At 43.5% G+C, this 231,554-nt stretch overlaps 1 protein-coding gene, 2 long non-coding RNA genes, 1 other non-coding gene and 1 pseudogene across 6 annotated transcripts, besides 11 other annotated features; 4 read left to right on the top strand and 1 right to left on the bottom strand.

Annotated features, from left to right (window-relative positions):
- Nucleotides 13,229-13,945: an enhancer, noted in NCBI's record as "H3K4me1 hESC enhancer chr4:83720391-83721107 (GRCh37/hg19 assembly coordinates)". NCBI's record gives its function as "activates a minimal SCP1, AML or CMV promoter by ChIP-STARR-seq in primed H9 embryonic stem cells {active_cell/tissue: H9 hESC(primed)}" and the evidence as "EXISTENCE:reporter gene assay evidence [ECO:0000049][PMID:30033119]".
- Nucleotides 13,946-14,663: an enhancer, noted in NCBI's record as "H3K4me1 hESC enhancer chr4:83719673-83720390 (GRCh37/hg19 assembly coordinates)". NCBI's record gives its function as "activates a minimal SCP1, AML or CMV promoter by ChIP-STARR-seq in primed H9 embryonic stem cells {active_cell/tissue: H9 hESC(primed)}" and the evidence as "EXISTENCE:reporter gene assay evidence [ECO:0000049][PMID:30033119]".
- Nucleotides 14,032-14,451: a silencer, noted in NCBI's record as "silent region_15535". NCBI's record gives its function as "represses an Ori minimal core promoter by ATAC-STARR-seq in GM12878 lymphoblastoid cells {active_cell/tissue: GM12878}" and the evidence as "EXISTENCE:reporter gene assay evidence [ECO:0000049][PMID:35858748]".
- SCD5 (stearoyl-CoA desaturase 5) lies at nucleotides 14,387-183,644 on the top strand. 2 transcript variants are annotated; one of them, NM_001037582.3, is made up of 5 exons: nucleotides 14,387-14,877; nucleotides 107,770-107,900; nucleotides 132,271-132,476; nucleotides 176,360-176,592; nucleotides 181,666-183,644. In NM_001037582.3, exons 1-5 carry the CDS (start codon nucleotides 14,646-14,648, stop codon nucleotides 181,854-181,856), a joined length of 993 nt encoding a protein of 330 aa, NP_001032671.2. In that variant the 5' UTR covers nucleotides 14,387-14,645; the 3' UTR covers nucleotides 181,857-183,644. The 2 variants fall into 2 exon arrangements, with proteins under 2 accessions (NP_001032671.2, NP_079182.2); NM_024906.3 differs by lacking the exons at nucleotides 176,360-176,592; nucleotides 181,666-183,644 and adding an exon at nucleotides 152,106-153,296.
- Nucleotides 14,782-14,831: a silencer, noted in NCBI's record as "silent region_15534". NCBI's record gives its function as "represses an Ori minimal core promoter by ATAC-STARR-seq in GM12878 lymphoblastoid cells {active_cell/tissue: GM12878}" and the evidence as "EXISTENCE:reporter gene assay evidence [ECO:0000049][PMID:35858748]".
- Nucleotides 15,640-16,161: an enhancer, noted in NCBI's record as "OCT4-NANOG-H3K4me1 hESC enhancer chr4:83718175-83718696 (GRCh37/hg19 assembly coordinates)". NCBI's record gives its function as "activates a minimal SCP1, AML or CMV promoter by ChIP-STARR-seq in naive H9 embryonic stem cells {active_cell/tissue: H9 hESC(naive)}" and the evidence as "EXISTENCE:reporter gene assay evidence [ECO:0000049][PMID:30033119]".
- MIR575 (microRNA 575) lies at nucleotides 59,753-59,846 on the top strand. The gene has a single exon (NR_030301.1). It is a non-coding gene; the product is annotated as a microRNA 575 (primary transcript).
- Nucleotides 73,577-73,666: a silencer, noted in NCBI's record as "silent region_15533". NCBI's record gives its function as "represses an Ori minimal core promoter by ATAC-STARR-seq in GM12878 lymphoblastoid cells {active_cell/tissue: GM12878}" and the evidence as "EXISTENCE:reporter gene assay evidence [ECO:0000049][PMID:35858748]".
- On the top strand, nucleotides 113,789-118,497 carry LOC124900727 (uncharacterized). The gene is made up of 2 exons (XR_007058166.1): nucleotides 113,789-115,163; nucleotides 118,301-118,497. It is a non-coding gene; the product is annotated as an uncharacterized LOC124900727 (long non-coding RNA).
- Nucleotides 118,619-119,119: an enhancer, noted in NCBI's record as "H3K4me1 hESC enhancer chr4:83615217-83615717 (GRCh37/hg19 assembly coordinates)". NCBI's record gives its function as "activates a minimal SCP1, AML or CMV promoter by ChIP-STARR-seq in naive H9 embryonic stem cells {active_cell/tissue: H9 hESC(naive)}" and the evidence as "EXISTENCE:reporter gene assay evidence [ECO:0000049][PMID:30033119]".
- Nucleotides 119,120-119,620: an enhancer, noted in NCBI's record as "H3K4me1 hESC enhancer chr4:83614716-83615216 (GRCh37/hg19 assembly coordinates)". NCBI's record gives its function as "activates a minimal SCP1, AML or CMV promoter by ChIP-STARR-seq in naive H9 embryonic stem cells {active_cell/tissue: H9 hESC(naive)}" and the evidence as "EXISTENCE:reporter gene assay evidence [ECO:0000049][PMID:30033119]".
- On the bottom strand, nucleotides 120,677-121,447 carry SLC66A2P2 (SLC66A2 pseudogene 2; annotated as a pseudogene).
- Nucleotides 172,606-173,105: an enhancer, noted in NCBI's record as "H3K4me1 hESC enhancer chr4:83561231-83561730 (GRCh37/hg19 assembly coordinates)". NCBI's record gives its function as "activates a minimal SCP1, AML or CMV promoter by ChIP-STARR-seq in naive H9 embryonic stem cells {active_cell/tissue: H9 hESC(naive)}" and the evidence as "EXISTENCE:reporter gene assay evidence [ECO:0000049][PMID:30033119]".
- Nucleotides 183,645-191,745: 8,101 nt separating the features above from the next.
- Nucleotides 191,746-200,070, top strand: LINC00575 (long intergenic non-protein coding RNA 575). Of its 2 annotated transcripts, none has more exons than NR_024088.1 (4): nucleotides 191,746-191,971; nucleotides 198,164-198,290; nucleotides 199,089-199,311; nucleotides 199,799-200,070. It is a non-coding gene; the product is annotated as a long intergenic non-protein coding RNA 575 (long non-coding RNA). The 2 variants fall into 2 exon arrangements; NR_024087.1 differs by having other exon boundaries at nucleotides 198,102-198,290.
- Nucleotides 226,153-226,447: a silencer, noted in NCBI's record as "tiled region #8782; K562 Repressive non-DNase unmatched - State 21:Repr". NCBI's record gives its function as "represses a minimal TATA promoter and a strong SV40 promoter by Sharpr-MPRA in K562 cells {active_cell/tissue: K562}" and the evidence as "EXISTENCE:reporter gene assay evidence [ECO:0000049][PMID:27701403]".
- Nucleotides 227,156-227,685: an enhancer, noted in NCBI's record as "H3K4me1 hESC enhancer chr4:83506651-83507180 (GRCh37/hg19 assembly coordinates)". NCBI's record gives its function as "activates a minimal SCP1, AML or CMV promoter by ChIP-STARR-seq in naive H9 embryonic stem cells {active_cell/tissue: H9 hESC(naive)}" and the evidence as "EXISTENCE:reporter gene assay evidence [ECO:0000049][PMID:30033119]".

Genomic DNA, 231,554 nt, shown 5'->3' with positions numbered 1-231,554 from the left:
CTAGTGCCTTCTCTGCCACATACTGTTAGCCAAATCATGTCACCACCTTCTGCCTCTGTTTCCCCAACTGTAAAATGAGGGAATAGGACTAGATTTCTAACTTCACTTGCAGCTCTGAAAGTCTGTGATACATCCGCCTTTTCCACAATGTCTTTGTCTGTTACCTACAAGTCTTCAGGAGGGATAAAAATTTTGGTAAGTACCAAAGCTTTTAAGAAAGAGGACAGAAACAAGGCCGGGCGGGGTGGCTCACGCCTGTAATCCCAGTACTTTGGGAGGCCGAGGTGGGCGGATCACAAGGCCAGGAGTTCAAGACCAGCCTGGCCAATATGGTGAAACCCCATCTCTACTAAAAATATAAAAAGTTAGCTGCGTGTCGTGACACAGACCTGTAGTCCCAGCCACTTGGGAGGCTTAGGCAGGAGAATTACTTAAACCTGGGAGGCAGAGGTTGCAGTGAGCTGAGATCACACTACTGTATTCCAGCCTGGGCAACAGAGTGAGACTCCGTCTCAAAAAAAAAAAAAAAAAAAAAAAAAGGCAGAAACAACTGAGGCCTGTTTCTATTTCGATAACGTTTTTCCCCTTGTAGAGTTAATTTGATTTCCATTCTGGAGCAAAATCAATTCTGCACTTCCCCTGGTTGGAAATTAATGGGCAAGCATTAAAGAGAGAGTTTGTAATTTGAGGACTTGGGATAAACATTTGCTTGGCCTTGAAGTCCTCAAGTAGTGAGTCCTCCTCATTAAGGATATATATTTTCATGAAATTAACCTTTCTGCAAACCTGTTTCCCACATCAAGCTTAGGCTACATTTGAGTGATGGCTTAGGATACTCAAAATGAACCAGTTTTTCTTCTGGTGCTACAAATCTGGGTCACCCTTTTGACATTCCTGAACTCTATTTACAAATTCCCCCTCCCTGCTAGAGAACAGCAGGGGCCTTTGCCTTTTTAGAGCAGGCTGTGGTAATTGACACAGCAGGAAGAGAAAGAGGTCGTTGAAACGGAAACAATAACAGCAGCTAATGCTGAGAAATAAATAAGAACGTCTCTGCATTTATCTGCCCTTGGAAACCAAAATAACTATCCTAAAAGAAAACGGGTGGGTGTTGTGGAGGGAGGGGAACTGGAGAGCTGGAAGAGTTTGTGGGTGAAAACTTTATTAATGCTGTCTTCTGTCATAATAATAGGAAATGTTTATTTCAGAGAGCTGAGATTTGGGAGCAGGGAGAGCGGAGAGGAGTTTGGTTAGAGCGGAGAGGAGTTTGGTTAGGTTTATAGACCTCATTTCTAGACAGTTGCAGTGACTCATGCCTGTAATCCCAACACTTTGGGAGGCCTAGGCAGAAGGATCACTTGAGCCCAGGAGTTCAAGACCAGCTTGTACAACATAGTGAGACCCCCGTCTCTACAAAAAAAAAAAAAAAAAAAAAATATATATATATATATATATATTTTAATTAGCCAGGTGTGGTAACACATGCCTATAGTCCCAGCTACTTAGGATGCTGAGGTGGGAGGATTGCTTGAGCTCAGGAGGTTGAGGCTACAGTGAGCTGTGATTGCACCACTGCACTTCAGCCTGGTCAAAGGTGGATGTGGTATGGGTATTAACAAATGTTGACATGTCATGGCTGGGTCTTAAAAAAGCATGATTAGTGACTTCCAGAGCATTTATTAGAATTTGTGGTATATAATTCTTTTAGTGATTATTTGATTAATGTCTGCCTCCCCTACTGAACTGTGAATTCCCTGAGCATAAAGCCATAAACTCCTCTGTCTATGGAGCTGGGCTCAGTGCTTAACTTCTAGAATAGGCTCGATAAATACATATTGAATGAAAGAATGTTAATAGATTGAAACTCAAGATTGTTTGGAGAGATGCAAGGGGCAGCATATTGCTGACCAAAGTGACAGGTTTGGGTAGGTTTCAGTATGTCAATGGGTTTTTCATAAAGTAGACCTTCTTAACTATCTTATGAATCAGGAACGAATAGCCTTCAAATCTGGTCATCTCCAGAGCCCAATTCCCTACTGCCAAATTGCAGCAGTCATGGTGGCTCACGCCTGTAATCCCAACACTTTGGGAGGCTGAGGCCAGTAGATCACCTGAGGTCACGAGTTCAAGACCAGCCTAACCAACATGGAGAAACCCCGACTCTACTAAAAATACAAAATTAGCCGGGTGTGGTGGCACATGCCTGTAATCCCAGCTACTCGGGAAGCTGAGGCAGGAGAATCGCTTGAAACTGGGAGGCAGAGGTTGCGGTGAGCCGAGATCACGCCATTGCACTCCAACCTGGGCAACAAGAGCGAAACTGTCTCAAAAAAAAATTAGCTGGGCGTACTGGCGCACGCCTGCAGTCCCAGCTACTGGGGAGGCTGAGGCAGGAGAATCGCTTGAACCCAGGAGGCGGAGGTTGCAGTGAGCCGAGATCGCACCACTGCACTCCAGCCTGGTGACAGAGTGAGACTCTGTCTCAAAAAAAAAAAAAAAAAAAAAAAAGTCATCAGGAAATGTTGGAAGGGTCTTAAGCAATAAGGGTCTTTGTTAAAGGAAAACCCTTCACTCTTTTTCTCATCTAAAGCAATAGAAGCATTCATTTTAGAGGACCAGGTCTCCCATCATCCACTGCTATATAAATTCTCAGTGCGGAATTTTTCCAATCTATTTAGTACAGAAAGAGAGACACCAACCCTCCTGGGACTGGAGGAAGCAGAGAGGACTGATTTTCTTCTAAGCCGTGGTGTTGCTGTATCTCAAAACCCATCTTCCTGTAACCTTGAAGGCTAACTTTCCAACATTATGCTTCACTGGAATCATTCTAATGTAAAGCCTGTGAGTGATTATCTCACACTGTGAGCACAAAGATTGTTTAAACTTGAAGCTGTTCTTCATGTCCCTTAGCCAAGAGGCAACCTCCTTCGCCTTTAAATTCATAAGAGCCGCAGAGCTGATTCCTTTTTTGTGCCAAAGGAGTTGCCTTTAATGATTACCTCTGAAAAACCAAAGCAGATGATTTTTTTTCACAGTTCCCTTCAAAGCACGCCAATCCTGGCCCTGCTAGAATTCATTCCTTCAAGGTCTGAATCCCTGTAGCCTACCCAGTTATGCCTCTCTTCACAGTCTGGGACCCCCAGGAGCATCCTGGCTTTCTGGCCAGGCAGGTTATTACAACTGCATTCAGTCCATCTGTCTAGAATGATTAAAAAAATAGTAATAAAATAAGTGGTTCACACTAATTTAGGTACCAAACTCTACAAAGTTCTATTCCTGTGAAATGTGTGGTATTATCTCCATTTTGCACATAAAATACTGATGTTGAGATTATTTGGCACTTTGCCTGGAGAGGATTACCAGCATAGATCTGTCTTAATTCCCATAATATATAGGATGAAACTGAAGATCTGAAAGAGACTCATTGTCCCCAAATCACACAGTACTTGGATGTGCCAATTCAGAGTGGGAGGGCCAGACTTCAACCCAGGTCTTTTTTTTATTGTTAATTTTTAATTTTTGTGGGTACATAGTGGGTATACATGTTTATGGGGTACATGAGATATTCTGATACAGGCATGCAATGCATAATAATCACATTGGGGTAAATGGGGTGTCCATTACCTCAAGCATTTATCGTTCTTTGTGTTACAAACAATCCAGTTATACTCCTTTAGTTATTTTTAAATGTACAATAAATTATTATTGACTGTAGTCACCTTGCTGTGCAATCAAATACTATACATATATATATATATATATTTTTTTTTTTTTTTTTTTTTTGAGACGGAGTCTCGCTCTGTCAGCCAGGCTGGAGTGTAGTGGTGTGATCTTGGCTCACTGCAACCTCCGCCTCCTGGGTTCAAGCAATTCTCTGCCTCAGCCTCCCGAGTAGCTGGGATTACAGTTGCTCGCCTCCATGCCTGGCTAATTTTTTTGTATTTTTAGTAGAGATGGGGTTTCACCATCTTGGCCAGGCTGGTCTTGAACTCCTGACCTGGTGATCCACCCGCCTTGGCCTCCCAAAGTGCTGGGATTACAGGCATGAGCCACTGCGCCCGGCCAAATACTATATTTTATTCATTCTATCTAACTATATTTTTGTACCCATTAACCATCCCCCTTTCTCCCCTGCCACACTATCTTTCCCAACTATGCTTCCCTTCCCTGGTAGCCATTGTCCTACTTTCTATCTCCATGAGTTCAGTCATTTTAATTTTTAGCTCCCACAAATACATGACAACATGTAAAGGTTGCCTTTCTGTGCCTGGCTTATTTCATTTAACATAATGACCTCAAGTTCCATTCATGTTGTTGCAAAGGACAGGATCCCATTCTTTTTTATGGCTGACTAGTACTCCATTGAGTGTATGTACCACATTTTCTTTATCCATTCATCTGTTGATGGACACTTAGGTTGCTTCTAAATTGTGCTGCAATAAACATGGGAGTACAGATACCTCTTCCATGTACTGATTTCCTTTCTTTTGGGTATGTACCTAGCAGTGAGATTGCTGGGTCATATAAATATATTTATATTTTATATTTTATATATTTATATTATATAAGCATACTTATAAACATATATACAATAAATATTTCTGGAATATTCTATGAATGAATGGGTGAATAAACCTTGAATGCAATGCTTCAACCACTTCACATTTTTAATTAAACTATTAATTTTGAAGTAATTATTTATTCATATACAGTTATAAGAAATCATAGAGAAATTATACCTTTTACTCAGAGTCCTCAATGATATTATTAATAATTTCCATTTCCACCAACAGTGTATGAGGGTTCTCTTTTCTCCATATCCTTACCAGTATTTGTTATTGTCTGTCTTTTGGATAAAAGCCATTTTAACCGAGGTGAAATAATATGTCATTGTAGGTTTGATTTGCATTTCTCTGATGATAATGTTCAGCATTGTATCATATACCTGTTGGTCATTTGTTTGTCTTCTTTTGAGAAATGTCTGTTCAGATCTTTTGCCCATTTTAAAATCAGTATTTTTTTCCTGTGGAGTTTGAGCTTCTTATATATTTTGGTTATTAATCACTTGCCAGATGGGTAGTTTGCAAATATTTTCTCCCATTCTGTGGGTTCCATATTCACTTTATTGGCTGTTTCCTATGCTGTGCAGAAGCTTTTTAACTTGATGTGATCCCATTTGTCCACTTTTGCTTTGGTTGCCTGTGCTTGTGGGATATTACTCAAGAAATCTGGCTGGGTACAGTGGCTCACGCCTGTAATCCCAGCACTTTGGGAGGCCAAGGTGGGCAGATCACCTGAGGTCAGGAGTTTGAGACCAGCCTGGTCAACATGGTGAAACCCTGGACCCTACTAAAAATACAAAATTAGTCAGGTGTGGTGGAGCACACCTGTAATCCCAGCTAGTCAGGAGGCTGAGGCAGGAGAATCGCTTGAACCCAGGATGCAGAGGTTACAGTAAGCCAAGATTGTGCCATTGCACTCCAGCCTGGGTGACAAGAGTGAAACTCCATCTCAAAAAAAAAAAAAAAAAAAAGAAGTCTTTGTCCAGTCCAATGTCCTGCAGAGTTTCTCCCAATGTTTTCTTGTAGTACTTTGATAGTCTAAAGTCTTAGATTTAAGTCTGTAATCCATTTTGATTTTTTATATAGTGAGAGATAGGGGTCTAGTTTTGTTCTTCTGCATATGGATATCCAGTTTTCCCAGCACCATTTACTGAAGAGACTGTCCTTTTTCTAATGTATGCCTTTGGCACCTTTGTCGAAAATGAGTTCACTGTAGATATATAGATTTGTTTCTGGGTTCTCTATTCTGTTCCATTGGACTATGTGTCTGTTTTTATGCCAGTGTCATGCTGTGTTGGTTACTATGGCTCTGTAAATCAAGTAATGTGATTCCTCCAGTTTTATTCTTTTTGCTCAGGATAGCTTTGGCTTTTCTGTGCCTTTTGTGGTTTCATGTACATTTTTAGGACTGTCTTTTCTATTTCTGTGAAGAATGTCATTGGTATTTTGATGAGGATTGCATTGAACCTGTAGATTGCTTTGGGTAGTATGGACTTTTTTTTTTTTTTTTTTTTTTTTGAGACGGAGTCTCGCTCTGTCGCCCAGGCTGGAGTGCAGTGGCGCAATCTCGGCTCACTGCAAGCTCCGCCTCCCGGGTTCCTGAGCCATTCTCCTGCCTCAGCCTCCTGAGTAGCTGGAACTACAGGCGCCTGCCACCCCGCCTGGCTAATTTTTTGTATTTTTAGTAGAGACGGGGTTTCACCGTGTTAGCCAGGATGGTCTCAATCTCCTGACCTCGTGATCCACCTGCCTCGGCCTCCCAAAGTGCTGGGATTACAGGCATGAGCCACCGCGCCCGGCCAGTATGGACATTTTAACAGTATTGATTCTTCCAATCCATGTACCTGCAAACCCAGGTTTTAGACTGCCAAACCTAGGTCATTTTCACAAGATTGTGATTTTGTCCTGTAGACAAAATCTGCATTTTTTTGAGAAATGCATAGATCTGAGAATCATTGTAAATTTTTAACTTCAAGAATGGATCTTTTCTTGCTCTTTCCTCCCTCCCTAAAGCCTGCATTTTCTCCACAGGTTCTTGCTCTATCACCCAGGCTGGAGTGCAGTGGTACAATCATGACTCACTGCAGCCTTGACCTCCCAGGCTCAGGTGATCCTCCCACCTCAGCCTCCCAAGTAGCTGGGATTACAGGTGCATGCCACCACACCCAGCTAATTTTTTGTATTTCTTGTAGAGACAGGATTTTGCCATGTTGCCCGGGCTAATCTAAAAGTCTTGGGCTCAAGTGATCCACCCACCTTGGCCTTCCAAAGTGCTGGGATTACAGGTGTGAGCCACTGTGCCTGGCCAAAATACAACCTTATCTAAGTGCTAGGTGTTTTGCTAGGCTCACCCCCATATCTAAGCCTATTCTTAGGCTATTATCCAAGTGGGAGTCTCTGCAAAGTCACCTATCTTCCAGGGCCTTGTTTGCTGCCACCTCCTCCACGAAGCCCTCCTGATCATACCAGACCACATGCCTCATCATGTTTCTCTCTCACACACAGTTTTTGTAGGTAGCATTAACATATAATACTTTCTGTCTTCTTTCTATCCTCTCTACCAGAAGCAACTTCTACTCCAAGGTATGCACTGCTGGCCAGAATCCAGGAATTCTGGCTGTGATGGTCTTGTCCTCATACATCTCAGAGCTGCTAGTTTTGTATTTAGAATCTTCTAACTGTTCATTGACATTTGAAAGCTGTTACTTGTCTTTCTTTAGGAAGTCCCCTTGGGCACCCAGCTCACAATCTTCTCCAGCTAAATCTGGATGCAGCCTGTGATTTCAACCCCCTTTGGAGGTCCTGTCCATAATACTTCATCTTCCTCATTTCCAGGAACTGCCAACCCTCCACTATAATCCTGTGGCCTCACCTTGGAGCTTATCGTTGGAAACTCTTTCACAACCATAGGTCTCAAGTCCCAGATCCCACTCTTGGGGCATAATGGCCATTACTTCATTTATTTTCATTCCCTAATAAACAGATTTTCTCTTCAATTTCTTCAAAACCTTGGTTCCCTTGATTCCTCCACTGTCTATAACATCTTAGCTTCCTTCTAGTCATATTTCCTCAAGTACCTGGATCCTTTGTCCTCCCATCAAACCCACCCTACAACTTCAATATGGATATTCCATCAGACTGCTGAGGGATGCTGTGTAACCACAACTGTGCAGACTAAGCCAGTTTAAGCTTGTGGCAACCATTCTTAGTTGGGCCCTTAATTAGGCCAGGCAACCTTTTAAATGTTCTTGATCAGCTTCCTCTCTCATTTTTCTCAACAGCTTTTGGAGGCCTTCATCACTTTTTCCCAACTCTTTACCAAATTCCCACTCTGCTTGTCCAGCAGACACCTGATCTTCCCTTCAGAGCAAACAGGCCATCATGGCACCCTCCCTTACTTTATTGGCCCACTCTGTAAGCTCCCTTCATCCTCATTTCCTTCCAGTCTCCAATGAAAAGCTGTCCCTCTGCTCTAAGTTAGCCCAACCATCTGCTCACCTGATCCCATCCAGCCCTAGAAAGCACACACTCAACTTTGCTTCTCTATCCCTCTCCTCTTTACTGCCAAGCATCTAGGAAAATTAACTTACATATGCGTTCCATGCTTGTCTCCTCCCTCTTGTTCTTAAAGTCACCTCTGTGCAAGGTCTGTTCCCATCACTCGTTGAAAAGTCCTCAGCAAATGTCAGCCATGACCTTTGTATACAGTGTGCTCTTCATTTCCCTTCTTTCCTGGCCTTTCCATAACATTTTCGACATTGCGAATCCTGCTCTCCCACACTCTGCTGATTCTTCCACTTCTCTCATTTTCCCTTCTCAGTTCACACCACTGGCTTCTTTTTCTTTGCTGTGTTCATAAATAGTGTTTCACTAGGATTCTATCCTGAGCCCTTTTCTCTTCTTACCTTTCCTGGCCAACTGTTTCTACTGACATGGATTTTACTATATTGAACCATGACTAAATTGTTATTTTCAGCCTAGACTTTTTGCCAAGCTCCAGGCACCTATATATTCAAAAATCCACCCAAAGTTTCACTTGAATGTCTAAAACAGGAATTCATTTTCTTCTTTAATTTATTTCTTCAGTTCCTATCTCAAAAATGATTATGATTATGGTGATAATATTTACTAATTCCTTACTATGTGCCAGGCACTGTTCTAATCACTTTATGGATATTGACTTTAGTTGTCACAGGAATACTATAAGGTAGGTATTATTCTCACTTTACAAGAGAGGAAATAAACACAAACTTAGTATTTCAGTGAGTGACATTGTCCTTCACCTGAATACCCAGTTCAGAGACCCAAAAAGAATCTAGATTTTTCTTCCTCCTTCTTTATGTTTAATCCAGCATCAAATCTCTTTGACTCTTCCATTTGAGTTTCTCTGGCTTGATTCCATCTTCTCTATTTATTGTTCTCCAGAATCTGTGCCCTTGCCTTAATTCAGGCCCTCATCATTGCTCAACAGATTCTTAAAATAGTGTCCTAACTGATCTTCACACCTTCAATCTTAGCTCTCTGCACCCCCAATACAATCATTCCCCACTCTCTTCCAGAGTGGTCTTTCTGCAGTGCAAACTTGATCCCAGTACTGTGCTACATAAAGTCTTTCTGTGGCTCCCCTCACCTACCTCATAGCTCTGTCTGCACGGCACTCAAGACACCCACGTACCCTCATCTGCTGCCCACTGCATGGCATTTCAGCTTCATCTCCTACGCTTCCCTACTTTCACTTCAGATATTCCATATACCTCCCTGAATGCCAAGTGCAAAAACTTTACTTACGCACTTTTCTCTGCCTGGAATATCCCCTACCATTTCTTTGAACTATTCATACTTCAACAGTGCTGTCTTACATGACAGCCATTAGCCATATGTGGCTACAAGCACTTGTCGTTAATCTGAATTAAGGTGTGTCGTGTTGTTAAGTGGAAACATGGAATTTTGAGACATAGTATGAAAAAAGTATAAAATGTATCAATAATTTTATACTGATTTTACATTGAAAAGATAATATTTTGGATACATTGAGTTAAATAAAATATATTATTAAAGTTTTTTTCTGTTTCTACCTTTTTAATGTGGCTACATTACAATTACACATGTGGCTTGAATTTGAGGCTCATGATATATTTTAATTAAACAACAATCTTTCAAAATCCTTACCCAGTAAACTTAACCAATGAGGCAAAATAACTGTACACTGAAAACTACAAAATGCTGCTGAGAAATTAAGGAAGACATAAATAAGTGAAAAGACATGCCATGTTCATGGATTGGAAGACTTAATATCATTAACATGAAAATACTAATTAAAGTTATATACAGGTTTACTGCAATCCCTATCAAAATCTCAATATCATTTTTGGCAGACCTAAAAAGATCCTAAAACTGGTATGGAATCTCAGTAAGCCCTGAATAGCCAAAACAATCTTGAAAAAAAAAAAAAAAAAAAGAGAACAAAGTTGGAGGTCTCAAACTTCCTGATTTCAAAACTTCCTGATTTCAAAGCTACAATAATTCAAACAATGTGGTACTGGCATAAAGACAGACATACAGACCAATGGAGTGAAATAGCCGAAAAAAAAAAAAAAACTCTCATATATACGGTCAACTGATCTTCAACAGGGGAGCCAAGACCATTCAATGGGGAAAGGATAGTTTCTTCAACAAATGGTGCTAGGAAGACTGGATATCTACACATAAAAGAATGAAACTGGGCATTTATCTTCTACAATACACAAAAATTAACTCGAAGTATATTAAAGACCTAAATGTAAGTTTTATAGCTAAAACTATAAAACTCTTAAAAGAAAATATAGAGGAAAAGCTTCATGACACTGGATTTGGCAATGATTTATTGGATACGACACCAAAAGCACAAGCACAGACAATATAAGTAAAAATAGATAAACTGGACTACATCAAAATTTAAAATGTCAGTGCATCAAAGAACACAATCAACAGAGTGAAAAAGGAAACCTACAGAATGGAAGAAAATATTTGCAAGTCATATATCTGATAGGTTAATATTCAGAATATGTAAAGAACTCCTACAACTCAACAACCACAACAACAAAAACCTTATTTAAAAATAGAGGACTTGAATAGATCTTTCTCCAAAGAGGGTATACAAATGACCAACAAGCACTTGAAAAGATGCTCAATATCACTAATTATTAAGGGAGGGCAATAAAAACTACCATGAGATATCACTCCTTACCCACTAGGATGGCTATTATCTAAAAAACAGAAAAAGTATCAGTGGGGATTTGGAGAAATTGGAACCGCTGGGCACTGTTGTTGGAAATATGAAATGGTGCAGCCACTATGGAAAACAGTATGACAGTTCCTCAAAAAATTAAACATAGAATTACCATAAGATCCAGCAATACCACTTCTGGATATACATATATATACCGAAAAGAATTGAAAGCAGGTCCTGAAGAGATCTTTGTACACCCATGTTCCCAGCAACATTATTTCCAGTAGCCAAAAGGTGGCGCAACCCAAATGTCCACTGTTAGATAGATGAATGGATAAACAAAATTCATATCCATACAATAGAATATTATTCAGTCTTAAAAGGAAGGGAATTCTAACACATACAACCTGGATGAGCTTTGAAAACATTCTAAGTGAAATAAGCCAGTCACAGAAAGACAAATCCTCTATTATTTCACTTATATGATGTATCTAGAGTAGTCAAACTAATTGAAACAAAGTAGCACAGTGGTTGCCAGCATCTGGATGGAGATTGAAAGGGGAGTTTAATGAGCATAAAGTTTCAGTTTTGCAAAATGATAAAGTTCTGCAGATCGGTTGCACAGTAATGTGCATATATAGTTAACACTACTGAACTGTACATTTAAAAACGGTTACAGTGGTAAATTTTGTTACATACATTTTATGTTACATGTATTTTACCACAATTAAATATTTTTTAAAAATCCTTCCCCAGGTATCACTCCCCCTCCTCCCTGCTTCTGTGTGAATTAACAACTCCCTCCTTTGCACCTCTACATTATCTTGCGTATACCACCATTATGGCTCTTATTACATTTTTGGTAATTACGTGTTTGACAGGATAAGGGTTACTGTCCCATTTGCCCCATCCTGGGACAGGTGAATACTTATCCACTCCTGGGGTCCTGACTAGAAGCTAGGAAAATATACTAGGGTCTTTGGCAAGACAGAGAAAAGAGGCAGTGACCCCTATGGCATAATTGGCTAAAGAGGACCGTCGTTATCAGCAAGAATATATCTTGGATCTTGTAGATGTTTCACTCTGAGGCTGGACCTGGAAGGACCATTTTTCTTCAACAATCCTTTTATAGGCAGGCTCTGACAAACCTAAGTAACACTTCTTTCCTCCCTCAACACACAAAAACATCTTCTCCATTATGAGGACAGCCAGCTGAAATGACTGGTCATACCTGGTCTGACCCACAGGAGGGAAAAGAGAAAGATGTTCATTCAAGATGGATTCAAGGGCCGGGCACAGTGGCTCACGCCTGCAATCCCACCACTTTGGGAGGCCAAGGCTGGCGGATCACAAGGTCAGGAGATCGAGACCATCCTGGCTAACGCAGTGAAACCCCCGTCTCTACTAAAAATACAAAAAAAAAAAAAAAAAAAAAAATAGCCGGGCGTGGTGGCGGGCACCTGTAGTCCCAGCTACTCGGGAGGCTGAGGCAGGAGAATGGCGTGAACCCGGGAGGCAGATCTTGCAGTGAGCCGAGATCAGGCCTCTGCACACCAGCCTGGGCAACAGAGCGAGACTCCGTCTCAAAAACAAAAACAAACAAACAAACAAAAGATGGATTCAAGATAGAACAGCTGACCTAATAAGGTTCTCAGGGGGGACAATAAGGAACTATTTTTGCTTCCCTTAGACTCCTTGTATGTAAGTTTGATACCTAATTAAATTTTTTTTTCCGATAATGGACTGTAACTTTCTGCCCTTCCAAGGTCATAGTCAAGAGGTTACATTTGTTTGCTCCATCTTTGCTTCTAGATGGGAGCTCCTTTAGGGGCGGGACCAGACTTTATTCATCCTTGGATCCCCTGTGCCCACTGGTCCTGGCACATAGCAGATGCCCAATAAATGCCAAATAAATGACTGAATGTTTAGAATGAGGGTCTTTACAGCATTGAGCCTTTCCAATAACCCGGAGAGAGGCTTTTGGCCGAGCAACTAGTCTACCCCAGAGAGAAAGGACAGTCTGAACTAGAGAGCCACAGGGAGTAGGAAGGTCTGCTGGGTATGGGGAGCAGAGGGAGCATGAGAAGAAAACGTGGTTCATTACATAGCCCAGGTTGAACAGACAGATGAAAATCGCACCCTCCAGCTTCATGTTCCACTGTCTGACTGGTCATTATATAGGGCCGACATTTATCTGGTCTCCAGGCAAATTCTATAATTTCAGCTCCGTCTGAAGCAACACAGTAACACTGACTCAGTGGCCTAGATTCCACAAGTGCCACATACCTTGCTTTAGCTTAAATCAGGCATTGTTTTGTCTGGCTGCTAGGACTGGCTCAGGTCTGCTAACAATAAGATGCTTATGCATGGCCCTTTCATGCAGTCAGTCTTTTAAATTTTTTTGCCTCTCTTGAAATCCTGGAAATGATTCCTAACAACGGTTAATCTAAAAATCAGCTGGTTTTGGTCAATATAATGGCGCCCCTTCGAACTCACATTCATGGAATATGGAAGCTGGAAGGAAGAGTAGAAACTAGTTCTGCTTCTCAGGTAAGGAAATCCGTGCCCAGAGAGTTGGGCTGGGTTCCAGCCAGTTAAAACTAGAACTCAGAGATGCTGTCCCGAGCCCTTTTACTTCTGCTGCCTGCCCGCAATTGCGGTCACACCTGCTTCAGACACTTCCAGCTCAATCCTCCCTCCATTTTCTGTGCAACTAGGGTCCTCTCTGGAGAGCTCTTAAGCCATCAGCTCTAGGAGAGAAGTGGGCAGACACAAATCTTTCACAGGTTAATTTTCCTTGGAACATTCTGGGTGATTTTTTTGTAAAGCCCGATTCTCAATGGTGTTGATTTCAGGGTAGTGTTCCTCACTGAGAGCTAAGGAGGCGTTGCAGAAGTGCGCTGATTAGCTAGAATTGACCATAAACAGAGTGGCGCGGCGGATGGGCAAAGGGTGGGCAGCGAACTGGCCCAAATCATCTGTGCATCACCTCACAAGCACCAACTGAGCACTTACTGTGTGCCTGGGTAATCCACAGCTGCCTAATTAAGAACGAGCAGCTGCCTTCCAACCCTCCCCTGGCCCGAGGAGCCCTACTAACTGGCAGATTGAGGGACTTCTGATTCTCATCGTGGGTCTGGCCTTAACTAGGGTCGCGACTCCAAGCAAGTATTTAAAATTCTCCAACCCAGGTGGCCTGAGGCTTGAGAAGAAATAAAAGGCTTCTCAAAGGGATGACAGTTTCGGGAAGTTTTTTTTTGGGGGGGGGACTGGAAAAATACCATAAAAGGCATTTTGGGGGTCACACACACACAAGAGCAGAAGCGCTGTGAGCCGCCCTGCAGGCTCCCTGCCCCGGGAGCCACCTTCCACCCGCCCCCGGGCGGAGGCGGCCAACTCCCGCCCAGCGGGCTCCCCAGTTCGGCCCCGAAAAGCCGAAAGGGGGGCGCCTTTGTCTATAAGCGCCGCACGGGCGCTCCTGATTGGCTGTAGCTAAGCAGGGCTTTCTTCCGCGCTCCTTCGGAGCGCTCCCTCCAGCGTCGCCGGCCCCGTTCCATTTTCACAGCTCCTCCTCCCCGGCCGCGCGCCCCTCCCGCCCCGCGCGCGCCTCCTCTTTCTCGCGGCCGAGTTCAGCCCGGGCAGCCATATGGGGGATACGCCAGCAACAGACGCCGGCCGCCAAGATCTGCATCCCTAGGCCACGCTAAGACCCTGGGGAAGAGCGCAGGAGCCCGGGAGAAGGGCTGGAAGGAGGGGACTGGACGTGCGGAGAATTCCCCCCTAAAAGGCAGAAGCCCCCGCCCCCACCCTCGAGCTCCGCTCGGGCAGAGCGCCTGCCTGCCTGCCGCTGCTGCGGGCGCCCACCTCGCCCAGCCATGCCAGGCCCGGCCACCGACGCGGGGAAGATCCCTTTCTGCGACGCCAAGGAAGAAATCCGTGCCGGGCTCGAAAGCTCTGAGGGCGGCGGCGGCCCGGAGAGGCCAGGCGCGCGCGGGCAGCGGCAGAACATCGTCTGGAGGAATGTCGTCCTGATGAGCTTGCTCCACTTGGGGGCCGTGTACTCCCTGGTGCTCATCCCCAAAGCCAAGCCACTCACTCTGCTCTGGGGTAAGTCCCGCCGGCGCCCCCTGCGCCCCGGCCTCCGTGGCCAGGCCGCGCTGGGGCGCGCGAGGTCGCCGCTCGCCCCTCGGCTGCGGGCGGTGCGCAGCGACCCCCGGTCTCCCCTCGCCTCCCGCTGCGCGCCGCGGCCCCCTTGGCATCCAGTTTTCCGTCCCTTGGGACGGGCAGGTGTTTCTGTCCCAGTATTTCAACTTCCGCCCCCCCCCCGCCCCCACCCCGCCGCGGTCTGCCTGAGGAAGCGCATTTGCCGGCTTCCCGATGGAGAGCCGGGGGGGACCCGGAGTCCTGCGGTGCCACCGCTGTGCGCAGAGGCGCGCGAAGGGAGAGGCTCGGCACAGGCTGAATCGGCTCCCAGCGAGGGAGGACGGGCGGGCGATTGTGTCACCTCTGCGGTCCCTGGGGCTCTCCTATCCCCCCCATCACCTCCGCGGGTCACGGACCTTGGGGACAGAGATGAGGACAAGTAAGGGAGTTGGACCGGGGAGGAGAGACCCGGCACAGGATAGAGTCTTGGTTTACGCGCACCAGATGGAAGATACCGGTTCCCCTCTTGCCTCTCCAAGGCCCCTGTCCCTGCCCCCTCCGCAATCTTCTATGCCCATTTGCAGTTCTCGGTGAAGTTTCTCGGTGAGCAAACCGATCCCATGGCGAGAGCGGTCTGACCCTAGCACGAAGCTCCGACTGTGGCTGTGCAGAGCCTTCTCCAAACCCTGTTCCCATGTGGCCAGTGGGAACCTGTGGCTCTCCTGGTACCCTCCTTCCGTGCACCCCCACTCCTGCCAGTAGGGAAGGGAGCCCGGGCGCCGACCACCATTCCCCTTCCCCTGGGCCCCAGGGACTGCGTGCCCACCCTACACGACCCCAGTCGTTGATCTTTGAACCACTTCGCAGCCGCCCTGGCCGCAATAACTGGTTTTGGCCTCCTTTACTGAAGCGGCAGTAGCCAGGACAAAAGGCACAGGCATTGATATGCTGAGTGAGAATTTGACGAGGTAATCCAAGATGCCCTTCCAGCTCCCGTTTCCCTGATCTCTAGGGGCGGGCAGGAGAAACACAACCTACTTTTATTTCCAGAGGGGAAGAGGAAGGAAGAAAATAAGACCTCTTTCTACAGGGCTTTTTTGGCATGGTGCCAGCTGCAAATGCCTAGGTAGATAATGGGGCCACTATGGTTCCAAGCCTTCCCTTGAAATCCTGCAGTCCCTGCTCTTGGAAGTAAACCCATCCAGAAGTGGGTACCTCTTAGGGGGTGTGGCTCAGGGAGGGCATAGCAGAGTTGACGGATGGTGAGAGAGGTAGGATCTTTGGGGATCCCTAAAGCCTTTAAAGTCTCCCCAAAGCTCTGGGAAATCTCCTGCTTCATCTTTCCTTCTCTCAGTGCACCTCCTCATTTCTGTGTCCTTTTCACCATCACCTTTATGTGTTGGTTTAATTCTCCAACTGACTGTAGACTGTATGATGTTCAGCTGTTGCTTCATCAACACACTCCGACACTGCCAACCAAAGCCCTTATTGCCCAGAGTTCTCCAACAAGCTCCTCTCTCCCCCCTGCTTCCAGAGGCAGGGCTGGGCTTGGTCCTCAGAGCCTGGTGACCTCTAGGGGATTGAGGCTTATCTTTAATAGCTGTGGTGTTCAGAGAGTGCTCAGGGAAAAGTGAGCACTTAAAATATTATCTTACATGCCTAGGGCTCACTGGCTCCACTTCTTACAGCCTCTGAGCCCCAAGACCCTGGCACTGGACCAGGAGCCACAAGGACAAGGCCCCTCTCTCCAAGTTTGCCAGGTCACCTCTGCCCTTTCCGGACCGCTCTCTGTGGTGAAGATAGAACCTTTGTTCTGAAAGATCTTGGCTTAGAGGACACCTCCCAGGCCCCAGTGTCCTCTAGCTTCCTTAGAGAAGTTAACACACTGAAGGAATCTGGTTTCCCCTTTGTGACTCATGTCCCAAACCCCATTCCATACCTTCCTGGATAAATTCTGCCTGTGCTTCATCTGCTATTTCCTAAGTCTTTTTTTTTTTTTTGAGACAGAGTCTCGCTCTGTCGCCCAGGCTGGAGTGCAGTGGTGCGATCTCGGCTCACCGCAAGCTCCGCCTCCTGGGTTCACACCATTCTCCTGCTTCAGCCTCCCAAGTAGTTGGGATTACAGGTGCCCGCCACCACGCCCGGCTAATTTTTTGTATTTTTAGTAGAGATGGGGTTTCACCGTGTTAGCCAGGATGGTCTCAATCTCCTGACCTCGTGATCCACCCACCTCAGCCTCCTAAACTGCTGGAATTACAGGCGTGAGCCACTGCGCCCGGCCCGTAAGTCTTAATTCTCTCCCCACCTTCATTGCCTCCCTAAAAAAAAAAATAGCAGACAATGGTAGATATTAGAGTTTTAAGGTCCAAAATTGTGACTTAGAAACAGTCCAAACAATGGGTCTTATCTGATGAATAGCTACTGCCTCTGCTGCTTTTTTTTTTTTTTTTTTTTTTTTTTGTGAGACAGGGTCTTGCTGGAGTGCAGTGGCACGATCATAGCTCACTGCAGTCTCAGTCTCCTGGGCTCAAGCAATGCTCCCACCGCAGCCTCCCAAGTAGCTGGGACTACAGGTGTGCACCACCACACCTGGCTATTTTCTTTTTCATTTTTTTGTAGAGATGGGGGTCTCACCATGTTGCCCAGGCCGGTCTTGAATTCCTGGGCTCAAGCAGTCCTCCCAAAGTACTGGGATTACAGGCGTGAGCCACTGTACCCAGTCTCATGAATAGCTTTTGAGGGAAGAAATGAGGGACAATCAGAGACCAGCTAAGATCAGCTGTGCTGATGGCTAGGCTACATAGTAAGCAGAGGGACGAGGCAGACCACTGACTCAGGGTTATTTTCAGTGAAAGCCCTGGTGCCTTGATCCACAAATTTCCCCCCACTGAAGGCCCTTTTTCACCACCTCCCTACTGGTTATGTGTAGCATTAGGGCCAAGTTCATGCCCCAGTGGGCTGCTCATGCACTTCAAGGACCTGACTTGTAGAGGAAATAGGCTTAGCCTGTCCATTGCTTGCCACCCTCCACACCAGATGAGGTTGTGCTGGAAACAAGAGGCATCTATGCAGTGCACCCAGCAGGGGATGTGTTGGATGTGCAGTGTGCAGAGAGTAATTTGTGTGGTGGTAAAATGTCATCCGTGAAAGAGCCATCAAATTGTTAGTTCATCAAGTTGTTAGTTCTCCTTGGGGCCAGAGCATGTTGTTTTCCCTTTTTATCCTTTTCGTTTTATGAGTGGGCAGGCTGTCAGGACAGAATGCTCTTGGTGCCCCCAGGTCCTCAGCAATGCGTTCATGACTTTCAAGGACAGAAAGCGGCCGGGCATGGTGGCTCACGCCTATAATCCCAGCAGTTTGGGAGGCCGAGGCGGGCTGATCACAAGGTCAGGAGATCGAGACCATCCTCGCTAACACGGTGAAACCCCATCTCTACTAAAAAAAATACAAAAATTAGCCGGGCGTGGTGGTGGGCACCTGTAGTCCCAGCTACTCGGGAGGCTGAGGCAGGAGAATGGCGTGAACCTGGGAGGTGGAGCTTGCAGGGAGCCGAGATTGCGCCACTGCACTCCAGCCTAGGCGACAGAGTGAGACTCCGTCTCAAAAAAAAAAAAAAAAATGGACAGAATGCAAACTCCAACTAGAGGAAAAACCTGCATCTGAAGGCTTGAGCTCACAAAAATGCCTGCTTGAGAGTTTCTGGCCAAAGGGACAGTTAGTCAATGCCCTGAATCCCAAGATGGGTAGAGCAGGGAGTGAGGCCTTGCAGTTACTGTGTGGACGTGTGAGTCCTGGGGCTGCTTCCCAGCGGAGCCTCCCCTGATGGCCTCCAGACATCTGGCTGTTGGCTCCCAGAAACATCAAGGCCTTTTCTGTTTTTTCCCTAAATGTCATCCGAGTCCCCTAAATGTGTCCCATAGTGACATCATGACTCTTTTCCTCATGAGATAACTTCAGTGACAGCACCAGGCATGCAAAGCAGTAATTTTCCCTGTTTCCTTTGATAGATCAGCCATCCTTCTATCCTGTCTTGGCGCAAACGTGACCATTGTTAAGGCAGATATAGCGTTCTCTGGTGCCCTGCTGGGTTCTTGGAGCATCTGTACCATCCTGAGTGGGATTCAGCATATGGCAAGGAAACTGAGAAGTGGTGGAGATTAACAAGGCAGTGTGGGGTGATGGGATGGTCAGTAGAAGCTGGGGCTTGGAAGGCACTGGTCCACCAGTCACATTCTGAAATTTGCCCAAAGATGAGCTGTCTTCCGTTGGGCATCGGGTAGTCTGTACCTGGTCCTGATGTCTTCATTGGGTTGTGCTTCTTTTCCATCAAGTCCCTCAGGTTGTTGAGGACCCCCAAGAATGCATGGTCATGGACTTCTGTCTTGCCCCAAGGTTTTCTAGAGTAAGCAAGGCTCAGTAGACAGGCAGATCTGAATGTGAATCCCTGCTCTTCTACTTACTTACCAGCTGAATGGCCTTGGACAAATTTACATCTCTGAAGCAGTTTTCTCACCTTTAAAATGGATATATTAATACTGTTTGTTCCTAAAGTTGTGAGAATCAAATTAGATGATATGTGTAAATCACTGAGCACAGTGCCTGGCTCTTGGTTGGTGTTAATTATTCACTGTCATTATTATTGGTCCTAATACTGGCCCCTTTTCTTTAGCAGAAGAAAAAAAAGTCTTCCGGCAGCGCAATAAATTCCACAAAGATGGCACAGAACTTGGCTTCACAGCCTCTCTTGCATAGAAAAGATAGATTTGGCTTTGGAAATAAGGGCTCTTTCTCAACGTTCCAAAGAGAGATGAACACAAATCCCTTCTGTGCTTCCTCCCTCCTTCATGCCCTTCTCTTTCATTCCATCTTCCTCCTGTTTTCCTCCAAAAGATCATTGTTTTGTAGCTGGGATCTTTTTGTTCAGCTGACAACTCAGCTGGTCTTGAGCGTTTTCTTTGGGATTTTTGAGCACAGCCAGTTACAATTGCTACAGAAACAGGGCCACATCATTTCTTTGAATCTCTTAGAGTCTCAGTTTTGACTTTTCTCCCTCCCTCTTCCTTTGACTCATCATTTAAAAAACTTTAATGCTCAATTAAACTACTAAAAATCTAAGAAAAGTGAATGACTCTTCCTTTCAAACGTTGTAATTCCAAGCCCATTGTTGTTACAACTCTTGCATTTTTAACAAATGGGCAAGCATTAAGAGCCTTACCCAAGCCTGGATTGCAGCTAGACCCGAAAGAATAGAGTGTGCTTTTGCTGGCTCTAATAGTCCCAACAAGTATGAACATAGATTGAGGTTAACATTATTAACTCAATTTTAAAACAAACAAACTGATCAAGGTCACTGCAGACGGCACTGTGACCATGAAATGAGAAAGAGAGCTGCAGAGTAGAAACCAGTGCGAATCCTGACATTGCTAATTAGTTCAACTTCAGACTCGTTTCTTTACAGTTTGTGAGCCTCAGTTTCCTCATCTGTAAAGTGGATACAATAATCTTGAGCAGACAGTTATTTGAGAATTTGGGCATATGTATTTTCTTTGAGACAAGATCTTGCTCTGTCACTTGGGTTGGAGTGCAGCAGTGCCATCATGGCTCACTGCAGCCTCAACCTCCTGGGTTCAAAGTGATCCTCCCACCTCAGCCTCCCAAGTAGCCAGGGCTAGAGATGTGTGCCACTGCACCCAGCTGTTTTTTGTTTGTTGGTTGGTTTTTTGTAGAGATGGGGGTCTCACTATGTTGCCAGGGCTGGTCTTGAACTCTTGGGATCCAGCGATCCTCCTGCCTTGGCCTCCCAAAGTGCTGGGATTACAGGCATGAGCCACGGTGCCTGGATAGGGCATATGCTAAAGGACTTGCTAAAGAGTAGACACTCAATGCTATCTACTATTATTACCTCCCAAGGTAGGGGCCTGGTCATGAAACCTGCACTGGCTTACTGGTCTGTCTCCGACTTGGAGTACTTGTGACTCAAATGTAAGGCACAGCTTTTTTTTTTTCTAGATGGAGTTTTGTTCTTGTTACCCAGGCTGGAGTGCAAGTGCAGTGGTGCGATCTCAGCTCACTGTAACCTCTGCCTCCTGGGTTCAAGCGATTCTCCTGCCTCAGCCTTCCCAGTAGCTGGGATTACAGGCATGCACTGCCATGCCTGGCCAATTTTGTATTTTTAGTAGAGACAGGGTTTCTTCATGTTGGTCAGGCTGGTCTCAAACTCCCGACCTCAGGTGATCCGCCCTCCTCGGCCTCCCAAAGTGCTGGGATTATAGGTGTCAGCCAGCGTGCCCGGCCAGGCACAGCTTTTAAATCCAAATATTTAGTCATGACCTTGCTATAATATTTTAGTTTTCCTCACCTAGTTTTGTGTGTGGCATAAAATTATAATAGTTGCTTGGAAAAAGTCAGTGATTTGCAAAAGGGTGACACAGCCATGGTTTTGTTGTTGTTGTTGTTGTTGTTTTAAGGATCTATAAAAGTGTCTTTGAGTAGCATTTTTTTTTCATTGAACATTTATTTTGAAATTCTGTAGTCTCTGGAACACAGTCTACCCATTCCTCTGTCCCATGTTTCTTTGGAAGTGCCACAACCTTGGGTGTAACAAGAGTACAACCAGCATTAGGCTGTACCTGGAATCAAATGAATGCAGTAAGGAGCTTGCCTGGAAGCCAGCACAGAGTAAATGTTAGCCTTCCTTTTCCATCCACACGTTTCCTTAGTGTTTCACTTCGCTCATTCCCTCTGTTCAGCTCCTCCTTTGGAGAGCGAGACACTCTAGCCAGCCCGCTGGATAAAGAAAGCCCCATGGTTATCAGGAAGCCCTGGTCCTGGGTAAAGGCAGTTTTTTTTTTTTTCCAATTTTATTTCCCCTGGCAATGGATTGGTGGCCACAACAACAGGTACCTGTTGTGAGCTGTTTTCCCTCACAAATGCCCATTGTTTGTTCATTACATGTGTGAATGGCCATGAGAGAGATCCTCACAGTAGTGCATGCAGGCACATATTCATTCATCCACTAATCTTTTTTTTTTTGAGATGGAGTCTTGCTCTGTCTCCTAGGCTGGAGTGCAGTGGCACGATCTCGGGTCACTGCAACCTCCATCTCCCGGGTTCAAGCGATTCTCCTGCCTCAGCCTCCTGAGTAGCTGGGACTACAGGTGCATGCCACCACGCCCGGCTAATTTTTTTATTTTTAGTAGAGATGGGGTTTCACCGTGTTGGCCAGGATGGTCTCAGTCTCCTGACCTCATGATCCACCCACCTTGGCCTCCCAAAGTGCTGGGATTACAGGCATGAGCCACCACACCCAGCCCAAGAATCATTTTTTAAGTTCCAATGATTGTCAGAAATGGTGGCACATCAGAATCACTTGGGTGGTGATTAAAATTGTCAGAAGCCTGGGCCTTTCTTTACCTAGGCCTGATGAATTGGAATGTCTAAAAGAGATGCCCTGGCTTTTTTTTTTCTTTATTTTATGCTATTCAGGTGTTTCTAATGCACAGCGGGCTGAGAACCATTATTCAGTTTCCTTATTCAACAATATTTATTACTTACTCATTACCTGCCAAGCGCTGGCACCATCCTTGACTTCATTGCACTTACAGGCCAGTTGGAGAAATAGGTGCACAGGTGACACCCCTCAAGACACCATCCATTCTCAAGTGCCATGGGACCGAGAATCAGTGCCAGCTTAGGGGGAATTGGGAGGCTCCCCAAAGGTAGGAGCCAAGTGGAGCATGGCAGGAGGTGCAGGGCTGGTCGTGGAGAGGCTGGGTGAGCTGGCATCACAACCTGAGCAAAGGTCCTGAGAAAGAGAGACAGGGCAGGGCAGCTCAAGAACTCAATTGTTCAGCGTGGCTGGTGAGTAGAGTGGAGAGAGAGGAACATAACGTGGAGAGGGAGACGTGCTGGAGGTCTCTGCTCAGTGGTGAAAAGATTTAGCAGACCTCATCTGGTTTGTGGAAAGAGAGGCTGCCCAGGGCTCCCTGCAGCCTTCCCACTGGCTCTCACCTCCTCCTCTCAGCCCGTCGCACATAACAATGATTTCTAGTGTGGAGGAACAGTCTCAAGCCCAATTTCTAGACCAGCACTTGTCGGTGGGATGTGTGAAGTTATTCAGGAAAGACACTGGGACAAACATCTCATTGGGTGCCAGTGTCCCTGACTCTTTAGTGGGCTTGAAGTGGGGCTGAGTGCCTGCCTCAGGCTGCATGGAGCTGAGGGGAGGCTTGGAATAAAGTCTCAGTTGGGCATTTGATTTCACAGACTCAGACTCAGTCCTGGGGGAAAAATTACTAACAAACAAATACACTAACAACAACAACAACAAAAAACCCCTAAGGCTATCACAAACTCAGACCAAACCCAGAGCCTGTCCTCCTTCCCCTTCCTTCCTTTGACCTGTACTCTTTCCACTGCTTCTAAAAGGTACATGTGTGGAGAGGGGGTTGTTCCCATTCCCCCTCATTCTTTCTTTAGCAGCTGATTCCCACGAGCCCACATTCCAGGGAAGATGGATCTGCCCTCCTTCATATCTCGCTGCCCATTTTTGCAGGTGTTGGGGCTACTGCAGGGCCTGCTGCTTACTAGAAAGGTTGGAGGGCTCTGTGGGTCCTGGCAGGCTGCAGGTTTCTCTCTGGAGACATTCCAGAGCTTTAGAACAAACATGCAGACAGTCTTACAGCTGCAGTTGCCTGAGCCTTAAGGGCCTTGCTACTCAAAGTGTGGTCCTCAGACCGCCAGCATCAGCATCACCTGGGAGCTTGTTAGAGAAAACAAATCTCAGACCTCACCGACCCCACGGAATCACTATCTGCATTTTAACGACATCTCCAGGTGATTCATCTGCACACAAGTTCAACCACAGGCTGACCATTTAGAGAAGCTGGACTTGAGTGGGATTTTGCAGTTTTTCCTTTTGATGGCCTCCTCCCCTTTGCTTCCCCTCCTACCCTTCTGACTCCTTGTAGCTTATTTTAGAACATGTCGGGATCCTGCTTCTCTTGTCAACAAAAGGCTGTTATTAAAATCTTTCAGCCGGCAGCAGCAATGTTTAATTCATGGACTAGAAAATTAATTTTATTTTCATGAATAGAGCTGAGGAAAAATAGCAAGGAGACTCTGTGCATGGCCCTTGGGAATCCAGCTTGTCTATTTAACAGATGAACTGGCAACAGTGGGGAGGCCTGAGGGGAGGGCTGCCTTCTACAAACTTGTGTAGCAAATTGTATTAGGATGCTTTTGGCTGCAGGTATCACAAAATTCAGCTTCAAATGGCTTAAAAGAAAAGGAAAATTTCTAATTTCACTGATAAAAAATCTTGAGATAGGGTACTTTTAGGATGACCCAGAAATGCCATCAAATAGCAGGTTTGTTTTCTGCCATGGTGGCTTGTTGCATTCAGTTTTCCTCATGGTTACAAGGTGGCCGCCAGAGTTCCGGGCAGCACATGGAGTCAATGTCCTATGGAAGGAGAAAGAGGCTGCCCCTCCCTGAAGTTTCATTTTATCAGAGACAAAATCTTTCCTGGTTACCTCACAGCTGATCCTCACAGCTGGTGTCCTCTTAAATCTCACTTGTGGCCAGGTACAATGGCTCATGCCTGTAACCCCACCACTTTGGGAGACTGAGGTGGGTGGATCACTTGAGGCCAGGAGTTCCAGACCAGCCTGGCCAACATAACGAAACCCCTTCTCTACTAAAAATACAAAAATTAGCTGGGAGTGATCGTGAACACTTGTAATCCCAGTTACTCGGGAGGCTAAAGCACGAGAATTGCTTGAACCCAGGAGGCAGAGGTTGCAGTGAGCCGAGATCATGCCGCTGCACTCCAGCCTGGGTGACGGAGCGAGACTGTCATAAAAAAGATTTTAAAAAAAGTCTCACATGTAGGATTGTGTCATGCGTCCCTTGGTAAACCAGTCATTGGGAAGGGGATGGATTACTATGGGTGGCTCAGCCTGATCAGGGTTGGACACTTTCTTCATCTGTTGAGGATACTATAACAGAGTACCACAAACTGGGTGACTTTTAAATGGAAGAGGAAGAAATTTATTTCTGAGTTCTGGAGGCTGGGAAGTCCATGAACAATGCATCGGTAGATTGGCGTCTGGTAAGGACCCACTTCCTTATTCATATATGGTGCCTTCTTTCTGTGTCTTCACATGGCAAAAGGGGTGAAGGGTCTCTTCTCTCTCCAGCCTTTTAAAAAGTATTGATTGATTGATTGATTGTCTGACAGGGTCTTGTTCTGTCTCCTAGGCTGGAGTACAGTGGTGCACTCACAGCTTACTCTAACCACGAACTCCTGAACTCAAGGGATCCTTCTACCCCAGCCTCCCAAGTAGCTAGGACTACAGAGGCATGCTACCATACCTGGTTAATTTTTTACGTTATTATTTTTGTAGAGAATGAGGGTCTTTTTATGTTGTCCAGGCTGGTCTCAAACTCCTAGCCTCAAATGATCCTTCCACTTCAGCCTCCCAAAGTGTTGGGCTTACAGGCATGAGTCACTGAGTCTAGCCCACCAGCCTTTTCTTAGTGCCTTAGAGGGCACTAATCCCATTCCTGATGGTTCCATCCTCATGACCTAATTACCTCCCCAAAGCCCCACCTCCTAATACCAACACCTTGAAGGTAAGGATTTCAACATAGGAATTTTGGAGGGAAGACAAACATTCAGACCACAGCAGCCACTGAGTCACATGAGGCAAGGGCAAAAGAGCCAAATGAAACAGAGGCTCTGGCTCGAAGGAAGCGGAGGGCGTGGCTGCTGAGACAGCCAACACCTCTTCCAAGGCCTTCCTTGGTGTTGCCTCCATTCCCTGGAAAGGTCTGGCTCCTGTGTTTTACATTTCAGTGTGCTCTTCCCAGTAGAGCGGTAGGTTACTCTGGGCACAGGGAATTTTTAAACACCCTTGTGGGAGGGTTCCTGGAACTGAATTAAAAGAAAAAAAAAAAAAGGGAAAACCAGTGACTTAGAATGTGTTCTTTACCAAGATTCTCCATGGTGACATACTTTCCCCAGACTGATCGTTTTCTTGGTTGGTCATTTTCCACATCTTTCAAGTGACACAGAATCTCACTGATGAAGTCCTAACAGGATTTCTGTTCTCTTGCCTCAGATTTTGCTTCAAAAGGGAGCATTTATAAGGCCAGTGCATCCTCACTTAACCTCACACAGCAGGTACTTTTTATTTGCACAAACAATCTAGGAACAAAGATCTTGCTTAGGAGGAGGGAGCTAACTGTGTGAAACAAAACAATAGCTTTTGGCCGGAGTGGACGGAAAACCTTATTTTAAAGGGCAGATGTCAGAAAAATGTGTAGAGCGGGACTGTGGCATAGCCATTGTGTAAAACCTTTCAGTCAAACAAGGCATGTACAATGCCTACTTAAGGTAAGTGCTTGATCTACGTTGCTCCTGGTGGCTATTGGGAAGTTTTTGAAGATTGCCTTGTTTTTTTTTTTTTTTTTTTAAGGCAAAGTCTCGCTCTTGTCCCCCAGGCTGGAGTGCAATGGTGTGATCTCGGCTCACTGCAACCTCTGCCTTCTGGGTTCAAGCGATTCTCCTGCCTCAGCCTCCCCAGTAACTGGGACTACAGACATGCACCACCATGCCGAGCTAATTTTTATATTTTTAGTAGTTTCACCATGTTGGCCAGGCTGGTCTCGAACTCCTGAACTCAGGTGATCCGCCCACCTCGGCTTCCCAAAGTGCTGGCATTACAAGCATGAGCCACTGCGCCTGGCCGAAGATTGCCTCTTAAATAGAGAAAAAACATCAAATATCAATGAGCTTGAAAATGAAACAAGACATGAATAGAGTTTAGAAATCAGGTTTAAATTTATTTTCTTCCTATATCACTACCTATTCTATCAAGATTGTCACACACTTGGCTATTTGGGCTGTGTTGGTTTTAGCTTGGTTCTCTGAAGAGACAGTGGCTTACAAATGCAGCCTATGACCTAAATTGGAAAGGCCGTCTCTAATAGCACCCTCCTCCTTAACATCAAAAAGCATTTATTAAGCAAGTAATTAATCACTTACAGCCTGGGCCACCCGTTGTGTAAGAAAACAAAGACCAGGTCTCTACCCTTCTCCCTTTCATAACTGAAAGGAACAGCTGTAATTTCCCCCAGTACCCTAACCAACTTACTATTCTTTAGGCAGGGGTAGATAATGGAAAATATTCTTACTTTCAAACTTCCATGCATGAAGTTAGAAATGAATTTCTTTCTTAAAAAAATGAATTTCTAAAATGTAATTGTCCCGTGGAATAGTTTATCAACCCACCCCTCTAATAGGTTCGTAAGAAGCTTTTGCAGATGGTTACAATAAAGCTCATCTCTGTTCTCAGCCTATGACTCACTTGAGTGTCCCCAGAAACATTTGTTTTGCCCTGGCGTCTCTGTTAGCAAAAGGAGATATTTGTTAGGAAGTGTGAATAATGCCTACATATCTCCCCCTTCCACCTCTCACCCCCACATCCATTGTTTGGCTGTGTAGCAATTGAAGAGTGGGTGAGTCATTAGCATTTTTTAGCTATACTCAAATTACTGTAGACTCTGTAGAGGGAGAAAAAATAATTTTCTCTCCACCCCTTGTCATTTTTAGCAGGGAAAGACCCCCTGCAGCAAAAGACAGACTAGCAAGAGAAAAACAAATCGAAATTTATTGACATATATACCTCAGGTATACATGGGAGGTAACCAGGAAACGAGTAATTCTCAAGGAGGTGACTTTGCATTCAGGCTTACATACGATTTTCAACAAAGAACAGTAAATTTATAAGGAAGTGACAGGACAAACGAAAAGGACTTTGAGTCTGGAGGGAAGGCAAATTGATAAAGGGTGGTTAGTAAGGCTTGTTATGTAGATTCCTTTGATGTCTTAAAGCTGCTAGGGGTCTAACTTTGTCTTGCATGGTCATCCTTTGCTTTTCCTTATAAAGAGGGGAGGAAGACCCTTTTGCCTTTGTAAATCTGTGTCCTGCTTTTAGGCAAATAAGGGGAGGGCAGAGAGCTCTTCTTGTATCTGCTTCTTTTCAATTGCTTTCAGCTCAAAATAATCCTTATGCCAGAGTAGTGTATTTTGGAGCGGCATATTCTGGTTTCCTACAGCATCATCTGGAGCTGGGGGGATGGGGGGTGGTGAGCGAAGCCACTACCCTGTGAGTATAGATGAGATCTGCACTTTACTTGGCAGAGCTCCCATGAGAACTGGAAGAAGTCACAGCTATTAGAGCTAATATTCCCTACAGACAGAGCTGGGCTTCCATTAGTGTGCTCCACTGTGGCTCTACTAGTTGTTAAAATGTTGAAATAGTGAATAGCTGCTGCCTTCCCTGGTACTCCTGGAATCGCCAACAATCCAGGAGCTAAAGGGTTATTGCCTGGCCCAGCTGCAGGGCTTAAATCTGCATCTGTTCTGACTGGTTTTGATTAGCTGGTGCCCTGTGGGTTGTCAGATATTTTTAATATCACCTCTGCATTTGCATCCTCTTCTTACATAATCCGTATAATCTTCAGCTTCTATCCCTTTCACGGTTCTAGTTTAATGAGAACTTAAAAAAAAACAGTCTGTTATTCTGGCTTAAAGTTATGTCCCGAAACCATGTAAAGAAAGGTATTACAGCACTGTCTAAATTCTGGGGCTTTCACTCACTTGTCTGAATAGAAACTCCTTTTGCAGTAGAAGCAATGTGTATCTAAAATGTGATTTTATTTTCTGGTTTACAATTGCTGTTGTATACGATTTCCTCCCCCCAAAAAGAATTGATATTAATTTTATCATCAGAGAAAAATAACACCATAAAGATAAAATTGCGAAGCTATTTCTTTTTGGTGTTAGGGGTTGGGAATATGATGTAGAAGATGGCACTGCAGATTTAGGTGTACTCGTCACTCACAATTCATTTTCCCATGAGGCTGTATATTGTGTCTAGGTTCTCGGGCTAGCCTGGGGTCAGCGTCACTCAAACCATCACCTGAAGCGTTGTATAGGTAATTTTTTTAAATTATAGAAAGTGTGAAACATATACAAAGGTAAAGAGAACTGTTACCGCTGCCTCACATGCACCTGGGGATTTTTTTTCTTTGAAACCATTTTACTGTGATGTGTAATTTCAAGCTCATAGAACAGTTGTTAAGAATAGTATCAGGATCTCCCGTAGACTCTATCCAGATTCGCCAGCTGACATCTTGCCTCATTTGCTTTATCATTTCCTCTGTGTATGTATATACGTTATATACGTGTGTATGTATAGAATCTATATATTTTTTTCTGAACCATTTAAGAATAAATTGGAGACATTCTGTCCTTTTATCTCTAAATATTTTAGTGTATATTTTCTGAGAACAAGAATATAACCACAGCACAGTTATCAAAATCTGGACATTTCTTTCTTTCTTTTAAAAAATCTTTTTCTTTTTTTTAATTTTAATTTTTTTCCTTTTTTTTTTTTTGAGACAGAGTTTCACTCTTGTTGCCCAGGCTGGAGTGCAATGGTGCGATCTCGGCTCACTGCAACCTCCGCCTCCTAGGTTCAAGCGATTCTCCTGCCTCAGCCTGCCAAGTAGCTGGGATTACAGGCATGCGCTGCCACGCCCAGCTAATTTTGTTATTTTCGTAGAGATGGGGTTTCTCCATGTTGGTCAGGCTGGTCTCGACCTCCGACCTCAGGTGATCCGCCCACCTCGGCCTCCCAAAGTGCTGGGATTACAGGTGTGAGCCACCGCGCCTGGCCAATTTTTTTCCTTTTTAAATCTGGCCTTCCTGAGTAAAAAATCTGGAAATTTACTTTTGATATTCTCTACTGCACAGTGGAAAGTCTAATGTCATCAGGCATCTTTGCCATGTCCTCTTTAGCTATTTTTTTCCCCCTTTGGATTAGATTGAAGCAAATTCCAGGCAATTGTATCTGTAAATTACTAAGTATCAAGTATTGGCAGAGGTCATTCTGGCTACATTGTCCATGGAAAACTTTGGGGGCAACCTTTTTCCTACTAACTCTCCCTAGTCCTTGGGAAAAACAGCTGTGAGAGGCTGGAGATGGGTGGAAACAGAGAAGCAGGAGTCAGTCATGAGTGAGTTGTACTGAAGTGCACAGTGTGGTCTATGGCCGTCTGCATCGGAGTCATCTGAGTTGCATGTTGAATATGTAGATTTCAGGGCTCCATCCAGACCTACAGAATTAGTATCTCTGGGGGCCAGACCCAGGAATCTGCATTTTATCAAGTGTTGCTGGTGGTTCTTATAGCCAGGGGGTTGGAGACATTCAGGCCCCGAAGCAGGTGGCCTGGGAGTGATGCTGTGTCCCCATCAGGTGAACATCACCCTTCTCCCACCTCAGTATTGTTGTGTGGCTCTCCTTAGAGTGACTGAAATTCCAGCCCAGATTCCTTAGGGTTGACAACAGGTGCAATTTTAGGCATGTGAATAGCCGTGGGTGTGTTCCCTCCACAGGAATCCACACGTTGGTGTAAAGTGCTTTCAGCACATATTTTCTTCTAACACAGGGCTGACACCTTGAGGGAATGGGAGTTTCACAGGAGCAGGGAGAGTATTAGGACCTGGAATACTTTATAGGGGTGGAGTAACTTGTTTTCTTGGGGGAGGATGGGGGTGGGGATGGGAATAGATACTTGGATTGTCCCTTAGATGTGTGGGGAAAAGCTGTTAGGAAGTAGGAGGTGAAAAAGGACCCTGGAGAAAGCCTCAAATAAGTAGCTTTGGGCACAAACCTTAACCTGCACCTTGGGAGAGGAACAGGAAACCTTCTTTTCTAGGATTGGTGTGAGGACTAAATCAGGGGCAGCAGCTGCTTCCCAGGAAGGACCAGCCCTGCTATGGGAGTAGTTATTACCCCCAGAACCGGACAAGCACACTGATGCTGTCATTCCACTGTATTTCTGGATTTCCGCTGTATTTCAGGATTTCTGCTGTATGTCTGTATTCTAGTAAATTTGTTAATTCTAAATATGGAGGTTCATGGAGCTCTTCTCTAAGGTCCCTTCTTATCTCTGGAGACTTTTATAATCACCTCATTTGGAGAGGAGCAGACACTTCCCTCGATCAGTCATGCCCCTTTTTCAGGCAGGCCGGAGACACAGTGCAGTTCTTCATGGGACTAAATTGTCTTTAGGGGCATCCTAGATTTAGTCTTCTCTGTGACCCAAGATAGGAGGGTCCTTTGTAAGTGTTTCTGAGCCACTGACAAATGGGCGGAAAGACAGCCAGGCTCTAGATGTTAAATGCAACTGAGAGGTGGGGAGGACTTAATCCTCACCTGCATCCTGTCAACAGTGGCCACATGACATAGGTGATTTTGCTCACCCACAGGGTGATGAGGTCTGATGACCACCCTCATCTAGGACAGTAATCTGTCTTAGTCTGTTTTGTGCTGCTATGTCAGAATACTGGGTAACTTCAAATGAACAGAAATTCATTTTCCATAATACTGGAAGGTGGGAAGTCCAAGACTGAGGGGCTGGTATTTGGTGAGGGCCTTCTTGTTGCATCATCCTATTATGCAAGGGCAATGAGAGGGTGAGAGAGAGCAAGAGGGAGCCCACCTCATCCTTTTATAGTTAGTCCACTCCTACAGTAATGGCATTAATTCCTTCATAAGGGTAGTGGCCCAGTAACCCAAACACCTCCCATTAGGCCTGCTTCCCAACACTGTGGCACTGGGAATCAAGTTTCCAACACATGAACTTAGGGAGACACATTCAAACCACAGCATAACCCAAGTGGATATTTCCATTCCTTCTGCTGTTGAATCTTTCCCCTCCCTTCTCTTGGAAAGGAGATGTACTTTCCAAGTCCTTTTTTCTTTCTTTCTTTTTTTTTTTGAGACAGAGTCTCACTCTGTCAGCCAGGCTAGAGTGCAGTGGCGTGATCCCAGCTCACTGCAACCTCTGCCTCCCGGGTTCAAGCTATTCTCCTGCCTCAGCCTCCCTAGTAGCTGGGACTACAGGAGCACGCCGCCACGCCTGACTAATTATTTTGTATTTTAGTAGAGATAGGGTTTCACCATGTTGCCCAGGCTGGTCTCGAACTCCTGAGCTCAGGCAATCTGCCTGCCTCGGCCTCCCAAAGTGCTAGGATTACAGGCATGAGCCACCACGCCCGGCCCTCAAGTCCTTTTTTCTTTTAGTGTGAATGATTCTCAAGCCCTAGCTGGTGCTTGTTTATTTTGAGGCTTCTCCAGCCCTCCTCTGGGGGGCCCTGCTGCGTTTCTCTCCCTTTCAATTATGTGAGTGTGAGGAGGCTGGTGGGGGCCTTCTAGACCTAGCCAGGGCCCACCTCTAACTGTTGGTGTCTTCATAGGGAAGAGGAAATACAAAGCACTGTGAAAGCAAAGCCGCCCCTTGGCCCTGTGCCCGGACCTCCCCTGACGCTGTGGAAGCAGCAGGCCCCGGAGAAGCAGCCGTCCAGGCTGGCCCCCTGGGGCCTCCTGGGGTGGCCAGGTGTTTCTTCAGTCTGAAGGTTGAAGGGAGAGATTTTGGACTCAGATAAATTTTTGCTGAATAGCTGAAGTGCTAATTAATCTCCCAAGTCTCCCTTTGGCCAGGGCCATTTCTGGTGGATATTAATTGGGCTTATGAGACAGATGAAGTATTTTAAGGAGCAAAAGAAGTTCTCCAGGCACTGTTGTGATAATGCTGAATGTGCAAATTGGTGTTTTTAGTCTCTGTTCAGATTTGAGAGCAGTGAGGGAGCCCTTTTTGGGATGTGCTTTTCTGCACCTGCTTGGAGACTGGCAGGCTGAGAGATTTAGGTGTCTGATTAAATTCCATTTTCCACACATTTGTGGACATGGGCCTAGTGTGTGCTAAGTGCTAAGAATACACAGGTAAGCAAGCTATCATTCCTACTCACGAGATCTAGAAGGGGAGATGGACCTAGGCCAGTTATAATGCAGTGTGAGGAATGCCAGCAGAGAAGTAGGCCTGGGGTGCAGGTGTGACTAGAGGAGAGTGGTCAAGGACACCTGCATGGTGGGGGTGACACCAAGTTACCTTTGAATAGGTGAATGGGAGTTCTCCAGGCAGAAACACCAGGGAAAATGCATTCCCAACAGCTGTAACAGCACATGCTAGGCATGGAATGTAGAACTGTGCAAGAAAACTGGCTACAGATGTTCCTAAACATTTATGTGCTTTCTGTGCATCAGGCATGGGCCTAAGTGCTTCCTGTATTATAACTCTTTTAATCCACATAGTAACTCTATGAAGTAATTATAGGGCCACAGTATCCTTGCTGTAGTTAGGAACAGCAACAATAACTTTGAGAACAAAAGTTATTTTATAACTAATTTAGAGAGAAAACTTGACCCAGTGAATCCATTTGGTGGCAAAACTGACCTATTTAGTCTGAATAGTCATATTGTGTTTGATGATGGACTCACTGTGGGCATTATTGTAGTGCAAATGCACTATACAAAAATCTGAAAAATTGTGAACCTTGAAGCACATCTGACCCCAAGGTTTTGGGTAAGGAATGACAGCCTCGTCCTGGTGTCATCCACATTTTGCTTTTGAGGAAACAAAGAGACAGGGAGGAGTGATTTGCCCAAGGTCACAGAGCTGTTAAGGGGCCGTCAGGGTTTGCATGAGGTTGTTCTGGTTCCTGAGCCCTGCCTAGCATCCTTAGGCAACACAGTCCTGAAGGTTCTGACTTCCTACAGAGGAGTGATTTGGGCACTCCATGTGTGGGCAGCTCTGGGACAGCATTGCCCACTGATGCATGCCTGGTGGCTGAGCCCTGACAACTTTCAGCAACACAAATTTACTATTTCCTGCAGATTAGAAACCTGACCTAGGTTTCACTGGACTAAAATCAAAGTGTCGACATTCAGGAGGCCCTCGTGGGTAATCTGTTTCCTTGCCTTTTTCACCTGGTAGAGGCTGCATGCTGTCCTTGGCTGATGGGCCCTTCCTCCATCTTCAAAGCCAGCAAGAGCACACTGAGTCCTTCTCACATGACATCACGCTGGCCTCCTCCTCTGCTTCTCTTCCACTTGTAAGGACTCTCATTATTACATTAAGCACACCCACATAGTTGAGGATACTTTTGCTAGTTTAAGATTAGCTAGTTGGCAGCTGATCGCAGTGACTCACGCCTGTAATCCCAGCGCTTTGGGAGGCCGAGGCGGGTGGATCACCTGAGGTCGGGAGTTCGAGACCAGCCTGACCAACATGGAGAAACCCCGTCTCTACTAAAAATACAAAATTAGCCAGGCGTGGTGGCGCATGCCTGTAATCCCAGCTACTTGGGAGCTGAGGCAGGAGAATCGCTTGAACCTGGGAGGCAGAGATTGCCATGAGCTGAGATTGTACGGCTGCACTCTAGCCTGGGCAACAAGAGCGAAACTCCATCTCAAAAAAAAAAAAAAAGATTAGCTAGTTGGCAAACTTAATTCCACCTGTGAGCTTAATTACCTTCTGCTCTGTAATGTAATACATTCACAGATACCAGTATGTGGACATCTCTGGGAGCTGTTATTCTGCTTACCATACCCAGACACTGAGGAAAACTAACCTGCATTGGTTCCTTCAGTTATCATAGGTACTACCTGGACAGAAACGCCCAGTTATTTAAAGGCTTTCTTTGAGGAGAGCTTGTTCTTGTGAAGGGGACATCAAAGGGTCATCAGAGTGGCAAGTTTGCTGACCTTGTCCTCCCCTCCCTGGGGATGGTCTGGCCAGCTCACAGGTTGAGGCCCACTGGCCAGGAATAGCCCCTAGAGCATGCGGCCCTTGTAGGGACCTTCCAAAGGACAAATCCTTCCAAAGAATTGCAGCCCAGCCACACCTGGCTCAGGCTTCTAATCTGTAGAACTGTAAATAATACATGTTTGTTGCTGTAAGTTACTAACTTTGTGACAGTTCATTACAGTAGCAATAGGTGTCAGTGTACGAGCACCCTCCTTGGGCCAGGTCCCTGGGGTGACATCTTAGCAAAATGTGACTGGAGGCAGGGTGGGTTCTGGAGGCTGTTGACCTATTGACTTGTCCTCTAAGTTCCCTCCCCTCACCCCCAATCCCCCAACAGGCCCTGGTGTGTGTTGTTCCCTTCCCTGTGTTCATGTGTTTTCATTGTTCAACTCCCACTTATGAGTGAGAACGTGTGGTGTTTGGTTTTCTGTTCCTGTGTTAGTCTGCTGAGGGTAATAACTTCCAGCTTCATCCATGTCCCTGTAAAGGACATGATCTCATTCCTTTTTATGGCTGCATAATATTCCATGGTACATATATACCACATTTTCTTTATCCAGTCTATTATTGATGGGCATTTGGGTTGGTTCCATGACTTTGCTATTTGTAAATAGGGGGCTAGGGTTTTGAGGGGGGAAATGTCTCAAGGGGGCAGCGTCAGCTTTCAAAGGGGGAGTGTTGCTCGGTGAAGAGACTTTATTGCTTAGTTGCATGAATTTGGGGCTTCTGTTTTGTTTTGGTTTTAAACACTGGCCGAGAAAACATCACTTACTAAGACTATATAGAATCCTGGCCCCACAGGAAGCCCCATGGTTGGGAATGGGGAATGCAGGGAGGCGACCAAGATACTTTCCCAGAAGCAGGACCAGCTACATAATTTATAGGGCCCAGTACAAAATGAAAATATAGCACCTGTTCAATGATTATTAAGAATTTCAAGATGGTGATAGCAGTGCATTTAACCACGCATGAGGCCCTCCTAAGGATGGGGCCCTGTGTCACCAACCATCACACACCTATTAAGCTGTCTTTGACCAGAAATAGTATACCCTGTGTGTATCCTCAGCACTCTCTGATGTCATGAATGTTTTCAGCACCTGTTTCCCAGGGAATTGACTAAACCATAGGCCTTAGCCCTGAGGACTCACTTTCTTATCACAAAACTTGTCTTGATTGCACTGGATATCTGATGCTGTTTGAAAGATACTTTGCTCAATTCTTGGCGAGAAAACACATTCCAGGGTTGGGAAGGGAGAGTAGGCCGAGGAGGGGAAACTTGACACTTTCTCAGAGACTTTCTGGCTGTGTGACCTCAGACAAGTAACTTAGATTCTCGCCATCTCAGTTCTTCATCTGTACAATGGAGATCATGTTGCTGACCCCAATGTGATGTCATGGGGCTAATTAATTAAGGTGCTCAGAGAGAGGGCCACTGTCTGGCATGTAGGAGCTAAAAGGAGAGCTCTCCGGCTCCTCATCCATCCAGTTTTCTGCCCAGAACTAGTGGTCAGAAGTCTGCAGAAGAGCATGGGCGCAGCATGTAGTTCAGCACAGCTTCCCAGATGAGTTTTGTTTTGTTTTTGTTTTTCAGCAGAATGCATGTTATTAAAATCTCTAAGCTACAGGTTTAGCTTCAGAAACACATATAACCTATGCAGCAAAGTCAGTCCCAACAATCTACTACCAAATGGATTTCTCAGATTAACATAAATATGTATCTCTAGTTAACTTTCTTATTTCTGAATTCTAGAACACATAAACCATACCATTGTTACATAGACAAAATAAGGCATAGCCTTTCTCCATACTTTATGGAACTTCTTCTTCCTCTTGTGAGACTCCCACAGGTTTCTAGAAATGCCTCTGGTGTCTTGGACATTTCTGCTCCATAGAGAAATGCACCAGAGACAGATGCTCGTTGGAAGAGGCTGGCTCACCACAGGTCAATTCCAAGCAGGAGGTTGAGGATCTGCATGTGAATCCTCGGATGCTTTGAAGCTGTCCAGGTCATGCCTTTCCTAGGAAAGCCTCCAGCAGGGATATGAACACCTCTAAGTCAGTTCCTAATGTGCTCCTCACTCAACCATGTTCAGTTTTTCCCTGCTCTCCTAGACAGTCTTCACCTATTTTTAGGATGCTAACTTAAACTCGGTCAGGTCAAATTGACACAACATTCACAGATGCCGAAATGATCTTTTTTTCACATGCAAACTGGGGAGGCCAAGGATATGATTGCAAAAGAGTTAAGGTTTAATATTCATGGATAAGCTCTCTTCCCCATGAAAACACTATGTGGCACTTTACACCAGAGCACTTGGTCTAACAGACACACAAACTCCCCACCGTATCTGGCACAGATACGCTCCACATGCTATATTACGTATAATTTCCATTTTTGTTTTCTCCAGAGAATAGTTTTTCTTCAGTCCTTAAGGACTCAGCTTCTTACATGGGCTTTGGTGGAGGTTGTGGGGCAGCACGTGCAGATGTAAATCGGGATGAAGGTATTTGATTCTTTGTCCTTTCGGCCTTCATGAGATGAAGTCCTGACTACCTTGCTGTGGATGGCACAATTCACACAGTGATGTAGCTTCACACTTAGAAAGCACATAGGCGTCGAAGATGCTTGCTTCAGAAATGTCTCTGAAAGCTGCAGCCTCTATGTTTCAAATGATGAACTTTTTTTTTTTTCTTTTTGACAGGGTCTCTGTCACCCAGGCTGGAGTGCAGTGGCATGATCACAGCTCACCGCAGCCTCAACCTCCCAGGCTCAAGTGATCCACCAGCCTCAGTCTCCTGAGTAGCTGGGACTACAGGCATGTGCTACCATGCCTGGCTAATTTTTAAATTTTTTCTAGACGGTCTCACTGTGTTGCCCAGGCTGGTCTTAAACTCCTGGCCTCAAGTGATCCTTGTATCTCAGCCTCCCAAACTGCTGGAATTATAGACATGAGCCACCACACCTGGCCACAAACTTCTTAATAGCCTGGTCCTTGAACATGCATCAGGTGCAGTTCTTGCAGCAAATAGGTTGCACGTGGCATGGCCCTTTTGGGCATGACCGTCGTTTCTTCTTTCTCTGTCATCTTGGAAGTGAGGACTTGAGCCCCAGATGTTCTTACTCCCCCACTTTCCTTTATCTGCCCTCAACATGCATACACCTCACCTACACCTATGCCGATGCTTTCCTAGGCCATACCCAAGAGCCATTGAACAAGCCATTGAACTGAGCTTCCATAGCTCCAGCCCTGCTCAGAATCCATGCCTACAAGCAGCTCCCAACCAGGGCGTGAGTGAAATAAGGAGTGAACAGGAGAGGGAAGCAACTGTGGTCCAGTGAATCTGGGGGATATCCACAAACTCATCCTGACCAATGCTTGCCACCTCTTTCCCAGCAGCTGTTCTCTAGCAAGAGGCAGAAGCAATGGCTTTGCTTCTGTCCACCCTGTGCTGGCTGAGCTGGAGGTGCTAATTAGCAGTGAAGTGGCAGGCTGTGGGGGAGAGGAAGGGAGCCAACGGTCTGAACTCCCTGGCCTAGAGAATCTGGAACATGCCAGAGGAAAGACTGGCCGCTGCAGAGAGTGGGTCCTTGGTGAGCTGAGGGCAGTCAGGCAGGGCAGGATTAGTTCCAGGGAATGGGTTTAAGGACTTCTCCCCTGTTGGTGCCTCTAAAGCTTTGCTGATGGTCAAATTCCAAATTCCTCCATCAGTCTCAAAGCTCTTATTAGTCACTTTAATTGGAATCCTGGGAAGACAGAGTGGGTGGAAGAGAAGCGGGCAGGGTGGGAGAGAAACAGAACCAAGAGACTGGGTCTATGTAACAGTTTTCTTCAGGCAGTAAATTCCTCTTACATGCTGGGAGGAGCAAAGGGTGGGGGAAGAGGGAAGGTCACTTTTCTCCCAGGGAGAAGTGGTTTGTGGGTTTCTGTGCTCAAAACCTGGGGCTACTCTTTCTTTTCGAGGAATTTTATCTTACATTTTATAAATTAAGAAGTACTTGTTCATTGTTGACAGCCTAGAAAACACAAGGAAGCAAAAGCAAAAGCAAAAAAGTTACTTGTATCTCCCCATTTTAGAGATACTATTATTAACATTTTGGGCTATAGCCTTTCAGCCTTTTTTCTCTATGCACAATTTGTCTCACTGTCTGCAATTATACTATAACCTTGTTTTGTTAGCTGTTTTTTCATGCGTTAATGCGTCGTAGACATCTTTTCATGTCCATAGATGTGGATCATGGATTTTTTTTTAATGGCAGTATCGTATTCCAACGTTTAGATGTACTTAACCCCCTATTGTTGAAAATTTAGGTTGTTTTTCGTTGTTGTTGCAGTGTTGATGTTATCAGGCTACATCCTTGTAGCTTCATCCTCATGCACATCCTTAATAATTTCCTCAGAATAAATTTCTAGATGCATTTCCATAGGATGTATTTCTATGTGCTTTTTTTTTTTTTTTTGAGATGGAGTCTCATTTTATTGCCCAGGCTGGAGTGCAGTGGCATGATCTTGGATCACTGCAACCTCTGCTGCCTGGGTTCAAGCAATTCTTCTGCCTCAGCCTCCCGAGTAGCTGGGATTACAGGCATGCGCCACCATGCCAGGCTAATTTTTGTATTTTTAGTAAGACGAGGTTTCACCATATTGGCTAGGCTGGTCTCAAACTCCTGACCTCAAGTGATCCACCCGCCTCAGCCTCCCAAAGTGCTGGGATGAGCCACCACGCCCGGCCTCTATGTGCATTTTCAAGGCTTTATACCAGTGCTCTCAACCAGGACTGAGCCCTCACCCCCAAGAGGCATTTGGCAATGTCTAGAAATGTGTTTGAATGTCACAACTGGAGGGGGAGATTGCCGCTAGCATCTAGTGGATAGAAACTCCCCACATCAAGGAATTATCAAGTCCAAAATGTTAATAGTGCCATGGTTGAGAAACTTTGCTTAGACATGTGGGTATTTTAATTCTTTGTAATATGTGTGGGGCTGGAGATTCTAAGCCTTGGAAGAACACGAGGTGGGGGTACTCAGTTTAGCTGGCTGAAGCTCAGCCAAAACCAACCCAATCTCATCCTCCCCTCCACTTGCAGAAGGACTTGGGTGGCCCTGCTGATTTGGAGTAGCGAAATGACTGATGTGTGCTACTTGGAGCCTGTCCCTGCATCTAGGAGACAAAGAGAGGCAGGATGCCCTGGAAGGAGGTGCAGAAGTGAGAGAGAGGCAGAGAGAGAAGGAATGGGGAGGATGTGTGGTGTGGTGCTGAACAATATAATCCTTGTTGCAATTAAAATCCTTGTTGCAACTATGTCGTCTTTAGGGACTTGAAGGCCACTTCCCAGCACTGAGGACCCAGGCAGGGAGGACACATGCAATTGCAGAATGCGGGAGGAGGGAGTGACCAGAAAGACTCTATTGTACCCCTCGAAGCTGGCATAGGGAGCATGAAGTCCTGTGTCCTGGGGTGCTGGCCAGGGCCTGCAGGATCAGGAATGAAAAACATCAGTGCTCCCCACACCATGCATTGCAGTTCTATGAGATCTGAAATGTTGCCCTATCCATTAAGTCTCCTTCTCAAGTAAACCTATGACTCATTGAACTAGCCACTTTATTTGTTCATCTTTGGAATGCATCACAATCATTCATTCATAACCCATATAATTACTGAGCACCTACTAGATGCCAGGCACTATGAGAGGCAATGAATAAAATAGAAACACTTTCTGCTGTCATGGAGGAAACAGTCCCTGACAGTTCATCAAGCAGCAGAAATTCTATGAAGAGGACATACAGGGTTCAGGGGAGCACAGCGGGGGAGCACCCCACCTAGGGCGCATGGGGTCCTACAAGAGGTGCTTCTGCTCTTGTCACGGGGAACCTTTCTGCCTCCATGTGAGAAAGCCCAGGCCAGCCAGTAGAGAGAGAGGCCCAGCCATCCCTGCTGAGACTAGACATGTATGAGGCCATCCTAGACCATCCAGCCATAGCGAGACCATTTCAGATGGGAAGACCCACCCTGACAACCCATAGAATTGTCACAAATGGTGAATTGTTGTTGCTTCAAGCCACTGAGTTAGGGATATGTTTGTAAACAATCAAAGCTAACCAGCACAAGTCATGTGGCTGCTCAAGAGTTATTGACAGAACGGTGGGGTGCTATAATTGGCCAGACCTGGGTCAAATGCCCACTTATATGCCCAAGAGACTCTACTCTGTAACTGAAGACATGTTGGGAAAGCTTACCTGGCAGATCCAAAGGATACTTGTCACTGTCTGATGTAGTGACGCATGGACAAAAATGGCCTCAGCATCTTCCAGTCTGTTCTTTCTCCTGTATTCTCAGTCTTGGTTAGTAGCACCACCTTCCATCTGATTGCTAAAGCCAAAAATCTCTGTCATTCTGGACTCCTTTCTTTCCCTCAACTCACACATTTATTCAATCACTACCTTCTGCTGAAATCGCCATCAAAATTTTTTTTATTATATCCCTGGATATTCTTTGCCCTTCGAGACTCAGCCTGGGCTTTACCTGACCAGGAAACTTTCCTGAAACCCCAAGTTGGGCTAAATAACTCTCTTGAATGCATATCTGTACCTTACTTAACACATTCTATGGCTGCTTTTGATCATGAGTGTGGCTCCCTCACTGGACTGGAAGCTCCCTGAGGGTAGGGACTGTTCACAAGATGTGGTTGGGAATGATCATGCAACAGATGTGTGTGGAACTGAACCAAATTTCTCTGACACAGTTTTCACCTTTTTTTATTAACTTAGATTTCAGAAAAAAGGAATGAACTCAAAGCCTTTTGTCCCTGAAGGATTTAAGGGGAAGCTGGTCGGTAGTGGCCTGCCAGGGTTAATGAAGGGATTCAGGAGGCAGGTGGAGAGGCAGGCATGGGACCATGTGGTCTGTGGCTGTAGATTTGAACACTACAACCTCCCCAGCCTCCCCAAACTGTGTGATTTTAAGCAAAATATTTACTTCTTTGAGTCACCTTCTCCTATCTGCAAGAATACAGTAACTGTATTTTTCTAGTAGGGTTGCTGTGAAAGTTGAACAAAGATAACATAGGCATAGCGTCCTACACCGTTGGTGGGTCCTTAATGAAATTAGTTTCTTTCTTTTCTTCTTGAAATACCCCCTTGTCTTGCAGCAGGTTCCCTCAGAATCAGAGCCTGAGAGAACACTTTGAGTATAAGTAGTTTGCTTGGGAGGTGATCCCTGAAAGGAGTGAGAAGTGAGATGGAGATGAGAAAGAACCCAGGGTATGTTAGTAAACCAGCTACCAGTCAGCTCATTGGCTCGTGCCTGTAATCCCAACACTTTAGGAGGCTGAGGCAGGAGGATTGCTTGAACCCAGGAGTATGAGACCAGTCTGGGCAATATGGCAAAACCTAGTCTCTACAAAAAATACAAAAACATTAGCCAGGCATGGTGGTGCGCACCTGTAGTTCCAGCTACTCAGGAGGCTGAGGTGGGAGGATCACCTGAGCTCAGGCAGGTTGAGGCTGCAGTGAGCAGTGATTGTGCCACTGCACTCCAGGCTGGGTGACAGAGTGAGATCCTGTCTCAAAAAACAAAAAACAACAAACAAACAAAAAAACAATAAACCAGCTATTACTGTGGGCTACTGGGGCCATCTGTCTGGGGCCATCTGGGCCGTTGTGTAGATTAGAACATGCCTCAGAGGACGAGAGAATAGGAGGCATTTATCCACCCAACTCTGTCCACCATTGGCTCATGGATGCTGTTAGGGCATTAACAACCCAGCTCTCTGTTTTGTTTCCTGGACTGGGAAAAGTTCTCAGGCAGAGAATCAGAAGAGCTTGTGGTAAGAAGCCATTGGCACAGATAGGAACGGTAAGAGCCAAGGGGACATGTGCAGAGCCCTGGCAGCCTTGGCTACACTGCCTTTTTGCTGAAATGATATTCTTCATTCCCATACTTATTATTTCTTATACTTAACAAATATTTCCCTGAATAAAGAGGATTTGAAATAAAATACAAGTGGGCTGTTTTCTCTTATCACTGTGAATGGATGAAATCCCTAGAAATGCAACTGCTTGCTTACTGTACTCTGAAAGTATAGTAAGAGCAGCAGCAGAACTGTCAGCAGTGGTTAAGCGGATGATCAGCTGCAACTCATCAACCCTTAGGGCTTTCAGGTACTCCTGCTCTGATGATCACAGCTATCAAAGAGAAGGGAGATGGGAAAGGGAAAAATACATGGGGGAAAATGTCATGAATATTCTCTTATAAATTGGGGTGTGACCCGCATGTTCTCACTCATAAGTGGGAACTGAACAATGAGGACACTTGGACACAGGAAGGGGAACATCACACACCGGGGCCTATCGTGGGGTGTGGGGAGGGGGGCAGGATAGCATTAGGAGATATACCTAATGTAAATGACGAGTTAATGGGTGCAGCACACCAACATGGCACATGTATACATATGTAACAAACCTGCACGTTGTGCACACGTACCCTAGAACTTAAAATATAATAAAAAATAAAAAATAAATAAATTGAGGTGTGACAGGAAGTTTACAGAAAGGGTGTGGGAGGGGAAAAACAAATGCATTTCAGTTAGGTATTTTTCTGAGCATTTTTTTTTTGTTTCTGTAAGTTTTTATTTTGATATAGTTTTAAACTTATAAAAAAGTTGCAAGAATAGTACAAGGAACTCTCTTATACCCGAAAAGTTCCTTTATCTAGATTAACCATCTATTTACAGTTGACCCCCTTCCTCCCTCTCACTCTGTAGTACCTAGGTATAAATACATATTTTTAAGCCATTCAGAGTAAGTCAGAGACATTGGGACCCTTTACCATTAAATACTTCCAGATGTATTTCCTGAGAGCAAGAATGTTCTTTTATATAATCATATTCAGTTATTTCTGAGCATTTTTAACCACTTTGCAGTATTTTCAAGTGACTCTCAACTACAGGAAATTCTTTACCAAAAAAGAAAAAAATGCATCAATATAGACTGAATCAGTACAATTGTCAAGTTTTCCCCAGTTCAATACTGAAAGGCAGGTTAAGGCTTACAGACTACCAAAATTTTATTGATTTTTGTATCAATTTATTAAAAAAATCTCTAATCCTCTGTAAATTGGTGAAACATTATGGACTCTGGAAAACACTACCTACTTGGCTAATTTCTTTTTCCCCTAATAGTCTACTGCAATGTGATGGCCCCTTATTAATTTATTAACCATGAGAGTCCTATTAAAGGACAGAGTATTATAGCTGGAGGGGATCTTAGGGATTCCTCTAGCCCCACTTTATAGTTAAGCAAACTGAGGATCACAAAGGCATTGCCCTCACAATCTCAGGGCAGTGGCTGGGAATGGAGCTCAGAGATCTTCACTCTAGACTCAGAAGACCCTTCAAGGAGAACCAGTCTAATGTGCTTGAGGGGAGACCATGGGGGCTCCTAGGGACCTGCGAAGAGCCAGAGTGGGAGATGGTGAGTTGAGGAGAATGACACCTCAGCCTCCAACCTCCAGCCCCCGTTAGACAGTCCTCTTTTCTTCTCTGTTTCATATGTTAAACATAAGGTTTTCTGTGAAAAGGGGGCCTTACTACTTAAAAAAAAAAAAAAAGTCTTAGGTTTCAAGGCAGTCTCAGTATTACCTGAAAAATTGATGCAGAGCTGGGCTCAGTCCTGAGCCTTCCACCTTCACACTACACCTCTCATAATCTGCCTGCACCTCTTCTTTCAAAGGAAAAATCAATGCTCTGGGGGACAAGAGGCAAAACTCGTTTAAAAAATTAATCCTATCAAAGGATGATTTCATTTTTCTAAAGCCCCCCTCTACCATTTTCATTCTTCTTTGACTCGCACCTTTACTTTATGCTCAGCAAGACGCCACACATACCTCCACTGATGCTTTCCAGAACCAGGACACTAATCTTACTCTCGCTAGATGATCAGTGTTCGTATAATTTTAATTGCAAATAATGCATTTCATTACAGATAATTCATATAACTCTTGCTCTGATTTGTAATACCAAGATCATCAACTTTGCCTTACCTCTGCCCTTCACTAACTCACTTAATAAAAGATGAGGTCTTATTTTCATTACCTTATTCTTCCTAATTTTTGGTCAGACTTTTTTTTAACTTACTAGAATATTGTTCCTTATTTTGAAAATTATTATCCTATTAGTTATTTTAGGCCAATGTTATTTTTCCTCTGTCAGGCAACAGTGTTTTCAATTTATCAGATCACTCCTGTAAATAATGGGGTTTAGTGCCAAACAGACTTGGATTTCTATTTCTGCCATAAGCCAGCAAATGTCCCTTAATAAGTCTTGAGTCTCAGTTCCCTCATCTATAAGTGGGAATGATAATTGTGGTATTTATTTTATGGGATTGCTTTGATTACTAAATTGTAATTCATGTGGAGTACTTAGAATGAGTATCTGATATGTAATGAATATTTGCTAGTTATTATTTTTATATAGGAGAAATTTTTGGCTAATTTAAGTTAGCTAAATAAATGAGACAGGTGTGATCTTTAAAATTTAGTTGTTTTTTTCTTGTAAGTTTGACACTTGAGTCATATAGAATAATTAAAATTATTATTATTTTCCTTCAAAAAGAGGACAAGTGGGAGTACATTTATGCCTCATGCTGTGGGTAGCCCAGTAGAACCAGAGGGTCCTCTGTAGCATGCATGTGAACTTGTCAGCCTGATCAAAGTGTCATTATTATCTTGTGATGTGGGTTTTTAGTGTGGCATTCCTTTCCATGTATCTTTAGTTTTTAAGTATTTGTCAAAAAATATAGAGGAAAAGAAAATGTATCAAAGACTTTTAAATAAAAGAAGTTAAGAGAAAAAAGGAAAAAGCCAGATGTATGACAGAAAGATGTAGAAACACTTTCTAGCAAAATTCTCTGGAGACAATTTAGGCTTCTGCTTCCAGCCAAGATGGAGTAACAGGGCCTGGGTTTGTCATTCTGTCTGAAACAACTAAAAAACTAGACAAAATATGTGAAAGATGGGTTTTCAGATGTTGGACATCAGGCAGAACAGGACGGAGATCTCCAAGAAAGGAGATGCAAACAAGGTGAGCCTACAATTGCCCTGATAGACTTCCTAGAGAGAGTTTTCAGGCTGCAATGCCAAGCAGAGTGCAGCCATGTCCTTGAGTCGAGGAGACAGAGCTAGAAGTCTGGGGAGGCCAAAATGGCTAGAGTTCACAAAGAAGAGTTCCAGAGAGAAGAGAGCTGCAGAGAGAGGTGGAGAAGAGAGCTGCAGCAGATAGAGTGAGCTGCAAGAAGAGACAGAGAGAGAGAGAGAGACAGAGGGAAAATGCTGTGGAGATGTGCAGACGGTCTCCTTCAAGTATTTTAGCTGAGTACTACTCAGTGCATGCATGTGAGAAAACTGCCCAATGTCAGGGAAAGAACCATTCAAAAGGAACAGAGGGAACAACCCCACAGGTCTGGGAAAACTGTATTCCCACCAGCCGGAATGGAAAACCTCATAATTCATGGGGCATTGGATAGAGTACTCAGAAGGATATTGCCTCAGTATTTGGGTAAAATTATCTCTAGAATTGGCCAGGCACGGTGGATCATGCCTGTAATCCCAGCACTTTGGGAGGTCGAGGTGGGCGGATCACCTGAGGTTAGGAGTTTGAGACCAGCCTGGCCAGCATGGTGAAACGCCATCTCTACTAAAAATACAAAAATTAGCTGGGTGTGCTGGCGCATGCTTGTAGTCCCAGCTACTCTGGAGGCCGAAAAAACTTTTAAAATAAGCCTTGAAAGAATCAAACTATTTCCAAGTAACTTAACTGGATTCCAGAACAAAGCTCAACAATCTTTATAGGAACACAAAAAATATGCAGCACTCAACCATGCAAAATTCACAATGTCTGATATCCAATAAAAAATTACAAGGTATGCAAAGAAGCAGGAAGATGCAACCCATGTTGAAGAGAAAAAGCAATCAATAGAAACAGAGTCGGAAATGACACTTATGAAAGAATTAGTGGACAAGACCACTAAAGCAATTGGGATAATTATATTTTATGTGTTAAGAAAGTAGAGGAGAAATTGAGCATGAAAAGTAGAGACATGGAAGTTGTTGAAAAAGACCCAAATTAAACTTCTAGAGATGGAAAATACAATATCTGAGATGAAAATACATTGGATAGGATTTATTTACACACTGCAAAAAAATAAATTAGTGAATTTGAAAACAAAGCAATAGAAATTATCTATAAAAAGTACACGGAGGGAAAAACACTGGAAAAAGAAGGAAAGAACAGAGCATCAGTGAGCTGTGGGACAGCGTCAGATGGCTTAATATGAGTGTAATGGAGTCCACAGAATGGTGGTGGGAAAGGAAAAATATTTGAAGAAACACTGGCTAAAATATTTTCAAATTTGATTTAAAAAATTCCACTTATTCAAGAAGCTCAACAAACTATAAATACAAGAAATATGAAGAAAACCACACCAATGTACACAAGAATAAAATTGCTTAAAGCCAGTGATAAAGAGAAAATCTTAAATTAGCCAGAGAGAAAAGAACAGTATAGTTGGCCCTCTGTATTCATGGGTTCTGCATCCATGGATTCAGCCAACTGCAGATCAAAAATATTTGGTGGGGGGCATGCACAGTGGCTCATCCCTGTAATCCCAGCACTTTGGGAGGCCAAGGCAGGCGGATCACTTGAGGCCAGGAGTATGAGACCAGTCTGGCCGACATGGTGAAACCCCGCCTCTACTAAAAATACAAAAATTAGCCAGGTATGATGGCGGTGCACACCTGTAGTCCCAGCTACTCAGGAGGCTGAGGCACGAGAATCACTTGAACCTGGGAGGCAGAGGTTGCAGTGAGCCAAGATCACACTGCTGCACTCCAGCTTGGGTGACAGAGCAAGACTCTGTCTCAAAAAAAAAAAAGGAAAAATAACAATGAAACAATAAATAATACAAAAAGCAATACAGTATAACAATTATTTATATAGCATTTACATTGTGTTAGGTATTATAAGTAATCAAGGGATGATTTAAAGTATATGGCAGAATGTATGTAGGTTATATGCAAATACTATGCCATTTTATCTAAGGTATTTGGGTATCCTTATGGAGTCCTGGAACCAATTCACTGTGGATACCAAGGGAAGACTATGTATACTATAGACAGAGGAAAAAAACAAGGATGATGACAGCAGACTTCTTGTTGGAAACAATGCAAGCCAGAAGGCAGTGGAGTAATATCTTTAATGCACTGAAAGAAAAAATTCCTATCAACTGAGAATTCTATATCCAACAAAAATATCTTCCAAAACTGAGGATAAAATCCTTTTCAGACATACAAAAATTAAAAAAATTCATTTCCAGTAGACATGCACTACAACAAACATTAAAGGAAGTCCTTCAATTAAAAGAAAAATCTACCAACTGGAAATCTTGATCAAAATAAAGGATTAAACAGCAACAGAAATGGTAAATAGTAGATAAATATAAAATAAATTTTCGTATTTTAAAAATATCTTAGCCGGGCATGGTGGCTCATGACTGTATTCCCAGCACTTTGGGAGGCCAAGGTGGGTGGATCACCTGAGATCAGGAGTTTGAGACTAGCCTGACCAACATGGTGAAACACTGTCTCTTCTAAAAATACAAAAATTAGCCAGCCCTGGTGGCACATGCCTGTAATTCCAGCTACTTGGGAGGCTGAGGCAGGAGAATCGCTTGAACCCAGGAGGTGGAGGTTGCAGTGAGCTAAGATTGCACCGTTGCACTGTAGCATGGGCAACAAGAATGAAACTCCATCTCAAAAAAAAAAAAAGAAAGAAAAGAAAATATTTAAAAGATCGTGTTTAAAGCAAAAATAGTAGCAGTGTATTTTGAGGTTTTTAGATATAAAATATTTGAAATAATTTCACAAAGGCCAAGAAGGGGGAAATGAAGTAGGTTGTTGTAAGATTCTTATATGATACATGAAGTACTATAATATTACTTGAAGGTAGATGATAATAAGTTAAAGATACATACTATGAACCCTAAAGCAACCACTAAAAACAAAGAGTTATCATTAATAAGCCAATAAAGGCAATAAAATGGAATCATGAAAAATGCTCAACTAATTCACAGAAAGCAGAAAAGGATGAAGATATGAAAAAGAACAATTAGACAAAAAGAAAATATGTAGCAAAATGATAGATTTAAACAGCCATATTAATAATAGCACCAAATGTAAATGATCTAAATCAGGGCTGTCCAATACAACTTCCTGTGATGATGCAACTGTTCTTTTTATCTGTGTTCTTTTCTACCTAGTCACATGTGGCTCTTGAGCACTTGAAATGTGGCTCGTGAACTGAATTTTTAATTTTATTAAATTAATTTAAATTTACATAGTTGTAGGAGGCTAGTGATGTAATGGACAGTAGAGTTCTAATACCCCAGTTAAAAGGCAGAGATTGTCAGATTGGTTTAAAAAGTGAGGCCCAATGATATGCTGCAAAAGAAACTCTCTTTAAACATGAAGACACAAACATTAAAAATAGGAGGATGGAAAAAGATACATCACGCAACATCAATCAAAGAAGGCTGGAGTGGCTCTATTAATATCAAAGTAGATATCAAGAGGACATAACCACTCATGTGGAGATAAAAACTTCATGCAGTCATCCTTGGGATTATATTGTTGCTGCTGGGGGCAGCTGAGGAAAAAAGGGAATTGTATTGGTTTGCTAGGGCTGCTATAACAAAATACCACAGACTAGATGGGTTAAATAAAGAGATGTGTCTCACAGTTCTGGAGGCTGGACGTCCAAGGTCAAGATGTGGGAAGGCTGGCTTGCTCGGAAGCCTCTCCTTGGCTTGCAGATGTCTGCCCTCTTCCTGCCGCTTCACGTGGTCTTTCCTCTGTTCCTGCACACCCCTGGGTTTCTCCTCTGGGTGTCCACATTTTCTCTGGGTGTCCACATTTCTCCTCTTATGATGCCAGTCAGATTGGGTGACAGTCCACCTTAACACCTAATTTTAACTTAATCACTTTTTTTTGAGACAGAGTCTCGCTTTGTCACCCAGGCTGGAGTGCAGTGGCACGATCTCCGCTCACTGCAACCTCTGCCTCCCGGATTCAAGTGATTCTCCTGCCTTAGCCTCCTGAGTAGCTGGGACTACAGGTGTGCACCACCACACCTGGCTAATTTTTGTATTTTTAGTAGAGATGGGTTTCACCATGTTGGCCAGGCTGGTCTCGAACTCCTGACCTCAGGTGGTCCACCTGCCTCAGCCTCCCAAAGTGCTGGGATTACAGATGTGAGTCACCATGCCTGGCCACGTAATCACTTCTTAAAAGGCCCTATCTCCAAATACAAAACAGTCACATTCTGAGGTACTGAGGTTAGGCTTCAGCATATGAGTTGGGTGGGAACACGGTTCAGCCCACAACAGATAGGGACATTGTCTATCACAGCTGTCCTCCCCAGGAACAGTGCCTTGGGGCTCCCGTGGTGTGCTGTAATTATTGGGCAGCAGGCTGTGCCTCTCTGACCTTAGGATGACAGTGAGGCATGGAGAGCCCTACAGAGGGGGACCAGGAAGGCGATGGGGCTGTGCTCCACCGCTCAGGAGAGTTGTGGAGGAAAGTAGAATGGGGAGGAAGGAAATCTGTGTCCACCCAGAATCCTGAGTTGCTTCTACTGTCTTTGTTGAAACTTCTGACAACACGTTCATGCCTCTCAGATATATCCTTTTTGTTAATTAAAGTGTCACTATATTTTTTTCCTTTTGAATTAATGAAAGAGAAACTCCAAATAAACAATGTTGTTTCTTCAGATACCCAGGAGAACCACTGCCTGCAAACACGGACCCTTCCTCAAACCCACCAGCTCGCTCCACCCACAACAAGTGGCCTCTTATTGTCATGGCAATATTTGTTTTTATCTAACGTGGAGGTACTAGTTCTGGCTTCACTTTGCCGAATGTTAGGAGACTGGACCTAAGTCATCAATTTAGCCCCTAGAGGCTGGATGCAATGGCTCACGCCTGTAATCCCAGCACTTTGGGAGGCCGAGGCAGGTGGATCACCTAAGGTTGGGAGTTCGAGGCCAACCTGGCCAACATGGTGAAACCTCGTCTTTACTAAAAATACAAAAATACCTGGGGTGTGCCTGCAATCCCACCTACTTGGGAGGCTGAGGCAGGAGAATCGCTTGAACCCGGGAGGTGGAGGTTGCAGTGAGCCAAGGTCACACCACTGCACACCAGCCTGGGCAACAGAGTGAGACTCCATCTAAAAAAAAAATTAGCCCCTTGAGTGTAAGGTCTCTCCTCTCCTCTCCCCCTCCCCTCCTCTCCCCCTCCCCTCCCTTCCCCTCCCCTCTCCTCTTCTTTTGAGACAGGGTCTCACTCTCACCCAGGCTGGAGTGCAGTGGCGTGATCTTGGCTCACTGCAGCCTCTACTCCCTGGGCTCAAGCGATCCTCTCACTTCTGTCCCCCATGTAGCTGGGACCACAGGCACCTACCACTACTCCTGGCTACTTTTTGTATTTTTTTGTAGAGATGGGGTCTTGCCATGTTGCCCAGGCTAGTCTCAAACTCCTGAGCTCAAGCAGTCTGCCCTCCTTGGCCTCCCAAAGTGCTGGGATTACAGGCATGAGCCACTACGCCCGGCCATGGAGTGTAAGGTTTCTAGGTGAGGTTTGAAATTTGGAAGAGAGATTAGAAACGAGGCTGGGGCTATATTCTCACTCATAGGTGGGAATTGAACAATGAGATCACATGGACACAGGAAGGGGAATATCACACTCTGGGGACTGTTGTGGGGTGGGGAGAGGGGGGAGGGATAGCATCGGGAGATATACCTAATGCTAGATGACGAGTTAGTGGGTGCAGTGCACCAGCATGGCACATGTATACATATGTAACTAACCTGCACAATGTGCACATGTACCCTAAAACTTAAAGTATAATAATAATAAAAAAAAAAGAAACGAGGCTGGGAGAAGGTGCTGTGGGAATGGAGGCTTCAGGGCCCCTGAGCTACATGAGCTGTAAAAGAAGTTAGGGTGAGTCTATAGAGCAATCTAAAACAGATGGATTTCCTGAAATCACCACTGTCTCCATGGAAACAGCTCAGCTGGCTCTATCAGTTGCTATAAAGTGTTCTCTCCTTGGTGTGGATGGAATCTTCGTGTTAGTGGAGGAAGAGGACCCAGGACAGAACATATTGGACTAAGCTTAGAAGGGAGAAGACAAGATTTGGGTTAGCTATTAGAGGCTTAGAAAGATTCTCCCAAGTGTTGAGGAGATGTCAGACGTTGCCTGCTCTAATGATTTGTATGAGAATAGTGGCAGCAGTTCCTGAAGTTGGAAGGCTTTGGTACCTTTCTTCCTGCTGCTAGACTTTGATAACCAGAGGACACCTGCCAACCTGTAATTGATTCATTTGATGAAATATTTATAGAGTACCTAGCATTGGATTCTGTCAAAAGCATCCATCATGCTGGTGAAATACATGCCCATCCCTGTGAATGTCCATTCCTTGTTTCTTGTGATAGATTTGCCACAAATAAAGGCTAATATTCTGAATTCTCCCAATGGCAAGCTGCTTATTTTCACCCACACTCTTGTTATGTGTGTGCTATGCTCAGGGCACTGTGTTAGGTGTTGAAGTTATAAAAAGGAATGAACCAGGCACAGGCCCTTCCTTGGGAAGCTGACGGTCTAGATAGGGGGATGAATTGTGGTGCGGCAAGAATGAATTGCCATACAAGGTGGCGTATGCCCCAAATTAATGGTCCAGACAATGAGCTCCACAGGAATCCAAAAGGGCAGCCTTGTTTCCAGGGATGGGGGAGGTTCTAATGGGGATCAGGCTTGAATGGGCTTGACTGAGGGCAGGACTTGGGTAAGATGGAGAGTGGTAGGGTCTTGAAAACAAGTGAGTTAGAGACCAGCCTGGGCAACATGGTGAAACCCTGTCTCTACAAAAAAATACAAAAATTAGCCGGATGTGGTGGTGCGTGTGTAGAACCAGCTACTCGGGAGGCTGAGGTGGGAGAGTCACTTGAACCTGAGAGGCAAAGATTGCAGTAGCCGAGATTGTGCCACTGCATTTCAGCCTGGGCAACAGAGAGAGATTTCGCCTCAAGACAAAATAAAACGGGTGAGAAGGAGAGTGGCAGGAGAAGAAGTGCAATGACAGGAGTGAGTGTGGGTGGCTGTTCAGGGGAAAGGAGCAGACTTATTCAGGGGAAAGGAGAAGAAGGGTTCAGGGCATGGATGGTGGAAAATCAAATCAGCAAGGGAGGGTAGGGGCTCAGGTTGTCAGGACTGTGAAGGTTAACACAGGGAGTTTAGACAATCCTTTAGGCAGTGGAGGACTGAGAAAAGTTTTAGAGCAAAGGAGGCGTGGGGTTTCTTGCAAAATAATGCTGTAGGATGCTTAATCTGGTAGCTGTGCATAGGTTGGATTGAGGGTAGGCACTAGAGACAGGGAGATGGAATGGGAAATTGCTTCAGGGGTTATGGAGGTTGAAGGAGTGGAAAGAAAGTGATGGGTAGAATGGATGGGCACCATAGATGCTGGGAAGGAACAGACTGGGACTGACTGGCTCCAGCACAAGAGGCAGAGGGAGCACATGAGGTTTGAGATTGGATCAATAGGAAAGGAATTATTACCTTTAAGAGAAGTTATGCCTACCAGGTATCAAACCCTGTGTTAAGCAAAAGGATAAGAAGGTTCTTGCCCTTAGGTAACTCATAATCTCTAGGAGAAGACAAACATGATTATAGATGCTAGGGTGGAAGGACTTACTTTGTACAATGAAGGCCCAAAGGAAGGAGTGGAGGGTAGGTAGGAGCATTTGCCAGGAAAAGGTTTACAAGAGATAACTTTTTTTTTTTTTTTTTTTTAAGACGGGGTTCTTGCTGTGTTGCCTAGGCTGGACAGGAACACCTGAAATCAAGTGGTCTGCCTGCCTTAGCTCCTGAGCAGCTGGGACTAAGTGCTGCTGCGCCCAGCTGAAATGATCCTGAGCAGAGTGTTGAGGGAGCTTGTCTGAGGGGGAAGTGTAAGTGAAGGGTCATGCTTGACTTCAAAGTTGGTTTAGGGTGAAGCAGAACATCTGACTGCCAAGCTCCCGTTGGTTCCATTTGTTGTTACGGAGGGCCGCTTGTGAAGCTGCCTGGGGCAGGAGCTCTAGGAAGAAAGAGAGGAGGTGCGCTCCCTGCCCTTGGGGAACTGCCCACATGGTGGGGAAAAAGACGGCCTTCCTCCAGCCTTCAAGATATGCAGTGCTGAGGCCCTGCATCCCGCCAGCTGCCACTGTGGCTGCCGGGAACAAGGGAGCAAGCAGAATGAACTCAATTCCCTGCTGTCATGGAGGCCACATGCTTGTGAAGAACTCACTCAGATAGAAGGCACAGTCAGGCTCAGTCGCAAAAGACAGGTTGAGGGAAGTGCTGGGGCTGTAGAGGAAAGGAACCGTGATGCGTTCTGACCCGAGATGGCCGGGAGCTGAAGAGGGGTGACCAGGGACCCGCGCAGCAGTTGCCGGTGTCAGCGGGGCGCTGGGGCGGAGGCTTGAGTCAGGGTGTGCCTCAGGATTGTAAGGGGATGTGCTTGTTGTTTCGCAGGATTGTAGGGGATGTGCTTGTTGTTTCGCGGGGGAGGCGCCTCTGCTGCTGTGACAGCTGAAGCCAGGCATGAGTGACCCTTTGTGTCGTGTGCTGTCAGTGGAGTGAGGCTGTCAGTCCTTCTTTCCTGAGCTCCGCGGGTGCCGGCCCATCTTACAGTGTCCAGCTGAACACTGATGGGACCCGGTAAGGAAGGCCCGCCCTCCCGGCCCATGCTCACAGAGCCTGTGTCCCTCACCCGCACCAAAATCCTGTCCCGCTGACCCAAAGCTTATTTCCTAGCATTACAGAGTGGGGTCTCTGAGCAGGAAATGGGTGTTCTGGGTCATATTACGTCCCTCAAATTCATATGTTTAAGTCTTAACATATGAATGTTAAGTTTCTTCCCCAGTTTCTCAGAATATGGCCTTAATGGGAAATAGGGTCTTTATGAGGAAATGAAATTAAAATGATGTCATGAGGGTGGACCCACAGAGTCTCGCTCTGTGGCTCAGGCTGGAGTGCAGGGGCACCATCACAGCTCACTGTAGCCTTGAACTCCTAGACTCAAGTGGTCCTCCTGCCTCCCAAGTATCTGGGACTACAGGTGTGCACCACCATGCCTGGCTACTTTTTTTTTGTTTTTGGAGAGACAGGGATCTTGATATATTGCCCAGTCTGGTGTTCAACTCCTGGCCTCAAGTGATCTTCCCATCTTGGCCTCCCAAAGTGTTGGGATTACAGATGTGAGACACTGCACCCCACTGGTTGTAGTGTTCTGTGGGCCTCCCCCTCTCCCAGGAGGTGAACAGCTTGCTCTGGATTCACTGTCATCCTCTGAACGTCTCCAGAGTCCTCCAGATTGTTTCTACTTATTCCTCACAGAGATGCACTCACTAACCCAGTCTCTTGGAAATGGGGTGCAATCACCCCACCAGCTGATCTGTTTTCTGTTGTTTACTTTTTTGACTTCTCCAGAGCAGCCAAATGAACATCATCTTCAAGATAATCTTGGCGTAGCCGTTAATGGATTCTGCACTGCAAAAGTGTTTGAAGCCAGTGGCTGTACTTTAAAAAAATGCATCCTGTTGGTATTTTTCATGTGTTAGGACTCTCTTTTCCTGAAGTTTATATAGGGCTTAGGATGTTCCAGGTACAAAGCTAAGGACCATATGTTATTTTGTTCATTCTTCACAATACCTCTGATGGAGGTACTAAAATCATCCCCATTTTGCAGACGAGGCTCTACAAGATAAGTGATTTGACCAAGGTCACATGGCCAGTAAGTGCGGGAGCCGGGATATGTGCCCAGCACTTTCACTCCAGAGTCCTTAACCACCTCACCCACAATAATAGATTTGGGTTTGAATACCAGTGCAGTCACTTACTAGCTGTGTGGCTTCAGGCAGTATAATTCCCGTCTCTGGATTTTGGTTTCCTCAGCTGTAAAATGCGAATAGAAAGACCTCCCTCACGGGGGCAATTCAATTCAGTTGAATTGAATGCTAGGTACTGAGGGTCTAAAGAGATGAGCCCCACCCTTAAGGCCCACAGGGTCTCATTGTGTTTGGGTGAGTGTGAAATGCACAGGGCTATGGGAACCCAGGGTGAAGAGCCCTCCTGGGTTCGGGGTCCTGGGAAGCCATCTGAAGGAGATGATGACTGGATCAAGACCTAAAGGACTTTTCCACAGAAGAACCACACAGACAAAGGCATAGAACTTTGCAACAGCAGGATGGAGATGAATTGCAACTCAGGGTAACCAGAGAGTGACGGGAAAGGAGATGGGAGAGGAGAGACTGAAAGCGAGGATGGAGAGAGGGTGGGGAAGGCTCCTTATGTGTCACACTAAGAAGTTTGGGTTTTCCCTCTGTGGAAGGTGAGGTGCCATGGAAGGGTTTTGAGAATGGGAGTGGGATCACATGTAGTGGCTCACGCCTATAATCCCAGCACTTTGAGAGGTCAAGGTGGGAGGATTACTTGAGCCCAGGAGGCAGAGGCTGTGGTGAGCCAAGATTGCGCCACAACACTCCAGCCTGGGTGACAGAGGGAGATCCTCTCTCAACAACAACAACAGTTTGGTTTCATGTCTTGATATGCAGTGTGGGTGGCTCTATGGAGGATGGATTTGAGGGGGGCAAGACTACAGACAAGGAGACCAAGGAGGGAGATGTTGTGTTGGTTCTAGTGAGAGATGGTGAGGGCGGCTACAAGTAGGAAAGAGCATGGAATGGAGAGGACTTTGAACTTGACAGGTCCTGATAATTGCATGGACGGGGGGAGGGGGGTGGGGGAGGAACAGTCTTAGCTAATGCTGCCTCAGCTTCCCGAGTAACTGGGATTACAGGTGCACACCACCACACCTGGCTAATTTTGTATTTTTAGTAGAGATGGGGTTTCACCATGTTGGCCAGGCTGGTCTTGAACTCCTGACCTCAAGTGATCCACCTGCCTCAGCCTCCCAAAGTGCTGGGATTACAGGCGTGAGCCACCTTGCCCAGCCTAAAGAGGTTTTATAGATAAGAAAGTTGAGGCATAGAGAGGCTAAGTGACTTGGCTGAATGGCACATGGCTAGCAAGTAACCAACTGGGACTCACAGCCGTGTAGTTTAACTCCAGCGCCTGCTCTCATCATCACTGTGCCATGCCTGTCCTGACTGGTCCAGGAGGGCAGGAGAGGGGGTCTCGATGACCCACCATCCCCACCACTGCTGCCACCAGCAGGAATTTTACTTGGGTGACCGAGTGGGTGATGGTGCCATTGACTGATGATTCTAGAAGGGAGTGGAGAGAGATGCTGGTTTCCATATTACACCTGCTTAGTGTGATGTGCCTGTGGACACCCAGAGGAGGAAGGCATCTCAGGCTGTGCCCTTCCTCCTGGAGCCTCTTGTCACTGAGCCACAGGGCCTCTACACCAACACTAAATCACTATACTGCTTTCCATTTAGATGACAATTTGATTTAAACAAATTCTGGTGGTGCAGGGTCAAAATTTTTCATAATCTGAAGTGATTTTTCTCTGTTTCCAGTCCACTGACTGGATGGCAGATTAAAATGTGAGGGTTTGACAAAAAGATAATGGAGCCGTGCCAGCCTTTAGTGTTTCAGGCATAAAATTAAATTCAACATGGTATCATGCATTTGAAGACTTGTCATCATAAGGCTGGCCAGACAAATATGCTTTAGAGGGTTTGGTTTTGAGAATGAGTAGGAGAAATAAAATATGAAATATGATAATAGTGGAGACTAGACGTATTTTGAAAAACATTATCTGATGGTGTTAAGCCATCCTTTTTGAGCGCATTGTTTAATGCTGCCTTCTTTTCTGCCTGTTTGACCAAGGGACTCTGAAGTGTTGGACAGGTTCCACTACTGAAATATGCAAATTTAACATTCCCTCTCCCCACATCTACACCACCCCTTTCTTTCTTTCTTTTCTGTTTTTTGAGACAGTCTTGCTCTGTCGCCCAGGCTGGAGTGCAGTGGTGTGATCTCAGCTCACTGCAACCTCCGCCTCCCAGGTTCAAATGATTCCCCTGCCTCAGCCTCCCAAGTAGCTGGAATTACAGGCGTGTGCCACCATGCCTAGTTAATTTTTGTATTTTTAGTAGACACTGGGTTTTGCCATGTTGGCCAGGCTGGTCTCAAACTCCTGGCCTCAGGTGATCTGCCTGCCTCAGCCTCCCAAAGTGCTGGGATTACAGGCATGAGCCACCATGCCTGGCCCCTTTCTTTCATCTCTCCTAATTTTTTCGACATTCTCCTACCCATTTTCTCCTTTCCTGGGCCTTCAATTTGTGCCCACCTCCACCCCCATCCTCACCCCCCATCTTCTTGTTAGCTGCATAGTTTGGTCTGGCTATAGACTTTCCAAGTTCTGAAGGTAAAACTGACATCAAGTTCTTCCCATCTGGTCTACTGAGTGCACCCTGCAACCTTAGCCTAGGCACTTTGGCACCTTCTGTTTTAGCGGCTGTCTCTGTCCATGGTGGGCTTGGTGTCTTGTTGCTTCTGTTCCTCTGAGTGAAGTGTTCAAAGCCTCAGACTCCTGAGGCTCAGCTCTGTGCCCTGGCCTTCGAGGCTTGTCACTTCTGCCGATATAAGAAGTGAAATATAGGTCAGCCTCACAGATCCCAGTGTTAAAAATAAAAGCTTCATCCCCAGGCTCTGCAGGTCTGTAGATTGGCATGGGTTCCCCCACTTTCCAGCAACCACTCTTCTAAATTGCTTCTTGGAGCTTAGTACTGATGCCATCCGCTATGCAAGAGGGAACCTGAAAATAGAAGAGGAGCTGAGATCGTCTCCCTTGGCAAATGCCATTCCAAAATGTGAAGATTGCCTGAATGGAAATTGTAAATAGCAGCACTGAGCAGGTTTCCTCCCTGTCGGGTTAGGAGGGTGGGCTGCTGGTGAGGGGAGGGTGGGTCCTGGGGGGAGCCTGGAAGGAGTCCCTCTCCCTCTTAGGACCACCCAGACCCCTCCTGTGGCAGCCAAGTGACCACGCACTGAGATTCCTAAGTATTTTGATGAAAGGACTTCTCCTCCCTCTCTCTGCTTTCCCATTCTTAGTCCTTGCATTTGAGCTTTCTCAGAAGATTTAGCTGCTTTTCTGTGATATGAAAACTGAGGAGGTTGAAAAGCAGGGCCTTTGAATTTATTTTTAGTATCTGCACATTTCTCTCTTCCTGCATTCTCTCACTTTCTTCTCTCCCTTCTCCTTTCTCTTCTGATTTCCCGCTTTCTCTCCCTGCACTGTCATTCTCTTTTGCCCTTCTTAACTCCTGCAAAACGGGGAGATAAGTTTTCCTCCACATAAGAAGCCAGGGCCTCTGAGAAGCTTGTCTTTGAACAGATGCCTCAGCCTTGCCCCTTTCTCAGGTCTCATTTTTCGGGCGAGTCTGTGCTTGACAAGAGACTGCGTTATCTTGTGGGAGGACCCTAAGGAGCCAGGGTACTTGACATTTAAAGCTTTTCATAAACAGTGTCTTCAGTGCTTGGCAAACCTTGAACCCTCCCAGCTGGCAGCAACGAGGCTTTCTCATCAGGACTGGCTCAGCCTCGGATGTGACATTTTCCCAGGGCCTCAAGGAAATGGAATACGCCCTGTCTGCCTTTTAATCCCTCTCAGTTGGATTTTCATAGACTTCTGTCAGGGGGGTATGTGCTGGCTGCTTTTCCTATAAACTGGAGTCAGGGGAAAAGGGGAAGATGGCTGAGGGGGGAGGCAAATATGGATGCATTTAATACACATTTGGCAGGTCAAGCAGAAATATCATTGGTTACATAGTTTTTTGATGCTATCCTCCAGGCCAAATTAAATGACTTCTTTGGGAGTAGAGAAGGGCTTAAAAACAGTGATTTGGGTGACACCCTATGAACATTCTAACCTGAAACCCTTCCCCGCAGGTGACTCAGCCCACAAAGAGCCACACTCCTGGCAGATGTGGGAAATGGACACTATCACTGTCAGAGTCCACCCGCGTGACTCTGGGGCGCACTGCTTTGTGCCTTTAAATTCAGCCCTGCCACTGGCTTATGTCATGACCTTGGGCTACTCAGGCTGTCTGCACAATGAGCCAGTTGGACAGGAGCAGTGCCACTCAACTCTGGCCATACACAGAACCCCCCACCCCCACCCCAGGGAGCTTTTAACACACATAGCCATCTAGAGAATGTGGATTAATTTGGTCTCAGGTGAGGCTTGGGTGGCTGTAAAAGCTCCCCAGGTAACTCTCACATGAAGTAGGTGAGACATGCTCCCTAGACACATGTCTCTCAAACTGGAATGTGCACAGGAATCACATAGGATCTTGCTAAAATGCAGACTCCAGTCCTGTGGTTTTCAGTGGGGCTGGGGATTCTTCTCTTCCCATGTGCTCCTGGGCAAACTGATGGTGTGGGTCCCCAGAACACACTCTGCACAGCCAAAGTCTGGATGGTCTTTAAGGTCCCTGCAGTTCCTTACTGAGTTTTCTTGGTGAGGAGAGGGCAGGGAATTAAGTAAAAGATATATTTTAATGGTAGCAAAGAGGACCTCCCTTTTATCACTGGGGTAAAGTCATGTCATTTTTGGGAAAATGTGATGCAGTATTTGGTGGGTAGGATTCAATTTGTATCCATTTTCAACACTGGAGTAAGTTTATTTAGGGGGAAAAAGGGAAACAGATGTAGCTGTGTGTGTGAAGAATGGGGAAGAGAGAGAAGCGTGAAAGAACTGAGTGGATGTGTGTGTGCTCACAGGGCGAGGATTCCATGCAAACAAATACATAGGCTTCTCCAGGTCCAGTTTTGGTGAGGGGACAGGAAAAGGGACAGATATTGTTCAGCTGGGATTTAAGGTGAAGATCATGCTCCCTGGAACAACCCAAAGGCTGGAAGATTCCATCTCCTCAGCCCCATCTCTTTCTGGTGCTAAGCAGCCATTTGTTCCAATTATCCTTGAATTATAGTGACAGCTTTTGGTTTATGCAGGCCTTCAAATCATCCTAACCTAGTAGAAGAAGTAAAATGATGCCTTTATTGACAAGAACATTTCAGCTGGCTGGTTTTAAAAGACTCTCTTCTTCCCACCTATTCCCACGTCCCTGTGCTTCCACCTCACTAAGAGCCACAGACACCATTTTGGAGTGTCAAGATCTTGCCTGATTTTGCATATATATATATATATATAATTTTTTAAAATTCAAGGTCAACCTTGAGAGATATTGCTTGTATTCTGCCTTCTGTTTTCCCTAATCCTTATAGAACTACAAATTCCCATACATGAGCAGATTTTCCTGGTTTAAAATTATATTTAACTAAAGTTAAATACTTCAGGCCTTGTGATGGTGATTCTCCTGCCCACAGACTTATGGGGATTTCTTTTGCTTTAAAGCAGGTCTTTAACAGGGCAGTATTTCTTGCTAAAATCCACAATCCAGGGTTTTGTCACTGTTCTATTTTTAGAAATTCTTCCAATTTGTAGTCTAAAGGAGAGGAATGTTTTTCTAACAAAGATATTTTCCAATCTAGAGAAAAGAGGCTGGGCGTGGTGGCTCACGCCTGTAATCCCAGCACTTTGGGAGGCGGAAACTGGCAGATCACAAGGTCAGGAGATCAAGACCAGCCTGGCCAACATGGTGAAACCCCATCTCTTCTAAAAATACAAAAATCAGCTTGGCGTAGTGGCGCGTGCCTGTAATCCCAGCTACTCGGTAGGCTGAGGCAGGAGAATTGCTTGAACCAGGGAGTCAAAGGTTGCAGTGCGCGGAGATTGCACCAGTGCACTCCAGCCTGGTGACAGAACAAGACTCCGTCTCAAAAAAATAACTAACTAACTAAATAAAAGTAAAAGATTCAAAAGATTTTAAAGTTATTAATCCTTGTGCTCTGAAACAGACATTTATAACTTTAAAACAGCATATATAGGGACCTTACCTCCCTGACTGATGTACATAGGATTTGGCTTTTCTCAGTCCTAAGAGATTTAAAGATTTAGTGAAACATAAAGAACATATTTTAAGCAATATCAATATGCAGGCCCAATGTAAATGTCCCCATGAATGTCGAATGCAAGTAGTTAGTCCTCAAACTCCTCTTCTCTTAGCCGGGTATGGTGGTGCATGCCTGTAGTCCTAGCTACTAAGGAGGCTGATGTGGGAGGATTGCTTGAGGCCAGGAGTTAGAGGCTGCAGTGAGCTATGATCACGCCACTGCACTCCAGCCTGAGCGACAGAGTGAGACTCTGTCTCTAAAATACAAGTTAAATGAAAAACTCCTGTTCTGTGTCACACATTTGTTGATTTTGCTCATTTATTTATTCCACCGATACTTATTATGGGCTTATTGTATGCTTTATGATGGGTTTACACAGCTCTTTGTGAAGCCCTGAAGATACCATGGAAAACAAAAACAGACCTTGTTCTCATGAAATTTGAAGACTGGGGAGGAAGACATAGTCACAGAGGTTAATATGTAAGTGCTGTGAGAGGAGGGAACACGGATCTAAGAGCATATAACCAAGAAACCAGCCTAGCCTGGGCTGACTTGCTGAATGTTTCACTAGTTGGGGAACTCTGGGAAAGGTAAGTTCTTTGGCATTTGCTGCCCAAGGTTTAGAGGAACTCTGTGCTAGAGAGCCCTTGGCAAACAACTTCACTTTGGCCTTAAACATGAGATTCACTACCTGTAAAATGGACTTCTGAGTCCTCCCTACCTGTCCACCTAGCAGACCGTTTCGTCAGAGCTTCCTCTTCTCCAACAGTGCTTTCTTTTAAACAGACATAATGAACTGCCTTTTGGTTTCATGACTTTTTTTTTTTTTTGCTACAAGCAGCTCTCTTGTGGCTGGCAAAAGTAAAGCCATATTCTCGAGGACTCAAAAGACTCTCCATGGCTTCCCTGGATCTTGAAGAACATTTTTTCTCCAAGTAATTTTATTAGCCTGGGTGGACACTTGCAGTCAGTGTCACCATTACATTCTTAATCTTTACAAAGTGTGCTTATTTGCTTCTAATTTTGAATGTCTTTTTATTCCCTTTACTTCTTGCATGTGTGAAGAAGTAATTGTTACACAGATGTTTTGGAGATAGTGTTTGGTCCTGTGTTACTCCTGCAGGGTGTAGGTAGCTCCTCCTTGTTCTCAGTCTGTCGACTCAGCTACTTTAAACACAGAGGATGGGGAGATGGATCTCAAAGTTATCAATGTGGAAGACCATGTCTGTAAGTGCCCCGGCCCTCCCAATGGCCATCCCATGCCAACTCTGGCTCTCAGCCACCTTACTTGATAATATTAATGAAAGCAAATATTTTTGTGGGCAGACTGTGTGCGATCCATTGAGTTGTGTACTTTATGGACTATTTTGTGTAATCCCCACTACAATTGTTCACAGTAAATCCTCTTAATATTCCCACTTTTCCAGATAAGGAAATCAAGGCACAGGGAAGTAACTTGCTACAGTTATACAGCTAATAAACGTAGAGCTGGGATTTGAACCCATGAAGTCTGATTCCAGAGTTCCTACCCTTAGCCACTATACTTAACATTGCCTCTGAAATAAATATAATATGTGCTTGGGGTATAAAGCCCAGTCATTTCAAATAAATAACTCCCAAATCAGCATGAGACTAAAGTTGACAGCTTTAAACAGCATATAGTTCTTTAATGACTTCTAAAGCAATGATTTCTAATGTGTTAGTATCACAACTGTCCTTCAACATGAATCTGTGAAATAGTTGGATGATTTAGAGTGAAGTTGTATAATGTTGGTATTTGAGACTATTTCTCTGAGTCTAGTTTCACGATATGGTTTCTGTCCACCAAGTGGGATGTGTGTTTTTGTAATATGAAGACACTGAGCTGTTTCTAAGAAGGAAACATTGCCTGTTTGGCCCAACTTGTGTTGTTATTTACTTTTCTATTTATGTAAATGTTTTACTTTCTTAAATAGTAAAGGAGTGAAGGATGTGCCATCCCAAAATATCCCAAATTGGTATATTCATTATTTTGATCTAAAAACATTGGAGAAATTGTAGTTTTAAGAGAAGCCTAGCTGGCCTGTATTTTCCTGCCTGTAGCAAGCCATAAAGATTCTTTTGGAAGGGGTGCTTTTTCCCTACCAGGGTGAGAGACTATTCCTTATCACCCCGGACTGGGATTTGGTGTTGCAACAGGCCTGAATAAATAGACTTTCTGAAGTAACCACTATATTCCACTAGCTTTACACCCTCCATATATCTCCTAGCGACTCCCTAGAGTTTACTCTCTATCCAGAGCCCCTTGTCATTTCTTCACAAATTTATCATTCTTTGTCTCAGAAGTATAAAACTAGCTTGCCTTGGCCACTTCTTTGAACTTTGCTGTCTTGTGAAGAGCCTCATGTACAAGTAAAACTAATAAAAACTTGTATGCTTTTCTCGTTAACCTGCCCTGTGTCAGGCTGGTTCCTAGACCTAGTCGAATTGCCCCCATAAGAGCTCAGGGGAGGCGGAGGCTATCTTTTCCTCCCACACAGTAGACTGTAAGCTGCTTGAAAATGGTGTCATTTAGTGACTCATGCACTGTAGAGAAGAATACTTATTGGTGATGGTGGTGACGAAGATAGAGCCACTGCTGTCTCTTTCCCCTGGCCTTTTCCACTGAAGTTCAGAGTACATTACTGGATGCCCCACTAAACTGGACCAGTTCTGCAGTCTACTGATAAATGCAGCAAATTGCATTCTTTGTTTCTCCCCATTTTGTTTTCTTCTTCCCCTAACCTCGGTAAACTCACTTGTACCATTTCTTGGGCCTCAGAGTAGGTTAGGACCGTCCATAGTGGGTAACCATCTGCAGACTTAAGAACATACTCTTTAATTCCACTTTTCTGGAGTAATAAAGATGCTTTGCAACTTTTTTGCCCTTGTGCCTCAGGGATTGCAGCAGATGTGTTAAGTCTCAGCTGGGCAGGTGTTAAGACTAAACACCATTGCCCATTGATTATTTAAACTTAACGTTTAAATTCCTGGCATGCTTGGCTTGGCTAAGTAGAAATAGACACAGCTGAATGTGACGTCCTCATCCAGCTGGTCCAAAGAAACACTGGGTAGAAATAATGAAGGTTCTTTTGAGTGTCCCCTCCCCCTCCTCTCCCCCGTGCCCTGTGCTTGCTCAAAGTCAAGGCATGCCTAGGCCTGAGTCTATCAATTCTCCCAGGGGCAAGTGTTTCCCTCTTGTTTCTGGACAATGGATGGGCCCTTTTCATCGTTTCCCTTTCCCTGCTTTGACTCTGTCTAGATTCTACTTCCCATTTAAGACTTGAAATTAATTATTTCTCTTTTAGGTTAAAATGGGCTCAAGGAACTGATTAAATTCCTCCCAGCCCTAAGTCCTCTGCTCTTCTGTGGGACTACTGCTTCATACAGCAACATGAACAAAAGCTTTCACTTAAATCCCCAAGTAATTCATTTTTTTCCTCAGCAGTAATCTTCCTGCCTTCCACAATTGATTGAATTTGTCCTTTTTGAGAATAGCTCAACTGTGGTCTCAAAGATCAGCTCTTCCTCTCTCTCTTCCTGATTCCATAGGTCTGAATTGCAGCCTTTCTGTGGCTGCTGGTTTCCTTGTTTTAACCCTACTATTCCAAGCTTTTGCCCCCTATGGTTCTTGTTTTCTCCTAGTGCCAGTGGCAGGAATGAAGTACCATGGGAAATCCTTTTATAGAAAGAGAGGTGCAAAGACAGTTGGCCAATGGCGTATTGATGGCTGCCTGGTCTGCTGATCGTAATCCATAATGTTTGCAATTATAGGAAGCCTTGCAAGGGCTGGCATAACAAAAATGACAGCTGGTATCTGTTTGATCACTTACTGTGTGCCAGCCACAATTTTAAATACCTTAATAAACAGCTCATTTAATCTTCACAAAATCCTGTGAGGAAGCTACGGTTATCACCCCCATTTTATATAAGAGAAACGTAAGTGAGGTTTGGAGAAGTTAAGTAGTTAATATGTGGTAGAGCTGGAATTTAGACCCAATGGGTCTTGTTCTAAAACCTTTGTAGCAGTGGGTAAGAGAAAGGGATGAGCTTTGGAGCCAGGGAGTCTGTGTGAGCTCTGGCTCTAACATTTATTAACTGTGAGACTCAGGCAGGCTTTAACCTTCCCAAGTGCCAGTTTCCTCATTTGCATTTCTAATGAATATCATCTATCCCTCAGAGTGATTGTAATAAGCATGGTTATAAAGTGCTTAGCACAGTGCCTGGTACATAGTAGGTGCTCAATATACATATTTATAGTAATATTGAAATGGGGGAGTTCCCTTTCCCCCTCGCCAGGAGTGTGACAGGAGTGATGGACAGCAAGATGGATGGGGAGCCAGAAGCAGGGGATGGAGTGGGAAGGTCGTCTTTCTTGGGGGGCAGGTTGCCCAGACTTTTCTCTAACTGCCCCCCAACCGAACTCCCCTTGGTGCCTGTGTCATTCCACTGTTGCTGGTCTGTGGGTGTGTTCCCCGTTCCTCCTCTCCCCCTGACGCCCTTGTGTCTGCGTCCACTTAAGGTCTCGGGTTTATATGGCAACAGGATTGGGGGTGTGGTAGGCCAGAGGGGTCTTGGAAAATGCAACCCTTGAGTGTAAAAGTGGGAGTGCCTATTCTCGCTTGGGTCCATGGGCGCAGGACCAAGGGTGGAGCCCTTGCCAGGGACCCCGCTCTTCTCTACTCAGCACCTCCCTTGCTCTTTCCCGTATCAATGTTAGTTCTGCTTGGATATTGACTCTTTCCATTTACTCTATCATGTCTTCTTCAAATGTCTTCAAAACTTTTGGTCTCTTGCCTTTACCTTGTCAGTCACCTTTTGTTTGTCCAGACTTCTGTGGAATAGAGAAAAATATATGAAGGAAGGGCTTGTGGTATGGAATGCAATAATCAATTGGTACAGCTGATATGCTTCAAGAAATTAAGACAAGAACCTGATTGATCTGAAGAGAGAAAATTCAGGTTTAACTAGAGCATAAAAATATGTCATCGTGGTCTCAGATGAAAGCCAAAGAGAGAAAAAAGGGCAAAGTGTACATCAGACAATGAGAATTCTCTCCAGGAAAGACACATTTATGGAGTCTCATCTCATCAAAAACACTTTTCCTCTTAATTGGCTGAAAGCCACTCCTCAGCCTAAGAGAGCTCTAGCCTGGTCATCTGGGATGTCCTTTTGAGTATTTTCCTCTGGTTCCCATTTTCCTGCAATCTGGTATTGCTTCCATAGTTTTCTAATTCAGTGATAATGGAAACGATTCAGTCCCCCACTTTCTCTCCGGTACTGCTCAGCATGTGTGACTCCAGTTGCCATAGGATCTCAGTTCTGGTATTTTGGACTGTGGGTAACAGTTTCATAAAGCAATTTTTAAGAAAAATGAAAACTCATATAGCACTTATTGTGAGCCAGGCACTGCTCTATGCCCTTTATAGATATTAAGTCATTTAATTTTTAGAACAACCTAGTAGACAGGTACTATACTTTTTGCCATTTTGCAAACAAAGAAACTGAAGCATAGAGAGATTCAATAACTTGCCCAAGGTGATATGGCCAGTATTTGGCAAAGTGAGAATTTGACTCTACTTAGCCCGCATTTAGTGTCTAGCCTCTTAACCACCACTCTGTACTGCCTCTTACCTACCTCAGTGATATGCAGTATTATCTGATACTTTCCATTTGAGTCCATACTCCATACTTTTAATTTTAAAAATGGTATCTGGGTGTGATTCATGAAATGATCTCACCACTTTATAATGGGTACCAACACAAAGTTTAAAAATCATTGGGCAGGGGTGGGAGGAGAGAGGATTGGGAAGAATAGCTAATGGGTGCTGGTCTTAATACTTAGGTGATGATCTGTGCAGCAAACCACCATGGCACACATTTTAACTATGTAACAAACCTGCACATCCTGCACATGTACCCCTGAACTTAAAGTCGGGAAAAAACAAACAAACATTGGGTTAGACCCTCTCTGTTGTGAGATGGACACATCAGCCTGCCTTTGCCTGGTGCCTGAAACATTCCATTCATGTCTCTCCTTGTTCTGAGCCGTGCTCACCCAGCAAGTCACTGCTTAGGATTTGGCCTCCCGCTGAGGTCTGCCTGCAGGGAAATAATGTATTGGTTACGTGGACTTTTGAGTCTCCCCATGAATTAGAAAACCATCTCTCTGGTTTAGGCTGTGAGGCTAGATAATGTGAATCTGTCCCCAAGAAATGGGTTCTTGAGAAATGTAGTCACCGGATCAGACATCAGTGCCAGCGAGGCTGAGGACTGTGAGGACCTTGAAGATTTTTGTCAAGGTCCACCCTGTGACATCTTTTGTTGGATAGCTTGCAAGATTTCTTCCTGGGGTGGTGAATCCTAGCCCTGAGGACTGACTGTGGGAACATGATTTAAATGACTACAGCACTTAGCACTTTTTCCATAGCCAGAAATAGGGCTCAATACCCCTGTTTTTTCTCCCTGTCCTCATTTACTCACGTATCTTTCTACAGAAAAGAAAATGATGTTACTTTCCCACCTCAGCTTTATTATACTGCATGAATAAATGCAACACATCACCTCCAAATAATTGATTGAAATGCAATCCCTTTCCCTCTCGCTCCACCCAGTCTCTCTCCTAAGATGGTATCTAGTGGGGCCATGTCTTCATGCATTATGCATCTCTATGATTATGCAATAACTTCTCGAAGACTAGCAAGTGATACCTAAATTCTTCAAGCATGTTATTGATGCTAAATAATTAATTACATCTTTTATTTATAAAAATTTACTTGCTGGAAGTTCAGACATAAGTTCTGCCAACCCATCTTCTCTATTAGATTTCAACTTCCCGGCATGAAGTCTGAAAACTCACCTACAGATTTCAGTCTTTGAAAGCCCTTAGGCAGGCAGCCAGCATGAAGTTGGGCATTCCAGACAAGTGAGACTGGCTTTAAGCCAACAGATACCTGTACTGACCTCTTCCCACGGTCGTGGGGATACAGCTTGCCAAGGCCTTAAGTGCCTGGGGAAACCTATTTCCAACTTTAATGCATTAGTAACTGCTGTGTCCTAAATGATGAGCAGTTAGGGACTTTTTGTACCTGAGTAAATGTAATCAGGTGATTGGAGAAGTTGTTAAACCCTCCTAGTTTGTATGAGTGGGAGGATAATATAAGTAAAAAGAAATATGGGTAACCGTCTGGGGAACAGACTGCATGATCAAAACATTTTGTTTTGTCTTTTAAAACATATTTGGGAGAAATTGTAAACAGACAAAATAAATGTAACTATCATGGTCAACAAATACAATTATTGATGTAATCAAGAGATAACTTTTTTCAGCCAGGCGCCATGGCTCACACCTGTAATCCCAGCAATTTGGGAGGCTGAGGCAGGCGGATCTGTTGAGCTTAGAACTTTGAGACCAGCCTGGGCAACATGGAGAGACCCCATCTTTACTAAAAATAGAAAAATTATCCAGGTGTGGTGGTGCGTGCCTGTAGTCCCAGCTACTCAGGAGGCTGAAGTGGAAAGATGGCTTGAACCTGGGAGGGTTGCAGTGAGCCGAGATTGTGCCACTGCAACCCAGCGTGGGTCATAGAGCCAGACCTTGTCTCAACAGTGACAACAACAACAAAGAAGTTAGTGGCCGGGTGTGGTCATGCCTGTAATCTCAGCACTTTGGGAGACCAAGGCGGGGGGGATTGCTTGAGGCTAGGAGTTCAAGACTAGCCTGGGCAACATAGTGAGACCCTGTCTCTACATAAAAATTAAAAATTAGCCAGGCATGGTGGCACGTGCCTGTAGTCCCAGCTACTTGGGAGGCTGAGGTGGGAGGGTCGCTCAAGCCTGGGAGGTAGAAGTTGCGGTGAGCCCGTGATTGCACGACTGCACTCCAGCCTGGGTGGCATATCTAAAAAAAATTAAAAAATATATATATATAACTTTTTTCCTGTTGCCCTTTTATACTTTAATAGGCTGAAGTGCAGTGGCATAATCACAGTTCACTGCAGCCTTGACCTCCTGGGCTCAAGAGATCCTCCTGCCTCACCCTCCTGAGTAGCTGGGACTACAGGTATGAGCCACTATACCCCACTAATTTTTGTTTTTTATTTTTTGTAGATACGGGCATCTCACTGTGTTGCCCAGGCTGGTCTTGAATTCCTGACTTCAAGCAGTCCTCCCACCTCGGCCTCCCAAAGTGCTGGGATTGCAGGTGTGAGCCACTGAGCCTGGCTCAACTAATTTTTAGGAAATAGACTATCCTCCTGTCACTCTAAGTTACAAGCTCTGTCTCAATTCAGAAATTAGAATGACCAGCCCAAGCTGATAATCGAACCTTTGAACTTGATTTAATGTTTATCATCCCCTTTCTCATCTCAGGCCTGGATCCAACTGGGAGTCTCAGTGGAAAGGGCTGGGGGCTAGGTGGGAGCCTCTCTGTAGCTTCTCTCTGTCTACGCGTCTTTCTCTCCTTACACATTCTCAGTGTGCTAGCTAGTTTCTGAATCCCCAGGACTGGGTGGGTAATTGGGGAGTTAGGGATAAGGGAATTGGAAAGGTTGCTTTCCACTCCCTGAGCCTGGCCAGTGTTTGACATGTTGGACATTGTGGTGGGCTCTTCAGAGACCCGCATCATTGGTGAGCTCTCTCCTGTAATTGTCTGGACATATAAAGATGCATTGTTTTTTTGGAGACAGAATCTCACTGGAGTGCAGTGGCACAATCTCAGCTCACGGCAACCTCCACCTCTCAGGTTCAAGCGATTCTCATGCCTCAGCCACCTGAGTAGCTGGGATTACAGGCATGAGCCACCATGCCCAGCTAATTTTTGTATTTTTAGTAGAAACGGAGTTTTGCCATGTTGGCCAGGCTGGTCTTGAACTCCTGGCCTCAAGTGATCCACCCACCTCGGCCTCCCAAAGTGCTGGGATTACAGGTGTGAGGCACCATGCCCGGCCAGAAAGGTGCATCTTTATTTCAGGTGTTATCTGGGGATTTATTTATTCTAAGACCCCAGCAATCCTGTGCCCACCTCTAGTTTCTTGCTGCTGGGGTCTCTCTGCCTCTCCAGTAGGTGGCCCTGTGAGACAGGACCCGGTCAGACCTCACACCAGCTCTCTCTTCTGAGTGGCCACGTTTGGTCCCCAGGGCACACTCTACTCAGGAAAACCCAGAAAGGCAGACTAGCTCCTGCATGCCCCTCTAGCCTGCTGTCATGGCCCACTCTGGGTGTCACAGGCATGCCTCTGGGACCTGAATGTCTGCTGGTTCCAGCTGTAGTGAAACTACTTTAAAGCTCCCCAAGTGGTCCACACAAGCTGCCTGACTGGGCTTGGAATGAAGAAGATACAACTCTTGCCCATCTTTCTTTTTTTTTTTTTTTTGAGACGGACTCTCTTCTGTCATCCAGGCTGGAGTGCAGTGGTGCGATCTCGGCTCACTGCAAGCTCCACCTCCCGGTTTCACGCCATTTTCCTGCCTCAGCCTCCTGAGTCGCTGGGACTACAGGCATGCCCATCTTTCTTTGGGGGATTTTAAGGGGGACACTACAGCTCATTAACAGCTCCCCCAACAAAAGCTCTTCACCTATCTGCCCACTCCCCCCCCCCGCCCACTCTGACCCCTTTTCATATCCTTGATCTGGAGGAGGCATCCAAGAGTGACGGAGCCAGGTCTCAATAATTTCCTTTGTGAATTCTGTGTAAGGGGGTCTGTTTCACAGTCATGTAGGTATCTGATATCTATCATATTGGTGCCTCAATTAAAATGGAGGCAGAAAGAGCCCTATTCTAATATCTCATTCCATAAACAATAGAGACAAAGGCAAAAGTGTGTGTTTTAGTTCTCTATTGCTGCCTACCAGCCAGAAATGGAGTGGTTTAAAACAACATCGATAGACTATTTCTCATGATTCTTTGCTGGCTGGTCAGTTCCTCTGCTGGTCTCACCTGGGCTGGCTCATGCAGCTGCCGTCACTCACACAGCTGGTGGTTGGCACTGACTGTTGGTTGGGCGCCTTGGTTTTCTGTCTCATGGCTTCTCATTCCCTGGTAGGTGACAATGGTTTCCTTTCAGAACAAGCATGGCAGTGTTTCGAGGGACCAAAGTGCAAGCTCCAAGGCCTCTCAAGGCCCAGGCTCTGAAAGTCACACAGCATCACTTTCATACATTCTATTGACCAAACAAAACCACAAGACCAGCCTAGATATAAGAAGTGGGAAAAGAGGCTGGGCGCAGTGGTTCATGCCTGTAATCCCAGCACTTTGGGAGCTGAGGCGGGCAGATTGCTTGGGCCCAGGAGTTTGAGACCAGCCTAGGCAACATGGCAAAACTCTGTCTCTACGAAAAAAAAAAAAAAAAAAATTAGCTGGCACACGCCTGTAGTCCCAGCTACTTGGGAGGCTGAGGTGGGAGGATCACTTGGGCCTGGGGCCTAGAAGGCAGAGGCTGCAGTGAGCTGTGATTGCACCACTGCACTCCAGCCTGGGTGACAGAGCGAGACCCTGTCTCAAAAGAAAAAAAAAAAAAAGAATTGGGAAAAGAGACTCCACCTTAGTCTTAGTCTTTCACCCTCCCCTATAGTTTCTAACACAGAATTCTGCCTCTGTCAGTTCTGGTTCTAGACTTTTTCTGAGCAGATTTGGGGTAAAGGATTAGGGGAAGAATTAAAAGTTATCTCTACATTGGTTTACATTTTGCTTACATTTGGAAGGGTAGAAGGAAGAGAAAAGAAAGATTCAGAAGTTGAGAGGAGGGAGGAGAGAAAGTAGAGCCAACTGTGGCGGACCTTGGAAAAGCACTGCAGGGGATAGACCACACATTGGGAACTGGGAGTCCTTGGTTTAGAGAATAGGGTTCCAGGCCAGGCAGGTGCTTTCATTAATGAAGTTATCGGTAAGTCAATATGTCTGTCTGAGTTGGATGAATGATACCCTCCAAAGCTTATTGTGAAAATGAACTTCACTATAGATTGGATTCCCCCTTGGGGCCTGGCTAAAGCCACACTATGAGATGTTAGCCTGATACTGGCTCCATAATACCCAAACCCAGCCTGAGATCCTCCCCGTCCACCTGCCCCAGTGGACAAACCTTGCACTCCCATCCTTTCTCCCCTCTGACTTTTGTGCTCCTAGGGAAGGTGATCAACAGCAAGGCGAGGTGCTGGGTGCTGGCAAAACAACCTCGCCTTCAGGTTCCAGGTTTCTGGAAGAGGTGAATGACAGAAGAGGGAATCAAGTTGATTATTTCCTCCATGTCTCCGCTCTACTTTGGGCGCTACATTCAAAGCTCAGGTTTTTCATTTTAAAAATAATTGCTAAAGTCCTTAGGGGGTAGATGCTTTATGTGTGCTTATCTCGAGTTTAAGTTGAAAGGACCTGTGTTTCCCATCAGATGCCCCCAGCAGGAATGGCATTGGAGGCTGGTGATATTTGAAGGGCAGGTCAGATTGCTGAGACATGAAGTGGCTGGGCTGGTGTTGAGCCGACACAGGTGAGCAGGCTCAGGCTGCAGATTGTTGAAGCAGATAAGCAAGCGGTGGGGATGGAGAGGGGTCGGGACCTGCACTCGCCTTAGATTTTAAACACATCAAGTCCATGGAAGAATTTATTTTCTACTTTCAGAGAACAGATATATGCCTCTCTTTAAGAGAATATGCTGTGCTAAAAAAATTATCAAGTTTTCATCGTGGCTTTTCACGATCAGCATGGCTAAGCAGAAGCCTGTCCAGCTGCGTCTAACTCTACGTGCTTCCTAAATTACCCTGTAATCCTCTTGTCCTCTTCCAAGCCTTGGCCGATCTGAATCATAGTGCATTTCTTTCAGCACACACATGGCAATAGATACTTCAGAGCATCGTTGGGGTGAGTTTTGTGTGCGTGAATGCCTGTGCCCTGGCCTGGGCCACCACCGCACACAACCAGCAGGCGGAGTGTGGCTCTACCAGCCACGACCTCCCTCCAGGGCAGTGCGGGGAGGCCACCGGCAGGGGGTGCTGCACCCACACTGCTGGCACCAGTACGTGGGCATTACCAGGCTTCATAAATTGCTGGAAATTTAAAGCTGGAGGGGATGTTAGAAACCGTATCATCCACTGGTTTCCATTCGCTCGTGAGGAACCCATGATCCCGAGAGTTGAGTTTGTGGTGGAAATGGAGCTAAAATAGAGCCCTCTCCACTTCCAGGCCAGGACCTCCACCTTTCACATCCCCACTGCCTTCCCCTGGCATGACTACAAATGTCTTACCAGTGTTGAGAGGGAAATGATTTGCATGTAGAAGAATCAGCAAGGACAAGAACAGGTACTTAGTGCTATTTGCCTGGGAAATCGCAGATTGAGGCTTTTTGCATTTGGCCCCAAAGTCACAGTCAACCCGCAACTAGTAGGGGTAAGATTATTATTTTTTAGTGATTATATTTAAAAATAGCACACTTGGGGAAAAAATTACAGTTTGCTACAAATCATCAAAACATTTGCCCATCCTCTGAGAGGCCATATGTTGTAGTGTCAGTCCCCACCTCTGTTATTACTAGCTGGGTGATCTTGGCCAAATTTCTAAACTCCATTTTGCCTCATCTGTAAAATGGGGTTGGTGAAGATTAAATGAGATAAGACATAGGCAGTGCTTTTTAGGGTCACAGCGTATCCTAAGTACTCAACAAGTGCCAACTGTAATAATAATGGGAGCCATTTGGCATCTATAACTTGGAACTGCTATGTAGTTGTATCTACTACAGTGGAGAAATGTTCCCTCTCACCAGTTGGATATGTAGCTGTTGGGTGTAGCTTCTCTATGGTCTACCAGGATCCTCTCCAGAGACCATAGTTGTGGCCAGGAGTTGGCTAAGGTGAAGGAGTGAAGAGTAGGTATGGAAGGGTGGAAGGAATGGGTGAGTGGCTTTTAGTCTAAGCTGGCAAGTAAGAAAGAATTGAGAAAGAGAGGAAGTGTGCTGGGATGTGTTCTTCCCCAACTGGGGATCTTTCTTATAGGCAAAAAAATAAATAATCAAAAGCCATGAAACAGACAGTGATAACTTTTTTTTTAAACGGAGTCTCACTCTGTTGCCAGGCTGGAGTGCAGTGGCACGATCTCGGCTCACTGCAACGTCTGCCTCCTGGGTTCAAGCGATTTTCCTGCCTCAGTCTCCCGAGTAGCTGGGACCACAGACGCACGCCACCACACCCAGCTAATTTTGTATTTTTAGTAGCGACAGGGTTTCACCATGTTGGCCAGGATGGTCAGTCTCCGTCTCTTGACCTCGTGATCCGCCCGCCTAGGCCTCCCAAAGTGCTGGGACTACAGGCATGAGCCACTGGGCCCGGCCGTGATAACTTTTTTTCAGGTAGAAATCTTTTGGTTCTTTTTTTATCAAGTATTTTGTGTGATGCTTACAGAATACATTTATTAAGTATTTTGTACAGCTCTTATTTTTTGTTGTTGTTTTACAATTTGGGTGATGCGTGCAAAAAGTAGATATAGTTCTAGATAGTGGATTTTTTTTTTTTTAGCTAATTAGATTGACCTCAGGTCCAATCTGTAAAGTGTTTCAAATACTTAAGTTTTGTTTAGATTTCTTTAATCTTATCCATGACCTTTTTTGCCCCCCAGCCTTCCTACCTCATTGTGCCATTGATAGCAACTTGACTTTGGTTTCTTCTCTTTTCAGAGTTTGATCCAGTGGTTGTAAAATGCTTTCAGATCACGACATGAAACTCTGCCTTAATAGAAAGGCACAATATAAATCAGAGATGGCCAGAAAGGCAAGCATGAAAATAGTATCCCTGATTTTTTTCCAGTAGCACATGATATAACATTGAATAATTGCTGGGTATATTTGACAAATTGGGATACAGTTCATTAGGGAGCTGGGGAACTTAAAAATCAGGCTGTCTTCAGGAAAATTTATGAGGGGATTACAGTGTGCAGCCACCAGAAAATGGGGCAGCAGGAACCTTGGCTGAATTGATGATCTGCCTGAGTGGGAGCTGCATCCATTGAGCAAAACTTTCTTTAGTCAAAGTGACTTAGAGGGAAAATTGTGATAAATAGAATGAATGAAAAAAATTAACATCCAGAATATCTAGAGAATGGAATTAAATCCACAAGTGCAATACTATTTCTACTGCATTAACAGTCAAAAAAAAATCTGAACATGTTCACACAAGAGGCATTACAACTAGAAAACAAATCCTTGGAAGAGGACTCAGCCTCCTTAGTAATTATAAGAAGTTAAAACACAAAACCATGCAATGCCGTTAAACTGGCAAATTATAATTACAAAATCAAAGTCTGGCAAGGCTTTTGAGAAAGTTATACCCTCATACAAACATAAATTAGTACAATATTTCTGGAAAGCAACATGGCGAAGTGTAGTAAACCATGGAACATCATATCCTTTGAGCTAGTATATGTTTGAGACTACATCCTGGAGAAACAAAGAAAGAAAAATAGGAAAAAAAACCCTAAAAATTATTTTAAAAAATTAAAAACAAACTATGGTCTGGCACGGTGGCTTACACCTGTAATCCCAACACTTTGAAAGGCTGAGGTGGGAGGATCACTTGAGCCCAAGAGTTCGAGACTAGCCTGGGCAACATGGCAAGACCCCGTGTCTACAAAATTTTTTTAAAAAATTAGCTGGGCATGGTGGCATGCATCTGTAGTTCCAGCTACTCAGGAGGTTAAGGTGGGAAGATCTCTTGAGCCCAGAAGGTCGAGGCCACAGTGAGTTGAGGGCATCACTGCACTCCAGCCTGGGCAACAGAGCAAGACCCTGTCTCAGAAAAAAAGAAACCCCAAAAGTATGTTGTAAAATGAAATATAATATTACTATTAAGAATGATTTTTTTTTTTTGAGGCAAAGTCTCACTCTTGTCCCCCAGACTGGAGTGCAATGGCGCGATCTGGGCTCACTGCAACCTCTGCCTCCTGGGTTCAAGTGATTCTCCTGCCTCAGCCTCCTGAGTAGCTGGGATTACAGGCAGCTGCCACCACGCCTGGCTAATTTTTGTATTTTTAGTAGAGACAGGTTTCACCATGTTGGCCAGGCTGGTCTCGAACTCCTGACCTCGGCTGATCCACCTGCCTCAGCCTCTCAAAGTGCTGGGATTACAGATGTGAGCCACTGCGCCTGGCTGAGAATAATGGTTTTTTTTTTGTTTTGTTTTGTTTTTTCTTAGACAGGGTCTTGCTCTGTCACCCAGGCTGGATGCAGTGACACAATCTTGTCTCACTGCAACTCCTGCCTCCTGGGCTCAAGTGATCGTCCCACCTCAGCCTCCAGAGTAGCTGGGACTACAGGCACATGCCACCACACCCTGCTAATTTTTTAATACTTTTTGTAGAGATGGTGTTTCGCTATGTTGCCCAGGCTGGTCTCGAACTCCTGGGATCAAGTGATCTGCCCACCTTGGTCTCCTAAAGTGCTGGAATTGCAGGCCTGAGCCACTGTGCGTGGCCAAGAATAATAAATTTGTGTGTTATAAAAACAAATAGAAAGGCTGATATAAAATACAGTAAGTCCTCACTTAACATCATTGACAAGTTCTTGGAAACTGTGACTTTAAGTGAAACGATGGATAATGAAACCAGTTTAACCACGGGCTAATTGATATGAATACAGAACTAAATTCCTACGACATATTTCTAGTCAAGGAAACATCACCACATTTCTAGATTAAGACCCAAAACACTTCTATTAAAAATGGAAATAACTGTGAGCTATACATGCATTTCGGTAATAAAAACAAGTAAGATAATTTTTTACCCAGTCTTTGGTGAATCGGTGAGTGACAGCAGTCATGTGGTGGGTAAGTCAAGGAATAAGTGTTTGCAATGAGAAAATTGTCAGGAGCCCCCCCTTCCACCATGCAGTTGAAAAACGAGCAGTAACGAATGTGGCGGCTCCTTGAGCGCTTTCGCACTGCGTCGTTTATTGTCGTGTATCTGTAGGATTATTCACTACTTTACAAATTTTTATTTTACTGTAATTTGTATCCATTTATTACCCAACCCGCTTATTGCACTTCAGGGTGGGAGGTAGCCAGAGCCTATCCCCAGCAACTCAAGGCACAAGGTGGTACCCAACCTTGGACAGGACACCATCCCACCATAGGGCCCACACATTCACACACACACAGTCATTCAGATCTGGACCGTGTAGACACGCCAATCAACCTAATGTACAACACACATCTTTGGGATGTGGGAGGAAACCAGAGTACCCAGAGAAAACCCATACAGACATGGGGAGAACTTGCAAACCGCACAGACAGTGGCCTCGGCTGGGAATCAATTTTCAAAAATCTCATCAACATTGTAACAAAACCATGTTGATCAAAATGACACTTTTTTGAGGACCTGCTATAATGCTAAATGAAAAATTGTTGAGCTCAGGCTGGGCGTGGTGGCTCACACCTGTAATCCCAGCACTTTGGGAGGCTGAGGTGGGCAGATTGCCTGAGCTCAGGAGTTCGAGACCAGCCTGGGCAACATGATGAAACCCCATCTCTACTAAAAAAAGTACAAAAAATTAGCTGGGCATGGTGGCACACACCTGTAATCCCAGCACTCTGGGAGGCTGAGGCACAAGAATTGCTTGAGCCCGGGAGGCAGAGGTTGCAGTGAGCCGAGAACGTGCCACTGCACTCCAGCCTGGGCAATAAAGTGAGACCCTGTCTCAAAAAAAAAAAAAAAATTGAGCTCAACTTTATAAATATTGACTATAGGCTTGTTTTAAAAAAAAAGCCCAAGCAACAATACAGCTAAAAAGAGATAATTTGTTACATGGCAGGATGAGAAGTTAATTTGATTTTTCTGTTGCTTTGATGTTTTGTATTTATCTCTCATTACAAAATTGGTTAAAAGCACAATTTTAAAGACTGCAATATATATTGTTAAACATCAAGGACAGAAAAAAGGTAAACCCTTACATCTCCTTTATGTGGTTTCTCACAGCTGTGCAGATCTGAAACACAAGCTAGAATAGCACAAAAACTGCATCTCGGAGCTGCACAAATTTCCTCGATTATACGTAGAGGAAAAGTGTGATTACCAAGAGCTTTGAGTGGATGTCGGAGAAAGTCATGTTGGGTTAACTGTCTGGTTGGCTCATCCGATGACAGAGCTTTACCTACTTGGATCTGATGCTGGGATTGTTTTGTTTGGTTTGGGTTTCTTTGGAAGTGAGGGAGGCCAGTATGGGATACAGGAAAGAGGGAAAGCATTGACTCCTTTCCACTAGTAAGCATTTGCCTCCTTCATCAAGCCAGTGCCACATTTCTGCATCCTTCGGCTTCCTTCTTCTGGTCTGATCCTTCTTGCCCCATAAGCTTGGCATTCTCTGATGGTTATTTTTGCTGTGTTATCTACCTCTAACAGCAACAGTAATCTTAATAAAATATAGTCTCACATTTCCTCCAAGTAGCTAGACGTTCTTAAGGCTTTAGACACAGCCTTCATTGTATGTAATAGTGGCCATTTTTCTTTTTGTCCTTGCACCTGTGTAAGCAGGGCACTAAATCTTGTAGGTCTCACCCTGATTTGCCTCTTTGCAGCAGCAAGGACACCTGAGTCTCTGTACTTTGACATAGATTTCTGCTTACATCGGGCAGTTCTGAGTCAGAGGGTGGTGGGCCTGAGTCACCACCATCTGCTTTCATCAACCATGTTCCCGAGACCCAGAGTGGGGAGATTCCCATGGCCCCATTCAGGCACGTACAGAGGCTTCATGAGCATGTGCTTCCCTAGCAGAGGCGAGAATGGCGCAGGGACCCTTGTGAATTTTTACTGGAGAAATTGTTACGGAATTCTCAGGCTCTTGTTTCCAAATTCTTTCTTCCCTCTCTTCTCTTTCCCATATTTTTCTTTTTCCCCCTCCACACATTAGAAGGCTTCAAGATAATAAGGTAATATTTATTGGGGACATGATGTGTATCAGGCACACTTATGCATATTAACCTATTTAATCTTCACAACCACCCTATGAGGTAGGTGGGCACAGCTATTATCCTCATTTTACAGCCAATGAAATAGGCAGAGAGGGTAACTTCTCCAAGCTCACTACATGGGAGAAGCAAGCTTCACACCCAAGCAGTTGGCCCAGAGTGCAGGCTGTGGGCCACTGTGCTCTGTGCATCGTAACAGGGCACCAGAGCTAGCTTGCCTGTGCTCTGGGGAGGGGGCTGATGTGAAAGAGACCAAAGCTAGAGTGAAGAGTGAGGTGTGGGAGTGCATGCTGGTGGTGTGTGGGGCGTGTGCGTGGAGAGCCTGACCTGTTTTCCTGTCGTCCTGTCATTTACTCTGTGAGTACGCCCAGTTACTTAACCTCTTTGCTTCTCAGTTCCCTAGTTCATAAAATTCCAGGAATATGAATAGCGCTTAACCCCTCATAGGGTTGTTGTGATGATTAACTGTGTTAATAAAGTCCCTAGGACAGTGGCTGGTCCATGAATGTTAGCCATTATCATCAGCATCATCATTAATTTGGGAACCACTCCACCTCCTCTTTCTACTAGACTGGTAGTGACAAAAATAACATTTCTAGCAAGTTCCAGGTGGTGCCAATGCTTCCTGCCTGGGAATCACACTTTGAGAACCACTGAGGTGGAGGATCTGGAAGTTCTTCCTTTCTTAGCACCCCACATTCCGTTTCTTTCCCTGAGCTCTGTCCCTGGGTTATTTTCACTTTCTGTCTTTAGTACCCAGAGTGGCCAGCTTGCATGGCTATCAATAACCAGTGAAAGGAGCTTCCCCAGAACCTCTCATTGACTCCTTTCAATGAATACTGTAATTTGTATTCATTTATTACCCAACCCGCTTATTCTACCTCAGGGTGGGAGGTAGCCGGAGCCTGTCCCCAGCAACTCAAGGCACAAGGTGGTAACCAACCTTGGACAGGACGCCTGCTTTCAGCAGGATCTGATGTGATGGGTAGGCCTGTTTCCACGAGAGGGAGATGCAAGCAAGTGAAAAGACAGAAGTTAGCAAGTGTTGAATGCGTAGTATGCACAGAAACACACCTGAGTGAGTGCATCCATGAATAAAGACAGCAGATGATTTTGAAAGTAATAGGAGGCCAGGCGTGGTGGCTCGTGCCTGTAATCCAAGCACTTTGGGAGGCCAAGGTAGGCGGATCACTTGAGGTCGGGAGTTCGAGACAGGTTTGGCCTACTTGGTGAAACCCTGTCTAAAAACATACAAAAATTAGCCAGACGAGTAGCTGTAGTCTGAGCTACTCGGGAGGCTGAGGCAGGAGAATCGCTTGAACTCGGGAGGCAGAGGTTGCAGTGAGCTGAGATCACACCACTGCACTCCAGCCTGGGTGACAGAGCAAGACTCCGTCTCAAAAAAGAAAAAAAAATGTAATAGAAAAGTAGAGAAAAGAATCTTCCTCCCTGAAAGATAATGACCTTTGAGCAAAGATGGAGGTAATGGAGGAAAGTGGGGAGAAGAGAGAAAGGGGCCCTAATTGTCACATTCATGGTTGGAATTGTGAGGTTGTAAGAAGCAAAGGCAGCAGGCACCCTGATCTTAATCAGACAGATGACAGCTTGCCTTTCACAAAGTAAAAGGTAATAGTGTATAAATGAGAGAAAAGTAGGAGTTCCAGTCACTTTACTACCTCTGGGGACGGAAGGGAATGGGGAGCAGGTCTGGGGTTCAGTATTTGTGTGACTGCTGACTTCAGAGGTCTGAATTCTCTGCAGCTCACTTGCTGCCTCAGTGGGTGGGGTGTGATGGGACTTCCCATCCAGGGCCCTAAACTCTAGAATCCATCCTCATAAGAACTGCGCTGCCTCTGAGCACCTGGGCAAGCTCTGTGTGGGATGCAGATACTCTGCGAAATAAGGGTTCTGCTTCTTTTAGGCTGCAAGAGCAGAACTGGGATGTGAATTCCAGCCCAGGGCATTTTGCACCCTGGATCTGGTTTATGCTCTTACTTGCTGCAACTATGATGGTGGCTGTTTCCCCGGGGTCTCCCAGCCCAAGTCTGGTCCTGGAGTGGCTCACAGCAAGTCTCATTGCCCCGAGGCAGGAAGGCTGCAGAGAAAGTTACCCTTGGAGTAGGGAGAGAGGAGAGGAAGCCAGTGCTCTCTTCAAGTGGTCTGCTCTGTGTTCACAGGCCCGATGGGCTCCCCAAGGCTGTCCTAGCCAGGCTGGATCTGTGCCAGGCCTTGACCCAGCAGCTGTGTTCCGTACCTTGGATTCCTGACAAAAGCAAAATAATTGCTGCTTCCAGCTACAACCAGCTGGCTACCAGGAGAAGTCACCAGGGAGAGTTCTGCTGTATCCTCTCTGCCCCTACCCCCAGCTTTCCGTTCTCAAGAATGACACTTTGTTGTTCCTTTGTATGTCAGTCCCAGATTGGAAATGAAAAAAGGAATTGAAAAAAACTAAAATATCATAATGGGGTGGTACATTTCCGAATGGTTGTTGATGGGTCTGGGGGTTTCCTGTGTACCCCAAGCAGGAAGTTTCGACTTGTTTTGAGACTGTCAGCTCTTGATTGGAGACTTCCCTGGAAGAAGCAGTCGTTCAAGAGAGTGAGCTCTTTGTGTTTATAGAAGACGAAAAAATACAGCTGGGCGCTGTGGCTCACGCCTGTAATCCCAGCACTTTGGGAGGCCGAGGCAAGCGGATTACGAGGTCAGGAGACCGAGACCATCTTGGCTAACATGGTGAAACCCCGTCTCTACTAAAATACAAAAAATTAGCCGGGCGTGGTGGTGGGTGCCTGTAGTCCCAGCTACTCGGGAGGCTGAGGCAGGAGAATGGTGTGAACCCGGGAGGCAGAGCATGCAGTGAGCCAAGATCCCGCCACTGCACTCCAGCCTGGGCAACAGAGTGAGACTCCTTCTAAAAAAAAAAAAAAAAAAAGAAGGGAAAAAAATACATATATTTTCCTTTGGGAGGCCAAGGTGGGCGGATCATGATGTCAGGAGATCAAGACCATCTTGGCTAACACGGTGAAACCCCGTTTCTACTAAAAATACAAAAAATTAGCCAGGCATAGTGGCATGCGCCTGTAATCCCAGCTACCTGGGAGGCTGAGGCAGGAGAATTGCTTGAACCCGGGAAGCGGAGGTTGCAGGGAGCCAAGATCGTGCCACTGGACTCCAGCTGGGTGACAGAGCGAGACTCTGCCTCAAAAAATATATATATTATACATTTATATATAGTATATATAACTATATATATAAATGTATAATATATTATATGTTTTTAAATATTATATATAATATAATATATGTATTATATAAAAATATATAATACATATATTTTCCCCCTTATTCTCCTAGGTTCCTCAGCTGGGGTCCTGTAAATTAGATTGACAAAAGACAGATTAGCAAGAGAAACATAAACAAGTTTATTAACATGCACATCACAAATACACATGGGGGCACTCAGAGATGAGTAACTCAAAGGGATGGTTACACCTTGGCTTATATAGCATCTTAAAAGAATAGTAAAGTTTTAGAGAGATGACAAAGACAAAGGAAAAGGACTTTGAGTTTCTAAGGCAGCAAGTTGTGGGAAGGTAAATAGTGGGGGAGCTAATGGAAGATAAGTGCTAATTGGGAAGGTTGGTTGTATAGACTCCTCTGGTGCCCTCTCCGGGCTGGTAAGGGTCTAGAGTTATCTCTGGTGATTCACTTCTGTCCTTCCTGGTAGAGAGGGGAGGAGAGACACATTTACAGATTTATGTTCTGCTTTTAGGTAAATAGGGGGAGGGCAGAGAGCTCTTTTGTATCTGCTGCTGTGTAATTGCCTTCAGCTCAAAATAATCTTTATCCTAAAAAGGCATATTTTGGAGTAGCATGTTCTGCTCCCTTCATGTTCAAGAAGATATGTTTAAAATTCTTTCTCTTAAACATATCTCTTTCCCCCCTTCCGTCAATTCAAAAAATATTTACTATTCCACTGACAAACTTGTATTTGGTTAGACCTATGGGATGCAGAGCTGTGTGCTGGGAGATGCCGGGGGGAGGGTGAAATCCAGAGCTGAGTGCTGCTCTCAGGAAGCTTATAGTTGAGCTTATCAGTCAAGGTGTAAACACAAGAAAGCATCGCTGACTATAATCCTCACCAGCCCAACCTCTAGCTCCAGGCCAGCCTCCCTCCTCCTCCAGAAGTCCTTGGCCCTCCTCACCACCATAGGTACAGCCCCTCCTTCCTTCTGGGGAAACCCTTCCCGACCCTTCCATCCCAAAATGAATCGTCTGCCTTCTCAGCAACCTACTTGTCTTCACGGACTTTGTAGTTTACCACAAACCCTTGGAATGCCTCTTGGTGACTTGGAGTCTTTAATTTTGGTGTTGCCATTTCAGCTTTTGGAGGCTCAAAGAAGACTTCTTCAACTTGTGAGGTGGATTGGTGAGGTTGGCCACACACAGAACTTCTGTTCTTTCTCCAAACACTTCTATACCTTTCTCCCTCTCCTCTGCCTGGAAAATTCCCATTCCTTTTTAAAAATCGAGGTCAGAAATCACATCTTCTTTGCAGCCCTCCAGACTCCTTCAGAGAGACAAAGTCACCACAGCCTGTAGCCCTTCATTCTCCTATAATTGGCTGGTGGGTTCTTCCTGCCCACTGCACAGACAAAATCAATCCACTGAGACAACGGCATTGCAGTAGAGAAAGAGTTTAATTGACATGAGCGTAGCCCACATGGGAGAATCAGAATTGTCATTCACATTGGTCTCCCTGAAGGCTTGGAGATTAGGGTTTTTATGGGCAATTTGGTGAGCAGTGGTCGGGGGCTAGGGAATGGGTGCTGCTGTTGGTTAAGGATGAAATCACAGGGGAGTGGAAAATGGTCCTTTTGCACTGAGTCTGCCTCTGGGTGGGGCCACAGGATCAGTTGAGTCATGAGTAGCGAGTCTGAATGGGGTTAGTCTGAAAGATATTTCAAAAAACCAATCTTAGGTTCTACAATAGTGATGTTATCTATAGGAGCAATTGGGGAAGTCAGCAATCTTGTGACCTCTGGCCACATGACTCCTGAGCAGTAAGGGATTGTAGAAACTATGCCTATCTTATCAGAATTGAGGCCCCTCTCATAATCCTAACCTTGTGACCTTTCACTAGTTTTACAAAGGCAATTTAGTTTTGGGAAGGGCTATTATCATCTTTGCTTTAAGGTAAAACTAGAAACTAAATTCCTCCCAAACTTAGCTTGGCCTACACGTAGCCAGGAATGACCAAGGGTAGCTTGGAGGTCAGAAGCAAGATGGAATCAGCTATGTCAGAATTCTCTTACTGTCATAACTTTGCAAAGGCAGTTTCACTCCTTTATGACATCTTTATTTTTATTTTTAAATTATTTATTATTATTATTTTTAGAGACAGGGTTTCACTCTGTCACCCAGGCTAACCTATAGACTAACTTAAGACAGGAAAAACATACAGAGGAGACAAGAGCTGGTCTTGCTCATTAAAAGGCTCAAGACTAGAGGTGGGGCATGGTGGCTCATGCCTGTAATCCCAACACTTTGGGAGGGCCGAGGCGGGCAGATCACTTGAGGTCAGGAGTTCCAGACCAGCCTGGCCAACATGGTGAAACCCCGTCTCTACTAATAATACAAAAATTAGCTGGGTGTGATGGTGCGTACCTGTAATCCCAGCTACTCGGTAGGCTGAGGCATGAGAATCGCTTGAATCCAAGAGGAGGAGGTTGCAGTGAACCGAGATCGCGGTCACTGCACTCCAGTCTGGGCGACAGAGTGAGACACTGTCTCAAAAAACAAAAATGAAACAAAAAGTCTCAAGGCCAGAAAGGGGAGACCAAGAGAAGCTAGACTTTCCTAGAGTCAAGGAAACCAGTTGTAAGGGATTTACCTATGAAGTCAGAACAGTTTTGACTGCCTGTCAATGGGGGTGTCCAAGGAGAAAGACCATTGCTTCTGAAAAGACTAAAAGAGAACCAAAGCATGGAGCAGCAGCTGTCTCTGGGAGACAAAAGGAAGAATCTTCACGGAGGCTGGGACTGATGGATGGACCATAACCTCTGATTTGGTGATACAACTCCAGGAGTGGGACCTGTATACTCATAGAGGGTGAGGATGAGTGTGTTTCTGAATGTTTGAAATATGTTTAACTCCACAAGGGTAGACCAGGGTACACACCTTTAAGGAGCATACATACTCTTAGTATAGTGTTCTATGCAGATGGCATCCCTTAGTGACCTTTTCCAGAGACAATGCAGGTGGTGCAGTTGTACAGGACCAAGGCCTTGTCCACTGCATATCATTGTTACACCCGAATCCCCTTACATCCTAAAGTCAAGTTTAGGGTTTCATTTGAACCTGAGTGGAGGAGAAATGAATTCAGAATCTGATGGGGAAACCTCTCCTTACTTAGATATGAACCCAGGAACCTCAAGATGTGAGATGGGGTGGACTTTTCTGTAGCACACCTCTATATTATCCTGTCATGATTATTTAAAAAAGAAGCTTCATTCCATTAGAGCTGGAACAGCCCCCACTCTGCAGGATGAGCTTGGGCAGCAATTGACAGGTGCCCTTCAGAACTTAGAAAATGTAGAGGAGAAAGGAGATGTGTCTCCTTTTCTTGACCAATTAGGACAGCTTTGTGACAGCTCCAGGGGAAAGGAACAGGACGAAGAGGGCTGTGTATGAGATGGGAGCATGCCAAGAAGCATAGGCTTTATCCAGTCCAGCGCGTCTCACACTGCACACTGTGGCCTCACAGGGGGTGTAGAACACTTCAGTTTGGATCGTGACCAACATTTAAAGCATAATAAAATAGAAAGTGTCAGTGCATTGAGTTTAGTAAGAATTAAATATTGTTTATGAAAATTGTATATCAGTCATATTTGTGTGTGTTCTAGATTGCAACGTGTATTATATTACTTAGTGCAGGTCTCTATTTAAAAAAAAAAAAACAGCTGCTTTCTTAACAAGCAGAGTGAAAATAACTAGTCTTTTAATCTCAGTGTCCGGCAAACTCAAGTTTGCCCAGTTGATAAAGTCCCGATTAACCTTGCTGTAAAAATCCAAGGTAATTGTTTTTTTTTTTTTTTTTTGAGACAGAGTTTCGCTGTTGTTGCCCAGGCTGGAGTGCAATGGCACAATCATGGCTCACCACAACCTCCATCTCCCGGGTTCAAGCGATTCTCCTGCCTCAGCCTCCCGAGTAGCTGGGATTACAGGCACGAGCCACCACGCCCGGCTAATTTTGTATTTTTAGTAGAGATGGGGTTTCTCCATGTTGGTCAGGCTGTCTCGAACTCCTGACCTCAGGTGATCTGCCTGCTTTGGCCTCCCAAAGTGCTGGGATTACAGGTGTGAGCCACCATGCCTGACCCAAGGTTATTGTTTAGGAACAAACATGGTGGGAGCAAAAAGTTGTTGGGTGTTCCTCTGTTTAAGAGCCTTCTGGAAGGATGAAGTCTCCACTGGGCTGACACAGAGCCTCTGCGGCCTCTGAGGCCTGTCAGTGGAGACCCTTCAGGCGGTTTTTCCTCACTTAGGTTCCATGACTCACCTTGTCAGTTGAAATCCTGCTTCCTATGGGATTGGGCCAAAATCAAATGCATCTTTCCCAGAGCTTTCTTTTCTTTTTTCTTTTTTTTTCTTTTTTTGAAACAGAGTTCACTCCCATCACCCAGGCTGCAGTGCAGTGGCATGGTCTCGGCTCACTGCAACCTCTGCCTCCCAGGTTTAAGTGATCTTCCCACCTCAGCCTTCTGGGTAGCTGGGACTACAGGCACATACCACCAGGCCCAGCTAATTTTTGTATTTTTTGTAGAGGTAGGGTTTCATCATGTTGCCCAGGCTAGCCTCGAACTCCTGGTCTCAAATGATCTGCCCACCTCAGCTTCCCAGAGTGCTAGGATTACAGGCATGAGCCACCACGCCCGGTCCAGGCTTTATTTTCTAAAGGAATCACGTTTTAGAATGTCCATGGGTGAGCTAATGCTGTGACAGTAACATATGGAAGAAAAAGTACACTCATGCTACCCATAGCTGTCATTTTTGTTTGTTTGGTGAGACAAGTGGAAGGTGCTGGTATAGTACTGTGAGTGGTTGATAGTGAAATGAAAATAAAACTCAAGTATGGCTTTTACCCTCTGAAAGTTAGCGTGGACGGTGGTGACAGAGTGATAGCTTTCTTTGGGCTTGAACTGAATTCACATTCAAAGTTTGATTATCACCATCAGGAGCCTGTACCCATGAGCCCCATTAGCCCTTAGGAAAGCCTAACACCATCTAGATTTCACATCAGCTGGAAAGGTTTATTTCTGAAGTTCAGGGGAGTTATTTATTAAAGCAACAAAATATTCCGAGGATATAGATTATGGGAAAACTCCTTACTCTGGAACTATTCTGACTTGGTTTTTCTTTTTTGTTGTATTTGGCCTTCAGAAAACCCTTCCTGAATTCTTCCTGGTTATCATCCAGGTTGATAACCTTGTTGGTCTTTAAGTGTGCAATTTGAAATATAATCAACATATGTCTACCATTTTCTTTGCATGGGAGAGAGTGAAAATTGTTTCTTATTAATAGTTACCTTTATTATGTTCATTAGGAAAAACAAAATGCCATGTTCCATTTGCTCTCAGAGGCAGTGGAGGACAGGCCCTGGGGCCTAAATGTCTAGGTTCGTATCTTCCTGCTGCCACTAGCAAGCCCCACTGCTCACAGGCACAACGACAGCAGTTTTCAGGGTATCTATCACCTGTCTACCACTTACCAAGCACTTGACATTTCTCATCTTTAGTCCTAAAAACAGTTCTTCCAGCTTTGTTTTGTTCTTCCCATTTTTCAGATGAGGAAACAGACTCAGAAAGCATTAGGGAAGAGCTAATCACGGCCACCATGTATATCTTTTTATATTATTCTTTTAATTTGATATTGCCTTTCCCACTTACTCTAGGGCCTACTTATTTGTGGGCAGGAAGAGGAGGTATGCATGTATTTAAGTTTAATCAGTTTGGTATTAGAAAGTCTGTACAAAGCAAGGTCTGTTTTATTTATTTATTTTTTCTAAAGATGGGGGTCTCACCATGTTGCCCAGGCTGGTCTCAAACTCCTGGGCTCCAGCAATCCTCCTGCCTCAGCCTCCCAAATTGCTGGGATTACAGGTGTGAGCCACCATGCCTGGCCTAAAGCAAGGTTTAGCCCGTACTTTCTCATGCTGGCCATCTATGTTCTGGTTCTAACGTTTGTGTGGTTGGTGTTAATGTTAGACCTAAAAAGAGAAAGATGAAATTCGGTATTTGTTATCAACTGTCAAAGACACTTGTTTTCCCCAGACTTTTATTATGTACATTTTCAAACATACAGAATTTTAAAGAATAATACAGTAAACACCCATATATCTACCACTAGATTCAATAATTATTAACATTTGCCATATTTGCTTTATTTACCTATAACTTTTTTTCTCAGCCATTTGAAAGTAAGTTGCAGATGTTGTGGCCATTTACACCTAAATGATTCCATACACATCCCCTAAAAATAAGGATATTATCATAACCTAATCTAATATCTTGTCCAGATTCAGATTTCATGTGTCCTCAGACTATCTTTTATAATTGTTTTTTGTTTTGAGCTAGGAGCTAGTCAGGCTTTCACATTGTATTTGATTGTTATTTGTTTTCATTGTCTTTGGAACAGACCCTCACCCTTGACATTGACTTTTTGTTTTAGTTTTCTGTAGAATGTCCCACATTTTTGTGTGATTGTTTCTACCTTCCCTCTGTTTTCTGTAAACTGCGAGGTGAGTCTTACCGGCATGGTTGAAGTTAAGCATATTTGGCAAGAATGCCTGAAGGGTGATGCTGTGTGCTTCCTATTCATCATCAGAAGGTGTCAATTGCCTGCTTGTTCCACTTTAAAGTTTTTTAATTTTTAAGCTTTATCACGCTTATCAAACATATCAGAAAGCAAATAATCAGCGCATCTTATGGTAATCGACAAAACTGAACAAGGTAATTTTATTTACAGAAAAAATTTTAGCAAAAAAGTATATAGTACAGTCAATTGAAATGCATGTTCATTCTTCTTAGGTATACAAGAAAGTAGAAAATAAAAGTTCTCTGCTGCCCAATAAGAAAAAACAAGTCTTTTAAAAGACTTGAATGGAAATCAGACATTTAGGGATTTGTGAAAAGAACTTCTTGGTGCGGATCCACATCTACATTTAGAATTCCACTTAGTTATTTTTAAAAATAAATAAACGTCACAAACAAGACATCACAAAGAACAGAGAGCCCCTAGTGCCAAAAATTGCCAGGACCAATATGCTATTGAAACAACTGGTAGAAATGTTACAGACACCTCTTCACTATGTAATGTTCCTGTAGTTCTGAGGTGAAGGTAAACCAGCAGGAGAGAATCCTTTTTTTTTTTTTTTTTTTTGAGACAGAGTTTCGCTCTTGTCACCCGGGCTGGAGTGCAATGGCGCGATCTCGGCTCACCACAACCTCTGCCTCCCAGGTTCAAGCGATTCTCCTGCCTCAGCCTCCTGAGTAGCTGAGATTACGGGCACCTGCCACTATGCCCGGCTAGTTTTTGTAATTTTTGTATTTGTAGTGGAGACGGGGTTTCACTACGTTGGCGAAGCTGGTCTTGAACTTCTGACCTCAGGTGATTTGTCCGCCTCGGCCTCCCAAAGTGCTGGGATTACATGCGTGAGCTACTGAGCCCAGCCGAGAATACTTTTTTTTTTTTGAGATGGAGTTTGGCTCTTGTCACCCATGCTGGAGTGCAGTGGTGCAATTTCGGCTCACTGCAACCTCCGCCTCCCGGGTTCAAGTGATTCTCTTGCCTCAGCTCCTCAGTAGCTGGGATTAGAGGCACCTGCCACCACACCTGGCTAATTTTTGCATTTTTAGTAGACACCTAGTGTTTCACCACGTTGGCCAGGCTGGTCTCGAACCCCTGACCTCAGGTGATCCTCCTGCCTTGGTCTCCCAAAGTGCTGGGATTACAGGAGTGAGCTACCATGCCCAGCTGGGAATACTTTTTGTAAGTAGCTTTGGATTAAGTGATCTTTCACATTTTTTCTAACTATACCATCTTATCAAAAACATAACAATTACTTATTACTGAGTAAAAATAGTAGTAGCTTTTAATATTCACAACCAACCACTCTAGTGCTGACATAGGAGGCTACAAACTTAAAATTTTTTGATCATAACTAGATGATCAAGATGGAGCCCTTTTTGGGGGTAAAAATTCCTTCTACTCCATATTTGACACTGTTAAGAGGATATAAAGGAAAGTTAAATTATTTAAGATTTTTCACAAAAGATTTAAGAATGAAAGAATAAATCCTGCTGGAAAAGAATATGACAGCCATACCATCTGCAAAGTAAATCTTCTACAGAGGTGCAGCTTGACTCTTTTTATAGTAATAAATAAACACTGCTTAGTTCCATAAGGCACTGTCACTGCAGCTAGTGCACACTAGTGCCACCCACTGTCCCCAGTGTGCAACAGGAAGGGTGGAGGTGCGTTCCAGTGTTACTGATGCTAAGCTTCATCTCTTGGTTAAGTGGTGGCTTCCAGATGCTTCCGTTGTAAGATTCTATTTTCCCCTTTGCAGTTAGGAAGCAATTTAAGAGGTGATACTTCTCCCAAATCCTTTCATCTAATGATTTTAGCATTTGTATTAGTTTGCTCCTATAACAATGTACTACGGATGGGGTGGCTTAAGCAATAGAGATGTGTTGTCACACAGTTCCAGAGGCTAGAAGTTCAAGATGCAGGTGTGGGGAGCTTCCTCTGAGGGCTGTGAGGGAAGGATTTGTTCCAGGCCTCTCTCCTTCGCTTATAGATGGTTGGCTTCTCCCTATGTCTCTTCACATTGTTTTCCTTTTGTGTATATCTGTGTCTAAATTTCCTCTTCCTATGAGGACATCAATCACACTGGACTAGTCAACCCTTGCCTGCCCATGACCTCATTTTAACTTGATTACCTCTGTAAACACCCTACCTCCACGTCAAGTCACATTCTGGGGCACTGGGGGTTAGGACGTCAACTTTTGAATTTTGGGGGGACACAATTGTGATTCTTGCCTGAATCTGTTATTTATTGGGGTCTTTAGGTTTCTGTGAAACAGATTCTGAGATGCAGATTTGTGTGCTGGCATATCTAGTACTGTGCTTAGAAACATCTGTGGGGGAATAAGAAGCAGAATTGGACAGAGAGAGAAGCTGAATTGCAGTGCAGTTACAACAGAGGCCTCAGCCTATATGCTACAGGGAGCTGCGAAACGGGGCAGTCCTTTGAGGTTTTTTGTTTGTTTGTTTGTTTGTTTTTGTTTTTGTTTTAAGATGGGGTCTCACTCTGTCACCTAGACCGGAATGCAGTGCCATGGTCACAGCTCACTGGAGCCTCAAAATCCTGGGCTCAAGAGATCCTCCTACCTCAGCCTCTCTGAGTAGCTGGAACTACAGGCATGTGCCACCACCACACCCAGCTTTTTTATTTTTAATCACTTTGTAGAGATGGGGGTCTTGCCGTTTTGCCCAGGTTGGCCTAGAACTCCTGGACCCAAGAGATCCCCTCACCTCGGCGTCCTGAAGTGCTGGGATTACAGGCATGAGTGACTGTGCCTGGCCCGGACAGCCCTTTGGAGATGTTCCAAATTGAGGCAAAAGGCCAAATTTTGTACCCCTTTATCTACTAAGCATTGAATGCAGGCTGCTGCCAGGGAGGAGGCAAGCCTTGGGCTGTGCAGCTTCCCAGGTAGGGCAATGCCTGAGGAAAGACTCAGTTGTGAGCTGTTAGGCACCAACAATCCCAGTAGTTGGGGAATGAGTACCTGGACCTACAGAGGGTTGGGGCAGTGCTCAACAGCATCAGACACAATTGGGGATTGCAGAAGGGTGATTTCCCCCTCTAACCTGCATTTATTATTAATAATTTCTGAAATTATTAATTTCTGAAAAGAAGATCTTTCCTTCATCAACTAGGAATGGATTATAGTTCTAAAAAGACAGGATAAATGCTGCTTTCTCTTTTGTCTTTTTTTTTTTTTTTTTTTTTTATTTTTGCCTTTTTTGAGACAGCATCTCTCTCTGTCACCCAGGCTGGAGTTCATGATTACAACTCACTGCAGCCTCGACCTCCTGGGCTCAAGTGATCCTTCCACCTCAGCTTCCCGAGTAGCTGGGACTACAGGCGTACATCACCACACCCAACTAATTTTTAAAAAAATTTTTCTGTAGAGATGGTGTCTCACTATGTTGCCCAAGCTGGTCTTGAACCGGGGCACAAACAGTCCTCCCTCCTAGGCCTCCCAAAGTGCTAGGATTACAGGCATGAGCCACTGTGCCTGGCCGTTTCTCTTTTAATTACCAATTTTCCAAGTCATGAATGATGTAATTCATTTATACTCAGGGTTGCATTATGACTTTTGCCTTTGTAGGCCCCTTCTCCATAAAAATATATTAAAAATCATTTTACAACTACCAGCCTGGCCAACCTGGTGAAACCCCATCTCTACTAAAAATGCAAAAATTAGCTGGGCGTGGTGGTGTGCGCCTGTAATCCTAGCTACTCAGGAGGCTGAGGCATGAGAATCGCTTAAACCCAGGAGGCTGAAGTTGCAGTGAACTGAGATTGCACCCCTGCACTCCAGCCTGGGTGACAGAGCGAGACCCTGTCTCAAAAAGAAGAAAATCATGGCCGGGCGCGGTGGCTCATGCCTGTAATCCCAGCACTTTGGGAGGCCGAGGCGGGTGGATCACAAGGTCAAGAGATCAAGACCATCCTGGCCAACATGGTGAAGCCCCGTCTCTACTAAATATACAAAAAATTAGCTGGGCGTGGTAGCGGGCCCCTGTAGTCCCAGCTACTCGGGAGGCTGAGGCAGGAGAATGGCGTGAACCTGGGAGGCGGAATTTGCAGTGAGCCGAGATTGCGCCACTGCACTCCGGCCTGGGCGACAGAGCGACGCTCCGTCTCAAAAAAAAAAAAAGAAAATCATATTTTACAACTGTATTGGTATAAAGACAACTATAATCGAGGCTAGACTCATGATTATGTACTTATTACTATATTCTCTTTTTATCTTTTTGAAGAAAACATATTGTGGGCTGTGAGCACTGTGCCTACTGTGTCTAGTGGGTAAGTTAGCCCTGGTAATGTCCTAGATTGAGGCCAGGCAGGTAATAAATGAAGAGGGTTGATTCAGAGTGCATGTACTACTGTATGGGGTAAACAGGGGTGTCATGTGGAGCTGTCTCAGTGGAAGGGGTATGTAGTTCCTGGAAAAAGTTGCCATGCAAGAAAGAGAGGTGGCCTGACATTGCCAGATCTTTCCATGTTTCAGGAGAAGCCAGAAAAAGAGATTTTAAAATTTGAAATTCCCTATTTTTAATTGTTGGATCAGTTTTTTAAAAAATCTGTGGGTTGGTTGTGGCCTGGGGGCTGCCAGTTTGAGAACTCGGCTAGCAGCGAGCCCCCTGAAATGGAGGCTGCCCACTCTGATACTCCGCACCCTGGAGGAAACGGGCATGTGGAAGGTGCTCGTACGTGCTTGAGAAGGAATGAATGAATAATTGTATTTTGATAAGTCAACTCATTAAAATTAGGTTGGAATTTATGCATAAGAACCAAGTGAAGGTCAGAAAACCAAGCCTTGTAATATGCTGCAAAGAAAAAAAAAAGTCTGTCTTGGGGTTATTCACAGCAACTTAAAGCGATTTGGCAAGAATAAAAATGTGTGAAGAAACCTCTTGAAACTGGAGTTTGTGAACTAGGTCAGGCTGCCTTAATGATGCAGTCCCTAACTAGAGAACTGAAGGGGGTTTCATGGTATCTTGAAAGAATATTGCATTATTAAATTTCATCTTTTTTTTCTATTTAAGCCAGAAACATTGTGATAACAACAACCTTGAAAAAAATGTGTTTTGTAACTTTTTGGTGGGGGGAGCAGCAAGTACACCTCGCTGCCAAATATTCTTCATGTTTGTCCTTGGCCTGTGGCTGCCAGATAGAGGAACGTTTGGTCAGAATCCACTGGGTTCACACCGATCACCATGGTGAGGGAGGGTCTGAGTCAGAAAAAAGGACGAGAGGAGGATGAAGAAATCAGGACGGAGAGATGAGGACGGAGAGAAACAGCTCCTCCCAAGAGGCTTTCCTGGACTTTTCACTTTAATTTCCAGCTCTTTTGGCTCAGAAATAAAAGCAACAGTGATGCCTAGGGCCTCTCTCCATAGAATGTTCCCAAAGATGTCCCTCCAGAGCACAGCACTCAGCCCTCTGAGGGTCTGGTTATTGTGGTCTTTATGCTTCATTGCTGCAAAGGTGCCTGCCAGCTCTTCTGTGAAACCTTGGATTCCTGGACTTCAACCAGCAACTGTCTTTATTCCCTTAGAGAGATTGCTTTTTTTTTTTTTAAAAAAAAAAGGTGATAATGACCCATAACTACTCAGTTCAGATGATGACAGCAGAAATTATTCTTTTTTTTTTTTCACTTGCCTGAAATTGACCACTTTTGGTACTGTTTTTAATTTTTATCTTCCTTCAGAGGGACCAACTTTTTATTTTATTTTATTTTATTTTTGAGAGGGAATCTCACTCTGTCGCCCAGGCTGGAGTGCAGTGGTACCACCTCGGCTCACTGCAACCTCTGCCTCCTGGGTTCAAGCAATTCTCGTGCTTCACCCTCCCAAGTATCTGGGATTACAGGCATGTACCATCACACCTGGCTAATTTTTGTATTTTTAGTAGAGATGGGGTTTCACCATGTTTGCCAGGCTGGTCTCGAACTCCTGACCTCAAGTGATCTGCCTGCCTTGGCCTCCGAAAGTGCTGGGATTACAGGCGTGAGCCACTGCACCAGGCCAAAGGACCAACGATTTTGATATTAGTTTCCTATTTATAGGCAGAGATATTAATGAGCATGCATATACCTATAGTGATATAAAATGTATGCACATCTTCCTCTAACACACACAAACTTACTGCCCAAGATAAAATAAAAACTGAATAATTAATGAAAAGGAAATTCAGTGGGTCCATAGCACAGTAAATTACTCACTTTGTTCTCAATTTTCCCTAATGGTGATTTCGATAGTTGCATAACATGGAGAGAGAGAGGTTGTGATGGGAGTTATCCTGAATCAGAAGCAATGAATGTGTTTGCTCTTCCCCATTTCACCTCAGAGAACCTGAGCAGTCTGAGGACCCGGTTCAAAAAAAAAGTCTGTGTTGGGATCTGGGTCATCTTTTCCCTAGAGCCTCTGCTTCCTGGTCACCCAGCCTCAACCTTGCAATGTCTGCCTAGTAATAAAAATAATGGTGTTTGCAGTAATATTTATTGAAATATTGTTATATGCTAAATACCCTATACAGTGATCCTTCAGTATGTATAGGGGGTTGGTTCCAGGAACCCTCCATGGATACTAAAATTCACAGATGCTTGAGTCCCTTATATGAAATGGCATAGTATTTGCATATAACCTTTGCACATCCTCCCATATATTTTAAATCATCTCTAGATTACTTATAATACCCAAAACAATGTAAATGCTATGTAAGTAGTTGTTACAGTATATTGTTTAGGGAATAATGACAGGAAAAAAGGGCCTGTACATATTTAGTGCAGACATAACCATCCATTTTGCTTCCTCAAGTATTTTCTTTCTTTCTTTCTTTTGTTTATTGAGACTGAGTCTAGCTCTGTTGCCCAGGCTGGAGTGCAGTGGTACGATCTCGGCTCATTGCACCCTCTGCCTCTCAGGTACAAGTGATTCTCCTGCCTCAGCCTCCTGAGTAGCTGGGATTACAGGCGTACGCCACCATGCCTGGCTAATTTTCATAATTTTAGTAGAGACAGGGTTTCACCATGTTGGCCAGGCTGGTCTCGAACTCCTGACCTCAAGTGATCCGCCCACCTCGGCCTCCCAAAGTGCTGGAATTACAGACATGAGCCACCACGCCCAGGCTTCTTCCGCAAATATTTTCAGCCCACAGTTGAATCCACAGGTGAATCCACAGTTGAATCCACAAATGTGGCACCCATGGATAAGGAGGGCTGACTGTATGTATTTTCACTTAAGTCCCCCAACAACACTTTGATGTAGTCTTTTGTTTGTTTGTTTGTTTACAGATAAGAGAACTGAGACTAAGAGACAGTAAGTCGGTATCACCCCAGCTAGGAAATGGCAGAGGGGCAGTTCCAGATTCCCTGTGAGCTCCCTCCCTTCTGTGTGGAAGGAGCTGACATTCTCCGTGAGTTCTTCCAGGGAGCTTTGATTCCCATGCCTAGTAAATGATCTCCCCGACACCCGGAAGAGAAGCTTTGTGTTATTTGAGGGAAAGGAAGAGGCTTCGAAGAAGAGAGGAAGAAGCCACAGGGGAAATCATGGAACGCTCTCAGGCTGAACTAGTTTATGCTATCGAATAGTTTTTTCTCAAGGGCTTGCCTTGGTATCATTGTACTGAACAAATATTAGCAGATCAAAAAAATGATAACATTGACTTTTTTTGGTAAAATATTACACAATTGACAGCTCCAAATATAGCTCTCCTTATACTTGAGTGTGGCCACAAGTACCAGTTGCCAAACATTTTCAAAAGTGGACTGGAAGCAGAACAGCCTTAGTCTTTGTCATTTTCTTTCTCCTCCCTTCCCCAAACCATTCAGTTTAGTCATCTTGTTTTACATGCTGTTGGTCAAGAGCTAGGCTGTCAGCATCATCCTATGACAGCTAAGAGTTCTTAACTTTCTGGTCATCAAGTTTTTCCTCTTATCAATGCATCTCTTTTCCTTCACGAGACCTCATTTCCCACACCAAGGCATGAGGTATAAGCCAGAGTTATGACCCCTGTCTTGTCAGTATGAGGTTCTAGAATATATGTGTGTATTTTAAAGCTCCTCAGAAAATTATGATACAGGTAGCCTGGCGCCAGAATGGTGTTTGGGACACCCTTATTTTTTTTTTATTAATGAGGAAATTGAGGCCCAGAGTGATGAGTAACTTGTCAAGGGCCTTCCAGTTCCTAATCTAGGCTCTGGATGCTGAAAATAACCCAGATAGAAGCCAGAGGAAGCCCATCGGTTCAGCACAGGCCGGCCTCCTGGGGCACAGAGCAGCATGAGAAGGGAGGGTGTGTGTCTGCCAGGGGTGCATGGAGAATACTCAGCCCAACGTCTTCCATTTCCGCTCATTATCACTCATCTTCCACAGCCTTCAGATCTATCGTTCTAAATCTGATCACATGATTTTTTTTTTTTTTTCAGACGGAGTCTTGCTCTGTCACCCAGGCTGCAGTACAGTGGCATGATCTTAGTGCACTGCAACCTCTGCCTCCTGGGTTCAAGCAATTCTCGTGCCTCAGCCTCCCAAGTAGCTGGGATTACAGGCGTGTGCCACCACACCCGGCTAATTTTTGCATTTTTAGTAGAGGCGGGGTTTCATCATGTTGGCCAGGCTGGTCTCGAACTCCTGACCTCAAGAGATCTGCCTGCCTCAGCCTCCCAAAGTGCTGGGATAACAGGTGTGAGCCACTGCGCCTAGCCTCACATGAAATTCTTTATGGTATCCTGTTGTTCTCAAGATCAGTTCTATCTCTCTAGCTACATACAGGTTGAGTATCCCTTATCCAAACTGCTTGGGTTCAGAAGTGTTTTAGATTTTATATTTTTTCAGATTTTGGAATATTTGCCATATACTTACTGGTTGAACATCCCTGCTTCAAAAATCTGAAATCCAAAATGCTCCAATGAGCATTTCCTTTGAGCATCATGTGGGTGCTCAGAAAATCTCAAATTTTAGAACATTTCAGATTTTCAGATTAGGGATGCTCAACCTATATGAGTCCCTTCCAGACCTGGCTCCTTGCCTGTTTTACTCCCTTCATTTTACCCCCACAGCCCCCTGCCCTGGAGCCAAACCAAACCACTTGCTCCTGCTTGAACACACACAGCCTTCACACCTCCATGCCTTGCTAGCAGCAGTCCCTCCTTCATGAGCTCATGCTTCAGGTGCTCCTGTATACCTGGGTCTCTCCTTCAGAGTCCCTGTCACCCAGTAATGATTTGTTCAATGTTTACCTAGAGACTGCCCATGAGTAAAGGGACTACACCTATCTTGTCTGGACCTGGATAAGAGCAGTTTTGATTGGGGGCAGCTATGAGGGGAGAAAGACCAAAACCTGATTGAGTGGGTTTAAGAGAGAATGGAAAGAGAACTGCAACCAGTGATTAGAGGCAATATTCAGTAAGTTTCACTGTAAAGGGGAATAGGGAAATGGAATAGGATCCAGGTGGGGAAGTGGGGTCAAGAGAGGTTTTTAAATTTTGCTTTTTAACATAAGAGAAGTAACAGCATGGCTGTAGGCTGTGGGAATAATGTAAGTATGTGGGGCGGTGTTGATGATACAGACAGGCAGACAGGAATTTCTGAGTAATGTATGGGTAGGATGAGTGGATATGATGCACAAGGGAAGGGCCAGACTTAAAGAGAGAGTGGCTTGGCCATGTGCAGTCATGTAGCGATCATAGAGTACCCAGGCTCAGATGCTGGATGGTAGGTAGAGGTGGCGGAGCCTGGGGAAGTTCTGATATTCTTACTGAAATCAGAAGCAAAGTTATCAGGTGAGTAGGGCAGGGAGGTGTCAGGGGTGAGGTGATCGGAGCAGGTATGAGGTCAATGTCTAGGAGAGAGGGACCGCATATGGATCGGGGAAATATAATATGGTTGCTGGGTAATAGTAAAGCCCAATTGAGGTTAGTGGTCATGATTTTAAAGTGAGACCAATCAACATGGTTGAGTATTTTTCTCTGGTTGAGTTAGTTGCACAGATGCCAGCTGAGAATACATGGAAAGACAGACAGACACAATCCCTGCCCTCCTGGAGATGATGTTTCAGTAAGGGCAGATAGCACTGGACCAGTAATTCCTTATTTAATAACAACGTGACAATTGCTGTATTGGTTAACACAGAGGGCAACAGAGTATCTAACAGGAGTGCCTGTCTGAAGTGAGCCATGTATATACTGAATGAAGTCCTGGAACGATCCAAAATCTTGCCTTCTTTTTTGTTTGAATTACAAACTGTGTGGTGCAGTAGCAGAGTAGTAACAACGTATGCTATAATTTTGTGTTTCTTAGTGATCTGCTATGACTTTCATGCTTATTGCTATATAAGCTGTAAATCAACCAGGAAAAGTAGCAGTTGCCCAGTATGTTACAACCGTGTAAATGGACCTAACCCAAGGCAGGAAGGACACTTGAGGAAAATAAGCAATATGTATAAAAGGCATGAAATGTATCCTCTCTCTCTCCTGTTCTATCCCCTTGTCATTTAATCTTCCTAGATGTGGGCAGTTGCTTAAAGATTCATGCTGTGGGATGAGAGAACATATCTTTCTGCAGCTCATATGCGGCACAGTAGACGATGGCTTAGTGGAGGGAGGTAGATGGCAGAGAGGAGCTGCCGGTTATTGTAAGTATAATAGAATTTAGAAGGTTTTAATAGTAAGAAGAAACCCTTTGCTTCTCAGCTTGCAGTCTCCAACACCCTTGAAAATGTTCTGATTTTGAAAGAATTGTTGAAATAGTACCTACGTGGAAATCACCTCTGAATCTTGAACCTTGTATACCCAGACTTTTCAAGGGAAGATGTAAGATTTAACTGAGGTTCTTTGTGGTGCTATTCCATGAGATAAGTAGCCGTAGAGGTCCTTGCCCTGTCACTGGCAGCCCTTTATCAGACACACACACATGTGCGCATGCACACACATACACACACATTCATTCTCTCTGTCTCTCTGATCTGGCTGGTCAGAGAAACACTCAGGGACTCTGGGCCAGCAGCATCAGCACCTGCCACAAGCTCTTTAGAAATACAAGTTGAGGCCAGGTGTGGTGGCTCACGCCTGTAATCCCAGCACTTTTGGAGGCCAAGGCGGGCAGCTCACAAGGTCAGAAGTTCGAGACTAGCCTGGCCAACATGGTGAAACCCAGTCTCTACTAAAAATACAAAAATTAGCCAGGCGTGATGGCACACGCCTGTAATCCCAGCTACTCAGGAGGCTGGGGCAAGAGAATGGCTTGAACCCGGGAGGCAGAGGTTGCAATAAGCCGAGATCACGCCATTGCACTCCAGCCTGGGCGGAGCCTGGGCGACAGAGCGAGACTTCATCTCAAAAAAAAAAAATAAAATAAAAATAAAATATATATATATATATATATATATATATATATATATATATATATATATATATATGTTAGTTGGTCCCTCCCCAGACCTATTGAGTCAGAATCTCTTGGGCTGGGGTCCTGCAACTGCACTTTACTAAGATCCCCTGCCTTAGATTGTATCCTGGCTCTATCACTGTCAAGTTTTCTTCATCTATAAGATGGAGATCATAATGGCACCTACCCCCTACACTTGTGGTGAGTATTAAATGAGTTACTGTGTATAAAGTGCTTAAAGAGGGCCTGGCACATAGAAAGCTCTCAGTCAATGGTAGCTCTTATTATTATAGGGCACATGAAAATGTGAGAATCAGTGATACTATTGATCTCACACCATAGTCCTTTGTTTCCAGCTTATTTATGAAATAATATCAGAAATAAATTACTCCTGCTCCTAGAGCTCCCCATGAAACTAGAGAGGTGCGAAGAATCAAGGACAGGTGCAGTCAAATCCAGAGAATGAACAAGGCTTGGTTTCAAGAAGAGCTTTCCTAAGAATTTAGCGATTCTCTACCTTGTCACTATTGACATGTTTGACATTTAGGGCTGGATTTTTTTTTTTTTTTAAGACAAGGTCTTACTTTATCACCCAGGCTGGAGAACAGTGGTGAGATCCTGGCTCACTGCAGCCTCCACCTCCTGGGCTTAAGTGATCTTCCTACCTAAGCCCCACAAGTAGCTGGAACTACAGGCACGTGCTACCACGCTTGGCTAACTTTTTGTAGATACAGTGTTTTGCCTTGTCATCCAGGCTGGTCTCAAATTCCTGAGCTCAGGTAATCCACCTGCCTTGGCCTTCCAAAGTGCTGGGATTATAGGCATGAGCCACCGCGCCATCCTGGATATTCTGTACATAGGCAGCTTCCGTGCATTGTGGGATGCTGAGCAGCATACCTGGCTTCCACCCACTAGATGCCAGTAACACCCTTCAAGTTTTGGGTTGCAACACCCAATAATGTCTCAAAACATTGCCAAATGTAGGGGGTCACAGTGGGGAGGGGAGGCAAAATCTCTGCCTCCTCATCAGAACCACAAGTTTATAGTGATGAAAAGTGTGGGTGTCTTCAGAGTGGGTTATCGGGGGGGGGATCTTTTCAGAAACAGAGCATGGCATTCATGCATGGGGCAATAATATGTGCCGGTGCTTACTGCTTGCCAGGCACGGTTCCAATTTTGCATGCAGTACCCCTTTTAATCTTTACAACAAACCCAGGAGGCAGGTACTATTTTCCCTACTTTACACATGAAGAAACCAAGCTTTAGAGAAATTGTCACAGTGATAAGTGATTTATCAGGGATTCAATCCCAGGGCCATTTTAGCCATGATGCTGTATTGCTGAGCACTACATATATGCACTTCTCTCTCTCTCTCTCTCTGTCTCGTTTTCTCTTTGTCTTGTTTTCTCTCTCTCTCATTTTCTCTCTCCCTCTCTCCTTCTCTCTCTCTCCCTCCCTCCCTCCCTCTCTCCCTCTCCAACAATGGGGCTATAGGCCTTTGCCTATCTATCTTCAGAACCTGGGAAGGTCTAGAGAGGAGAAACAGTCACTAATTGGCCAGAGCCCAGAACTGACTTTCAAAACACTTGAACTGACTGGAAAAGCAGACATCAAAGTACAGTGCCTTCTTCCATGTTCCCCCTCCTCAACCCAGGGGTCACCCTCTCCCAAGAAGCCTTCACCCTCTGTTGGCTTCCCCCTCCTCTCCTCAGTTCTCTGGGGAAAAACAGCTCCCCACTGCACACCCTGAGCCACAGCCCAGCACCCAGATATCAAAGACTCTGCAGCTGAGAGCCTAGGGGGCAGCTCTCACCATCAAAGGGAGCTGGTGGGGAGGTGGGGCGGGTGGAGTGTGAACAGGACTCTGAGTTCACATGAAAGGATGACATTGTCTCCTGATCCGAGGGTCACTTTGCATTTACTGAGGCCCCATGGAGAGTCAGCATCTGGTGGTGGGTTGCAGAGAGCACTGCTCTCTGGATCTTATCTCTCTGTTTGTAAATCGAGAAGGTGGGGCCACATGGTGTCTAAGAGAGGGTGTACCTTATGAGGCAGGAGTTTCTCAGCCCTGGTTTTGCATCAGAATCATCTGCCGAGAGAGAGATGCCTGCTGTCTGGCCCCCATTTCTGATGCAGTCAGATGTTTAAGATCTCAGGTGACTGTAATGCACAGCCAGGGTGGAGAACCACTGCACTTGCCTGAAAGAGCTTGAGGTTGGACTGATCTGGTGTTGGAATTCTGGCTTTATCACTTAGAGGTCCCAAGGCATTTATTTAATGTCTCTGGGTCTCAGTTTTGCAAATCTGTAAAATGGAAATGATGATATCTACCTCATAGGAGTAAAACAGGAAAATTAGGTACATTGGTAAAGTGACAGCCCAGGGCAGGCCGTCAGTGAGTCTTCACTCCCTTCTCGCTTTCTGTTAGGCAGGGATGTTCCTCACCTGTTGATGGACACTTGGATTATTTCTGCCTTCTGGCTATTGTGAATAATACTGCTATGAACATGGATATATAAGTATCTGTTTGAGTCCTATCACTGCTCTCAATTCTTTTGGGTAAACATCTAGAAGTGGAATTGCTGGAACAAATGATAAGTTTATGTTTGATGTTTCCTTCCATCCATGGATCCTCTTTTCCAACCTGAGGGCTTTGCATCTGTGAGTCCCTCTGCCTGATCTTGCCTCCTCTGGACCTTGCTCAGTTGACTTCTTATCTTTTAAGTGTTAGCCTAAATTCTTGTTTCTTCTGCAAAGCCTTCTTTGGCCCCCCAAACTAAATTATCCACTTTTTGATCTCTCTTATATTATTCTGTTCATTTGCTCTGTAGCACTTTCCATACTTTGTCATTATATAGCAAGTAACTTACTTTTCAAACTCCTGTTAAACTCCCAGTTCTGAGCTCAGTGGCTGGTACATAATAGCAGCTCAATGAAACTGTCTCATAAAGTCTCATAAACTGGCACTCATGTTTATGACAAGCCGAGGCTGAATGGGATGCAGAATGATGGTGTAGGTATTACAGGCAAGGGAGTAACTTGGAAGGGCATTAAGGAAAACCAGAATTTTGACTTTCAGCTTTTGTTTTGAGCTGGCTAAAAGGACCTGATTCATTCAAGTTCCTCCTGCTAGAATGAACTCTGCTTCCAGGGCACAGGCAATCAGCAGGGGCATTTAGATGTGGGCTCTTCCTGCCTTAGATTGTACCCTGGCTCTATCACTGTCAAGTTTTCTTCATCTGTAAGATGGAGATCATAATGGCACCTACCCCCTACACTTGTGGTGAGTATTAAATGAGTTACTATGTATAAAGTACTTAAAGAGGGCCTGGCACATAGAAAGCTCTCAGTCAATATTATTTATTAATGTTCACTCTGATGCTATAGAGATACAGATTATAAGCGAGGGTTAGAGAGCTCGGCCAAGTGCTTCCTTCTGTCGAGCACTCAGGGATGGCTCTTGAAGGGGGCTGTCCATCTCTTTCTCTGATCAGGTCCAGGATTAAGGGAGTTTTAACTTTTGCTTTTTAACATTCCTCTAGGACTGTTCTCTGTCATATAGTCAGGAGGGGGTCACTACAGTCATTATCAAAACAATGTACCAAATAGGGAAATCAGGACAGATAGGAGGTTGTGCCTTCCACACAGAAGCCAAAGGAGCTCTGGACTCTGTCTCTTCCCATCCCTGGCTGCTAGATCTTGGGCTTGTGGTGCAAGCATGGGCAACAAGGTACTTCTGCCTTGGAATCCTGGGTGGTCTTGATAGCTTCAGGCATAGGTGTAGGGTCAAACAGAGGCTCTTCTTGACCTCTGTGGAAGATTCAAGGGTCCAAGTTATGACACATGTCTGGTGGTGGCAAGTATCTAGGGGTGGTGATGCCTGTGGGAGCATCCTAGGCCAATGGTTGGTTTTTGATTGCTTTGTTCTGTTTTGGGACGGGTCTATTTTATTTTACAGTAAGAAAATATATATAATAACAAAATCCAATGGGAATTCAGTAATTGTTTCTTTAAATAATGGATTTTTGAGCTATAACTCATACTGTACAACTCACCTATTTAATGTATACAAGTCATTTGTTTTTAGTATATTTGCAGAATTGTGCAACTGGCCCTAAAATACATTTTAAAACATTTTTATTCATAGAACCCATTAGCAGCCACTGCCTTCTTCCCCTTTCCTCCACCCCCTACCCCATGCAACACCAGCCTGTTTACTTTCCCTATAGATGATAAACTATTCTACAATCAGGATTTAAGATGTACCTTCCTTCCATGAATGAAAGGTTCCTGCTTATGTTTTGTATTCAAGTTATCTATTGTTGCATAACAAATTACCCCCAATTTAGTAGTGTAAAACAAAACATATTTATTTTCTTACAGTTTTTGTGGGACAGGAGTCCAGGTACAGCTTAGCTGGATCCTCTGCCCCAAGATCTCCCACGGGGCTGCAGTGTGTTGGTCAGGGCTACAATCTTGCCTGAAGGCTCAACTGAGGAAGGATCTGCTTCCAAGCTCACTCATGTAGTTGTTGGTAGGATTTGGTTCCTTGAGGGCTGTTGGACTGGGGGCCTCATTTCCTTACTGGCTGTTGGCTGGAGGAATCCTCAATTCTTTGCCACATGGGCCTCCCCAACATGGCAGCTTGCTTTATCAAAGCCAGCTCAAGAGAGAATCTGCTAGCAAAACAGAAGTCACAATCTTTTGTAAACTAATCATGGAACTGATATTCCCTCAATATTGCTATATTCTCTTGGTTAGAAGCAAGTTACTAATAGGGAAGAGACTACACAAGGCCATGCATGCCAGAAGGTGGGGAGCACATGGACCATCTTGGAGGTGGCATAGTAGCCTGTCCTGCAGGACCGTCCGTGAGTTCTCTAGGCTGCTCCATATATTTTTTAATTCCTGCTTTTGTTTTTGTTTTTGGCTTGAGCTAACCAGAATCAATGACTCTTGTTTGCATCCAGACTGCCATACTTGTTTGTTGCTTATAATTCTGTCATTTTGTGATTCTGGTTTCTATTGATTTAGCACCTTTCTCTGTGAGGTATGAGCTACTTGGTAAAGTATTTGGCATTACCCATTACTCCTTTTATCTCCTCAAAGTCACAAGTTCTTTGTCTGAATATTTCATTACCTCAGATGCAGCTAGTAAGCATCCAACTGAACACTTGTTTGAATATGAGTCTCCACAAGGATCATAGAAGAGAAATTAAGAACAGAGAATTAGCACTGTCAAAATAGGAAAACTGAATCCTGTTAATGGGACAGCCCATGAATCCTTACATTCAGCCCAGGCTTTTTGTGGTTTTTCCTCATTTGGGTCATGACCAGAGGGTTGGTTTCCTCCCAAGAGCTTCAGCAGAATTTAAGCGTCAGAAATCCAGTGCAAGCTAGATTAAGCAAGAAAATGAAGTCTGTTGGCTCTGGTAACTAGGACACACTGTGCAGGCTCCCAGGATCAAAAGAAGAATGACAGAGCTCCTAGGTCAGCAACCAGTGGCTCAAGGCAGGTTTAGCTCTTGTGGGCATCTTCATTGTCTTCATGTCTCACTTTCTTGGCCTCAAGATTTGCTATTGTAATCAGGTTTTCTCAGCTTGGTAATATGTAATCTTTGGTAAACCCCAGCTTAGGCTTTGAGCCAGAAGAGGGAAAAGGATTGGCTCAGGTGTTTATTCTCATGTCTGGGAAGACAGGGCAGTATACTAGGCCAGGGCCAGGTCACATGGCCAAATTCCAGTTGTTAGAAGGACCATGGGAAACCGACAGCCACTACTGCACAGTACAGGCGCTGCTGTGAACCACTGTTGGTGCCATAGGGATAGACAGACAACCATGCAAGTGATCCCTAAATTATTGGAGATTCCCAAAAGGACAAGACAATGTCTGTGGTAAAGGTCTGACTGGGAAATGTGGATTAGAGTGATCCTTTTTTAGCCAATGTTTTTCATGGAGTCTTGGAATTAATTTTATTGCACCCAAGGTCCAGCCTACTGGCAGAATAGAATCACATTGAATTTTTCCATTCTAGATTTTACTTGTTCCCTGACTACTTGCTAGTTGAAAAAAAAAATGTTAATAGAGATAAGAAGGCCAGGGATGACAAGGAAAATGACTGTCCATTTCATGGACTCATGACCAAGGTTAAATTACAATAACAAAGGAGGCCAGAGCTTTTTATTTACTGCAGCTTTCTGTGATTTGTGGGCAGATTGTTGTTTGTGTTTTGCTTTTAACCTTTCAAGTAAGGAATGATTTGTCATGTTCATGAAAACCACATGTATTCAGGGACCGTTTATTCTTAGAGTTAAGGGTAAATCTTGTTTTTAGAACCAAATAAATATAGATTGAGATCAAGATCAGTCAAACACTTCTGGAAGATGTAATATTGTGCTCTCTTTAAATATGTTTATTGATACCAATAATGGGCACTGCCACTTAGAAATATGCTCTTCACATAACACTCACCCTGTCATGTGTGCCAATTAAGAGGTGAGGTAGAGCTCAATCTCTGCCCTGCCGAGAGTGTATGTGTGAAATTGAATTGCAAATGTACATTGACATGGTTGTGACTTTGCATCAAGACTGGCAAGAAACATTAGCAAATAAAAGATTTGCTGTAGGGAAGGATATTCAAAGGTCAAAGTTTGCTGAAGAAAGTTCTCTGCTTATGCATGGTACTGGGATGCTACAAATCAATAAAAAGGCTGCCTCCTCTCAAGTTATTGATTCTTCATGTTGCAGCTTTCCCCCCTGACACCATTTCACGTGTGTCCCTGTTCAGGAGAGAAAAAGCATGGGGGGTGTTTGAAAGCTCAGGGACCATTGTTGACGTTGTCCCTGCTTGTGTCTTGCAGCCTACTTCTGCTTCCTCCTGGCCGCTCTGGGTGTGACAGCTGGTGCCCATCGCTTGTGGAGCCACAGGTCCTACCGGGCCAAGCTGCCTCTGAGGATATTTCTGGCTGTCGCCAACTCCATGGCTTTCCAGGTGAGGATGGAGGGTCCTCTCTGTGTTGGGAGACCCAGTGCAGATGGCAGTATGGGAGGAGGGGAAAGATGGGCTGACACCCCTCCACCCCTGTCCTAGACTCAGTGTTCAGGCCCCAAGCACGCCCAGTCTGTCCCAAGTTTTTATCTCTTTGTAGCTTTTAGATACAGTAAAATGTCCCCTGGGGGGGTTTTGTGCCCTAAGGCATGCTGAACTACTGAGGGGAAAGGAGACTCCTCTATCCAGAGCCCATGCTGTGAACATACCCTGAAAGCCTCAACATTTGTCCAGCCCTAACCAGGGGCCAAGTTCTGTGATAAGCACACTGGTATGCATATAGTATTTGATCCGCATAGTAGCCCTGTGAGCTAGATGTTACATGTGTCCCATTTTACAGATGAGGAGAATGAGGTTCAGTGAGGTTAAAGAACCTGCCCAAATCATATGCCTAAAAAGCAGTACATTCAGGGCTAGGCAAATGCAGGCCAGCCTGACTCCAAGTCATTGCTCTTACAACACCTAGTCCCGAGGTTGCCCTGCGAGGTCATGGTGGAAAGACTATTCCATCTGAAGTTTGAAGACGCAGGGATTTTACTCTGATGGGTGCTGGCTGTGAATCACTTCCTCAACTTCAGTTTCTTAATCTGTAAAAATAAGAACAAAACTTCATTCTCAGGGTTGTTATAAAATCAATGAAAACTGCAGGGAGCTATAAAAATGTAAGAGACGGTCATCACTGCACTAGGATTGGGCCATATTCTTTAAGACTATCCCAGTCCTAGACCATTCCCCACCTCCTTGGGTACTTTCCTTGGGTACTTTTGGTTTGGTCATGGATCTCTGTTTTCCCAATTCCTAATCTGAGTGAGAACAACTTGTTTTCAAAACTTCTGCCCACATTATGAGTGTAGATGATTCTGGGCCCCGTGCATTTTCACTCATTGGGAAGGAATGGTGATTGCGAAAAGTGCTCTAGAGTCCAGGGAGACGGGTGACCCAGGAGCTTCCCTGTGGCCCTCAGACACACAGCTCATGTGGCCACCTCTGCCATGGGCCTTCCACTCCTACGAGACAACCTGATGCGGAATATTTCACTAAGTGCTCTTGTAGCTCAGAATTCATTTCCTTATTTTAGGCATCTCTTACACAGTTTGACTTTTCATAAGGTAAATAGGATATAACACAATAGGTCAATTAGGAAACACAATTGGTGGTGTGTATATATACTGCTTGTCATTCAAGCACATCAGGTATTAGTACTGAGGTCCTAGGAAATAAGCTATTAAGCATAAGGGAGCAGTTGGCAGCTTCCTGGTTCCATGTTCATTTGTTCACCACTGGCAGTGTGAACTATGCTGCACTTTATTTTGACTTCAGCCATCTTATTTCAGTGTTGTGCTTTCAAAATAATAATTGACTTAGGTCTTAGATGACGTTGAGGACCTAACTTGATAATTTTCATTTCTTGTGTTCAAGCAATCCTTTCTTTATAGCCTCCAATGACACACTCATGTAGTTATAAAACATTTCTATTATTGGACTTTTTTTCAAAGATAAATAACTTGTAGCTGAAGCCTAAAACTCTGATTTTTTTTCTCATGAAACTACTTGTTTATAACTCAAAATTTGAAAACCTAAGTTTTCTTAACAAAACACCACATAACAGAATATTAGACTGTGATTTTAAATTTATTTTAGGGAGAAAGTACACTGTAGATGGAAGTACCCAGGTCCTAGAATAAATTCTTTGCTCTGCCATTTGCTAGATGTGAGCCTTTCTGCAAGTATCAGTTCCTTTATCTGCAAGGGGAGGATAATAATATTTGCCTCACAGAGTTGCTAGGAAGATAAAATAATGAATAAAAAGTACCAAGCTTATAGTAGCAATCGGTGAATATTGTTCTCCCCTTCTCTTTTATGAGAATTGATATATTGTTTAATTGGTTTCTGTATGCTAATGTCTGTCATATAGAAAACAATTAATGATTGTTAGGTAAATAAAAAAATAAATGAACAGCTTTAAAATGTAGTTTTAGAAACCATCAAATTTGAACTATGCATACTTTTTCAAGGCCCACATTTGTAGTGGATTTTTAAAATTCATTCAACGAATACTTATTGAGCACCTACTATGTGGCAGACACTGAGAAGGCACAGTGAGAATAACAATGAGCAAAGAGTCACAAGCTTCGCCTTCATGGAGCTTTTCTGTCTAGTAGGATATTAGAATCCCCAAAGTTTCCCAGTGGAAATTTCAGTGTTTCATGGACCTGGGGTTTTATAACAATGTCACTTAGACCTAGGTGGAAGGTACCTCTCTAAGATCAGATTAGGGCCAGTTTCCATAACATGCAGAACTGTGTCAGTGGGAGAGAACTAGAACAGAACTAGAACTAGTCAGTGTCTAGAACAATTTATTTAAACCACTTAACCCTATGAGGAGAACAACCTGGGGAAATGAAAAAATGCTATGATCTGCCAGTGTAGGATGGTGACTTACAACCCTGACTTAATGCAGTCATTGATTTAGTTTCCCTTTGATAATCCATGGGTTTTTAAAGATAGTTTCAAAGATTCTCTCTCTTCTCTCCTTCACCGGAATGGTCATGCCATTGGCCAAAATGGACAAGTCATGCCATAGCTGTCTCTGTTTGGGATCAGCAGGGTTTTTGCTAGATGCTACAAACAAGACCTTGAGCATTAAGAACAGTATTCTTAACGTTGAGACTTAAACATTTTAAACTCCTTTTCTTTTTCTTCTATAGAAGATGTATGTATGGGGCTGAGAGGCAATAGTAGGAAAGGTGGAGATACTTTTAGTCTAAAAAAATGATGATGGGCTGGGCGTGGTGGCTCATACCTGTAATCCCAGCACTTTGGGAGGCCGAGGCGAGTGGATCACCTGAGATCAGGAGTTCGAGAGCAGCCTGGCCAACATGGCAAAACCCCGTCTCTACTAAAAATACGAAAATTAGCTGGGCATGGTGGTGCATGCCTATAGTCCCAGCTATTTGAGAGGCTGAGACAGGAGAATCACTTGAATTCGGGAGGCAGAGGTTGCAGTGAGATGAGATCACACCACTGCACTCCAGCCTGGGCGACAGAGTGAGACTCCATCTCACAAAAAAAAAAAAAAAAAAAAAAAAAAAAAAGATGATGATGGGGCAGGAATGCCTGATAAGGAGCTATAAAATCCTCTGTCCCCTCTGAACCTGAACGCTTGTATTCAGCAAAGATCTCCTGAGTTCCTCTATGGTCTATCCTCCTTCCTTGCCAGTAGGGTGAAGTCAACCTAAAGACTGCTTGCAACTTCCTTATAATTTGCTCCAAGTCAAAGATGGACCCAGGTGAGAGATGCCTGTTCTCCAAGAGTTAAGTTTTCACAAGGAAGAGCCAGGATTCAGATTTGTGCTGTCACGCTCATGCATCTGCTTCTGCTGGCTACATCTGGGTCTCTCACAGACCCAGTCCAACCAAAAGCACCTACTAGATGCTTCAGCCCACTCCCTCGTGGCTCATATTTCCTTATCAAGTCATGGTAATGAGGCATTGGATTGAGAGCTGGAAGAGAACTAAAGGGATTTAGCTTAAATTCTCATATTCTACAGAGGAGTAAACAGAGAATACCAGTGACTTCTCGAAGTTCACACAGCTAATTAGTGGATAGACAGACTGAAACCCCATTGTCCTGATTCAGGCCACCCACTGGATATTCTTATGTGCTGTCCTACAGCATGATTTCTAAACAACATAGAGTTTAGTCTTTTTTTTTTTTAATCCTCTCTGACAGTCTGTCTTTTAATTGGTATATTTAGACCATTCACACTTAAAGTAATTATTGATATAGTTGGACTAATATCTACCAAGTTACCAATTATTGATATAGTTGGATCAATATCTACCAAGTTTCTGTTTTCCATTTGCTGCTCTTTTTCTTACTTTTTATTTGTGTATTCTACTCTTTTTCTATTTTTATGTGGTTTTAATGGACCATTTTGTATAAGTCTATTTTCTGTCCTCTCTTAACATATGAATTATACTTCTTTTTAAAAATTTTTATGGATTGCCCTAGAATTTGCAATATACATTTACAACTAATCGAAACCCACTTTCAAATAACACTGTACCACTTCATAATAGTACCTGCAGTAGCACAAGGACCTTCTAACAGTGTATTCCCAATTTCTCCCTCCTGTCTTTTACGACATTGTTGTCATTCATTTTACGTATCCATAAGCTATAATCACTAAACAAATTGTTACTATTCTTATTTTGAACAAATTGTTATGTGTTAGATTAAGAATAAGAATAATAAAAGTTTCTATTTTACCTTCACTTATGTAGATCCAGGTTTCTGATATAATTTTTCTTCTCTCTGAAGAACTCTTTTTACCATTTTTTGCAAGGCAAGTATACTGGTGACAAATTCCCTCAATTTTGGTTTGTCTGAGAATGTCTTTTTTTTTTTTTTTTTTTTTTTTTTTTTTTTTTTTTTAGAGACAGGGTCTCACTCCGTCACCCAGGCTGGAGTGCAGTGGAGCAATCATGGCTCACTGCAGCCTTGAACTCCTGGGCTTAAGCGCCCCTCCCACCTCAGCCTCCCTAGTAGCTAGGACTATAGGCACATAGCACCACACCCAGCTTGAGAAAGTCCTTATTTCTACTTCATTTTCGAAGAGTAATTTTGCTGAGTACAGAATTCTAGGTGGGTGGATTTTTCTCTTTCAACACTTAAATATTTTATTTCACTCTCTTCTTGCTTGCTGGTTTCTGAAGAGAAACCTGGTATAATTCTTCTCCTCACTCCTTTATAGGTAAGGAGGGATTTTTTCCACTCTGGATTCTTTCAAGATTTTCTCTTTGTCTTTGATTTTCTGCAGTTTGAATATGATGATACCTAAGTATTAGCTGGGCATGGTGTAAACCCTAAGTGTAGGGTTTTTTGGTATGTATCCTGCTTGGAGTTTTCTGAGTGTCCTGGATCTATGGTTTGGTGCTTGTCATTAATTCGGAAAATTCTCAGCCATTATTACTTAAATATTTTCTTTTTCTTTTTTATCTTTTTTGAGATGGAGTCCCACTCTGTTGCACATGCTGTAATGCAGTGGTGTGATCTCGACTCACTGCAACCTCCGCCTCCCAGGTTCAAGAGATTCTCATGCCTAAGCCACCCGAGTAGCTGGGATTACAGGTGCGCGCCACCAAACCCAGCTTGTTTTTGCATTTTTAGTAAAGATAAGGTTTCACCGTGTTGGTCAGGCTGGTCTCAAACTCCTGGCCTCAAGTGATCCACCTGCCTTGGCCTTCCAAAGTGCTGGGATTGGGCCAGGTGTGGTGGCCCATGCCTATAATCCCAGCACTTTGGGAGGCCGAGGCAGGCGGATTACGAGGTCAAGAGATCGAGACCATCCTGGCCAACATGGTGAAACCCCGTGTCTACTAAAAATACAAAAATTAGCCAGGCGTGGTGGCGTGCACCTGTAGTCCCAGCTACTTGGGAGGCTGAGGCAGGAGAATCGCTTGAACCTGGGACGTGGAGGTTGCAGTAAGCTGAGATTGTGCCACTGCACTTCAGCCTGGTGACAGTGGGAGACTCCATCTCAAAAAAATAAAATAAAATAACAAAGTGCTGGGATTACAGGCATGAGACATTGGGCCATTGCACTCCAGCCTGGGGAACAAGGCTGAAACTGTCTCAAAAAAAAAAAAAAACAAAAAACAAAAAACAAAATTAGCCAGGCATGGTGGCGTGTGCCTGTAGTCCCAGCTGCTTGGGAGGCTGAGACATGAGAATCGCTTGAACCTGGGAGGTGGAGGTTGCAGTGAGTTGAGATTGTGCCACTGCACTCCAGCCTGGGTGACAGAGCGAGTCTCTGTCTCAAAAAAAAAAAGTCATTGATAATGCCCCTACAAAGTAGGTACTATTATTTTCCTCATTTGATAGGCGAGAAAACAGAAAAGTGGTTATGTAACCTATCCAAGGACATTCGGATTTATGTGACAGAAGAGGGGTTTAAATGTAAGCATCTGGACTCCAGAAGTCACCCTCTTACTGCTGTGCTGTAATGCAGTAGTCCTCAGCCTTTATGGCACTAGGGACCAGTTTCATGGAAGGCAATTTTTCCATAGATGGCAGGGTGGGGGGATGGTTTTAAGATGATTCAAATACATAACATTCATCATTAGATTCTCATACCAGTCCGTGGCCCGGGGGTTGCGGACCCCTGCTCTAGTGCCTCTCCCAGTGTCCAAATGCACATTTATCCTTTCATTCAGCAAACACATGTGTTAAGCATTGTTCTAGGCACAGGAGAACAAGACAGACAAGGTCCCTGTCCTCATAACGTGTATATTACAGTAGGAGAGACAGCAAATGAACATGTGAGCAAATGAACAAACAAATGTATTCAGAGAGAGAAGGATATAAAGAATTAAACAGAGTAACATCACATAGAGGCCCAAGATGGGGCATCTTTACAAAGTGTGGTCAGAGAAGACCTTGCTGAGGAGGTGGCATTAGTGCTGAGACCTGAAGGAGAGGAGGGTAGAGGAAGAGCATCCAGAGGGAGGAGTCAAAGCAAAACCAGGAATGAGGATGCTGTGTCCAAGGAGCAGAAAGATGGCCAGCGTGGCTGGTCCATGTGAGTGCAAGGCCAGAGTGGGGGATGGGGGCCACATCAGTGCAAGGCTCTGTCAGGCAGAGTTCAGATATTGTTCTACATATCACAGGAAGGCACTGCCAGGTCTTAGGCAGGGAGTGACATGGCCTCATGCGTTTCCATGGCTTGAGTAAGCCTCAGAACACAGTCAGGAGACCCCAAAGAGTTTGTGCCTGTTTCAGGATAATAGACCATCCCCCAAGGCTGGGTCTCTGGGGGGTGTGCATGTCAAGGAGGGAGACTTGTGTGCGAGGCAGCACCCTCAAGTACAGCTCATGCTGTTAGCAGCAGCATGCAGTGGCGGTTGTGTAGAAGAGAACAAAACACCAGAACTTTAGTGCAGCTCAGGAATCCTTAACCTTATGTGGCTCTCTGTGGGTTCTAAGTCTCCCTTCAGAAATCCTGTTTCAGTGTTGCCACCTTTCCTAGCCATGAGCCTAAGCTTCAGATGCACAACTTTTCTTCTGCACATCAGAAACAGGTTTGCCTTCTTCCTTTCAAGATGGGTGGGTGTTGTTGGTTTTCTCCTCCATGTAAACAGGCAGCAGCAGAAGTGGTCCTGACCCAGATGCCCTGACAGCTTTTCCTGGTGTGATTTTGGAAGGTGAGATTTGCACATCATGCCTCACATTATCTTCTTCCACAGCATTTCACCATCCAGGGCACATTTGGAACATTTGGAAGTCATGAGAAAAGAGCAAATAGCTTGGTCGTCTCTAAGCAGTGAAGACGGTGATTTATCAATTCATTAAAGCATTGTCATTCCATGCATGCTGCATTGTAACCCCTTCCGTTATGCGGAATACTCCGACAAAGTGGTGCAGGTGGGAGGTGGCCTAGCAGGTGAGCGAGAGAGCAAGAAAGAGAGAGAGAAAGGAAACCAGGAAACTCTCCAGAGGCTGCTGCGTGGGGTACGGCATTTTCTTTCTGCACTTACCTGGCAGGATTAATTATACTTTCTACCAACAAAAATGAACCTATTAAGGTAGAAAATAAAATTTCCCCACCCCTAAGATGCCTTACTTGCTTATTTGTTGGGGATCTAGGTCAGTGAAAGTAGGTGAGATGAGAGAAATCATCTAAGAAAATGAACCTCAAGGGGATGAAAATGTGACAGTCTGAGCAAGAGGGTAATTAGACAGATGAACAGACCAACCAACAGGGCTAGTCTGTTTCTCACAGCACCATCTCCAGATACGGTGGGAACTCTTTAATGCAGATCTTACCTGCTTTGTACAGTGGATATATTTCTAACCACTTTAAGGCGATTAGATTTTTGTAAACCAAAAAAACCGCAATACTTTAAAGAGTTTTTATTTGAAGAAATAGTTGGTAGAGATAATTTTTGTAAACAAATAACTATCAGATTTTATGTTAATTTAGCCCGGCATCTGTATTGGAAGAAAGACACTGTTTTGAAGGTGAATTCCGCATGCAGTCCTGTCAATTGGGAATCTATTTGGAAACATATTTTCAAGCTTTGTGTTTCATCCTGTCTTCTTTTCCTAAAGATCTTTAGAAGTGCTGCACACAGTGAACCTCCTTAATCATGTATTTTCTCGCAACCTTTCTTTGTCTTAGAACCACAGAAGGTTAGAGCTGGGATCACAGGAGGTTAGAATTGGGGAACCTTAGAAGCCACGAGTCTAATTCTTTTCTAACAGCTGAATAAACTAAGGCCCAAATGTCTGAGCTTATTTTGTTTATTTTCCCAAACCATCTCCAAAAATGTTTATGGACATTGAAGAAGACTGTATTGCAATGCAATTCCTTGACAAGTCATTTCTCCCTGTACCTGTCACCAGCCATGTGGGATGAGACAGCACATTGTCATTGCATATTCTTTATTCCATTGCTAGCCTGCCAGACACTCTTATGCTGCTGCTTTCTAGGTTTCCCAACCCACTGATTATATTGCATTTTGGATGATTTCTCCCCCAGCTGCCTTCATTTGCATTTTTCTGAAATCAAATCTCATTGTGATAATTTCTATTCATATTTCTAACCTCTTTGGATCCATCTGTGTTATTCCTCTTTCCTCAATGATGTCTGCAGCACCTCCTAATTTAGTACCAATCAGAAATGTTATTAACAAAATGTGTAAGCCTTGTTCCCAGACATTAATGAAGATACGAAATGAAACAGATCTAACAGACACAGTGAGGCCTTCTGTTAGTGGCCTCTTCCCCACCCCTTTATTAGATATTGAATTGTTTTTCATCATTGGTCCTTGTTTATCAAAGTCCAGGCTTTTCAATCATCCTGTTCCAATTCCCATTAATGCCAGCCAGCGCTCTCGTCACGGGATTATCTCAGGAATGCTGCCTCAATGCCTTATCACGCTCCAAAGATACAATGTCTACAGGAGTCATTGAATCAGCAGTTTTAATTAATGATAATATTTATTGAGTTTCAGATGCCAAATGGAAATTTCTAGCTTTGCTTTTAAAAACTCTTTCAGAAGGCAGAAGCATTTGATTATTTTTACCTTCTTCCATTTGAATATTTCATAGCTTTTCATGTAAATCTGCTGTTTAATTACCACTACATTTAAAAGTGCATAAGCCACTATGTGCTTATGAAGAACACAAGTAATATCTAAGAAGTGGCCCTTGGATGAGGAGCTTACAATCTGATAGAGCTGGCTAGACTTGTGTGCAATAAAGACTCTTATAAAAAGACAATGTGGAGTTAAATTGCTCAAAAGTGTCACACTGACTTTTAGGGCTGCAGAAATTTGAATATGGGCTAGGATCATTGGACAAAGCCTACTGCAGAAGGGGAGATTTGAGCTGCACATGAAGAGGATTTGTCTAGGCAAAGAAGAAGAGGAGGGTAGGGAAAACATCTGAGCAAAGGTAGGGAGAGAGGAATGATTAGAACATACTGTATAAGGTCACAGCATAGTTAGAAAATCACCCAGATTGAAGAAGTAAGCTGACAGGGTATAGTGTGTTACAAATCTGGTTACCCATGTGACATCTCTTATTGGATGTCCTAACTTAGGCTTCGCAAACTCAGCATGCCCCAAATCAAAGTTGTGACTCTACCTTCTCACCGAAACTGTTCTTCTGTTCTTCTCCTAGCTTTCCCACCAGAAGTCTGGGTATCATCCATGATTTCTCCATTTCCCTAGTTATCCCTCACCAATTTTTAAGCCAATCCCTTCAGTTCTATCACTAAATTACATCTTGAATCTGCACACTTCTCATTTTTACCACCTTTTAGTTCAAGATCAACTTTTTTCCTAGGCTACTGCAAAAGCCTCCTGAACTGGTCTTCTGATTCAATGCTTGCCCCTCTCTATATTGTAGCCAGAGAGAGCTTATTGGAAATTAAACGACTCTCCAGCTAAATAAATAAATAAATATTTCAGTGGCTTAGCATTGTATTTGGAATGAAATCCAACCTCACTGTTATGTTCTATGGGGCCCTGCGTGATCAGGGCCTTGCACACCAGTCCTCTGTGTCCACCCCAAGTTGGTGTACTTCAGTGTAATTCTGACACTAACCACCCGGGGTTAACATCAGATCCCACAAGTTAAAGGCTGAGTGCTCCACATGGCTGTCCCCACTTCAGACGCCTGCTGCAAGGGCTGCAGAACAGTAGTGGGGTCCCCAGGCTACCTGTACTTCTGAATGACCAGTGATAAGTTTGGGGGTTTCCACAATCTCCTTAGGTTTGATAATTCACTAGAACAACATGCAGAACTCAGGAAAGTCCTATACTTACGATTACAGTTAACCCTTGAACAGAATGGGTTTGAACTGCGCAGCTTCACTTAAATGCATGGATTTTCTTCTGCCTCCACCACCTCTGAGACAGCAAGATCAGCCCCTCCTCCTCTCAGCCTACTCAATGCAAAGAAGACAAGGATGAAGACCTTTATGATGATCCACTTCCACTTAATGAATAGTAAATATATTTTCTCTTCTTATGATTTTCTTTTTTTTTCTGGATCTGCAGAGTTATTGATTCAAAGTTGCCACATGGTGGGGGTACAAACATTCGTCAGTCACTGTGCATGCAATTGGTGACATTTTAATTTGGAGGCAATTACCACCACAGATATCTTCTTTCATTAAAAAATAAAATAAAATTTTCAAAGCCTCTTACAGGCCAAAGGTCTAAGAACAAGATCCTCACTGAAATACTCAAGAGTTTTCCTGAGGAAAACTCAGGAGGTGGAAACAGCTTTGAACATTTTCCCACTGGCCACAGCAAATAATGCTAAAGTCATAAAGCTTTGGCACTGACAGCGTCAACATCTGCATGGGAAGTGGCCCCTCCGCCCAGCAGAAGGGAACATGATGCCTGTGGGAACCGTGGGCAAGCATCTGAGAACTCCAGGGCCTGGAGTCAGCACAGGGCTGCTAAGCACGGTGTGGGCTTGTGTTAAACTGAAAAGGTGGGGAGTGGGGATTTGGAGTGACCAGTGGTTCCCACCAGTCAGAGGCAGCAGACTCAGAACTGTGGGACCCAACATGCCTGGGTGGACAGTGTACAGAGGACGGTGGCAGAGGCGCCTGCGGCTAGGCTGCTGCCCATGCTCTGGAGGTTGCCTCGGACCCAAGAGCCCAGGACAGCAGTAGCAGAGTGTGAGATGGGCCATCCCAGCAGCCAGACCCTGCATAGGGTGCCACGCACCCTGCCCTCCGCATTCCCTCTTGTGACTGGAGGCCACCTCTGTATCCTGGACGATGGGCATCAAAGCTGTGTCCGGCCAGTGTGTGCAATATCCAGAGTAAAAGGACTCTTCCCAAATGGAGTCCTCTTCAGGGAGGTGGCAGGGCTGTGTCTATACAGCCTCTGCCCTCAGCCCCCTCAGCCTTCCCATGCACCCAGGAGGACCTCTGTGTCCGTCTGGGGGACCCCAGCACTCAGAACCAGAGGCTCTGGCTGGAACACCCCTGAGCTTGCTCTGGACAATGCCCAGCCAGGCTCGGACATGGGCTTGCCTCTCACCCCAGGGGTGTTCCAACACAGAGCCCTTTAGAACATAATAATGAGGTTGGATTTCATTCCAAATATAGTGCTAAGCCACTGATTTATTTATTTATTTATTTATTTTGCTGTAGAGTAATTTCCAATAAGCTCTCTCTGGCTACAATAGAGAGGGGCAAGCATTGAATCAGGAAGACCAGTTCAGGAGGCTTTTGCAGTAGCCTAGAAAAAAGTTGATCTTGAACTAGAAAAGGTGGTAAAAATGAGAAGTGTGCAGATTCAAGATATAATTTAGTGGTAGGACTGAAGGGATTGGCTTAAACATTGGTGAGGGATAATTAGGGAAATAGGGACAGGCAATGAGAGATGTCACACCAGCATCTTCCAGGAAGAGGCCAGCCTAGAAGCTAGGCATCCAGACCCCACTGCTGGGCAAGGTCAAAGGCACCGGAGCTGAGTATCAGGAGGCACTCATTCTGCAGACCCTTGAGATGCCAACTCTGGCCAGAAAACCCAGAGCACAGGTGCCACTGCATCCCTACAATCGGGAGCAGAGCAAACCCGGCCCTGCCCTCTGTGCCTACCTCACTGGTTAGAAGAGGCCACCCCCATCCAACCAGGGTGTCTGATCAGGGTCACACTGAGTCCAAAGTCTCTGCTCCCAGGACTTGCAGGGTCTCCTGATACCTGGTCTCCTCCTCGCTTCCCCAGCCCCAGCCTCAAGGCTTGCCTGGGTCCCCCTGGCTCGTGGATCCTACTTATCCCCAGCTTCAGCCTCTCCCTCAGGGAAGCCAGCTTGTGGGCCAAGGCAGACCTGAGAGGTTGGGGCCAGGATTTGAATAAGATTGGAGAAGGTTCCTGAGGGCTGCTGTTCCTCAGCGGACTGGAGTTTGCCTTCTGGTGTGTTTATGAACACATCTCAGGTTCAGGCTGGGTGGTTTTTGAGAGGAAGTGGGAAAAGACACTTGCCTTTTCCATCACCTTAAAATCACCGGAGACCCAGCCCTTGAGTGTGAAATCCACTGTGGCACCCCCCAGCAGTGGTGAGCCAAGTGTCGGCCTGGCTGCCCTGAGAGCCCCACGCAGCCGCTGATGGAGAACCTGACACGGGATACCGCCTCTCCGCTCAGGGGCTGCGATGCCTGCTCCCGACGTAGGGAGAACAGGCGCCAGCTGGCAGTCACACATCTTTTTCCTCCCTGGCCAGCTCAGAAGTGCTTTGGCCATGGTGGGGTGTGTTGTGTGGGGTGCTGGCTTCTCAGGGTGGTGGGTGAAGGGCACCCCTGCCCCAGGATGGCCAGGTCCACCAGCACTTGCAGCAGGCGCAGACCAAGAACTGCATGGGCAGCTTTCAGCAGGAAGTAGGTGGTCCCGAGGGCACTGCCCTTGTCCTCATGAGTGCTCTGGATGCTCATGTCCTCAGGACCCATGGCAGTGGTTGCAGTAGAGCTGGGGCAGGTCCATCATGGCGTCGGTCAGCATGGCCAGGAAGCCCAGAGTCTCCACAAACAGGCCCCAATCGATGGACGAGTCCTGATCTAACCTACCATGCCGGCAAAGGCCAAGACACACTCCACATAGCCCAGGAAACTGCTCCAGTGCCAGGAGTGGTGAAGATCCAAGGATTTTATGCTTAGCTCCTTTGCCATGTAGATCTCAGGGCAGAGTTTCACCATCAGCAACATGGACAACATGATTATGCTCTGCTACAAGAGAGGTGACTCAAAATGCCTTCCAAACCAGAAGAATGTCTGTAAAATATTAGGCACCAGTAACACCAGACACACCTAGCTAGAGAAGCCATCGGTAGTCTGAGTCCTCTGGATGTGACTGCACTGCGGGATCTACAGCACCACCCCTCCAAAGACCATGGCCCCAGCTTCCCTTTAGGAAACCAGCTGGTGCAAGGGCATCAGAAGCCCATCTAGGTCTCTGCTTCTATCCGGAACATTTGTGTTGCCCTGTTGGGCAGCTGACACCCACCTCTCTAATCACATGGCTGGTCTTTCTGGTGATCTGCTCCCATCCTGAGGCTATCTAGGGGCCCATGAAAGTCACCTCTAGGATAAGAGTTGTGGAATTTCCTATCAGGAAATTCCAAGGGTTTTTAAACCTCTGTGCCAAGAACCAGGCACAAAGACCAGATATATTCTTTATTATAGCATAATGTGTCTTAGACCTCATCTCATACCAGGCTTGTCCTAGCACCATGCTACCTACACAATGGCCTTTTCTTAGTTCCTCGATTGTTCCAAGTCCTTCCCTCTACCTGAGACAATTCCCCTCTCCCTCCCACACTTCCACCTCCAACTCCTCTCAACCTGAAGATGACCCAGTTAAGAATGGCCTTGCTGGCCAGGCGCAGTGGCTCACAGCTGTAATCCCAACACTTGGGGAAGCCAAGGCAGGTGGATCACCTGAGGTCAGGAGTTGGAGACCAGCCTGGCCAACATGATGAAACCCCGTCTCTACTAAAAATACAAAAATTAGCTGGGTGTGGTGGTGAGTGCCTGTAATCCCAGCTACTCGGGAGGCTGAGGCAGGAAAATCACTTGAACCTGGGAGGCAGAGGTTGCAGTGAGCCAAGATCGCACCACTGCACTCCAGCTTGGATGACAAGAGTGAGACTCCATCTCAAAAACAAAACAAAACAAAACAAACAAACAAAAAAACAAATGGTCTTGCCTATATTAAGGTCCTCCTTTGTTCAGCTCCTTTATTGGCTTCACAGCTCTAATCCCAGTCTAAAATTATTTCGCTTATGTTGACTTCATTTACTTTATGTTTAGTATTTGTCTCCTCGATAAACTATAAACTCTTTGAGGACACAGCCTCAATTGTCCTGTTTGTTCTTTATCTTCTAGTGTGTACCGGTCAGTAAATATCAGTCAAATTAAAGGATAAAATATGGGAAAGATAAGAATGAGTCCAGTCAAAGAAACCTGTCTGATTTTCAAGAAGAAGAAAAGTTTAGATTTTATAAGAAAAGTAATACACAGAGATTGTCAAATAATAAGCAAAAGAATGATAGATTTTGGGGAGTATGAATGGAAAGAGGATGTTAACAGTATGCCGAATGTATTGTGGAGAGGAAAATTACTATAAGTGGGAGGCAGTTAGAAGGTTATTACAGCATCCAAGTAAATTGATAAAAGCCTGAACAAGGGTGGTAGAGTAGAAATGGAGTGGAAGGGGAAAAGCTGAGATTATAAAGAAGAGTGCCCATGAAATTTTTGTTTTTAGCTTTCACTTTTATTTTGAAATAATTTTTTCAGATCTTTTATTTTGAAACTTAGAGAAAAGTTGCAGAAAATCATGAGCTTGGGTATAGCCTTCACCTAGATTCACCAACTCTTAGAGTACTGCTCATTTGCTTTATTCCCTTGCTCTTTCCTCTGTACATGCATGTGCATTCTTACGTGTTCTTTTTTTATGAATCATTTGGGAGTAAGTTATAGACATCATGCCCCTTTATTCCCAAATACCTCAGTGTGTATTTCCTAATAACAAAGACACTTTCACATAGACAGAATACACTTACCAAAGTCAGGGATTTAATGTTGTATCCAGGATTCTATAATAGTTCAGGGTCCAATTGAGGATTATGCATTACAATGAGTTATAATGTCTCTTTAGATTCCATTCATCTGGAATAGTTCCTTGTTTTTTTAATTTTATGCCATCAATATTTTTGAAATGTACTGGCCAATTAAGTTGTAGAATGTTCCTCCATTTGGGTTTGCTCATGTTACTTCATAATTAGACTCAAACTCTGCATTTTTGGTGGGAGTACTACATTAGCATTCTTGTGTCCTCCTCAGCATTGAAAAAGAGGCACATGACATCACTTTGTCACATTATTAGAGGTATGAACTTTGATCATTTGGTTAAGGTGGCATCTGCTAAGTTTCTCCACTGTAAAATTGCTATTTTTATTTTGTAATTATTGAATTAATTTATGCAAAGATTATGAGCCTATATGAATATTTTATCTTCATCAAACTTTTACCCAATAGTTTTAGCAAACATTGGGGATTCTTGCCTGACTCAGTTATTGCCATGACAGCTGCAAAATGGTGATTTTGTAACTCTATTATTTCTTCTACATTTGTCAATTGGTATTTTACTGTAAAGAAAAGTTTGCTTTTTCCAATGTATTTATAGCCCATGGACTGTTTTTTGATTACATGGATTATAATCCATTACTGTCATTATTCATTTTAATGACCAAATTACCCCAGTTTGTTCAGTGGGAGGCACTACAAATGCCTCTTTTTTTTTAGTATTTAGAAAAAACTCTTTCTTTTTAGTGTGGTGTCTTGCTGTGTTGCCCAGGCTGGTCTTGAAATCCTCAGCCTCCTGAGTAGCTGGGATTACAGATGCACACCACCACACGTGGCTCTTCTGTCATTTCGACATGCCCCATCATTTTTTAAGCACTTCCTTTCCGGCACAACAAAATATACTGAGCTCCCCGTGTACTTTTCCTACCCCAGTCCTGGCACCAGCCATTTCTCCACACTCCTGATTCCTTTTAGTGGAGAATGGTATTTTAAAAACAAGTTGTGGGAACTAAATATGTTCATTGCTATTGGGTTATCATTGTTTTCTAGGCCCTTTCTTCCCCCTCAATTTTTAACTCATGGAATAAAGGAGATCTAGTTCAGGAGACTAGAATAATGGTCACATCACTGACCAAAAGCCCTCCAAAGCCCAAATTGGAAAGATTTCCAGAAGACCAACTTATTTGCCAAGATGACTGTCTATGCCATTTTAAAAGTATGTGTTAAATATGTGGTTTTTTAAAAGTGAAAAGTCTTATTTGAATACATTCTCGTTGTTAAGAGATTTAAACAAAAGAGTAATAGAAGAAAATATGAAACATTTCTTTCCTTTTTTTCAAACTTTAAGTTTTATTGGCACTTTTTAAACTACTAAGGTTGACTTTTCAACACTTACCCAGCCTCTAAGACCTATGTAGACCAAGTGCCACATGAAGGCAAGGCAGCAGGTGGCAACTTGTCCTCTCAAAGCCACAATTTGCCAGGTGGTGTGGACTGCTGCCAGGCCACTCTTGGGGACTTTCTGGGATATTCTTACAGATTAGCCTATTATCTGGAGAGAAATAAGTACTGACCCCGTATCAACAATGGGGAAAGCACCCAACATTGTTTTTCACTGTTTGAATTGGCGTCTGAACTGGAGGAGATTAAGTTTAGACCCCAGAGACAGAGATAAAGTCTATCTCTAGTAAGCCTTACAGTTTCTAAGGAGTGGAGCCACCAGTATCTTTTTCTATTTGACCCTCTTGATAGAACAGCTCCTTTCCCAGAAAGGATGCCATTCAGACACACACACACACCACACGCACGCACACGCACATGCACATGTACATGCATGCATGCACACGCATATTTTCTACTCTAAAACCTGCCTGTTCAAGCTGACATGTTGACATGTTGGTCCTGGTTTCTTTTTCACTACTGACTGGAAACAAAGATGTGTTATGAATACAAGTGGAATTCCCTTTGGCTATGTTTTGAGACTGCTTGGGAAGTTTTTTGTTCTGGAACTTTAAACAGCCACAAAATTGAATTAAGGGATAGCAAAACCATCTTGGTGTCTGGTTGGGAGCAAGCAACTGTTTCCAGCTAGGCTAGGGGAAAACCAATCAATGATTCTGGTTTCAGATCTGCTGAATGGGACAAGCTAAATGCTGTTTACATTTAGCCTTCATCTTGCTAACCAGTGGAAATTATGTGGGCCTTAAAAGACAGTGTCCTCTGTTGCCATTTAGATGACTAGATTCGAGAATTTATTTTGAACATAAAAGGAAGCTGGGGAGTAGTTCTGAAGGAGCAGGTTGCTTCATACCTCTTTTCGGTGGACTCTTGAGATTGATGACCTTTGCTCAAGTCCCAGATAACACTCAAAGGCTGTGCGTGGGAGAAAAATCACCTCATGGTCAATTTCAATTTCTACAGTTTCAGTGGAGACCCCACTTAGGTATGTTATCAATCATGGATAGTGAAGTAATGGAGGCACAAAATACAGAATGGGTTCAAGCGAGGGCACTGCCACACCACTTGACGTGTGATTGGTTGATTAGTTGCTAACGAGAATAAAGATAGAAGAAGGATGACATAAAGGTGTATTAACAGACTGGATTGCCAGATGAATCTTAACTGCTTCATCGAGGAGAAGCTGGGTTGTTTTCATTCAGGAATATAGAAATGTTTTCAAAAATAACTTGTTTCTCCTGTATTACAAAAGAATAATCTGTTTATTATAAAAATTTACAAAACACAGACAAAATAAAAAAGAGTCACCCACAGTCCCAATTCCTAGAGAGAACCACTGCAAACAGTTTGGCTAAGATACTTCTTTTGTTTTTCCCATGCTTAAACTTATATTTTTTATTAAAAATGGATTCATAGTGTTTTGAGAAGTACTTTTCTTCTTTCTTTCTTTCTTTTCTTTCTTTCTTTCTTTTTTTTTTTTTTTTCTTGTAACAAGGTCTTACTCTGTTGCCCAGGCTGGAGTGCAGTGACACAATCTCAGCTCCCTGCAACCTAAGCCTCCCAGGTTCAAGCGATTCTCCTGCCTCAGCCACCCGAGTAGCTGGGATTACAGGTGCCCACCACCATGCCCAGCTAATTTTTGTACCTTTAGTAGAGACAGGGTTTCACCATATTGGCCAGGCTGGTCTCAAACTCCTGATCTCAAGTGATCCTCCTGCCTTGGCCTCCCAAAGTGCTAGGATTACAGGTGTGAGCCACCCTGCCCGGCGAAGAAGTACTTTTCTTTTAACTACTTTTACCTTCATCTTTCTAGGTCAATACTACAATAGCCTTTTTTTTGTTAATTAGTTTTTAATACAACACTAGTAGAATTCTTTCTAATAATTTCAGAGTATAGGATCAAGCATAAAAGTATTTCTCCTCATTCCTACCTCCCAATTTCATTCCCATGAGGTAACACTAAGGCTTTTTCTCTTACTATTTCTTTCATGTATATATAAGCTTTTATTGTATATGTATACACACACAAGTACTATTTAATTAATTTATCACAAAATATTTAATCAAATCCTGTTATGGGGAAATGCAGGGTCTTTCCAAGTTTTTATTGCAGTTAGCATCCTTGTGGTTAAATCTCTGAACACAACCATGATTTCCTTAAGATAAACTCCAGAAAGTGAATTGTTAGATGAAAATATATGCACAATTTTAGGGTTTTTGATATGTAGTGCTCATTTGCCCTTCACACACTTTCTGCCCATTTCACATTCTCACCAGTAGGCAGCATTGAATTCTTAATTCTTCAAACTTTTAAATTTGAAGTATAATGCACACATTGAAAAGCGTACAAGTGGCTGGGTGCAGTGGCTCATGCCTGTAATGCCAGCACTTTGGGAGACTGAAGCAGGAGGATCCCTTGAGCCCAGAAGTTTAAGACCAGCCTGGGTAACATAGTGAGACCCCATCCCTACAAATAATAAAAAAATTAGCTGGGCATAGTGGCATGTGCCTGTGGTCCCAGCTACTGGGGAGGCTGAGATGGGAGAATCGCTTGAGCCCAGGTAGTTGAGGCTGTAGTGAGCCATAATCACACCACTGCACTCCAGCCTGGGTGACAGAGAGAGACCCTGTCTCAAAAAAAAAAAAAGTGCATAAGCCATGAGTTAGACTTGCACTGCTCAGTGTGGTAGTCACTAGCTACGTGTGGCTACTGAGCACTTGAAATGCGGCAAGCCCCTGGAGGTGTGCTACAAGTGAAAAATCTCTAAGACTTGGTACGGAAAAAAAATAATGTACAGCATCTCAATAATTTTTATACTGATTATACATTGAAATGATAATATTTGGGTATGTTACACTAAGTAAAATATATTATTAAAATTAATTTTACTTGTTTCTTTTCACTTTTTTTGTTTTTAGTTTTTTTTTTTGTTTGTTTTGTTTTTTGAGACAGAGTCTTGCTCTGTCACCCAGGCTGGAGTGCAGTGGTGTGATCTCGCTCACTGCAATGTCTGCCTTCCAGGTTCAGGTGATTCTCATGCCTCAGTCTCCCGAGTAGCTGGTATTACAGCCGCGTACCACCATGCCCGGCTAATTTTTGTATTTTTAGTCGAGATGGGGTTTCACTATGTTGGCCAGGCTGGTCTCGAACTCCCGTCCTCAGGTGGTTCGCCCACCTCGGCCTCTCAAAGTGCTGGGATTACAGGCATGAGCCACCGTGCCCAGCCTCTTTTCACCTTTTATTTTATTAATTTTTTCTGTAGCCCAAGTTCAATCAAGGGTCATTTCACTTTTTAGATGTGGCTACTAAGAAAATATTAGTTATATTATGTGGCTTGAGTTATATTTCTATTGCAAAGTAGGACTATAGTATGGCGTCTCTGCTAATGAAGCCTACCACCTGAGCTCTACACTCCGGATTTGTTCTGTTCCTACTCCTCTCTCGCTCGCCCACCTACCTGTGCCTCATTTATGCCCAGCGTTCTTAGAACTAATGTAGCTCCCTTCAGTATTCCAATTTTTTATCAGGAATAATCAATTAACATGTGGTGAGAGTGCACTTTTAATGGATTGCAGAGTAAGACTGTGATCTACTGGAACCTACAATTCAGTATAAACTCTAAGTTGCAAATTTAATACAATAATTTGGTAATTGATTTGTTTGAATGTTTAAGTATCTAAGCTTCAGGAATTACTGCTGAGTTCAACATCATGTCCCTACCAGAATATGTACATGGAACATGAACAGACAGATTACCCATACTTGACAGTCAGTTCATGATGGGCATTTGTCATCTCTGTATGCCTTAATATTGTTTTTGTTTCCCGTGCAGCAAAGGTGATGGAGTGGCACACATAGTTTTAGACAAGAGCTATCAGCACCATGCAAACACTAAGAGGAAGAGAGATTATCAGGATACCGCTGGGGGTATGGCTTCCAGTACAGTTGATCTCCATTCACTCCCCGCCTCCCAAGGTTGAGATGGTTGGGCCATCTCTCCCTCCTCATTAATCCTCAGCTTTCCCCTCTTCTTGTTGCTAAAGCACATACTGACTGTACCAAAATGAGCTCTAGGTACCCAAACCTTTTCAACACAAATGCTATTCACAGGTAGGTTCTTTCCCCTACCCACCCACTCCCAATCACTCCAGAGCAGACAAAAGTGCAGGTAAGTAGGGAAGAAAGGTGATTGATTGGGTGAACATATAAATCTTGCTCCCTTTCTGCTCTATTGTTGATGCACATCTTGTTCTTTAATTTCTTTTTTTAATTTATTTATTACCAAGTTCCCAAGAACTACAAAACACATCTTATTCTTTGAGTCATTTTTCACTGGACTCAGCTTTACACTTGAAAACAAAACAATAACAAAGGATTAAAAAATACATCTTAAAGTATTTTTGGCTTCATTATGTGCTTGATTATTTGGAATGTGCTTCATTCCACTGTTATACTTGCTTCATTCCACTATTGCAGTCAGGTAGCTTCTGTTGGAAAGGTATCCAGGTGAAAGGAATGAAAATAAATATCTCTGTTTGAACTTTTCTTCATCATGATGGGTCTTTTCATTGTTGTTGTATTATAATTAATTTTGTGAGAATAATGTTTCTAGCTATTTGAAACTCTTCACTTAGAGTTTCTACAAGATTGCATGACATTGAATTAAACAGCCATGTATTAGTTCATTATCACATTGCCATAAATAACTACCTGAGACTGGGTAATCTATAAAGAAAAGAGGTTTAATTGACTCACAGTTCTGCGTGGCTGGGGAGGGCTCAGGAAACTTCCAATCACGGTGGAAGGTGAAGGAGAAGCAAGCTATGTCTTACTATGGTAGAGCAAGAGAGAGAGCAAAGGGGAAACTGCCACACACTTTTAAACCATCAGATCTCGTGAGAACTCACTCAATATCATGAGAACAGCATGGAGGAAACTGACCCTATGATCCAATCACCTCCCACCAGGTCCTTCCCTCAACACATGGGGATTACAGTTACAGATGAGATTTGGGTGGGGACACAGTGCCAAACCATATCAAGCCAATATAACCTTTTAACAAGATGAAAGAAAGTTTTCCATAAAAGATCCCTCCCTGCAACATTTGGAGAGTAAGGGAAATATTTTGTTGATGGAAATGTGAACTGAGAACCAAGGAAATGCCATCTTAGTTCTATTATGTTTTGATTTGTTGGATGAACTTATATAAATGTCCTCTAAGCTTTAATTTTGCCATCTGTGAATGGGGGACAGAGTGTTCTTTCTATGTCGTGTTCACATGGGCACTACAATAAAAGCAATAAACTAATGCAAAAGGAAGAAATTATTTCTTAGACCACAGCAGTCTTGATTGACATTTGAAATTATTTTACACCTCCAAATTCTGTGATTCTAAATAATAAAATGTTTTCACTCTGTCCAACCACCATGTTTAAATACACTGTAAAATCTAAAGACCTCTTTCATATTACAGTAAGCCAGGCTATAATTTTTGATATACATAAACCGCCATGCTCCTGTTTTCTCTCTTTATATTCAAAGCTGAACATATGCTTGTCGGAACTTTCTGCCTCCTTTTTCTCTCCCCCAAAACCCAAGGATTAGGTGGATTTTTAAAATTTTCGACCAGCCTGGCCAACGTGGTGAAATCCCATCTCCACTAAAAATAGAAAAATTAGCTGGATTTGTTGGCGCACATTTATAATCCCACCTATTCGGGAGGCTGAGACAGGAGAATTGCATGAACCCAGGAGGCGGAGGTTTCAGGGACCGAAGATCACACCACTGTACTCCAGCCTGGGCGACAGAGCAAGAGTCCGTCTCAAAAAGAAAAACAAAAAATTAGCTGGGCATGGTGGCATACACCTGTAGTCCCAGCTACTTGGGAGACTGAGGTGGGAGGATCACTTGAGCCCAGACGGTCAAGGCTACAGAGAGCTATGTGATTGCACCACTGTACTCTAGCCTGGGCAATAGAGCAAGACTGTCTCAAAAAACAAACAAAAACAAAACAATTTCTTCCCTTCTCATCAGAAGGATGAAGCCAATCTCTATGAAATGGTAGACTCCTAATGAGAACATTACCCAGTATTGAATATTATGGTATAAAATATTATTACTATTGTCATAATCAGAAAAGGCTAATGTAATATAATACTTAAATTTATTTTTATTTTCAGATTTTCCTATCAAAAGCACTGCTTCCCAATTTAATTCATCTTCTCAAAGTTTTGAAAGCATCATCAGATTTAAAAAAAAATTAGTGTAAAAAAACGTCTGTAGATCTCACTGACTCATTGCTATAGCTAAGGTCTCATTAATTGTAACAGTGAATGCCATCAATTCTTGGCCCCTGATAGCTCAGCCCCTGACACCCTCCCGTGTCTCCCATTATGAGAAGTCCAATAGGGTGTGCTCCCCACATGCACTGAGCCCTACTTCAGCTCTGTGGGCTGGGCAGACTCTGCTGGACTCTGCTGCCTGTCCTTCTAGGGGCACCAGAGTCTGTCTCAGGGCTCCAGTGAGTGCTGCCCTGTTCCTCAGCCACTGCTGCCTCTCCACTTGGTGGATTGCCAATACACCAGGTTCCCAAGGAGCCAAAGTTGTCCCCCTTCTGTTTCTGTTACACTCTGTTAGAGCAGTCCTAAAATGATGCCACTGGTGCCTTGGTATTTTGCAGAGATTTGGGGAAGTAGCCATTTGGGTTTTTTTAAACTACTGGCTTCCTGATCTCTGTGAGTCACACATGAAGAACACCAAAGTGAGGAGAGAGGCAGAGACATCTGGGCCAAGAACCGGCACCATTCCTACTCAGGACTGCCCCTCTCTTATGACAACCAAGATTTCATCCTAAGAACATCTCTCCCTCATTTTTTTTAACTTTTAAGTTCAGAGGTACATGTGCAGGTTAGTTACGTAGGTAAACGTGTCATGGGGGTGTGTGTACAGATTATTTCATCACCCAGGTATTACACCTAGTACCCATTGGATATTTTTCCTGATCTTCTCCCTCCTCCCACCCTCCACCCTTGATAGCCCCAGGATGTTTTGTTCCCCTATGTGTCCATGTGTTCTCATCATTTAGCTCCCACTTGTGAGGACAGTGGTATTCGGATTACTGTTCCTGCATTAGTTTGCTAAGGATAATGACCCCCAGCTCCATCCATGTCCCTGCAAAGATCTGGACAGAACAACCATTCAACCCAACAATGCCATTACTGGGTATATGCCTGAAGGAATATAAATCATTCTATTATAAAAACACAGGCACATGTATGTTCACTGCAGCACTATTCACAATAGCAACATGGAATCATCCTAAGTGTCCATCAGTGATAGACTGGATAAAGAAAATGTGGTATGTTTACACCATGGAATACGGTGCAGCCACAAAAAAGATCTCTTTTTTCTTGACATAAATGATCTAGGAGACTTCAGTCGCCCCCACCAGAGCTTTCCTTCAGGTCTCTGCACTAATTCACCCAACAAGCCTGAACTTCCTGCAGTGGGTACGTCCCACACGTAAGCTGAGATCCCTGCTAAGTGAAGATTTACTCTTGTTCTGATGAAAACCACTCCAGACCACAGGGGATTGAACTTGAGGTTGAGGGACTGTGGGTTGAAGACAGGAGGAAAGTGAAACCAGCAGTGAGGACTGGTGGGGGAGGGGAGGCTGGGAAGCTTCCCAGGAGGATGCTCGGCGGTGCGGTTCCTCTCTTCACTCAGGCTCTCATTCTCTCTGCAGAATGACATCTTCGAGTGGTCCAGGGACCACCGAGCCCACCACAAGTACTCAGAGACGGATGCTGACCCCCACAATGCCCGCCGGGGCTTCTTCTTCTCCCATATTGGGTGGCTGTTTGTTCGCAAGCATCGAGATGTTATTGAGAAGGGGAGAAAGCTTGACGTCACTGACCTGCTTGCTGATCCTGTGGTCCGGATCCAGAGAAAGTAAGTGAATGGGCATGACGGAGAGCTGTCCCTCAGGGGCCAGGACATAGAAACAGCACAATGAGGTGGACTCATAACCCCATAGCGTTCTTCTCAAGCATTTGCCCTAACAATTTTGCCATATTTATAAGATTTATCTCTATTTATTAATTTCCTTTTGCTCATTAAATTTTGCCCATTGGCACATTTGTTTTGAGTTATAAGTTTCATTTGTAATGGATTTCCTTTAAGCCCAGTGTCATTATCTTCAAACTAATCTTGCATGGCTGATTTCATGGAATCTGTTTCTGTGTTTCCCCACTGCCCCATTCATGATTCTCTGGAGTAGCAGAAGGGGGGCTGGCTTCATTTTAGTGACACACTTGACTCTACTTGACTCCAAAAGGACTGAACTCTCTCCAGGTATCCTACTGTGTCCTGAAATTCTCTTGTAGTGAAACCTCTGCCCTGCCCATCACTCATGGAAACGTTACACTAGTAGGTTTCTGTGCAGAGAAAATGAGACCATTCAACAGAAGGCCTCAAAGCACTCATATGCCCTGATGGTGTCGGCTGAGCATACCCAGTCGGCCAGCATTTGCAGGATGAAACTGCTTTCTATAAGCACATGAAGAAAGAGTGCCTACAATTGTGCTGGCAAGTAGAGAGCGACCTTTGTTCTTGGGTTGGTCTGGGTCTGCAAAATTTGGCTGTGATGAGCTTGTAGCACCTAAAGCAATAGATTTATGTGCAAAGATGGGCAACATATGGACCATGCTCCAGTTAGAGCCTTGAGACAGCATGTTGAATAAGTGGTTACTAGTGACCATCTCCACTGATGGGTAGGAGTCATCTGAGGACTTACCTAAACAGAATCTCCTTTTCAGACTGAAAATGGACATGGAGGCTATGCCTTTGTTCAACACAAGAATCTTTGCATGAAAGGAAGGATGGCTTAGGACTGTGCTCTTTCCCCCCAAAGCCTCTCCTTTTACGCTGAGGGGAGCAGTAGAGCATAGTGAGAAACTGGCAGACCCTGGAGACAGACTGCTGGAATCAAAGTCTCTGACTCCTCCACTTACTAGCAAATGAATCAACCACTCTAAGTCTCAGCTTCATCTATAAAATGGGAGTAACAGTAATACCTATCTCCTACAGCTTTTATGAAGATATTTTTAAAATGCATGGAAAATGCCTGGCACATAGTAAGAGCTTCGTGAATGTCAGCCATTATTATTATTACACAGGCAGTTGATAGACTAGAGAATTCTCTGTTTCCATCACTGCTTTCTGTTGGTTTCACTGTAGGGTTTTCTCTGTACATCTCAATACAGCTCTTTTAGGTGAAAACACCCGGTATCAATTCAGCTCTTTTAGGTGAAAATACCCAGTATCAAGTTTTATAGCAGAAAATAACAAGATGTTTTCTTTCTTTCTTTCCTTCCTTCTTTCTTTCTTTCCTTCCTTCTTTCTTTCTTTCTTTCTTTCTTTCTTTCTTTCTTTCTTTTCTTTCTTTTTTTTTTTTTTTGGAGATGGAGTCTCACTCTGTCGCCCAGGCTGCAGTGCAGTGGCGTGATCTCGGCTCACTGCAACCTCTGCCTCCTGAGTTCAAGCGATTCTCCTGCTGCAGGCTCCCGAGTAGCTGGGACTACAGGCATGCACCACCACGCCCGGCTAATTTTTGTATTTTTTAGTAGAGACAGGGTTTCACCATATTGGCCAGGCTGGTCTTGAACTCCTGACCTCAAGTGATCCTCCTCGGCCTCCCAAAGTGCTGGGATTACAGGCATGAGCCACTGCGCCCAGCCAACAAGATATTTTCAATTAATAATTCAATGATTTATTGACGTTGATTTTCACTATGAGTGTAAAATGTTGAAGGTCATTAGAGAAAAAGATGAAAAATTCAGAGAAGTAGAAAGAAAATCATTCACAGTCTTAACAGATAAACAGACACTATTAATATTCAGTAGTATCTCTTTCTATTTCATATATTTTGCATGATGGCAGTCGTATCGCATATGTAATTTTATGTCTCACCCTTTACCTCAGATTGTATTGTAGACACCATTGTCAAAGGCTGCAGAAGATTCCATCAGTTGAGCATGTCATAGTTTATTTAACCATCATTCTGTGGTCAGCTATGTATGTCATTTCCAATTCTGTGATACAAATGATGTTGCTATATAATTAATAATACTTTGGGACAATCAGACCTTAGATTAATTTGAAGAGTTCAGATGAGAAGGCAAAAGATTTTCTGTTTTATTAATGAGAAATGAGCCGGGTATAATAGTCTGGGTTTCTCTGACCATAAAAATGGAAGATTTTTTTTCATCTTTTCTCATAAAAAAATGTTGTAGTCTGATTCATTATGTGTGTATTGGCGGCACGTATGTCTAAAGACTATTTCTAAATGCAGGAAGAAGAACAAAGACTATTTCAGCAAGTTCCCTGAATAGTCATCTGAGAACATCTTTCATCACCAGTCCAGTAACTAAAGGAGGCTGTGGCTATCAGAAACCATTCATTCATATCATCATGTCACATGTATCATTGAGCTCCTGCTGGGAATCAGTGCTGAGGATACAGCTTAAAATTGACCTCCTCTCAGAACTATAGTTTAGAACACGTTCTAAACTATAGAGGTCACCCCTAGTTGCCTGGTCTAGCCCCAGAATGATTAAGGTAGAGGAATACTGCTCTTTGAGAGTACAGGCCAAACAGGAGAGAGATGGCTCTGGATCATGTAGTTTGCATGTTAAAGGCATGCTCCTGGCTGGGCCCTTTATTATCTCTAAGAATTGCCTAGGCCCAGGAAAGCCAGGCTCTCCCCAAGCAGAAAGGCTTTTAAGATGCCAGAACATCCTAATATGTGAGTGTGTGTTTGTGTAATACATCCTATGAGCAAACTAGTAAAACGTAGATAGAGGAAGCCAGAAGTACATGCATCTTAGATTATTCACTCAATGTTCTTGTGATTATACTTTACTGTTTGAAAGAGGCTACAGCTGTCTTCAGATGTGTGGGTGAGCACTGAAGTCCTGTGGTAATTATACAGCATAGAGAACATAGAGATCCGTAATCCAAAATAAGGCTTAGAATCACTGAACTAAATGAAGCAAGTTTCCAACATACACAGAGGCAGTCAACTGTTCAGATATTTTCATGTTCGTGAAGCTGGCTTTACCGGTCCTGCCAGTTAGACGGTGGAGAGGAGAGTCCTCACAGGAATCAAAGTCATTATATGTGGGGATAGGAGCTGAAGGGGTGGATCTTGGTGTCAGGCACCGTCACAGCAGATCTCAGTTCATGCTACCCTGGGCTGCATGGAGAGCTTCCTGAGTAACAGAAGAAGGTGCCCAGCTGCATTTGGGGCCCAGACTTGGGTCATTTCAGTGGCACACTTCTCATGGGCTGAATCTCCACCTGCTCTTGTATGACTTTCCTAGAGGAACAGTCCCTATTCCAGTTGGAGGCAATCAGAATTCACAGCTGACTCCACCACACTCCCAGGGTGCAATGTTTGTGCAGATCAATCAGCTAAGTGCCTCTTGGAGAGTTTACTCAAACAGGTGATAGAGACTGAGGATTTAGAGACTCCTCCTTCAGTCCACTCAGGACACTAACACAGATATTGCAGTTGATTGATAAACTTTTGCTGAGCCATTCTAATAACAACTTACTAAAGAAAAGCTTGGCAGAGAGGCTTAATCAGCTTTCCATTTTACAGTCTCATGGAAGAGAGAAGGTAGGAGCAGGAAAGCAACACATTTCAAGCTATACTTCCAGACCCTAAAAGATAATCTTACGAAGGCTGTCATAACAAGTAGTTAACTGGACTAAACCACATTTTGCTGCACTGTCAATGTGTAAATTGTGTAAAGGCAGCCATTAGGAGGTGCAAGGGAGAGAAGCCAGTGGTATTGCCTTTAGGCTCTGGCAACTAGGGCCCCTGTCCTAGGTCTTATGACTTAAAGGGCCACACTTCTCTCCACAAAGTGAGGAGATCACAGGGCCAAAGGAACATGGCACCTGCCTAAATCTTCCTTGACTTCTGGGCCAGGCCCTGGATTCCTAGGGTCCTAGATTCCTCCCTAAATGCTCTGAGCTCTCTTCTAGAGCCTATAGCAGTCTCCTCCTGGGATCTGTTCTCCCAACAGGAAATACATAGAGCCTAGGCCTGAAGAGTGGCCAAGGGGCAGTGTTAGCACAGGGACTTAAGTTTTAAAGTGTGAGGTCAGATATCCACCTAATGGGACAGAGCAAAAGGGGAAAAGGAAAAGGGGTGAACCACAGGCTAGGGACTTCCACCTATACTCCTAGCTTGAAACCTGCAAATGTTGGGGTGAACCTATCCGTGAGCCATTCATAAGGTTGAGCGTGGATCCATCAAGAATTGTGTTTGGCTTAAACAAGACAGAAGGTTATTTCTCTTATATATAAAAGAATTCTGGAGACAGGCAGTCCAGGGAGGACATGGCAGCACTGCAGGGTCAGTAGAGAACTGGGATTCCTTTATCGTTCTGCTCTACCATCCTCAGCAGGGGACTTTCATTCTCAGTGTCATTTCATGGTGCAAACTGATCACTAAATCTCCAACCAGAAGGGGAATCAGGGAGGCTGAAGGGAGCACATTGCTGAGTTGAGTCGGTCGCCTTTAAGGAGTCTTCCTAGAAGATACAACCTATCCACTTGTCTCTCATTGACCATATCTGTACCCAGGGAAACAGGGAAATGTATTCTCATGGTTAATGCGTTGGACCCTTGAATAAAATCTTGGTTTTGTTTCTAAGGAAGGAAGGGTGAATCGATATGGGGTAAACAATTAGCAGTCTCTGCCATAGCCACACAGTTGTTCTGCCTTAAGCAGAGCGATTTGTCATCTCATATTCCTCAGTCTTATTTTTTGTGAACCAAGTGGGTAGCCTCTCTGTCTCCATTAATGAACAGAAACTGGAATCTCAAATCATCTTTCTCAGATGACAAAATGAAGATAAAATCCAGAGACTGTTTCTCCTAATGCTTTGCTTATTCCATTGAGTCCCATTTTAGGGAAGACATTCCTCTAGAGGTTACATGTAAATGCTGTCATGCATTTTTAAAGTAGACAGGGAGGATGCTAGTCCAGACACATAAAAACAAGGTCCTTGCCTTATTGCCATGGTGATGAGATAAACTGAAAGAAAATGGATGGAATGGTTCAAAAGAGCAAATCAGTTCTGTTCTGGTGCCTTGGGAAGAGATCAAAATGTATAAATATTGCCATTCCAGGAAGAAAGGCACTCAAACATCTAGAATATTTTTGAGGCCTGTTTCACCTCAATTCATCCCCTAGTCTGTTATCTCTAGTCTTCTCTCCCACCTCCCAAGAATGAGCATCACATTTCTCAGTGATACCCTCTTTTTTGTTGTTTTTAAAGGCTCATTATTTTAAAGAGCAGTTTTAGGTTCAATTTAGCAAAATTGAGAGGAAGGTTCAGAGATACCCCATGTACCTCCTGCCCACACACATGCATAGCCTCTCCCATTATCAGCATTCCTTACCAGAGTGAATATTTGTTACATTTGTTGAACCTACATTGACACGTCACTGTCACCCAAAGTCCATAGTTTCCATCAGGATTCATGTTGGTGTTGTATAGTCCATGGGTTTGGACAAATATATAATGACAAATGTATCCACTATTGTAGTATCTTACAGAGTATTTTCACTGCCTAAAAATCCTCTGTTCTCTGTCTGTTCATCGCTCTCTTCCCCCAAGCCCTGACAACCACTGATCTTTCCACTATCTCTATAGTTTTGCTTTTTCCAGAATGTCGTATAGTTAGAATCATACTGTATGTAGCCTTCTCAGATTGGCTTCTTTCACTTAGCAATATCTATTTGTGCTTCCTCCATGTCTTTTCATGACTTCATAGCTCATTTCTTTTTCGTGCTGAATAATGACCAAAATGTGGTCCAGATCTATTGAAGTTTATTTATCCATTCACCCAGTGGAGGACATCTTGGTTGCTTCCCAGTTTGGTAATAATAAAGCTAGAGTAAACATTCATGTGCGGGTTTTTGTGCGGACATAGGTTTTCAACTCCTTTGGGTAAATACCAAGGAGCACAGTTGTGGGATTGTACAATCACAATATTTTTAGTTTTGTAAGAAACAGCCAAACTGTCTTCCAAAGTGGCTGTATCGTTTTGCATTCCCAACAGCAACGAATAAGAATTTCTGTTGCTCCAAAATCTTGCCAACATTTGTTGTTGTCTATGTTCTGGATTTTGGCCATTCTAACTAATATGCAGTGGTATCTCAATGTTGTTTTAGTTTGTATTTCCCTGATGAGATAAGCTTATTGTTCCATCTATATATTTTCTTTAGTAAGATGTTTGTCAAGATCTTTGGTCCATTTTTAAATCAGGTTGCTTTCTTCTTGTGAAGTTTTCAGAGTTCTTCATATATTTTGGATAACAGTCCTTTATCAGATATGTCTTTTGCAAATATTTTATTCCTGTCTGTGGCTTGTCCTTTTATTCTCTTGACAGTATCTTTTGCAAAGTAGAAATTTTAAATTTTAATGATGTCCAGCTTATCAATTCTTTCTCTCATGAATCATGCCCTTTGATGTCATATATAAATTGTCAAACCCAGAGTCATCTACATTTTCTATGTTATCTTCTAGAAGTTTTGTAGTTTTGTGTTTTACATTTAGAATTGTGATCCATTTTGAGTCACTTTTTGTGAGGTGTGTGAAGTCTGTGTCTGAATTCATTTTTTCGCATGCAAATGTCCAGTTGTTCCAGCATAATTTGTTAAAAAGACTACCTTTTCTCTATTGTATTCCCTTTGTTCCTTTGTCAAAGATCAGTTGACTATATTTATGTGGGTCTATTTCTAGGCTCTCTGTTATGATTCATTGATCAATTAGTCTGTTCTTGTGCCAGTACCACACTGTCTTGATTACTTTAGCTTTATAGTAAGTCCTGAAGTCAAGTAGTGCACTCTTCCAACTTTGTTCTTCTTCTTCAATATTGTGTTGGCTATTCTGAGTCATTTGCCTCCACGTATAAACCTTGCAATCAGTTTGTCAATATCTACAAAATAACTTGCTGGGATTTTGATTGGAATTGCATTGAATATAGATCCAGTTGAGAAAAGCAGACATTGACAATATTGAGTCTTCCTATTTATGAGCATGGGATAACTCTTCATCTATTTAGTTCTTCTTTGATTTCTTTCATCAGTGTTTTATGATCTTCCTCATACCGATCTTGTACATGTTTTGTTAGATTTATACTTCTTTCATTTTTATGGTGCTAATGTAAATGGTATTGTGTTTTTAATTTCAAATGCCACTTGTGCTGGTATGTGGGAAAGCAAATTGACTATTGTATATTAACCTTGTATCTGGCAACCTTGTTGTAATAGCTTATTAGTTACAGGAATGGTTTTTTATTTTCAATTCTTTCAGATCTTCTACAAAGACAACACATCATCTACAAACAAAGACAATTTTATTTCTTCCTTCCCAATCGATATATCTTTTACTTCCTTATCTTATTGCATTAGGTAGGACTTCCATATAATGTCAAAAGGGAGTGATAAGAGGGTACATCCTTGCCTTTTTCCTCATCTTAGAGGAAAAGTATATAGTCTCTCACCTTTATGACATTAGCTGTATATTTTTTGTAAATATTCTTTATCATTGAGAATTTACTGAGAGATTTTATCATGAATGGGTGTTGCATTTTGTCAGATGCTTTTCCTGCATCTATTGATATGGTCATGTGATTTTTCTTCTTTAGCCTGTAATGTGGTAGATTACATTAATTGACTTTCAAATTTTGAACCAGCCTTGCATACCTAGTATAAATCCTACTTAGTTGGAGTATATAATTCTTTTTATACATTGTTGGATTTAATTTACTAACATTTTGTTGAAGATTTTTAGCATCTGGCTCATGAAAAATATTGGTTTGTTGTTTTCTTATAATATCTTTGTCTTGTTTGAGTATTATGGTGATACCTCATAGAATGAATTAAGAAGTATTCCCTCTGCTTTTATTTTCTAAAAAAGAAATTCTCTCTTTTAGAAATTATACCAGTTATCATAGAGAATTAAATATATGGTCGAATTCACCAAAATAGAACCATCTTGGCCTGGTTCTATTTTGCAAGGGTATTAATTATTGATTCAATACACTTAATAAATATAGGCCTATTTAGATTGTCTATTTTTTCTTGTTTTGGTAGATTGTGCCTTTCAATGATTTGGTCCATTTCATCTAGGTTATCAATTTTGTGGGCACAGAGTTGTTCATAGTATTTCTTTATTATCCTTTTAATATCCATGGGATCTGTAGGGGTGTCCCCTCTTTGACTTATGATATTAGTAATTTGTGCCCTACCTCTTTTTTCTTAGTCTGGCTAGAGGCTTATCAATTTTATTAATTGATTCAAAGAACCAGCTTTTGGTTTCATTTATTTTTAAAATTGATTTCCTGTTCATAATTTCATTTCTCTCTGCTCTAATTTTTATTATTTATTTTCTTCTTCTTACTTTGGATTTAATTTGCTCTTCTTTTTTTAGTTTCCTAAGATGGAAGCTTAGTTAATTGATTTTAGATATTTTTTTCCTAACATATGTAGTCATGCTGTAAATTTTCCTCTAAGCACTGCTTTTATGGCATCCCACAAATTTTGATAAGTTTTGTTCTTATTTTAATTCAGTTTAAAATATTCTTAAATGTCTCTTGAGATTTTTTTCTTGGCCCATGTGTTATTTAGAAGTATGTTGTTTGATTTCCATGTATTTTGGGGTTTTCCAGTTGTCTTTTTTTGTTTGTTTGTTTGAGACAGAGTCTCGCTCTGTTACCCAGGCTGGAGTGCAGTGGTGCAATCTCAGCCCACTGCAACCTCTGCCTCCTGGGTTCAAGTGATCCTCCTCCTGCCTCAGCTTCCTGAGTAGCAGGGATTACAGGAGCACACCACCACGCATGGCTCACTTTTGTGTTTTTAGTAGAGACAGGGTTTCACCATGTTGTCTAGGCTGGTTTCGAACTCCTGATTTCAGGTGATCCATCCACCTTGGCCTCCCAAAGTGCTGGGATAACAGGTGTGAGCCACTGTGCCTGGCCTCCAGTTGTCTTTTATTATTGATTTCTGATTTAATTCCATTGTGGTCTGAGAGCAAACATTGTATAATTTCTATTCTTTTAAATTTGTTAAGGTGTTTTTTATGGCTCAGAATGTGCTCTATTTTGGTGAATGTTCTATGTGAGCTTGAGAAGAATGCATATTCTGCTATTGCTGGATGAAGTAGCCTGTAGATGTCAATTATATCTTGTGGATTGATGGTGTTGTTGAATTTAACTATGTCTTTACTGATTTTCTACCTGCTGGATCTGTTTGTTTCTGATAGTGGGCTGTTCACATCTCCAATTATAATTATGGATTCATCTATGACTCCTTGCAGTTTTATCAGTTTTTGCTTCACATATTTTGACACTCTGTAGTTAGGTGCATACACATTAAGGATCATTATGTCTTCTTGGAGAATTAACCCCTATATCGTTACGTAATGTCTCTCTATCCCTGATAACTTTTCTTGTTTTGAAGTCTGCTCTGTCTGAAATTAATATAGGTACTCCTACCTTCTTTTGATTATTATAAGAATGGTATATCTTTCTCCATTCGTTTAGTTTTAATCTATAAGTGTCTTTATATTTAAAGTGGGTCAGTTTCTTGTAGACAACATATAGTTGGGTCTTGTTTTTTGATCCACTCTGATAGTCTCTGTCTTTTAATGGATGCATTTAGACCATTGATGGTCAAAGTTTTTATTGATGGAAATAAATTGATATTTCCATCCAATTGATATTTGCCATATCAATTGATATGGAATTGATGTTTGCCATATCAATTGATATGGAATTGATATTTGCCATGTCAATTGATATGGAATTGATATTTGCCATATCAATTGACATGGAATTGATATTTGCCATATCAATTGATATGGAATTGATATTTGCCATATCAATTGATATGGAATTGATATTTGCCATATCAATTGATATGGAATTGATATGGAATTGATATTCCATATCAATTGATATTTACCATATTTGTTACTATTCCATCCAATTGATATTTACCATATTTGTTACTATTTTCTATTTGTTGCAATTTTTCTTTTTTCTATTTTTGTCTTTTATTCTTTTTCTGCCTTTTGTGGTTTTATTTGAGCATTTCTTCTCATTGATTTTTAGTTTTGGAAGTTTCTATTCATATTTCGTCAAACTCAGAGATTCTTTCCTCAACCATGTCCAGTCTACTTATAAGCCTATCAAAGGCATTTTTCACTTCTGTTACAGCATTTTTTATCTCTATCATTTCTTTGTGGTTCTGTCTTAGGATTTTCATCTCTCTGCTTATATTGCCTGTGTGTTCTTGCATGCTACCTACTGTGTCTGTTACAGCCCTTAGCCCGTTAATCATAGTTATTTTAAATTCCTGTGTGACAATTCCAAGGTCCTTGCTATATCTAGTTCTGATGCTTGCTGTGTCTCTTCAAGCTGTGTTTTGTTTTGCTTTGGTTTTTGCCTTTTATTATGCCTTATAATTTTTTCTTGATAACTGGACATGATGTACTGAGTAAAAGGAACTGCTGTATATAGGTCTTCAGTAGTGTGGTGGGAGGTGTGTGGGGGTAGGAGATACATTCTAGAGCCTTGTGATTAGGTCTCAGTCTGTTAGTGAACTTATGCCTCTGGACTGTGGACTCCACAAGTGTTTCTTAGTTTCTTCTCTCCTCATTTAGGTGGAACAAGATGGCTAGAATGGGCTGGAGTTGAGTATTTTCCCTCCCCCAGGTTGGTTAGGCTCTAAATAAAACCCCAGCAGGTCAGGCTCTGGCTAACTAGTTTCTCCCGAAGGTAGGTCTTGTTAAGAACAGAATACTCTGGTATATTTCAAAGTGGCTCTTTTCCCCTCCTCCTGGTGGAAATACAAGGGAATTTATTTTTTTTTTCTGATACTTACTCTGAGAACCTGGTCAAGCTCCTGGAAGGAAAAGTCACAAAAGCATGGGGGACTCCCTATGACTAGATCCCCCTTGGAGATTTTAACCTTCAGACTTGTCCATACCTAGCCTCCAGCAATTCATCAATTAAGGTCAGGTTTTCCTAACACACCACTAGTTCCTGTGAACCACTCCCTATGTTGTGATTCTCTGTATCTGCCTGTCTGTCCAATTTTGGGAACAGTGGTTTTCCCTGTAATCTCACATCTCTTACTAATCTCAGAGTTGTTGACTTTTTTTCAGTTTGTTCAGCATTTTACTTCTTGTTAGAATGAGTGGCAACTTCTGAGCTCTTCATGTGGAACCGGAAACTGGAAATTGATACTTTCCTTTTTTTTTTTTTAACGTTATGTAGCCATGCCTGTCTAAACCCTAAGTGTATTTCTCCATTTTGAGCATCACATATCTATCCAGGGCAGGGTGGTTAGACAAAACAATTTTTGACTCATCTTTGCTTCTCTACCCCACCTTCATCTTCTACTTTAGGGATTCTCAATGGAGTGGGATGTATCATCTGGGGATTTGCAACCAACCTGACTCCATCTCCCTTGACTGAATCCGTTGCTCTTTGATCATGGTTTTATGTAGGGCTTTGGGGAGTCTCTTTTTGTTCTCAGTCCATTTGCCATGAAGGTCCCTCTACCTGTTGCTAAGTTAATAGAACAATTCCTCCCTAGATGTTAGTGCGGTTGAGCACATTCAAAGCCTTGGTTGGTTATCTGTATTTTGTGAAAAACTCTGTAGAAATCATCTCAAAGGAGAGACCCTGGATGATGAGACATCCAAGCATCTAAACATGTGTTTGGAATTTGGGGAGAGACATGGAGACAGGGGCTTTTAAGTACAACCATGCTCTGCCACTCCCTTACTACTCAATTACCCTGGGTTTGGTGATTGCCTATTTTACTCAGGTAAAATACTGGTCCTGCAGCAGGGAAACCAAACTTGGCCCTAAGGTAAGCATCACTTGGCCATGCTGTAAGCAGAGCTCAGCTCTTTGGTATCCTTTCTGCCAGCTCACAGTTTAATAACAGATGCCATGAGGCATGTGGCATTTTCTCAGCGAAGTCGGCTTCTTTCTCTTTTCTACATGTATCACTTATTCATTTGACAACTATGTTTTGAGTACCCACTATATGTCAGGTGATGTTCAAGATGCTGTAGATTGAACAGTGAAAAAGAAAATAAGATTCTGGAGAGTACTTGCCCTATCTTTCTAGAGCTCCCCAGTTTGGGTCTGGGAATGTGGGAAGAGGAAACTCCAGCACACATCTGCCCAATGCCTGACTGGGCCCCTCTCTCTACAGACACCTTTGCTCCTCCCCATTCAATCTCTCCCATTACTCAATCTCCGTCCCACTGATCTGTTTCTCGGTTCACTCCCTCTTGTCTATTTGCCTCTTTCTCTCCCTATAGTCTTTGTCTTTTCACCTGCCAGACAGCTTTGTTCCTTTTTTTGTACCCTTCTCTGCATGGAGACATTTTGCCTCATCTGTCACACTGTGTTCTTAATGCCATGATGTTCTTCTTCTCTCACAGTTTTATAAGAGAACAAAAGCTGTTTAACCTATTGCTCAGCAAGACTCTTTTTGTTGTTGTTTTTGGTGGGGAAGTGAGGAATTTTGTCCTCTTATATTCTCTCCTCACTTCATCATCCTGCTTTGATTTATTCTTTTCAAACATTCCTTGTGAATGTAAATATTTCCTCTCCTTGAATCTTATCTCCCATTTTTGAGAGGCAGTATATCTTTGGTTAACAGCTTGAGCCCTGAAGTCTCTGTTACTCTGCCCTCACCTCAAACCACTACATCTTATCCTGGCTCTGCAAAAATTTTGAGAATGTCCCTGAAAATGACAGCTACTGTTAAACAAAAAAAATTGAGAATAAATTATTTTTTTCCTTTGAATAATTCTCCCTGCATCCAGCTGTAGTTGGCAAAAATTAAAATTCTGAATCTTCCAGTTTCAAGAACTTGGTAAAATCAACTAAAGAGGTGTGAACTGTGTTTAATTCGATACCTTTTGTTAAAAGTAAATGGAAAAGGTAAAATATCCTTTAACTACTTTTATTAAACTTTTGGCCTTTCTAAAGAGACATGGTTGTTGTAGCCAAACAGCTGAATTATATTCTGGGATACAAGACAGAGATGATTCAACATTGAGGTTACAGCATCAACACCAAAATTTCCCTAATGTAGTGGTTAAAATATTGGGTGGGGGAAAAATCAGTGTGGTACATAATTCAATAGCTTTTTATGAGTTTTAAAAATTTTCCAAGTCAAAAATGTCAATTTTTTTTGCCTCTGTAAGAGGTACTTTTCCTAGTAGAGCTTTAGGAGAATTTGCATGCGTGCGTGCGTGCGTGTGTGTGTGTGTGTGTATAAAAATACACCAACTGCATTAGCAGTCATTTTTCTTTCCCCACTTTGACCATCCCATTTCTATGTGCAAGAAATTCCCCTGGCAAGATGAGGAGACAGTTGCTCAAATTTCTGGAACCTGAGTACTTCACTAACTAGCATGGTAAACATATTAATCAACAGGTGTCAATGGATTCTGGGACTGCTGTTTGTAAATATTAACTTAATTGTTGATGGCAATAAAGGCATCCTCATGCATCTTTGATTCACTTCAGTAGCCAATAATAGCTATTATTTTTTTAAAATATGTATTTATTTTCCCCTAGATTGCTATAGTTGCTATTTATTAACTGCTTACTATGTACCTGCATTATGTCTTTACACACATTGTCTCTTATCCTTTCGATAACTCTGTCATGTAGATAGTGGTACCTGGAATCTGGACTTGAATTCTAAATCTTGGCTTCCCATAGCCTTGATTAACCAAGTCAAAAGAAGAACAGTATATGTTTGCACTAAATTATTCTTTCTTTAGTAAAATGCTACTTTACTACCAAAGCTAAGGAGAAAACCTAGCTAGTTTTTATGCAACATTTAAATATTTATGTAGAAGTTAAAGCAAGGTTAAATTTTACAAAGATCTTTTGATGCAAGTAGATACCATTCTCACTAATATTTAGATATTATCGATTCCTGGTTCTCTTTCTAGGCTATGTAGAGTAATCTTTTAATCTACACTGGACATTTTCTTTCTTTCTTTCTTTCTTTTTTTTTTGAGACGGAGTCTCGCTCTGTCTCCCAGGCTGGAGTGCAGTGGCGCGATCCGGCTCACTGCAAGCTCCGCCTCCCGGGTTCACGCCATTCTCCTGCCTCAGCCTCCCGAGTAGGTGGGACTACAGGCGCCCGCCACCACGCCCGGCTAACATTTTCTTAAAATAAAGAGACTTTCAAGGAAAGTGTATGGCTGTAGCTCCAGGGCGTCACCCAGTAATCAACAGTACTTATAAAAGGTTTTTATTCAATCGTTATTCATGTTCTAAAGAATTCAATCTATTATTATTGGTTTATGCATCAGAGAAAACAGCTCTTCTTGCCTTTTTAGTGTCTCTTCTTTTTTCCCATATGGTAAGACATAAAAAGTAGAGAAAGTTTTCATAACAGAAAATTCATTTTTAGTTATTATTTCCTTTAACAATTAGCTTATAAAATTTCTATAACCCCGCAGCTCTTGAAATCTGTATAATATAAACAAAATATAAGAATAAAATTACACTTTTTAGCATAAAATGTAATATAGGTTCATTGTAGAAAAATTTTTAAATGCAAATCAGCATCAAGATTAAAATGAAATAATTTGTAATCCTTCCACTTAGAAAAAAGATCAGTTAAAATTTTGCTGTATATTTTTCTAAAGTTTTTTATGTATCAAGCTAGCTTTTTAAAAAAGTATGCATATCCTATATCCTATGTAAAAGTGATTAAAGTAAGAAATATAATTTAATATTTACCTTTATTATTTCATTTCCAGCTTCTTTATTTTTGTATGTGTGTATCCTAATTTCCACTTGATATCTTCCTTCTGCCTGAAGAACTTCCTTTATATTTCTTGTAACACAGGTTTATGGGCAATAAATTCTCAGCTTTTGTTTGTCTGAAGGTCTTTATTTTACCTTCATTTTTTAAAGGTATTTTTACCAGACATAAAATTCTGAGTTGTCAGGTTTTTTCTCTTGGTATTTTAAAGATGTCAGTACCTTGTCTTATGCCTTACATAATTTTTGATTTGTATCATTGTGTGATATGTATTATCCCTCTGCACGTAATGTTTCCTTTTTTGTCACTGACTTCAATATATTTTATCTTCAGTTTTCAGCAGTTTGATTGTGATGTATCTAGATTCATTTTTTTTTTAAGGAGAGAGGTATTCTTGGGACTCTGGGCTTCTTAGATCTGCAACTTTTTGTCTTTCATTAATTTTGGAAAATTCTTAGCCATTATATTTAATTTTTTTAACCTGTTTCTCTTTTTCTTTGGAACTCTTTTTTTTTTTTTTTTTTTGAGACAGGGTCTCATCACTCAGGCTTCAGTGCAGTGACATGATCATAGCTGCTAACTGTAGCCTCAAACTTCTGGCTCAAATGATCCTCCTGCCTCAGCCTCCTGAGTCGGACTACAGGCACATACCACCATGCCTGATTAAATTAAAAAAAAAATATATATATATATATGTGTGTGTGTATATATGTGTGTGTGTGTGTGTGTATTATACATATATATATATATATATATAGAGAGAGAGAGAGAGAGAGAGAGAGAGAGAGAGAGAGATGGGGTCTTGCTATGCTGCCCAGGCTGGTCTTGAACTCCTGGCCTCAAGTGATCCTCCTGCCTTGACCTTGGCCTCCCAAAGTGCTGAGATTACAGGCATGAGCCACAATGCATGGCTTCTTCTGGGACTCTAATTACATTTTATTTTAAAGCATTTTATGTTGTCCCACAGATATTGGATGTGCTTCACTCCTTTTTATCTTTATGTTTTGGCTTGGATAATTTCTATTGGCATATCTTCAAGTTTACTAATTCTTTCCTCAGTTATGTCTAGACTGCCAATGAACCCATCAAAGGCACTCTTCATTTCTGATTTTGTTTTTATTTACCAGATTTGCATTAGACATTGATAAAATCTCCCATCTGTTCATGCATGTTCACCTTTTCCATAGATCCCTTTAACATGTTCATTGCAGTTACTTTAAAGTCCCTACCTGATAGTTGTAATATCCAGGCCATTTCTGAGAATGGTTCTATTAATTACTTTATCTCTGGACAATGATTTTTGTTCCCCCCCCCTTGCACTTTTGTGTGACTCAATTTTAATTGAATGCTGAACATTATTTCTGTAAGAACAGAAAGACCAAGGTAAATATTATTTATGCTTGAGCATGGGCACATCTCTTTTTCTTTCAGACCTTCAGTATGTGTGGGTGGAAGAGGTTGGGGTTGGGTCAATTAATCAGAAGTTGAGCTGAGTTTAGATTTTACTGCTGCTATTATTATCCTTAGTGCACCACAGACTTCACTGGATGGCTACCCTTACTACGTGCTTAGAGCCTGATGTGCCAGAGGAGTTTTCTAAGTATTCATTCTGTACCCTCGGCTTTTAGCTGTCCCTGCACACCTGTGTCACAAAGTAGATCTTTCCCTATGCTCTTGCTCCTACACAAAGGGTGGACTTCTGTTGTTTGTGTCTCTGTGCATGGCTGTTTATAAGAGTAGAGGGTTTCTTCATTGTTCTGGTCCAGTATCAGTCTTAGGCAACGCTCCTGTGCCTGAACCTTGGGGTCAAGGGTTTCTTAGCATTCCTGCAGTAGCCAACCTCTGCTGTTGAGCAGTGCAAGATCCTGGGCACAAGCAGGTTTCCTGCTCTTCCTCAAAGGGGCAGAAGATTTTTGCTTCTGTCTCTCCCTCAGCAGCAATGTTTCTTTGCCTATGTCTGGGGGTGAGGGTTTCCCAACACCTCTCCCAGAGACAAACAATTTTGCTTCAGTTGCTCTCCCAGAGCAATATACTTTTGCCCAGTCCTAAGGGCCAGAAGGTGTCTGTATTCCTCCAGCAGCTTAAACACATTTATGCCTAGTGTTCCATTATTGGAACGGTAAGCATGTGGGAGTTATTTATATCCTGCTGCTCAAGGTCATCACCAAGGTCTGATTGCAAAAATTCAAAAACTTGCAACCTCAGGCATAAATGGGTTAAGATTTTGCTTTGTAAGAGAGGGCCCTGGGGAAGAAGGCAAGGCTTTGTTCTTGTTGCCAGTAGCAGCTGATCAGCTCCTGCATGTCTATGTGGCAGAGGGGGTCCTGGGTCTCCACTCTACCCTGTCCCCAACCTTCCTTGTGAGCACCCAGTTAGGGGCCCTAAAGAAAAGCTTGAGTGTGAATACAAACTCTTTTGTGTCCGAGGCTTGAGGCTATCCCATATTGACCTTCAAGAATTTTGTTAAATTTTTAGCTGACTTCTTCTTATCTACTTGTGTGGTAGCCATCTCTTTCTCCTTGCTTTGACAAAAGTGAAGCCATTCATATTCATGTGTACTGTCTCTCCTTGGATGGGTTTATGACTCTTTGGAATTCAGATTACTTAGTTGCCTTGTGACCTTAACTCTTGATGAGTTAAAGAAAAGTTATGGTTGTGTATATTAGTTAGCTTTTTCTCATTGTCGAGGTGACAGCAATATTCCCTAGTGACTTTCTACATCTAAGCAGACACAGAACTCTGCATCCTATTTTATAGTCTGCATTTTTCATCTAACAGAATACTGTAAAATCTTTCTAGTTTAATGGTTGCTTAATATTTCATTGTGACGATGTATCATAATTATTTTTCATGAACACTGAAGGATTTCTACCATGTGTGTTTTTTTTTTTTTTTTTTTGAGACGGAGTTTGCTCGTTGCCCAGGCTGGAGTGCAATGGCGTGGTCTCGGCTCACTGCAATCTCCGTCTCCCAGGTTCAAGAGATTCTCCTGCCTCAGCCTCCCAAGTAGCTGGGATTACAGGCACCCATCACCATGCCCAGCTAATTTTTGTATTTTTAGGAGAGACAGGGTTTCACCATGTTGGCCAGGCTGGTCTCAAACTTCTGACCTCAGGTGATCCACCTACCTCAGCCTCCCAAAGTGCTGGGATTACAGGCATGAGCCACCATACCCGGCCCCATCTTTTTTTTTTTTAACCATTATAATAATGGTATGATGATCAACTTGGTATATAAATCTTTGACCACAGCTATGATACTTTCCTTTAGCTAAAATCAGAATTGCCAAGTCAAATAATACATAGAACTCTTGGCTTTTTATACCTATTTTCATATTAATTTCAAAATCTTTGATTACAATTTTATGTTTTGGGCCATTTGTAGCATTGCCTTTTAAAACAGATAGCTGGGCGTGGTGGCTCATGCTTGTTATCCCAGCACTTTTGGAGGCTGAGGTGAGAGAATTGCTTTAAGCCAGGAGTCTGAGACCAGCCTGGGCAACATAGATCCTGTCTCTACCAAAAATAAGAAAATTAGCTGAGCACGATGGCATGTGCTTATAGTTCCAGCTACTTAGGAGGCTGAGGCAGGAGGATTGCTTCAGCTCAGGAGTTTGAGGCTGCAGTGAGCTGTGATTGAGCCACTGCACTGCAGCCTGAGTGAGTGACACAGGGAGACCCTGTCTCATAAATAAATAAATAACATACACTGTTCTGTTCACTACCCATGGCCAAAGACAAAGACACTGTCTCTTCATTTCCCTCCTTTTTTGTTGGAGAGAAAAATCTGACACAGTGGAAACGTCCCCACGTCCCTGTCCAGAACCCTGCCACCTCTCAGTGGAGGAAGAAGGTAGAATGGTCACAAAATCTGGTGTCTAGGTAGGTGAATTAACAGATGGGGTGTGTTGCGTATTTCTCATGTTTACTCTCTTCAGCTCTCTGCGCTAGGACATATGACTCCATAATTCATGAATGTCACCTTAGTGCTGGTTTACAACCTGAAAGTCTCTTTTTCTAAAGAACCTAATTAATGCTGGGCTAGAAAGAGAGTGGCATAGGAGAAAAATTTGTTTAAACAAGAGGCATCTGAAGGCATAAATGCATGTACTTAAGGCAAGACACGGAGTGATTAGCTAGAAACACATCCATTATTTTTGCTGTCCAAATTGTTCTTTCCATAAGATGATTTGTGAGGTTGATGTCCTTGTGACAGCAATTTTCTGAAAATATTAAATAAGGCTGAGTCCCTTTTAAAAATCAAGAGCATGATTCATACATATTTGTGAAATGTAAGTACCTTTTCTCTCTTACTGCTGCAAACTGCTGACAGCAATGTATTATGAGACCCCTCGTCAGTTGACAGTTGAAGTGGAAATATTGTTGTAAGTAATGAATTTGTTGATAGCTGTTCCATTACCCAGAATGAATATTTAGATTAGTCATGTGCAGGCTGTCATGTCAGAGCTACCAGGAGCTTTTCCTTTTATCTAATTTACTCTTAATTCCTCAGTCCCCATCTCACCATGTTATATCCTATTGAGTGTGTCAAGGGATGATTAGATTGAGAGATGCAAGGTTTTGTTATTGACACAATTTCTACAGGAGCACTAGAGAAATTAAACCCTTGCTGAACAAACCTGGGTGGAACTCTCAGTCATTTTCTTTATTTTTTATCAGTACACAGCACATCCAGAAAGAAGGAAGAGCTCTCAATCAAGAGGCAGCGTGTGAGATGCTTCGTGAATGGCATCAAGGGCATATATTGAAAGTCACCCTTCCCGGATTACACATTTTAGCTTTGTTACATACTCATTGTAACCACTCCGAAAAGTGCTGCTTGATGCTGCGTGCTCTTTCTGTGTCCCTGGAGGTATTCTGAAGGTCAGAAGAGAGATATACAACAGCGAGGCTTGGTGATAACGTATAGAATAACAGACGGGGACTCCACACCCAGGCCTTTTTTAACGGTGTGAAGCATAGACAGAGCTGCAGTCTGTGCTAACATTAGGTTATTTATTGATTCAATCAGTTGACACAAGGAGGCAGCTACGGGGAGGTAAAATATGGTCCTAAAATCAAAAAGATTTCAGTTTTGTCATTCTGTCTCTGAGATTCTATTTCCACATCTAGAGCAGGGTAATAATGATACCTACCTTACAAAATTATTGGGAGAATACATTAGTTAATATATGTGAAAGTATGGAGGAGATGTGCAATAAATATTTGTGTTATTAACTACACATACAGCACTCTATAGGAGATATTCCATTTATAAAAACTTTAGGTTCTAAAAACCTGTACACGTTGATTATTTTTGTAAGTCAAAAGTGATTAAGAGGAGTTTAAGCTATCATTTCCAGATGTATTTCTATAAATAAAAACATAAGTATATTCAGTTGATTTGGGGTGGAGAGTTCCATAGATGTCTGTTAGGTCCGCTTGGTCCAGAGCTGAGTTCAAGTCCTGAATATCCTTGTTAATTTTCTGTCTTGTTGATCTGTCTAATATTGACAGTGGGGTATTAAAGTCTCCCACTATTATTATATGGGAGTCTAAGTCTCCTTGTAGGTCTCTAAGAACTTGCTTTATGAATCTGGGTGCTCCTGTATTAGGTGCATACATATTTAGGATAGTTAGCTCTTCTTGCTGCATTGATCCCATTACCATTATATAATGCCCTTCTTTGTCTTTTTTGATCTTTGTTGGTTTAAAGTCTGTTTTATTAGAGACTAGGATTGCAACCCCTGCTATTTTTTTTTTTTTTTTTGCTTGATAAATATTCCTGTATCCCTTTATTTTGAGCCTATATGTGTCTTTGCACGTGAGGTGGGTCTCCTGAATACAGCACACCGATGGGTTTTGACTCTATCTAATTTGCCAGTCTGTGTCTTTTAATTGGGGCATTTAGCCCATTTACATTTAAGATGAATATTGTTATGTGTGAAAATCAACAGAATATACATTCTTCTCAACACCACATCACACTTATTCTAAAATTGGCCATATAATTGGAAGTAAAACACTCCTCAGCAAATGCAAAAGAATGGAAATCATAACAGTCTTTCAGACCACAGTGCAATCAAAGTAGAACTCAGGATTAAAAAATTCACTCAAAACCGCACAACCACCTGGAAACTGAACAACCTGCTCCTGAATGACCACTGGGTAAATAACGAAATTAAGGCAGAAATAACTAAGTTCTTTGAAACCAATGAGAACAAAGACACAATGTACCAGAAGCCCTGGGACACAGCTAAACCAGTGTTTAGAGGGAAATCTATAGCACTAAATGTCCACAGGAGAAAGCAGGAAAGATCTAAAATTGACATCCTAATATCACAATTAAAAGAACTAGAGAAGCAAGAGCAAACAAATTCAAAAGCTAGCAGAAGATAAGAAATAACTAAGATCAGAGCAGAACTGAAGGAGATAGAGACACGAAAAACCCTTCAAAAAATCAATGAATCCAGAAGCTGTTTTTTTGAAAAGATTAACAAAATAGACTGCTAGCCAGACTAATAAAGAAGAAAAGGGAGAAGAATCAGATAGACACAATAAAAAATGATAAAGGGGATATCACCACTGATCCCACAGAAATACAAACTACCATCAGAGAATACTATAAACACCTCTACACAAATAAACTAGAAAATCTAGAAGAAATGGATAAATTCCTGAACACATCCACTCTTCCAGGACTACACCGGGAAGAAGTCGAATCCCTCAATAGACCAATAACAAGTTCTGAAATTGAGGCAGTAATTAATAGCCTACCAACCAAAAAAAGCCAAGGACCAGAGGGATTCACAGCCAAATTCTACCAGAGGTAAAAAGAGGAGCTGGTACCATTCCTTCTGAAACTATTCCAAACAATAGAAAAAGAGGGACTCCTCCCTAACTCATTTGATGAGACCAGCAGCTCCTGATACCAAAACCTGGCAGAGACACAACAAAAAAAAGAAAATATCAGGCCAATATCCCTGATGAACATTGATGCAAAAATCCTCAGTAAAATACTGGCAAACCAAATCCAGCAGCACATCAGGAGATCAAGACCATCCTGGCCAACATGGTGAAACCCCATCTCCACTAAAATACAAAAAAAAAAAAAAAAAAAAAAAAAAGCCAGGTGTGGTAGCACACACTTGTAGTCCCAGCTACTCAGGAGGCTGAGACAGGGGAATCACTTGAACCTGGGAGGCAGAGGTTGCAGTGAGCTGAGATGGCACCACTGCACTCCAGCCTGGTGACACAGCAAGACTCCATCTAAAAAAAAAAAAAAAAAAAGCTTATCCACCACAATCAAGTCAGCTTCATCCCTGGGATGCAAGGCTCGTTCAACATACACATATCAATAAACGTAATCCATCACATAAACAGAACCAATGACAAAAACCACATAATTATCTCAATAGATGCAGAAAAGGCCTTCAATAAAATTCAACACCCCTTCATGCTAAAAACTCTCAATAAACTAGGTATTGATGGAATGTATTTCAAAATAATAACAGCTATTTATGACAAACCCACAGCCAATATCATACTGAATGGGCAAAAGTTGGAAGCATTCCCTTTGAAACCAGCACAAGACAAGGATGCCCTCTCTCACCACTCCTATTCAATGTAGTATTGGAAGTTCTGGCCAGGGCAGTCAGACAAGAGAAAGAAATAAAGGGTATTCAAATAGGAAGAGAGGAAGTCAAATTGTCTCTGTTTGCAGATGACATGATTGTATATTTAGAAAACCCCATCATCTTAGCCCAAAATCTCCTTAAGCTGATAAGCAACTTCAGCGATGTTTCAGGATACAAAATCAATGTGCAAAAATCACAAGCATTCCTGTACACCAATAGTAGACAAACAGCCAAATCATGAGTGAATTCCCATTTGCAATTGCTACAAAGAGAATGAAATACCTAGGAATACAACTCACAAGGGATGTGAAGGACCTCTTCAAGGAGAACTACAAACCACTGTTCAAGGAAATAAGAGAGGATACAAACAAATGGAAAAACATTCCATGTTCATGGATAGAAAGAATCAATATTGTGAAAATGGCCATACTGCCCAAAGTAATTTATAGATTCAGTGCTATCCCCATCAAGCTACCATTGACTTTCTTCACAGACTTAGAAAAAACTACTTTAAATTTCATATGGAACCAAAAAAGAGCCTGTATAACCAAGACAATCCTAAGCAAAAAGAGCAAAGCTGGAGGCATCACGCTGCCTGACTTCAAACTATATTACCAGGCTACAGTAACTGAAACAGCATGGTACTGGTACCAAAACAGATACACAGACCAATGAAACAGAACAGAAGCCTCAGAAATAATGCCACACATCTACAACCATCTGATCTTTGATGAACCTGACAAAAACAAGCAATGGGAAAAGGATTCCCTATTTAATAAATGATGTTCTGAAAACTGGCTAACCAAATGCAGAAAACTGAAACTGGACCCTTTCCTTACACCTTGTATAAAAATTAACTCAAGATGGATTAAAAACTTAAATGTAAGACCTAAAACCATAAAAACCCTAGAAGAAAAACCTAAGCAATACCATTCAGGACATAGTCATGAGCAAAGACTTCATGACTAAAACACCAAAAGCAACGGCAATGAAAGCCAAAATTGACAAATGGGATCTAATTAAACTAGAGAGCTTCTGCACAGCAAAAGAAACTATCATCAGAGTGAACAGGAAACCTACAGAATGGGAGAAAATTTTTGCAATCTATTCATCTGACCAAGGGCTAATATCCAGAATCTACAAAGAACTTAAACAAATTTACAAGAAAAAAACAACCCTATCAAAAAGTGGGCAAAGGATATGAACAGACATTTCTCAAAAGAAGACATTTATGAGGGCAACAAACATATGAAAAAAAGCTCATTATCACTGGTCATTAGAGAAATGCAAATCAAAACCACAATAAGATACCATCTCATACCAGTTACAATGGCGATCATTAAAAAGTCAGAAAACAACAGATGATGGACAGGGTGTGGAGAAATAGGGACACTTTTACACTGTTGGTGGGAGTATAAATTAGTTCAACCATTGTGGAAGACAGTGTGGTGATTCCTCAAGGATCTAGAGCCAGAAATACCATTTGGCCCAGCAATCCCATTACAGGGTATATGCCCAAAGGATTATAAATCATTCTACTATAAAGACACATGCACATGTATGTTTATTGCAGCACTATTCACAATAGCAAAGACTTGGAACCAACCCAAATGCCCATTTATAGGCTGGATAAAGAAAATGTGGCACATATATACCATGGAATACTATGCAGCCATAAAAAAAGATGAGTTCACATCCTTTGCAGGGACATGGATGAATCTGGAAACCATCATTCTCAGCAAACTAACGCAGGAACAGAAAACCAAGCACTGCATGTTCTCCCTCTTAAGTGGAAGTTGAGCAATGAAACCACATGGACACAGGGAAGGGAACATCACACACCCTGGCCTGTTGGGGGGTTGTGGGGGGATGCTAAGGGAGGGATAGCATTAGGAGAAATACCTAATGTAGGTGATGGGTTGATGGGTGCAGCAAACCACCATAGCACGTGTATACCTATGTAACAAATCTGTACATTCTGCAATGTATCCCAGAACTTAAAGTATAATAATAATAATAATAAAATATATAAGTAGTCTTATCAAAGCTTTAAAACCAGGAGTACTTGTCTTTTCCCTACATTCTATTAAACATTTTCCCCTATTGTGGACCTTTGATGTCTACAGTGTTTTCATTTGCCACCCACTGACCAGCTGATGTTCTGCTGATTTGGGTGGTCTCTGAACCCAGCAACTTGGAACTCAAGGAGCCACCCTTGGCTTACAGCAGACATGTCAGCAACAGCTGTTTCACTGTGCTTAGGCTTAAGTTCCCTTATAAACTCCTGGCCTTCACCAACATTAGCAAAATGTAGGCCCAGAGGGTAATGATGATATCTATCTTACAAAATTATTGAGTGACTAAATTAGTTAATACATGTGAAAGTTAATTGTTGCTAACATTTAGCTCCAGTCTCAAAAAGTTTCCTTTTTCATTTTGCCAATCCCTGTTCCTTCCTCTTTGATCACTATTCACTCCTTAGCCTTAAGAATTCTTCCTGCTGTGCCATGAGCCCCCTGCAACACTTGGCATTCTCTCATGACTTCCAGTTTGAAAAACTATTTTTACTTTTGTTTTCATCCTAATTATGTGCATCTTTTTAGCAGCGACTTAAAGACACTCACTACTTTTATACTTTTGCAACTGGTGATGTTACTGCTGTTCATAAAATATCTCAGAACTTTAGCACAAACCTAGCTAACACACCCCTGACTAATGAACAGAGTGTGGCCAAATGCTTGCTTGTGGCCACTAATACCATCTGCTGGTGATAGGTAAAAAGGTTAAAGCCTTTTTCCACCTTGCTTTGTTCATACCTGTGAACTTCCTTAAATGGAAAATTTATAAGTAGAGGTATTTCCATAATGAGGGGTATGGAAGATACAAAGGGAAAAAAAGAGAGTCCTTGCCTTTATATATCTTGTAATTTAATTGGGAAGAAAAGGCACATGCTTATGAAATAGTCAGGGACTCCCAAATTTGTATACGAAAGTGACACTGTAGTAGATGAGGATATTAAGAACCAAAGGGGATTCACAATTTCAGAGGGAATGTTAAGATGAGGTCCTTGAAGAAGTCTACATGAAGTGATGGTTCTTTCTGACTGGCATGGTGAGGGCCTTCTCTTGACGGCTCTCATTCTTCAGGAACAGAGTTTATTCTCAGTTAAGACTTCTTTTATATATCTCAGTAAATGTTAAAAATTCTCTATGTGTAGGTCTTACATGTTTCTTTTTTGGTTTATTTCTAGATATTCTACAATTTTTGTCATTATTATCAACAGGAATGGCTGAATTTTTATCACAGACAGTGAGAGGGACTGTGAGTGGATGCCCAGACATCCAGCCTTCCCTCCTAGGTATCCTAGGCTAACAGCGGGAAGTATCACATTGACCAGACAAGTTGCAGAGTGCCACTGGGAGCCACCTACCTGGAGAGGACTTTATCTATGTTGTTGCCCACGGGCATGCTGGCCAGAGGCAAGGGGTCCTGATGGAGAGCCAATGTCTAGATATTTGATGTAATCCCACCTTGGAAATTAGAAGTTCACATTCTCCCCTTTTTGCTTTGCTTAAAGAAATGCTTTCACGCCTTCAAAAAAAAATGTTTTATTTAAAGTAAAGCATAGGCTAGCTCCCTTCCTGGGGAAAGATATCTAACTGCAAAGGGTAGTCTAAGAGTCAAATTCTTAGTCTAAAATATGAAAATTACAAAGAGTAAAAGGGATGAATTCCCAGTGAAATAGAGACCAAAGAAATCATTGTCAACCTACCAGCTGAAGAAAATTCTTGTCAGAAATTGGCTTTGGACAGGCTCCCTGTCCAAGTCACTTACTTCTCTTCACACTGCCTGTTTTCCTATAAAACAATAATAAATCTGTCACACAGATAAAAAGATCCTAGTGCTGAGATAATGTGATTTGTTGAAACATGCTCATTCACTTTGGGAGGCCGAGGTGGGTGGATTACCTGAGGTCAGGAGTTCAAGACTAGCCTGACCAACATGGTGAAACCCCGTCTCTACAAAAAATACAATAATTAGCCAGGGTGGTGGCAGACACCTGTAATCCCAGCTACTTGGGAGGCTGAGGCAGGAGAATTGCTTGAACCTGGGAGACAGAAGCTGCGGTGAGCCCAGATTGTGCCATTGCACTCCAGCCTGGGTGACAGAGCAGGACTCCGTTTGATTAAAAAAAAAAAAAATACTCATTGACTCAACTGAAGTGTGAGGACTCTTCTGCCATTTGACTTTCTTTTATAAACCTACTCTTATCAGTCTTCCATTTTAAAGAAGAGAAAAACAATTACTCAGATGTCCTAACTATCAAGAGATTTGGAGAAACTATATACATATATGGTTCTTAGCTGGGCATAATTTGAAAGCCTATCTATCTATATCTATCTATCTATCTATATCTATCTATCTATCTATCTATCTATCTATCATTGACTTTCAAATTCTGCCCAACTAGTTCTGCCCCACTAAGAACATGGATTTTTGTGATAATGAAAACTTTCTCTTACAAGCAGAGGGCCAATATTTGCTATAAAGGACTGAGAGAGCTACATTTCATATGTGACTGTAATAACCAACATTTTAGGGGGAAAATGTGATGTTAAGAGTCTTAGAATCCCAGGTGGTAGTGAGGGGATTTCTGGATCCTGAAGGTCAAGTGTTTCCAGAGAAAAAGAGGAATAGAGATTAGGAAACACCTTCTAATGTGGGAGCTCGGGCAGGGAGAGAGTCTACAACTGTGGTAGCTCTATTTAATATGATAATGCATTTCTTTTTCTTTGTGCCCTTTGCGCCTTTGCTGTTTATTAACTGCACCAACTACCAGGAAAAGAGAAGAGGGTGTGGGGGACCAAGATTTAAACCATTCAAACTTCATATTGAAAGTTTGGTTACAGTTGTATTAGAAGAAGGGATAATTAACTTGAGGGGTCTGAGGTCTTTCTCTTTTTCTGGAAACAGGGTTTCACTTTGTTGCCGAGGCTGGAGTGCAGTGGCATGAGCAGGGATCACTGGAGCCTCCACCTCCCAGGCTCAGGCGATCCTCCTGTCTCAGTCCCCCCAAGTAGCCAGGACTACAGGCACGTACCACCATACCCAAGCTAATTTTTGTATTTTTAGTAGAGACAGGGTTTTGCCATGTGTCCAGGCTGGTCTTGAACTCCTGAGCTCAAGGGATCTGCCCACCTCAGCCGCCCAAAGTGTCGGGACTACAGGTGTGAGCCACCACACCCAACTGAAGTCTTTCTCTTCTAATTGTCACCAGCATCTAATGCCTTGCATATACATTTAGGCAAAACATTTACTTTGAAGTGATCCCCCTCAGGTACTCTTTCAGAATCTTTTTACTCTTGAAAATTTAAAGTTCTAATAAGCCCAGTATAAGTCTACATCTAGTCTTAGAATAATAGTAACAGCTTCTAGTTGTTATTTTTTATAATTTCTATAACATTCTTTATCATGTTGATTTTAGTGTATCGAGGACCTACTGTGCACCAGACACTTTTATGTGCATATGAAATTCCTCTTCCTTATCTCTATGCATGGTAGAATCTGAGGCTCTGAGAAGTTGACTTAGTAATATTTTGTAAGTGGTAGAATTGGAATCTGAACCCAACTCTGTCTTGGTCCAAAGTGCATACTCTTTCTACTGAGTTACACTGTCATAGTACTTATAGGGAATAATGTCTTTCTTCTTCCTCCACTTCACCCTATTGCCTGCTTACTTTGCTGGTATATTTTATATTTTACTTCATTTCTGAGTTATTCAGAATAAGAAACTGTGCTTGCTTAATTATGAGTCAGAGCTGTCTCCTGCATAAAACCTTTTAACAACTTCCTCTTGGGAAAAATTGCAACTGTTATTTCAATGCCATGGCCACAGTTACCCTATCTCTTGGTACTTCTGTTTTATACCTCGCTTCCTACTAATGCCATTCCCCGCACACTTCAGGCTATTTCGTGACACTGTGCTTTTGCTCATGTTTCTTTGGCTTAGATCCTCACTCCTCGAAGTGTAGTTCCAGGACCAGCAGCATCAGTGTTACCCAGGAGCTTGTTAGAAAGGTGGAATCTCATGCCCCACTCCAGACCCCAGGTGATTCAAATGCACAGTAATGGTTTTGAGAAGCACTGACTTAGAATGTTCTTATTGTTTTTTACCTAGCCAATTTTTTCTTACATTTTAATTATGTTTTGTTTTGTTTTAGCTCTTGTCACCCAGGCTGAAGTGCAATGGCACAATCTCAGCTCACTGCAACCTCCGCCTCCTAGGTTCAAGCGATTCTCCTGCCTCAGCCTCCCAAGTAGCTAGGACTACAGGCTTGTGCCACCACACCTGGCTGATTTTGTATTTTTTGTAGAGACGGGGTTTCACCATGTTGGCCAGGCTGGTCTCAAACTCCGGACCTCAGGTGATCTGCCCACCTCAGCCTCCCAGAGTGCTGGAATTACAGGCGTGAGCCACCACACCTGGCCAATTTTTTAATTTTTTATTTCAATCGGTTTTTGGGGAACAGGTGGTGTTTGGTGACATGGATAAGTTCTTCAGTGGTGATTTCTGAGATTTTGGTGCACCCATCACCCAAGCAGTGTACACTGTACTTAATGTGTAATCTTTTATCCCTCACCACCCCCCACCCTTTCCCCCAAGTCCCCAAAGTCCAGTGTATCACTCTTATGCCTTTGTGTCCTCATAGCTTAGCATCCACATGAGTGAGAACATACGACGTTTGGTTTTCCATTCCTGGTTACTTCACTTAGAGTAACAGTCTCCAATTCCATCCAGGTTGCTGTGGATGCCATTATTTCTTTCTTTCTTATACCTAGCCAACTCTTATTCATTCTTCAAAACTCACCTTTAAGAAGCTAAGGTCAGTAGTTCTCAAAATATAGTCCAAAGAGTCTTGGTCAGTGGGTCCCCAAGACCCTTTCAGAGGGTCTGTAAGGCCCTCTTGTCCAACTACCATCTGTGTGAGACAGACTTTCTTCATAGACTTCAACCAAAACAACATATTGCAACAGACTGCCTGCAGCATCAGATAGGTGAATCCAGCTGCCTTTCATAAAGCCAGACATCCAGAAGATCTGCAAAGATACCACACAGTGTCATTCTTCACACTAAATATTTTTGTTGCATTGAAAAATACAGTTATTTTTCCTAAAAATATGTAATTTATTTACCATGTAATAGGTTTATTATTTTAATGAATTGATATATTTAATATTAATTTTATATTAACAAATATGCATATATTTTATATGTAATCTTATATATAATTAACATATATTAACATTTGATATTTAATCAATTAATAAAACATTTCCCAGTTTTAATTTCCCATACAGTAAATAGCAATAGCTCTAACCCCATGAACAAAAGGTCTTTGGCATTCTCAATAATTTTTTTTTTTTGACACAAGTTCTCACTCTGTCACCCAGGCTGGAGTGCAGTGGCACACTCATGGCTCACTGTAGCCTCAACCTCCCCAGGCTCGGGTGATCTCCTGCCTCAGCCTCCAGAATAGCTGGGCCCACAGGTGTGTACCACAATGCCTGGCTAATTTTTGTATTTTTTGTAGAGACGCGGTTTTGCCATGTTGCCCAAGCTGGTCTTGAACTCCTGGGCTCAGGTAATCCACTGGCCTTTGGCCTCCCAAAGTGCTGGGATTACAGGCATGAGCCACTGTGCGTGACCTCAAAAATATTTTTTTAATGTAAAAGGGTCCTGAGACCAAAGAGCTTTGGATCCATTTTCCTGGGGTGAATGAAGTGCCCTCCTTAGCAGGTCTGTGATATCATGGGCATAACTCACCGTTATGCTTATCATTTTATATTAAAATAATCTGCTCATAGAGCTCTCTCATTAGACTATAAGCTTCATGAGGACTATGTCCTATTCATCTTTCTATTTACTGAGCCAGTTGAACTACCTAACAACCCCTCCCACTCCCATCAAAAAATAATTGAGGACTAAGGAGTGTGTCTACTACCTAGTTTATAGAGAGCACTAGACAACCTACGGCTGAGACCTACAGCTTTAGCAGGGATGAAGTGTGCATAATGCTGAAGGAAGCAGCACGTGGACATCACCACTCGTGGAGTTTCATCCCCTCAAAGTGTGTTTCACCAGCCTGGAGTTCTGTCTCCCGGGATGAGGCAGGGAAGCTCTGTGAGCACACTGTCCATTCATGCACAATCACGCCAGACGAACAGTAATCTCCAGTATTCATGCTGCCTTCAAAGGCCCGGTGACCCTCAAAGATACAGGGAGAGAACTACCTACAAAGATGTGGATGTTTCAACAGGAGACCCATTTGGCCATGTCTGCTGTCAATAACCTTGGCCAACTCCAGTGTAAGAGGAGGAAGGCATGGGTCTTCCCTACACCAGAATCCCATGTTGTCAGAACAAATTCTACTGCAAGTAGCAGTCTGAGACTTGATGAAGACCTACCTCTGCCCTTTGGACACCCTGACAGCCCCTTGCATGGAAGACATGATAAAGGTAGTCTCCTAAGGGCACACACAGCTCACCTTCTATTCAGAATCCAGCCACAGAATCCTGTCAGTGGTGGCACACAGGATGGAGCAAGGCCCTAGGTAATGCCCCTCTGAAAAATGTTTGCTGCTGGGAGGTACCCATACAGTATTTTTAGCCAATCCAAATATTTTGAACACCTTTATTTTACCAGTGAAAATTCATTTCCCTTATTATAATTACAAATTCTTTAGGGGTGATTGGAGATAAAAATAGTTGAAGCCTTGTCACAGACCTCTGGTACGTGAACTGATTAGCTTGTCAGGTGCTCACTAAGCATACCTGAAATGTGGATTTTTTTATTACAGTACTTCATATGTTAATGAACTGCCTCTAAGGTGAAGAATCTCACACACACACACACACACACACACACACACACACACACACCCCTCTCACCCTATTTATGCTGGAGAATCTTCAAGTAAATCACAAGCAGTATAACAATGTCATTAAGTTCAAATACACATAGTGGAGTGAAAACTAAATGTAGTAGTGTCTCACTACTCAGCTATCTAGTAATTTCATTTAACTGGAATAAACCAAGGACCTGTAAATAAACAAAGAGAACCATTATTAGACACTATATGCCAGAATGATATACATTTTTGCATGGAATCCTCGAAACGCCAAAGCACATGTTCCATCCTGTACCTCCATAGAAAGAGATCTTCGAATCAATGTCATGATCCTCATAATTTTGTACTCTTAGTCTCGGCACGACCGACTCCTTCAGGTCTCACCGAGAGCCCATGTGTTCTTGATTTACACACAAATTGAATAGTCTTAGTTGTCTGGTTTTCAAACCCTTCACAGATAAAGAGAAACAAGTTAGAAGGAGCAAAGAAGCAACTGCTGGTGGCAACACTGACAAACAGAAATGACAGCTGCTCAGGGTAGACCTGAAATTAAGGGATGGGCCAGCAAAATTTAATAAGTAAATATAAGGACCCAGTTCTTACAGTAACTGACTCATATATAATGACTCAGACAAGACCGAGACTCCTACCTCAATCGACCCTCTTGGAAACCAACACAGAGCATCCACTGTTGTTTCTCGAGATCATGCTCATGCCATGAGATACCTCTTAGGCACCACTGCACACTCTCTCTGGACTTCCTCTGTCCTAGGGCATTTGGCCATTTGCTCTGAGCACCTCTCTGTGCACTCCAACTGGCTTTGGTAGGTTCATCCCAACACACCCTCTTCACACCTGCGTGTGTGGGCCTCCTGCCTTGGGACTTCTCTGTTGATGCTGGAGCCTGAGACACCTCTCAGCCTCCAGGTTTGCAATCCAGAAGTTTGCATGTGGTGGAGGGGCTGGGATGAAAGGTGGGAGCTGGTGAGACATTCTTCCCCCAAACATCTCCCAGAGGGAATGTCCTGAGGTTCAGTGGCTCAGATGGCCTCTTGGAAGATGGTCCAGCCCGACTGAGATAGCAAATAGTGGCCAGTGCAGTAACACACTGTCCTGTTAGCTGCCTCACCTCCCCTGCCTCCCACACTCTCTTTTCGTGGACTTGAGCTTTGTTTATAAAATAATAGCACATAAGCTTTTGCCTCGAGTCCTGCCATCTGGGGAACCCAGGTTAAGACATTCCTCACTATCAAGGAAGGTCAAGTTTGTTTCATAAACTGTGATTAAGAGGGCAAAAAAAATGAGTAATGATTTCCATATACAATTTATGTATTTATTTTCTACTCCTCTTACTATCATTCCCAACATAAACAATTTTTTTAAAAGTCCGGGTAATTGAACATGTATATCTTCAACTAGGAAGAAAACTCAGCTACTTAAAATGATTATCTTCCGGAGTTTTTACAGCACGGTTATACTGAAGGGACATCAAATAATGCAATAATCATAGTTGAGAGGAGATCTATCAGGGTAGGCTGTCTGGAGCAAATCAATCTTGAGCTGATTTCTGAAGACTAGAGAGCTTGAGGAGGACAATGCAGCTTGAATACAGGAAGGGACCCACGTAACCTTTAGAGCACATTGTTGTGCACAAGGGTCATATCTTTTACAGGAGAAATGAAGAAGCTGTGTTATATCAGCCTGTTCATTTTTACCCTCAACAAGAAAAATCGTCAGCCCATCTAATCCATTCAGCTACCTCAGCTGATATTGATCATGACGGTGGCTAAAATAACTCCATTGGCTCTTTTCCCAAATGGAGGCTGATTGGCTGCTGGTGTGTAGCTTATTATTGAGTTGTTAAAGAGTTTTGGAGTTAAACTTGCTCCCTTGAATGGGGTGGAGGATTGTACTCTGTCTGTTGTCCTTTCAGCACAAGATCTACATATATGTAGGCTAAAACAATCAGGGGAACACACTTGCACACATACGTGAACACACAGGCACATACACACATGTATACATGCACTACTATCTAGTGTCACTGTCATTCCTTTACAATTTTTGCTACCAAAAAAAGTAGAGATGGCTGAGTGTGGTGGCTCACACCTGTAATCTTAGCACTTTGGGAAGCCAAGATGGGTGGATCACTAGAGGCCAGGAGTTCGAGACCAGCCTGGCCAACATGTTGAAACTCTGTCTCTACTAAAAATACAAAAAAATTAACTGGGCATGGTGGTGCATGCCTGTAATCCCAGCTAATGGGGAGGCTGAGGCAGGAGAATCACTTGAACCCAGGAAGCGGAGGTTGCAGTGACCCGAGATCACACCACTGCACTCCAGCCTGGGTGACAGAGCGAGACTCCGTCTCAAAAGGGGGAAAAAAGCCAAAGCCAGAGAAAAATATCTTTTCTCTGCTGCATTTCAAGGTTCTGAAGAAGATGCTTTTGTGAAGCAGTGGTCTGCCCTCTGCTTCCTCCACAGGGGAGGAGATGCATCCAGAAGATGCAGGCCATGCATCTGGATGATCCAAGTGAAAGGTTTTCTTCTACAGAACGCTTATCATGGAGTAGCACAGGGGAGGAGATGTCAAGACTAATTCAGGGTCAAAGCCAGCTCTAGAGTAGTTCGATTACAACTTTCAGAGAATACTTCAAACAAAGCAATCCTAAGTGCTTTCACTTAAAGACACTGCACACAGGAGAGAGAAAACCCATTTTCAACTTAAACAATTCAAAAAGTTTGGAAGATTTTCGGCGACACTCCACAGAGCTACCCCAAAATGGGCCTCCATTTTCAGATGTGCATCCAAGTGCATCACATATTTCAATTCCCTGTGGGCAATGCCAGAGGAGACAAAGGAAGGGGGAGAGAATGTTCCATGCATTTGCAAACTGTCAGGGCATATCATTTGTCCTCTAAATAAGTGTTTACTAAGCATCCACATGATTTTTCCTTGTCCCCTGCAAGGTGCAAAAATTGTAGGGAAAATGAATTTCTGGCCAGGCTTTAAGTGAAATAAAAATCCAAACATGTTAAGTCAAGATGCCAGGAACAGCTCATCACTCATCATTACAGTGCATTTGTGGGGCTGTAATTTCTTTCTCACCCGTTGTGGTGTTTGCTTCTTTTCACATTTCCTCAGGCTGGCCCCCTTGGAAGTCGGCAGGTCATTTCCCCCCCTTCATGCTCTAATAGATTTCACTCTCAAGATCTCACACACCACCAGCTCTGGACTGCTGTGTTTAGGGTTAGCAAAGCAGTAGGAAAACGCTTGCAGACAGAGAACGGTGATTTCTTTTTCATCCAAAGAAAAATGAGAGTTTGAAGATGCTTATCACACCCAGATTTGGGGAAATAAAAAGAAATCCCAAATCCTTTCTTCTCCACAAAATACATTTTTTGTTTCAAGACTATTCTTAGTGTTTCAGTTCTCTTTATTGATCCAGTTTATTGGAGCTGAAGTAATTGAAAAGTTAGTACCCATATCTGGATTTGTGTTCTGTGACCAAGGCTTACTTGGATTGGGGCGCTGTTGTGTGCAATGGCATTTGATTGTGTAAAAATGGACTCCTTGTCCAGAATTAAATGCTGAGGAACGTCTTCCCAATTGTGGTATTGGTGCGATGAGAATTTGAGAGGGGTGGGTAGTGGAAGGGCTTACAGCATCTGTTGTGGACCTGTCCTTGTCAGTTGTCACCTTCAAGCTATAGAATGCTGCTCTAGAAATAACCTGTAAAGTGAGTTTGACTGCTTTTGCCTTTATGTTTTTGACAAATATTTGGGTCTGTGTTCTCAAATCTGTGGAGGAGAGCCACTCTATTTCTTGGGTCGTTCTTGGGTTGATCCCACCCCTTCCCTCTAGTTCTTCCTCTTTCTTTTGCCTTTTTTTTTTTTCTTGAGACGGTCTCACTCTGTCACCCAGGCTGGAGTGCAGTGGCACAATCTCGGCTCACTGCAATCTCCACCTCCCGGGTTCAAGCGATCCTACTGCCTCAGCCTCTCTAGTACCTGGGACTACAGGTATTCACTTCCACACCTGGCTAGTTTTTGTATTTTTAGTAGAGATGGGGTTTCACCATGTTGGCCAGGCTGCTCTTGAACTCCTGACCTTAAGTGATCCTTCCACCTTGGCCTTCCAAAGTGCCGGAATTACAGGTGTGAGCCACCGGTGCCTGGCCACTCTTTTGCTGTCTTGATGAGTTTAGGCACCTTCTCCTATCCCAGAGTCTGAGTGTTCATAGATAGGCAGAGAGGAAGTCACTCACATTCCAAACCAAGACCGAACCTGTTAGAGTGGTTGTTAATCTTAAATATTGTCAACATTTTACAATAATTGGAAGCTCAGGGAATGACCTAAAAGCTCATGCTCAGAAATTGTTCATTTAAACTGGGGGTAGAAACCCTCACAGTGAAATCTGTTGATACCAGGGATTGGGTCCTGACGAGCAAGAATGTCTTTAATTAAGTTCTTGGCTTTATGTGCACAATCCTACATGGGCACCAGTCCAAGAGGTAAGCATCTTATGAAGAACCCAAAAGCAGTCTGCACAGTTATTGCATGATTGTGGTTTTTGGGAAACCTTGGGATTGTATCGTACTCCTTGCCTTACTGAAATCACTGTAGTGTTTTTATTTTCCTGGGAAACCAAGACTCATCATTTATTAACCAAAATATCATTCAGTTAGTCATTCCACAAATATTTAGGAGTGCTTGTCATGTGGGATTCTCTCTGTGAGACCTTGGAGAGTTGGCCTTTCTGCTGAATTCTGCCAGCCCAGCAGTGTATCCATGTCATAGTTCTGGTTACCTTAGAAGCTGGCTCTGAGATGGAGATTACATTGTAGAAAGTTTACTGGAGCAGGTCCTTGGGATCAATACATGTGGAAGAAGGGGCAGAAGCAAGATGGGTAAAGGGGAGAAGCTGGGCTTTGAACAGTCTCAGTGGAGACATTCGTCAGCCCAGTGGGGACCAGGCCTGGACAACGGGCTTCTCTGGTCAGTCACCGATGTGCAGTCATTAGGGGAGGGGCATGACCTCAGGCAAGGCAGCTCTCCATCAGAGGCAGCACTGTCAGCTACTGGGAGAGTAAGTCCTTTAATCCTAAGTGGGGACCTGGGTGGCACATCACAATGTCCACTACGGTGTGCTAAGATGCTTTTAGCTACTCTACAGAACATCTTGACTCAACTGGCTTCAACAATAGGACATCCTTGCATCTCAAAGTAAGACACCAGGGATAAAGCACCTCCAGGATTGGTTAGTTCAGTGGCTCAACAGCTTATCCAAGGAGCTCTCCATCCATCTGCTCTGTCAGCCTGAAGAGGCAACTTTGCTTCTCAGGCTTCTTCCTTTCATAGTCACAGATGGCTGTTGCCGGACTGGGTGTCACTGCAGGAAAGAGAAATGATTTCTGCCCCTGTGCTCTTTCTATTGTTGAGGAAGATATTTCCTTGTATTTCTCTTTCTTTATTGTGGTGAAATATACAAAAGATAATATTAATCATTGTAACCTCTCATAAGAGTGCAATTCTGTGGCATTAAGTACACTAATGATACTGTATAACCATCACCACTATACAGAAAACTTTGTCATCATTCCCAATAAAAACTCTGTTCTCATGAAATAATAACTTTCTCTTCACCCCCAGCTCCTGGTAATTTCTGTTCTCTTTTCTGTCGCTATGAATTTTCCTGTTGTAGGTGCCTCAAGTATAAGCATACAGTATTTGTCCTTTTTGTCTGGTTTATTTTACTAATCTTAATGTTTTCAAGGCCCATCCATGTTGCAGCATATATGAAAATCTTATTCCTCTTCATGGCTGACTAGCATTCTATTGTATATATGTACAGCATTGTTTGTCTACTCATCCACTGAATAATGTTGCTACCAACATGGGCATACAGATATCTGTTCATGTCCCTGCTTTTTATTCTTTTGGATATATACCTAGGAGTGAAAATCTGGGTCATATGATAACTTGATATTTAACCTTTGGAGAAACCATCAAACCATTTCCTGCAGTGGCTGTGCCACTTCACATTCCTCCATCAGTACCTGAGGAGTCCAGTATTTCTACATCCTTGCTAACATTTACTTCCCTTTTTTAAAGGTATGGCCATCCTTCCCCTCCAGTCTTATTGGCCTCTATCATGTCACATGCCCACTCCTAAATTAATTATTTGCAAAGTGAAGGATATTACCAAAATTGCCTTAAACCAATCAGGACCAGGGCCCTGGGTAGGGTCTACATTACCCTAAAGGACATGGCTGCAAGGAGGACAGTTAGATACCTGAACAAAATCCAGACATTCCAGCCAGAAAGAAAGGATGGGACGAGGAAGAATAAAGGGAAGCTACCATCAATGTTTGCAACAGGGTGGCTTTAAAAATAGAAATGCCCAGACCAGAGATTCTGATTCACTTGGTCTGCAGCAGTGGGTGCTCAGCATCAGTCACTTTTAAATGTTCCCCAATTTATTCTAATGTGCAGTCAGGGCTGCGAGCCCTGATCTAGCAGGTTAGGCTGCCCGTTAAGCCAGCTCGTGTGAATACTGAGAGATGAGAAGGACAACATGCTACAGGAATGCTGTGCAGTGCACCTCGCCTGGGGGACTGATGAAAACCCCTGAGAGGAAGTGATGTTCAGACTGATGCTTGGAAGAGGCAAGTCAGCCAGGGCTGGGGAAGAGTGTCATAGACACGGGACAGTATGTGGTTCAGTTTAAGAAGAGGAAGAAGCTCATTCTGTCTAGAGTGTACACAGTATCCACTTCAAATCCTGAGGGGACAATATTTTTACTCAAATATATGCAACTTATGGGGCCAGGTCTATGTTCAACACTCCAGCCGCGTTTATCTCTGGGTAAGTTTCCCTCTCTGTGTGCCATGTTCTTGGTTGGCTGAGTGAGCAGCAGGTTATACTAGAGGCATCAGACATTCAGGGTTTAAGAATTGAGTTTGAAACCTGCCCATGCTGTATACAACCGGTGTGGCTGTGGGGAAGGCCCAAGACATCTCTGGACCTCTGCACAGGTCCTGCAAAAGAGGTTATAAAAACTACATCATAGGGCCATTATGGAACTCATAAAAAAAAATGTATGTGAGCAACATCATAAATATGCTGATGAGTTGCAAACTTCTACTCCCGTCCCCATCTCTCTCTAGGGCACATCTCAACTCCAGACCTATATGTTGATATCCTCTACCTGGCAGCCCCATTTGGATGTATATTGGGCATCTCCCTCTTACCGTGTCCAAGACAGAGCTCTTCATATGCCACTCCTCCTCCATTCTCCCCTACATCGGCTTAGGGCATCTTAATCCTTGGTGTCATCCTTGACTCCACTCTTTCTCTCTAACATGGAGTCTGTTAACAAGTCGTGCCACTCTACTTTAGAAATATACCCAGATTCTGACCATTTCTCACCACCTCCATGACTATCCAGGTTCAGGCCACCATATTCTTTAACCTGGATCATGTGACAGCCTCCTATGAGACCCTCCAAACTTGATCCCCCATTATTCCTACTTTATCTCCTACAACCCTCCCTCTTGTTCATCTGCTCCAGCCCCAAGTCTCATGCAGCCCCAGTCTGCATGGCTTCAGGGCCTTGCTATTTGTGGGTACCCCTGCCCCCAGTTAGCCAAATGGCTAACTTCTCACTTCCCCAAGTCTTTAGTCAAAAACCATAGTGTCAGCAAGCCCTCCCATAGACACCCTATTTAAAATTTCAGTGCCTGCCCTTAATATATCATATTCTCCTTCTCTGCTTTTTTTCTTCCTGGTATTTACCACTAATGTGCTCTACAATTTGCTTATTTATATTGTTCATTGTCTTCCCTGCCAGAATATACCAGATATATAGATCTCTGCCAGTATACCCCTGCTCCACAAAGCCAGGGATTATCTGTTTTATTCACCTTCTTTTTTTTTTTTTTTTTTTTTTTTTTTTGAGATGGAGTTTTGCTTCTTCGCCTAGGCTGGAGTGCAATGGCATGATCTTGGCTCACTGCAACCTCTGCCTCCCATGTTCAAGCAATTCTCCTGCCTCAGCCTCCCTGTAGCTGGAATTATAGGCATGAGCCACCACGCCCGGCCTTGTTCACCTTCTGTCTCAGTTCTAGGGCATGTAGTAAGCACCCAATACATTTATTAGCACAGCATTTTACAGAAGAGAAACCTGAGGCTCAGTGTGATTAAATAATTCATTCAAGGTCACACAGCTAGAAGGCGTTGTGTAGTTGAATGTTCTGTGGTGCTTTTCAACAACAGAAAACCCATTTAGCAAAAAGACAGGGCAGCATCAATGACTCCTCTCCAGCCCTCCTCCCTATCACCAAATGACGAAAGGAAATCTCTAAAATGAGGAAGGAGTAGGTGCAAGAGGGCGTCGTGGAGTTGCTCTGTGGCCCCTTGGCCAGACCATTCATGTTTGAGTGTTATTAGATGAGGAAGCTGGGGAGCCATCTCAGTGCTTCTTCTGAAGCACAAAGGCCAGTGACTGTTATTAAAAGGAGACCAGCTGCTCGAGGCTAAAAGTGCACAGGAGGAAGGGATACTCCCTACTTGGGAAAGATTTGCTAAGTCGGCTTGAGATAGTCAGGGAGGATTTTTAGACTGTGTTCAGCATCCAGACCCATCTCACTGGCTATCCTACCCAGACTTACTGTGCCCCCTAAAAATTCCTTCTTTCATCCATTCTACTGAACATACAAAGAGGAATCCTAGCCGATTACAGGGAAGACAATACAGAGAATAACCCCAGAAGTAGATCTCTGCAGCATCATTGGAATGAGGACAGTGATTTTTTTTTAAGAATGTCTTTTTTGAGGAAGAGGCAATGTGCCTGGACCATAGTGGTTCTAGTTGGGGAAGCCCGGGCCTTTTCCTCCTTACCCCTGGGAAACCACATCGCTAGTGCTGTCCGTCCACAGGGACCCACCCACTTGGCAGGGTAGAGCTTCTAGAACCAGAGCCAAGGCAGGCAGGAGACTCTTTAAACAGTTCAGAGGGAGGAGGCAGGAGCAGGGTCTGAGTGGAAGCTGGGTGCTGCAGGCTGTGGTCAGACCAGAGAAGGCCGATTCCACAGGACTGGGGTCAGAGAGCAGGGGTCAGAGAGCAGGAGCCAGAGCGGGCCTCGGCCTCTCCCTGGGAGGCCACGGCACCTCCCTGTGCCTGGGGCCTTCATGACTCGAGGGTGTCTACCCCAAAGCTGCTGCAAGCATTCAGAGAGAGAAGTGCCCAGGGCCCAGCAGAGAGCAAGCCCTCCACACGTGTTTCTCTCCCTCTTCTTTCAGAAGCAAGATGGGGGTGGGGACAGTGGCTCAGAGCAGGACTGGGAGAGGCTCTCTTGAAAGGCCTGGGTTGTAATCCAAAGAGCGGAGGAAGGAGAGGAAGCTGCTGGAGTTGCAAGATGGCTTCTGTTGCCATTGTTCAGTTGTTTGCTTTCCTCCTTAGAGGTGCGGACAAGAAGTAGCAGAGCCAAGGCTCTGGGTGCCTCTTCCATGTTCCCTCCATAGTCCTTTCCTCCTCACATGCTCACCACCAGCTCCCAGGTCCTCAGCCTGTGCAGGGCCTGTGTGCTCCACACAGACGTCCTCTTCAGATGATGCTCCCACGTCTTGGCTGTGGTCCTTTCTGGAAATTGCCCTTGGCCACAGAGAGCTGCCTCGCCCAAGCATTTGCCCTCCCAGGGGCTCCCTGAGGCCAATGCCCAGATGATGCAAGGATAATACCTTTCAATTTCATATAGGTCTTAAGATCATCTGGCCCAGAACGCCCCATCGGATCCACTGAAACTCATTGTGGGTGACCTTCTCCCTCCACCCAGTGCTGCCTTCTTCCCTTACTCGCAGATCATCTGGAGAGAACTCCCTAAGAGCCTTCTGCCCATGACTCTAGAAGGCCACCTCTAAGGCCCTGAGTCCCTTAGTTGTCTTTGGTCTTTGCCCCTCCAAACACAGCCCACTCATTTGACTTCCTAGGCACCCACTATCCACTAAAATGCAGCCATCCTGTATCCCAGTGACTAGAAAATGGGTGCTGATGGGTTAATATGGTGTCCAATAAAAATATTTACCATGATGGGAGCTGACACATGCACAGCTAGCAGTCTGCAAAGCACATTGACGTATGTTTTTTCAGTTGCAAGGCAGAATAGCATGGTGGTTTCTGAAGTGACTCTGCCTGAATTTGAATTTCTGTCCCACCACCTATGAGTCTTGCGACTTTGGGCCAGCTACATAAACTTTCTGTTGCTCTATTTCCCTATCTGTAAAATGGGGATAATAGTCCCTTCTTCAGAGAATGTTTGTTAGAATTAAATGAGTCAATACATATAAAGGTCTCAGAACTGCCCTGGCATATGGTAAGCACATAGTGTGCCTTAGCTGTTAGTATTTGATCCTCACAACAACCCTGTAGTACTACAATTTCTACCTGTGTTGGGTACTTCTCAAGACACTCATATTCTCAGCCCAGCTTTTCACCCCAGCTGTTTGTTCAGCCACCTGCTGGCACGGATGTAACAGCGCCTTGCTGAGCTGTGTGGCTTCTCTTACTTCCTGCTTGAGATGCCTGCAGAGCCCACTTGGCTGTTCTGACCCAAGCAGACCTGGAAGTGTGGGGGAGCTAATATCCCATGTGGCACCCCTTGATGCCAAGGAGGTATTGGAGCCAATGGAAAAACCATCCCTTCTTTTATTCCCTGAGAAGATAATCCAGAGGTATATTGTGACCCATCAAAATCCAAGTTCAGTTGCCCCAGCAGTAGCCACTCCATTAATGCATGCAGTCATGGCCTTCCCCCATTCCCCATTTCCTTGAGCCCATTTGCCCATCCATGCCTGTCAATGGAGCTCACGTCCCAGAGTAAACTGCCCAGACACCGGCCGTTGCCTCGTGGTCTGCTTTTTTTTGGGGGGGCAGGGCAGGGGGCGGGGCATCTAATTGTGCATAGGAGAAGGGTAAAAGAATAAAAAGAGGCATGTCCTAAACACCATGGAATACTATGCAGCCATAAAAGGGAACAAGATCATGTCCTTTGCAGGGACATGGATGGAGCTGGAAGCCATTATCCTCAGCAAATTAACACAGGAACAGAAAACCAAACACCGCATGTTCTCACTTATAAGTGGGAGCTGAACAATGAGAACACACGGACACAGGAAGGGGAACAACACACACTGGGGCCTGTCAGTGGGGCAGGGAGGGGAAAGCATCAGGATAAATAGGCGATGGGTTGACAGGTGCAGCAAACCATCGTGGCACACGTTTCCCTATGTGACAAGCCTGCACGTCCTGCACATGAATCCTGGGACTTAAAAATTTTTAAAAAGAACCATACAGTAGAAGAAAGAAAAAAAAAGAGGCATGTTCAACATATATAATCAGATTTGGACTCAAGTCAGAGTCTTCCACCTACCAAATTTCATGCCCTCACACTGTGCCTGCACTCCCAGTTGATACATATGCATCTTAACAGAGGCCTTCCAGAAGCTTGATTAGGCTGCGGGAGGCCAAGGAGGAACACACTATGAACAGGTAGCTTCAGTTACTTTGATGTTCCTGCCCTTCTCCTGCCCCTGCATAGAGGCAATCCTGCATGGCAAGAGGGCGGTGAGCAGTGGCTCCACTTGGCTGAAGCCTGGGTCAGGGGCTTCACCTAACTTGTCTTTGTATTGCCAGCACTTAGCTCATGCATCAGTAACACTCAGGGTCTGGCACATAGCAGGTACTCAGTAAATGTTTGCTGGGTACATAGGTCCAGAACTCAAACTATGGGTGATTTGCTTCTTAATGATTACTTTCTATGTGGCCATGCCTGTTTCTATACTTATTATTTTTTTGCTGGTTTGGAACGTAATCTCTGATGGACAGAGAACTTGTTTTTGGGTGGAAGATTGTCTACCTTTTTACCAAGGTGAGTTAGTACAGAATTGTGTACCTAAAATTATTTAAGAAGCATTAACTATTTCTCAAAATTATTTGAGAAAACCTGAATATCAGGTTGATTGATGAAAGAAATCTCTAGGTGCTATCTTGAACTGGTGGCCTGTGGGATAAATGTAGCTCTAAGATATATGGGTTGGCCAGCACAGTGTTGATTATACTGAAGTTATTCTGAGGTATGCCACAGGGCCTACCACTTCCTATAGCATTCTACCTGTCCCAACTCTCAAATTTATGTTACCTGCCTAGCCCTTGCAGGTATATGGGTCTTGTGACCCCTACACAACAGGCTTCCACATATAGAAAGCGTTGAAGGAGCTGACTGGCACAGTTCTCTCCCTGGGCTTTTTTCTGACTTTTCCTGTGACTTGCTCAGCCCATCCTCTCTCCCATCAGCGGGTCCTCATGGTGATATGGTGTCTTGCCCTGTAGGTACTATAAGATCTCCGTGGTGCTCATGTGCTTTGTGGTCCCCACGCTGGTGCCCTGGTACATCTGGGGAGAGAGTCTGTGGAATTCCTACTTCTTGGCCTCTATTCTCCGCTATACCATCTCACTCAACATCAGCTGGCTGGTCAACAGCGCCGCCCACATGTATGGAAACCGGCCCTATGACAAGCACATCAGCCCTCGGCAGAACCCACTCGTCGCTCTGGGTGCCATTGGTGAGTAGGGGTGTTGAGGGCCAATGGGGAGAATGGTGGCCCAGGTTTTCTTGGCCTCTCAGTAGTTTTGTGGAATCAGTAAAGAGAAGCAGTGGAGTGGAATGGAGTTCAGTGAACTTGAGCTTTTTTTTTTTTTTTCCGAGATAGAGTCTCACTCTGTTGGCCAGTCTGGAGTGCAGTGGCACGATCTTGGCTGACTGCAGCCTCTGCTTCCTGGGTTCAAGCAATTCTCCTGCCTCAGCCTCCTGAGGAGCTGGGATTACAGGCATCCACCACTATCCCTGGCTAATTTTTGTATTTTTTTTTTTTTTTAGTAGAGATGGGGTTTCACCATGGTGGCCAGGATGGTCTCAAACTCCTGACCCCAAGTGATCTGCCCTCCTTGGCCTGCCAGAGGAGCTTTGGCTTTAGGATCCTGACTCTTGGACAAGTCATGTGATCTCTCTGATTTACAGTTTTCCTATCTGTGAAATGGGACTAGCAATGCTTACGTCACAGGAATATGTAAACTGCTTAGTACAGTGCCTGGCACGTAGTAGGTGATCAGTAACTAGTAGTTATTCACCATGACCATGGAAATGTTCTAAAGGAGAAGCAGCAGTTGACTCTTCTCTCAAACTGTCCTGACCATTCTAGCCTCAGCTGTCCAATCATTTGGCAGAGCTTAAGAAAAAAGGCCTTCAAACAAAGACATGGGAAGGAATGAGACTTGGCATTTCACGGGACCATGAAACAGTTAAGAGTGAGGCCTCTGGAGTCAGCGACTTTGGTTGAGTCCTGGTTCCTCCACTTACTCTCTGGGCAAGTCACTCGTTCTTCTGCCTTTCGTGTCCCTATCTGTAAAGTGGGGGTAATACTAGCACTTACCTCCTCCTGGGTCATTAGAGGGCTAAATGAGTTGATACAGAGTGTTCCTACCAGTGCTTGTATGAAACAAGCCTTCGTGATGTTGCTTTTTTTTTTTTTTTTTTAAGACGGAGTCTCGCTCTGTTGCCAGGCTGGAGTGCAGTGGCGTGATCTTGGCTCACTGCAAGCTCTGCCTCCCAGGTTCACGCCATTCTCCTGCCTCAGCCTCCCGAGTAGCTGGGACTACAGGCACCCACCACCACGCCTGGCTAATTTTTTTGTATTTTTTAGTAGAGACGGGATTTCACCGTGTTAGCCAGGATGGTTTCGATCTCCTGACCTCATGATCCGCCTGCCTCGGCCTCCCAAAGTGCTGGGATTACAGGCGTGAGCCACCGTGCCCGGCCCGTGATGTTGCTTTTATTGCTAGTCATGTGTTCTTAGGCAACTTACTTGTCCCTTCTTTGCATTTATCTCCTCGTTTTAATCATAGCAGGGATAATCATAGCAGTTACTTCAGAGGCCTCAGGCTAAAAGGAGTTAATACCTGTCAAAGCAAGGTGATTAAGAAATATTAGCTCTACCTTTGTAGAAGCAACTCAGACTTCTTGGTAAGCTGAGCCTTGAGCACAGAGATCAAACATAGGAAAGTTCCTACTGTTAAGTAGAAATGGTCTCTGTGTCACTCAGTGATGAGATTCTGCATCACTTCATTAGGGCCATCTGTTTTTCAGACCCCAGGGATCCCAAAGTTCTTGTCAACTTGCACTGATGGCAGCAATAGAAGGTGGAGTGAACACTACATTTAGCCAGGGAATAACTGCATAAGCAGGGAGAAAGTGCCTTGGAAAACAGGAGGGGCAGTGCCCCAACCCTTCCTATGGCTTTCCCCTCCTCTTGCCCTGCATCTTCTGAAAGGACTGTAATGAGGGAAGCCGTGGCCAGTGTTGATTCTGTGAGTAGACAGAAATGGGGACAAGATGGTCCGTCACCATGTAGGGATGGATGGGCCAGGAAACTCAAGCAGTATGGCCATGACATGGGCCCTAAGGAGCTAGGTATTGGTTATAAGTCTATCCAGCTCAACACTGGACTCCCAGACAGTTTGCCTCCCAAAAGTCCTTGGAAAGCTCTTGCCATATCCAGTTGTGCAGTAGAGTGGGGAGTACATCATAATGTCTGTTTCTGAAAATAGGGTGAAGAAACTTTTCCATACCGCTCTTTAATCCAGGAAAAACACTAAAAATGATGGGGGGGGGAGGTGGTGTGCAGGGTAGGGATGGCATAAATTTAAAAGAAAATTGCAGACCACAGATGGATCCATCTTGAGGTACTCGTTATAGAGCGAAATCCTTTAAACATGGTCAGTGGCAGAACTATGTGATGACTAGTAGCCACTTAAGAAGTAAGAAAAGAGTCTGACAGTTTCTCAAACAGTTAAAAATAGTTACTATGTGATCCAGCAACTCCACTCCTACATTTATACCAAAGAGAAATGAAAACATATGTCCACACAAAAACTTGTATATCAATGTTCATAGCAACGTTATTCATAATAGCTAAAAGTGGAAACAACACAAATGTCCATCAACTGATGGATGGATACGTACAATGTTGTACATCCATATAATGAAATACCGTTTGGCAATAAAAAGAATGAAGATCTGATACTTGATACAAAATGAATGAACCTTGAAAACATTTTTTATGTGGAAGAAGCTAGTCACAAAGGACTACATATTGTATGATTTTATTTTTATGAAGTGTCTGAAATAGGCAAATCTACACAGATAGAAAACAGGACTGGGAGGGAGTAGGAGGCGGTTGGGGGTGATGGCTAAGGCATGTGGGTCTTTTTGGAGAGTAATGAAAATGTTGTAAAATTGATTGTGGTGATGGATGCATAACTCTGTGAATATATTAAAAGCCATTAAATTGTATACTTCAAGAGGGTGAATTGTACAGTAAGTGAATTTTATCTCAACAAAGCTGTTTATGAAAATCAAATGAACTAATCCTTAGAGAAATGCAAATTAAAACCACAATGAGATATTACCTCACACTTATTTGAATGACTATTATCAGAAGGATAAAAGATAACAAGTGTTGGTGAGGATGTGAAAAAAGGGAACCCTTGCACACTGTTGGTGAGAATGTAAATTAGTGTAGCCATTATGGAAAACAGTATGGAGGTTGCTCAAAAAAATTAAAAATAGAGCTACCATATGATCTCGCAATCCTACTTCTGGGTATAGATCCAAAGGAAATGAAATCAGGATGTTGAAGAGATATCTATACTCCCATGTTTAAACAGGATTATTCACAGTAGCCAAGATGTGCAATCAAATTAAGTGTCCATCAACAGATGAATGGATAAAGAATATGTATCACATATGCATCATGGAATACTATTCAGCCTTAAAAAAGAGAAAATCCTGTCATTTGCCACAACTTGAATGAACCTGGAGGACATTATGCTAAGTGAAGTAAGCCAGGCACAGAAAGACAAACGCTGCACGATCTCACTTCTATGTGGAATCTAAAAAAGTTGAACGAAGTAGAGCAGAATGGTGGTTACCAGAGGCTGGGGCAGGGGGGTTGTTGAGAGATATTGGTCAAAGGGTACAAATTTTCAGTCTGACTAGAGGAACAAGTTCAAGAGGTCTACTGTAAAACATGGCGATAGTGACTACAGTCAATAACAATGTATTGTATTCTTGAAAATCACTGAGAGAGTAGATTTTAAGTGTTCTTACCACAAAAACATAAGTGTGTGAGGTAATGCACATGTCACTTAGCTCAATTTAACTATTCCAAAATTTATACATATCTCAGAACCCGGTGTTGTACATGATAAATATATACAAATTTTATTTGTCAATTAAAAAATAAGTAAAAGAAATTTAAAAAATCAAATCAGAGAAGCCATGAGAGCTCTCATGAGTACATCTTTTAAAAAAAGTGAGAGAGTCATGCAAATCAAAACCACAATGAGATACCATCTCACACCAGTTAGAATGGCGATCATTAAAAAGTCAGGAAACAACAGGTGCTGGAGAGGATGTGGAGAAATAGGAACACTTTTACACTGTTGGTGGGACTATAAACTAGTTCAACCATTGTGGAAGACAGTGTGGCAATTCCTCAAGGATCTAGAACTAGAAATACCATTTGACCCAGCCATCCCATTACTGGGTATATACCCAAAGGATTGTAAATCATGCTACTATAAAGACACATGCACACGTATGTTTATTGTGGCACTATTAACAATAGCAAAGACTTGGAACCAACCCAAATATCCATCAATGATAGACTGGATTAAAAAAAATGTGGCACATATACACCATGGAATACTATGCAGCCATAAAAAAGGATGAGTTCATGTCGTTTGTGGCAACATGGATGAAGCTAGAAACCATCATTCTGAGCAAACTATCACAAGGACAGAAAACCAAACACCGCATGTTCTCACTCATAGGTGGGAATTGAACAGTGAGAACGCTTGGACACAGGGCGGGGAACATCACACACCGGGGCCTGTCGTGGGGTGGGGGGAGGGGGGAGGGATAGCATTAGGAGAAATACCTAATGTAAATGACCAGTTAATGGGTGCAGCAAACCAACATGGCACATGTATACATATGTAACAAACCTGCACATTGTGCACATGTACCCTAGAACTTAAAGTATAATAAATAATAAAGAAAAGCTACATGAAAAAAAGTGAGAGAGTAAAAGCTGCCCACTGGCCACTGGAAGGGGTAGAATAATATATAAGTACATTCTAGATATTTAAAGATATTTAATTTACTTACCTATTTGAATGATTCTCATTTGTCTCTCTTGAGCTCTTCCAAAAAAGGATTTTTTAATCACTCCAGCCCACAGAGACTATTTTTTAAAAACAGTTGTACATCAAAACGATGATCTGTTATCAGCCATTTAGCATTTACCTTAAGAAGGATAGCTCTGAGGTCATGGTATCATGTCTGCAGTTCACATAGGAAAGTTAATCTTGTGACGATTTATTGCTATTTTTTCTGTTCATATTGTTTGTCTAGCTAACTAAGTCAATGCCTTTGGAGTCAGTAACCAAGTCTTTTGCTCCTCACAGAGGCTGACACCATGTCCTGCACATGGTAAACCCTGAAAAAATAGGTGATTCAAAACATCTATGCAGAGAGGTGGTGATTGAATTATATCAATGCCCGCTTTGTCTTCCAGGTGAAGGCTTCCATAATTACCATCACACCTTTCCCTTTGACTACTCTGCGAGTGAATTTGGCTTAAATTTTAACCCAACCACCTGGTTCATTGATTTCATGTGCTGGCTGGGGCTGGCCACTGACCGCAAACGGGCAACCAAGCCGATGATCGAGGCCCGGAAGGCCAGGACTGGAGACAGCAGTGCTTGAACTTGGAACAGCCATCCCACATGTCTGCCGTTGCAACCTCGGTTCATGGCTTTGGTTACAATAGCTCTCTTGTACATTGGATCGTGGGAGGGGGCAGAGGGTGGGGAAGGAACGAGTCAATGTGGTTTGGGAATGTTTTTGTTTATCTCAAAATAATGTTGAAATACAATTATCAATGAAAAAACTTTCGTTTTTTTTTTTGTTTGTTTTGTTTTTGAGACAGAGTCTCACTCTGTCACCCAGGCTGGAGTGCAGTGGCGCAGTCTCGGCTCACTGCAGCCTCCACCTACCTGGTTCAAGCAATTCTCCTGCCTCAGCCTCCTGAGTAGCTGAGATTACAGGAGCCTGCCACCACACCCAGCTAATTTTTTTGTATTTTTAGTAGAGACAGGGTTTCATCATGTTGGCCAGACTGGCCTCGAATTCCTGACCTCAGGCAATCCACCCGCCTCGGCCTCCCAAAGAGCTGGGATTACAGGCGTGAGCCACCGCACCCTGCCGAAAAAAACTTTTTTTTTTTTGAGACGGAGGCTCGCTCTGTCCCCCAGGCTGGAGTGCAGTGGCGAGATCTCAGCTCACTGCAAGCTCCGCCTCCCGGGTTCACGCCATTCTCCTGCCTCAGCCTCCCGAGTAGCTGGGAGCCAGCGCGCCCAGCCTAAAAAACTTTTCAAGTCAATATTACTACGATTTAACATTAGAGTGTGGACATGTGATTTAATCGCTATAGCTAAAATACGTCAAATATACGTTGTCATGTGCTTGAACATGATGCTAACCCTGACAGGATGAAGGAAAGTAATATTCTTTCAGTGTAGTTCAGGAGAGCATTTGTTTTCTTTTCTACCAATTAACCCATCATTGCTTTTAAACAACCATCTGAAGGAGCAGAGAGGCAGGGTAGAAGACAGAAGGGGGATCTATGTGGTAACTAAAGAATGTTTCTGTTTTGTTAATTATTGTGTGTGTGTGGTTTTATTGTTTGCTTAAGAGAATCAAAAACTGAAAAAAATGAGAATACAGGAAATGGCTCTTGTTTATTTTTTTGCTGTGTTTACAGCTTGTTAATGCTCTACTGTCTTTGTTTCAAGAGAGATTTGTTCACTGCCCAGCTCGTTTTGTGTCCTGAGCCCTATGGCCAGCCCACCTTATAAATCATGCCTGTTTAGATGTTTGATTTTGTTCTGTTTGCTATTGTTATCTTAAAGGTGTATAACTCTGACATGCCAGACATCAAATTAAGCTCAAATTAAGCTCTCGTTTAAATGTTTAAGCACCTAATTTATATTCTAATTGATCCCAGCCACTGATGCATGTACTTTAGCTACTTCTGCTAAATAAGCATATTAATTTTCCACATCAGACCATCAGATCTTGAGAACCAACAGTTATCTAGAATTCCGTGTCTACTAATGTTTCACCTGCATGCAGCCTTCATTAATTTTGTAGCAAAATATAAAGTGATCATTATGTAGCTTCTGGATTAAAAAAATTTGTGTGTGAAGTTGCTTTGTAAAGTGCATGTGGAATTAATGGGACAGTGTGCCCTTTGTGTTAGATGTTAGAGCAAAAGAAAGGGCTTATAGTGTTAGTATTGGAGCACTTTGAAGATAGATATTTTCAGAAAAGATGTAGGATTTAAAAGTTAAATTTTAAATTTTAGAAAAAGATATGATGGCAATTGGAAATAGTCACAATGAAGTTCTTCATCCAGTAGGTGTTTAACAGTGTTATTTTGCCACTGGTAATGTGTAAACTGTGAGTGATTTACAATAAATGATTATGAATTCATTGGTGTTCTTGTCCAGATACTTCAGTGCTGTTTAGAGAATGTTCTTTCCAGAGTGCTTGGTGCCTCATGATGATTGTATGACTCACATTGGGATTTGGGCTCTGGGCTAACAACAGCCCCTGAGACCAGCCCCTGAGACCAGGCCTGTCCTATCCTATCGGCCTTAGGCAACAGCCAGAGGAAGCCAGCAAGTTTTATTTGGAATGTAGAACTCCCAGTGGTATTGTTCCCTGATTCTCACTCACCAGCAGCCACTGGGAGTGCTTATAGATGATAATTGGGAATCTACTCCTATATGTCACCCAAAGGAGCATGAAGGACACCTTCCCCTCTCCAGGCCCCACCAATAGTTACCAGAGGTGGGGGAGATGGACTCCTGTTTTCACTCTAGTCCTGCCTCTCTCAACCTCACCTCTGCACCACCAAAGTCTCCACCCATCTTTTGCCCCAAAGCAGCTGTGGCTGTACTGTCAGGTAGAAGCTTCTTAACGTGTCTGCAGTTGAGTGGGATTCTAGCCATTGATGGGTACCAGGCTAGATCACATCATGTAAGGACCCTTTGGATGTGACCGTAGCATTTTTCAGCTGCTTCATATCCCAGTCACACATTGCTAAGACCTTGTATAGAGCGCAGGTGGAGGGTAGTCACATTCCAAGATAAGTTTGTATCAGCATGATGTGAAATGGCCCTTAATTGGGAATGTATATGTGAACCTTTGACTCCTAAAAGTACTAAACTTACTTACTTGTCCATTAGTCAAAAAGATGACATTTGGAACAGCTATTTGGAATCTTTTTACAAAAGGAGGGTATTTCCCAGCTAGACCAAATAAATCTAGAATCTCCTTCCTCTGAACCTGAGTGCCATCTTTTTTTCTGCAGCAGAGCCATGAATGACCTCGGATTGGAATGATTTGGAGGAAGAGTTGGACAAAGGTTAGATTGCACTAGTGTCTTCCCTGTTAACATTCCTTTCAGGTCTCAGCAGCATCTTAACAGAAAGTAGCTCTGGGAGTTATTTCCCAAACCTATCCAAGGTGGCCTTAGACTGATACATTGTTTGAAAGTTTCAGTTTAAGATAAAAAAATGGTCCCCCCATGTCCAGTCTTTAATCTCCTCATCCTCACAAGGCTTATTTCAGAAGCACCCACCCCTGCATCTAGGTGAAGGGAGCCCAGGGAAAGCAATTCCAATAGCATGTGTCCCACAGGCGTCATGGCAGAGTCATGGAGCCAGCCTGGGACAGTGGAGCCAACTCAAGTTCACCTCGAGTCCCCAACTCTGCTACTGGCCAGCTCTGTGGCCTTGAGAAACGTCAGCCTTTCTGGATTCAGTTTCCTTCTCTGAAAAGAGAGGACTCTTCTCTAAGGTCCCCTTCAGCCCTAACATTCGACCACAGCAACAGAGATGAGTCGGGCGTGTTCTCATATGCCTGACTTCAAATTCGAAACACCTCTCAAGTTAGCACTCATCCTTTCTGGACATAGAAGGTCAAAAATTGGGAGTGGGAGGGAGTAAGTGAATCTGAATGGGAGAACACAGACTGAGGCTGGAAGGATAGAATGTTCTTGGTTTTAAAAAATCTGCATATATTTTGTGCATTCCTAAAATGCAATAAAGCAATTAAATATAACCCATCATGAAAAACAATTTAATGAGAGAAATTATTACAGAAAGCTCTACAGCTTAATGGGGTAGTAGAAATAGCACTGGACTTGGAGTCCTGAGACCTGGATTTGAACTCTAACTCTTGATCTGACTGGCTGTGTTACCTGGGACTCAGGTTAAGGCTGAAATATGACATATGAAATTGTCATTTACTAGCCTGCGGAGCCTCTCTGAGCCTCAGTGTCCTTGTCTACACGACAGGAAGAGCAACATTTATGTGTATTAGATGAATCTGGAAGCCTCATCCCAGTGCCTGGGGCATTGCAGAGCCCTGGGAGACATCAGTTGAGGGTGAGTAGCATGCCCCACACACAAGCCAGAGACTGGGATATGGTGCAGAGAGCCATAGACCAGAAGTGAGCCAGCTTCTGGGCCTGGTTTTGCTAACTAACCAGATGGCTCTAACCTCTGGGAACTTTGGTTTCACTTTCCATAAAGGACCAACTGGATTGGGTTAACCTGTCCAGCTCTGCCGTTCTGGGGAGTCTTTGCAACCGTGTGCCTCCATCAGTTCCAGGCCTCCGCGTGGCCCTCTGCACCCCTGGCCTCCTTACTGTGCCTCGCACCTGTGTCAAAGGACAGGTCTGGCCTGCAATGTCCCTATGCTTCAGTCAGCTCATCAGGACCTGGAATAGATTTGTGGAGGGGAGAGGTTGAAACTCATGGATGAGAGTAAGCATTGGGGATTATCTGTGAGGTTCATTTGTCCATTTCACTCCTGTCCCCAATTACAAAGGGGACTGAAAACCAGTTGTGTTCTCAGTGGCTGAAAGAAATCTCCTAACCTTTATAATCCTTTCTTAAAAAATTTTCCCATTTTTGGCCAGGTGTGGTGGCTCACATCTGTAATCCCAGCACTTTGGGAGGCCGAGGCGGGCAGATCACGAGGTCAGGAGATCGAGACCATCCTGGGTAACAGTGAAACCCCATCTCTACTAAAAATACAAAAAACTAGCCGGGCATGGTGGCAGATGCCTGTAGTCCCAGCTACTCTGGAGGCTGAGGCAGGAGAATTGCTTGAACCCAGAAGGCGGAGCTTGCAGTGAGCCGGATTGCACCACTGCACTCCAGCCTGGGCAACAGAGTGAGACTCTGTCTCAAAAAAAAAAATTCCCATTTTTAGCTTAGGGTGTTAATCAAACTCCTTCCCCTTCCTCTACGTCAAGGATGTGCTATAAATGAACTGGAAACTCCTTTCCTTGTTCCCTCTGCTACTTCCCTGTGGACTGTAGAGTCCGAAGCCCCCATCCCACCCCAAGGATGTTCCTGACTTCTACATTTGCAACATCAGAAGCAGGAGGAGGGAAGGCCTGTCTCAGGGCAACAAGCCCGGCTGTCCCAGCAGCTTCTGTGGGCTCCGACACAGCCTTCTTTCCCTCTCCATTCACCCCCCGACCCCGTGGTGCCACGACTCCCCATCTGGAAGAACAGTCAGCCACATCCTGCCTGTAACTGCTTCACAGGATCCAAAAGGAAAATATCAGCTAACAGCAGCCTGGGCTAGCTGGGGCTGTGAAGACTTTGCCCTGCAAAAGAGTACCCTTCCTTACAGCTGCTGGCCTAGGTTTACTATGGAAAAAAGATGGCATTACCTTCAACCAGCCATCTGAATCCCTCACAACTAGGGATCTACTAATAGCTGCCCTCCTCCCCACTTGTTCTCAATCCTCTATGAGGCAACTCTCAATGTTACCATTGAATCTCAGAAGTTGCTTGCTTGCTTGCTTTCTCTTTCTTTCTTTCTTTCTTTCTTTCCTCTCTCTCTCTCTTTTTCTTTCTTACAAGGTCTCACTCTGTCACCCAGGCTGGAGTGCAGTGGCGCAATCTCAGCTCATTGCAACCTCCCCTCACTGCAACCTCCACCTCCTGGGTTCAAGCAATCCTCCCACCTCAGCCTCCCCAGTAGCTGGGACTACAGGTGCATGCCACGATGCCCGGATTTCTGTTGTTGTTGTTGGGGGTAGAGATGGGGCTTCACCACGTTGGCCAGGCTGGTCTCAAAACTCCTGACCTCAGGTGATCCGCCCGCCTTGGCCTCCCAAAATGTTGGGATTACAGGTGTGAACCACCATGCCCGGCCAGAAGTCTCAGAAGTTGCTTTCTTCTAGAGGTACCAACTGTGAGACAGAGCTGGCAACCCCTGTGCTGTGGGTGGACAAAATGACTGGGCCCACCACAGCAAGGGTGTGTTTGTAGTTTTATGACCAGATTTCACATAAGCCTGTGCTCACAGCACATGTATCGCAAAACACAGGAGCTGTGTGTAAGGGTGCGTTCTTATTCTGAGCTGTGTGGCCAAGCTGCTGCGTGGGGTCGGGGGAGCTCCCTATAAAGTACATGATGTGAGCATTGGTGGAGATGAACTAAGCTAACTGGGATCTCCAATGTCTCAAAGACAGCATGTGTCCCACAGGCGTCATGGCAGACTCATGGAGCCAGCCTGGGACAGTGGAGCCAACTCAAGTTCACCTCAAGTCCCCAGCTCTGCTACCGGCCAGCTCTGTGGCCTTGAGAAACATCAGCCTTTCTGGATTCAGTTTCCTTCTCTGAAAAGTTCCTGACTTCTACTCTGCAACATCAGAAGCAAGAGGAGGGAAGGCCTGTCTCAGGCAATGTAGGCAATATCTTCCAGTTCCAGTAAACAGGTTCTGACACCCGAGGCAGAGGGATAAGGAAGATTCACTTCAGCTCCTTCCTGGCCCTGCAATTGCTGCCCATGAATCCAAGAATGGCTTGATCAGAGCTGACTGAGTGCCTTCTATTTCCTCCTCGGAACTAAAGGGCACTTTCATTTCTAGCATCATAAAGTGCTTATTTCGGATGTGCCAACCAATGAGCACATCTGTCTGCACTGTTGTCCACAGCTCCTGCTAGACTGAACTATTTGCAACACATGGGATCCAAACTCTTTGAGTCAGTGTGTTAGAATGTGCACACAGCTGCACCATGGCCAACCAGTGGACAAAGGATCTCAAAGTGGGTATTTTGGCCTGGATGGTTTCAAATAATTAACAGTGAATATCTTTTTTTTTGAGATGGAGTTTCGCTCTTGTTGCCCAGGCTGGAGTGCAGTGGTACAATCTCGGCTCACCGCAACCTCTGTCTCCTGGGTCCAAGCGATTCTCCTGCCTCAGGCTCTGGAGTAGCTGGGGTTGCAGGCATGCACCACCACACCCAGCTAATTTTGTATTTTTAGTAGAGATGGGGTTTCTCCATGTTGGTCAGGCTGGTCTCGAATTCCCGACCTCAGGTGATCCGCCCGCTTCAGCCTCCCAAGGTGCTGGGATTACAGACGTGAGCCACCATGCCCAGCCAACAGTGAATATCTTGATTTTGCCTCTATGTAGAAAATCTTTAAGCAATGGCCCTTTTCACCACCTTTTCAATCCATTTGAAGCCAGAGGCTTGGGTCAGTCTTAAGACACTGAAATGGACAGGCCTTTTTGACGTAGTTTTGTTTATACATTACCTGATTCTTTGGCCTACCTCTACACCACAGAGGAATATTCGGATTGTTACCTTGTTAGGAGACAAACAGCCAAAGGAAAAATATTGAAACCTCTGTTCCATCATCTATGTATGTAAGAACTAGAACCAGTGACTGCTTTGTTCTCTTCTTCTATTAAAAACTATGGGAATCAGTAGCAAACAAGCTTAGAAAATGCAAGCTTCTGCTTTACCCAAGCAAAAGATATGGCCAGAAGCTATACCAGCGTTATATCCCATAAAAGAAAAAAAACTGGCCAGGCACAGTGGCCATGCCTATAATCCCAGCACTTTGGCAGGCCAAGGCGGGTGGATCACTTGAGGCCAGGAGTTGGAGATCAGCCTGGCCAACATGGTGAAACCCTGGATCTACTAAAAACACAAAAATTAGCTGGGTGTGGTGGTGCGGGCCTGTAATCCCAGCCACCGGAGAGGCTGAGAATGGAGAATCACTTGAACTGGGAGGCAGAAGTTGCAGTGAGCCAAGATGGCGCCACTGCACTCCAGCCTGGGCAACAGAGTGAGACTCCATCTCAAAAAAAAAAAAAAAGAAAAAGAAAAGCAGGGAAGAGGCTCAAGGTCATTGTGCCGAGGGATGCTCAGCTAACCTGCCCCATGTCAAAGCCTTTCTTTATGTAAACAGCTGTAGATTGACATAGAATCATGAAGCTGGTAGATATTCATGGCATGCCATTTGGATGGCTAGATAGTTCTAAACAGTATCACTTTTTGTTTTTGTTTTGCTTTGTATTGTTTTGTTTCTTAAATTTCTATCTAAAAGATGTCCTTAAAATGAGCATTGCTATGTCCAAGAAGTTGCAGCATTATAATTCTTGGAAGTAATAATTTGCTTCAAAGTAAGGTCAGTCACCATCACATGCCATAGTGATTTGTCTGCCAAAGTTCTATGCAGCATACTAGAACTTGGCTGAGCGTGCACGAAGCTCAACTAATTAAAACCTTCTCAACAAACTTGTCTTGGTTAGTTTGTTTGATACAATATCCTTTGTTGTAACATTCAGTCTGGTTGTTTTTCCATTTGCTTTAAATTTAGCATTGCCACATAAAAAAGAGACAGAGAAAATAGGACAGCTTGAAGAGGTGTAAAAATATAATTACTCTTTTGAAAGTATGCATATTTATCTATTTTTTGCTAACCCCCGTCTCACTTGTCTTTCCACTTGGCTAAATAGACGAATGTTCCTGGCTCATGGATATACAGCACTTATGGGTTACTTCTAATTGAGAACATCCCTTACTGCAATTTCTATGCCACTGATTTTAGTACATTTTAAAAATTTCTTTTGCATCAAAAAGGAAATCAAATGAAAGCATATCAGGCTTGAAAGACCACTGGTGGTACTGTAGAACTTCCACAAGCCAATCTGCAAAAACACTTCAAATCTCTGAAATTTTGTTCAACAGGAAGGAAGGAAGGGAGGGAGGAAGGGAGGGACGGAAGGAGGGAGGGAGGGAAGGAAGGAAGGGAGGGAGGGAGGGGGGGAGGGAAGGAAGGAAGGAAGAAAGGAGGGAGATTCATCAAGAAGTATTTTCCCAAACTACACCTAGTTGTGACAATATTTGGCTCAATTTTATAAATCTATTACAGCTGCATCTACAAAACAATATGCTAATAATTCACAACTCATATGTAAGAGCCATGCAGACCATGACTGTCTTCTTCACCAGTGTTTTCCCTGCCCACATGACAAGGCCTGAGAGGTGGGATGTGCTCACTAAAAATTTACTGAATGAATGAATGAGTGAATGAATGGGTAGATGCACTGTACTACAATGCAGAAAGAAAACTCTGCCAGTTCTGGTGGCTCACACCTGTAATCCCAGCACTTCGGGAGGCCAAGTTGGGAGGGTCTCCTGAAGTCAAGAGTTCGAGACCAGCCTGGGCAACATAGCAAGACCCCATCTCTAAAAAACAAAAAAGAAAAGAAAGAAAATTCAATTTAGTATTTCTGTGTCTCATCTTCTGTTTGCCCTGTTAAATATGAAACTGCAGGCAGGCAAGGCCCTCATTTGTCCTGTGCACAGTTGTATCCTAAGCGCCCAGCAGCAAGAGCTTACCATGTAGCAAGACCTCCAAAATTTTTGCTGAACTGTTGGCGTTTATGAATATGGATAGGCCCTTCTCTTGGAAAATTGTTGACCCAAGCCTGGCACGGTGGCTCACGCCTGTAATCCCAGCACTTTGGGAGGCCAAGGAGGGCAGATCACCTGAAGTTGGGAGTTCGAGACCAGCCTCACCAACCTGGAGAAACCCCATCTCTACTAAAAATACAAAATTAGCCAGGCGTGGCGGCTCGTATCTGTAATCCCAGCTACTCAGGATGCTGAGGCAGGAGAATCGCTTGAACCTGGGAGGCAGAGGTTGCGGTGAGTCGAGATTGTGCCATTGCACTCCAGCCTGGGCAACAAGAGTGAAACTCCATCTCAAAAAAAAAAAAAGAAAAGAAAAGAAAAGAAAATTGTTGACCCAGAAATCTGAACTTACAAAAGTAAATAAATTAGAAGACAATTCTGAATTTTACAAAGTATTTATTACGGGTTTCCTTTCATAAGCAGGCCTTGAAAACATGCCTTAACTTTAAAGTCTTCATGTAACTTTTATGAAGAACATGTGCCATAGGATGCAAGATACAGCTGACTGCCAGGACTGTGCAATCACAGAGCCATTTCCAGACGGTCAGAGTTAGAAGGCTGCGCCTCCCTGCCACTAGGTCAACCACTAGGCCACAAGCAAAAGACTCGGCTAAGGAGTGAAACAGGCAATGGCAATGTTATGGGCTGGATTTTGTCCCCTCAAATTCTTATGCTGAAGTCCTAACCCTCTAGTACCTCAGAATGTGACTAGAGATAAGGTCTTCAAAGAGGTAATTAAGTTAAAAAGAGTTCATTAGGATGGGCGCTAATCCAATCTGACAGGTGACCTCACAAGAAAAGGAGATTAGGGTACAGATACACACACAGGGAAGAATGCATGAAGTCCCTGGGATAAGGCAGCCATTTACAAGCCAAGGGAAAGGCCTCAGAAGAAACCAGTCTTGCCGACAGCATGATCTCTCATCCTCAGAACTGGGAGGAAATACATCTGTGTTGTTTCAGCCACTCAGTTGGTGATCTCTATTACAGCAGTCCTTAGCAAACCGATTTAGACAGGTAAGTGGAAATGTCTTCCTTTAGACTCCCTTCTACTGTTTTACAGACTAGAAGGATAATATAGAAGTGTCCAAGTTCCAGGCGAGACTATCAGAAGGCAAAAGCAAACGCTGCCTCCTGCTCTTTCCCCTCCGCCCCACCCACTCCGCCACCCTGTAATTGTCATCTCGGCTGGGTCTCTGTCTCCATTGTGCCCTGAATTAATTCTCCCTGGATGCGAGGTGGTGGTGATTCCACAGAGAGAGCTGCCTTACAGATCAGCATCACGTCAGTGTCCCAACAGAAAACAACACTGGAAAATTATTTGCCTTTCCTTTTAACAATCAACAAGAATTCACTTAGCTCCCACTGTGGTGAAGTCAGGGGACCGAACCTAGCAGGGAGATGGGTATAGTTTCTGACCCTTAGGAAGGAAACCCATCTCCCTTCTCATTGTCCAAATACACTCACGTCATTTGGACATTTTTCAGCAATTACTTTTGCAAACGTTGTAGAAAAATAAGTGACTTAGTAAGTCCTGAGCCTTCACTTAAGAAATTGGCCTGGGCCTTACTGAATAGGGGGTAGAAGAGGGAAATGGTCCATGTGTACTCTTTTATAGACAAAAAAAGTTACATTCTTTCACTGAAAAAAGGCCAACCATCATCAAAACAATTTAATACATTCTACCTCTTTAATAGAAGCTCAAATCAAATGTCTCACTCAGTCAAACTGAGTTAGGAGAGAAGCCATCTGCCGGCTCCCAGTTCAGCTCCAGCAGGACTGTTTTGAACACCATCGGCTGAGTCCTGTTCGTATCACTAAAAAATTATCTTAACTGCTCGCTGCAAAAAGTAATTTGCCCAGCATTGTCCATTCCTCGGAAGCAGAACTAATGTTTCCTGTGGCTGTGAATGGCTGTGAAACAGCATCACAAGATAAATGCCTACAGGCAGCTGGAGAAAGTGAGCTGCCATCAGAGAGGAGTCCTCTGACAGAAGTGGTGAGACCTAAGGGTCACATGCAAGGATAGCCACAGGCCACTCTGCAAATCAATAATCAAGACCCTGAAAGAGGGGCAGTTCTGGGAAGTTTGGGCTGCATAGGCAGGTGCATAAGGAGCCTCAGGAATGCTGCTGGATTCAGACTCTGGTCCCTGTGTCACCTCTCACCCTCATGTATAAGGCCCAGGAAAGTAGAATGTGGTGTGTGTGCATGTGTGTGGTGTATGCGAGTGGGCACTCCGTTTCTGAAGTGTCTCCTACCTTTCCCCCTTCCCTCCTCTCCCCTCCTCTCCTCTTCTCTCTCTCTCTCTCTCTCTCTCTCTCTCTCTCTCTCTCTCTCTCTCTCTCTTTCTCTCTCTGTCTGTCTGTCTCTGCACTCATTCCTAAGGCCCCTGATTTGGCAGTGGAGCTACTGACGGGTGGAGAGAGATCCTTTGTTAGCTGGGCAGTGACTCTGGGGTGCAGACAGCTGGGGAGAAGCTTGACAAGACAAAGAAACATCTCTGCCTGTCTCAGGCCTTCCCCACCACTGGATTCTCTCTCCCTGGGAGACTTTGCTCCTTCTCCAAGGCTGCCCTGGTGTGCCGCCTGTGTTTGCTGAGCCCCTCCACCCTGCTGAACACCCTGGGAGGCTGATGGGCATGCATTATACCAACAAGCTGTTCCGGATGAAGAATGGGGAGCATTGGCAGGATGGAGGGAGGAGGGTGAGGCGCAGGTGCTTACTCCCCGACTCCCTCCCTTCAGGGAGGCTGCATCCCCACCTGACAGTCTGTACTCAGGGCTGATGAGGTCAGTGGGGCCCCTCTCTTCCTAGTCTGCTCTGTGGCTGTGGGTGCTCTACCCGCTACCTGTGCATTCGGGAGGATCCCACGTGGCAGCCATGGAGGTGCACCTCTCAGATCTTCTTGCATGAAAGAACTTGCCATTCAGCTGCAAGGCTGCAGTGAATTGACTGCCTTCAACCTTCAAGATCAATTTTATGGTTGTTCTTGCTGCTGCTGCTGCTGCTGCTGCTTGCCACGCTCTTTCCGAACAGCCCCAGCTAATGACTGAATATGATGGGGATACAAGGGCCGGGGGTCCTGACCATTTCTGTGTGACAACAGAGACTCCTCTAACTGGCTGTCTTTGCTCCTGCTCCTGACTGGGTTGGTTAAGACTCAGTCAGATCAGACTCATGCTCTGAGCTTCCCTGGCCCAGTCCTGCTTTGACCCTTCTTTTTTATTACAGGTGATTTGCATCAAGACTGAAGGTTTTCCCTGTTCATTCCTACTTCCTGCTTCTTTTATCTTCCATAGACATAACCCCTAATAAATCCTAACTTCTAACTAACTCCACACTCCTAACTGCATCCCAGCATCTACTTCCCAGAGAATCCAGCTAGCACATGGTTTGATTAAACTCTACTCAAATCACCCAATTCGATGGTACCGTCTTTCCCATCAGGCCCCTGACTGATGCACCTTGACATTCATTTAGTGAAATTCCACATGGGTTAACATATTGACTTGGGGAGAAGACTCTCCTGAACCCTCCCAGGCTGCCCTGTTATGTTTGTGGACAAAGAAGAATGGAACTCCTGGACCATAGTTCCTGTGGGTTCCTGGCTTCCCTACCAGCCTTCCTCATCACCCACATCCAGACTCCCAGCCAGTTCCTCCAGGCTTGTAATGGGATCCTGAGATAACAGGCAATGCTGGAGAAAGGGGGAGAGGCTGCTGGACTGTGGGAAATGAGCAGTGACAGTAATGAGAACCACATGTCTCAACAGAAGCTTAGAAAAGCACATTTAATCCTAATCAATCAGAAGAAAATGTCCAAAGTCACCGAAGCAGTGAGGCAAAAATAGTATTGAGAAGGTTCAAAGTCTACTCAGAACCCCTGGAATCCAAACTTGTCACTCACTGGGAACTGGGCTTACTGGCCTTCCCAGGCCTGATGTGTGCTCTGAAGAGGAGAAGATTAAGAAGCGTGCTCTCTGCAGGCAGGATGGCTGTGAATTGCTTGGCTTAGGACATGGGATGTCTAATGCACTTTTGGGAAATATCTAGGTTGGTAATTCCCAAATCTATTTTTACAAAACCTTGAGAATTTTATAATTCTCACCAAGATGAGATGGGTGCCACAAAATCCTAAAAACTAAACTGACTTAGTTATAAAAACTGAGTATGTCATAGAGAGTAGGAAGACAGAGCCTGCGTTTTTGAGGGCTCTTCTAATTTCAAAAATGCTGGCCTGTTAACAAAAAATGTACTTATTATCAAATAGTATATCTTCTTTGAGGTTCAGAAAATTGGGTCCTATTGTCCATGCAGCATTTTTAGGATAGGTAAAAAGATGGGGGAAGGAGAAGTATGACTGAACTTGAAGTTCTCAAACTTCAAAAATGCTAAGATTCATTCCATTCATATCAGTTCTTTGTTCTTTCATGTAACACATGAAACTTAATGATCTTCACTTAATGTCCCCCACCCCCAAATCCTTAGAGTTGTCATGATTTGTTGATTTGAGGGGGGAACATAGGGAAATGCCAAGTGGGGCAGAAACAGCTCCAGTCCTCAGACAGCAAGGCGAACCCTAATTACCAGGCACCTTGGCCCAGGCAGCTTTCAGACTCTGAGCCCCTTCACCTGGGAGCTTGTTTCTCACCTTCAGATGGAGCTGAACTGTAACCGTAACTGTATTTGAGTCAGGATCCACATTTGTGACAAGGACTCATTCCTACCTTATGCAAATTTGTCCCTGAACAGCAGCAAAAACTTAGGAAATCTGCAGGCTGCACTGATCTTCCCCCCCCCCGCCCCCACTCCCCTCCCATGGAACCTGGGCCTGACACGGCAGGAGGCTCTGTCAGGGGCTGAAACGTTGGTGCAAGCCATTCCCTCCATACTTCTGCTCTCTGCAGTCTTTAGCCACCTCCCCAAAGGCAACGCTCCACTCCCTACTCGCCCTCGCCTCTCTGCTCGCCTCAGTGTTCTTTTGTAATTTATTTCCTCTGACTCTTTCCTTCACTGAATAGAGCTCCCCTGTCCATTTTCATTGGTTTCTAAACTCCCATTGGAAACAAACACTTTATTTCAGCCTTCCAGGATAGAAGCTGCTCCACTCCATCACCCCACAATCATTAGGGCCAGTGAGGGGAGATAAATACTCTCCTACTGGCCATTTCTCATTGGTATTTCCAATCCAGCACGTCTCCACTCTCAGGCGAGAACCTCTGCCCTTTGGCCCTCCTCCCCTGACGTGTACACGTTCACATACATGCCATTTTCTTCTTGTTCCTCTCACCCTTAGCCTCCAAAACATTCCCCCTTAGACACTATGCATCTTTCCATCTGACTTATATACATTCTGTCTACCTCAACCTCCAGGAGATAGTTATGTCTGTATGAACAATTTATCTCTACCAGTTAGAATTGGTTTGACTGTACATGAAATACCCAGCAAAGTGGCTTAAATAATACAAACCCTCTCATATAGTCGAATCAGGGCTAGAATGGTGACTCCATGTTGTTTAAGGACCCCTGTCTTTTTGCTCCATCATCCTAGCCTTGGTTTCCATCCTTAAAGTGGTTCATGGTCCAAACTGGCTGAAAGGCTGGAAGAAGAAAGGAGAAGAAATGGCAAATGGGCACACCTTCTAGGTGACTGCTCACTTTTTTTCCTTGTGTCCCCCCCCTTCCCTAGCCAGTGATTTTTACTTACACATACTTGGCCACCCCTAACTGCAAAGAAAGCTGAGAATTGTCAGCTGGGTCCGCTGCTGTTCTGAATAAAAGCAGGGTTCTATTAGTAATGAACAGGCAACTAATATTACTGCATGGTAGTTCCAGACCAGTGTCATTGACCTTCGTCTCTCCTCCAGCAACCTATTCCTACAGCCATTCTCTGAACTCTGCTCCCCGAAACCCTTTTACATCCTGATCTGTCTAATCTGCTCTCCAGCCCTCGCCGCCAACCCTTGCAATTCCCGTGCTCTCATTCCCTGTACGTCTATTCTTCCATCACATGGAGAAACCACACTGAGTCCCTTCAGCCTTCCATTTTCCCCCACTTATAAGATGTGGTATCCATTTGGGTCCCCTGAGAGGCAGACACCAAGCAGGAACTCTATGTTCAAGAGGTTTGTTGAGGGAAATGCCTGTGAGGACAAAGGGCGAGGGAGCAGGGGTAATTAGGAGAAGGCTTTAACCATGGTGCAGGTCTACCTCTGCGGAAGGAGAGCGGGAAGGGAAGGAGGGATTGAATGGGAAGAGCCTCAGACCTCAGCAGAAGTTCAAGAAAATCTCAGTCAGGTCTCTGGAGAGTCCCTGAGCCAAAATGTCCCATTAGAGGAATGCCGTGTTGGGCAGAACTGGCCCAGATCCAATGCTCCCTCTGTGTTCCACATGTGGCCCTTCTACCACCACCGTGTTTTACCTACATCCCTGATCATCCACACACCTCTCCTACAGTCTCAGCAGAGGCTCTCTTGCCTTCCTGCCTGTGTCCTTGATTGCCTGCATCCTATTTGCTCCAGGTCCTTGCTTCATTAACTAGTCCATTTGCTCCTACTTCTTTCACTCTCTCAGGAAGGGTAACAGCAGGCAGATGCAACAGTGCAATGGGCTCAGGGAATGACAAGGGAATGACGGCTGGAGCAAAATGTGGGAGGTACATAATAAATGCTCAATAAATATTTATTGAATGAATAAACACATATTTTGTCTCTTCCAGAAGACCTCAAGCTTTTTGACTATGTCACATTCATCTCTATATTCTACCTAATAACTCACAGGTATTAATACAAAGTTGTCATGCTAGGAAAGTCGAACTACTAATTTCTTACTGTATTAGAAACAAAATTATTTTTCCAAATACCTCATTTCACTGACTGCCTGCTATGGAACGTATCAGAAAATAGGTGCTTAATGAATAAATGTTTGTGTAGTTAAGCTGAATGGGAAATAAATCTTTCACTCTCTGGGTATCACATGCATATTAATGGCATTGGACAAAGGGAAATGAACAGCGGGAAGCCATGATTTATCCTCCCAAACCTCTTGTCTACCTCTAGTATATCCACCTTTCAATACTTTATGATCTTGAACTGATCTTATCTATCCCATAAATACTTTATGTCAGAACTGATTGTAACCAACAGGATATTACAGAACTGCATGTCATCAGATCGCACTGTTTCTCTCTTTGGATGATGATATTCAGGGCTTTGGATGCCAACCAGAAGAAGCTGTAGGAATTGGCACAGATCCAGAGCATGGACAAGGACTTACACTTCTGCTGAAGGCAAAGGAGAAACAGCATTATCTAAAAAGCAACCAAGACTTCAGGGGTGAGCAGTAAACGGGGCCAGAGTCAGGGACCCCTCTCCCTCAAACATGGAATAAGGAACACTTTTCAGAATCGAACTATAGAAATGCATCCTGCAAGGGTGGAACCAAAAGATTCTTTCAATCAAATATCAGGGAATAGTTTTGGGTGAAATCAGGCCCCATTTGTGTGTAAAGTTGCTATAGACACTCTACAAGATATTAGTATATCAGGCTGAGCACAGTGGCTCACTCCTGTAATCCCAGCACCTTAGGAAGCCAAGGCAAGTGGATCACTTGAGGTGAGGAGTTCGAGACAAGCCTGGCCAACATGGTGAGACCCCATCTCTACTAAAAATACAAAAATTATCCAGGCATGGTGGCGCATGCCTGTAGTTCCAGCTACTCAGGAGGCTGAGGCATAAGAATCTCTTGAACCTGGGAGGCGGAGGTTGCAGTGAGCCAATATCGTGCCACTGCACTCCGGCCTGGGCTGCAGAGCAATACTCAGTCTAAAAAAAAAAAAAAAAAAAAACAGTTATTAGTGTATCCAAAGAGGGAAAGACAAAAGGAGATTCATCAGAGGGAAGGTGGACAACATGAACTACAGGTTCTGCTATGCGGATCTTGTATTGTCTGTGCGTTGTACGTACACTAGCCCGTGTCTTCCTTCTGCAGTCCCAGGGGCCATACTCCTATCCTAGATGTCCCTCATCAGACTCTCAGAAACTAATGCCAGTGGATATGTGGACTGTCATTTCCCTTACTCTGATTCATGCTCAGCATGCACTCTTGTCATTATAATTTGATTTCTCCTATAGGATGAGAACCCACTAACTATTACAGTCCACGTGTCAGTCGCGTTTCTCATCGTGATTAACACCCCAGCCATTGATTTGCTCTTCAGTGTCTAGTGAGCAAGGCTACTGTGAATCTTTCCTCAGGAGGACTGATGGAGTCACATTTCTGAGCCTACAGAGCTGAGGGCAAGACCTGAGAATGGTGATGTCAAAATGCCAACCAGCGAGACCTCTTGGTGGCCAGGTATTCAGCCAGCCTTTTCTTGGGCCATTCCACAATCTTGATTGAGACTTTTTAAGATGTCACCTTGAGATAAGCTGTGTGAATATCCAATTTAAAAAGGTGCAGAAGGATACTCTGTGTGTATATATGTGTGTGTGTGCATGCATGCGTGCTTGTGTGTATACATGCATACATGTCCAGATAATTGTAGCTTCTTAACAACATTAGGAACCTCAAATAGAATAGTTGTGATGGTTAATATGAGGTGTCAAGTTGATTGGATAGAGGTATGCCTGGATGGCTGGTGAAGGATGGTTTCTGGGTGTCCCTGAGGCTGTTGCCAGAGGAGATTGACAAATGAGTCTGTGGACTGGGAGAGGAAGATCTACCCTCAGTGTGGGTGGGCACCATCCAATCACCTGCCAGTGTGGCTAGAACAAGGTAGGTGGGAGAAGGTGGGATCGGTTTGCTTGCTGAGTCTTCTGGCTCTTTCTTCTTCCCCTGCCAGGTGCTTGCTTGTGCTCCTCCTGTGCTTGGACATCAGACTCCAGGTTCTTCAACCTTTGGACTCTGGGACTTGCACCAGCGGCTTCCCAAGGGTTCTCAGGCCTTAAGCCACAGACTGACGACTGTACTGTCAGCTTCCCTGGTTTTGAGGCTTTTGGACTTGGACTGAGCCACTACTGGCATCTCTCTTTCCCAGCTTGCAGACAGTCTATCATGGGACTTTGCCTTGTAATTGTGCTAGCCAATTCTTCCTAATAAACTTCCTTTTATATATGCATATATCTTATTTGTTCTGTCCCTCTGGAGAACCCTAATACAGAAGTCAATTCAACCTGATCTATCACATGATCTTTCATTAAAGTTACACCTTTTATTACTAGAGGCTCCTCAAAGTAAATGTTGGGTGAATGAGTGGGATGGATGGAGAATGGAGAATGGATGGATGGAACGAAAACAAAGCTATTTAGTTTTGGCTTTGAATTTAATAGCTCAAGGGTATTAGTACAAGTTGCTGAGCTAGGAAAGATAATCTACTAATTTCTTACAGTATTGGAAACAAAATTATTTTTCCAAGTGCCTCATTTCATTTAAATGGTGACTTTAGAGAATAGCTAAATTTAAAATAGAGCCAAATAATAGACTACCACAGATTTTCCCTAAACAAAACAAATGAGAAATTATCTGTTTAAAACCCTTATACTGGAAGACAGTGGCTTAAGCAAAGGAAAATCTGAAAGCTGTGTTGAAGCATTTAAAGATTCAAACAGAGAGGGTGAGGATTCTCTTAATCCATGAGTCTTATGTTGCTATCTGTAGGGAAATGGAGGCTATGTATAATACTTAGACCTCAATTCACATCTTCACAGAATTGAAAGTCTAGGCAGTATTTATGACTCACACTTTTAGTAGGACGTTATTTTAAACCCACATATAAAAGTATCTGGGGGTGGTAAATTGTACTCAATATTAGTGAATTTTGTTAGGAGGCACATCAATTAAGATCCAGTTGGAGAACAAAATGACAGCCACATTTTTTTCAATTCTTCACCACAAGCTACAAAAAAATTTCTTCAAGTCACCAAGTGACTGATGATCATTCATATTAATCAACATAAAACTATAATAAGCTACAGAAAAGCCTACCACACACCCATGCTGTGGAGTCGGGGACCCGCCGAATGAACTGGCAGAAGAGCCACGTTGTACAGGTTTCCTTGACAACTGTTCCCATAGAGCCAGTGTTCAAAGAAAGGTTTGAGCAAAGCAACTAGAAAGACTAATTGGTAATCATGCTCCAATATCTAAAGTGGTATTGAGATTCGATGATATTGTGTGAGCTACTTCTAAATTTTGGTGAGTGTGTTTTCTCCTTTTTCTCCTTTCACTGTTATTTTTAGTGGAATTTCTCTTTCGTTTGTTTCATTCCAAAATTAGAAACCCCTTTTATAAAAGGATAACAACCACAGTTAAATTGCTACCTTGGAAAATATAACCTATAAAATAATTTTGTCTCATTTAAAAAAATTTTTTCTGAGATAGGGTCTCACTCTGTCACACAGGCTGGATGTAGCGGAGTGGTGTGATCATAGCTCACCGCAGCTTCCAGCTCCTTGGCTCAAGTGATCCTCCCTCTTCAGCCTTCTGAGCAGCTGGTACTACAGGCATGCATAACCACACCTAAAAGAATAGCACCATGCTAATTTTTTATTGTTTGTAGAGACAAGGCCTCATTATGTTGTCCATGCCGGCCTTGAACTCCTGGCCTCAAGAGATCCTCCCATCTCAGCCTCACAAAGCACTGGGATTACAGGCTTGAGCCACTGCACCCGGCCCCTTTCTCATTTGATCCAACAATCTCACTAAAGGGGCAGCAGCTGAGCCACACAAAGGTGAATATAGATGGAAGGTAGTTCTTAGAGATTTAATCATAGCTTTTTATAAAGTGTCCTTGTGGATGTAGGTCTGAGGCTCACCCCAACAGTCCTAGTGTGCTGCCAAACACTAGGATGTTAATTCATAGCCCAAACTGTCATGAAAATGCAAGGGCACTCTGAGAAAGAGAAGGCACAATTCCACTGTGTCACCCTCTTTCCCTTTTGCTGGCAGAAGAGAGACATCTTGGCAAGAAATTCCAGGTGAGAAAGGAAACCTGTCTGCAAACAGTGAAAAATTTGAAAAGGGCTGGGGATGGAGGAGTGAACACAATGGGATAAACAAACCGAAAAAAACACCCCATTATGTCGGAATAAAAGAAACCTGTGAGGTGTTCAAACAGCATTACTAAGCCAATTCTGGTCATCCAAATAAGAGAAATCAGAAATGCAATTACTCCAACCCTGAAGAGTAAATACATAAAATAAGAAGCCGAAGCAAAAGCAATCAGAATAAAGACTGAAATTCATCAAAGCCCCTTAAGAAAAATTGCCTTTTTCTTTTCTTATTTTCTTGGTGATATTTTAGATGCCTTTTCCCAAATGTGCAATTATCACAGCAGAGTGAAGTAAAAAATGAAATTGCAGTGTACATATACTAGAGTGGATGAAGGTAAATGCACAGATTGAGGGCTGTCAGCAGTGGCTGGGCACAAACTTGGTCAGCCACCTGTGTGACCTCTAGTGCAGAAAATCCTGCAAGTCCTTGAGATGCTGGGCCTAAGAAAGGCACTTATGAATTATTTCATCTTAAGTAAAACAAACAACTGGGCCAGGTGCAGCGGCTCACACCTGTAATCTCAGCACTTTGGGAGGCCGAGGCGGGTGAACATTTGACTCCAGGAGTTCGAGACCAGCCTAGCCAACATGGTTAAACCCCGTGTCTACTGAAAACGCAAAAATTAACCAGGCATGGTGGCACATGCCTGTAATCCCAGCTACTGGGGAGGCTGAGCCAGGAGAATCACTTGAACCCTGGAGACGGAGGTTGCAGTGAGCCGAGATTGCACTACTGCACTCCAGCCTGGGTGACAGAATGAGACCCTGTCTCAAAAAAAAGAAAAAGAAAAACAAACAAACAACTGCTCCCCAATTTCAGCAACAAAATGACAGCAAATCTACTAGAAGTTATACTCCTCTCGTTGCAGGAAGAAGAAGTGGAATGGCTAGGGTGGTGAGCCACTCCCATGTGATTTGACCCTGTCACTTACATAAGGTGGTTTGGTATGATGATTGGACATGTCTTCATACAATCGCCAAGGTCAGCCTGGCTGCTCAGCTGTCATGTTGTCCCTATCTCAGCCAGAGGCACTTTCTCCTGATCTGAATAGTAGGATTTGTATATAGAAACAGATTCCAGCTCACAACCCCTTCCCTCTAAGAGAGGGATTCTCAACTCCAAGGCATATCTTGTGTCAGTCACTACAGGAAATTATTTATTCCCTCAAAGAGAAAGAATTAGAATTAACTTTTGTTTTTAACTAAGCAACTAAGTAGCACAGCCTTAGCCATGGCATTGACACCACTCTGTGAATTTTGAAGTATTATGATTTGTGTATTCTTATTTATTGCTTTCATTAATTGTAAACTTTTTTTTTTTTTTTGAGATGGAGTCTTGCTCTGTTCCCAGGCTGGAGTGCTGTGGTGTGATCTTGGCTCACTGCAACCTCCACCTTCTGGGCTCAAGTGATTCTCCTGCCTCAGCCTCCCGAGCAGCTGGGACTACAGGCGCCCGCCACCACACCCAGCTAATTTTTGTATTTTTTGGTGGAGACGGGGTTTCACCATGTTGCCCAGGCTGGCCTCGAACTCCTGATCTCAAGTGATACTCCTGTCTTGGCCTCCCAGAGTGCTGGGATTACAGGTGTGAGCCACCGGGCCCGGCCAATTGTAAACTTCTTAAGCCCAAAGTGTATGTGTGGGTGGAGGGGGTGAATCTTCTATTTCTCTTAATCTGTCCGGCAGTCAGGAATTTAGTCAACAAATACATCTAGATGACTGCCTGTGTGCCGGATGCCCATTCAGCATGGTGGAGAAGATAGACTTCACACCGGAGCAGGGAGTGTTAGGAAGGAGGAGCAGGCAGGGCCCAGGGCTTGTGGAACCGAGAGACTGACCTCTCGGAGGGCCCCTGGACTGGCAAGGGTCAAGAAACAGCTAGGATCTGTGATTTCACTCTGGAGTTTTCTTGGCAAAGGCAACGGGGAAGGGAGGACCCCTGGGGCAGACAGAACAGCACATGCAGGAAAGGCCCCAAAGTAGCAGAAAGGATGAAATGTTCCAAAAGCAGGAAGAAAGCCCTTAAGACCTGAAAGGTGGGCACAGTCTTGGAGTCCTTGCGAGGACCGTTAGACTTGATCCTCAGGGCACATGAAGGCAATGAAGGGTTTTAAGTGAGGCATCGGTTTGATCCGTGTACTGTGATCAGTCGCTGCAGCCTTTTGATTTTCAGACCGTGTTGGAAATGGTTTGAATAATGTTGCACTGTTATGTAAGAGCAATTCCATGCTCCACTTCCAGGACTGTCAGGGAACCCACCACATCCATTTTACTTTCTCTCATGCTTGTTTGTGGATATAAAATAGATTTTAAATAACAACTAAACAACATGAGGAATAATTAGGAAAAAACATTCTATGTCACTTGTAGTATTTATACTCTTCCATATTCTCCTACCAGACTCAAAGGTGAGGCAGTATGGTGTAGTATCTTAAAGAGCGTGGACTCTGGAGCCTGGGTTCAAAATCCCAGCTCTGGCACTTACTTCTTTGTGTGAACTTGGGCAGATTACTTATTTTCTCTATTCCTCGGTTTCCTCATTTGTAAAATGGGGAATAATAGTAGGACCCCAATAGGCAGAGTGATCACTTAATTTATCAGACAAAGTGGAAGTTTTGGAGATAGAACAGGGTTCTAGCATACGTCAATGTACATAAAGTGCTTAGAATAGTACCTGGCACATAGTAAGGGCTGCTTGCTATCATTATTGGGAAGCTTTCATTTACTCCTTAGAAGATGAGAACCACCGCCAAGTTTTAAACATCAACATGGGCCAGGCGCAGTGGCTCACACCTGTAATCGCAGCACTTTGGGAGGCTGAGTCGGGGGGATCACCTGAGGTCAGGAGTTCGAGATCATCCTGGCCAACATGGTGAAACCCCATCTCTACTTAAAATACAAAAATTAGCTGGGCGTGGTGGTGGGTGCCTGTAGTCCTGGCTACTCGGGAAGCTGAGGCAGGAGAGTCGCTTGAACCTGGGAGGTGGAGGTTGCAGTGAGCCGAGATCGCGCCACTGCACTCCAGCCTGGGTGACAGAGTGAGACTCTGTCTCAACAACAACAACAAAAAATAACAATAATAGATCAACATTGTTGGAAGAGAGAATTGAGAAATATTTAGAATTCCATGGAACTGTAGCAAACTTGATGGTATTTTAGTTTGATAAAGATTATCTTTTGACAGAAAACTAAGCAAAGAAGTAAAAAACTAAATAAAAACAAACCATAGGTGGGCTTGGAAAGACAAATCCTTTTGGTGGGCAATACTAGTTCAACGCCAATGTAAGTACTTTTTCAAATAGGTTTAAAACAATCTGATTTACAGATTTGGGTGTTAATCTGCCAGAAGCATCAACTAGATGAGCATTTAATTTAGTTCTGATTATTAAAATAATAAGCGCTAGTTATAGAGAATTTGAAGAAGAAAATGAAAGTCATTCATTCCCCTACCACTAAAAACAACCAGCATTTACATTTAGCTACATGCTCTGGTATGCAACATGCCACTTTCTGCATGCTTTCTTTCCCCTGTGCATTCATATATGTGTGTGTGTGTGCCTGTGTCCATCAAAATTTTTTCAAAATCAAGATCGCTCTATAAATGCATATGCATTGGTTTGCTAGGGCTGCTATTAGCAAAGAACCACAAACTGGGTTGCTTAAAACAGCAGAAACTTATTGTCTCAAAGTTCTGGAGGCCAGAAGCCTGATAGCAAGTTGTGAGCGGGCGATGCTCTCTCTGAAGGTTCTAGGGTAGGATCCTTCCATACCTCTTCTAGCTTCTGGTAGTTGCTGGCAATCCTTGATGTTACTTGGATTGTTGACAACATCACTCCAACCTTTGCCTCTGTCTTTACATGGCCTTTCTCCCTGTGTTTCTTTGTCTCTATGTGTTCACAGGGCCTTCTTATAAGGATATCAGTCATTGGATTTAGGGCCCACCCTAATCCAGTATGACCTCATTAGCTTCACTAATTATACGTGCGGATACCCTATTTCTAAATAAAGTCACATCCTGAGGCTCCACGTGGACATAAATATTTGGAAGTCATCATTTAACCCAGTAGAGCATGTAACGAAGATAGCTGACTTCACAGTGTAAGATACCATACTATCCCTACAACCTAGAGTATCGCAAAGTGCGGTATTTGAATCCCCTCTCGCTAAGAAATACTGCTAATCTTTGAAAGGAGATTCAAATACTGTACTTTGGGATAATCTAGGTTGTAGGGTATCCTGAAGTGAGCGGGGGCTTCTGACATCATCCGGGACCCAGGGAGGAGAATCTAGTCTCCCTAGAATCACAGAAACTACACCCTGGACTTGGCCACTTCACAGGGCAAGCCACCTCAGTGTGAGCCACCATGCTGAGCAGGGCCATTGTAATGTCAGCACTCGCGTAGCCACTGCCTGGGCACACACCTGTCTCCCGAGGCACTGCCCTGGAGGAGACTTGTGTTTCCTTGCTCATGGACCACAGTGATCGCTGACACCATTTTTCCTTTTGACTCCAGGGTACAGCAGACCACCTGTCCCATCTCTTTCCACACTCAAGATAATCGTATTTTAAACGACACTCTGCTTGATCCTGTTGGGGAGCCTTATTAGGCCCTCTCAATCCACCCCAAAAAGTTGTCCAACTTTGAGTTTCAGTGATAAGTTGTTGAGAGTCTCAGTCACTTCCCCCTCAGAAGGCCCCTGGGCTCCTTAGACAAGTGAGACCACTTCCTCCTTAGAACAATTTGTACTAAGAAGCACTGGGAGCAATATCTTGGTTCAGCCCAGAAAAGGTACTGTCCTTCCCTCAGGCAACAGGTGCCTAACTGCCTCTGACATTTCAGAACAAGTACATAACTATTAAGGTGTTCTTCTCATGAGAAGGAAAGGAAGTTAGGAGGCTGGTGGTCTCCTCCTACAGACCTAGAAATGTCTGGCATCATTTGAAAGTCCACTGGCCATGTTGTACTTTGAAATTCAGTTTAATTACCGTAAGCTCCATAGCATCCTATCACATGGATATAACATACTGTAACTTATTTAACTTTTCCCATATTTTGATATATTTAGGTGATTTCCTACTATAAATTAACTGAGATAAAAATCCCCACTCAGGGCTGGGTGTGGTGGCTCACACCTGTAATGCTGACATTTTGGAGGCTGAGGCAGGAGGATCACTTGAGGCTAGGAATTTGAGGCAGGCCTGGGCAACATAGAGAGATCTCAACTACAAAAAATTTAAAAATTAGCCAGGTGTGGTGATGTGCACCTGTGGTCCTAGCTGCTGGGGAGGTTGAAGTGGGAGGATCACTTGGGCCCAGGAGGTTGAGGCTGCAGTGAGTCATGATCATGCCACTGCACTCCAGCCTGGGTGACAGAGCAAAACCCTGTCTCAAAAAAGGGGAAAAAAAAATCCTCATTCGTTCATTCATTCATTCTACAAATATTTATTAAGCATTATGCTAGTCATTGTGTTAGGTCCAGCAGGATCTAAAGGTCTTATTCTCAAAGAGCTTATGTTGTAATGACAGGAAAAGAGGATTGCAAACAAGTGACTGTAAAATGGAATGCCTTCATACTTACAAGGAAGAAAAATAAAATGGTGCCAGACTGTAGTGCTACAGGAGTTGCTATTCCAGGTAGGGTGAGAGGGAGGGCTTGTGGAAAAGCTGATGTTTGATACAACCTATCCAATCTGGCAAATTGGGGAAGGTGTTCTATAAAGCACAACAACATCCACTTGAAGTTTTGTCTCTTTTGTTTTCTTTCATTGTTGTTTTGCTAATTGTATCACATATGAAAATAAATAAAACAGAGATCACTTGATTAAGTGAAATTACCACTGAAATCAAGACAAGTGCAGTTTGTACAAGTAAATGATGAGTCTACTGGATTTTAAAAAATCAGTGGCTGTTCAAAAAAAACACAATTAATATCATCTACTCTGTGAAATATGTGTGCTTTTAAATGAAAGGACAACATTGAAAACTTGGAAAAGCAGCCATCAAAACATGCTCCCTTGAAATGTGGCTGGATCTGTTTGTAATGGTTTCTTTCTTCTTAAGAGATTTGAGCGTTTTTTGCCCCTCAATAGTTTTGTCAACAACTAAACTGGCAGCAAATGAAAACTAGAAGACCTACTCAGACTCTGAAAGTAAATCTTTCACAACCTACTATTGCAATTTACTTTATTAAAAAGACCCTCTCTGCCTTTAAAATACTGCCCTAAATTTCAAATACTTGAATATCTTTGTCCCACTGATAACCAACTTCTTCATAATTTGGTACTTTAGTTTTATCACATTGCAAAATTTTAGGTAGCCAGATATCCAAATGTTTTCAAACTAAATTCCTGCTGTTGCTGTTTAAAATGTATATGTGTGTAGATGTATGTTTGTGCACATGTGTATGTGTGTGTACACGTGTATGTGTGTGTATGTGTATGCATGTGTGTCTGGTGTGTGTACATGCATATGTGTGTGCACATGTGTTTGTGTGTATGTGGGTGTGTGTATGTGTGCACATATGTGTGTGCATGTGTGTGTGTGGCATGTGTATTCTGGTTATCTATCTAATGCTGTGTAACAAACTATCCCAAAACTTGATGGCTTAAACATCAATCATTTTCCCATATTTATTGTCTGTGGGTTGAGAACTTGGGCAGGGCTTTCCTGGACAATTGTTATGCTCTGTATCACAGCAATGAGGTCACTCTGTGGAATTCAGCTGGTGGTGGGGCTAGGTTGGAGGGTCCAAGAAAGCTTTATTCACATGTGTGCCTCCTTGGCAGGAACAACAGGGAAGCCAGGCCCCTTTTTCTCTCCGTGTAGTCTCAAGAGCCCCTTTCTGTGGTCTCTCTAGCAGGGTTGTCAAACTTCTTACATGGTGGCTCAGGACTCCAGACCGTGTTCCAAGAGATGAGGGTAGAAGCTGCCAGTCTTTAAGGCCTAAAGGGAGCCTGGCACAGGGCCACTTGCATTGCATTCTATTGGTCAGAACAGTCCCAAAACCTGCTGGATTAAGAGGAAGTGACATAGACTTCACCCCTCAAACAGGAAGAGTATCAGAGAATTTTGTAGCCATGTTTAAGCTGCTACAATATATATTTAACTTTTTATTATGGAAATGTTAAATATATATAAAAGTTGACAATCAGTATGCAAACCTCTATGTACCCATCATTCAGCTTCAACAGTTGTCAACTCATGGCTAATTTGTTTCATGTATACCCCACCCACTTTCTCTACCCCTATATTATTTTAAATCAATCCCTAATACTAATTCATCCACTGCAGTTAAGTTTTATAGTGCTATGCTGAATAGAGGAGAGAACTTCTTTTAAAGGAATTATCTATTCATTTCATTTCACAGACTTTTCTTTGTTAATACCAACCTGCTCATACCTCTTAGAAGGTGTGTTTCTTCCAAGAAATCTCTATTTGAACAGACACAACAAGCGCTTTCCTGCCTATGTTCTGGTGAAACACAAACTGGACTAGGAGTCAGGAGACCTGGGGTCTAGCATCCCAGCCACTGACCAGCTATGGTAGATGATAATCATAATGATAATAGTTAACTCTTACTGAGTCCTCACTTGACTCCACATTCATTGTTTCACTTCTACGATTATTCCCATTTTACAGATAGGGTTAGAAAAGTTAAGCAACTTGCCCAGGATCAAAGAATAGCAGAGGTGGGATTGTATCTAAATCACACTAGGCCCTATTTCCTCCTGGATCCAATGTGGTCAATCATACAAACTCAGCCTACTTCACTGGAAAATTATATATTAAATGCTCAATAAACCACTTTGACAATACTTCAATATCAAATCGCAAAACCTTTTGAAATAGGTAATATATTTTCATGGCTCAAAAGTCGAAACAATATCAAACCGTGACGGGTCTGGCTCCCCTCCTCTTCCATTTATCTCATTCCACTTCCTATTTTCTCTGTACAAGTAAGCATTTTTATTATTTATTTATGCAAATACAGCAAATGTGAATGTGTGTATTATTGTTTCTCCTTTTTCTTACACAAAAGTAGCGCCTTTATGTGTTTAATCTGTATATTCCTGTACCAGCAAATAGCTTTCTCATCTTGTTTGATAGCTGCCTAGAATCTCATTATGTGGACACATCATCATTCATTTAACAAGTTCCCCATGGATGGACATTCAATTTTCCCCAACCTTTTGCTATTACAGACAGTCAGTGGCAGAACCTCTTAGTTCCCTGGTTTGTTCAGTGCTGCCATTTCTCACCCACTTCTGATGTTTAATACAAGAAATTCATCAGGTTTGACTTAAAGAACTATTCCTTCTTTCAGAGTCTTCTGATCAGGGCACCCCCAGGCACCTAAGAATCCGAACCCACAAATGTATCATTATCATCATCCCTTGTTACCAATCTTGTCTAGGTTTGCTTATTTTAAAACTCTGCCCTATACTCCTAGGTCGGTGTGAGCTTGCTGGTCTAAGGTCTGATATCTTAGAAGAAGTACTTCTGGGAAAAGGTATCTTGAAGTGTGTGTTTCCTTTATCACAAATTTGTGCAATTGAAAACCCATGCTAGATGCACTAAGGACATAGCCCAGAGAGATATATGATTGTTGACTTAAAGAGAGATAGGAGGCACAATCCCAAGGGATGTATCTCATGACTTTACGAGTTTCCCCTTGCTTTCCTCTCTACTCTTGAAGACAAGGAGTAATTCTACAACTGACTTTAAGAAGACCGAGTTTGTTGTGGCCTATGTGTGGTGATGTCAAAGATGGCCCTGGATTTTCCTCATTTCTCTTCCTTTTGTCATTGCCTGAAATTCCACCAATTACAGATTTATTTGGGTTTAAAGTATCTCATTTGAAAGGTAAATATCTTCAGTCATTCATATCTTAACAAAGATTGCTGTTCTATATTACCCTATCCTAACACCTAGTACAGATCAGCCATGCTGAGCTAGAATATACTGAGGGTTGGAGAGTGTGATCATTTTGGAGCTAGTGGAAAGGTGAGTGGGAAGGGAGCCGAAGGGGGAACAAATCCAGGATGGTGGAGGCCGAGAGCTCTTATCACCTCCTCCATAGAAGGAAAGGGAAGGGAAGCAGAGAACAGAGACGTGCAGAAGAGAACTGGGTGGGCCTGAAAGGAAACATTGCCCTCTTCATAATCTTGCCCAAGAGTAGTTCTCCTTATTTGGACATACTTACCAAGGATGTATCCATTGCCTACTGTTTGTCAAGGCTTACTATTCCAACTGTAAATCGGAATCTAGAGATGGCAGAACAATGTCTAGCCCGAAAATACACGTTGGTATATGTAGTTGTTTGGATAGCAGTATCATTAGCACTGTGGTTTAACCACAGAACATTTTGTTTCATGGTCTGGATTTCAAAATTCTCAAACATATCATTATTCCCACCCCAAAAGCAGGCCAACTACCTAGACTAGGGCCAAGATTTTTAAGAAAGGACGGAATGAGGGGAAGGAAAGCAATACTCGCATTTTGAAAGAACTAAGTTAGTGATTTCTAAAACAATTCAACAGAAAAGAATCTCAGCTTTATGGACGTATCAGTCCTCCATCCTCTCCTCTGCAAAGACTCCCCAAGCAGCTGACATCTTTAATATAAGGTACCATGCTGCCCTGTAAATGGCAAAGTAGTCTAATGCAGCATCTGTTTTTTCATAGATCAACCTCAAGGGATCAAAAAAATCCCATCATGCAACCATGTGTGCTGAACCCTTTGCAGGCTTGGCAGATATTAAGCAATAGTGTTCTACTTCCCACGCTTCTGCCAGGATTGTCTTTTTGTTTGTTTGCTTGTTTTGACAAATCTATGTAGTTTCTGGGTCTCCTTTTGATTTTTTAGTTCATCCCCATTCCTCCTCTCCTGGCCACGGTAAATACTGTACATTGATCCCCTCCTCCCTTCTCTCGCTATACATTATATTCTGTATTATTTACTGTGACATAAATGTTATTATTTAAGCAACACAACAATATTAGTAGTTAACAGTTGCAATTAGTAGTAATTAATAGTAGGACTAATTAAATAATACGTGTTAGAAAAAATAACAATGTTTTTTAAAATAAACTTTTTATTTAAAAATAGTTTTCTTCAGCTTTTTTTTTTTTTTTTCAGAGACAGGGTCTAGCTCTGTTGCCCAGGCTGGAGTACAGTGGTGCAATCCTGGCTCACTGCAACCTCCACCTCCTGGGCTTAAGCAATCCTCCTGCCTCAGCCTCCCAAGTATCAGCTTCTATTTTATATTTACATTGTACTTCATTCTTATCCCCTGTTGGAAGACCCCATTGCTGAGCTACAGGAAGCCAGATTGTGGGATGTGCTTGAAGAATATTTCAAGTAGCACTAGTCGCCTGTGAAGAACACAGGCCAACAAGTCAGATCATGATAACGTGGGTAAACTTTGATAACAACATTTAATTTTCCTGTGCCTTAGTTTTTTCCTTCTGTGAAATGGAATTATTTTAAAAAATCTTTTAAAATAGTACTTAGCATAAGCACTTTTGCATGCACTATCTCATTTGCCCCTCAAAACAACCTCATTAGGGTGGATATTCCTATGCACAGACCAATCTGACTTTGGTCACTGTTAGGTGCTGCAGACATTGTTGGTTCCTATACACCCTTCCTTCTTTGCCAACAGGACACTGATTTGCCAGGTGTCCCTCCCTCAGGGAAGAGGACTCTCACCCAGCTCAGTGGCGAGCCCTGAATAGCCCAAGCCAATCATGATGATTTTCTTCTCTCTGCTGGTGGTTGTTTTGGAGGTGGGCAAATGATCCAGTTCTGGCTAATGAAACAAGAGATGAAGGTAAGGGAGAGGGGGAGGAGAAGCTTCCAGGAAAGTCTTCCAGGTCTTAGATGAGACAGTCCTTCTGGACCTCATGCCTGCGTCTGAGATCTAGAACTGCGGAAACCCTCTTGTGTCTATGTGGGGAACTAGCCCAGGGGAAAGCCAACAAGTTAGGATGACAGAGGGAAAAGACGGAAGAATGCAGGTCCTTGATGATGTCATTGAGCCAATGAATTAACCAAGCCTAGATGCATCCTGCTTTAGGACTTCATATTACCTGTTACAGAAAGCAGTAAATCTGCCAGGCACAGTGGCTCACGCCTGTAATCCCAGCACTTTGGGAGGCTGAGGCGGGTGGATCACGAGGTCAGGAGTTCGAGACCAGCTTGGCCAACATGGTGAAACTCCATCTCTGCTAAAGATATAAAAAATTAGCCAAGCACAGTGGCATGTGCCTGTAATCCCAGCTACTGGGGAGGCTGAGGCAGGAGAATTGCTTGAACCTGGGAGGCGGAGGTTGCAGTGAGCCGACATCGCGCCACTGCACTCCAGCCCAGGGGACAGGGCAAGATGCCTCCTCAATTAAAAAAAAAAAAAAAAAAAAAGGTAAATCTCCTTTCTGATTGCCAGGGTTTTCTGCTCTTTGCAGTGAAAGACAACTTAGATAATGTGTCAAAGCTTAAGGTAGATTTGAGTCTTTTGGCTCCAAAGGGACCAGTCGGCTCTTGTGAGTCTAAGTACTGTCCCTGAGGCCTTGAACAGTGGTTCCTGACCCTGATATACATTAAAGCCACCTGGGGGCACTCAAAACATGTTTATGCCTGGCTCTTACCCTCACAGGTGCTGATGCAATTGGCCTAGGTCGGGGTCTAGGGCTTGATAATTTTTTAAAACCTCCTCGGGCAATTTTAGTATGAGAACCATTGGTCTAAAAGCACCAGAGGACACAAGAGATGTATTTTAGGACTCTTTTTCCTTCTCAGTGCAGTCCTGCCTCCTCTCCCCCACCCCACCTCACGTTCTTAGCCGCTCCCAAATATAGGGTGACCGTACATCCTGATTTAGCTGGGACAGCCCCAATTTATCACTATTGCCATGGCATAATTATCAATAGCAAACCTCTTTATTCTCAAAAGTGTCCCAATTTGGAGGATTGGTTGCCCTAACTAAAAGCCCTCACAGTGGTGCTGGTTTCATGAAGACTCTGCCCACTACCACCCCTTTATTTCAGATCGATGTGTGCCTAGCCCAGGGTTGGTAGGAGGCTCAGGTGTGAAGAGAACCTATTCAGCTTTCTAGAATTTTTTGTTTTGTTTTGTTTTGTTTTGTTTTTTGTTTTGAGACGGAGTTTCATTCTTGTTGCCCAGGCTGGAGTGCAGTGGCACGGTCTCAGCTCACTGCAATCTCTGCCTCCCAGGTTCAAGCAATTCTCCTGCCTCAGCCTCCCAAGTAGCTGGGATTATAGGCACCCGCCACCAGGCCCAGCTAATTTTTGTGTTTTTAGTAGAGACGGGGTTTCACCATGTTGGCCAGGCTGGTCTCAAACTCCTGACCTCAGGTGATCCACCCACCTCGGCCTCCTAAAGTGCTGGGGTTACAGGCATGAGCCAGTGTAGCCAGCCTAGAGTTTTTAATAAGTGTTTCAGTCCCCGCCTTAGAGATTTGAGAATTAGGGTAGAAGAGGGGTAAATTGGGAATTAGGAGAGAATCCCAGATGTCTTATAGAAAGTTAAGTATTCCCTGAGCTATTTTTAGGTCCTAAATTCTTTGTTACCACTCTGGTGTGCACACAGTCCTGCCTGAAGTCAGGGGAACATTTTAAGTGTTCCCCCCAGGTTCTCCCCATCCCCAGGATTCTCTGATAATGCACATCCTGCTGCAGCTTTTCAGAATTGGAAGAGGAAATTGCACCGTGGGAGCTGCTGAAGCAGAAGAGAGCTCTTGATTTAAGATGCTGGAGTGATACTCAAAGCAGATAGTCGAAGCATCCAGCAGAAGAAATTGAGAGGCCTGGAAAGCAAAAACCAAGAGAGAGATATTGAGTTGCTTTACAATGAGCTAATGAAGGTTTAGGAAGTTTGCTTGGGGTTAATAAGGCACTCTGGATATCATGCAAGTTGCTAACATATGGATGTAGAGGAAGCCAGCTTTGTCTACCAGGGCAGAGCAAGCGGAGTCTTACCTGAGAATCAGAGATCTGATGAATCTTTTGGGGGAAAGAAGAACTCCAGGAAGCTGTGATGAAGACTCCTAAACAAGAAGGGACCATCGAGGCCTCCCTCTTTCACTTTCTTGGGCAGTGCCTTAGGTGTTTGGAGAGGTTACTCTGTGGGAAGGCAAAGTCGAAGGCCCTAAGAACTCTCTAGAAACCCTGGTCAGTTGTTGAGAAATGGAAATTCTATAGAACGAAACATTTAAAAGTTGGAGAACTCAGGAGTTCTTTTATCCAACTCAGAAGAGATTAGAAACTGAAGAGCAAGTTTCCTGCTCTTGCCCTAGAGGCAAGAGAGCTCTCCCCTCCCTCTAGAAGAAAAGCAGGGTTAACTGCGGGAACTGTTTCAGTTATGTATTACCATGTCACAAACTACTCCAAAACTTAATGGCTTAAAAAAAAAACCACCATTTATTTGGTCGCAGTTTTGCTGTTAGGTCTGCGTTAGCCTGGACAATTCAGGTTTCTCCATGTAGCATCTCCTGGGGACAACTTGACTTTCAAGTTGGCGTGCTCACCTGGCTGGCCAGCTGGGGCCGGTAGACCCAGGCCTTGACTCTCTTCCCTGTTGGCCTCTCCAAGTGGCTGTTTGGGCTCCCTCATAGCATGGAAGCTGGATTCCAAGAGGGAAAAAGAGGAAGCTGCTGGTCCCACTTAATGGCAAGGCTCAGAACCAGCATAGCATCACTTCCACTGTATTCTACTGACCAAAGCCCAGATCATAAGCGGAGGGGTGGAGAAAGAGTTTCCATCTCTCAGTAACAAAAGTGACAAAGAATTTGCTGCCATCTCTAATACTCTACATGGGCAGTGAAAAAAGTTAACCATTGAATGTCACGATAAATGGCTATGGAAGTATAACTTCAAGGTTGTCAATGAGACAATGTCTGGCTCTCCAAATGGGAGGGAAAGAGAAATTTGGAGGGTTCAGTGTTTCTGGTGATTCATTAGTAAGACAGCAGAAACAAAGGCCATTGTCATTGTCACTGCTACTGTAACTCATACTCCTGGTCTTACTATTAAATTTGTGTAGGGAGGAGAACACACAATACATATCTATACCCCAAAACTTTAACATTTAAAAGATTGACATGACTTGAATTATTTCATTTGAAAGCATTAGGTTAAAATATGTGCAAGATCATATAATAGGTCCTAAATCAAATATAAAGTGACTCAAAATGTGGTTTCTGTCCTCTGGGAGCTTTTCCATTGACTTAGCAAGTAAGAGCCAACCATGTGCCAAACACGGTACTAGGTATTAATAGCAGGGGGAGGCAAAGCTGGAAATACCAGTGCCTCCACCTCTTTCTAGATAAAAATATGAACATAAAGATTATAAGGCCATCAGGCCGGGCACAGTGGCTCGCTCACACCTGTAATCCCAGCACTTTGGGAGGCCGAGGTGAGCAGATCACAAGGTCAAGAGATCAAGACCATCCTGGCCAACATGGTGAAACCCTGTCTCTACTAAAAATACAAAAATTAGCTGGGTATGGTGGCACGTGCCTGTAGTCCCAGCTACTTGAAAGGCTGAGGCAGGAGACTCATTTGAACCCTGGAGGTGGAGGTTGCAGTGAGCCAAGATCATGCCACTGCACTCCAGCCTGGCAACAGAGTTAGACTCTGTCTCAAAAAAAAGATTATAAGGCCATGTAACAAGTATGACCCAAGCTCCGTACATGATAAGTTATGTATGTGTATAGTAGAAGAAAGAGTAAAGATAAACAACTCAAATCTTAATGATGGGATTATGAGTGGGCTTTTGCTTTCTTCTTTACACTTAATACTTGACTATTTTCAAAAATGAACATTACTTTCAAGATAGAGCACATATTTTAAAATGCAATATAATGTTTTAATAGAGAAATGGCCAGAATGCTCTGGGATCCCAAAGAGAGTCCCTGGCTCCTCCTGGAAGGAGAGGAGAGAAGTTCACATCAGCCTCTTACAGTGACATCAAAGTGACATCAAAGTCATGGCTTGAAGGGTGAATAGAAGTTGCAGTTGATATCTGTCTTTTTGGATAAACCTTTTGTTTGCAGGAGCATTCTTCATTGTGCGTGGTACTGTTGACCCCCTCAAGGAAAGTCAGAGGCTAAGAGGCTCCATTTCCTTCCCTCTTTCTTAGAAGCCAGGGCATGTACAGAAAAACTAAATTCAGCCTGCCAGACCCCCTGCCCAGGATGTTGAATCTGGTGTGAAAGGCACAAAGAAGGGATGGGTAGAATTTATGTACAATAAAACGGGGGCCAGCAGCAACACTGCTGAGCAGGAGCAGTGGTGAAATCCTACTAAAAAATAGCTGTGGCCAGGCTATTTTAAAATTATATATATATAATTTATAAAACATTATAAGTATATGCTGAGTTTATTAGCAAAGATGCAGTAGAAAAAAGTGGCATCAGCTAGAGAGTTGGAGAAGAGAAAAGAATAGTTATTCTAGACAGAAGGAAAGGTCTGTGTGGGTTGAAGAGATCTGTGTGCATTTAGGAAGCTGGTGGTAAAGTATAGTTCAATGCAGCTGAACCATGGATGAGTAGCAAAGGAACTTGCAAGGTTGTTGGGCACTAAATTCTAACGATGCTGAAGCTAGGACATAGAACTTGGACTTTATTTGGTAGTTAACAGGGGAACACAGAGGGTTGGTGAGCTGCGAGTGTCATCATGCAAGTGACGCTTAACGATGTGAAGTCTGGTGGCCATGGATAGAATGGTCAGTTAGGAGCTACTGCAACAATGTAGGATGAGATGGTAACACCTTGAATTAGGCTGATGGCCATGGGAATGGAAAGAACTAATGTGCAAAAAGCTTTATAAATAAGGATTTGTAAACTGGCACCTCCTCTGCTAAGAAACAAAACAAAACAAAATGATTTTAGCCCAGGTGCAGTGGCTCACACCTGTAATCACAGCACTTTGGGAGGCTGAGGTGGGTGGATCACCTGAGGTCAGGAGTTTGAGACTAGCCTGACCAATATGGTGAAACCTCATTTCTACCAAAAAATACAAAAATTAGCCAGGCATGGTGGTGTGTGCTTGCGGTCCCAGCTACTCAGGAGGCTGAGACAGGAGAATCGCTTGGAGACAGGAGAATCGCTTGATCCCAGGAGGCAGAGATTGCAGTGAGCCAAGATCACACCACTTCACTTCAGCCTGGGCAACAGAGTGGGACCCTGTCTCAAAACAAACAAAAAACCAAAAAACCCAAAATGATTTTAGACATACATGTGTATACAATCACTGTTTATAAATCAGCTATGTTTTCTTTTATACACAGACTATAACATACCACATAAGCCAGTTATAATTATCTTCAAGTAATAGAGTGGTGAATTTATTCCATACATTATGCAAAATACACAGGATATATAGAGCCAGACAGAAATACAATGCATCATTCCATGAAAGTGCTTGTTGTGTGTGCATGTGTGTGCGTGTGTGTGTGAACTTGGAATGTGCTATGCAGCAGAAAACTTAAACTGTAGATGGATGTCTCGAATTCCTCTGAGGAATCAGACTGTTTCTTGTAAGTCTGCTCTTACTGCAGTTGGAATTGCTGATGAATACAAGGGACCATTGCTGAGTAAGTGGGAGTTCATCGCGTTTGACTATGGAAAAAACTCTGATGGGTCCAAGGACAGTGACATTTAAACAGCTCCTTAGCAAACAGGATGAGCCAAGGCAATTATGTGATACATTGAAATTCCATTTACAACCCTCCTTCTATCATGCAATCAAGTCTATTGATTCTACTTCCTAATTATATTTGAAATTCGCACCCTATTCTAGTCTAACCCCTCACTGTCACCCCAAAACTCAACTCAAAACCACCTTCTTAACTGCAACATCCCTAGTCAAAGTCAAGTCCCTTGCTCTCCCGTGAAGGAGACTGTCTGCTTTTGTGTTGCCCCTTCTCAGCAAGTCTGTGCTCATGGGCCTTGCTAAACAGGCGGCAGGCTTCATGACTCCTGCCCCCAACCACATTTGGGCCTGACTCAGGACTGACCTATCAGATTATCTTTGTCGGTAATTTGGAATTGGGACCCAGCGAGTCTAATTAGCTGTAAGTGGTGGATCTGAGCATGATGTAGAGGCTGGAGCTTGATGCCCTTTTGGGGGAAGCCAAGGTGAGCCTCATAAAAACAGAGCAATGGGACTAATCTGGAAAGAGAGAGAGGAATAGAGCTGCCAAAGCAAATGGATACAAAAGACTCCATTACCCCCAGAAGGAATGAGAAAGATGGGGAGATAGAGACAGACTACTAGCTACTCTGGTTTCTGATATTTCAGGTTCCAGCTCCTGGGTCTTGTGAGGCCAGAATGCACTTCCTGCCTTGAATTCCACGACATTTTCCTACATCCTTATAATAAGCCCTCCTTGATTCCAGCCAGTTTGAAGTAATTCTTATTCTTTGCACCAAACATGCCCTAATTAACATCCCACAGCACCTGCTCCATGCTCTGTCTTAGCACTGACCATATTACACTGTAGCTGATTATTTGCTGTCTCCTTTCCTTATTGGGCTTTGAACTTCCTCGAGGGCAAGAACTTTGTACTACTCGTCTTTTGTATCCTTAGCCTTTAGAAGAGTGACTGGCGTATAGCAGATATTCAGTAAATGTTTAGAAAGTACTTTTAGAGTTAGGGGTCAACACTTTCACAACTTATATTGATTCTGCTTTAGTGTGGCTCTTATTTTTCCATTGGATTTTGACAGCATAGACGTTAAGCATAAGCAATTGCTTCTGCGCTGTTCTGGGAGTCTCAGAGCCCTGTACTAGAAGCTGGTAAATGCCAGACGCCTGGGCTGGAAGGGATCTTGGGAGGCCATTGCTCTGTAAAAACTAGACATAGCCCTGCAGTGAAAGATTGGCCACTCTCTTTTATTTAAAAATGTTACTTAACTTCCCCCACACAAATATAATAGCAACACTAATGGAAAGCTAAATTTTAAAAAAATTTATCCACAGTGTTATCACTGCAATAAAATAACCTATTTTCAAAGTCCACATCCCCCGCTTGTCTCTGCTTATATACATTCATGTAACTTTTACAGGGTTGTAGTCATTATTCAAATAAAAATCTTTCTCTCATTTTTCTTTAAGAATTCATCGTAATTATTTCCCCCATGTTGCTACAGAAACTTTCTTAGTTTTAATGGCTCTGTAAAATCATCATTGATTAGATATGTATTAAATTACTTAAATTCTCCTGCTATGGGCATCTTTCTTAATTTGGTCTTTCTTTTACTCTTTTCTCTCTTTCTTTCTCTCTCCTTCCTTCCTTCTTTCCTTCTTTTCTTCCTTCTTTCCTTCCTTCCTTTCTTTCTCTCTTTCTCTCTTCCTCTCTTTCTTTTTCTTTCTTCTTCTCTCCCTTTCTTTCTTCTATTACAAATATGGTTGCATTAGGCATGTTTGCATAAATTCTTCTTTTCTTTTAGCTTGGTTCTTTTAGAATAATTCTGTCCAAGCGCTGATACTGGCTTAAGGCTCCGCTTTTATTCAACAACAATAACTGGGCATCTACTGCTTCAGCTGCTAAGTGCTGGAGACACAATGACAAAAATAGTGTCCTGGCCCTCAAAAAGCTCTCTTCTTGGTGATGGAGAGAGATATAGTGACAAATAAATTAGAATATACCATGGTAAACTATAAAATAGGTAAGAGAAAATTGCTATAAAGCCCAGACTAACTTGTCTGGGAGGGTGTTTGGTTTGCTATATTTCTTTTTAAAAGATGTGTATGTTCCCTGCCCCAGCAACATATGGGTATACCAGCTTCCTTGCAATCTCTCTGGCCCCAATGTCATTACTAGAGACATGCAAAGAAGGAAATTTGAAGTTCCCCTAATTGTAATAATGATCACTTATTGAATTCTTATCATGTTCTAAGAGTTTATGTATCTAATACAATTCTCTTGATAACAATGTGAAGTACTTATTATTGTCTTGTTTTATAGAGTAAGAAATAGAAGCTCAAAGATGTAAAATAATGTACCAGAGTCACACAGCTCAAAAGTCATGCAACTGAGCTATAAATTCACCCAATTCAGCTACAGAACCAGACTCTCTTCTGTGGCTAATACGCCACAATTAAGAGACTCCTTTACAAACTGAAATCCCTTTCTCACTGAGGATGGGCACAGCTGGGCTCTGTCCTCTGTAAATGTAATGCCTTCTTTCTGGCAAGGGGCTTATTGGAAAGCATTGTCTTGTTCTTGAAGCCTTGAAGACCCGGTTTTACGTTTATTAAAACGTATTCTTTCTTTCCTCTTCCCACGTAACAGGCCCCCTTCCTAACCCTCATCCCCACCTTCAAGGGTTAAAGCAGTGTTTGCTCAGCAGCCAGTATTTGGATAGCACCTGGAAGCCCATTGTGATATGGCTGTACTACTAGAGTACTCCAGTGGACACAGGGACGAGCACATTCTCCAGATCCTTATTATGGCTCAGTGTGATCTTCATAGACATCATATTTGTCCCTCCTTTGACATTTCTATTTCCAGTCACTACAGTAACTGTATACAAAAAAATAAGTATATATGAGCTTACATATATAAAAACACATAAACATTCTCACAAATGCTTCCTAGGTACGGAATAATAATAAGACTAGTTAGCAACCAATCTGCATCTAAATAGGAAAAAAAAATGTCTTTGTTTGGGCTCCCAAGAAACAGTCCCTGAGACAGGGGCTCATGGGCAAGTGACTTACTAAGAAAATACTCCCAAGAGAAACCAGTAAGAGAGTGTGGGAAGCAGGACAGGGAAATGGGAAAAGCTGAGCATGGGTGTGATTTCAGGTGAAGCTTCTGCTGCAGCCTGATCCCCCCAGGGAAGCTCTGGAGAGGTAATTATACCTCAGAGTTTGTCTCAGTCTAGGCGAGGGAGCTGAACTTCGGTACTCCTGTGCCAGCCAGTCACTGGCTTTGGAGACAGATGTACACTCAGGGTACATTTGGCTCTCCAGACTTGGGCAAAGCAAATTCAGTAGCCCTTGGGGACTCCTCTGAAAAAGATCACAGCTCCTAGAAGAAAAGCATGGAGAAGTGGGGAGTGGGTGTGCAGAACCTTTAAAAGGCATCCTGCTCAGGACAGTGTCCACTCTGAAGCCCTACTGCCTGCTGGTCAAGAACACAGCTCTGGAAGGGGGTCTAAATTTGCATTCTAACTTCACTTTATGAGACATACTAGCTACTAACCTGTCCCCCTCAGACTTGCTTTCCTCCTTTGTAAAATGAGAATAATATCTTCTGGTGGGGAGGCGGTGGTGCAAACATTTGAGATCTTTTTTTGGAAGGATTATTTTGATGACTATCATAAGCAGGTGCTCAACAAATGGTAGCTATTAGTTCTGATTTGATGTAAGGATAATTTTTTAAATGTAGTCAGCCCAGCTGATCATATACATGAAGAAAACCCTTTCTATATCGTGAAATGTGCATAAACTATAGAGAGAGATGCTGTATTCTTCCTATTGCTTTGCCTATGTGGAGAACTCCTTACCTTAGAAAGAGCCATCAGTCTGGAAATGAAAAATAAGCTTCTTTTAAGCATGCAAGCAGGAAGGAATTTTAGTCTTGCTCTCCAGTGCTTTTTATTTTTAACTTTTTATAATGAAAATCTTTGAACATACACAAAAAGAGAGAAAAGAGCATAATGAGCCCCTGGAGAGGATAATGAGCCTGGTTTTAACAATTACCAACTCATGGCCAATCTGGTTTCATCTGTACCCAACACTTTCCTTCTTCCCATATTATTTTGAAGCAAATGCTAGATACTGTATCATTTCATCCATGAATATTTCAATATGTATCTCTAAAAGATAAGGGCATTTTTTTAATTTTAGTTAGTTAAATTAACATGCCATAAAACTGCCTTTTCGGTGTGTACACATGAATTTTAACACGTGTATAGGTTTGTGTACCATCATTATGATGAAGGTACAGATCAGTTCCATTACCCCAGAGGACTCTATTTTATCTGCAGCCACAAAACCATTATTACACCATTTAAAAATTGACAGCAACAAATAGAATTTTAAGAGTAAACATGATCCTATTTCTCTGCAATCATGGGCAGTCCCCCAACACACTCCAATTCATAGTATCCCTTTTACAAACGATGTGTTCATGTCTATGTGTAAATATATATATATACATAGAACAAGTTCTAAACATGTTCTATGTGTACATTGTTCTAACATGTTCTAAGCATTCTTCACCCTTGCTTCTGACAAGAGGTGAATAAACATGACCCTTTTGCAACAATTTATTCATTTCTTCTGCATATAATAATCTTCCTGACCAATACAGATCTCTGTGTTTGACAGACATTTCATAACACCCTCAGTTATCCTATTTAGTAGAATTGTACACCTTAAAAAATGACTCAGTGTTTATATTTTTAGAAGCATGGAGTGGTCTTAAGTTTTTGCTGAATGATACAGTGTTTTATCTGAAATAACTCAAATACTGCTTTTATTTCTTTAAAAACAGCTTAGAATCCAAGAGATGGAAGGGAGCTTAAAAATTATTTATTAGGATCTTTTCATTTCATGGATGAGGAAAATCAACTAAGAGAAGTTTAAAAATTTACAAAGGGCAAACAGGGGCCAGACGTGGTGGCTCACGCCTGTAATTCCAATGCTTGGGAGGCTGAGGCAGGTGGATTGCTTGAGCTCAGGAGTTGGAGACTAGCCTGGGCAACATGGTGAGACTCCGTCTCTACACAACACACACGCACGCACACACACACACACACACACACACACACACACACAATTAGCCAAGCATAGTGTCACATGCCTGTAGTCCCAGCTACTCTGGAGGCCGAGGTGGGAGGATTGCTTAAGCTCAGTAGTTCAAGGCTACAGTGAACCATGTTCATACCACTGCACTCCAGCCTGGGCAACAGAGCAAGTCCCCGTCTCTAAAAAAAACAAAAGGTAAACAGCTTGTTAGGACAATAGTTGAGACCAAAACTGGTTCTCCCGGACTGGAGGCTCTTTCCACTATAACATATTGTTGGCCATGATTTTTTCCTCACTCTTGCTGTTGCCTGAATGTGGATTCCATCAGCAGTTGCATATCCACATGCCATGAATAACAGTTAGGAATACTTAAAGCTACCAAAAAAAAAAAAAAATAGATGCTTTATGAAATGTCCAGAAAAGGCAAATCTATAGAGACAGAAAGCAGACTAGTGTTGCCTGAGGCTGTGAGTGAGAACAGGGATTTGCAGCAAACCAGCATGAGAGATCTCTTTGGGGTGATAGAAAATGTTCTAAAACTGGATTGTTGTGATGGTTGCACAAGTCAGTGAATCTACTAAAACTGTACACTTAACAAGTGAATTTTATGGTGCCTAAGTATAATTATACCTCAGTAAAGCTCTTTATAAAAAACAGTTGCAGAGATATTTCATGACTTCTTATAATGAGATGTCTAAAAGTAGCAATTCCCAGACTCACATTCCTCCTGTTTCTGGTCTGCTATCCCAAGTGTGTTGGCCTGTTCTCCTCACACACCTCCTCTCATGGTCCCAAGATGGCTGTTACAGCCCCAGGATCAGGTCCACATACCTGCCTAGAGGAAATACGGTATCAATGAGTTCTTAGCTCCTGCTGTCTTTGTAAGTCTCCCAGCTCACTTCTTCTGACCTTTTATTGGGTAGAACCAGGGCACATGGCACCCACCCCTAAATGCAAGAAAGCCTGAGAAAGTGCATAAATAGCAAATGAGAGCGGAGTTACCAAGATTGTTTTAATGCTGGAGCTGGTCACGTTGCCTCTCTGAATCAAAGTGAGGCTCTGTTGGCAAGAAAAAACACGGAGGAGCTGAGATGGATATTGAATGGGCAGCTAAAAGTGGCTGCCACACTGCGAAACTCATAATGTGCTAAATATGTTCTAATTTGTTCAGGGTTTTTATAGCATAATGGTTAAATGCACAGACTCTGGAGAGAGGCTACCAAGGATTCAATCCCAGTCCCACTATTATGGACTGAATTGTGTCCTCACCAAATTCGTATGTTGAAGCTGTAACCCCCAGTATCTCAGACTGTGATTGTTTGGAGATAAGGCCTTTAAGCAGGTGATTAAGTGAAAATAAGCCATTAGACTGGGTCCTAATCTAATCTGACTGGTGTCCTTATAAGAAGAGGAAATAGGACACACAGAGACACCAGGGATGTGCATGCTCAGAGGGATGGCCATGAGGAAAGGCAGCAAGAGGGCGGCCATCTGCATGAGTGTGCGTGCACGGAGGGATGCCATGAGGAGAGGCAGCAAGAGGGCAGCCATCTGCATGCCAAGGAGAGGCCTCAGAGGAAACCATTCCTGTTGGCACCTTGATCTTGGACATTCAGCCTCCAGAACTGTGAGAAAATAAATTTCTGTTTAAGCTGCCGCTTAAAATAAATTTCTGTTTAAGCCATCTATGGTATCATGTTATGGAAGGCCTGGCAAACAAATACATCCACCCAGCTCACAGTCTGACCTTAGATGAGTTAATTAACCACTCTGTGCCTCTGCCTCTTTCCCTGTAAACTGGGGATGATTAGTACCCTGCTTCATAGAGTTATGTGAGAACTAAATGAGTTAACCTGTAGAAAGTACTTGGAACAGTGGCAGGCACACAGTAAGCATGACAGGAATGATGGTATGATGTACACATGTGACTACATTTAAATGTATTATCTTGGCACATCTTTTATTCATCAACATTCTTTTATTGAACACATATTTATTGAATATTGAATATGTGCCAGGCTTGAGCTAGACACCTGGAGACATCTATGAGCAAGGTAGACTGCGTCCTGATATTGCTGAGCTTGTACTCTGATGGGAGAAACCATAATAAATAAGTCAACAAATATATAGACAGTGTAATGACAGATTATAAGAAATGCTGTGAAGAAAATAAACATAGTGATGAGACAGAAAAGAGAAGGAGCAACTGTCTTAGGTTGTGCAGGCAGGAACAATTAACCTGAGATCTGACTGGTGAAAGGCAGTCTGCCATATAAACAGCCGAGGGAAGAACTTCCCAGGCAGTGAGGGCAGTTTGGGCAAAGACCTTAAGGAAGAGAGTTTGGCCTGTTCTAGACTGGTCTAGAAGGCTCACATTGCTGCAACATGGTGAGCCAGGGTAGTAGGGCCCCAACCAGGCTGAAGAGGTGTTCAGGCCCCAGAGCACTCAGCACCCTGTAGGTGGTGCGAAGGCACTTGGGTTGTATTCTTATGCAATAGAGCCCACTAAAGAGAGACATGGTCTGCATAATGCACTTATTTTTAATCAGGGAGACCAGCTGTAAATACTAATAGGTTGAAAAAGAGGTGGTGGCAAGGAAAATGGAGAGGAGTCCAGGCAGCCATTTGCATGTGTGTTTGTGTATTTAATAAGGACCACGTGTTCCACCGTTACGCTGGCTTAGTGGAGGATTTCAGACTGTTCTATGTCTCCTCACTTGGGGCTTGGGCTGCCCTTTCATTCCACCGCCATTCCTAGAGGTGTCAAGATACCCGCCTTCACCTTTATGCAGTGCTTCTAGATAGTCTACAAGGTCCATGGCTGTTTACAGGGAGTCGTCCACATGAAGAGGTCAGAGGAAAGGCAAGCTCAGGTGACTGAAGAATGCCGGCACTGTCTGTTGATAGACTTCAATGAAGAAATAGGAATATGAGTAGAGCTGTTTTTATAGAGCCAAAAATTGGTTTCACTATTTCAGTAGGCAAACTTCAGGGTTGCAGAGAAAGCAGGAGTGTCCCTACAGTCCTGTGAAGATGGTTTGATTAGAGCTCCACAGGAAGGCAATGGTCAGGAAAAGGGCCACTGAGTGGTTCCATAAACTGCCGCTAAAGGAGACCTGAGCCAACTCCACCCCTCTGCCAACAAGAATGGAGGCTGGTTGCCTGGCAACCATGATGCCCCCCCTCCCCCGTTTAGTATTAGAAGTTTTAATTAGTCAAGCAAGGCTGCTCTTGATGTTATTCTCATCTGGTTTCATCTGTCCAAACTTATTAATGCTGAAGGACAGGGGCTCCCACAGTGGCTTGCCTCAGTCCCGTACTGCGTGGGTGACCCTATCTCTAAAATCATAGTCCGTGAGCACTGTTAGAGTATCTAAGGTCTGCGGCTTTAATTTTACAGCTGAGACCCAGAGAATTTAGCTGGCTCAAGGTGACACAATCAGTTAACAGCACAAGAACCCTCTTGGAACTAACGCAGTTCCCTGACAGGAGGTTGCTGGTTGGAATTTAACTGAACTGGCTTGACTTGACTTCCCACAGGGACCTTCTTCTTGCTAGGTACTTGAAGGCCTGTCATGCCTGTTTGCAATGCAAAATGGCCCCTTGCAAAGTTGTGCTTGTGGAATTAGTCTCACTAACTCACAATTAGGGGGAGAACAGATGGAACCAGTGGAAAGACTTTAGAACAAGGGCAGTTCTGTTACGTTCGAGTACTGTAACTATAGCGAAAAAAAACTTTTAATAAAGGGCAGCCAAGGAAAGGTCCAGCCAGAACTCTCAGGGAAAAGTTGGAGTCAGCTTGCCTTTCCAAGGCTCAGGGCTCTGTGGGCTTGAAAGGGCTGTCTGAGCGGGGATTGGAGGGCTGGCACCTGGAGTTTGAATCTGTGGAGATCAGGGACCGGGATTGCAGAAGGTAGTACTGGATGCCTACCTTTCAATTAGTGCATTCAAAAGGGCAAAAGGTGAGGGAGGCAATTTGGTATGGGTATGCAGTTCTGAGTGACATATAAAAATGTGACAGGCTCACATAGTCATGGCTATGATCTGAGACTGCAGGGCCTGGTTCTCAGGGACCTGTTTTTCAGAAATGAACAGCCTAAGGTTTATTCATTTTGTCCTAGGAGACAGGCCCCAGGTTTGGAATTTAGCATGCATCAGACCCCGTGCTTATCTGCCCTGCCTAATTTCTTTTACAGGTTACCAAGTTTCAAATGAAGGCACAGGCAGCCTTGTAGAAGAAAGGGGCAGGAATAGGAAGCAAATAGTTTAGGCAGTTGGGGAGATAAGATAGGGCTTTGTTAACCAGGAGGCTGACCCAGCTTTCTGAAGCGGGAAGAGGGGAGTACTTTGCAATTCAATAATCACTGAGTGCCAACCTTAAGTGTCAGGAAGGGCACGAACATAACAGGCTACTAAGAGGGGCAGAGCAGAGGCCCTCCTCTTCACAGCCCACATTCTTCACTCAGTGTAACTCTGAGGACCACTTTCTTCTTAGCACCAATTGGTTCTACTCATCTCACTTCAATCTTCAGCAGCCTGGGGCCTGTGGCAGTCCCAAAGTGAGTGAGTGTGTGTGTGTGTGTGTGTGTGTGTGTGTGTGTGGTGTTGGCAGAGGTGGTGGAGGGGAGGGGGTTTTGCTGGCAAATTATGGAGTATTATAAAGTTGTTAAAAACGACTTAGTTCAATTCCTTTTTCAAGACCAGTATTACCCATGATACCAAAACCAGACAAAGACATCACAAGAAAAGAGCTATAAATCACTCTATTCTATTTTAAAAGGTCTTGTTTATTTCATGTTTGTAACCGTAATAAGTTATCTGCCTGATGCACACAGCAAGTCAATAGGCTGAGACACTGGGTTGCAGCAGAGAATGAAGTTTAATTGTAGGGCAGCCAAACAAGGAGACAGAAGGAAACCTCAAATCTGTCTCCCTGTGGAGTTTGATGGTAGACTGTTTAAGGGTTTTGGGATGACCACAGTGTGGAGATTATTGATCGGTCAAAGAGTGCAGAGTGAAGTCAGGGGACAGGAAGATACAGAAACTGTATTCTCATGCTGATTCCAGTCCTCTGTGGGGGTCTTCAAACTTGTTGGCATCAGCTGTTTCACTGCAATTTGGGAGCTGAGAATCATCTTAAGCAATTCTTAAACAAAGGTCTTATGAGTCTAGTGTCAGAGAGCCTGTCTATTTTAAACAAAAGCCTTAAGTAATTCTAATGTCGGAAATCCCATCTGTAGGAATGACAGGGATACGAATGGTATCTGGTGCTACACGACTTCTGTTTACAAAGAAATGGGCCAAAGTGCAACCTGATTAATGCTTAATTATAACTCTATTTCTGTCCAGAATTCCTGTTAACCCTGTAAGGATGGCTTCGTGTTTACTTAATTCTTTCTCTTTGTAGTTTATCTTTGTATAACTTTAAAGATCTAGAATTCATGTTTATGTTAACATGACCTTAAATTCCATTTTGTTTAACAAATACTCATTCATTGTTTACTATATGCAAGACATTGTGCATGTCTCTATTAGTGCATTAATCACCTCACACTGGAATGATACGATTGTGCATCTGACTCCTCTATTTAAAGGTAGTTCCTTTAAGGCAGTGTTCATCCCTCACTCATGTTTGCATCCCCACCACCTTTCATAGGCCATTCCCATAATAGTAGGTATTTAACATATGTTTGAGGAATTTAGATCCAAATGTGTGTACAACTTTAATATAAGGCTGAACTTTTCAAGAGAGAAAATAGAGGAGTGGAAACTGGGAGATGATTCTGAGGTGAATTTAGGTATGTGTGTATGTGGGAGGAACAATATTAATGAGGAAGGAGGCTAGGAAGTGGAATAGAATCAGGCCATGTCAAAGAGCTGGAGTAGCATTTTATTGCTAATGAGGAGAATGAAGAGTTTGAGGACAATGAGAGATCATTTCATATTAGTTTTTAGAAAGAAAATTTTTGTAAAACCCAATAAGTATCAGTTACACATACGGCTTTCATTGTGAATAACAGATAACCTGGCTGCCTAGATTAAAACAAAGAAGGAAATGTACTGGTTTGTAAAACTAAAAAGTCCAGAAGTAGGGTGGACTTCGGGCACAATTTGATCAAGATCCCATCTTCAGTTTTTTGTGATTATCTTGGCTTTTTCCTCCTCCACGTGTAGACATCATCTCTAGACTAGTTTCTCTCATGGTTACAAGATTGCTACCAGCAGAAACCAGAGCTATTTGATTCTTCCCCCACAAATCATTAACGAAAAGTCCTAAGTTTCACTCTGATCAATTTAGGTGAGACCAATTTAGGTCTCACCCCTCATGAACAAATTAATGTAGCCAGAAAATTTGGATTAAACTGATTGGCTTTGGCTGATTGAGGCCACCTCCACAGCCAAGATCAATCTGCCCAAATGACATGACTACTGCACAGTAGAAGAAAGCCCAAGAGGCAGATGAGAATGTTTACTACGATGTGGCAGAATAAATGTCTAAGGATATGGAAGAAATTCATGAAAAAGAAGAACAGAAAAGGAGAATTTGTCTTACTTTATTAAAATTATCAAAATGAAATGGTATTGGCATAGAGAACCCAGACATAGATATGTTTATATTAAAATTAATTCATGACAAAGGTGGCAATTTGATAGTAAAGCACTTTTAATTAAACGTGCTGGCATAATAATTAATCAAACTGGATAAAAACTAAGTTAGTTAGATCCCTACCTTGTAACAGAAATTTAAAAATTCTAAATAAGGCCGGGTGTGGTGGCTTACGCCTGTAATCCCAGTGCTTTGGGAGGCCAAGGCGGGTGGATCACCTGAGGTCAGGGGTTTGAGACCAGCCTGGCCAACATGGTGAAAACCCATCTCTACTAAAAATACGAAAGTTAGCCAGGAGTGGTGGCAGCTACTTGGTAGGCTGAGGCAGGCAAATTGCTTGAACCCAGGAGGTGGAGGTTGCAGTGAGCCGAGACTGCGCCATTGCACTCCAGCCTCATCAACAAGAGCAAAACTCTGTCTCAAAAATAAATAAATAAATAATAAAATAAAATAAAATAATAAAAGAAATTCTAAATGTATCAGAGAATTAAAAGAAATAAAACAAAACCACACACACACACACACACACACACACACACACACACACACTAAAAACATTAGAAGAAAATTGAAAGTATTTGAATAATATTGGGTTGGAAGAGACCTTTCCAAGTAAGCCTGGAAACCCAGAAGCTGAGAGAGAGAGAAAGAGAGAGAGAGAGAGAGAGAGAGAGAAAAATATTTGACCTTAAAAAATTAAAAATGCTTTTATGTCAAAAACATCAAAACCAAAGTCAAAAGGAAACTAATAAACTGAAAAAAATTTTGTAAAATACATAGCAGAAAAGAGATTCTTGTCCCTAATATATAAAGACCTAAAATGTTTCCAATAGATAAATAGTAGTCAGGGAAATGAAAAGAAAATATCAACTGGGCAATGTAAAAACCTTTAAAAATAATGATAACAGTCTTGGTGGGGTGTAGAGAAACTAATATTTTCATATATTGCTGATAGTGGTATAAATTGTTACCACCTTTTTAGAAAGATATCTGAAAATATATGTGAACACTAAAAATATCTACTTTTGGCTGGGCATGGTGGCTCACGCCTGTAACTCCAGCACTTTGGGAGGCCAAGGCAAGCAGATCACTTGAGGTCAGGAGTTCGAGACCAGCCTGGCCAACATGGTGAAACCCCATCTCTACTAAAAATACAAAA

This window comes from Homo sapiens, chromosome 4 (assembly GCF_000001405.40).
Source record: "Homo sapiens chromosome 4, GRCh38.p14 Primary Assembly".
In the NCBI taxonomy this organism is placed as follows: domain Eukaryota; kingdom Metazoa; phylum Chordata; class Mammalia; order Primates; family Hominidae; genus Homo; species Homo sapiens.
The sequence above is the reverse complement of the archived record's forward strand: the minus strand, read 5'-3'. Positions and strand labels throughout refer to the sequence as shown.

Coding starts and splice junctions, on each gene's coding strand:
- SCD5 (NM_001037582.3), top strand. CDS start 14,646: ATGCCAGGCCCGGCCACCGACGCGGGGAAGATCCCTTTCTGCGACGCC. Junction 107,901..132,270: donor CCAACTCCATGGCTTTCCAG/GTGAGGATGGAG, acceptor TTCTCTCTGCAG/AATGACATCTTCGAGTGGTC. Junction 176,593..181,665: donor CGTCGCTCTGGGTGCCATTG/GTGAGTAGGGGT, acceptor TTTGTCTTCCAG/GTGAAGGCTTCCATAATTAC.